The 230,604-nt window shown below is 42.0% G+C and overlaps 3 protein-coding genes across 6 annotated transcripts; all 3 read left to right on the forward strand.

Moving 5' to 3' along the window:
• Positions 1-7,788: 7,788 nt before the first annotated feature.
• On the forward strand, positions 7,789-173,044 carry LOC110001945 (tetratricopeptide repeat protein 28). 3 transcript variants are annotated; one of them, XM_065964689.1, is made up of 25 exons: positions 7,789-8,030; positions 11,489-11,788; positions 103,681-103,828; positions 108,166-108,438; positions 109,842-109,972; positions 133,397-133,904; positions 143,597-144,393; positions 144,545-145,089; positions 146,326-146,849; positions 153,575-153,684; positions 156,535-156,664; positions 156,754-156,972; positions 158,510-158,672; positions 162,993-163,133; positions 166,017-166,161; positions 166,309-166,488; positions 166,568-167,106; positions 167,644-167,891; positions 167,995-168,119; positions 168,210-168,441; positions 168,657-168,733; positions 169,419-169,442; positions 170,234-170,363; positions 170,501-170,608; positions 170,703-173,044. In XM_065964689.1, exons 1-25 carry the CDS (start codon positions 8,001-8,003, stop codon positions 172,313-172,315), a joined length of 7,440 nt encoding a protein of 2,479 aa, XP_065820761.1. In that variant the 5' UTR covers positions 7,789-8,000; the 3' UTR covers positions 172,316-173,044. The 3 variants fall into 3 exon arrangements, with proteins under 3 accessions (XP_065820761.1, XP_065820764.1, XP_020513186.2); XM_065964692.1 differs by lacking the exon at positions 169,419-169,442; XM_020657530.3 differs by lacking the exons at positions 7,789-8,030; positions 11,489-11,788 and adding an exon at positions 57,768-58,595.
• A 482-nt stretch (positions 173,045-173,526) lies between these two features.
• Positions 173,527-188,494, forward strand: LOC110002108 (phosphatidylinositol transfer protein beta isoform). 2 transcript variants are annotated; one of them, XM_065964701.1, is made up of 12 exons: positions 173,527-173,627; positions 175,713-175,743; positions 177,008-177,153; positions 177,412-177,503; positions 177,699-177,706; positions 177,851-177,925; positions 178,017-178,100; positions 179,936-180,013; positions 182,534-182,644; positions 182,953-183,075; positions 183,476-183,551; positions 185,815-188,494. In XM_065964701.1, the coding sequence occupies exons 1-11, from the start codon at positions 173,608-173,610 to the stop codon at positions 183,521-183,523; spliced, it is 816 nt and encodes a 271-aa protein (XP_065820773.1). In that variant the 5' UTR covers positions 173,527-173,607; the 3' UTR covers positions 183,524-183,551; positions 185,815-188,494. The 2 variants fall into 2 exon arrangements, with proteins under 2 accessions (XP_065820773.1, XP_065820779.1); XM_065964707.1 differs by lacking the exon at positions 183,476-183,551.
• Positions 188,495-192,903: 4,409 nt separating this feature from the next.
• On the forward strand, positions 192,904-210,447 carry mn1b (meningioma 1b). The gene is made up of 3 exons (XM_020657560.3): positions 192,904-193,763; positions 193,879-197,489; positions 208,987-210,447. Exons 2-3 carry the CDS (start codon positions 193,946-193,948, stop codon positions 209,259-209,261), a joined length of 3,819 nt encoding a protein of 1,272 aa, XP_020513216.2. The 5' UTR covers positions 192,904-193,763; positions 193,879-193,945; the 3' UTR covers positions 209,262-210,447.
• The last annotated feature ends 20,157 nt before the right edge of the window (positions 210,448-230,604 follow it).

Here is a 230,604-nt window from a genome sequence, read left to right on the forward strand (position 1 = left end):
TTGAAATTAAAACTGAATTTCACTTTGTGCTGTCTTAATAGAGATATTATATTTTGATTTATAGTAAAAAAAATAATAATTCAAACGTGTAAACACGTGTTTAAAACCCATCCTACATTACACAATTTTGCCCTTCTGAGTGACCCCTCATGACTCATTCGTTCCCCTCTAAAGGAGTGGCACGGCCCGCAGACATTACCAAAAGAGTTGCTACTATTTTAGCAGCCCCACTTCCAAAAGCGGGTCCGCGCGCTGCCTCCGTGAGGAAGGCTCAAACCTGATAAATCCGGCTGTCGGATCCTGTCAAGATACAAGACTTAAATATGTTGTTCCTTCGTCTGTAAATGTAACGTTGATATATATTTTCAAAACGGGCCACCAAAAAGATAAAATCCATCGGAGTAGGCCTTCATTGTAAGCACGCGACTTTAACAAGTAGTTTTCTTGTATTTTCTTCTTCCCAGGATTTATTACCTTACAGTCTATGTTTATTACACATTTTTCCAACCACACTACATTATTTTGACACGTATTAGCCAATATTTACAGTCTATTAGCAGATATTTAACAGAATATAACACTCACACAAAAATCACATTATTAATTCTCATACGGCAACTTTATGCAGATTGAATTTCGCTAAAAAGTATTTAGAAATTGCCCCTGTAGGTACAACATTGGAATTATTCAGTCCTGAACAAGTATCAGCAATATTCTTGCTGAGTAGCCTACTCCACTAAATGTAGGTCAGTCTGTCTTGTCAGGTTGCTTATTATGTCATGTGAGGAAAACAAACAAATAATAATAATTGTAATAATAACTTTATTTATATAGCACCTTTTAAAAACACAGGTTTACAAAGTGGTTTGACAAACAGCAAGAACAAGAACAAAGCAAGTTAAACCAAACACAGAGGAACATTAACAACAGTAAGAATATAATGCAAAATACTAAAAATAATTAAATACAATTCAACAGAAAAGAACCCAAAGTGCACGATACCCAACAGACATATATAACCCGACCATCACAAGAACCATTATAAGAACCCAGGCAACACAAGAACCCAACAACAAGAGCTGAGACCAAGAGGACCAAAGATTTAAAAATATGTAAGAAACTAAAAGAGCTGAAAAAAATAAATAAAAAGATAACAGCAATAAGAATGTAAGAGCAGTAAAAGAAGTAGAAACAAGTGGTTAAAGGGTCAAAAAACCCAAAACTATAATATTAATAAAAAGAAAAAGTAAGTAAGATAAGAAATTACCAAGTTAAAACACAAGGAGATTAAGATATGAGCATAAATACGAGATAAGAGCATAAATAAAAGGACAGTAAGAAGTAAAAGAAGATAAGAACAGTAAAACCAGTAAGAAAAGACAATAAGAAGACGACATCACATAAAAGCAAGTCTGTAAAAGTATGTTTTAAGAAGGGATTTAAAAGAATTGAGGGAATCTGCAAGTCTTATTTCCTCAGGGTGGTCATTCCAAAGTCGAGGGGCCCTGACGGAAAAGGCCCGGTCACCTTTAGTTTTAAGTCTCGACTTTGGAACGACCAGGAGGCCCCCACCTGAGGATCTAAGACTGCGGGCTGGCTCATATGGTGTCAGTAGCTCTGTTATATAACTTGGAGCCAGCCCCGTCCGTGCTTTAAAAGTAATGAGTAAAATCCTAAAATCGATCCTAAAACGTACAGGAAGCCAGTGTAAAGAAGCTAAAATTGGAGTGATGTGACGTCGTCTGTTACAACCAGTAAGAAGCCTAGCTGCTGCATTTTGGACTAGCTGGAGGCGAGACAGTGACTTATTTGTGATTCCGGAAAAGAGGGAGTTACAGTAGTCAAGTCAGGAGAAAATGAGGCCGTGGATGATCTTTTCAAGGTGTGGTTGGGTTAGTATTGTTTTAATTTTGGAGATGGTGCGTAGATGGAAGAAGCTTGATCGGACAACTGTTTTGATATGGGACTCAAAGGTGAGATTGCAATCAAATGTTATTCCTAGATTTCTGGCGGTGGGTTGGACATTGGTGAATAAGGGACCAAGGCTGCTTTTTGAGATGAGTGGAGTTTGGCAGGTTGAATACTATGATTTCAGATTTAGAATTGTTCAGTTGGAGAAAGTTTTGTGCCATCCAGCAGTTGATATCGTTTAGGCAGTTTCTGACAGCAGCTAGGCTCCAAGCGTCATCAGGTCTCAAAGGAAGGTATATCTGTGTGTCGTCTGCGTAGCAGTGAAAGGAGACATTGTGGCGTTCAATTATTTGGCCAAGAGGCAGCATATAAATGGAGAATAAAATGGGAGCTAAAACTGAACCTTGCGGTACACCACAGGTAATGTTAGAGGTAGAGGAGGAGTAGTTACCGATGGTGACCGCGAAGGTTCTTTCTTAAAGATAAGAGTAAAACCAGCTAAGTGCAGTATCCTTTAAACCAACCCATTTTCTGAGACGATCAATTAAAATTGTGTGATCAACAGTATCAAAACCTGCGCTAAGATCTAAAAGAATTAAAAGAATTAAAATTCTTAATAGGAAACATTGATTTAAAGCACACCAATAACGTGTCTTGTAAAACATACCCAACCGGATTTACCTAAAATTGATCAAACAAGTTGAAAAAATTTGAGTTTAATAGAAAGATATGTGCAGTACCTATAGATAAACTGAAAACAAAGAATGGAACCAATATGGGGAGTCTAGTAAATAACAATAGACCTACATTATATTTCAGCTGGCATTAGTTTGTCACATCCTTAAGTTTTTACAGTTTTAGCACCCCAAAACAAACTTTACAGCAGACAAGTAAATGTACACATATTTATAATGAAGCATGGGCTTGAATTTCATCCCTGTTTAGGTATAGATTGTCATGCCACATTTATTCCACTAATGTTTGGATTTGTTGTTTTAACCCAAAAGCCAATTCTTTTTATTAGAATAGGTGACTCCAAATAGCAAACGCTCCTGACGTTGCTGTTCTCTTAAAATTATTCATACTGTCATCAAAAATGACAGCCAATTATCTGATCAGAAATACATGCTATAGGCCTAACTAAAGTTTAGCTTCTCAAGTTACTTTAGTGTCTCCTTTCATGAACTGTTTGCTGTCAGGGCAAAATTGCGCTCTGTTAAGGACTCTAACGCCACCTGCTGGTGAAGAGCTGCACTTACAATAATTTTTCTGCTCTCCTAGAGAATGCAAATGCAATAGTTACATTTAAAATGCTAGAATGGGCAGAGCAGAGGTTTCCCTGTATGAGTTTATTTTTTTGTAGGTAATTGAAAAACTGTTATTGATTTTTTTTTGTAAAAAGGTAGGCTAGCAAAAAAATAAATATATTCTGATAATTAGTGATTGGACTCGGTCTCTTGCTAAATAAACAGGATATTTGCACATTATTTTACAAGCGATATATCTATAATTTTCTAAAAACATGTTCTTTACAGAAAAGGTTTTGGGTTTGTAGTGGTCTTGATTTAATATATAAAAAAGTTGTTTGTTCAAGTATTTGTCTGGATACATAGGCTATTTAAGAAAGTTTCGTAAGGGAACACTAAAGATGTGCACAAAGTATCATTTAAACAATTGCATTAGGAGGACTGATTGCTGTTCTTTGTTCTGCAGGGTTTCATTTAATAATGCTTTTGTGTTCTCTGAAGCACAAAGCAGGAGGACCTTCATCAGAGGGACCCTCAGTGGCTGAAGTCATTTTCGACTTTATATAATCATACATTTTCATTGGCGCAGGTAACATATACCCAGCACGTAAGGACCATGGCGGCAGTCTCCTAGGGAAAACATGAAAAGTTTGGACTCTCCTTGTATTGTTGGGTGCTGAGATCTATTTGATCCAAAAGGTTCCATTTCTAGTTTTGCAGGTGAGACTCACATTGTCAGATGAGAATATTTGAGATATTTAGGGCCCGAGCACCGACCGTGGAAGGAGTAACTGAAGGAATAATTATTTTCCCTCGCCACAATGAATCGCTTATTAAGGGGCTTTAAGTGCACGAAAACTCACCAAACTTCACCGAAAATTCAGCTTCACGTGAAATTTACATATGAAAGTAGTTCGGTGCCATAGCTTGGTGGATGGACGGCGCTGATTGGCTCCACAGCGCCCCCCAAAGGTCACTCATGGTACTGCTGTATTTCGTACAACCTACATGAACTAAAATTGGTGAGCCATATGAAGCTCAATGAGACGAGAAAAAAATTACAATATGAACATACTCTTAAATGTACAGGAAGTGCGCTAGGTACAGTCAAAGTCCAATTTTTCAGATTTCACAGCATCCCTATTTGAATGCACTTGTCCGAGGGTGTTCATCTGATAAATTCAAGTTTCAAATTAAAGTAGACAAGTTCAAGATTCAAATTTGTGTGAACCACTAGGTTTCACCATAGGATGTGGCTGTGGCGGGCTCTCAAAGTTTGATGAAGTTTTTGGCATGCCGCCAACAAAATAAATTGTTATAACTTTGACATGCAGTCTTCTATTATCACCAAATTTGTCATGCAAGATAAGAGGACCGCCCTGAAGACATCAACGGTTGATTATTTTTTTGGGAAAATATATGTTTAGTGACTGAGATTTACAGATACATACAGTAATATGATGTACTGTATATGCACAGAGAGAGAAAGTCACTACTTCTGAATTAGCACTAGCCATTCCAACACGGTTACTCATATCTCCCTGAATATTCGTGTGGACCATCCTAAGACCATGGACATACTACGTTTCCAATCTCAAAGGCCTGTGTCAAATGCTGTTACCATCATACGTGTCGCTCACCATCAAACAAGAAGTAGTTATTTGAGGGGCTTAACAGAGTCGTATACACACAAAACTTCATACAAATCATCCCAGTGGAAAAGTAAAACTTTTCATGTGGGTATAAGCGTGGTTAAATTGCTCAGTGGCGCCCCCTTGACATTTTCAAAAAGACCTCCCCAAAGATGTTTTTTACATCTACATGCATGATAATTTTTATCCACATTTACCATGTCAAAACCTACATAAAATCCTCTGGCACCCATATTCAAAACCCAACAGGAAGTCCGCCATAATTTATTTAATGTAAGATAAATAGCTAAATTTCGCGATTCACAGACTACTTATGTGAACAAACTTGCCAGAGGCTCTCTTTATCCGATAATTACCAACTCATTGTCAGTGTGTTCTAGACATGTTGACGATCTCCCGTTGTGTTCCGCACGATTCTACGTAAAAGGATGTGGCCACGGTGTGCCCCGGTGAGCTTTTCCAAAAGGCCTACCCATAGATTATTTTTCACCTACATGCATGACACATTTTCTGTATATTAACAATGTCAGGACCTACATAAAATCCTCTTGAACCCATTGTCAGCACATGAGTGGACCAGACCGGCATATGGCATGTGCCACTCATGTGCCGCGGCATGTGCTGGCCTGACAGCAAATTAATGGACCAGAATGGCATATGCCACTCATATGATGCGGCACATGCCACTCATATGCGGCATATGTTGAGTGTTCATGCGGAACATGAGTGGACCAGACTGGCACAAAATAGGAGTAACAGTAAAACAGGAGTGAATACTAACAGAAGAACATTGCAAGGGATTTTGGCACATTGATTTGGGCACTACCCACACATTTAGCTGTGTTGCTCATTCCACGAATGCATGATCCTTACAAGTTATACCTCGTTATTAAGGTGACTAATCAGGCTTTCCAATGATATATAATACAACACCAATTAGTATTTTTAAAGGGGCAAAATAATTGACTGAAATAACTTTTTTCAATAATAATAACTTTTCTTGAGGAGTTTACTTAGTAACCATTAGGTGACCACTAAGTAACCACTCGTAAACACTAAGTAACTACTAGGTAACCACTAAGTAACTACTAGGTAACCACTAAGTAACCACTCGGTAAACACTAAGTAACAATTAGGTAACTACTAGGTAACCACTCGGTAAACACTAAGTAACAACTAGGTAACCGCTAAGTAACAACTAGGTAAACACTAAGTAACTACTAGGTAACAACTAAGTAACCACTCGGTAAACATTACGTAACTACTAGGTAACCACTATGTAACCACTCGGTAAACACTAAGTAACTACTAGGTAACAACTAAGTAACCACAAGGTAAACACTAAGTAAACACTAAGTAACTACTTGTCATGATTTGGCTTTTTCTAGTTTTTGTTTTTCAGTGTTTAGTGTTTCTTTATGTTCTAGTGTGTTTTCATCAGTCTTGAGTTCTGTGTGTCCTCAGTGTTTCTTGTATTCCTGCCTCTGTGTGTTTCCCTGTGTGATTGCCCTGATTGTCCTCACCTGTGTCTTGTTAGTCTCACCTGTGTCTGATTCCCCTGTGTATTTAGTCTCTGTGTTTCTTCCCTTTTGAGTCAGTTCATTGTTATATGTAGTCTGGATGTTGTTCGTTGGTATGTCAGTTTTTTGCTCGTGCTCCTCTGTGGCTCCCTGGTTTTGATCCCTGTGTTTTTTGTTGAACTTTTGTAAGTAAGTTTTTGTTGCCTTTGGCCTTTTTGTTTAATTAAATATTTTTGGTTTTCCTGCACTTGGGTCCACCCTTCCTTGTTTTACACACTGTACCGTAACACTACTAGGTAACCACTAAGTAACCACTCGGTAAACACTAAGGAACTACTAGGTAACAACTAAGTAACCACTAAGTTACCACTAAGTAACCACTCGGTAAACACTAAGTAACCACTAAGTTACCACTAAGTAACTACTAGGTAACCAAGTTGGAATATTGAAAAGGTTATTTTAAGATAAAACACATTGTACAATTTTTAAATAAAAGCTTTCAAATATACAATAGTTCATTTTCTTTTCTACAGGAATTGTACAAGCACTTTAAATTAAGTCTTTATATGAGTATATGTAATACCAATACAATGCATGTCCATGCATTATTACTACATGGTAACTTACTGCCACTACCTCATTTGCAGCTAGCCTACAATTTTTTGTTGGCCTGTTTTGGGGATTTTTTTAGTTTTATATATTTAAATAGAATAATTGGTAAACCAGAAAAAAAAATCTAACTGTTATGATAAACCAAGCCACACATTAAGGTATACACTGCATTATCCTCTCTTTTTTTTCTAGCCTACTTTAAATTGGACCATTAAACTTAACTTAGATAATAAAATTAATTTAAACGTGGGTAATTTTCTATTGTATTGCCCACCCCCCACTGGCCATAAGAAAGAATGCAGGTTTCAGACACTTCACATCCCCTTCTTGTGAACAATAAAATGTGTTACACATCTGAAGTGTATGTGCTATGTGAATACAACAGACATTGTATAAGGGCTTTGGATCCACGTTTCCCACAATTTGTACTTTTATTTTTTTTACATTTTTTAGTCGCTGTCAGAAATCCCTGATGGCTCAACTGGAAATAACAGCTCACAAAGCCTATTTGAAAGGCCCTACACTTTGTTGCTCGTTACAACTTAACAATGTGACCTTAACGCAACATCTCCCAAACCCTTTGCACGCGGAGGTCATATCTCTTATCTCTTTTGTTAATATCGTTTTACGCAAACGGCATGAAAATGTAATTCCACTTTTTAGCGTGTTTTAAACTCACCAAATTACCATAATAGGTAACCGGTATTAACGTCGATAAATTGGAGTCTTATTTTCCCAACTCAGGCTCCCACAGACCTTCATGTCCCTCTGCACAGCGCTCAGAAATCCGCTATGGCAACAGGAGGAAAAAAGACAAGGAAAAAAAGGAAAAGATTTGACAACATGGCGCACTTTCCTTGAGAAAAGTTTCCCCAGAACGCCAAACAGTGAAGTATTTGTGGCTTTTCCTCGCAGTTTCTCGTCACTCGCTCAACAACGTGGACTTTTGGCTCACTTTGAAACACCTCTTGGAGAATAAACAATCGATACAAAGCGGGGAATACGTGTGATGGGATGAGAGCGATAATCGGTCGCATTAACCAAAGCAGTGAGACAGGATGGAGAAGCAAACGACTCTGAAAGAAAAGGTAAATGGATTAATAACAACTACGTTATAGCTGTCACGTGAGCGACTATTGTTTTTGAAGTTTTTGGCATTTTACTGCCGCCCCGAATACTACTTTTTTTACTTTGTTGGCAGGAAATGCCAAGTGACCATTCCTGAGAAAACCTCGTAAAAGTCCTCTATCGATTTTCCAGTCTTGCACACTGTACTGTACTGCACAGTAGATATGTGGGTTCTCTTAAAGCCGACAATAGTCTACATAAATATGACTTCAATGTCAACTAAAGAGTGTACAGATAATAAAAAGGCTGAAAACCACACATATTTTCTTCGTGCATGAACAGAAGCTTGCACAGTGGTAGTAAATTCATGTGGTAGGCTTCATCCACAAAACCAATTACACTCAAAAATATGTGCATCCCTGGCTATATTCCCCTTTTGAGTTCATCTCTGTCTGTTTGTCTAATGATTTAGCTGGTGGGTGTCCTCAGTAGCATATTGGTGTTGTCTTTTATTATCTCTCTCTCCACCCTTCCTGCCCTGATACAGTTGTCAGCCCCCTGTTTGTTGTGGCAGATGAGACAGCAGCGCTCACAGTGGACCATCCCCTCCTCTGGTCCTGTTAATCAGCTGACTTATAGAGGCTGTCTTAGAAAATATCATGCACATTATTCTTGGCCTCTGGAATCACTAATCAATCACGAATGCTAAGCTTTGATTTGTTTTGGAGCCAGCCTTTTAATGTTAGCACGAGTGAACATTGCAGTCCGTCGTCCCTTTAGTCAGTTTGCGTATTTGAGAGGTGAGTTTCCTCTCCATGGGACACATGCTCAAATCTCAGCTTGTTTTAAATCTCCCGAGCACTCTCCCCCACTGGTTTACCTTGTAAATTCTGCAGCATAAGTGATCTACAGGTGTTAAATAGGCTATTAGAGGTAGAAATAAAACACTAAACCCTTTAAAATCCAGCCAACGTGAAGCAGGTTATAATTTTCCCCATGCTTTTATATTACTTCAAACTTAAAACAATTTAATAGTTGAAAAGAAAAACATAAAATGTCGAGAAAAGATGAAGGTCTGAAGGTGCAAAAATGAAACTGATTGCTGCTACAGTGTAACTTGAAGTTGAATACTGGATAGCCTACAAAAGCTCTCATGTCTGCTGCTTCTACTCCCCAGGCTTCTGGAAGTAATTACCCAGCCTGCCCTATCCCAGAATTCAGTCTGAGGAGGTGTGGTGAGAAAGAGGTAGCATATAATGCAAGCCGGCCCTAAAAACATGCAACTCGAGTGGATTTCATGATTCAGTAACACTCAGCAAACCGTTCCTGCTAAATAGAAACAGCCCTCATCTTCTACCTAATCAGACCGCGTCGGTGGGATGCAGATACAGCAAGACTTGGATCCTGATAATTAACCTCACAGTCAAAAGGTTTGCTGGTTTGTTGGTTCAGAAGTTCAACAAGCTGAAAATGAATGTGAACTAATAGAAACAAATCCTACATTCATGCCCCTCGCTCTTTAATTCAGGTTTAATTTTGTGGATGATGATCATTCAGTGAAATTTAGATGTCTTCTGTTGAATTCAATTTTTTTTTAATTAAATTAAAATTTGACATACTTTCTAATCCCCCCAGGGAAATTCTTGTTTAACACTCTGTTATTGAGAGACATGCTTCACATACACATAGGCTCGAATTACACACATGCACAAACAGGACCTATAGACATGGATTAATTGAGATCTGGTGAGGGTTCGATGCCTTGCTCAAGGGCACCTCTGCAGGACTCTGGAAGTGACCTGGCACCTCTCCAGCAAACAGACCAACTTACATACTTAAATACTCCGCACCAGGACTTGAACCAGCGACCCTCTGGTTTCCAGCTCATGTCCCGACAGACTAAGCTGCTGTACAAGATTAACAGGCGGAACATCCAAATACATATGACCTTTAGTTTTTAACTTCTAGGCTGAGATGTAATAACACCATGATCTGGCTCAATATAAGATTGAGCTTTATTTTATGTAAGATACAGCTTTATTTAGAAAATGTAGCGCACTGCCTTGACAGACAGATATTCTAAAGTGGAAGAAATTCATGTACGTTTGTTTTATTGAAAGAAGACGATTGATTTTCTGTCTAAAAGAGTTCTGTAGTAAATTATATCCAAGTTGCCTTTTGTTAGTTCATGTAAATGTAATATTTTGGCATGTGATATTGTGTCATTATCAATCGCAGGACTATAACATTATCTAAATTGTGTTATGGCAGATACACTTTATATTATTGTCCAGCAAACAGATGTATCAGATTGTGATGAGAACTGTGATCTACCCCACTACTAGCGGGATAGAAAGGATAAACTTTGTGTGCTTAAGACCTCTCCTAGTTTTAACCCTTAAAGTTTCATAGACATACAGGTGAGGGAAAAAGGTAATTTATTATGTCTAACTTTATGGATCTTTCATTAAGTCCATAACGTTAGCTGTGCTCCACTGTCAAGCCCATTCATTGTCTAGGCCTATGTGTTGCTCCATGCAAGAGCGCATCTGCATGCCGCCGAGCTGAGCGCAGCACAGGGTCACGTTAAAACATTTTTTTAAGGGTCTTTCAGATAGGGATAGAAAAGAAGTAGCTAGTTCCCCGACTATTGTTCCAGTCATCTACCCCCGTTGCTTTTTTGTCGTGTTTACGCTCCCCTTCTGCTCTGCGCCCCGCTCCGTGGCGAGCGCAGCGGGTCCTTTCTGAAAGGCCCTTTAAACTGTAAGTTTATAATTTCTCAGAATTGGATTTGAAGTAGTCTTTGATTTTTTAAGATTTAAACTTAATCAAATTCATTCATATGAGGAAATTGTTGTTAGCCTATATGTAATACAACATATAACACTAACAGTTCATTTAAGAACTTCTGTGTCTCAGAAAGCCACTTTACTGAGGCAGTATGGAAATTAGTGAAAGTGTCTCAGAGCTGGTCTATCTTACATTTTTTAGATGTCTTCAATATTAGTGGGCACAGAACATGAAATAGAGGTGCTGTGAAAAAGGAACCAACAGCTTAGTTATTAAATAAAGCTACAGTATTTGTTTCATTTGCTTGTGCATGAGAAGATGAGTCGGTTGGAGATACACTCACATTTATTCGGCCTTAACATTTTAGCTGCATGTGTTTTTTTTTAGAGGTTTCTTTTTGGGCTTTTTATACCTCTATTCAGAGACAGGGAAGTGGATATATTCAAAAATCGGGCAGAGAGAGTGGGGTTTGACTTGAGGGAAAAGAGTTTGATTCAAAATCCGGGCCGCCCGCCTGGAGGACAACAGTCTCCACACATGAGGCGGGAGCACCATCCACTAGGTCACAGACGCCCCTTTAGCTGTATGTTTAATCTACAGTAGGACATTCCAGTTGATATGGTCTTATCATATTTTGTAATTAGACTGATATTAGCTCTGCCCCTCCCTCTCTTTTTCCTTTCTCCAGTTTTCAGTCTTTGGCTCTCGGACAGCGGGAAGACCTTTCCGGTGTGTTTCTGGAGATGGAGGGGCCAGGTTTGGTCTCAGCAAAGCCGAGTTCATGGAGAAGGTGCAGCAGAGCAACGAGGCGTGTCAGCGTGGGGACTTTCAGACGGCCGTCCATTTGTACACTAACGCCCTGCAAGCCGACCCACAGAACTGCATCCTGTACAGTAATCGCTCAGCAGCACTTCTCAAACTGGGACAGCACCTGGCGGCGCTGGATGATGCTGAAAAAGCTTGTGAGCTCAACCCCAAGTGGCCCAAGGTAATTCTGACTTAAAAGCTGAGAACTATTGCGAGTCCTGCCTTTTCCCCTCTGTAAAACAGCAATTATTTCACCAAAAGTTCACCAATAGAGTGCCGTTCTATAAGTTGTAAATCAATTCAAAAGAAAACACACTGTTCAGTAGGTGCAAAACACAATTATAAAATTTAAGTAAAAGTGTCTTAAAAGGGAGATTTGGTCAATACTGCAGGTCATAATGGCAAAGAAGGTAAAAAGGTACTACCTTTTTTTCTGCATTGTAAGGGGGAAGCACTTGTAAGTTGTGGGAAAGTGAAATATATGCTTTTTAGATAAAGGTCAATTTTATTTCATTGTTTAAAAACAATTATTTTTGTACTATAGGTTAAAAGAGTTTTACAAATTATTTTACTCTTTCTTTTCTCGAAAAAAAACCGAATAACTTATCTCAAAGTCATTGTTTCAGATTCCACTCACACTGTCCTTTCTCAGTTGCATTCCTCCTGATCAATACAAACTTTTTCTGGGGTCTTGTCTTTGATCTTGTCCAGGCCATGCGGACTAACCTGTGATAGATTTCACATTACTCAGCCGCTGAGATCACTGGGCGACCAATTCCTCTCAGTGATAGAAATGCATTGATTTCATGATTTAGCATGGAGAGATACTTTTGTCTTTCCAGAGAGAGATTGATGATAATGCGGTGAAGTGCTATTGATGATAACTTGTCGCTGTCGATGATGCATCAGCGGCCACCTCTTCTTTGATCTCAGGTCGTGTGTCTTTGGATGCTCAGGTAGGTTTCCTCCTCGGTAAAATGTGTCATTCTTCTGAGGATTGTCACTTTTAATCCCTGAGATAATACAGTGTTCTTTAACGGCCCAATACTTTGTCAGCCTTCTAACAAACAAATTGGAGAGCTCTCATTAATAAATGTCAGTTCCATATTTGTACCTTTATAGCACACATTGTTTGCAATAATTCCTCATATTTCAGTACAGTGCTTTGTCTTCATCATTTCATAACCCTCTAAAGCCACTGAGCCCAAACTATAACTGAAAATCACTGCCAAAATCATTCTCCTTTCTTCACTTTATATGCTTTCCAGCTACAATGAGCTCTCTGTGGTCTGACTGGGGGGATGGTTGGTTTAATCTCTGCATTGTAGCTCTGCTTCTTCGTGGATTTACAGCCTGACAGGGTTGATTCTTATACTGTTAGCAGACTCTGTGCGTATGTATAGCCTGACCTGTGTGTTTTACCTTGTAACAGGAGACTCCAGGATTAGTATGTCTGTGGCATTGACAGCTAAACAGAGGGCTGCATACGTTTTAGATTAAGTATCTTGAAGCACCACTAGGGGTCAGTCTTGTCAAACAGGAAGGCTGTTTAAACTGTTCAAAACGTTTTGTCTGTGCAGGATAAAAACTCATTTCAAGCTATTCAGTATATGAGATTTTTTTTAACATCATCAAGTAAAGCTGAATGCTCATCATGACTGGCTTTCATTTAAAAGAAAACATGTATCAACATATGCGTCACAGAGAATTCTATGGCCGGGGTTTTTTCTACTATGAATGAACAGGTGGAGGCCAATGTCACGATAAATCCATAACCAGTTTTTCTTTCTGAGTTGTCTGAAGAAATTCACATTTAGTTCAAACTAAACTCTAATCTATCCATCAGTTTCATCACTTGTATCACTGTGCTGTAATGGATATGAATGAACAGTGATTTGTAGTACAGCTGCTGTATTACGTGAGTCCTGCCTCTAAGAATTGATTAGTAATGGTGGTCTTGACACTTAAGGTGTCGGCCTCAGGGAGAGGGGGTTTGGCGTCATACATGCCATCTTCTAGACCCGGATGTGGGATGAAGGAACAGGGATTAAACCACGAGAGTGTGCTGGCATTCAGATCCTGTGTAAGTACATAATATCATCAATCATACCGCTCTATGACTGCACTCCTGGATTGGCTCGTCAAACACTGACAGGTGTGGTTTATTCTGCCCCAAGCACCAGCGAGCAGCCCACCCTCCTGAAGCCCACAGGCAGCCTGTGAACGCAGCCCCCTGTCTAATCTGTCAGCTTTCTCTGCTGTAAGTGCCAGAAAACACATTCTGAAAGACGAAAGAAAATGTGTGGTTTAATGACCCCAGACAGCTTTAGGCCCTTTGTACCTCACCCTCTTACTGAATATAAAAAGCTTAAATGAGAACAAAATAGGGTGTCATTTCATAGAGAAGGGGTGCACCATGGTGTGTGTGTGTGTGTGTGTGTGTGTGTGTGTGTGTGTGTGTGTGTTCACATTTTGTCTCTTTGAGCTGGACTGGGAGCCAAAAAAAAACGAGTGGTGTTTACTCCGGCTTCTTTTCTGGGCATGATTAATAATTTTTTAGGACAAAAAGATTCCTTAAAGTTAAGCTTACACTTAGTCTGTTTAAAATCCTTGATGATGCATATTTAGATACCTAGATCAAAGAACGAGCTAATACACCTCTCCAAACCAGTGCAACTGAAAAATATTAATGCTAATGTGTTGCTAACTTTAACTGACATTGCACTGTGTGCTAGCACAACTGTTATTTTGTCATTGTCAAAAGATCATTGACCTGAAACCAGTATATTTTTAAGGAGCTAATATGTCGATCAGAGGCCGATAACACTATTGTAGCCACATCAACCTCGACAAATACTGATATATGAAAATGCATGTTAAATGCAAGTAATTTTAGCTTGTTTTGTAGGAGTATTTTTGCATTCTGCAATGCACCTCATGTGCAATTTAGTCTAGCAGAGACTGAGGGGACTATACCCTCTGTAGATGGATTCCCTGCCTCCTCCATTTCTCCATCTGGTCCCACACTCTCACCACGGCTGCTCCAGTGACATGTTAAACAAACAGCCCTCTCTGCCATCACTCCCATTCTCCTGCGTGAGCGCTGACGGGAGAGCTCCCTGGGAAGCAAACGACAACTGGCACTTCAGCATCAGGGGAAACATCTCTGTCATTTGCATATCTTCTGATTATAGGTTATGATTGTGCCTATCAAGAGTATTCTGTCTCCTCAAGTGTTTATGCCAAAGTTCCAGTGACACCCTCATAATGACGGTTAAAACCCATCAAGCCTTCATTCCCAGAAGAAGCTGTAACACATTTTATTTTTCAAGTGCATGCCAGTACTTGCATAATTTTTGTCTTTTACCAACATAAAAATGTCCCTTAACAACCTGAGAGAGGGGCCCTGGGTTTAACTGAGACAATGAGTGTTTGCATTTGGAAAGGTCATGGTGTGTGTAGTGCAGGAAGAGGACTTTAATTACAGCAGCAGCATATCCAGTGATTGTGCGAGGAGTGGATGCTGACACCTCGGTGAGGCATAAGGCTTCTTTTTCCTGCGGTACTGAATGGGCGGTGACACTGCCTGTGGCTGTGACTGTACACGGAAAAGGAAGAAAAGAATTGTGTGTGATTTGCAGGACTCGTCCCTTACCCCCCCTCAGCAGTGCTCTGCTTTTCATGGATAAAAACCATTGGGGTGTAATGCTCCCCTTGGTGTGACAGTCCGTTAAACCAGCTCTCATCTGATCTCACTGGGTGTAGAGAATAAAGAACCTGGCTTTTGATCTCATGTGGAGAGTGCTTATTGCTCGTGTACCTGTCTTCTGGCTATCATTTTCAACATCTGAAATATTTATCTCTTAAGATCTTGGTGACTTCTCCTATTAGTTTGATACATGCTAAATACTTTACTGAGAACATCACAGGGAAACTACAGTAAGAAGATAAAAGATGTGTATTCATATGTTTGCAGAGAAAAGAACATTAATGAGGTGGCCAGTTATTGTTAAATTCACTGTGATATTGCCTAGTTACATTCAAACATACTGCCATTGACCATCCTTCTGAGCAGCGTATTTGCTGGGCCAGCAGATTAACTCTGCTATGTACTCTACAAAACATATCAGTTTAAATATATCTTAGCCGGTTTTTAAATTGCCACACATTTTTGAGATTTGTTGTCTTCAGAAAATATATCCACCACTTTTGGGACTTTTCACCACTTTTTTTCTTGTGTCAATATCAAGACCACACTTTTACCCCAATTTTGTAGACCTGCAAAATTCCAATTAGGGGTCATAGGTCAATTAGGTCTATTAGGTCTTCGCAAAACCTTAACTCTCATCAGCCTTGGTGCTCCTTTCTTTATTATGAACATGATTTATATTGTAACTGCTTTAGATCACCATGCAAGGGTCATCATTTAGAGCTACTGTAGGAATAAGTCTGCCACTCCTATATTCTTAAGTACAATCACTTGCTAGCCCAGAATGATGGTTGCTTGGGTTTTTTGAGCAAAACATTTAAAATACCAAATGATCGTTTACTTCCTGTCTTCCTTCTTTAGTCCTGTGCAGTTTTAGATTAGATTTAACCCTGCTGACGGTTTAGAGCCCATATATATACACAAGTTTAAATTGATTAAGAAAACATAAATCAGACCCCTGAAGAATTCTTAATTCTATACTTATATTTAGGCCTTGCTTTGATGCAATGAATATTTATAATATCACTTGATGCATATTTATGATTATGATGATTTGGTTTGATTTGAAAGAACTGAATTCAGCTGACAACAACCTGCATACCTGCCTGTAGATATGAATACATAGTTATAAAATATGAATGCCTCTTGGTAGTCATGAGAATACTGATAGACAGCAGAGCCTCATTATTGCAGATTAAGTTGCTTTCCACATTGTTATATGTGTTGCTTCTGGCCTTTGCTTTCTTATTGGGTTGTATTGGAAATTAGAGTGCAGGAACACATCTACAACTGCAGGTCTTCACAAGATCCTGTTTAAGAGATAAGGCATATTCATGGTTGTAATTTTCAGTCTCTGAAGTTTTCAGAAAAGCTCAAACTATTTAGAATTGAATGACGAGGCTGACAGAGAAATGTAACGAATTCCCTGTTAGAGAACAGAAAACTGTGAAAATGATCCCTCAGAAAAAGTTTTTGTTTTTTTCAAACACCTTCATTATTTTGTTATCTGTACTCTCTATATTTGTTGATCATGGGTTTGTTGACCTTGTGAACAACACAGCAGTGTCTTTTTGTAAGAGGTTTTACAGATAGCCTTGTTTTGACAGTATACATTCCCTGCTGTCTCTCTTCATGAAGACGTGTGCTTTGGGTTAAAACAAGGTCTCCCCGCCAGTTTCCCCTCTCCCTCATCTCTGTTGCTGTTTTCCATGGAGAGAGTAGAGTCATGAACCACTAATGAGAGGGTTCCGTTTTGCTTCTACCCAGCCGAGGCTCGAACTAATGAACAAATCAAATGAGTGGCATGTAATTATAGGCCAGAGGGAGTGGGACGGACAGAGGGCTGGCGCTATAGCGGGCACAAACCTGAAATTATTTGTCTGGAAAATCTGTGAAATAAGCGGGAGCAGTTAAATTCTGTCCTTTTTCCTTTAGAAGACCATTGTGGCTTTGCAGTGCTGCACAAATGCACGGGCCACGATGGAGGGAAAGTGACCACACGCACATACAAGTCTGCTGTTTGGATTTCAGCAGCACTTACTTGGCAGCTTTGTCTTTCTTTGCGCAGATGAGATGAAACTAATCCAGTGCTACAGTTGCCTATTTTTGATAGCAGTGCTGCTCTCACACACATGCTATCCAATACACAAATTGCCTTGATTTTGGACAAGAGAGTTTCATGTTTTTATTATTTGATAGCTTTCATAATATTTAACATATATATCTGAGCTACTGCATTTTTATTAACCTAATTGATGTGGTTTAAATCCAAATTGAATAAAAAAAACTCACTTTAAATTAACTTCATCAATCTTCTTTATCTGACTCATCCTCTTTAGACTCAGCTTCTTTGCTAACAGTGTAGCTTCTGTGTGTTGATCTGCCAGTGAGTAATACAGCTCAGGCACAACACGTAAATTATGCCAGTAATATGGCTGATGGAATTTATATTCAGAATTGCACTGCTATTTTCAGTCGCCTAACTCAATATGCTGTTGATGTTTCAGTGCTGTTTCCTTTTTTTTTCTTTCAATTTGGAATGGCTGATCTCAAATCCTGCTTACCCCGGTCGCTGTGACGGTGGCCAAGTGGTTTTCCTCTCTGCCACCCAGGCGCCCCACCAAATTGTAGTGTTTAGTAAAATTTAATCTGCTTTCAAGAAACACCAGGCTTGCACACATAGAAAAAAAAAACTGGTCTATCTTAACATTTTTTACTGTAACCTTAAGCTCTGTACAGTATATATCATTAGTGCTTTGCTTGATCCCACACAAAAAAGGGTTTTCAGGGTCAGATGATGTAATGTGGTTTGATGTGTGTGTGATGACCTCCTTCTCACCTCACCGATGTCTGACTCCAGACTGTCCTGAGGGCATGGATGAGTCAGAGCTGTGAGCTGATGTCACCCTGATTATACATGTTCTGGCCTATCAACACCATTACAACCTGTTATACATGATTTATGACCATCTTTTCCCTAATTTGTGTGTGTGTGTGTGTGTGTGTGTGTGTGTGTGTGTGTGTGTGTGTGTGTGTGTGTGTGTGTGTGTGTGTGTGTGTGCGCGCGTGCGTGCGATTATTTAAACTAATTGGGTCCTTTTTGGTCCTTTAGTGTGTTCCAGTTTTGCACAAATCTGTCTTTTTTTTCCTGTTTTGCAATTTTGCAGATAAGCTGTTCTGTAAATTAAATGCAGCAGCTGCTTTGTCCCAAAAGAAATAAAGTGTGTCAAAGCCAAGGTAAGCACCACAAACAAGAAACTTTCAATCATTTTAGTGAATGTCTGCACCTTCAGAATGCTTTCTCCCTCCGGATACGCCAATTGATTACTGGCTTAATAGCTTTTTGCTTGCTATTACAAGGCAAGAAATGTCAAAAGGCCCAGAGAAAGCAAGCTCATTGCCATGCTTGTGGCATAAAGCTGTGTTGCTGATGGTGGATCAGCTTTACAAGCCTGAGGAAATGAGGAAAACAATAGCACCCTGCTCCTAGAAAGTAACCCCTTTGGATTATACAGATATTCTTCTTGCAGGGGTTCATCTTGTTGTCAGCCTCGTATTGTTCTGGCCCCTCCCACCAGGGGAACTTTGCAATGCTCGGGACCAGAGACTCAGATGTCTCCAGAATTAGCACAACCTGGCTTTGCTGCAGGGAGGAAGTGCTCCCATTGGGGAAAAAAAGGGGAGAGCAGAGAGCAACCTGCAAGAAGCCCATTAGTATACACTGCATAAGCATGGCAAGATGAAGGCAGAGCTGAGAGGTTTTTCCACCCGCTCTGATCTGCTTCCTGATCCCGCTGTCTTCACCTCTGAACTTTTGGTGACTAGAACATTCTGATTTCTCTCTTATGTCAGTGCCAGTAGCTGTGTCATTTGCATACTAATATAACAACAGTGGCTTAGACTAAAGAAAGTTCACTTCGCTGATGCATAAACATCACACATGTATTTTTATATCTTTCACCTCTTTAAGAAGGTGCAAGGTTTGGTCTGTGCTCGTGCCTGTTGGGAAAGTGTTCCTCTCTTAGCTTGTGGTCTGTTTCATACAGCACCTTTTCATGATGTAACCCCTTTCCCAGAATGAGTCATATGCCCTGGTTCCTCCCAGAGAAATAAATTGGTGGGGATAAAGGTGCCTCTAATTTTGTTTCCAGGTGGCTGACTGCCATTTTTGGAAAGAAGCTTTGCAGTAGTCTGAGAAAATCAGTATCAAATCACTTTTTACTTTAAATGAGTGAAAAAACTAGGTCTAGACCTGAATTTGGATGCATGACAATCCTTTTTCTGAGTTGTTTCACTGCTCTACTTCCTGTTTAAGTTTTTAATTTCAGTTTTTTTTCATCCAGCAAGCTTTGTGTTTCTCACTGAATATTGCTAAAACAGAAGATATCTTGAAGTTATTGTTATTTACCTGTAGTCACATTGCAGTACTAGATAATTACAGTTTAATTGGGCTGATTGAAATATGGCTGTAAGAAGTTTATATTTTTCTTATAATACATTTTGTTGGTTAGTGTGAAATCTAATGGTGAGAAGAGGTGTCAAACTTCTTAAACCAAACCAAACCAAACTGTCATACTTACATACCTAATTATAGATAAATATACTATTTTTATATTGTTTGACTTTGGTTGTTGTTAATCTCTTTTTAGGCACAGGACTCTATTCTGGGTTTATTTGGAGCATATTTGTCCCCTAGTGTTTCAGCACCTTCAGAGCCAAATACTCCACATCACAAGTAATATGAAAGAAATTAGGACTTCTTCCCGATTATTGCAAATAGAAACAGGCCACATTACTTTGCAAATCACTGTATTCACCAGTGTATAATGTCAGTGAACATTAATAAAACACATTTGCTTAATAATATATCACTTAAAATCTGTCACTGTTTCATTCGGAAGTAATCAATTGATTCATTCGCAAAAAAAAGACAAAGTGCTATTTGTCAACGTCGCTCATGTGGAACCAGAACAAGGAACTTAATCAGGCTGTTGTTTAAGTCTGACCTAATTTTGTCCATTTAGTGCGTGCTGCATGGCCACAATTTCTCTGTAATTACTGATTTAACTGGCATGTCGTATATGATTAATGAGAGATGATTTTTTAATAAATAATGGATGCTTGGAAGGCAGTCTGGAACAAAGAATGCAATATGCACAACATTATGTTAACACGCTTCTGTGATAATCTCAGATATTTTCCTAATATGGTAAGCCGGAGCATTATATATACAAGTCCAGCCCAAAGAAAGATGGATCTCCTTTTTCTGTCTAAATGTCTTGGTGTGTAATGGCCTCCAGCCTAATCCATTCTTCTAAAGTGCTCCTACTGGATCTCGGGGCTCGTTTTTAGGCAGCTAAATTACTCACTTGTGTCAGGTTATTACAATTAGCTGTTTGAGTGCATGCGTTGTTGTCTCTTACCTTGATACTTTCCTCTAATTCTTTCTCTCTTTAATGGGTTTTTACAGAGAAATGCACTAGCGACAACAACAACAGCAGCGAAATGGAAATGCCTGGGGAGATGTATTAGCTAAATAAAACATGGAATGCAGGTGGGGTATTCATGTGTGCAAGCTGACAAATGACTTCCTTGGTTATGGATATAATCTCAGTATTTGACCAGAGGCTGAGCCGTTTCAGTCAGGCATTAACTATCACACACATGTTCTGAAACAGAGCTCGAGTGTGTTGCAATTTGAATGGGGTTGACAATTGAATAGATGCACAGTGACCAGAAAAACAACAACATCATTCTGTGTTCATTTGTAGACGGAGCCATCTTCAGACTGCGGTGTTAGTTAGTACCGATTCTTACTGTGCAGGCATCAGTGCACTGATCTCCATATGGCACATACTTCTTCAGAGTTTATCTCAAAGTGTTAAATGTGTTCAATCTCAGGGGACTGTGTAGTTAAGACCATTGACATCATTTCATCTGACTGTTCCTCAAACAATTTCTTTGTGATTCCTGCACCTCGACAAAGACACTATCTTGCTAAAAATGTAATCTTCTTGGGAACATGATGGTCATGGATGGATACATTTGATAAAAATACAATAAGACAGGTTGCTCTGACACTTGCTATTATGAAAGCAGTGTAGGACACTTTTGATGCCCTGGACCGTCAAACTTTTTGCACTGACTTAAAGAGTTCTAAAGAGATGCATTAAAACCCAATCAATACATCACTTGGCCAATGTTATTAGCTGGGTCTATCAAACATGTATTTGGGTAACTTAGAATCCTTTGCTTTGATGTTATGATGAGAAAACCTTTATTTTTTATTTTTAACATATATTGTCAAAAAAATACATGCTTTTGGTGGTTTAGAAGGAAGGCCACTACGGTGTTTGTCCAACAGCACCTACATCCAGACAATTTTTCATATTCAGATATGTAGCCAAAAGTATTTCTTTAGGAATTCAAACTCCTGAGTACCTTTGCATATTCACATTAGTGCAAAACTGGGACATAAGCCACAATGAAAAGCTCTATTTCCATTCCAACCCAAAAAAATCAAAACAGCAGCTGCCATAGTAGAAACCAGTGATTTCTTTTCATCATAAATCTGTATCTGTATTTTTGGTCTCACAAACTCCATATTATTTGGGTTGTTATATGATTTAATCTCATTAAACCAAATAGGTTACACCCTGAATATACTATGAGGAGCATCAACTATGAGACCAGTCAACTGTCCTGATATTGATAGCAATAAATGCTTCATCTTACCATGAGCAAGTGCCTGTCCAATGTATTGAGTGATAAGAATTGTCAATGTATTTACTATCTATTTCTTTAAGCTTCAACCATCTGACTCTCCCACAGTAGTCTACCTTGGGGACACCTTGTATTATGCTCCTTTAAGTCTTATAGATTGCTGCCTTTGAGGAGTGTGTAAAGCTCACTCACTCAGCACTCTGAACTCATACTGTAGAACTCCCAATCATTTGGGACTTTTCAAGTCTATTAAAGCATGATTTAAGCCCATATTTGTAAACACATTAACAAGCTAAGTAAGGAATGGGAGTTGTTGGCGTTGTATTTATGTAGCAATACAAATGTAAATTGGACGTACCACTGTACTGTAGGGGAAGGGTGTTATTCTATTTACAGTAGTTTTCATCATGATAAAGCCAGTCTAAAGAGGAAAGTAAAAATGAATTTGCAGTGTGTGCATATAATTGTCGATGAAGCCAAAAGTGAATCAAAATATATTGGTTCACTAGCTTTTTTAATAATCCATAAACCATTTAGACAATTTTGAGTGAAAAGTTGTCTTGTTCCAGATTCTCAATGTAAGTTTTTTTAAGTCTTATTTGGATGGAAACTAATCTTTTTCTGTTACAGGTAAAAACCAATATGCTTAACTAATTAGTTAACTATTTCACAATGTAGTTTATCACCTGTTTTGCTTCTTTTGGTTTATTTTTGGTTCTGTAACCTTCAAATAATATCTAGACCTTTCTCTAACCATAACACCAAGGCTCAATTGGTCAAGTCCACTCAATAAAAACATAACTATTTTTGTCACCCGACTTTGCTGTATAACAAAGCAAATCTAGAAAATCCATATGCTAAGCTGACAGGGTGTTAGCACAAATGATGCAAATAAGCTCACTTTAGACATTAGAATGGTTAGTAAGACTAACCACTGGATAACAGCAGCTTTTTTAACATATAGCTATCCGATCTCATCACTAACGATTGTCCAGTTGCCCTGGGGAACCTCATTTGGACTGCCGTTTACATTTTGGTTCGGTTGCCCCAAATGGTAAATCCTTTTTTTTGTTTCCTTCTTTTCTTTAATTTCAGACCGAACCATCTCTATTGAAGGTAATTATTAGAAACGATTATTAATAACACATAATAATTAACTTTCAAGGATTCATTAGGACACTGACTCACTTTTCTTAAAAGCGAAATAGATTCGACATGCTCCTGTGATACGAAGCCAGACTTAAAAACCAAAGAACAAAGTCAAAGATGGGACCAAGAGATACAAAAAGAGGTGTCTTCCTGTACCAAGTTTTGAATGTTTCTCAAACTGTTGAGTTGACAGTCAATATTGCATTGACAATCAGCTAATTCAACAGATCATATTTTACTTCAATAACATGTGAGTACATATAATAATGAAACTATTATCCAGAGGAGGGATTGAAGGCTGACTATACTCATTTTAAAACCTGGATGGCATGCTGCAGGTGTAGGAAGCCTTCAAGAGTCTTGTTCAACTGAAACAAGCATGAGCAACTGCACTCACCTTAATTTCTAAAATATTTTATATTAATCAAATCACTTTTTTATTTCTAACAATCATCAGATCAAACACATATAGATTGTTGAAAGATTGATTTTGGCCAGTTAAACCTTGTTTCTTTCTGTTTGAAAGACTGCAGGAATAATTGTGTTAAATGCAGTCAAAGAGTTGTTGAATCCGTAATTGGGGCATGGTATGCTCGCCTGTTCCTGTTTATTATTGATTAATGCAACCTAATTAGAACTTGGCACCTAACTAGGTTGGTTAAATGATGTAACATTGTGAAAGACAATCTTAAAGCTGTTAAAAGAATATAATTAAAGAAACACAATTTGCTTGTTCAACACTTTTAGCTTTACAAGACCTCCACAAAGATGTAATTGGAGTAATACCCTCCCGCCAAAAGCTGTATTTAAATGGTAGGATCAGTCACATGCTCTGGCAAATTCCCCATATTCAGATGATGTAACTCAGGGTGGGAAGCTCAAGTGCTGTAATGCTGTTGTACTATTGTTCAGATTTGCAATTCAGGGATACTACAATTAGCTATGATTTCATTACTACTACTGCTGCATCTGCAACTAAATAAATAATGACAAGGAAAATCTGCGGCACTTCAAGGACAAAATAACACACTACTTAGAAACAAATATGTTCATTTTGGACATTAATGTCGTCATGATTAATGCTGACAGCCCTACTTGAAATATGAGCACTTGTCCCTCCATATGTTTCGCATATTGTTAGTCCCTGTGAAATTACACTGACTTATCAGATTTCTTGTGTTTTATATACCGTACGATATTATAACAAGAGTTCCCACCTTGTCCATGATGTCAGACAAAAATGGCTGCTGTGTAAATATTTGGAATTGTGATAATTTTGGACCATATATTCCAGGTCAAGCAAATGACAAGCATTTCATGCCACATCTCACTGTGTCCCTTCCTGCTGCATCACCTTGCAGTGATACTCCTGCTACCTGCTACCTCTATTTCCCCCTCATGTTTACAAAGAAAAACAAAAAATGAATGCAAAAATGTATTAATTGATGAAGTTAATATGTAAAACCATTACAATCTTTGTCTAGTCAATCAACCAACCTTCTATCGTTAATAAACCCACATATCGGGTTATTGTGCGGAAAGAAGTTCAGCAGTCTTTTTACCTCTGCGAGTTTAGAGTTGGGCCGTCTAATCAATAACTGTGACTGTGCAGTACTGTGGATTTAATCCACTGCCCTTTTTATCAAATGTTTCCAGAAAACCATGTCCTGTAACGTTGTTCTCCCTTTGTCGTTTAGAACATTTACCTCAGGTGAAGGAAAAACAAGGAACAAGCACACACCTGCAATTAGTTTCACAAGTTTTTTTTTCTTTTAATGCCAGCATTAACATCCTCCTTTTTGCATTGCACTTCATTCTTCTGTCTCATTTGCTATTTTCATCTCATTCAGCAGCAGTTTTGTCCAAAGCACTGTACATCAGATATTGAGTACAACACAAGAAAGGATCTAGACAGGAAGAAACAATGTCTTAAGTTGCGTTGTAAAATGATTTATAGGACCAAGAGGTTGGAGCCCTCATAGTGCAAACAGTCCTTGGGAAATCCATGTCTAACAATGAGCTGCAGACAGGATACTGTTTAGGAAGTTTTTCCACAAAGCTCGGAAATGACCCCCTTCGTTTCTAAGGTCACAGTTTCAGCTGCAAAATCAAAACACTGCGACTTTTTTTCCCCTTGTAAAACTCAGAATGATGTAAATACAAAACAAAATCAATTAAGTTTGAGCATCTAACAAGAAAATTCTTATTTTCAAGATTCAGTTATTAGTTGTGTCGGTTAAAGCACGATTATTTCCTGAACACACACTGTACTTGTGTCCTTATTTGACATAAAGAACATATGTGTACTATGAAAACTGTTCTTGCTGTTAAACTTTGTACACTGATCCAGTTGAAGGGCTGACATGATTTAATTGCCAAGTTGATATTCAGTAAGCGTACTGGAATGTTAAACTGTTTATCTGATATTATCATAGTTTATGTTCCAGTCTTTGCAAACTTTGTTTACAGATACACATGCAGCGAGTATCATTATGAAATATTGATGCATCAAAGATCAGAATGTTTCTAATTACTTCCACAGTTTTCATTGACTCATAAATAGAATAAATTACACATTTACCCTAAGCATTGGCATGTTTATTTATGATGCAGTCTCCTTTCAATTTTATCTATGTACTTCATGTAATTGCATATTTGCATCTGCAGTACCACCACATCTCTCGTTTCCCCGAGCAACACTTATGGCACAACATATTTATTCAGGCCACGTGGGATTTTACCGTTGCAAAGTCTCTGGTTGAGCACTGACAAATTATTGGGTCTGATTGTGGAAACGTTCAGTTGTCATTCAGATGGCAACTAATGTCAGTTATATTTAGTATATCATGCTTCATAATGTGATATATCATGCCCTGCATTAGCACATGTTAAAAATTCTGCTTAAATGATTGTGTGTTAAGTGATTTTAATTTCCCTTCATTCATGTGTGAATGTGTCTTTATGCACACCCAACTGTCAGCCTCCTGGCTTCTGAAAAAAAGGAGACATTTTAATTCCTCTGTTAGTCCTTGGAACAGTTATTATACACAAACATAATCAAATAAGATGCTTATGTGGTCGTGCAGAGCCCTCAGGGGAAATAAAACCTCTTTTGTCTGCCACCTCTGATGAATAAATAGGCACATTTGGTCAGTTAGGGTAAGAGGGAGGATGGGCTGATGGTCTGCAGAGGTCAACACATCCTCACCGCTGGTCTGTACAGGCAATAAGGAGATACACTATGATTCTGCATGTCCTTTATACACTGGTGCTTCGTTGGTTTTTTTCTGTTTTTTGGCATTTTGGGAAAGCTCTGATGTATGTGTCACAATGATGTAAGCCATATTGATTTAATATTCCAGCATCCTTGGTGAATTCTCAAGGGTTTTCAGCTGTGTGGCCTTAATCCTGCAGGCATAATTCAGTGTTCACACATTCCTTTTTCATTTGACAGCCATTCACTCCATACAGCACTGATGCTGGCAGAACGTGTTAATACTGTGTGAAAAAGCCTTCACTTTTCCATTAGACAGTAATGAACCTGCCTCCTTCACAAATTACTGACACCTTATATACATGAGTATGCTCTGAGTTTATTTTGTGTTCAGTGTCAAAGGACGCACACTCTTTTTGGCACATGTATCAGAAAATAACTTTTTTGAACCTGTTATTGTGACAGTCTCTGTGATATTCTGATAACAAGCTGATGTGGACATAATTGAATTAGCTGCTTTTCTGCAGCTTAAGACGGCTAGTGTTTTGCCAATACTGACAATAACAGGGATGAAGGCTCTGGCTGCATAGCTCACATACTGATCACTGTTGATCTCATCCCTTGATGAATCGTAACTCATTGTTTGATTGCTCTGCTGTTTCTCATCTTTATCTCCGCTGCTCTTTTATGGTCGATACCCTGGACCATTCGGTGCCATTTCACAGAGATGGTTCCATTATGACGAGTGGAATGTAATCCGTGTGTGTGTGCGTGCGTGTGTGTGTGTGTGTGCGTGCGTGCGTGCGTGCGTGCACACGCGTGCGTGTGTGGGGGGGATGCTTGGGAGTCTTGCACAAACCCACACAGACATTAAACAAACAGACTGAGCTTCAAATGGAGCACAATAAATGCACTTGTTTTTTATTAGTAGAAACACCCTCGACTCAATATTTGTGGGTTTAGTAGGAGTGTCTTTACATCTATTGAATGGACGGTTTAAACAGTTAATGCCCCCCGAATTGAAATATACTATACATGGTTGTGATCCTTAAGTCAACCACTACTTTTGATGTAAGACTAAATACTTCAAAAACTAATAACATTCCCATCAGCCCCAGCTGTGAGCTAAATATCAAATATTAGCAAGCTAGCATACACTAATATAGTGTGTGAAGTAAGCATTATGCATGCTACAGTTAACAACAGCATGTTAGCATTGTCACTTTGATTTTCATGCTTACATTAGCATTTAGCCACACAGAGCTCTTATCTGTAGACTCTTAGTGCAATTACATCATATCTTTTAGAGTCTTTGGAGCATTTTTTTGATCTGATAGTAATCATTGGAGAGTAAAATTATTTATCTGCTGGTAACTTTTTAATATGTATGACACCACCTTTTTTTCTGATCTTGATCAAATATATGTACAGAATTCTAAATCATATGTATTTTGTGCTTTTTTCTTGTGTTGCATGTTAATTGCAGTATCGGGACTACTCGCATCTGGCTGAGAAGGTAAAGCCCTAATCGGCAGTAATATTGGTTGTGCACAAAAAGATTATGAGATATTTCCCATGTTTGAAAATGTACCACACCTTGGGTAATTGGAGTATCTATGGTTACTGGCTGGTTGATTGGCTGCACCCTTTCAGTACATCTTGATTGGCTAAAATGTGGCCAAGGAATGTCTGATACCGCTGTCTTAACCTTTGCTCTGATCCTTCAACAGCAGGATGGGAGGCTGAGTTTCATTCTCTCATATAAAGGAGGTTTTATTGGATGTGGCAGACTAATAAAGAGCCACGCTTTGGAGTTAAGGTGAGGGGTCAAAGCTGGTGATAACGGTACAGATGGGGAGGGATGGGATTTTTTGCGTGACTGTGTGTATGTTTGAGTGTGGAGTGTGTGTCTTTTGGGCCATGGCTCATATTCCACAAATCCCCCGGGGACCGAGGGGAAAACTGGACCGGGATTACAGCGTCTCATCGTTGTTTTCCTGTCACTCACAGAGACACACTTCCTGTGCTGAAAGAGTGTAAGAAGGAAGTGAGACATATCTAGGCTGACCAGGGGTAATCATGAAAGATATACCACACTGTTGGAAAATGTCATGTCTCAGAGGACACATTATCAGAAAGCTTGATGTAACCATTGCATTTTATAGCGAGACATCACTCTTCCATGCCACCAACAAAAAAAACATGCTCTTTTGTTTAATGGAGATATTGTGCTGTATTCACCTCTGACTGACTGATTCAGAGAACTGTAGTCGACACTCTTTCTTTTCTCTCAAATTGAAGGTTGATATCTTATCAGGTGGTAAACAAACCTGTGTATGAGCCAACCACTGATTTACTTCTGTCTAAATGTTTCTTTAGATTTGCTGAAGAGAAATCAAGTTGTCATATTACTTTTAGTCTTGTTGCATACGGAAATATTATTCTGGGTAAACAGCTGGAGATGACCACAAGGGTCATGTTCCCTCTAATGAAACAGTAAATTAATCTTGGTGTAGCTGTTATGTACAGTACGCCACATTATTTAATGTTTTTTATGAGCCTTGTGTGCCTGTATACAAATCTAGATGCAACATACTCTATACATTTTAGTATTTGGTGTGGCTGGGGCACATGGGGCTTATTAGCTTCATGGCTATGTGACTGACATTTTCTATGTCATAGACTGTGCTCCTTAGTCCTAATGGAGGTGGTGATACATGTTCCATATCTGTGTCCTGTGGCGTGAATGCTGCTGATGTTGTTGTGGGGGCTACATGCATATGGGGGGTTGCACTAATTAGGACCTCTCTGCAGCTTTTGTGGCATTTTCATTCCAGCAGATCCCTTGGCAGCATTTTTTATTAAAGGGGAAAAAAAATCCTTACACAATCATGCATTATTCAACGACACAGGTGTCGATCTGACCCCTGTGACATCAGCCCCAAGATGGCAAGTTCCGCCCTCTCACGGCAGTGAAAAGGCACGGAGGTAGCTGTGTAAACAGATGCCTGAGGATTATTAGCTTTTCATGATTTTGCTGTATTATTGATGTAATTTCTGTCCTGTCCTAATTTAAATTATTCTCTGTTTACCAAAGTGATAGTATATCCTGCTGGACGCTGAACAATACCTGTCTGTTAATCAGCAGATCTGGAAGTAGACGCAAGATAGAGAGGTGGCCGTAGTTTTCCTTTTTTAGAGAAAGTCCCACTGAGAGCTGTGGTCATCACTGTGACAGCTGGCCCCACCTTACCTTTCATTTTCTCTATAATTGCTTTTTGTAATGGAGTGAAAATTGGAGAATAAACGTTAGAAACAACATAATTTGGGTAATTTCTTCATGCCTTTTATATGTTTTGTCCCATACACAATTATCTCCATCTCTAACTGATTAATCAGACTGTCCCTGTCATATCATTCATCTAGTGAGGTCTCAGAGGGCATGTTATCCATGAATACACAGTTGTCAGTGTGTTTTTCTAATTTCTTCTTATTAATGTGGTCATGTCTGGTGCTGAACTGGGCCCTAATTTGCCTTTCAGAAACTTTGCTGCATGCGAATTGGGCTTCATCATTAATGTTTCATAATTTAATCATGCTTCCTGCTCTAGTTTCTCATCAGGGATTATCAGATGTGCGAGTGTTCTTGTTTACATGTGTGTAGCTCCTCTCATGGGGAGCTGACAAAGTCATTGAGCACTACAGTTACATCAAATATTTGTCAAACTTGAGATAGAATATCAGAATTTTCGGAGGGTGAAGGTCACCTTTCTTTGACCTGAGTGACACTGCATCAGAACTGGTGCACTATCAATCACCTGGCTGTGGCGTCCTGGTCAATGAGGGTCACTTTCAAGCAGTTACCTGTTAACACAGCTAATGGAGGTTCATATTTGCATAAGCCTGAGTAAAGAGGGGACTGGAGCTGTGTTCCAGACAAGTTGGGCGGGGCTTTTCTCATTGCACAAATGAGACCATTCATCACAGCTTTGTTTGCCTGTATGCACCATCTCATGAACAATTAATGTGCTGCAGACATTATAGTGCTTCTCTGCTCCTTCTTTATCTTACCTTCCCTCTCTTTGTCTCACTTTTGGGAGCTGTCACCACAGCACTCACCCCTCCTGTTGATAGTATAACTTTAAGTCCATTTATTAATTTAGTCTTTTCAGGCTGGAGGCTGGTTTTTCTTTTTCCTCGACAGCTAAGGGGCCTCAGCACATGAAGCCTTTTGATTTTCCCTCTGTGGCTTACTGGTTTTAATGTTAACTGGCTTCTGCATCTTGCCAGTGATGCGCTCCAGGCACTTTCTGATACCTCAGACAACATAGCAAGCTGTGTGCAATGCTGCAAAGATTCAAGAACAGGATTAGGTTCTGCACTCTGCTGAGCCTTATTCATTAAAGAGATAATATACACGACAGACATCAGCAAGGTTTTGATGCTTCATGTGTTTTAAGGTTTTCTTAATAGACACTGAAAATTGTCTTCGCCCTTCGTGGTATCTAGTGTTACTTAATTGGCCCACATTTTTTATGTGTGATCAATATATATTGTTGGCTATTTACTTAAGCAATTTGGTTTGAGTGCTTGGTTTCCTGAGAGGTTATAAAGACCGAGGCCCACCTGGGAATAGATGCCAATATACCCCTGACAAGAGTTGTCAGCATAAATCAGGCACTACTTACCAGTAACAAAACACATCCATTAGAACATTTCAGGTTTTTTTTGGTATAGCAGACTACTTAATGTTGTTTATTGGCTTTACCAGTGGGGAACGATTTGTCTCAGCTTCTTCTTCAAATATTAAAGCGCAGACATGAGTTATTTCAGTGCTCATGCCGGACATGTTTTGTTCACAGCCTTGGCAAACGGCATATTAAAAAGAAAAGTATGAATAATAAATGATAACAGCGATAGTCAATGATTTTGGTTTGTACTCTTCATCTCTCACTGCTTCCATTTCAGCGCATGGTGTTGCTCGACGATTAGTCATATTTCAATAAAAGTGGTAATCAGGTTGAGTTGTTTGGCGACAACAGGCTTTTGATATCTGTCATTCAGAGTCCTATTACACTGAGTAAACCAATGAGTAGGATATTAAGCTTCATCACACATGCTGTACTAAGCTCTCCAATTTATAATCAGCTGTGAATATTGACATTTCTTTACATATCTGTTCTTCATCACAAATATATCCTGAACATGTTTCCTAATCCTTATAGTAAGGTATTTAAAAATATGAAGAATATGAAGTATAGTATATTACCAATACTGCATAACACCAGTGCTGAAAAATCACAAAGACATTCTTTCCTTTTATTAGATATGAAAATGTATGCTGCGGTAGATAATGGGTGTTTTAACACTGAAGGTAAGTAGGACTAAAAGCTCTCAAACAGTCTTTACTTGACGTAGTTAAACAGTTTATTACATCATTGACATTTACAGCACATCCATTCATCAGAAAGTAGGTTACTACAACTAGTTATTATTGTTCTTTTTGCATGTAGACAGTCATTTCTCATGTCACACTGCTCTGTGTGAATCTTTCGAAATACGATCAGACTGGAATATGTTATTTGATCTGGTGGGATTAGTGTATGTGTCAGTAATCCATGGTGAAACTACTGAAGTCAAATACAGGCATTAAACTCCAATTCAATCAGGAGAGAGTTCAGTATTTTCACTACAGATATTTGATTGACAAGTGCATAATTAAGTTGAAAAATGTGAAGTCTTTGGTGATTAGACCCAGACATCATTATACATTTTTAAGAGGGAAGTAAGGGGCGGAGAGTTTCCTAAGATATTCACAGTAGGATTCTAGACACTTGGTGGTGAATGTAGGATGCAGGATGCAAAGCGTAAAAAAACACAGTTAAAATGTACTGCAGGTGAGTGGGGTGGTAGAGGGTTGCAATGTTTCCATATTGAAATGGCCAGGATCGTATCAGGATAAAGGTATGATGCAAGGTGACGTCTCACAGAGGTTGTAGTAAAATCAGGTTGGACAAGTGAAAGAGTAAACAACTATGATGAGCTGATTACAGCAACAGAAAGGCAGAAGGGAGAAATAGGATTAAGTAATACTCAATATCAGTCTTCCGCATGAATTTACACTTTCAGTAGTTTTCAAACTGTCCATATTCACATGGAGGCCATTTTGCATCTAAATTACACACAAGGCTTGAAGCTGTTATAGTGTTCATTGCTGTAATAGCCGTTATAATAATCATTACACTGCCTCCTGATTGAGCAGCAACTGAAGAGACAATAAATGTTGAAAGTCTTGGGGAATATTGGGTCGTATTTCAACTTAAAAACACATACTCAATTTGAAAAGTCCTTAGCTATCATCGGAAAACGGCTAACATGGATTTTCAATCATTTTGGCCAACATTACTGATTTTTTAGTGTTTAATACTGCATTAGGAAATGCCTAAATTTCTAGTTAATGTATATTAAACAACCAATTTACCCATTCCATATCATCTAGCTTTAATGCTAGCTAAATGTAGGCATAGCTTAGCTAGATAGCAAACTTACAGGCAATCCCTGCACTAGCTTTAAGGTGATATTAGCTTTGAGTTTGCACCCTAAACTATATCAGGTACAGTAACACCATCAAACAGTTATGTTAGGAAAACAGTGGCTGTATGAATATGTTGAACAGGGACTTCTTCACATGGGGGATGTCACCCTGTATGAATCTAATGCATTTGTAGCAGCATCACTTGTTAATTTGCTGTTAATTATATATGACATAAATCATATGCATGCTATGTTTCTAATGTACATTTTTTCTCCACTGCATGAAACAGCAGCAGTTTCAGTTTTCTACTCAGGGTGGCAGGACCCCCTCCACAACCTCTCTGATGCAGAGTGATAAAACATGCATTCAGAGACCTTGGGAATTCATTCACATCTGTGTCTTTTCTTTTGCACACACTGTTAAACACACTGTTTGCTGATAGAGATCTTGGTGTGATACATTAACAAACAACTCAGCCAAATGTCCCTGTTTGAATTTAAACACAAGCAGCATTCGCAGCATTGAGTTATATTGATATTGAGTCACCATTTTTGCCATCTGGGCTAAAATACCAGAACAGATATCAAAATATTCATTTATATGTTGCAGTTTTGTGAGAAACCTATCCGTAGCTTGATGTTTTGCAGTGAAGATGGAAATAAAGAGATTAAAAATCGTAGAGTTGTTGTTAGAAAGCAATTGATTTAAATGTCAGGATGCATTTCCCCCCTCCCCCTTGCTGTGCTTTATTGGAAATTGTCACTGGGATTGTGTACAGCCTGTTCTTAGGAGACTCAGTCAAGCTTGGAGATCCTTGCAGAGGGCTGGTGTGTAAGGGACTGTGGGAGGAAGGGAGAGAGGATGGAAGGGAGGGAGGGAGACATGGTAGTAACATCAATAATTCACAACAGTATTGCTAGGGAAACAGGATGTGAAGGTATAGGGGACTCAGCCCAATACGAATAACACATCTCTCCAAGCACCGTGCAAATGAACTAAACCCGAGGTCCGCCATATATTTTCATAGCATTTCACAGCCTTATGAGTGTATTGAGCCCATAAAAATGCTTAATGATTTCATTGATTTCAAAGAAGCTGTTTTTTTATGTGTCCCACAAGCAGGGAGTTTAATTTACTGGTGTGTTGAGGCTTCTGGTTTTATAAACCCCCTTGTTGAGGGGAAGAGAAAGGTACTGGGAACCCCAATAGAGCACAGGGCTATTTCCCAGCCCTGCTTATTAAATATCCAATCATAGCCTGTGGTGCAATGGCATTACCGCCATAAAACACCTCTTGGCTATGTAGCTGTCGCTGCAGATATTGCTTTTGCTTGGTGCAAACTTGAGTCTTCCCCTAACATTGATTTCTGTTGAGATGGGAAGGAGCGAAATAGAGTTTAGGGCGTCATTAAAACTGAAACACAGAGGAATTCCTACGACCAGCGCACATTAGCTGCAGTTTTAGTGACTTCTACCACAGGTGCTGATTGGCCCCTCTTGCATTTTTGTCTGCTCATTTTCGCTGCAAGGAGCTGCTCCCTGTTATGGATAAAGGCTTAATCCATTATTGCACTGATTGCCAGTGTGATTCCTGTCACACCCCTTTCCCCAGGCCTGGGTCAATTACAAAGCAGGCAGTAAATGCATCAGTTATTCATGGGGAGATCATGATCAGTTGAAGAGTAATACGTATGATGATTACCTTTTTGATAAGCAGTAAAATCCGATTATGATTTTGATCTACATTATGATGAAAGTGAGATTTTGTTCTTTTTCCGTAGTCTAACATTACCTTTATCAAACAGCTCGCTGTACAAGCTACTTTTTTGTCTTATCCCCTATCCCTTGTTACTCCCTCCTTCCTTCTTGCCCCTCCACAATTTTCTCATTAGTGATTAGAGCAGAGTTTCCATTTCCAGGCTATTGACTGTGCTGTTGGAAGCGGAGAGCCCATTACATACATTGCTCCTACTAATTGTTTCCAGTCATAATGAAGTTCCTCACAGTGGAGGAGTGGTAGTTTAGGCACATTAGGTCATAGGCACGTACATTCTATCAATGTGAACACAACCTGCATGGTGTTTCTTTACTCATTCAATTCATGTTTGTTTATTTATACAGCTATGTTAAGTGATTTTAGTAGGCATTAGTTCGTACAATCATTGAGCATTCCTCCTCTAAAGCAATTTGTGATCTGTGTTTATTTTTTTTGTATTTTATTTTGAGGGCAGGCAGAAGTATTTCTGCAGCCAACTGTTATGTGTATGTATTTGTGCAGGTTGTTTGTGGATAGGATGCCATGGGAGTCAAGAATTAGATTAGAGTTCTGCTGCGTAACAGAAGTCCAATTCAATGCCTTTTCTATCAAAGGGAGTTGAAGTATTACCAGTCAGTCCTGACTGTTTCTCGCTTTGAATGGCTCTTCTGGATGGTTCTGCACTAACATTTCATTAATGGCCAAACAATCTGTCCAACAATTTTCAGATCACTTGTCATGGATTTGTTCATTGTGGCTAAAGGGCAACAGCATTTTCTGCCATCTTCCTCCAGCTCCTCCAGGCAAAACCTCAGTGAGTCTGCTAAAGGGTCTCGTCCTGGTTAGCCGTGTCTGGTACACCTCCAAAGTGAGGGAGCCAAAAGGCGGTCTTGCTTGGTGCTCAAATCACCTCTGCTGACCTCTCTAAGTGGCAGCAGCCACTTTAATGGTCCTCCAAAATCTTTGTTTCTCTTCTGAATATTTAGTGAAGCTACACTGAACCCTTTCAGTCACTTCCTAATGCTTGTGACATTAGCAAGGTTTGTAACAATCATTGACTGATTTAGTAAGAGCTGCACCACCACTGGCTGTATTTATGCCTCAAACGAAAGAGAAAAAAAAAGTACACTTAAGGGCGACTGTGGCTCAGTTGGTAGAGTTGTCTCCTCTCAACCGGAAGGTCAAAGGTTCGATCCCCAGCTGAGCAACATGTCCGATGTGTCCTTGGGCACCGCATTGCTCCTGCTGCTTTGGTGGCGGTGTATGAATGGATTAGTGTTGTACTTACTCTCTGATGTTCGTCGCTTTGGATAAAAGCGTCTGCTAAGTGAATTGTAGGATTGTACTTGAGGACCTATGCTGGTATTAAACATGCATAAACTGATGGTGAGATCATTTCACAGATGTTTCTGATTGTGAGGCATCAAAGGGCCATTTTCACTTCGTTTAGCACACCATTGTCATATTTTCCTCTAAATAGCCATAAAGCGATCCACATGAATACTGAAGTCTTTGCAGCCGACTTTGATAAACAAAAACTCAGAAGCAATAAATGAGCCATTATGCTAGTTGTCCATTGTAAATGATATCACTATGGCAGATAAAATACCTGTTCCTTTGTACCTTAGAGTTTTGTTAGATGTTATCTGTGTTTTTTACTTAATTCTAACCCAGAACTACAATTTGCCAAATGCACTTTGTAAATGGATCCTAAGCTGTCACTTCACCTTAAGGTGAAGGCCAATAATCCTTGTCTCCAAAAACTGGTGGAATTTATCCTTCCTTATGCCAGCCATGGAAATGCAGCTCACTGACTCCATAATAAGGTTCTGTTTTTAAAATGTGCAACCATTACAAGATGCTTGAGTATTTACTTACTAGATCATCTCCTGCATGCACATTAAATATAAATAAATGCAGTTTCATGTTCATATTTCTCAGACATTTGGCTCTCTGACTGTGTGTTTTCGGTCAGGCATGAGAACATCATGTTCACCCAGTCGGATCACAAGTCTCCATGTTGTTCAAACACTGAGTCACAGGGTGCAAGAGTGACAGGCAGTGTGAAATGGAGAGTGATGACACCAGTACAAAGAAAAGGTCTGGTTGAAATGACCCTTAAACATGGCACATCACACTCGGCTCCAGTCAAGTGTTTAAAAAAGCTTTTCCTACTCCATCTCAGCCTGCTGGGGGATGAATAACCCCCACGCTGCTTTGCACACTCCCCTACCTGCCTTTTCAATATACTGTCGAGGCTTCAGTCCTTGTCACATCTCTCTTCTGCCTCTACGCTTCATTGTGGAAAAAGAGTACATAATATGTCATCTGTGAAGTAGTATCTTGCTTTTTATTATGACATTTGGACCTCATGAATTGTAGCATATCATTACAAAAAGTGCAGCTTGGCCCCAGGCGAGCAGCTTCTGCCTGCTTAGAAGTATCTTCAGTGATCCTTCAGCTTGATTAAAAATAGTGTTTTGTAAATGGTCACTGTCTTAATCTTATTCAGCTCTCACTGCACCTAGTTTTCCCTGCTTTCCTCTCTTGTTTTTTTTTTTTTTTTCCTCTCAGCCTTTGACATTTCTGTATGATGAAGAGGTGTAAGAACACCAGCAAAAAGTAAATAAGCAAGCCTATGAATTATAGATGGAGTGCATGACCTCTTTGCAGAAAAGCCATCTTGATTCCCTAACTTAAAGCCCTCAGCTGCAGGACTGCTCCTTCACTGTGTATTTGTGTGTGTTGGTGTTTGATCTTGGACCTCACCTGCAGTATATACCTGGGTTTTGCTTTTTGGAATGAGGCAGAAATAAAGTCCCTGTGTTTGGATTGCTTCTCAGTTTAATATACTCTTGAATCCACTGCACCCAGGCTGGTAGTTCACACACACAGGCACACAAATACCAACACCAAACTATAACTGAAATGTAACCTGGTCAGATAAGGAGTAAAAGTGACTCTTTATTTCATGTATGGGTTAGAGTTATGATGAATGAGCACAAGGGTGATGCACAGTATCCCACTGATCTACAGGTGCTGCTTACACAAAAAGAAAAACAAGTTTCCACTTTGCTAATGACAGATGTTTAACTGTAGGAGGAAGGCAGTGTATAAAAACATTTGATAGACATTTGAAAACCTACAACAAATTTGCAAGTTACTCAGAATGAAAACAGAAACCTTTGTTTATTTACAAGTGGGGACATCAGACCTAGTTATTTACAGGATTGTGTTTCCCAACTTTAGAATTTTTAAAAATGTCTCAAAATATAGTGAGGAGGCCTTTGCCTTAGCTACACCAAAGAAAAAATAGAAACATATATGGATTGCTGCTGGTTAAAAGCTGATGAAATCAACCGGCTTGACTTGATTGGAGCTGAATTTCAGCACCAGGAGTGCTGATTCTTATAAACTGAGCTTTTGTAATCCACCAAAACATCAGTTGCAACCACTTACAAGATGCCTAAGTATTTAAACAGTTTCACTAGATGTACTGGGGTTAAAGCATCTTGATATGTTTTCAAAGCTTCTGCCCTTCTACGCTGGGAGCAGAATTATGCAGGAGATGGCAACATGCTGAAAAGGAGGATCAAAAAGCTGATGCAAACATTGAGTGTAATTCTGAGTCACTGAAAGAAATGTACAGTAAGAGAAGAATTCTCTGCGGCTGATATCACCACGGACAGTTTTTCTCTCTTGATGATGCAACATTAGAATTGTTTCGGCAATGAGTTTACACTCACCAGCATGTGCAGAGAGAAGATGATGTGGACATTTCTTCTCAGCGTTGAGATGAATGCATTGGAGTTATACAGAACCCGGTCCACCCCTTTTATATGACTCTATCTGTCATTTCCTCCGTAATTTAACATTATAGTATACATACAAATACTGTTTCTACTGTAGCATAATCAACATTCATTATTAATACATTTGAAGTATCAGTGTCTTTGCCTTTTCTAACACTTGTTACAGTATGATAGGTATGGGGTTCATTAGGCCTTGTTCACAGGTACATTGATATCTTACTACATGATACTCCATTGTTAAAAAAGCTTCCCAGGTAGTGAGGTTATATGAAGGTAAAGTTATCCACTGAATTTTCCCAAGCTTGGTAATGTTGTTGTACACTGAGGCCAGTTTTTTGGTTCTTAATTAAATTGCATTTTCCAGCTCTCTATTTATGCCATTCATATTCTTAAATGAATTTCATTTCTCTGCCAATAACGCAATGTGACTTCACCTGGAAATTCATTATCTGTGGTGTGGCGTAAACTTATTTTTTTTGCATACATATTAAACTCTTTTGCACTAAAGAGGGTGCTGCCTACCTCAGGCCCTTTCAGCGTCTCGCTTCATTTGCATGTGTGCTTGCATTTCTTGGAGCTCGAGAGACTGTCAATGTGAAGAAATGCAATGCAATGAGACAGACACTCTCACACGCCGCCCAGTCGCCACATCCACCCGTCTGTCATGTTAATGGCTTTAAATGTGGCCGCTTTGCATGTCTTTCATGGCGCCCAAAGGGTCATGTGCTGCTGCCCCGTTGTGCTGCCACCCTGAAGCGATGTAGCACCAGCAAGTCTGCTTAATTATTAAAAATATCAATGAATTAAATAGTAACTGCGCTTTGGATTTTTTTATTATCCAGCTTGTGCTTTTTATTGGTCAGTGATGTAATGTATTGGCCCCTTAGCCTCACAGTCTGGTTATTACTACAGCATTTGGATTAGACACATAACTCTGTATTACAACAATAAATTATTCAAACTTCTTGTCTACACACTTTCAGAATATTGTTCTTCACATTTCTTTCATTTCCTCCCTTAGCACAAACTTGCCCTTTGTTTTTGACTTCCTGTAAGTGAATGGAAGGATCTCAGTATGTTTGCTACCTGCTCCACACTCAGCCTTTTTCTCCCTCTTTCACCCGTTTCACACCAATTCTCACCTTCCTGCCCTTTTCCACTCATTGTTCAGCTCTTGAATTACTTGGCTACCTTCTCCAGCCTCCTGTTCCTTTACTAGCTGGTTGTTGAAATAAACAGGGCCTTGCTTTCTGTGTTGGCAGTGCTACTCTGATCTGTTGGGTTGTAGGCGGTGTAGCACTGCCGGCTGCTCCAGATGCTCAAAATGACGGCGTCCACGCTGCAGGCCCCCCCCCCCTTACGGCCCCCCAGACTGCTCGCAGCTGCCACTGAAAGGCTGGGATTTCATAGACGCTCAGTCTGCGTTTCTACACAGGCAGTGTGCACAAAATTAATCGACATTACTGCAGTTTCAGCACACCAGAATCCTGCTCAGCGCTCTCTTTTAAAGACTATTCTCAACACATTTGAATAAGATAATGAACGGAGCAAATGTTGGAGCACAGATGGGGGTTTTAATGTTTCAGTGGCTCATGAACACGGCCCAATTACTTAAACACAGATAAGATGTAAAGGTACCGTCACTTTCCTGTCTTACTTGGACATTTTCCTGCACATAAAGTCATAGCTTTTTGGTCCAGTGAGAGCTCCACTGAGGGGGTCATCCGAGCTTAACATGCCAATTAATCCTGCCACTCATCTGGAGCCTGCTTTAGAATGGCATTGGTTTATAGTAGAATTATGCTATGCACTAATTAGTGGTTAGCATTGACAGTGTCAAGGAGAAACAGTGAACTGGAGTGTTATCATGTGACAGCGTGGACAGAGGAGACTGGCTGTTCTTTCTACCGTTTTTCACTATTACCACCATCCCCCCATGGACTTCCTCTTGTTTCTTCATTCATTCATATTTATTTAGAAACCTCCTGTTTCTGATTCTCCTTCCTCCATACTTTTCTACTCCACCCTCTCTTTTCTTGTTACCCAGCCAGCCCTCTGGCTGTGCGCCTCTACAGTTGCCATGGTAATGATATAGTTTCTCATCTCTGTAATGTGATGTCTTATTAGGTTTCATTGGGGCGTGTGTCACTATTTTATTTCACGCACCATTTGGTGAGCTTCGGTCTCCTGTTTAAAAAATCTTGCGCCTGAGAGGTGAGCAGCGAGTACACCGACGGCGAAGTGTAAAAGCTCCAGTGTAGGTGTGCGAGGGTCCTGATGGAGAGGCGGGGTGGGGGTGGGGGGGGAGACAAGATTGAGTGAGACAGAGCGAAAGATATGTGGACCACTGCCTGCTGTAGCTCCATTAGATATTTCTTTATGGTTTGAGGTTTTTAACTTGCACAACCGACACATACATGTTAATGTGAATGGTATCTCTGTGCTTCTCTGTGTTCTGTGAGGCTGCCACACCAGGGAGGGGTTTCAGCTGCTACCCAGCAGGAGGCACTGTGTGTGTGCTTTCAAGCATCCACTGAGAAAGCACTTTTATTTGCAGTACAGTGCCTACTGTATCTCCATCTGTCTTTAGAGGATTTTGTAGCTGATGTGGTGATGATGGTGATTTAGTGCGAGAGCACAGCTACTGCTGCAAACTTCCATTCCCTCTTTATACGTACACTCCTATGGATATGCTCATCACAATCAATTCTTGTATTGTAAGTGGAGGACCTTGTCTAGAAGCAGTCCTTTGTAGTTCTCTGCATGCCTTGTATTGTTCTCCTGTGTGTGTGTGTGTGTGTGTGTGTGTGTGTGTGTGTGTTTGCAATTATAACCACTGCTTTGAATGGCTGTGAATATAACGGTGGGAAAAGGGGCTGCAGTCAATAACTGATCAATATAAGCCCAGATGCCACTGTCAAACACATCAATAGATTTTCTCCAACAGTGGTTCTTATCGCCCTCTGTGTATTAACTGTCTCATGTCAGCCTGCAGGGCTTTTAAAAAAATTAACCGCCTTGCTGTATCTGTCCTTTCTTTGCCGATGTAGTTTTCATGCGTCCGTTGTGCAGTGACAGTGCGGGCGGTGTGATTGTGGCTGTTGAGCTGACTACTGGGGTGGTAATTGCACACCACCACTTCTTTTAATATGCACAGGATTGCTGCTGCTGAACAAATTTGTTCTGTTTTACTATTTCCAATTTGAAAGTACTTCACATTTCAGTTGGGGGGTGGGGGGGTTAAAATGATTTTCTGTAGCCAGGATGACAATGTGTGTTTTTTACATTGGAAAACTGCTTATTTTCTGGTGGAGGTGCTGAGGCTGGCAGCCCATTATGCTTTTTTTTGTTGCAAGCCAGACATTTTTAAAAAGGAAGAGTATTCTGACCTCTGAGTGGATTTGTTTGGAATCTGAAACACAATATTTGATTTTCTTCATTCTAAATTCAGTTAGTAATAAATTAGACTTAACATGTAAATGATGTATGACCGCAAGTACAGTATGTTTTTACACTTAGAGCTTTTTCATCGCTCTATCAACAACATAAGGTAGAATCTACACAATCTCCACCCAGCAAACTGTGCTGAAATACAGCTTTGATGTACCCTTGTAGTCCCTCTTAATAATGCTCTCAGAAACCTTTTTTTGGCTCAGTGGGTGAGGAGGCAGGTGACAGAAAATATCAGATTTTATCTTCTTGTGTATGTTTGTGTTAAGACTGAAGAACTGGAATTCCTTGTGTACAGAAAGCATTTGGGACTGTGTATGTAGAGCTTTGTTTGAACCGTGGCTAACTAGGTAAAGAACTGTTAGTTTTTATTTTTCTTTGGGTGCACTTTCCTTTCTATGTAACAAAGCCGGCCCCGAATAGGAGGGATGTGTGCTCCGGATGGCATCTGTTGTCTTTCCCTCTCTGCTGGGCTCCTTGCCAGGCATGTGTTTGTCTGATGGCAGCTCTGGTAAGATGGAGGCTTCTAATAGAACTTGACACATTCACTCTGCATTCTCCTTGACTGGGTCATTTGTAGTATTTTGAGTCCTTGGTGCATTGCAATTTGTATCTCCATTCATCACCACTCAAATTAAGATACTGCCCTCTGTGAACACATTTATACAGATGTCACAGCTGGAGCCAAGTCTGTGTGATGAATGATGATGATGTTGGAAAACAAACTTTTTAGCTTGCTTTGGTCATTGCGTTGTCCTTGACACAACAGTTTTTTTTTGTCACTTTTAAAAAGCAAGCTAACAACTTAGTTTCCCCTGACAAAGTCGATGTTAGTCCAATAATATTTAGTATGATCTATTTGGGAACATGTTATTGCATTCACTCAGTTAGAAATGAGAAGAACAAAATGTGTTCTAAAACCCTGAAGATAGGGCTTTTTGACGCGACCAGTCTCATATTCTGACATGGGTCATTTCATATCCAGATAAAGATCCATCCCACAATAGCGATTTATGTTACCACAAGAAAGAACTGTTTTGTATAAGAAGCAAACATGGAAATGCCTCTCTGGGGTTCAGGGATAGATTAGTTGTCCACTTACTCGTTCTTTCAATTTGCTTCTCCGAGTTTTAATGGACAAGATACTGAACTGAAAAAACTTCTCCATAAGCTGTGAATTAGGTCAATGACATTTAATTCAAAGTGCTTTGAGTGGTTGGGAGACTAGAAGGGTGCTATATCAGTGCAGTCCTTTCACTTGGACTTATATACACACCAATAAATGGTGTCTACTCATATTTGACTTGTTTGTGCAAATTTTCCATGAAGCACATTGCAAAATCTAAATGCCTACTCTTTTTGTACTGTTTGACATGAGTTGGTACTTAAAGTGTCTTGGCCTCTTGCGGTGACCGATCCATATTTGCAAATGAATCTTCTGTGTTCACAATCCTCTATGATTGTTTGTGTTGCCTTTATAAACTGCCTGTAGTGTTCGTGCAATGTGGTAGACAACGACAAATTGACTAAAGGGCATAACTTAATAGAATATAGGTTTTTCTTTGGTCACAAGTTACATTTCTTTAATCATACAGTTCTACCTGCAGCTAAACATGTATCTAAAAAAATCTAGGGTACATCTAGTACAGGAGGCTGTCCCCAGTTTGCAGTATTAGAATCAATTCTGATTGTTTGATTCAGTTTTTTATTCTTGCTCGGTCAGAAAGAGAACTGATTGTTAAATGTGAAGGTGCCCAGTCTTCCGCTCTCTTCTCTCTGGCTGAGAGAAGCAGATTTAGGTCATGCAGATTTGGGGGTGGTAGAGCAGCTGGAGAGCTTGTTCTGGACTGTCATGGCTGCCCTGTATACCATCTGGAAGGGCTGATAGTGCTGCATAGCATGTTATCCTCTTTGGAGAAATGTATGGATCTGCATAGCAAGGAGCCTTACCCTTTGTGTGTAACCAAACTTTACGTGAATCACTTCTATTCTTCTATATGCTGCCGTTACTCATGGCCATTTAGCTGTATGCAGTATGCACACTACAGCCAAGGTTATTTTGGATATTATCTCAATCAATCATTTGTTAAGCTCCTAACAATATTTTCTCCATTTAATGGCTTTGAATGGTCTCACAGATTTCTTCCTCATACTCAGCCCTCTGTGTCAACATGCCTCTTCAAGCTCTGGATGTCCTACCTTTGCCCAAAGACTCGCACAAGCAGTCCTAACATTCATGCTCAGAAGCAGTCCTTCATGCATCAGTAATAATCTGTGCGGACTGATGAAGAACTGAAAACCTCACGCTGAAAGCTTTAACAGGCAGTTTTGACTTGTCAGATTTGGGGAGTGCAATGTGAGTTTGCGTTCTCAGATATCAGCGTGTGACAGACAGTTTGAGTGTTGGTGTGTTAGGATCAGTTTGCTCTCCTGTGCTCTTCTTTGCAGTTAAACATTCCTCTCTGGTTCAGAGGGTTTGAATAAAGCACACAAACAGCAACGCCTGAATAGTGAATTCAGATGATGAGAAAATCCACTTTTTATCCCTAAATCCACTTCGTGTTGAGATGCCATTTACTGTAGTAATCTCTCCTCGAGCACCACTTCTGCTCAGCCTGTTGTGGAGCTCTCCTGCGAAGTGGAAAGTGAATATGAACATTGCACCTCTCAAATGAGGCTGTGATGCTTGTTATCATACCTTTGATATCATACCCAAGTGTTAATACAATTTGTGTCAATACTAATGAGCACATAATCCGCTCTTGATGCAGTCTCCTTACATGTGTTATTTTTTTGTTGGTGTGAGTTTTAAAGCCGTTATATAGTGGGTTGTTTTAGCTAGGCCGTTTAATTGATCAAAGGTGCTCAAATCCTGTCGCTATATGGCTTCCCGTGCAATTTCATATCTAGGTGAGTACCTAGAGAGGTATTTTTTGTGATCTTCTGGTCTTTTTTTCTGCTTTGTTCATTATTTATGTACACGCACACACAGGAAACATTCACAGATGGTCCTATGAGAACATTCTTTATGATTTTGTATGTGTTTTGTGACTGTTCTCTAGCTATATATATCTCACAAAGTATGCGTTTATTGTTGTTTGCTCATGTGCATTACATCATTTTTGCTTATCTCCACACGGACCACACACTGTGTTTAACGAGTGTGATGAGAGAAAACAAATGATTGATGCTCCAAAAGCATCTACACATCTGTTGTGCTCCTCAGGGGGACTTTTTGAGGGATGCCCAGCCCCTCTGAGCGGTGCTGGGGTGTGGGAAGCTTCACTTTGGACGCAACGTGGAATCTCCACAGCTCTCATACTCAGTTTACACAAGAATTACATCATCACTTGGCCTTTTTCTCAATCCACATCAAACAGACCTAAGGCGAGGCCTGTTTACAGCGAAGGGGAGTAGATGGGCTCCGCTGAGCTTTTCGGTTTCCCTGAGCATGGTCTCCTTTAAGTCATGTTCTCTGACACCTGTGCACTCAAAATCTGGCCCAAGATAAAGCTGATGATTCCAGTTTAAAGATGTTCAGCTGTTTCAATGCAAGATATTTAAAGTCAGCAGCCTGTTTGTCAAGAACTATGGATTAGCATTTTAGGTAATTCTCAAATTCATACTTGCATGTTGTGCTCACATAAAGGAGATGTTGTTTTGTCAACCCCAAATCTCAGCAAATCTCTAGTCAAAATGTTTGTGTTTAACTTTCTTCTGCTCTCTGATCAGGTGACATCACAATGCCACATGCGAATAACTCTGCCAGAAAATGAAATGATGAGAGATTGTCTAACATCTTTCATCCTCTGCTTTCTTCTTGTGCGCATCAAACTATATTTTTTCTAAATTTAAGTTTCACACACTCATTCCCAACTTAACTCTTTTGCCTCCTGGTTGCTATTCTACCACTTACATTTAAAGGAAAATTGTGTGACTTTTTGATCCAGTAGATGTCGCCCTTAAGTACTAGCATAAAATCAAAACAAACTGCGGTTTGGCGACACCTCCGCTAATCTGAAGCCTCCGCTCTCCTCCAGCAGCACGACTCCAACCTCTCTCAACTCGCATTCGCACAAAGGAATTATGAATTAGTACGCACTATAATAACGCACCACTATAAGTGCAGGCGGCAAACAAAATTCTCCTTTCCTCGATTTTCCATTGCCTGTGGCCTGCATTGTTTTGTTAGCTGGATAATGATACTTTGGTGAACTTGCGCATGAATTGACACAGAATGACAGTGATCTAATGAGACATCCATATAAGCAGTGGGTAGGCTATGTTACTCTTCTTCTCTCTAGTCCTGAACATGATGTAAACATGGCTCCGACAACAGTACAGCTGGCGGGACTCACGCGTCTCACTCACTGTACACATTCATGACTCAGAGAGACACACAGGATATACTTGATTTCTGCTCATCTTGGCTTTTTAGATTTGTTCACTACATCCATTCAAAGAAGTCAAATCAGGAAGTTTGGTCCAAAAATATAAACTTGTAGAACAGGGTCCCTCCATGTTGATAGAGTAAACAGGATTATTCTATGCAGACCTCAACGCTGTGATTTAATCAACTTCTTGTTCACTGAGTTTTATGGATTCTCCTGAACCTGTTCCAATAGGCCCTCACTAAAAGCGTAAGTAGCATCAAATAAACCGTTTGGTTAACTGCCCGATTAGTCCTGGAGCAGTGTGAGTCCAGGCCAGCAGGGAATGGGGAGGGGTTGGTTAATCTTGCTTAAACACGGTTACGGGACAACTTTGCCTAGTGTGAGTGCGCCCTAAGAAGTAAAAGTATAAAGGACAATAAATAAATTCAGACTGCAGAGGAAGAAATGCTGCCCTTAAGCATGTCCATTTTGATGAAGAAGAAACATTTTCTCTAAATGTGACTGGCAACAGGTCTTATTGTTTATTTCAAGCTTAAGGATGTTTTCTTCACACTGCTTCTTGTGCTGTTTTAAAGCAGTGCTGTTTTCATTCTCAACACCTGCTTTGTTTGTTATCACTGTCTCTCACTTGATCATTCAAGTGATTCAGTTGAGCTAATAACAAATGCAGCAGATAAGCCAGTGTCACATTAAGTACCACTGCATGCATCTTAATAACGCACAGCCTTTATTATTGAGTAGTAAATTTGTATTAACTGCTCGGACAAAAGGGCATGACACAGTTATGAAATAAAATATGGTTGATTGAGGTTGCTGTTTGTGTGATGTGTTGCAGACGGGTGGTGAGATGAGATGTTGCGATGTGATGAATGACAAACAGAATCAGATGAAGTGATGAGTCACAGAGGAGTGTGTCAGCAAGGAGGCCCACTGAAGGCCGGATCTGGCCAGGCTGGATTCTGGAGGGGCGGCAGAGGAGGGGGGGAGATACAGCGCAGTGTGCGGGTGGTGATGGATGAGGAGGGAGCGAGAGAAGGACGAGGCATGAAATAGAATGAGGATGAAGGACAGAGAAGTCCTGGCTAGTGAGGGAGGGGGAAGGAGACTGTGAGACAGAGATGGAGAGACTGAGAGTGGAGAAAGAATGAGGGTCAGAGAGAGAGACTAACCTACTCTGAAAACTGCTGATGTTTGCTTCCCTCAGCCGCACTGTGGCTTCACGCTTAAATTTGCATTTAGTCAGACAATATCAGGTCAGTGTATCAGGTGAGTATTCCTCCTCAGCTGTGAAACCTGTGAAGGTCAACATTACAATGAAGAAGGGTAAAAACCTCTGCTAACACTATTTATATAACTCTAAACATAATGTCCAGGGATATAGAAGCAAGTATCTATCGAATTACTTAAACCAGAATCATTTTAGTATATTTGTCCTTCCTGATAAGGTTTGAAATGCATGATTTTGTATATTCACATGCACTCACAAAAGTCGATTACATTTCTTAATGTCAGACGAACACACCTGGATAGTGCGGTTGGGATCCAATCTGGACTAGGCGTTTTGCACATGCTCCACAGTTCCCATTCTGGGCTTTGACACAGAAGTCGAACAGCATACATTTTTTAGCATAGCAGAAGTTGCGTTGATGTCGGCCTTCGGATATCACCATAAGCTAGAGAGACAAGGTGCATCCAAAAGTAATGTGTGGAGTATGTACGAAATGTACAGTAGGTGAATTAATATAAAAACGTTCTCAAACTTTACAATTAAGATTATTTTTAATCATCAAACTAAATGCAGTAATCCAAAACAACAGGAAGTGCTATTTTAAGTGCAGTACTTCACACATTAAGTTACCATGTGTTACCAAATGAGTCTTTTCCTGCGTGCTCTATAGACTCCCTTGTTGCTCAAATGGACAAAAGAACTGAGATTGAATATGAGAGGAATGATATCATGCTGTGATGGAAAAATTCGGCAGCTTGTGTGATTGCCCATTTTTTTTCTCCACCCTATTCCGAGCATGATCCAAGATTAAGCACATTCATAATCTCTACAGTGTCATACTAATTTGCATGTAATGTCTTCGCTGTTCACTCTGTAGCCTGAAGAATAAATCTCTGCTGTGTGCTTTTTAAACAGCATTTCTAATGACCTTCCAAATGGTCATCTACAGTGGAAGCCCTGCTGTGGATCTGTGCATTACTGCTGAATTGTGGGTAAATGAAGCTTTCGTTCCGGCTGTGAGCTGTCACGATGTGTTTGAGAAAAGCGGGATTGTAGTCATGCGTGCACACATGCTCACATACAGCACACTGTCTCTCACACACACACACACACACTTGTGCACACACACATACATGGACGGTGGAGGGACTCATCAGTCATTGCGTCTCGCTGAGGGTGGCAGCTTAAAGGAAACAGTGTCCTCTCTGTATCTTACTTTCTTTCTCATCCATTAGTTTATCTGTCACTCCTCTGCTCTTCTCCTCCACTCTCTCTCTCTCTGCTTCTCTTTTCCTGGCCATCGTAGTGTAGCCTGACCTTCCTTTGGTCATCTTCCTGTCTTCAGCCGGCCAGCAGGGGAGAGGGCCCGGCTGTTTCCAGACCAGCCAGATGGCGAGGTCTAGTCTGGGACTGGAGACTCGAACTGGGGCAAACCCACTGGCCAAACTGGTGGCTGTGGCAGCAGACAGGGGCTCTGTGGGAAGCAGTTTCAACCCCCCTTCTGGTCAGAAATGCTAATTAGCTGTCTTCAGTGTTCAGACAGGTGAGGAGACAGTCCTGATTTTTAGTTACAGCTGTAGTGAGCATTTTCCATCAGTTTGTCGCAGGTGAAGGTTTGTCGCAGTTTGATTCATCGCAGACTCTCGACTGACAGGAGGCAGAGCTGTAGTGGGATGAAGATGATTGGAGTAGAAAAGTCAAGTTGATGACAAGCAGGTTTGACAGCAGGGGAGGAAGCTGGTTGGGGAGAGAGGCAGAATGTGTTGAAGAGTATGATACGAGAGGACTGGTGTGTTCCTGTCCTTGGAATAGAGTCAAAACCCCCTACGAGTTCCTTCTTCTGCTACATCAGCTCCTTAGCCTCTACCTAAGCATCAACAGCACAGGCCTGTTTTATTTTCGGACGAGTATCAGCTGCACCTTGCCCGAGGATATTTGTAAGCCTACCATTAGTATTGCGACGCTACATAACCCTTGTTTCAAAGAATGTTGAGAGCACAGCTGTTTGACTCAGCCACTCTCAAAACACTGCCAGCATGCAAATGAAGCCATGTTGCTGATACATTAGAGCCGCGCCTGTTATCAGAGCGGTCAGGCCGAGGAAGGACAACTAATTCTGGTGGGTTAACAACAGCTCTACTTCCCTGTAACTGAGCTCTCTGTGTTCAGACCCCATAATTCAGGTGTTGAGATGAAAGAGAGGCCTGCCTGTGCTACATGGCTAATTTAAGGGATTAACACCTGTTCTACCGAGGCAGATTAATCCTAATCCTCCTTTAACCCCTTTGATCTAAAGTCAGACTGATTTAGGGAGTGTACTGATGCCCTAATCCCTTCACAACACTGACCGAAACTCCGGGTTGGCAATTAAGAAGCTGGCTAAATGCTACTGTACATGTACTGTACTCTTAACTTTGTTCTCATTTACTTTTCCTTTCTCACTCTGCAGAGGGAGTCATTACTGAATCCTTTTGTGCATCCCCTCTCTACTCTTTCGAAGGGTTAATTCACATTTGATGTGCTTTCACAGGGTTAGATTAGTGAGGGCAGGCAGAGCTGTCATTGGCATAATAAGCCTTGAATATTAAGGTATTATAGCCTGGACACTTGGAGATAAAAAAATGTTTTGTTGAAGCAAAAGCCACAATATCTAGTCTGGCTTTGCTTCAGTTGTACTATTTAAATCCACACTTAAACATCCACATTAACCAAACGGGAAGCTACAGAGGATCTAAGGCAAAGTTAAATATTTGCAGCGTTATTTGCTATTAATTGTAGTCTGTTCAAGAGCTCATCAGTCATAAATCATAGCTTTAATGTGCCTATTATGATTACCAGATTTTGTATGACTGTGTGTGTGTGTTGGGGGGGTAGTATTTGTGTGTTTGTGATGGTAACTCATGGATACGTTTGATATGATAGAGAGAGGGGAAAAAAAGAAAGACTGTGGGGGAGTTTAGATAGATCTGGTGCGGTGACGATGGTGGGAAGAAAGGTAATTGAAAAAGAGAGGCAGGAGTTTGGTTTTGGGGGTTTTCTAAATGAGGGAGTGGAAATGGGCGGGTCTGACCGCAGCACGGTTTTGTGTGTATTGTTGTGTGTGTGTGTGTGTGTGTGTGTGTGTGTGTGTGTGTGTGTGTGTGTGTGTGTGTGTGTGTGTGTGTGTGTGTGTGTGTGTGTGTGTGTTTGTATTCATGGAAGCAGATACACAAATTTAAATTCATTGTCCTGCTCCATGTCTGTGTTTAGTATGTATACGTAGATGGAGGAGGACCACACAGGATCTCTGTCTCCTCCATTGGAGTTTGTGGCAACGCTGTTATTATCGATTCTACCACAAACGTCAAACCCCAGCGTCTATTTAACTGTCGGCCTGATTTAAACAATATGCTGCAGCCTGTTTCATCCATGTCCAAAACCACTGAATTATTAAACACGTCTCCAAAGCAAAGGTCCTTCTCTTTGCATATTGTCTTCCCACAAATCCATTTCAGATCCTCTCCAGGGGATAAACACGCCTTTCTTCATTAGTGAAATTGGGAGAAGAAAAGAGAGAAGAAAAAATTAGGGGATGGGATTTAAAGAGAATAAAAAGATTATAATCACATCTCTTTATCACGCTGTGTGAAGAATCCTTGATTAAACAGTACAATGAGTGAGAAGAGAGAGAGCTTTCAATTGTGTTTTTATTATCAAACACTTCACAGAATAAAGATAAGGGTGTTTGTGTTTTTTTCAGAGGGGCTAAAGAAGAGCTTTTGGGTGCATTACTACTTAAACAATGGAAACATGTATACTCCAAGAGCCTCACTAGTACTGCATGTGAACAGTATGCATCTTTTTTTTGCTGTGGAAATGCAATCCACAATTAATGCACAAATTCTGAAACTCCAACTACACAATACCTGCCAAATTCTGTCTTCCACATAGCACTCAGTAATCATCGCAGCAGCCAACATCCATAGAATTTTTTTTTCTGCCTTTCCATCAATTCATTAGCTTTACAGGTGCTCATTCATTAGAGGCCCTCAGATGGCATTAGGTGGGAGGTGGGTTAAACCAATCACAGGTCTGACACATAGATAAACAATCACCTCGGACGGCAGGATATAGTCTGTAATCCACCTGTTGGTGGACTGACAACACAGGCACAAAGAGCATCCAGACACGGAGACCCCAGCAGGCCAGTGGGGGTGAACACTTTACTTTCCTGCTTGTCAATATGCCCCTTAAATAAACACTTCTTCAGGCACCACTACACCACTGGCAATGCCGATTATAATGGGTAACTGAAAAATGTGCTAACTAATGCAGTGTTACTAGTGTAAACAAAAAAACATGGTATGAGGTGATATTTAAGTGAGAAACTAACACATTTGGGTTTTAGCATTTAAGATTTATGCTTTGTTTTTGCCTCAGATTTACCATCATGTTTGTGCATTGAATGTTTACATCTGTGTTCTGATGTTACAGTTTTGTTGTTATCAGCAGGATTGAACCCAGGTCTGTGCCGCCTGCTGCATCCTGACTTCATGTGAAGTCTCTGCTCTTCTAGATAATCTTTCTGTTGTTCAGACTGTCATTAAAATGAAATGCTCTACCAGCAGCACATACCACTCAGTTTGCAATAAATCTGGGGCAAAACATTGATATGACAATATATCGTTATTCTCATTCGTGTGATTAAATCGCAAGAGCCCAACATCGATAATGACATTTTCTTTTTTAAATTGGTGCTCTGACCAGTTTTCCCTGGCAACTACTTCGTCCTGGCAACATCCTCAATGTTGCGCTTATGACATGAATGAGGGTAACGTGAATGGAAGTTAACTGGCCAAGTAAGAGGTTGACAGCAGTACAAAGAAGTTAAAGGATGAAGCATTATAAGAGATGAAACTGACGACAAATTGCAGAAAGTGAATATATTAATCCTGCACTTTACCTTTTCTGGGGCATTTTATATTCTTCAGGTAATCAGATATCGAGATGTATCGTTACATGATTGTCTTACAGACTTGCTGCATCTTGGTATCATCATATCCAATCATATCATATCTTATTGTATTGTATCTAATGGCATGGTATTGCATTGTATATCTTTAACACTCTTTTGTAATTTATTCACTTATCTTTTGTCATTCAAGACCAAATCATCACAGTATTTGAACCAATCATTTAGCTCTAACTTAAACTACTGACTATTGAGTAATATAGCCTCCAGCTGAACACTGACCTGACTGATTCACCTCTTCACTTGCTTTTGAGTCCACTCTCAAAATGATCCATTCTGCGTCCCTGTGGACAGGACCCGGCAAACAAATCAGATCTGGGATGGTTTTCAGGGCCCTGACATCAGCCTTTGCTTGGGGCACATTGGGTGGTCAGTGCATGTGACCTTCTCATAGCGGGGCATCCTCACCCCCATCCATCCCTATTAAAGGACACTTATCAGGGACAGCAGCCAGAGTGACACCGTCCCAGCTGGACTTCCCTGGAGAAAAAGCTGTGCAGTGCGGGGAACGATTCCCATGGTGCACTGAGGTGTGTGCGCGTGTGTTAGTAAGTGTGTGTGTGTGTGTGTGTGGAGTTGTTCTCTGCAGATAGGACCCTGTGACTCTGAGATATGCACAGGCTCATTAATTACAGGCTCTCATTATCCCCCCTCAGGCTCCAGACACTTAATCAACACCAAGCTCCAAGTAAGACACCCGCATGGATGTAGAGACACACACTCGTGCACTCACACAGTTCAGTGCGGGCTAAATTCTGACACAACATCATCTAAGAAAAGAGCACTTTAAAAAAGGTGAATGAATGAATGCTGATGAGGGTTATTTGTTTGCATTGATGTACGGCACAACAGAGGGGGCGGGTGTCATCGCTGTTAAACACTTTTATTATTATAATGTGGTTAAGCATTTCAGAACACATTCATCCTTCTGACATGTCTAACTGGGTTAGTAATCTGTCAAACACTGGAAATTGTATTATTATTTATATGCTAGAAATATAATAAAGCAGTTTTTCGGGCCCTTGCCTTTATGAATCTTTTATTTCGGTCATGGCTTTTGTAATATCGTTTCTTCACTATTGCATGGGTGCTTGAATATGTTTGTGTATTGTATTGTAACAATAGCGTACACATCTCTGCGCTCTTGCTGTGGTATTTATTGTCCTGAAACTCCAGCCATGGTAATTAAAAGGCCGCTGTTTATTTAGACAAGAGACAGATAGCACACAGCGACAGAGACTCAAGCGTGAGAATAAATTACCCTCAGACATTCAGGGGAGCTTTTTGGAGTGCTACTCCTCTTTGGGGCTGTTAAAACATCTCTGTCAGTTCTTGTTTTGTTTCTCCAAACACCCTCTCAACCATCATGTGGGTGATGCAGTTTTTACATCATGTGGACTCAGTAAACAGGCAGGCCGACAGAAACATGCAGGAAAACATTCACCAAACTATTTTAGCCAACAACAACAACAAAAAAACATTTAACGCTAACAGCTTTCACTTTGACTTTAAAGTTTTTCAACAAAGCTGTCTGATTTTTGACTAGTGGAACTGATTTGCCATGTAGACAAATGGTGACTCTTTCAAATTATAATATAAAGCTTACTGAGCTGAAACTATAAGATCCTAACTAGTGTTCGTTCCTGCATAAAAAGTGCTCTTTGTGGGAAAATGTTACAGCTACAAGACATTTTAAAGGGAGAAATTACGATTAATTTAATCAGTGGCGGTAGCAATTCTAATGGTTACTATTTCCATTCACAATGCTGAGGCCACCCTGTTGTTAGAAAACCTTAAAATAAACCATGTTTTCACCTTCTTTGTCAGTTGTTCGTAAAAAGCAGCGACACTGACTGTGACACTGAAAACACAGGTTTTGGTTCAAAGATAGCCTTGCGGTACAACGAAGAACATTCTACATTTAACATAAGTCAGTTGTTATTTTTGTGGAACATTTGTTTAAGAAAAATTCCATACAACAGTATAAATAACAGTCATGAAACCAGCCAAGATCAGAAAAACCCAGCAGAGACATTTTTGAGGGCATGATTGGCAAGAACAAGAAAAGGAAGCACACAATTTTTTAAACGACTCCAAGTTGTGGAAAAAAAAAAAAGAAAGTGAGGGGGGTTTTTGTTTCCCTCAGAGGGCTGGAGTCTGATTTCCTGTGCGGCTCTGATTGGGAAACCAGAGGCATGCACGGGGAGCCTGCTTCTGTATGGAGATGCCAGATGACAGGCTTCACTACCAACAGACTGTTGCTGAACAGCTCGCTGAAGTGGCCTCTTATTGATCTTCAAACGTGACTTTTATGAAACAATCTCTTGTGTAAACCTGCTTTAGATGGTGGGACTTCAGTGTGTGAGTGTTTGTGGTTTAAAGGGAACATAAAAGCAAAAAAAGTATCCTGGTGTTATGTTTCTAACACAAACCCAACAGGACTCAGACACTCGCTGGGCATAAGAGAAGTAAGCCATATCAAAAGAATGGAAATTTAAAATTACAACACATGAGGATGCCCAAACCACCACCTCCTGATTTAAACTGTTGTTTTGAACACAGTGCTTGACCACACACTGTCATAATGCTCGTGTGTTCCTGTTACGGGCTGATCTCAGAAGGCGGATCAAAAAACTCTAAGAATCATCTTTTATTAACTTAAAAAAAATCACAGACTTTAGCACAAGGTTTTCGGGGAATTTAGATTTCCTTTTCCATGTTTGATCCATACATATGGTGTGTTAAAATGTATACACATGTGAAGGTATATTGTTAAAGTCTAACGAAGTAACTCTCTTTGAACATTCAGTCCAAATTTAGTGATATTATGATATATTCTTCCAGAGATAACTTTTTCCCTTAAGGAAATGTTCCATCTTTTCGGTTTTAAGATATAAAAAGCAGCCAAATGTAAAAGAAATTGCAGTAAAATATTTTTCCTAAACAATCCATTTAATAAACCATACTGTACTTATATAAATTAAAATGATTAAAAAGACAATTCTGCTTTGTTTAGATAGGGGTATCTCCAAATTGAAGCCTTTTTTGGGGTGTTTGTTCCTCTCCTGTTGGGTGCCAGCTGTGGCTGTGGAGGAAGAGTCCAGCATTTTGTTCATGTTCATCCATGTGGATTACTCTGTGTCTCCTGGTCTCTCTGTGCACAGCAGGAGTTTGTCCATGTGGCCATATGTCACCTTACCCCCCCTCCTCCCTCTGATCTTTTGTTATCTGAGTGGCCTTTAGGTGCACCTTGCACCCCACTGACCCTGAATAGACACCAGTTTATTGACCAGCTCACAGCTCCATAGAATCCATTACCGAAACCAATTTAAATCACAGTCTTATAGTTTAAACTGATTTCACCTCACTTCAGTATCGACCCATTGCTTTGATTCGCCTTGCTTTAACTTTAAGATGACTCAATAAACAGTAATGTAGTTACTGTAATAATGCTGTCACATATCTCAATGATGAATGTGCTGGTTTTATGTTGCTTTAAAACTGTTTTCATTTTGCGACTGGGGCTCTGATTGTGGTCAGAGGTTTCTTGCCAGAATAACCATGTCCGCTGCTTTTAGTTTTATTCAGCCAAGTTCCAAAATTAACGATAAAAAGTGCATTTTTCAAGCCGCAGATATTTTCTCTTTGGCCATTGATGCCACACAAATATTTCTGGCGGCGTTCTGCATCTGATGGCTGTGTGTAGTAAAATATTACACACTACACTCTATGTGACAGCTGCTCTCAGAGGAAGGAAGCAGGGAAAGTGTGCATGAACAGGGCTTAAGTTGTCTCCAGCACCCAAGGCTCTCCATCCTTTGTGAATCATCTCTTTTATGCAAGTTCACACCAAAATAACCATAATAATAGTTACTTCTTTTAATCAGTGCTGCAAGTATGCCAGCAGTAGAAATGGAAGATATACTGATCTCTTTTGGTCATTATCATTACAGTTTAAATAAAATGAACTTGAGTGGCATTGTTGGGTTTTCATTGACCAGGTGAGCTGATAGATATTGTCACCCTTTTTAATGTGTAAGACAAGATTGCAACTTAATGGAATTCTGTAATCTTTACTTTTTTTATTTTAGACACATAGGCCCATATTATGAAAAATATTGTAAAAATCTTTAGTGACCCCATAATAGATTTAAAGGTGGAAATATGCAGTCATTTTAATTGTTGAAATGCAACAGTGTGACGAAGGAGAACCTAAAGCAAGTACACAGGCTGTTAGGATTTCTTACAGCCACTTGATTATAAATAAACAGTACATATATTTAAAATAAGGTAAGATTAGATAGAACTGTGTGAATCCTTAGGGAAAATTCTAGTGCCAGGTTGCCTCCAACATTACAGATGACTATTGTCCCCAAGGGTCGACTCGTCTCTCACGGCAACATACAGTTTGGACAACAATCAACTCACAGCAACAACACAGATAAAAAAAAGAAAAACAACAGTTTACATTACTTGTAGCACACAAGAACACAAAGCCAATTCAACCAGGACTGCTATTACTGGAAGTTATGGCTGCATGAAAACAAAGATTCAGTGTAAGAAAACGGAGGCTAAAAATAGAAGTACAATAAACAAAGTAACAAAGGAAGCTTAGTACAACGGTAATTATAGTGACAGTATTGGCAGTGATACTTAGAGGTAGTATTTGAGACAGAACCAGACCCAGGTCCCCAATGGCCCCCACAACTAATCTGTGTAGGCAGTGAGATCAGGACATCACCTGTGTAAGAGTATTATATCAAACGTCATTGCACATGATTAGGAATAATATTGATTGCACGTTTTAGGTCCTGCTTTGTGTTGAGCTACATGTCATATATCAACAATACTGTTATAGTTAGACAAATTTCCTTTTTTTTTAAACCAAACAGGGGTTGTTACTTCACCCATTACTTCACCAAGGCCGGGTATTAAATAATGGATAGACCACTGCATGTTGGACTGACTGACAAACGTTATTGTTGAACGGAGCTAGACAGAGTCCTATCTGAGGTTAAATACCCTCTGTAGAAAAAGTGTCCTTGAGCACCTCACCAAAAACACAGCCTGCTTCCTGTCTGGACAGCAGCGACGCTTTGGTGCGTACATGTAAAGCGCACTTTTTTTTTTTTTCTTTTTTTTGTTAGACCGGCGGCGCTATGACCCTGCAGCCTCCTCCTGCTCAGCTCCTCCGCTCCAAGTCAGCTAACTGCAAAGCTGGAGGAGCGCAGGGAGGGAAGTCATCTGAAAAGCTAGAGTCCAGTTTGTTGCTGTTGTAGGAATAAGGATTTCCTCCCAGCTCCTCACAGAAATTCCAGGAATTTTTTTTCGGGGAGGTTGTATCCCCTCCTCCCCCCTGAAAGTAATCCCTCTGCTTGTCGCGCTGTCTCCGCCGGGTTCTGTTTGACTCTTTCTCCAAGAAAACTAAAAGTGTGTTCCTGTCGAAGGAAAACGGGATTTGACCACTGTGATGATTAGGACGGCATTTTGGCACAGACCTGGCCTTCCTGTCCCCCCCACCTCTGGTTCGAAGAGCACAGGACATACGTTGTAGACTTTCTACTTCATTTGGAAAAGTTTAAGAATTAATTTTCCTTCATACACAGCCCGGATTGGTCCTGGAGGCGCCGACCGTGCGTGCCGAGTGAGGAGGGAGTGGGTTGATAACGGACTCGTTCTTTGGATTTACGCACTGGAACCTTTCCTCCAAACACTGTCAGTCGACACCATGTGTCTCTGATTTATTCTCCGACCTCATCTGTGGATTTAACCGCTGTCTGATTTGTGTGGACTGCGCTGTCTCTTGCCTAAAATTGCCGCAAAGCTGAGACTCGCACATCACCATGCATCGCTTCTTGGAGAAAATCTGCTGCAAAATTGTGGGAAGTCGCGAGGCAGCATGACTTGCGCCCTGGATTTCTTTGACTCTACATTCCTATCTCATATAATATCTTAATGCTGTTCAATTTAGGTTTACAAATATGATGAAATGGCAGCCCCGGAAGAAGGTGAGTCTGACAGTAATGTTTTTTTTTTTTTTCTATTATGGCTTTAAATAACGTTTGTGTGGTTGATCACAAGTTGGAGAAAAGGTGCTCGCTCACAGGCTGATGCTCTCCCTTTGCGTTGAGGCTACTAATGGTAGATCGTTTAGATAGTAGTGACAAGAACGGCTGTGTACTGCACTGAACTGTAGCCAGAGAAGAGGTTATAGTAATAAACTAGTTTGTATTCCCTTTGAACTATATATCTCTCACTATTTATAGCCTTTCTGCTCCAGTCTGTTTGACTCTGAGAAGCAAAGCAATCAGCTGTTGTGCACTGCACTGTATAAGATCTGTAATCTACCTAAATATTAATAGAGCTTACCAATGACTATAAAATGTGTTAATTGTGTAATCTTTTATACTAAAACTACTATTAGTATGATCTTCACCTATACTAACAACATCAGGCAGACAGACATTCTTTATCTGGACTGATAAAGACAGTGATTCACCCTTAAGAATATCTGGAGTTGTGTACAGAAACTGTTGAATACTGAGTCCATATCTAAATAGAAAATAACTTTTTGAGATTGATAAATATAGATCAAAACATTGCCCCCCAGTAAGATATAGCCTACTTAAAAGTTTAGATTGAACTGGTACCCCTCCTTTAAAACATCCTTCAGATGATTCTTTAAAAGGTCTAAAATGTGTCTTGTTTTCTTTCAGGATTACGCACTTCTTGCTTAGGCTGACTTGCATTCCTCATGCTTTCTCTTAATGCTCCATTTTTTGTAGCCTTGGAATATTACAACATGGAAAATGTCTGAAAATCATCTGGGGTCTATAAAAAAAAATGGTAGCACTGACATGCCTATGGTTAGGAGTTGTACCAGCAGGGGGCGCTTGTCTGATGAGAAGCAGCTTTCCTTTGTAGAAGTGAGCTCTGTACTGGTCTAGAATCCAAGAGAAAAAAAAGGAAAGAAAAGGATGAGCAACTTTTCTTCTTCTGCTGGGCTGTTTCGCATCATTCTGAACTTTATTTCACCCAAAACACTTGTTTCAACTTTTTTTTGACCAAATATTTCTGCCTTCTCAGCTGAGAAATGACAACCATATTTCTTTATAACCACCCAGGTTTGGATTTGACTTACAGGAATAGTTTAACCCCTGCTGCTGGCAGTCATAAAAGCACACTTACATTTGGATTATCACAGTGACATGGCTAATCTTTGTCTAAATGACTATCTTTGATTTTTTTCTAGAAAGGTGTCATTTAAGTGTCAGTCATGTAGATAAGCTCATCCTGTAAATTGGAACAAAAGGAAATTATTATTACCAAGCTCTTTAATCCTGAATTATCAACATAGAATATAAAAGCTGTGAGAATGCCCTGATGATTTCCACAGCTGCGCAGTGTATCTGCCAAAAACCATCCACGAGACCCCCCTTTGAGGATTAAAAGCCTTTCCTCACTGCAGGAATCAATTCAAAGCCACACTGAAGTCATATGTGCGCAACTTGAACAAATCATGACAGTAACTCTCATTCAGATGTAAATATTTTTTTCATCTCAGATTTTATAGAGGTGAGCAGGTGGGCGATCTCTTTTTGGTGGCTCACATCAAGGAGGAAAATAGTTTCTTGTGTTTTGTTTGATGTTGATTAATCAACCTTTATGCGATGTTGGATTCTCTGGATGCATAATTATGAACACAAACACTGAGAGCAGAAATCGTTGTTCCTTCACCCTGAACTCTGCTTCATTGATGGGACTCTGCTGTGTTTAGGTATTGAACGTAGCGGTTAGAATAGAAACTGTAATTATGCTTCACATCGTCAAGAAAATGATTTCTTCACAATGCAAACTACTCTTTAGAAAGTCCACACACAGTAATGTCACAAAGGATTCCTTGAATGTTCCCATTCTAGCTTCTTGTTTATCAGCTCAGTCTTTCTCTCTGCTCCACTTGTAGTGATGGTAGGATCAATAGAAAGTGTAGGAGAAGCAAATTGATTTGAGCCGAGTGTCCTGTCCACCTCTTCATAATGGATTACACTAATGACGCAAAATTCCACATCTGTGATGTTGCAGTGAAAAGAAAGTACTTCCCTTAATGTTGCTGGCACAAAGCTTATCTGTACGGGAAGGAGAAAGAGTGAAAAAATATCCCAAAGGATTTGTGTGATTAACTTTCTTTTCCATGCTGTTTGGTGCAGTTGCTCTGAGTGTGTGTTACACAATGTTAAATGCTGAAGGGGAAATGAGAGTAAAAGCTGCCACAGACATGAGTTTCTGATAATGGTTTGATTAGGTGTGCCCATTGATTATCAGGGTTTTCTGAAGAGATTTGTCTTGTTGATTGACCTTAAAAGCTAAGTGAAACAATGTACTCGTAGCTGTTTCCTTTTAAAGAAGAGAGACGCCTTTGTGTTGTGTTTGTGACGGTTATGAATACTTACAAGTTTCTTGCTGTACCTAAACTAAACATGAGGTAGGACTAGGTGCAGCAGTGGCTAAGGCAGTCCACTGTGGTCATGCTGTATTTGAAGAAAATATGGACAGTAACTAGCCTGAGGCAAAGCCTTTAAGTTGTATTCAAAGCTAAGAACCTGTGAGATTGTTGGGTTTCAAGACAAGGTACCAGAAATCACAGTTTCTTTGTTTGTGTATGTGTGTGCAGAAGTCCATAGTGATTTGGACATGAATTATGGATGCTACTGGGGTTTGGCATTTGTCTGTGTTATTTAAACGGGTCTGTATCAGACGCTAAGCTTAACTCTGGTTTTTACTTTTCCATAAAATTATGTTTGCTAAATTTAAAACACATTCAATACTTCTTTTCTTCTTTTCTGCCAGATGTTTTTTTTTATGTCATCATCACCTTGTTCAGTTTTGAGCAGAATTTCTCACAACCTGATAATGTATTGGATAGGTTCATGTTACAAAGCCAGGCTCTGAATTTAGAGTTCACATTATGCCTTGAGGCAGTGTGACCAAGTCAGGAGGAAGTGATTGTTTGTTTTTGTGGTTTTGCCAGATGTTTCTGTGGGTTGACATGAGGCCTTCTCACCTGAGAGCGACAGGATGGCCTGCTCAGTTTTCAGCGGCCTGACTCATTGGAGCCCGGACCTTCACCAACAGCAAGCACACGCTTGCATCTTTAACCAGGTTCATTGGCTTTTCACCTTGGGGAGCTACTCGTGTGGCTTCTCCTCTTTGATTCGGTATTATTTATGAGCTCTCCTATGGGGACAAAAGGAGCTATCTCTCCCCCCAGAGCTCCCACAGTCCATGTGACGTCTCCTGGCTGGTGGTGGCATAGCAGTTTTGGAATACATTTACAGCAAGGGAAAATCTGTCAAAAAGTGAGAAGTGCTGGAAGGCACGCGTCTGAAGAGAGAAGGTTACCAGCATGGCTGTCAGTGGGGGGAAAGAATCACTAGGGAGAAGCTGAGAGTGCTGGACAAAGATTGAGCTACATCAGCCAACAAATGAATCGAGGGTAGATTGTAGGATGGTTGGGAATAAGGATGGGTGGACATTGAGTAGATGAAATGGAATTGCTGTAGACATGGTTGGAATTTGAGGAAGTGAGAGAGAATGGGAAAGACTAGAGAATAAGATGGTGCATTAGATAGAGATTTGGAGTTTAGGAGTGAGAGGCCCTAGAGTGATGCAGCAGGGATAATTAATGATAGGGAGTGATAGCACCTGCTGTTCCTGATGCTGCGTAGTATTTATGGCTCAGCATGCCGAGTGGAACGGGATGTGGTTGCATGGCCAGCCCCCTGGTCCATCCTCCTGGGATGGGAAAAGATAGTGGATGGGGGCGGGGGGATTGAGTCAGGTAAGGGGGGGGGGTGTTGCATGAGGGAACAGCGACTCAGCAATACAGCTGAAATTTATGTCCTGCACTCGCTCTGTTAATCCCAGTCCACTGCCTCCCATTGGGAGAGCCGGACAGAGATGGAGGATGGAGAGAAGAACCTCCTGGAACGCAAGGCCTTCCCTTGCTCTTATTGTGACGCAGTGGTCTGCAGTATGCACAGGCTGCAGGCATATGGCCCAGTAAAGCACTCTTGGGAATCCACTGTCAAAATACAACAGGAGAAACAATAGGGACAAAAGTGACTGGGCCAACCTGCTCTCATTAATCCTCATTCCTGGGACCTGTGCACACCACTGTGTGTAAGGAGATGGATTTTTGGATAGCAAGTGGTAAATGCAAAGATTGATTTATGTGTACAACAGTCCATTTGTAATATTTTCCTCCAAGCCTCAGAGCACTCATTTCAGATTTGCTACAGCTTTCCTTTACCCCCCAGTGCTTCTGTTTGAGCAAATGGAGCTCTGTTTGAGTTTATTGAGGTCATTGTTCCAGGGGTGTGGTCAGCAGGGCTCAGTAGGTGCCTGACTCTGGGTGCCCCCATGGGGAATAAAGTGGACCTGACTTGATGGACCACATCAATAGGAACACATTTCCTTGTTCTATGAGCTGGAACAGTCCTCTGAAACTTAAGCTCTATTCTTTTCATTCTTTTCATCGCTTAAGCTTTTGAATTATGTACTAAGGCGCCCGTGCACTGAAGGAGGCCAGTGTTTCAGACTTAAGCTGGCTAAAATATGTTTTGAATAAGGGCTGTCAAAGGCACCAGCGACACATCCATTCAGCATATGGCCTGAAAAACATGCATAGTTGTCTCTGTTTCACAACATTTTATCAGAGCACAGCTGCCAAAACCGCAGTCCCAACATTCCTTTATAACTCCATGCTGGACCAGTTCCAGTGGGTTGAGTATAGTATCAGCTCAGTCTTCAGACCCTGCAGCTGTCTCCGTCCATGCAGTGCTGTTTGTTGTGACAGACATTGGCTGCTAGTGTGTTCTAAAGAGGGCCTGCTATCCAGTCTGGATGGAGACGTGTAAAGAGCAACACTAATACCCCCTGCCTCTTGCTGACGCCCCTAAATCCTACTAATTCCATCTCTTCTTTTGTCAGAGATGGGATTCATAAGCCGGTCTTTGAAGGCTCAATTTTCCAGGAGTGTGTCCATGGCTTAGCTATAGCCTACATGTAGCCTGGTCCAGACACATCCCATTCCCCGGGTTGACGCCCTGGTCTGGCAAACGAGTGGTCAGTGTCTAGTCCTTGAGTGGATTATTGATGATTATTGACCATGAAAAAACAGAGTCAATTAACCCCTGAATCTTCATAACTCCTGCCCACTTGGATAAATGGTACAAAGTCCAAGAGGGAGGAAAACCGGATTAGTCTGAGCCCTTCTCTCCCTTTCAGTCTTAAGGAGAAGGTGCTGTGTGTGTTTTTGCAGTCAAACAGCGTAACAGACACACACAAACGGCTTCAGCAGAGTGCTTCTTCAGGGGTCACAGGCACAACCAAGTCCAAAACAGATTGTTTCAGTTCCCCTCACCGTCACTGTGGATTGTCTGGCCCTCCCCCTTTTTTGCTTTTCTTGCCATGCTGAATGGGGCAAGGGTAACTAAGAAAGGTTTTTACTGCCGGCTGTAAAATCTTGCAGGAAGGAAAGAGGAATGGTGCCGAGCCATTTCTGTCTCTCAGGGCTCGGTTTAGCTGATGTTCTTTCTTGTGAGTTTGGATTTATTTATATGAGGCTCATAGTGGGATACTTATATCAGGCATATGTTTATAGTTGCTGAGATATGTGGGTAGAAGCTCTTCCATGCACACTGTGAGCTTGTCTCCTAAGGGAGATTTATGATTCTAGCACCCTTAACAAGGCAGACAGACAGGTGGTGACTGACAGGCACGCTGAGGTAGATTCAGTAATGAGGACTACAGAACAATCCTTGGTGGTACACCCTATCCTCCCCACACTATATTAAATGACCCCATGCCTCATAGATTTTTATTTTTTAGTATGGGTGGGTGCTGTTGCAGTCTAATTGAGCAATACCTATGTACAACACACTGATGTCTTTTGTCTCCTCCCCCCTCATTGTCACTCCTTTCTTATTCCTCTGTTTCCAACCTGAAAAAGTTGTTCGTTACCCTCCCAGCTCTCGTAAATTTGATTTCCATTTACTTTTACTGTGTAAAAAATACAAAACGTGAAAGATCGTTTTGTGTGGCCATTGATGTTTTTGTAAACATTAAATTGTCCATTTAAATGCAATTTTCTGCATTTTTCTTGAAGTCTCTTGGAAAATTGTTGTCTTGACAGATGAGCGATATCCTCGTGTCAGATAGGATATGATTTATGGAACCTCTGCAATATCATCATCCATCAGCGATGCTTAAACACTGTACCTTTTCCTTCAGTCTGATATCCCTTCCTCCAGTCCTCTCTCTTGATCTATTTTCCTGCGACTGGGGTCAGAGGCCACATTAGAGCGCAGATTGTTCAGCAGTCTGTCGAGTGCTCCAGTTACCACTGTGAAATTTTAAGCATCAGCGCCTTCTTAACTGTTTAAATATACCATCCTAGGCTGAACACTGCTTCAGGGGCCCACCAGACACAATGTCTATGGTGTGACGTTACATTATTTTAAGTAATGGCTGCCTTTATAGCCATGTAAAATGTGTTTGCCTCCTTTGCCACCTGTCTGGGTGTTCTGCAGGATGAAATCATGCTGAACTGAACATGTTAAATGCTATGAATGCTACTCTGTCTTCTGCAATAAAAACTGGTAAATGCACTCGTTCCAGCTGCTTCAATGAGGACTGGAAAAAAGAAACATAATCACTCATTGGAACAAAACATCATAACTTGGCACACAACAGTTGGTGTAACGCTTCAGGTGTGAAATTACCCTCCCAATTTACATTTGGGATTATGTGTGAGCCCCTTTCTCTTTCTCTTCGAATGAATAATGTGTTTTTAGTTGTGAAGGCTGCAGTTGCTGTTATTGTATTTGCCAGGCAAAATGCTGCAATAGTAGGCTATCTTTGACAGAATAGTACAGTGCAGCTGCCCTATTAGGTGTAGATGAAGCTCAGGTAGCGTTCAGGTGCTGAGATGCTGACTCAGACTGCTGAGCCTTGTGTTATAATGAACAGATGTATTATACCGGTACTTTACAGACACTGAATGCTTCTCGTTTGTTGCTGCAGGGCATTGCACAGTTTTACAACTGTGCCCGGGGGACATTATAAAACGAAGATACTGGCTGGCATTCGGACATGTGAAACTATCCGTGCCTGAGTCTTGTCAGTGAACACGCCTGCGTGTGTCCATCATGGTCTGACCGGCAGCAGAAGCAAACAGGCTGAACTGTCCTTCTTCAGCAGGTCTCTGCAAGGCCGAGCTTGCACATGAACTTGTTACCTGGGATCATTAGATTTTATTTTCCTCAAGACAAATAAGATGTTGTATTATTAATATTGTTGCGGTGCACACAAGCTCAACTGCTATCCTTTAGACCATTATGAATTCATATTAGAGCCTTAAATGCTATTTAGTTATTTTGAGCCAAACTGTTGACATTTAGCAACAGATCTTTTCCCCTCAGCTTTCTATCACTCTGTCCCCTCATTCCTCAGTCTCTGCATCGAGCTGCTGTTCACAGCTAACAGTGCGGGGCCTCAGGCAGAGCAGGTGCAGGCTGCTGTGATGGTGGCTCTTCTGACGCACACACACACACACACATGCATGGGTACACTCGAGGGAGATGGGTTGGCTGCGGTTGTTTGCTGGAGAGGAAGAATAGCTTTATGCTGCTTGTATTTTGCCGTTTAAGTAGAGAGAGAGCAGGTGTTTGGAAATTAAAGCAGTCCTGCATGTGCCAGTGTGGCTGGATCCCAAAGGACCCACTTTGATTTGGTGAAATTCTGTTTGCTGCAAATGTGTTGACAATGCCTGGTCTTTTTCTGCCAGTTGGTGTTTTCAAGTGTTTTCATGTGTTAAGATTCTAATTAAATAAGCGGGTTTGTCGATGGTGCTATGATTCTACATTTGATAAAAGGGGCACGGTTTGGCAAGAATGATTAAAAAAGTATTTTATTTAGGACTTTGTTAATACATGAGGACTGATAGTTACTTTCTGAGGAGTAGAATTTTGGGTGTCTTGTTGTTGAAGTTACAGCGAGGGGAAACAGTTTGACATGTAATCTCTTGCTCTTCATGTTTCAGAAATGTCTGCCCCTTTTTTTTGCTGTGCTTTCGTCTGGAAAATACAAAACCTGGCTTGACATTTGAAACGGATTTCTAATCAAAGTGAGAGACAAATATAATGGCTGCGTGATTGAGCTGTCAGTCTGATGACTGTCGGCGAGACAGTTTTGATAAAATACTTTGAAAATCTTTATTTACTCCACAGGAGAAATAATTAGGAACTGGTGAAAATGTTGAACAAAAGCAAATTGCAGAGCAATGCGCCATGTTAAGGGTGGAGCTTTTCCTCATCCCATGCTAAATGTGACACGTGTTTTTTTTTTGTAAACGCAGATTGTCAGTCTTTAGAGCACCATGTTGCAAACAAACAGATGGAGTGGCAGGTTGACAGATAATGGAGATGCGAATGTGGCTAGCGACACTCCTTCAGAGACACCTCTTTGACTGTTATCACAGCCACTTGTCCCCATTCCCATAAAGAGACCCTCATTTAATTCCCCGTCACAGTTTCCGCCATGACGGAAACTCTCGCCCGGGCACAGGAAACTGCTCATCTCAGGAAATGTAGATGAAACAACACAATACAGAAAGATGTTTTTCAACCTCCATCCACCGCTCATTCTGTCACTTCAGTTTCTTTCTCTCATTGCTTTGCAGCGCCTTGCAGCTATTGATGCAAGGGGCTTAGTTGTCTCAATCAGAGTGCATCTTTAAGTGCTTTCCTGTTTGGGAAATTAGCGTCAAATGATCTTGTTTGAGTGCCCGTCTCTTCTTGGCTGGTATGATGGTGAGTCCCAGGAGGTTTGTGTGAGGATTCAGCTTGGAGGTTGTTGAAAGAAGGGGGACTCATGAAACCTGATTAGAATTTGGTTTGAGTTAATTAAGATTTTTGTTTCTCATTCTGTCTGTCTATTTGTAATCTAATTACAGATGCTGGTTTCCAGTTCCGATCAAATGAAAATGTAACTTGTCCCTGGAGGAAGGGAGTGTGTAGTGTGTGTGTGTGTGTGTGTGTGTGTGTGCGTGTGTGTGGTGGGGTGGGGTGGGGGGGGGGGAAGAAATGAAACCCCTCCCAGCAGCCCACCCATCTCCTCAACCTTCTGGTCTCATCCTCTCAAAGCTGTTTTGACGAGTTAACAGATGTGATGTAAGGGCATTCAGAAAGCCATGTCTCTGCCATTCTTTAGCACTTCCCTGAAACTGCCACCAAGTCTGTCTGAGGCGCTGAAGGTGTTTCAACGTGTAATGAATTTAGACTCAAAATTCATTCAAAATGCAGAAAACTATGACCTGGTTTCTACAAGTGTCTTCAGACAGCTAACACCTCCTCCATGTGTTACACTGCAGTCTGTAAGTAACACTTGGGACCAGTTTAACAGTAATTGCATCATTTTTTTTTTTGTATGAAACATTGTATGAATAGTTATGTAAGCAGGCTACCCTTGAAATGGTGGGCTATAGAATGTCTCAGCTGCAGTGTGGACCCCAGTCATAATTATGAACAGATGGCGGAGGACCTCTCATGTTCATTTTTTGTGTCGCCCTTTCCAGCGCCTTTGTTCTGCCTACTTCTTCCAACTTCTTTCTATCTCTCAAACTTCTCTGAGGAAAGTAACTTCTTCATGCTGACATCCTCTTTTGTTTCTGCTTGTTGAATATCTGAGCAGCTCTTGTCATGCTAGCTGATTGCGAAGATCAAGAGACGCTCTTGAGCAGCAGTCTCTTTGTATAAGACAAGTTAAAGGCCAAAAAATGCAATTCAAGCACTTCTGTCTTTCCTCAGAGATGACACTCATATTAATGCAAACGTCTTGCTTTCCTCTCTTACATCTTTTCCTCCCTTTTTTTTGTCTCTGTCTGAATTCAAACTGCCTCATCTCTCCCCATCTTCCTCTGCATATCATATATACTCCATCTTTATGTCGGTGTCTCTGAGGAAGAAACAGCCTTTAGCTGTAAATTGGCCCATTTCTCACATTTCATTTTCCAAAGTTGAGGCAGGTAGAGATGAGTGGGGGGGAGAACCTGCAAGCCCAGCACATTGGAAGCAAGTGAATTCATTAGCGTCCCTGGATCTTTGAAACAAGAGAATGTGAGTTTTTCTCAAAACAGCCAGAAATTGAGCCCTCTTGTATTGTATTTCACTGTAAGTCTTAATCAGCGTATGTGCACAAGAACCTGGTCATGAAAAGAAACAGAAGCAGGTAGTGCAGTCAACACTGAACATTTTTGCAGCTCACCAGGCACACTGAGCTTCTAAGTGAAGAAAAAAATATCAGGACATTTCCATTATTCTGTGGATGTGTAAATCCATAAAAGCATAAAATTAGATATCTGTGGAGCATAAAATTAATTCTGAGACCTCCACAAAAGGTCAAAGGATATTCTCAAACTAAACCCACGATTAGCTTCTTGTATGACATACAATGTTAATGCTCCGTAAGAAGTTAGCCAGTGTGGAATTGGTATGTCCAGTCACAATTTAATCCGGCTTTGAAGTCTTTTGTGACCCACTAAGGATTGCAGATGAATTTCACATATTGTTCTGAGGCATATACATGACATTTCAGACTGAAATTTTACTGTGTGGGAGTCTGTTCGTGCTTGCTGCCCCAGTTTCTCCAGCCACCCCCTTCTGTGGTCAGAGATTAGGGGAAGGGGAGTGAAGCAACCAATTAAAGTTATATCTTTGTCCTGCCGTAGACTCCCCAATGTCTGCAGCCCTCTTCGCAGTCGAAAAGAGCATCCTCTTCTCTCCAGCAGCCCAATTTGTCAAGATCGCTCATTCAGATTGGTGTCATTTTGAGTGGGGCTGGTGTCTGCCTTTGGAGAGGAATGATTACTGCAAAGAAGACAGATGAAAAGGCGAAATGCAGATGATCCCTAATCTCTTTTTGAGGAGTCGCACCTCCTCTTGCTTTTCTTCACCTCTTTATCTCATGATCCCATTTTCTTTTTCGTTCAAGGTCTTCCCGCTGTCCCGTTGACCTCCCATTTTTTTCTCCTTGATTTCCCCCCCCCCCCCCCCCTCCATCTTTTTTTCTACTCTTCATTATTTCCTCTCTGTCTGATTTGGATTTCCCAATGTACCATCCTCCAGTTCATCGCCCATTTCTCAATGTCCTCTCTGCAACAGACTCCTTCTTAATGTGTAGACGACACAGCAACGACCCCATGTAAATATGTAGGCTAATCTTGGCTTTCATTAGTTTGTGTACATGAATATTGCATGACTGGTTCTCCTGTGCTGGCTCAGATTAGCTCTCTGTCTTTTCCCTTGGCTAATTGAAAACCATTATAAGTGACTGCAGTCAAGAGTCAGGCTCCAGATATCTCCTTTTTTTCTCAGGCTGCTCCGATCTCACCCCCCTTCCCTCCGTACCCTTCAGTCAAACCCAAAGCCCCCTTTTCAAATGGACACCAATCAAAGGGCTCTTCTGGGAGAGGCAGAGCAGAGTGTTGGGAAATGAGGTTAAGTGTGCAGACTGACCGACCTTCAATATTGCAACGCCTTCCATATCAGAACCTGACAGCCCGTGAGAGTGTGGAAAGAGAGGGATTGGTGGAACGAGTTGTAATTGGACGTGGATACCAGAGAGCAGATGAAGCATTCAGAGCTCTGACCTGTCTATATCCAGTTCATAAAGGGTTTGAAATCACTTATTCACCTTTTGACTGCAACCAAACAACCAAACAACATACATTCACAATGCATATTCTTTATCCATAATTCATTTTTGGTGCTTGAAACCTACAAGACAGACGGAACATTTTGAAAAAATTGTCAGGGCGGAGCTAATCAATTTCTGCTCCTTTTTTTCCCTGCTTGTTGAATTCTTCAGAAGAGTGTCTGTGGGGTGCTATTTTAAACAGGCCTCTCTTCCCTCTCTATCTGATCTTGTGTTGTTACTTGGGGATATGGGGGGTTGAGCAGAGTGTGTCAAGACTCTTTGGAAATAAGGTCCTCCATGTTGCCCCTAGACATGTTCTCCTTGTCGAGCAGCTAATTTTATGCAACCCTCATCATGCCTTTGGAAGGAAGAAGAGACAGAGAGATACTATCTTCAGGACTGTGCCGAAATAAGAGAGGAAATTGAGTGGAAACTCTCGCTATGAATAAAAGCAAGGGTATATCACCATGGGAGCATGTTTTTCCTGCCTCCTTCCTCTATCCCCATTTACTACTTTTTCCAAAAGAGACCATCCTACTGTTGTCTGTTTGCCTCTGTTTTAATTTTTATGTGCTGGGAGGTTGGGAAATGTGAGCTCGAGTATGTAAGAGGTTTTTACATTAGCTGAGACGAATACATATAGAAAAAAATATATGTGAGTGTGTTTCTTCTAAAGCATGTTTGGAATGCCAATACCCGCGGTGTTTACTCAAAACGCAAGACCCCCACTACAATTTTGTGATTTTCCACACCATCATTTCTCTGTCTAATATTTGTGCTTCTTTGCACTTTCTTGCACCTGTGCAGGTTTGTTTAAAGGGTAACACAATTCTATTTTTGCCTTGACCTTGACAATGTTCTGCTGTCACTTTTGCATGTACAAGCTACAGTGTTTTTCAAGCTGAATACTCAAGCATTTTCCTTCCTGCAGGAAGAAAAAGTCAGTCCCTTATTCCTTCTCTCTGCCCAATTTCACTCTTTATTCCTCTCCATTCCCACCACATGACTGCAATGCTGCCTTCAGGAATGGAAATGAGATGCTTGGTGGCACTGTGTCAAAGAGCAGCAGCTTGAACATTAGCCCAAATGGTCCAGCAAATGTTTGCAGATTTTTTTTTATTCAAATTAGCCGAGAATATTGGCTTGGGTGCCAAGGGTGCAGGGAGAGCTCTGCAGTGGACACCTGCTCTATTAACCTCACATGATGTGTTCATGTTTGGGTGTGATTGCATGAATTATCTCAAGTACAAGGCAGAATTTACTGTGGGTGTTATTTGTGTTTGCCTCAGTGTGGCCCAGGAGAGCTTGAAAATAGAGAACAGAAAGTTAGATTTAGTCGCCTTTAGCATCCTATTAGTTTTTATCTGGGCTATGTCTGCTTTTTGTTTGTTTTCCCCAAAGCAAGGTTTCCACTTTTAGTCTTACATTTAGTCAAACAATGAAAGTAAACCTGAGCAGAGGGAAGAGAGATCCTGCTGAACATCAGATGGCATTATTTATGGTGTGTGTGGCTGTCAATGGTGTTTGACTTATTGCAGGGTCACAGGATGTGGGTGGATTTAGATGCTACTTTATCACTCTTACCTCGCCATTCTTAATCAAGTCACGTCCCAGCCTGTCACTGTGCTGGGTCACCTCCAGTATCTGGATCTGTATCTCTGTTTGTTTCTGTATGTATAGTATATACTGTATACTAACTCCACTGATACTATTGACTTGGACCACACACACCATTTTCCTCCAGACATCGGCTGGATCATGTTGACCCTCAACAAAACTCTGTTTTTTTTTTGTTTTGTTTTTTTTCAAAATTAGGGGCAGAGTGTATTTGGTAAGTTCCTGACATAGATTTATTGCAGAAGAAATTTCTAACCACAGCCTTTTATTTTACTGTCCATTTAATTGTTCATTGCACTTTTATTGTATTTTTTGACCATGATTAATACTTAAAAAAAAGTCTAAATAAATATGATACATGCATTCATTGCAAGATTGACCTACATTACCCATGATGCAACTCAACCCAGTTCATCAAACCTGCGAGCCTACAGCGGATATGGTTCTCTCCACACTACCATTTAATTTTCATTTTCAAACCTGTAGTCCTCAGCTCTAACTTAACTTGAGGCATTACATCAAATGTTTCTCAGCTCCCTCAGTACTGCCCAAAACCTGTAAACAGACTTTGATGTGTTAAATCTGTCAAGGCCCCTTTAACGGTCAAGGACTTGCTTTTTGTGGTGTGATGTGTCACTTAGTTTAACATAACAGTACCATAAAAAACTCCCTTTGTGTGGGTTGTGATTTCATATCTTTACAGTATCCAGCACATAGCCCTCAGTCCTCCCTCTTTGTCCTTGTGTGCGCTAACAGCGGTTGCCCTGTCTTGCTTTTAACCTTAGTCTTAAGCCATGACTGATGGGATTCGCAAGCCTCCTCCTTGCCTCACCTCTCACAGATGATAAATGTTTGTAGCAAAGTTTACCTTGCCAGTTTGTGTGTGTGTGTTTCTTTTTTTTTGGTATGCCAGTGTGTAGGTGAATCAGATCCTTGACTTTGACCTATTCTCGGCCTGAGGGTTGTGTTCGGTATTGCTTGATGTGGCGTTAGTTTAATTTAACTAGAAAGAGGACAAGTGTCTGTAGCTCTCCATCGCATGTGTCTCTTGACGAGGTCTAGATATCATGTCAGCTGGGCGTTAAATGTTTAATGACAGTGGATGTAGTAGATTGCCTTCTACTTGTCCTGATTAAATATTTAGGGGTGTGTGAATGGTGCATTTGACATTGCTAGGTGCTGAGGGACCCTGTTCCCTGTGTGAAGTGTGGGAACATAACTGACTGCCAGCTGTCTATTTGGTTCTGACTAGGATGCAACTGGGACCTCGGCTGTGTAAAACTGGTGGCTGACACAGAATGGGAGGTGAGAGGGGAGGTTATATTTAGCCATGTCCTTCATAACACTGCTTCCTCTCTGTACAGCACTGCCCCTGCCTCTGTGTGAGGCTTTGTCCTACTGAATATCGGCAAGACTAGGTGAGGATTTAACCTGGAAACTTGGGTTGGCATGCAGACCTGATTTTAGATTTCTGCAGGCAACTGAGCCGAGCATTTTATTACATTAACTTGATGTAGACTTCAAATGCTGCCAATTTAAGAACACAGTGACATGGAGTTTACATTAACTAGAAAGCCATGTTTCCAACTACAGTAAAAGATCTCAGAAGGAAAGAGATTAAAGTTATTTCTGCTTCCATCTGGAAAACCAGTTAAGCACAAGTTCAAAGACAAGCTTGGAATAAATATCTTAAAATCAAAGAGCAACTTGCACAAGAAAGGCATGATCCATTTACCTGACATCGTTGTCCATGCTCACAGCTGTAAAGACTGGTAAAGCAGGAGTATACAACAACAGCTTGGTTTTAATAAACGAACATAGAATTTGTCAGTTCAGTTTTCAGTTTTTTGGATTCTTCTTGAGATCAAGAGCTTTCATTTCATCTGTTGAGATGACAGTCATGTTGCACTAATTGGATTTCTAGTATTGGAACGAAACATCAAATAGCATCCACAGTACATAGGCTCACTTAGTTTAAAGGAAAATGGTAGAGCAATCTTTTAATTATGAAGAAATAAATCATTTCAAGGGAGCGATGATAGAAATCTTTTAAATTAATCACAGTAGCCAGTGCAAAGAAATGGAGATCTGCTCAGAAAAATAGTTTGGTGTTAAAATTGTAATCCGTACACCATGGTATTCCCTTATGGTTCCTTAGAAAATGTGCTTCCATAGACACTTCGACGCCACTGTGTCTGAAAAGACGGACAGATGATTTTCTGTGCTTTAAGCATGCTCCTGATCTTCAGGGGCCTCTCAAGTTGCCAGATCTGCTTACCATATCCTCCTCCCGTGGAAGAAGTAAGATGTGTTAGGATGTCAAGCATAGTTTGACATGGGACCCCTGGGATCGACTCAGGAGACACCTGGTTGCAGCACAGACCTCTTTACAGTTCTGGCTCACACTGGCTGCATTGTTCTGAAAAAGAAGATCACAATGGAGACACAGACACAGGGACGTGAACACCCTAATGCTTTCCCTGCACATATACAGGTTCACGTGCATATGGCAGAGACAATCGAGTGGTGTGTCGATAAAAAAAGTCTGCAACAGTGGAGATAAAGAGAAGGGAGGCAAACTTGGTCCAGCTGGGGAGAATTGCATCAGAGGAAGACAAACGTTAACATAAAGCATGTCTGACTTAGCCTGTCTGCCTGGCTGGCCTGTTGGACGACCCACAAAGGGACACTGGGAATTGATCAGAGGGGAAGAAGACCTCCACAGGAACTGCCTAGAGGCAGGAGAAACCTTCTGCTCCAGTCAAATACACTTCTGAAGAGACAAATGTTCAAAGGATGAAAGTAAACGCCATTGATGTGATCACTGCCTGAGCTCAGTATGCCACAACTTGTACGAAGATGCTTAGATCACAGTTTGGCATTCGCTCTTAAAGTCTTGTCTTCTGTGGTGTTTGGCTGGCTGATGTATAGTATTTGCAGGCCACACCTTAAATAACAGCTTCAGATAGCTGCAGTACATAAAGCAGTTAAAACAGTTAAACCAGCCAAACTCTGCGACAATCATAGAGCAGATGTGGCTCTAATGTTTTTTTCATAAGGGAGCTTTAGAACTCTGTTAGAGCTAAACTAATGATTACAAGTGAGACATGTTGTGGTCCCACACAAAATAAAGAAATTTCATGACTGTCTGCACCCACTGTCTATTCCTTACTATATTCTTTGTGGTTGGACTAAAATGCTATTTTCATGGTGCGGTTCTGTGTTTGCACTGGTATCTGTTTGTTTGTTTTACCATTCTTGTCAGGAATGTTGTTGGGTCTCTGCTTCTCATTAGCTGAACTACGTCAGGAGAATCTGACCCATAATTTAAGGAGGAGCAGGAGGGGGGGGGGGGGAAATATGTTGCCTACTGTAATCCTGTCGTGCATGTTAGACATAACATTGCCCTGCATCACAGTTCACTTGTGCTTTTGTGATCCTGAGGCTATGGCTGAAGTCAGCACAACACTACTGAATGGCAGAGGCAGATTTTCTGAAGAGCTGCTTGTTTGTATGCTAGTGTGTCCACATAACTGATTGCTTTACACATAGGGTGATACTAATCTTTTGATATCTCTAATTTAAACTCTGATAAACCACTTAGTTGGCTTAATTTTTTCATGGTCACTACTAAAATGTCCTCTCTGGCCAAACACAAAGCCCTCCAGGCAAACAAGCTTGTGGTGCCAGTGTTAAGGGAACCTTGCTGGGTGGATAAAGGCAGGATAAGTGGTTCAGGTTTGAAAGGGGCCCTATAGGCCCTGTTATGGCTGGATGGTTTAGCCGTAATCCGATTGAGCACGCCTGGGAGACCTGATGGAGGGGGCATCAGGTCTTTGTGGCCAGACAACAGAACACACCTGCCACTCCATTTTTCTCAATGTTCTAGCTGATTACTGACAGTAATTAAAAAAAATCCTAATTATATCTAATTCTCTATCAAGAAAGATTTGTAGAAATACAGATTATTAGCTCCTTTTATTTGGCTCATTTAGCCACTTACCTCTCTTGGGATCTGTAAGTTCCTTATGAGCTCTGCCAGCTCGATGTCTCAAGCAGCTCACCTTTCGCCTTAACACCTGCAAGCGTTTAAAACAGGTTGGCCTGTTGGTCAGTGGTACTGTGTGATGTGCAAGACTAACATCGGTGGCTCCTTTTGAAGAGGGATCATGAATATTCAGCTGCTACAACCCGTGTTAGGACAGATGACTAGAGGAAAGTATTCAGAGCAGCATGTCATTGGGGTCGCTGAAGTTTAACCAATCAAAGCTGCAGAAAACATGAGCAGGATTCCCAAATGCAGAGCGGATGGGAAAGACTTCCTCAGAGTTAAAGCAAGAAGGCAGCGAATGGAAAACATGAGTGGCAGAAGCAATCCTCTAAAGCAATCTATAGCACCCATCCAACCTTGAAGGAGCTTACAATGGCCCGAGCCGTTTCCTCGGCATTAGCAGTCTTGTGTGGGATGCTGTATAATCTACCTGCCAGATTAAGATGACATGGTCATTGTCTAGAAGAGAGAATTGAATTATGGTGTGTGAAGGGGGTTTAAATGAGATTATAGGGAAAGAACTCATCCAGCATGCGTGAGATGTGCAAAGTCAGACACACACCAACTACACCCCCCCCCCTCGCTTGTGCGCACACACTCACACGCTCACACTTGTGCTCATGTGTAAGCTATTTTGCATACACTTAAGCAACAACACAAGACCATTTGAACACTTACACATGCAAATGCACGTGTGCACAAAAACGCTTGGCCTATATTTGTAGTCCACACTATTCTGAGACTCATTCCCTCCTGTTTTGCTGCTTCTCTATAAGCATGGATGATTATTTTCCACCTTTTTTTTTCTGGTGACATTGCATTCTCTGTGTTTTCGCTCACTAATGTGTTTGCTCTTTGGCTTGCCAGGTTTTCCCTAACACAAGCATTTGGGTTAATCCTAGGGAAGTGTGCGATTAGGTTAACAACACTGCTGCACATTAAATACATGTATCTGCTCTCTTTAAGCACAGCTAATCTCCTAGCATCCCACACTGTGAAGTTACCATGATCCTCTCTCTCCATTTTTACACTTGAACTCTATCTCTATGTTTTTCTCCTGGCTTCATTTGCACATTCACCTGGAAGTGCACTAGAAGCTGTGTCTGGTAGAGGATATGTATAGGTTTGGTGCATGCTGTGTGTGCATGTGTGTGTGTGTGTGTGTGTGTGTGTGTGTGTGTACATGGTCTGTCAGCTCTTTGATGCAGTTTAATTCTGGTCGATGTTGTTATCTCAGAGGATGTTGCTGTGTGTGCTTCCACCCTGCAGGGAATATGTTTAGAGATTCTGCAACAGCATCTTACCATTTATTTTATCAGCACTGATCATCGGTTGATAGAATGCACAAAGGCTTCATAACATGAGTGATGCTATCAATTAATCACATTTACTGTATTGTGCTCCGTCAGATAGAAAGTGATCTCATCCCTCAGAACTTTGTTTATGCCGCACAGACGTGAATGCATGTTTCTCTCTGTCTGTGCATCAATGGAGGGTGAATGGATTAGAATTAGCAGATGGGATGTATGTGCATTAGCCACCAGGGTGCTAACACAGACGGAGTCAATCTGGTGTGGAAGGCTGAGACCAGGTTGTGGCTCACTGGGGTAGAGCCAGGCCAGGACACCCTGTCTAGGACTCTGCAGCAGCAGGGGGGCCTGGGGGGAGCCACTGTCCAGTCTGTCCATTTGTGTGTTGAATGCTAGGGCGGTCCGTTAAATATGTGGGTTGAAGGGAAACGTTGATGCAGGTAGCTTTGGTTGTAATAAGATATAAAGAGGATGCGAAAGCTGGACAGTGTGGTTAGGTAAAAAAAAGGGAATAAAACAGGAAGATAAAAGGAGAGGTTAAAAGTTCAGGATTGTTTCACAGTGCAAGGAGGGAGGGCATGTGAGGGGAGCTCACAAACCCCACAACAAAAATCCTTAAACAGTTTTAGAGTCAATTAGCTTTCTTCAAGTTATATTCACAGCTTTTTCATTTCCCTTTGTTCTCTGTTCTCTTGCCTGGTTATCGCAGTCCCAAGCTCTCTGCAGGGTGCTGGCTGCAGTGTTTTGCTAGACGAGGCTTGTGTTTGTGTCACCCAACCGTCACATTCCCTGCAGAAATGGACAAAACTTTTTTTTCTTCCTCTCTGTTTTTCTTTCAGATATCTTTTTTTTTCTCTCTGGATCTTTCTTTTACAAAAATACATAGTGAGTTTTCAAGGAAACAATACACATGGAGCCAAAAGTTTTTTTTCCCTCCATTGTAGTTTTCTGTTTTCTGCCAAAACTCTTTTCTTATTCTTTATATCCAATTCTCTGATCCATATTTCTGCTGAAGGCATCTGTGTATGCCGGCTCTAAAGCCTGCCCTTTAGAATAGAACAGGTTCTGTTATTGTTGTCTAAATGCTAGCAAATGAGTCTTGGATAGGTCAGGCAAGCCAGACGCGTGTGATTATTGCTCATCGGGAACCAGACGAATCAATGTGATCTAGCGTTCCTTGTAGGAAACGGCAAATAGGCGGCTTGAGTGTGCCGCCAAGCTCGTGCTATCAGCAGCCTCAAGACACTGCAGTGTGAAAATAAGTGGTCTATCATTTAAGTCCTTTTTTTTAGGAGCAGCTCTAGTGTTAAGAGTAAGGACTTGGCTGGAAACCGCCCCAGAGTACTCTGCAGTGAGAGACACAAAGATACTGACAGATACTTAGTGTTGTTTTAGAAGCAGTTTACAAGCATGGCAGTTGTGGAACAAAAGGAAAGATGAAGGCTTCTGGTCCTCAGAGTTTTTAAGCTTTAGCGCAGGCTTCTATTTTAGGAGGAATGATTCTTTGAGAGTGCAAGAAACAGCCTTTTTTTATTGCACCCATTACATGTCATCACTCCAAACTAATCATGTCCTGGAAATTGAGCCTGAGGAGGACTGCTGAGCTTGGATTTTACTCTGCTCTCCTCCCCCCTCCCCCCTTTTCCTCCTCTCTTTCCCTTCATTTCTCCCCCCTTCTTTCTCCCACGCTCACATCGTTTTACCTCTTTATCTCAGTCCAATCTCTAATCCCCCTTCCCCTTTCCATATCTTTTCCTTCTTTTATTACTTTCCTTCTCTCACTTTTCACTCCTCCTGCCCCCCCCCCCCCCCCCCACACACACACACACACACACCCCCACACTCTCTTTCAGACATTTTACTGTTAACTACTGAGCCAAGGAAAAAGTGCCCATCTCCTCTAAACTGGATTGTTTGCTCTCAGACAAAGAAGTGGATTTTCAATTAAACTGGCTGTCATTAGAAAGATGGCGACACTCTGCCGCTCCAGGACGGTCTGACTTCACACATGCTTTGATGATGGCTCATTTTCCTCAACACTGTTCCCCTTTTTTCTCCCTGATCCTGTCTGAGACACTCAAGCTCCAAGTTGACGTCTCTACATCTCAAATGCAGACTTCTTGTAACAGAGCTTCTGCAGACACGCTTACAAATCACAGCCTCCACAATCACAGGGTGGAGGTCTGCTATGTGCTAACATGCTGACTGAACCAGAGACCCTCAGTCTGGTAATTGCATTGGCTTAATAGTATTAAGAATGCTATCTCCACATGACAGGTGGTCACGAGATGCGGCGTGATAAATCGCTGCATAAATTACCCAGAGTGACGGAATTGCACTTTTTACCCTGAAAGAGGAAGTACAGACGTTCGAAGGGGGAGCGGTGATAAGCAACTGGATGGGATATGTGATGTGAAGCTCGAGGAGGGGACTTAACCATGACACAAGGGGAGTGGGGGCTTTGAATGGTTGAATCCTGAATGCTCTGTGGGCACTTGTTATCTTTCAATACAAAAACACAAATAATTCAGGTCTTGGTGAATGAGATTGAAGAGCAGGAACACAGGGGGGCTTGGGACAGACAGATACAGATTACATGCATTGTCTATCCTCCAGGGTAAGAAGAACACTTTTTTTCTATAAAAAGGTGTTTTCATACATATTTGATCCTCTCCTGGCTGTGATTACTACTCACCTCATTGTCAATCTCCATTTCTCACCACTTCCAGTCTGCCCTCCTGTGTGTGTGTGTGTGTGTGTGTGTGTGTGTGTGTGTGTGTGTGTGTGTGTGTGTGTGTGTGTGTGTGTGTGTGTGTGTGTGTGTGTGTGTGTGTGTGTAGATATAGACACACTGCTGGGAGAAAAAAAGGGGAGGGGGGGAGTTCTATTAGATTTGGCAGAGGCAGCACAATTTGTTTGACATGTTGAGGGAGAAGATTAGAGAGGGGGAAACACAAAATGTATTCAGTATTACACTCTCATCTCACAGCTGTAGCAATTGATTTTGTTTAAAGTACACATCGGAGCGCCTGGACTGCCGATAGCTGAGAGGGAGGTGTGGTGAACTGCCATTATCAGGCCAAAGACTCCAAATCACACGTGTAAAAATTCAGAATGTAAAGAGGATAAACAGCCATAATCTGTTTCCGCGGACGGAAGCGTGTCTAAAGTCATTTGTGGGGTGAAGCCGCTGTGTATGAGTTTCTGCACCGCTCTGGCTCATTGTCCTTTACTACATTGCCTGGCCTAAGCCTGCCCTCTGGGTCAGATTACTCACAAAATGCCTCATAGCCTTCCCAGGATTCCCCTAGTCTAAGCTTATCATTCGTGCACACATTCAGCAACTCCACTGGAAAGCGAGGTTCACTGTCTCAGTGCAAGTCCATTATGCCCGCCAGTTGACCAAACACTGAATATAATGCACAACAAAACAGAGAGAAAATGAGTTCATCAGCAGTGACTATATGTGCCCCGGCTAAAATTCCTCCATTGCAGTAAAGATGCAACTGCAGCTGATTTAAGGCATCCCATATCAAACTGATTCAGACATTTCTACAATCCACTGCTAAATAAAACCATACATGTTAACATCTCAACTCCTTGACTATTGAGGAAGGTGAACTTATAATGAAAGCACCAATCAATGTCAGCCGGTTAATGCCTTCTATAATAAACGCTTTCTTAATGGTAAGTCAAGAACACGCTTAGTCTCATATGAAATGATTAGTGACGCATGGCTGTGTAAGGAGAGGGAACATCAATCAAGCCTGAAAGAAAGGATGGCTAATGACACATGTGTCTGAGAGGGAGGCCCGAGGGGGCGGTGGATTCTGCCGTGGTAGCTGCCTTTCACACTCAGCAATGTATTTTTGTTCTCTTTGTGTCTCTTCTTATCTGAACTTGTAATTATTAGTTGCCTGCGCAAACTTTTTTTTTTTTTGGAAAAGTCAACTCTCCTTTGTTCCTTTAAAAATTAATTAATAAAAGATTTATTTTGAAGTTCAGGAAAACCTTTGGACATGGGTGCATGTAAGATGAGCATCTAACAGAATCCCCATGGTTCTGGGATATCACAGCTACAATAAGGCAAACGTGTGTTTCAGTCATTCCTGTAGAGGTTTTTTTTTTTTACAAGTTCCCACTTCTCCATGTGTGGATCTTTTCTGACGTCAGTATGTGGCGAGCCTTGAACCATGCAGCCCCTCGTATCACGTGAGCGTAGGAACTCATCTCAAACTCTCTCTTTGATCAGTGTGGAAAACTCAAAGCAGCTCCCGTCATAGCATGCAGTGTGGGGGAACACTTTCACACAGTATTTACCTTGATGAGGAATTGAGGCTGACTAAGTGGGGGAGTGTGACCCTCCTGGGGTTGAGAACAAAGTGCTTGTGTTAGTAAACAGACGCATAAATTGCATTCTTCTAAGTGAACTCTGAGCGTGGGTGTATAATTTGAGCATCCCTCAAGTTTTCCAAAGCGTTGGTTAAACATTCCGGAAATACCATCCAAGCTGCTTCCTGCTCCTCCTCCTCTTGAGGTCTGGTGGTGTTTGTAGGATTTCCCTTATGGAGGGATCAGCCGGGCACTTTGACTCTGTCAGTCTGCTCGCACTTCTACTCTGGTCTTATATGTAGCTGTCACTCAGTCTTTACTATCTTTACAGGAGGGAGCAGTGAAGTGCACATTTGTGATGTTTTATTGTCATTTAAAAGAAATGGCAGTTTGAAATCAGTTTGGACTTGGTAGAAAATCTCATCAGGGCCCAAAGCGATGTTTTCCTAATGCCTTTTTTTTTTTTTTTTTTTTTTGCAACAAATTGTCCAAATCCCAAAGAATCTTGATTGACTGTTCTAAATGACAAATATAAGCAGCACATCATCACATTTAAGAAGCTGGGGACTGATGAATCTTGTTGTTGTTGCAGCTCGAAAATATTTTTTTCAACCAAGAATATTAGAAAAGGAGCATACAATACGGTCAGGACTTTCCGATTGGATTATAACTGTAATTTGTGTCTGGGTTTATGATATAGAAAATCAGGTAATTGACTAACGACCCATTGCCAAGTGTCCTCAAGCTACATGTCACACTTTATATAACTTAGTAGAAATCACAGCGTAGTACACCCTAATGCAAACTTAATTATGCCCCATGTCTCCTCTGAGCCCCCAGCTTAACCTCATCTTAGATGGCCATGAACCATAACTGATAGAATCATAGCAGTCCCTGTGTGGATGTGTTACCAGCACATTATCAGATGTAGTAAATCAGTTTATGGATTAATCAAATTTTGGCCCCACATCTTTAAATAGCAGTCTCTCCTCCCTCTTTCTCTCCTGCTGTGGAAACAGCTGAGTGCTCTGCCCATTTCCAGAGCGTTCAGGTGTGGCTCCACCTCCGCACTCCGTTAATAAGAACATAATGGCTCCATATCTGCTTCTAGGCCAAATGAATTGAATCAGTTCCACTGTGTGATTAAGATTGTAGAGCTGGTGGCCTGGTTGTCCTGTGCAAGCCTGCGCTGGTGTTCCAGTTTAGGTTAAGCCGCCCAAGTTCAGGGGAGTTCAGGGGGAGAGGTCTTGGCCCAGCCTCACTGGATGCCTGAAGCACCTGCCTACGCTGAAACACACATGATCAAAGCAGCTCCACGGGAGAGCTGACTGCTGCAGGGCTAGCAGAGTTTGAAGGGAAACACTTCTGCTGCGGTCTTTTTTAATACAGAAAGTTTCTTTGAAGCATGACACTGCCATTCAGCGAGGTAATTACACCCATATTGTCTTATAAGGGAATTTGTAATAGGAAACATAAATCTTTCACATGGGCTGTATGTATTTTCCACATAAATAGAAGTCAGAGCTAGTTTTTCTTCAGTATGAAAGCACTTATCACCTCTCATCTCTTTGTGTTTTAATGATTAAGCATATATACATGTGAAGAACAAAGGAGGCACACAAAGCAATAGCACACAACCAGCCATCTAATTAAGTATTTCTGTAGCCACCAGCCATAGATAATGAAGGAAGCAGGGGTTGCTGGGAATTGGTTTGACAGTCTTTTCTCTGCATTTCTCCCCCCCCCGCAGCACTGTCCTCTTGGTCCTCTGTAAATACCATTGAGATAAATTAGCGTCACTGATAAAAACAGGCCCGCTGCACAAAAGACGCCATAAGTGACGGTAATTGTCTTTCTCAGATTACATTTCTAACCTTTGTACCTCATTCCCTCCTCCTCTTAGACAGCCTCACTTCTCTGAGTCACGGCGGCATTGAGCTGACAGGTTGTGTTATTCAGATGCTCCGTTACTTTGTTGAACTTTGAGCCACTTTCTCTCCAATTTCTCTTAACTGCTTGTCATACACTCCAGTGCCGCTGATGGAAAGAGTCGTCATTCGCTGTCAGAGCGGCCCTGCCCGGTGGACAAAATGTGACACGCACCTTTTGGAAGCTCCTTTTTGAATCGCAGACATCTCAGTTCACTTTTAGCACTTTTCCTCATCAAATCCTGCCCTTTTACACCCCATAGACAGCTTTGAACACTTACATTTAGGTTGTTTTGGGGATTTGGTTAGTTTGCATTCCCTTGTTTATGTCTTTTGGTCGTAGTTTTTTTATACAAACAACCGGATTCTACCACACAAACGCATGGTGGTTTGTTCTTAACCGGCATCATTTCATATAATAATGCATCTTCAGCATGTGCAATAAGCTATGTGAATGACTGGTTTTTTTTTAGGGACTACAAAGCTGTAGAAATGCTCCAAAAGACAAAGTAAAGTGATGGATACAATAAGGCGGAGAGATGTAGGGTTGGGAAAAAAGATAAAGCAAGTGTGAGGGAGGGAGGGACTGAGCGAGAGGAGAGAGCGAGAGATGAATAACAGTTTGACAGGTGGAATGAAAAAGCCGCAGAGGGTGTTTGGAGCAGTGTGGTAGGAGTGTGTGCGGCGTGGTGTGGCGTAGCACAGCGTCTGGGTCATACATCACACTAATACAGCAGGAGGACATAGCCTAGCACAGCGCTATGCAGAGCAGGAGGAGAGTAATGTGCTGCGTTTGCACCCGCTCCATCTGATTGAAACACACAGCACAGAGGCTACATTTACTCACCCCCCACATGCACACTTTATAAATCTACTCTTGGCCTGTATATTCTCCCAGATAATCCCTGAAAACAGAAACACAAAACAGACACGCAGGTTCTCCATCATGGTGGGAGGACGGTCTACCACATTGGTGTGTCAGCTACCTACATGTTGCTGTGCGGAGCTGCTTTGCCAGGGCTAGAAACATTCAAAAACACTGACATGGTGGGTGATTTTCAAAAAGGTGCAATTAAAAAGGCATTAGTACACCATTAAGAAAAGATTTAGCTCGCTAAAAGACATTGATCAAGATTGTTTATTAATTTATAAAGAGATAAAACTGGGTATAATTAACAACACATAATAGACATAATACCTCTTCTATTGTTTTCATATAACATGACAGGCTAGATTAGCATATATTAAAACCCCTTTTTGGCTTTATTATTTCCTATGAGGTCCCAACACATCAGTACAAGGAACCCTAAAAATATGGGTGGAGTCCTTAAACTGCGGAATCTGGAAAAAAAAGTCATTATTATAGATGACTTTGGTATAAATGTTTCAGCTCTCTCAATGTATGAAACAATCTAACTTCCATTTAACTAGGCCTGACTCTGTGCTCCTCTGTCTGCCTGCCTTTGATCATTGAAGCAAGATTCAAAGCAATTCTGATGAGAGCGCAGGGCCTCTTCTCATACCACTGACATTTACATTATCCAGCCTGTGCCTTCTTCAGCCCTGATAATTAGCTCCATCACTGCAGGGCTGCACAAAGAGGAAGAGGATATCTATTCTGAAAAAATGCTATAAGAGCTACGTGCTACTCAGGTGGCCTGTTGCACAAACTCCTGAGTTTGGTGGATGAAGGTTGATTTGTCAATCCCACTTAATGACACGCAGGTGACTGAAAACAGTGATGTGGTATTTATGCAACAAGTATGACATCGCTACCGCTGTCTGTGTGGAGTACCTAATCGGCCAAGGGTTCAGGTCTTAGAGCCAGCCACCTACTTACCCCGTCATTAGCATGGATAACGGCTCTGCTTTGCATTCACACCTCTCACCTCCTTCAGGGGGCCTTAAGTGTTAGGTGAGCTGTGTGTGTGGACCCTTAGCTGTTGTGGCACTCTGACTTCAGGAGGTGATTAATTAAGGTTGCGGGCGAGTGAGATGATAACACCTACAAAAACCGCACACGGAGGTGATGATGAGGAGCGTTTAGATACCCCCTCTCCAGCCCGCTGTGCTCTCTCACCCTCCTGGCCATGGAGCTGATTGAATAGAGTTGTCACAAACGGCAACCTCGTCCTCAGATGTGGGTGGGCTTCTGGGGACCTCAAGGTCTGCCTTGGAAAGAGAATTGGATTCTCAGCACTAATAAGGATCTGTCCACCAGGGAGTTAAAAATGGATGGAGGTTGTCTTTGAAAGCTGTGCCTGTAGTGTTTCAAGGGGTTTGGGGTTGAACGGTTGAAGTATAGAGGTGGATCCCACTGCTGACGAGGATGCTATTTTCATTATTGTCCTGTGCGTGTCTTGGGCCGTGTTCATTAGAGTTCAAGGGTTGGTGTGCACCAACTTTCAGAAAGGGTTGGTATAGGGGTTTCAAGGGGTATGAGAGGGCCCCTCAGGCGGTGAACTGGTCCTTTGGAGCGATGTGGTATTTGACAGGGCAGCTGTAATTGCTCCTCAGAGACCGAGAAGAGTCAGCATCTTCAAAAAGAGCATTTCTGAAAGGGATTCACTCCCCATAGGAAAGAAGTGCTGCATGGGGGAGGGAGATCCAGAGAGAGAGAGCGTGGCAGGAAAAGACATTTATTCATTTTGTGTTAATAACTTTCATATTTGTGGAGAAATACCTCAGATGTCTCCTTTTGGTCCTCTGGGGTATTGAAATCTCTCGCCCCTCCACTGCCACGTCCTTTTCCTCTCTGCAATCTGTTTTCTTCTCACAAATTTATTTTCTTTTCATTTATGTCAATGGTTGTGTATTGAAAAACATGAGAGAGGGAGGCCAAGGCTCGGTGTCCCTCAGGGCCTGCATCGAGGCTCTTCTTTTGCGGCATAATGTTCAAAGGCTCCTGCAGTTTCAGCCTAGCTAAAGCCAAGCGTTTAGGGTGATTCTCAGTAATGGCCGTGTCCTTTGCTGTGCTGGGTCATGGGGGAGGCGTGGGTCATGGGCATGAGGGGTTTTGGATGGTGCTGTTTGAGGCTAACTAGCTGGTAATAGCCCTGTTCACGTCTGCTGCTAGGAGATAGTAGGCGTTGTTGTGTGGCACTTTGGCTTAGCGTGTCTGTGTGAGGTCTGTCTGGGAGCTGTGATAGATATCCCTCTGAAATTGACCATGGTGTCAGAAAGCACTCACTTCTGTTTGTCTGGATTCAGTGAGTGTTGGTTTATTGCTGAAGGCCAGACACAGCTGCAAAAATGGTTTGGCAGGATCTGCTCTCGTATCTGTATGTGTGTGTGTGTTTGACAGGTCAGACAGGTCACTGCTGGAGTGATGGGTGTGTTTTTGATGCATGACCTAACTTCCTCCCTGGTTCACCTGCCGCCTCTCTCCTCCATCTTTTACTTTGGTTCTGTTACCAAACATGATGTATTGCCCTCTACCCTGACAGAGGAAATATGATGATTTCATCGTATCAGTCAGTAATTAGTCCTCTGCCTCCGACCTGTGTAATGCAGATATAGTTGCATTAATAAGAGCAGACCTTCATGGCTGACTGCTCACAGAAAAGAAACCTTTCCATAAACAATAGCTGAAGTCCCCTTGGGTGGGACCTGGTTGTTGACCCATGACGAACTCCTGACCAGAGCTGCCATGTCGGCCTGACGGGATGCAGTGACACTCTGGATTGTGTGACAGACGGACAGCGAAAGCGGGAGACAGACTGGCAGTTTGACCCAGACTCTGGAATACAAATAGGGGGCTATACAGAGATTATACTGCCTGCTTCAAAATAGTCTGGGCCCTTTACCGTGCAAGTCACCCCCCTACTATAGAGCAGCCTGGTCAAAGAGATAGGTGCTTTCTTTCTTTTCAAGTTTCAAATGTAGTTTAACTGGAACCAATTTGTTGTCCCAAGCAAATAATTTCCTTTCTTTTTCACAGTTTTTGAGGCTCTTCTTTTTGCAGGGCTCAAACAGAGTTTGGTGGTGAAAGATATACTGTTGGCCCTAATCTTATCCTCTCTTTTGTATGCATGCAGTCCTAAACTGGCTGCCTCTTAACTACCTTTGCCCCTTATCTCTTAATCCTCTCCCTCCCTGTCTCTCTCTCTCTTTTTCTTCAGCTCTCCCTCATCTCCAACGCTGCCACATTGAAATGGTTAAATGGAAATTATTCAGAAATGGAAAGAAACGAAAAAAGTCCAGGGTTCACTGGTTCTTTGTCAAACCATATCTGTGCAAGTCGGAGAAGGTACAGAAGCAACTGGGCCACATGTTTCTTCTTGTTATTTAGGCCATGTAAGAACTGCATTTCTTTTCTTGCAATGGAGTGTTTAATGATTGTGCTACTTTCTTTCTTTTGAACAATAATGGACCATGCCCTGACTTTATAAACTGTATTCCTTATTTCATTTTACTTAAAACCTCATTTTGACTCTGGGACCTTTGGGGAATGTATTTTCCCCTTGAAACCATCTATTAAAGGTTAGAGATCATCACACTACTCAGCGGGACCAGATTCCAGAAATCCATTAATCACCAGGGGAGGATCAAAAGGCCTCGGGGCTACATGACATTTTATCATAAGCTGCCTTTACAGTTTACTTCAGCTTCACTGTTGGGTCCTTTAAGTGCTTTTGAAAGTCTGTTTAAGTTTCTTGGTTAGTTTATTTCAGTTGTATTCACTCAAAGTTATAACCCCTTTGTTTTCATGTCAAGTACAGACATACTTCAGTTCTTCACAAGACAAAATGATACACTTCAGTATAGCATGTTTTGAAACATTTGGATGGATAATGGATTCATTATTTAGTTGCTTGCAAATATGTTTTGGCTGGGCATTAATTTTGTTGTTTTTAAACCCCTGAATATTTGTCGGTAGGAGTGTCGATAAGCACATAAAAATAGCACTTTATCAACTTGTTTACAAAATGGCAATATATGCAAATATGTTGAAATTTTAACACTGCTTTGATGGTAGCCGACTTATTATATCGCCTCATTTTTGCAAGTTCTTTGTAACATAGTGAACTTTTATAGTGAGTGAATGACATGGTTAAGAGAGGGACTTTAAAAGTTATTTGGCTTTGGGTATAGTTGTATAGTGCATTTTGTGAATTGTAATTATGTTTGGGACAACATTGACTCCCCTCTATAACTATTCAAACCTAATGTAAATGGATAGGAGATATTCTTGTGTATTTGCTTCACATATTCTCAGTGGTACAGGGCATTAAAATGTCATTCTGAAAATCTTCCTCTCCTGCTCCATGTTGTCCCTGTTCAATCACAGGTAGCTGTGCAGCATGGGACTTTTTCTGTAAGCCTGGTGTCACTCTCCCAGAGCCGCAAGATGGCAAAGAGAGGAGGGGGATTTGTCTTCTTTTCCCCTTCACTTATCTCTTTTGTTTGTCCTGGTTTCCATAGATGAGCAGCAGCCCTCCATTTTCTTCTCAAGCGAAACTAAGTGCTGCCTCTACTCTCGACCTGCCAGCTCCAAATTGGCAGCCTGACCTTCTTTTTCTTCCTCGGGGCGTCTGCACAAAGCCATACCTCTACCAAGGGGAAGAAATGCAATTAAGAGGTGACATAAACACTGAGCACCCGTTGTAGCTGTGCCCAGGAAGGAGGGGGGGGGGCAGCTGCCATAGTGACACACGCATACATAGACACTGGTCTATTAATTGGACTTCTTTTTACGCATCGCAGAGTGACACTGAGGTGAACAGAACAGATGGAGAACAGTGGATGTGACTGAATGAGCCTTGACAGGATAGTGGTGTCAAACTTTGACCTGGCTGGTGTATTCATTAAATGTGACTGCTCTCTGACCTTGTGTTTTGATTCTTGTAGGTAATTATCCACTAATGTTTCTGCACTCATGACAAAGAGACTATGCAAAGTAGGAATGCTAATTCTAAGTTATGTGCTACATAATTGATTTGATAACCCACTGAAATCGTTCAAGCTGCAAAATAATTTGTCCTTAAAGGTATCATTGTTTGATGCAGCTTGTAGACGCCACATTCAAACTGGGCCCCTCCTCCTGGGCTCATCGACCCCAGAAGCGCACACTTACTGCAAGCTACAGCTTGTTAGCACAAGCTAACCATCCAGTAGGTGTTTGACACCTGTCTGTCCAACAGAAAGCGGACCAACTTTGCGTTCTGTGGGTAAAAGCCAACACAAGGTTTCCCCTCGTTTTTTGAATCCTCGCTTTGATTACATTTTCTCTTTTTTGCCGTCCATGTCCGTCATATTTGCCATTTTGAATTGCATTCAATCACTCAGTTGTATCCACTCCGAGACTCACCTGCATGTTGTCATTCGCTGGGAGAAACACACCAGCTCTTCGCCCAGAAACGTCCCGTGTCAACAAAAACAAAGCAGAACGTCAAAATACTTTGCAGACACAGTCACCACCACGCATCTACGGAGACCCATTAGTGATGATTGAGCGGAATTACTTTTGTATAAGTCCATATTTTATTTTAGAACAAAAGCTACTGACTATCTCATATATAAGCATTGTAAAATATGTGGACATATTTTGAAAAAGGCGAATATTTACGAAACAGTTTTAAAGATAAAACACATGACACAAAACTATAAGGCTTTAGTTGTTCACTCATATAAGTTGATAGTAAAGAAACAAGTAATAGATGAGTAATAAGTCTAAAAATATTGGCTGCCCTCATCTCCCGGGGAAAGATATAATGTCACTCTAATTGAGCTTCAGAATTTGAGAATATCTGAAAATAATATGTTAATTATTCTCCATAAAAAACACAATACCCTTTATTGTAACGTGACATGAGAATACCTCACAGCTTTAATTTCCAGTAGAGGAAGCCCATTAAAACAGGCACTGAGGGAGAGTGCTGTTTAATTGCCAGCTAAGGTGTGTGACATTTGAAGCAGCATATCGAATGTGGCCCCGAGTCCAGAAGGTGTGTGTGAGGAAGTGAGTAATTGCTCAGGTCTCTCAAGGCAACAGGTCTAATAAGACGAGTCACACGTTGGAAAAAGGGGAGGTAACATATCGGACACATGCACCGGCCACACACAAACATTAAAATGCATCCGTACACGCTGCATAGATACATTTGATGTCACGGTTTGTTTGTTTCTGTCTGCTTTTTGTGTCTTTGTGTCTGATGGAGAGGATTTCAGTGATGTGTAGCGATAATAGGGTACATTTATTTTTTCATTTCCTTTTTTGGTGGGTTTGAACCTTTTAATAAGCCATGATGAGATTTTTGAATTTGAACCTTCATTTACCTGTGCTAACCAGCAGTAAGCATGACACCAAAATTATTAGTATTTTTTCTGTATTACTTCCGGTTAAACAACATATCAAACATATCAACATATCTTTTGACATCTTCAGAGAGTGATCAGGAGTGATTTATCTGCTTAGCTAGCTAGATAAACAGCCTGCCGCTCCACCATGTCTGTGCTTACCATGTTTGTACAGTAGATGAGTGGCTCCCTGTCCCTCCCCTCAGGGTTGTTTAGCTTTCAGACCCCTGACAGAGGAAGGGGGAACTCCCTCGAGGGAACATGAAGCACTACAGGTTGAATGAAAATTCTCTGTGAACACTCCAAAGCTCTCTTCATCTCCACGGCTTGGAGGGGGGAGTATGGAGTAAAAGCAGAGAGCAGAAAAATGTTTAAAAAACTGGATACTTAATCCAGCAGCACAGTAAAAGCATAGCAGAATGCAGATTTTCTTCTTTCTTTTTTTTTTACCCAAGAGAGAAAACACTTAAAAAGGGGCCCAACATGATAGACCGGCATAATGAGCCATCACTGGCTGATATTAGGAAAGTTTATTCATGGAGTAGGACTTGAAGATGGCTCAATACAGGATGTTAACTTAATGTCACAACATGATAAATGATGCAGGGAGGACTGCACGAAGAAAATATGTTGTATCACATTTCCAGCACAACTAGCAGCAACATATTTTACAGTAGAGAGAAAATGACAAATTTGAAACTTGTGTTCGGACATATAAAGACTAATATGGAACAATTACAAACTGCAGGTAAACACAGAATGAAACCAAACCAACGCCATTCTGTGGGATGCTCTGCTCATCTGTTCTAATAACATCAGTAAGCATGATATAATATGCTTCAATATCTGTATTGGAGTTAAGTAATAGAACATCACTCATACACACAGCCCTCTAATGGTAAGTTATGAGAGTGAGTCTTCCATAAATGGTCCAGAGGGGGTGTGTGTGTGTGTGTGTGTAAGTTATCGCAGGGTCTGAAACGGGGGCTCACAGCTCAGTAAATGATGGCACTAGGGTTTGCTACATCGACTGGGGCCATCACTCCCTGAGTTGCCTGATAGGTAATTCATACACCTTTGCCATATAGAGGGGGTCGGCACCTTTTCACCATTTATCACGCACTTCTCCTGTAAACCATCCAACCGGGCTGGTTTTTACTCAAGCAAACTGTCTGGAGGAGTTCATTGTGGGAAGACACAAAGCCATCTGTATTTAGCTTAAGCTGGAGAATCAGTCCTCTTATTAACCAAACTGTGTCCTCCAGGTATAGCTGTGATTGTAAAACGGCAGGTCCCGGACAATGTGCTAATTTGAATGTGCTGGTTTTTGCTGATGTTCATTTGCAAAGTGGTGTTGCGGACCTGCACCTTGCTCGGGGTAATCATTAGCACAAGAGGGGAGTTTAGTATTCTGCTCAGCTGAGGCTCTGACACAGAGGCGTCCCTGGCTTCTGTTTCTATTAGTGTCCCGGCCTGCGGCTGCACAGCACACACTTCAATGAGTGGTTTCTCAACGCACAGCCACTTCTCTGCTGCAGCTGCTGCCCTTCTAACTCTCTAGCTTAAGGATAGGAATATGACACCAGAGAGCACCCATAGTATTCTCATGCCCTGCCTCTGTCTTTTCTTCTCTACCACACTCGCGATTTCACATCCAATTTTCCCATAGCCCAGTGACGCCCATTCCCCCAGCTACTGCCTGATCACTGGACTCCCCAGTGTGTGAGGTTTGTGTGTGTGTGTGTGTGTGTGTGTGTGTGTGTGTGTGTGTGTGTGAGTTTGTGTCCTCTTATTGATCATGGGTGAGTCTCTGGGGCTCCTGCTGCTGTTATCACTGCAGTGTGGAGGGCAGGGGAGGAGGGACTGTGGTTTCACAGAAGTCTGAGCTTCTGGGCAGTGTGTTTGTGTATCTGTGTGTGATCTAATGGAATATAGAGTATTCACAACATGTTTTCACTGTGAGCTCTTTTTGTAGCCTTTATATCTAAAACAAGCAGAACAACTTACACAATTACACTAACCGTAATTGTGGTCTATTTGTTCTGACAGCTAGATAACTGTCCAGCAGGAGAAAGGTAACGAGAAAATATAGGAGGTGTTAGCAGGGAGATTACACTTGATCTGTTGAATCACTATGATCACAACTGAGTACGGTCTGTCACATGACACGGATGTTTTGATCTCATTTTAAGGAGCTATGAGTTACCTGTGTAAGAAGATGTAACTCCTTTATTTCACTCAGAGCAAAGTGAAAGAATAAGGATTCCGTCCTTCCCATTACCTCATTTATCCACAGTTCCCCTTTACTGTAGCCCCCTGCTCAGTGGGTGTGGATAGGACTCTTATGATGGATTGCACTGCTGCTCCTCTTGAGTGCATGCATGTGAATAAATGGGTGTAGTGTGCACATGTTCCTCCCTTTTTCCCTCTTTCCCTTATCAGCTTGTATTTGTTCCCTGTTTTCCAGAGTTATCCTTGCCACCTTGCTCCATCCATTTCCAATTCAGCTCTGATGAATATGTGGGCAGAAATATATCATGTGACATTCTTATGTACTTATATTCATAGACTCAGCAGAAATGTGGAACACTCAAAGCCCATTCCTCCATGGCCACCGTGATTAATTACTTTTAACAAAGCAAACAAGGTCCTGCTTGTCCGGATCAATCTTTTCTGCGTCTTGGTGCGAGGGGCTGTCCCCAGTAATTGCCAAACTCCATGTAGTATGAAATGAGGACCACTTTCACCTTTCCCTGGTCCTAAGCTAGCCATAGCCTCAATTTTCTACGCTTGTGCCCCTGCTCTGCTGGCTCCCATGGCTCCAACGTCCTCTTCCATTTTCATTGTACTGCAGCCCCTTTCCTCAGGAGCTGTATCACTTTTGAGTACAGCTGTGAGATGGGAAGTCATGTCTTGTCATTTTAACTCCATCGATTTAAGGGTTTTAGTGGCTGCCATATGCTCAAAGCATGAACAGCATATAAAAAAAATCAAACATCATGCCTCTTACCGTTCATGCATACTAATAGGAATCGCTCTGCCAGGCTGATCAAACACCATTAATCTATTTGTAGTATATATTTGTGTCTAAATGAGAAAATTAATATATTCCGCTACGACAGCCAGCTGGGTGCAGTGAGTCCCATTGATTGTTGGCACCAACAGTTTGACTCATAGCTCTGAGCAAGTGGTTTTATTTGGCTTGCAGTGGTTGTGTGTATGTTTAGATGAGAGTGCGTGTGTCTCTGTGTGTGTGTGTGTGTGTGTGTGTGTGTGTGTGTGTGTGTTTTCTGGCGGTGGATCTCTTTTATGTGAAGATCAGTTGCCAGAGGAGTTTCAATTAACATATTTACTTTTTTTTTCTGAATGCATAAAGTGTCCACAGGTGGTAAGCCTGTTCACTTCCTCGTTTTCCTGGACAGGTTATCTAGTCTCGCAGTGTGCACAGAGACAGATATCAAAGCCAGAGAAGTACTGCTAACGTGATTAGCAGGCGGACACAATTAATGATGCATGGTGATGGCCAAAGAACGCAGAGGGAACTTGCTGTTTAATGAGCTTACACAGACTGTGCAGATGTGTTACAGGACCACTCTGTGTTATTAGAGGCAGACACCTCCTCTCAGTAGAACTCTGCCAATTAGCCCTCTTATGGGAGTTGACTGTCAGGATTTCAGTCAAAGAAAGTGAGTACTTGTTGCTTAAATGTAGCATTAGCCGCATTGTGCTTGTTAAAATTTGCAGCACATGCATTTTTATTCCTCTGTGGAGGTGACATTTTCCATGAAATGGTTCTACTGTTCAGCTCAACTACATCTGGGATTGAGCGATAATTCTCAAAAGGACAGCAGGCCTGAAATTGACTCTCCTCATTAATAATGAAAAATCCACACTGGTTCAACCATAATCTTACTTTTTTCAGCTTCTAATATTTTCCCTGGCCCTGCACTGTGCTGGAGCATGTCATATATATGATAAGTAGAGGAGCCTGTCAGCACGGGACTCATCACACACTTAAATTGGTGCAGCATGGACTTCATATTGCAGTGTGGCCGAGAGGGAATTAGCGAGTCTATATATAAAACCCTGCCGCATATGTTGTGAATTAAAGTGCATTTATCTGGTAATCGCTGGGGAGATGGCTGCGTGCACCAGCATGGCAAAATCCAGTATACTGATGCTGCTGCGCTGGGAGATGGGAAGGAGAAACAGGTCACACACAATAAAGAGCTCTGATAGCTGGATGGCAGGGGACAAACACAGAAATAACAAGAGGCGTCACTGAGTAAAGATGTTGGATACCATTTTTTCTTTCCTATACTGTCTCTGACAACGAGACTTAGGTATCAAACAAAACTTGGCACACTAGATATATACAGTGACATTCATATTTACATATTGTGGATGGAAAAACACTCAATGCTGTCCTTTTACTCTGTGTTACCACTGCACTTTAAAAAATTACCTGAAAAAAGTGGAATCTTCTGAAGAGCTGATGAATTGTGGTATTCCATCAGTGGATTGGCAGGAGTACTAACCGTTTGCCAAGATCAGATTTTTGGTGATATGAATGGCCAATACGGATGCTTGTATTGTATTGGAATGACTTCATGGGCTACCATTGTTTTTTGTCTCTCTCTTGTGCACTCTCTCTCTCTCTCTCTCTCCCTCTCTCTCACCTTCTTCAGTATTTCAACTTCCTCCTTGTTTCAAGGGTAAGTCTAACCCTTTGGGCTAAATCACCATTGTCTCTCCATGCCCTGCCCTCTTCTTTCTCCAGCCTCTTAGCGTCTTATCTGTGATTCAGCTTGCCTTTACTCAATCATGTATGACTCCTTACTGGCAGAATCAAAAGCAGTGGGTCTCATGCCATGCTTTTCATTAGAGCCATCCATAAAGGCTGACTGTGAGTCTTTTGAAGTGTTGCAGGACAGCTCTGGAGAAGCCATGCTGTCAGGCAGCTCAACTCCTGTTTGATGAAGCAACTTCCCACTAAGGCCAGAGCAACCTAATGAACCCAACACAAGTGCCGACACTGACAAGGAGCTTTTTCCCACTGTGTGACAGTGTCAGGGAGGTAATGACTTGTTGGACTTTGTGTCTCTTTGGGATCTTCAAACTCAGCAGGCAATCATAACCAAATCCACAAAAACACCCCAGGGTGAGAGAAGCTTCTTCTACTGTTCTACGATTTTTGCACTGTGTACTTCATTAGTTAAGATAGGCAGCTTTCCATATTTGAAGCTTAGAGAGTCCTGTTTGTTGTTGCAAGAGGGTCAGCTGGACACTACGTCCCATCCTAATAGCTGCTCGAGATGCCTGCTTTCCCATGTTGTGAACATGTGTCTCTCAGCCAGTGTTTACCAAGAGGAGAGTGTTTTTCAGCCATGCTTGAGTTCACTGTCAAAGGCAATTACGTAAATACAAATGAAGATGGAGGATGTGGAGCCCGGGGCCAGCATAGTACAGCACCAGGGCCAAGTATCCTCTTCTGTCGGCACTGTGGGGCTAAACACATCAGGGACACATATGGTCAGAGCTGTTTATACAATTGGAATTGGCTTTGCATAATCATCCTAGAAATTGTGTTACAAAAAGTCAGTGTTACTTCCATTGTTAGCTTGTTGTTGCAATCTGAATAAGATAGCTGCTTTAATGAGAAAGAAGTTCAAAACTGAATATAAACTTAGATTGCAAAAGACACACCAGAGATATCAGCTGCTTGCTCAATAACCCTTTTGGGTGACAAAAATACACTCTGTTAAGAATAAGCCTTGTAGGTATTTTGTATTATAGCCTTAAATGGCCACCTCTAGTCTAGTCCGGATGGAAAGCCCTTCTGTGGCCTAGCGTTTGCTCTCTTTTTCAGGTTCACCATCTGGCCTTGATTGATTAAAGCTCCTTTAAGTAATTAATGCCTACTTTAATTGAGAGTCAGCCCCTGTGGCTATAGGGTTCGTGCGCAATGCTCAACCAGAGTCGAGCCAAGGATCTACTCGAGTGGGGCACGGAAATCTGTTTAGCACCCTGACCCTCTCAGCCTCACATCTCAAGACTCTTAAGATGCTAATAAGAATGCAAGTATGCTAGCTGCATCAATGTGACAAATCAGGCTATAAATCATACAGGGAAATGTGTGACATGGTTTTTTTTATCATAGGAATTAATGTGCTTGGAATATGCCATTTTATCTGCTGGATTATCACTTTCTAATGGGCTGTTTCCTTTGTGAAAACCATCAGTTGTGGTGTACATGTAGATAGTGGAAAGAAAATTGAATTCCCTTTGCCAAACAGTGTATTATGACAGCATGTCATTGCATGACCCCACAGCTTGCTACTATTTTGCTGTTTCGTCTGTTTGTGATAAACGAGCAATATCAGTTTTCTCTTTTATCTATTCTGTTTTGCTTTGACTGTCAAAAAGGATGTGCACCACATGACACCTCCCACATCTCAAGCCCTGACCTTCTTTATTGAAGCTTCTCTTTGACTCCTGGTAATTGTTTTTAGAAAAATCTAAACCAACCCCCTACCTGATAATGTGAATCAGTGAATACAGGGACTCACACATTGATTCCACATACCTGACTATGACCTTTTCCAATCTGAAGTCCTGCGCTGGCTGCCAGTTTGATGTGAGCCGGCTAATCGATTCCTCGCAGCCATGAGAGAGTACTACAATGCCTCTCACAATGAAGCATCTACAAGGCAACCTGGTTTACTGGGGTCTTACTGTTGCCACTCACTGAATAATGAAACATTTACCCTTTAATTGCCGGCTCCACAAAGAATGATCAGTTTAATTTGCTCTCATTAAAGCCATCTCATCTAATGGGCTAATTAAGGATGGAACAGCAATCACTAGAGTCTACATCGCCCTAAGGGAGGAATACATCAATGCATCATAAATATTTTACTTCATCTACCTACATACAGATTGTAAGGGGCCTCAATTTTACTTGCATAAGTGCTTAATGTGCACCTTTTATGTACCTTATTTTGTTAACATAAAATCACTGTTGACTCCCCCATTGTTCTATAAAGGCCTGCCAAGTCAGCATAAATCAACCCTTTTCATTGATTGGTTGGATTATTGTAGAAATCTTTCAGTCAATGTGAAGAAAAATTAGTCTGTCAGTGTTTTTTCTCACTGACACAACAAATACACAGGAAGAAACACACTGTTGATCGATTTAGGTCAGGGGTGCTTGCTGGTGTAGGGTTTGGGCTTATTAGATTTGGGAGACCGTAATAGACAGATGGCTGTGTAATGATTCTATCCCAATGATCTCCGGGCCAAAGGTTCATGTTTTGCCCGAGGCTACGGGTGTAGGCCCCAGACTCCGCCTTGGAAAGGACTTCAGACCTTTTCTGTCTTGGGGGTTACAGATCAGTACCCACAAGGAGATGCTCGAAGATGAGTTAAAATTCCCAGACTTTGCTTCAGGAATGGATTTAATTAAATACATACTTTATTGTGCTATGCTATGGCTTCACATTGAAGGGCAGAAGGCCCAAAGCAACAATCATACCTTTTATATAAACTGTACTCTGAGCTAATTTGTCAAGGCTGACAGTTATCCCTGGATATTAAATGAAGCAGTTGACATTTTGTGTACCCTGCGAATCGACTCTCACATTCAATGTGTAGTGGTAGAGATTTTCAATATAGTGTCTAAAACTGTGGTCGACACCTGACATTTCTAGGTCACATTGGAAACTAGGCAACGACACCTATTAGCCAAGAAACAGGGCAAAGTAAGGCAGAAATCCCTTTCTTCCTGTCCTACCATTAGTGTTAATCAGATCCCAGCTTTCTGGCCTTTGTGGGAAGCTGATTTCGAGTAAAACATGTTTGTTGAGGACAGATGGGAGGTTTTCTTGAGGATTTATTGATGTATTTTTCTCCAGTTTGTATTTGTGTGTGTGTGTGTGCATTGTATTTGTAGCCTGCTGTCCCTATTTGATGGTCTGATTTGGGTTCTATTATGTCGCCAGCAGGAGCTCTGTTCATAGTCGCAGCATTGGCACCAGCCGCCCTGTGGGTGTTCACAGAAACCATCTGCAGCAGGGGTCTCCTAAACACACCACAGCGGTGAAGGGTGTGGCACGGTCTTAACGGAGCTTACACGGCTTTTATTGATTTTCACATTTAAGAGGATCTCTATTATTGCTGATCGCCGATCAGTGCACAGCAAGCCTTACAAGACCCCGGGCTGCTGGAGCTCAGCTGGAGCAGCAACACAGTGAATGCATTGTGGGTGAGGAGTTATGTTGTTTGTTTAGAGAGACATCATGTAAGGTGTTAGAACCCTGAACGGGTGGCAGAAAACAGCTTCAGCTGTCTGTATATTATCTTACTATTTAGGTGATTTCCAGATGATGTACCCTGGATAGAAAGCCGTTCACAGATTACCCCGTCAATTTGATTTCTTTAAAATCACAAAAAAATGACAAGTTCAGGTTAGGGGTAAAGAGTTGAAGCACAATATAGAGTACGCCTTTTAGTCAGACAGGAAATGACAAAGAGCTCTTCACTTACTTTAAGTCCTTACATACAGCAGTTTTGGTAGCGGCCAAGCAGTTCAAATTATAACGCTATAGACACTCCTGTTGCAACAATTCTGGACCCTATATTGGAGGTTATTGTTTTTATGTGGCGTTGAAGTAAGGTGACATTAGAAAAGTATGATGTACAGGAAAGTTACACACAAAAGTGACATAATTTACACATGTACAGAAAGCCTTACTTGTAACAAAGTTAACAAATCAATGATCTTTTCTGAAAGCTTATCAAGTTTTTTTAGATTTACCTTAACATAACCTTCATAGGCTGTTTCACGATGTTAAACATAGGTTTGGGATTTTTTAAAATCAAAAGTCATACAATCTTTGTCTGCAAGCCTTTTTTTTTTATGAAAATGCAACTTGATACATTGTATTATTGCTTATTTAATTGCCTTCATTTTTCTGAAGTCTAAGCAGACTTTGCATTTTTGGTATAGCTAACTTGAAGGCAGAGCTCTGCATGTGCCAAATAAAGGCCAGAGTGGACCCTCAGTGGTCGTATTCAGAAGCCTTGGATCACAGACCAAGCTGCAGCCTTTGACAAAATTGGGAATGAAAATGTGTCTGAAATGAATCACACTGTAAAAATATTGTTGAACCTTTTGAACAATATGTTCATTATATGTTTCAGTATTCCTTTGTACATTCACTTGTATCATGGAGGATCCTGAGTGATACATATATTTACCTTGCAAATTGTCGAACCATTCTTAATTGTTTCTATCAATTTGTATAATGAGATACAGATATATTTCCAAGAATTCTTCTTTTAAGCCTGTTAGGCCCAGACCCTAAGCAAGGATATAGAAGTGCAAACACAGACATGCTCCCAGGGGCCAACGACACCCCTGAGGTTACATCGTACTGAAGAGGAGCCCAAGACAGGGGCAAGGATGAAGTGGGGTGGGGGGGGCTTTAATCTGCTAATATAAAAAGAGCCTTTAACAGCTGCTCTTGTGCCAAACTCCCAATTCTTAATCTTGTCAACTTTCAGTTCAGCTGCTCTGACTGTGAGCCTTATTGTGAATAACAAAGAAACAACACAGACAACTGTCCATGTTTCATTGTAAGTGTCTTGTTAGAGAAGAAAGAGCATATGTGACTGTGCTGTGCATTAGCTTGTTGCTTGTGTGTATGTGTGCGGTTCCCCACAGTGTGAGACACTATGCACCAGAGTGAGCAACTTTTTTTTGCATCATTTCCCTCTTCCGCCTAAGCATAAAAACATGAATATTTAAAACTACATCAAACAAGCATTCATGAAATATTAAAAAGTTGAGAAACAAGAAAAGCTTTTATCCTCTCTCTTATTCATGTGTTTTCCAGCCTCTCTCTTTCATTCCCTCTCTTTTTTTTCTTCCCCCCCCCCCTCCCCCACACACACACACACACGTTAACACACACATGCAATGCCACACATGCGCACCAATACTGTAAGAATTTACCCACAGGTAAGAACGACAAAGCCTCCCGCTCCATCCACTCTTCTGTGGTATCAGCACATTGCTGCATTAAAGAAAGCAGGCAGAGATACAGGAAAATTCAATAATTTACCTCCGGATTGAATTTCAGGCAAAACACATTTAGTAGTCTTGGACGGTGGATGTCATGTTGTACAAGATACCTAACGGATGTGTCACTATTTTAGGCGGGCCTGTACTCTGTAGGAACTCTGCCTTTGGAGGAGTCCCACTCAAATATGCATCCTGTTTATTGAGATGATTTTGGCTGAAAGATTAAGCACCCACTTAATCTTTCATGCAGTCATTCTTCTGTGTATGTAATGCTGTCTGTTGAGATGGCAAAGTTAATCTGTGAAGCCCTCTCTTTTCCTCCTGTAATACTCCCTGTTACTCCCCCCCTCCTCTGTCTCTTTCCTTCTTTCTGTTAGGGTAAGAGCTAGAGGCTGTGCTAATCACTGTAGCAGCAGCTCTAAGCAGATGCTGCTGTGTTTTTAGAAAAGATCCTGTTAAGTGTGAATTAAAAAAAATGATGTGTAGGGGTAAATCCTGCTCTCCCCTTTACCATAATGACTCATAGTAACAACGTAATCAACCAGTTGGTGTTATTTCTACTGCCTTGTCTTCTTCTCTAATATTTGGGGGCACACGTTCTAGTTTTCAGCTACTTTCTGTCCTATTAATTCAAGTGGGCTTTCTTTTTGTAAGGAGCTGCACTGGCTGAATTGACTTGTTGGATTATGAAAAGGCTGAGGTTGTATCACGTGAGTCTGTCTTTGTGCAGCTACACGATGTGTTTTGAAGGAAGCAGGAGATTAATGTAAGAAAAAAGATTCCTATAGAGCTGTACGGCTCATTGATTCTGTCATTTTTGCCGTGCCTCTTTCGTTTATGCATTTATTCTCCTGCTTGTGTTTGCAATATTTTAATACACCCTCCGCTCAGTCTATTCCTCAATGTAGGACAGTATAGTGGAAATAAAAGGATTAAAGGAGATGGCAATTTTTTGTGAAGGGAGCCTTATTTTATCAATCTTCGCCCTCGTCCTCTTTCCCTCGGTCGCCTCGGTCAGGGTCCGCCGCTTAAAAAAAAATGAAAGAAAGATCCCTTGGTGAGCACTCATATTGCAGGCTAAATCTAATCAAAGGGAGAAGTGCTTTTAAATGTCTTTTGTTCCCCCGGGCGAGACGTTTTTGGGCCTCTCCACTCTCGCCGAACGTCCTGCCCAAACTCCACCGCCACAAGATGCAATTAATATTGAGCGGATACCCTGGCCTGCTCTCCCCTCATATAATAACAGTGTTAGAACAAAGGTTAATGCTTTGAATCTAATCTCTTTCCTCGTCATTTTCAATGGAGTTGTGATGCAAGCAAAGGGAGGCTGTGATGTGAAGGGGGGGGGGGGGGGGGCAGCAGGTCTGCGTAGAGATTTGTAGTCAGTGAGGGGCTCGGACGAAGGCAAAATTAATTACTGGTCTCTATAAATTCGATGTCATGTCTCATTTTCCCTAATCCTCCCCGCCTTTTTCACTTCCTCTTGGTGCTAACAGAGAAGCTTGGGAAGACTAATGAAAAGGCCACTTGGATGCTAATAGCAAATTAGCCCTCGTGTCACATTTGGAAGCTGTGAGTGAAGTGACTGCCTGCTCAGTGAAGAGGTGGACTGCTGCTGCCCCTCACAAACAAACACATAAAGAACACCAAAGAAGGAAATGTGTTTGTGCAGTTCCGTTGTTGCCTCACATAATGTGTGTCCCTCATGCTTCGCTGCTGTAATTGTGCGATTGTCTGACTGTTTGGATGGTGAATAATGAGCTGGATTTACTTCAGTCTCTTTTTTTCGGCTGTTTTTGGTCTGGACCAGTCATGTTTAACAACTCCCTAGGATTATTGTCTGATAAGTCACAAACATATTGAGTCACAAAGTTGCTTGGATAAAACATGCCTTTTCTTTGGTGAGTCCAAACAGACATGCTGCAGAGGAAAAAGAAAACATATTGATGGGGCTTTGGATCCCAGAGTCAGCGTCTGTTTTAGTTTTCAATCTGAAGAATGTTCCAAAATATTTTAGTCTCTTGCAGAAAGAAACAGTATGTCAGCAGCATGCAGTTTACGTCTCTGAGGAACAATGCGACTTGGATGACAAATGCGGTTAATTTTTGTCTGCTTGAAGAGCCAGTCACGTATCCAAAACACAACACAACTACACATCTGATGTACAAAATATGGCAAAAACAGACTGCGGCCAGTTGTGTTATTGTTTTATGACTGCGCTCTGACAAAGGGAATGCACAATCTGAAGTATTTATGGGTTGTTTTTTTTCATTCAGCTACAGACTGACTTGAGTAAGTAGCTCTCTCACTGTCTCTCTCCCATTCTCCCTTGTCTTTCTTCTTGCTTATTTTCCATCACAGCCAAAAAGAAATCCCAGCACTTGACTTGGGTGTTGCTCACTCACATTGCAAACGGAAGAGAAAAAATCTATCGAGTAGAAAAACAATAGTTGCTCCTGAGAAGGCAGCCAGCCAGCCAAAGTGTAACGTGCGTTTATGTAAAACTTATAATCCAATTAACAAGTACAAAAAACCTGTGATCACTCTATTATGGGAATACAATGGAGAGAGGTGCCATGTTCAGGAAACTGCTCATGTGGAAAAAAGGCAAATGGCGTGAAATGAGTGTGTCTGCTAAAGTGTTTGTACATTATAAAGCCCCATGCTGTGGCACTCCAGCGTTGATGACTCCGTTTTTTTAACCTCTGTCCTCTGCAGGCATACTTCCGACAGGGTGTTGCCCTTCAGTACCTTGGTCGCCATGCCGACGCACTGGCCGCCTTTGCCTCCGGGCTGGCCCAAGACCCCAAGAGCCTGCAGCTACTGGTGGGCATGGTAGAAGCCGCCATGAAGTCACCATTACGAGGTAAGAAATTGTGCCCAATCGGGTCAAATGTATGTATTGATATTTTTTTTTTCATGTGTCTGCGTCTAAATCTTTTCATTTCTGTCCCTCAACTGCCTGCATGCCTGTCGCTAAGATAATCCCCACACTCTGTCACTCAGTTAGCATGTTCAGGTGACTTTACCTGTCAGATTTTTAACCGTACAGCAGGCAGGCCATCTCTCTATCTTTCTGTCTGTCTGTCTTTGTGACTGACTGATGGTGTCAAGAACTTACCTCTGGACCTTGAGCCCTGACGTCTGCAGCTTTAGCACATCTTATTGTTAGCCGGCCTGATCTCACACACTGATAGCCTGTTATCTTAATGAGCATCCAACACTAATGCCATTGTTTGCGACTGCCCCTGTGTAAGCCTTTATTCCAAAGCTGAGTGGATTTATAAGTAGTGCATTCAAGCCAAGATTGTTACTAAAATGTGTTCTGGCCTGTTTTGCATTATAATCGCTTGTGTCGGCCAACTGCAGTGACCTGATTGCCCATGAGTAATCAGTGTGAGCCGGCCTAATGAGCCTCAAAACAAACCTGGCAGCAGTTTTACTTCACATGACCACTGCAGAGGATTTAATATTCTTCAGATCTGGATGGCAGTGACCTGCCAACACGGACTTAGTCATTCTGCAGTGTTGCTTTGTCATCATCTCTTTCAAAAAGGAGCTAAAACCTGAGCCTGTGAAAAAAAATGTGGCCTTGTTTTATAATCCAAAATTCACTGAACTGTACAATGAGATCAGCAGCTCTAAGGGGCTTTGTTCCGTGAGGAGTCAGTCTTTCTTTGATTGAATACAGCGGAATATTTGTGTGCAAATGCAGAATGAGAAAAAAAATCAAGAGACCAAAGAATAGGGAGCCCATCTGAGCAAAATTTAGTTTATAAGCCTGTCGCTGGAGCAAAAACTAAGAGGTTTTGGGTGCGAGCCCAGGCGTGAGCATGCTGGACCAGACTGGTTCCTCTCGGTAGGGAAGAACCAACAGTTAGCCCAAGCCATTTAATCCCTTAATTGTTTACCTTATTTCCCACAGTGCCAGGCAACCAGTGAGGAACCTAATCCGAGGTGTGTTGAGGAGAGGTAGCTAGGTCAAAGGATTAGGGGCAATGATCCTCTCAGAGGGGCTGCTGGCACAGGGGGACCATAATCAATGTTACGCCGGCAAACAGGGAGGATAATCAGTGTTACTCAGCCTAAGTCCTCTGATAAGAGAAAGGTAGGCAAGTGTTTTTTTTCCTTCAAGAAGGAAACGCTTTGCCGTTCAGACGTGTTTATCTACCTGATAGTGCTCTCATCCCGGGATTCAGCTTGTTGATTATCTTACCTGCCAAATTAATTTCAGTACAGCAACACTTAATGTTTAAGAACATCACAGAGAGCCACAGATATCCCTCTCAAAACACCATAAACCTATAGTATACATGAAGTCATTGTACTCCACCTGTTTGTTTTGTAACAACATTGTAATTAGCCTAAAATATATAATCCTGATGGAATTACTCTGAAATCTCTTATAGCTGTTCCGTAAACACTACATTATTCCCGACTGATGCCAAGAAACAGCTAGCTGTATCTATCTGTGATTGCCTTTTCATTTATCTGAGTCATTTATCTTACCACCGACATCCCGACACACTCTGATGTTTACAGTCCTCCCAAAGCACCTTTATGATTTTGTTTTGCCCCAGAGCAAAGAAATCCATCTCATCGCATTCATACCAAAATAAGCAAATACATAAATTACAACAGAGGAAGACGAATGATGAGCCTTAGAGAACAATATCAAGGCAAACATCTTGCAGGATCCTTTGTGTTGTGAATTCATCAAAGCTTGCTCTGCTTCTGCTGTTAATTTAATATTATATGCAATACTCTAGTTCTTAGCCTGTCATTTTACAATGCAACACTCTCTCTCTCTCTGACACGAACTCCCACTCCTCCTTTCACAGATCAAGGTTTTTTCTCATTATACCAGAGTCAAGCAGCTGTTCTGCTCTCAAGTGACTCGTACAGTATTTCCCACAACAAAAAGAATCTCACACAAGCAGAAACGTGTGCAATCTTACCTCCCTCTTCTCACTGTATCTGCCTCTCTCTGTTTGCCACTTCTGATAATCACTGCATCAGCACCTCCTCCAAATAATGATTGTCCATCTGTGGCATTGGACAAGCTGTGGGAAATCAGTCTTTCACAGCTTTATCTCTGTTTTAGTATGTATGTAATAGCACGGTTACGTTCTTCCTATTCATCCTGCTCCAGTTCTGCCTCTCATTCCTCTGATTTGGTCCAGAGAGAGTGCAAAGGGTCCATTAGCCGTTAATTATTGGATTGTTTCCCACATATTCTTACTCATAAGGGGCTTTTTCACTTTAAGATCCGTCCAAATGAAGCATGAAGGAGATGGATTCACAGTGTGGCAGTTATTGACCCAGGCTGGATCATTTGCCATTAAAAAGCTTGTCCTTTAACTGGAGGATTTGGAGCCTTGTTCATCATCATCTGCCATGCTGAGGAGCCTTTGAGCACAGCTCTTTTGATTCTGTAACACAATAAGCACCAGAGCGACAGCTTAGCAAGGAGAGGACGAGTGAGGAGAGAATTATTCTGACAGAAATCAATAAGGTATCACATTACTTGTAAAAGAAGACTACAGATTATTGTTTCTCTGTTGTTCAACAAGTTCAATGAAAAAAAAAACATGCTTGTTGAAGAAGTTTAGAATGAAAGGCTATATTCATACTCAGAATCAATGTCTTCAATTGTTTAGTTTAAGTTTAACATAAAACACAACTGGACGTGGTCAAAGTACTTAATCTTCAAAACTGACCATGAAAAATAACTAAACTTATAGAATTTTTTTCTTTTCATAGGATTTATCATTAAATACATTTAAAGTAGTAGTGTCCCTGTGTTCTGCCAAATTTCTATTTTATGTTATTGAACTTGCGTGCGTGTAAAACAATCCCCCCTGATGTTGTCACAACTCCCTGTTTATGAATGCCGAAGCCATGACACCTTATTTAAAAAAGGATTCTTTCTCTGTTTGATTTATGACTCGGCTCTTGGTGTCACTCTGAAGGCAATTACAAGCTATGAATGGATATTATATGCACGCAGCGTCTCTGTGAGCACGACATTCTGCCAAGTACTGGAACAGAAGCTATGCTCTTGAAAGAGCATCATCAGTTATGCTTTTGAGTGCCTGTATGGGGAAGCATCTCATATTGTGTGTGTGAGGGTTCTTGTGTGTCTAAGTGAATTAGCATCTGTGTGTGTTTCCAAGAACTATTGAATTTATTCAGATTTTGTGTACTTGCTGTGCCTAAGTGTTTGTCTAAACAAATGAAAGAAGCATTTTATGAAAGCTTGTGTTTTTTTTGTGTGAAAATTCTGACTACACTTGCACCACACATAGCACAGTAACACCATGCTGTTATCTGTAAAGCGCTTTGACCTAATTAGTAGCATCTCTGTTCAAAATATTTGCAGATATTGGGCCCTAAGAGTATAGAATTCCCCAGATACACTCAGATGTGTACATGCATGCAAATAGACGCCAACACACACATATACATCAGTACACACAGACACACGTACACATTCTTGGGCGTGCCTCCTTTGCCCCCCTTCCTGTTGTTCGATGTTGGTGTCTGCCAGAGGGCTTTGTAATCTGGAGGGGCTGTGGATCCCGAATCCCACGCGGCCCAACATTGATTTATGTCATTGTGTGCGTTTTCAGCCTCTTCAAAGGTCACCTTGTGTGTCTCCTTTGCTCTGCATTCATCTGCTGCTGATACCGTGTGCATAAGCTGCAATAGTTTCCTCTGATCATTTCAAAACCAGTGCACCCATCTATATTCACGTAAACAGGCATACAGGCTGACATGAAGAGAGGGCAGGAACATCAGTTATCTTTGTGGCTTGTAAAGACAGTTGTCCGCAGTGGTCTGAACTTGTTTTATTTGTGTGCAGGCCTTCTTGAAATGACCTGAGAACACCCCAGTCAGAGAAGAGGGAGCAGGAAATGGTTCACACTTAGAATTTTTTGTCAAGCAGTCAGTGATCGCCGTCACTCAGCCAAGAAAAAAGAGATGCTTACCTAAGCAGACAAAACAAAACTATTGCTGGAGGAAAGCAGAATCTGAATTTAGACAGCAGTCACGCTTGTCAGGGCTGGTAAATATGTAACGCACTTACTGCTATCAAAGTCAGATAATGCTGTCCATCATCATGTCAGCACAAGGTTCTGTTTCAGCACATTGTAAAGTCTGTTTCTAATCTCTTTTCTTACTCGTGTCCTTCCTGCACAGAGTCTCTGGAGCCCACCTATCAGCAGCTGCAAAAGATGAAACTGGACAAAAGTCCCTTTGTGGTGGTGTCTGTGATTGGCCAGGAGTTGCTGACAGCGAGCCACCACACAGCCTCTGTTGTGGTGCTCGAAGCCGCTTTGAAGATCGGCACGTGCAGCCTCAAGCTACGCGGCTCCGTCTTCTCGGCCCTCAGCAGCGCCCACTGGTCCCTGGGCAACACCGAGAAGAGCACCGGGTACATGCAGCAGGACCTGGAGGTGGCCAAGACCTTAGGTAAGGAACTGGACAAGAAGAAGAATAAACACAATAATAAAAAACAATTATCTTGTTTATTTTTAAGGACATCCAAACAAGGTGTTGTCCAGCCTTGTGGAAAATATTTTTTGGTCTGATATCTTCTTATCTCAGAACAGCTGCTTTCTTTTCGGTGTATTCATGTATTTACCAACAGTTGCTGGTGCCCTCTTCAAACATTATATCCATATTACTAACTGTGCTGCCCCACTGTAACTTTAGTTAGTGTACAACAAACAGCGGGACTTAACATCAGGATATATAAAAGAAAACATTTCAAGAAGTCCCTGATGCTTAGTCCCAGGCTGAGGTAAATGTAGGTCTGGGAGCCCACCAGGCTTGCAAAACATTTGTCAAAACCCTGACCAACCAGCAATCCAAATATAGTTATTTGACTTAATAATGATGTAACACCAGAAAAGCAGCCAATGTTTTGAAAATGCTGTCTTACAAATTACAGAAAGACTTGGAACGTTTCAAATTATTGGCAATCAATTGAATCCAGTCCCATATATTGCTGGCCCTTGTAATTGTAATGTCTTTCTGTCAATGTCTGGATGATGAAAACCAGTGGAGTGATTTTCAATAAATGTTCATACATTTATTCACATTTTCTATCAGATTAATTTGAATGTCTGTGGTGTAACCATGCAACATACAGTACATATGAACATCAGCATGATACCATTGTCAATGTGAGCATGTAAGTGTTCTTTTGTTTCTGTGCCGTATAAAGCCTTTTCCTCATTCTGCCATCCGTAAAAAAAAAAAAAATGAATAGACTGACCCATTTCTCTGCTCAAAAATAGATATTACTTGCAACGAGTATGGATACGCTGCCTGCGTGGGTGTTAATATAGGAGGAAGACGGATAATTTGAGAGAAAGACAGTTAGGGAAGGAAAAACCTTAAGATGATAGAAAAAGGGGTGGAAAAAATGAAAACATAGAGTCGCACAGACTGGCTCCAGTCTTCTCGCCCCCACACAGTTTGACACATGACTGGGCAGAGCAGCTGGAGATAAGGAGCTGTGGTTCTCAGGTGCAGTACACAGAATCATGCTTTCCTTTGGCCCTGTCTGTGGGGCCTCTCTGTCAGGCAGAAATAATAAGGCTTTCCCCTCTCACCCTCTGCAGCACCGAGATCAACAGAACCAGCTGTCAGGGAAGCCGCTCTACTGTGGAGAACTTATACGGCCACTTTCCCTTTTAAGGCTGTGGCGGGATGTCAGCAGCATAGATGTGGTTCATCACATAGCTGTTCAACAGTGGCCGTGGAATGATGTGAAAAAAAACACCAGTTGCTTTGTAATCAAGTAGGCTGTACCGTAAATATGCTTTGTTGGCTTCTCTTCTCACCGCTTTTGTTTTTTCCCTCTTCAGGTGACCAAACAGGGGAATGCCGTGCTCATGGGAATCTGGGCTCGGCATTCTTCTCCAAGGGAAACTACCGCGAGGCACTGACCAATCATCGCAACCAGCTGGTTCTGGCCATGAAACTAAAGGACAGAGAGGTAAGAGGCACACACTGAGACATTGATTTAACAGGATTACTATAAGCACAGAGGAGAATAAATTGAGGGTAAAAAGTGTTTTTTTTCCTTGAGTCTTTATCATGTTGTAGGAGTGGGGTTTTGCTGTGCCCAGCATTTCTCTAGTCTGGCTGTTAAGAGTGTATCTGAAGGACAAGTCTGAAGGACAAGTCTGAAGGACAAGTCTGAAGGATGCAGAGATGCTGCTGCTCTTTGTCTATTCAGAAACATGAATGACAAGTTGGTGTGGAAAACAGCAGTTGAAGGCGATGGGGGAGGAGACAGAGTGAGGCAGATAAAGAAAAGGCCACTAGGATTGCCTTAGCACCTGGTTTACCTTATTATTAATGCAAAACATTTAAATGCAGATATTATGCAGATGTGTGGGTGTGTTTGTGTGTAATGTGTGGTTATCCTTGTCACAATGAGTCTGGAGTTCACATACACCTGTTTTGGAAAATGATTTACACAGATTAGTTTGTTTGAATATGTGGCCGAGAGAGTAAAGACGAGTGGGAGGGACAGCAGATCATAAAGAAGAGGGAGGGGAAATTAAAAAGACTAATGCACTTTTCATGGCTGTTTGGTGCCCCCTTTGTCACCTCACTCTGTCCCTTATGTCTGTGTCTCTTATGTCTGTCTCTGCCTCTGCCCGGACCCTCAGTGGTCATTGTTGGGAGGTGACAGGTGCTTGTTTCAACACAATCCCTGTCACACCAGGAGAAGAATGGCCTCCGTTTCCCCTTCATTCCTTATCCTCCCCACCAGGCCGGCAGCCCGGCTTGTTTGTGTTCCCTGATATCAGGACACTTTTAAGTCCAGTCAAACACAGCACAATGCACCAGGATGAAACTAATTAGTGACAAATGAGGTCAAGGATCCCTCTGACATGTCCCACTCCTCACAGTTTTTGAATGTGTGTTAAGTAGAAGTATGATTATGAGCCGACAGACACCAATGCCAAAAACCTCTGTCATGTAATGAGGTTAGAGAGAGATATGAACAAGAGACATAGAGTGTACATGCTCGTGCACTTTGTGTCAGCTCTGAGGGTTTGGTTGCTCTGCATACTGTCAGATGAAGCAGTAATTGACTGGCCTGATTAAATGTGTTAACTTGTTAGTGCAGACATATGCATTTTGATGCCTACTACTTCTTTCAGAGCGAAGACTTGTTTGAGTCATTGTATTATTTAAAAACCCTAAAAGTACACTACAAATGCAGACATCAAATTATAGGGCACCATACATTACTGTACAAGTATATCATACATTATAGTGAAAGTATATCATACAAGTATATAATGTATAACAGTCAGTGGTGATTCAAAAAATGGCAAAAAAAAAATGTATTGGGGACCCCTCAAACCAGCGTTCATTATTATTTTTCACTCCCATACAGATAATTCCTCTTCATTTGCCTTCGGAAATTCATTGACAAACTTTGGTTTTCATAGCAGTAGTGCATGGGACAACTAGCAGGAAATAGAGAGTAAGTGTTATCAGATAGATGAAGGTAAAGATGTAAGTAAATCTTGCAGGATGGTATAGTATACTTCATTAGGACATAAGTATATGATTCATTAGTGTATCAGTACTTAATGCGGTTGCTGAGCGAGGTTAGTGTACTGCAGTTCATCAAAACATATGCACACAGAAAATAACAAACTGTATAAAAACAAAAACGACTACAGGCACAGGCAACAATAGAAATGGTGAAAGAGAACAGCTTTTGTTAGTGTTTTTGTCTGTTTGCTTGTGTTTTCTTAAGTTTGAGCTCTCAGGGCCACCATGACATCACTATGAAACTGCTGTAATCCACAGTGACCCACATATTCAGGCACTGACTAGTGAAAAGTGCTATGCTGCTCACGTGTTGCTTCTTAAAAGGAAAGTTCCTCAAGCTTCACCCCATGCTTGCACACAAACAGGCCCGTCTTGAGGTGGAGGTCATTGAACACCACCAACAGTTGCATCACACAGTATGCAAAAAGAACCGATTGGCCGTGGATGGCCCTCCTTACTGCCCCCCCTCCTTCTCCCCTCTTGTTCCTCTGAAGGCCCCCTAATCAGAGTCATATGTGTGTCACACCACCTGGTCTCCCTCAGAACACACTGGGGCCTGGTGGATCGCTCATTAAGGCCGGTCTGTTGTTTTTGTTCCTGATGTGGACGTTTTATCTGGCCTTTCTGAAGCTGAGGTCACTTCCTAGAGGCCGGGGACAGGATGTTGTTTCGGACTGGATTTCCAGTGTACAGTCTAGTGTGGAAAAAAGAGAGACTTGAATATGTGGCATCGTTTCCAGCTCTTCAGTGATAAAGGAATATGAGCCATATGTGGATTTAAACAGCTTTAATTAGAGTATATTGCAGTTACTGAGAATTTCCTGGAGAATTTAATAAAAACATATACAGTTAGATGTTTGATGTGATAAAAGGACCTGGAGGACCATGTGGCTTTGATAGGACGTGGGATGTGGTTTTTTGATTCTGTTTAGCGTCAGGTTTTGATCGTATGAAAATAAAAAGCTCAAAGATTGCAACATATTTAAATGAACTGTGTGTGTGTGTGTGTGTGTGTGTGTGTGTGTGTGTGTGTGTGTGTGTGTGTGTGTGTGTGTGTGTGTGTGTGTGTGTGTGTGTGTGTGTGTGTGTGTGTGTGTGTGTGTGTGTGTGTGTGTGTGTGTGTGTGTGTGTGTGTGTGTGTGTGTGTGTGTGTTATGACTCTTTTTTCCTACTTGAGAAAAGATTTTGCACATCAAATGAATTGCAGGCATCTGGGTATGGATGGAGGTCAGAATAAAGGTCAACTTAATGATCATGAACCTAGAACAGACAAACCTCCTCATCCTAACTGGACTGGAGAAACTTTGTTTTTTCCTCAGCACACAGGCTTAAGTGATGAACTCTAACATGTGTAACATAAACTGCCTGACCTTTTGGCATGTTTACAACTTATCTGGTCCCTGATTGAAAGCTTGCTTGTCCTGCAAGCAGTGGTACCAGGAAATTGTGATAAGGTAAGCTTTGGATGAGCAGGATTGTTTATAGCAGGTGCAAAAGATTTTTGACAAAACAAACAACCAAAAATAATATTACCACAGAAAAACAAGAGTCAATTCAAATTTAAATAAATGCAAGTTACTAAACAAGCGATGAAAGCACTACTGCCTGTACATTACTATTAAACAAATCAAATTGGCACATAAACTAGACAACCGCATTACAAACAATCACAATAAAAATCATATTGACTCCAAAAAGCATCTGTGGATTAACAAAATGATTCAGCTGTAAGCAAAAAAATACTGCAGCACTGCCAGAGTTACATACATTATGGTCAAGCAAATTTATTTCATTTTATGAAAATAGCAATTCACAACTCTTGCTCGCTAGCAGGTACTTGCAAGCTGTAGCTCATGTCAACTGGAGGTAGAACGACCATGAAAGAAGTATCTTACATTCTGCTATTAATGCTAACTTAAATTATCAATGCAGCTCGTTCAGACAATCCCCCTCCTATTGGCCCTCCTCAACGTCCTTATCATCGTCCATGTTTTTCATCACAGTGTCTCCACTATGTGAGAGTTCTGTTTGCTTGAATGAGCAGTCAGTGATTGTCATCAGGAACACCACTTCTTCTCCCTTTTTTCTTTACAAACAAAGGTAATGCTGTTCACAATCAGCTGATCAGGTAAAACCAAATAGATTTGACACTTCTAGTCACTCATAGGCTAGAAACCGTTCATTGAATGTATGTTTGTCTCCTCTCACATATTCAATTACATTCAGTTTAATTGCAAGTCTATGAACCCTCCTGTCATATTACACACCTACAGTAGCAGCCTCATCACTTGTGTCACTTAAAAATCATTTTGTAATTCATAAATACGATTATATTTATCTTTTTAAATAAAAGCCATGTTGATACTTCCATGATACCTGATGCCATTAATATTATTGGACAGTACATCATTGAAACATGAAAAATACAATTTGTCACTTGTGGAATTAACTTCAAATGTCTTCAAGGAATTATCCCCTAATCCCCTAAAGTGGCTTTTTGGTATGCATTTTGTTTCACTAGGAAACTTTTTCCTTATGTTAATGTTTACCTATACTGGTACTGATACCATCAATAGTACTAAGTAGTTATGTGATCTGAAGCTCTGGTTTACCATAAGACTTCAGATACTAGTCTACAATGGGGAGAACAGGGCCCCTGTGTGATGAAAGAGCAAAGAGAGACAGAAAACAGAGATCCAGATGGGTGTTCTCCATAAATCCAGAGGCTGTACAGTACCTGGGTCCTGTTAGGATCCATGCATGGGACCTCTTTTCATCTTCTCATAACCAGGGGACAACAATCTCTTGTGGTACTGTTTGGCACAATGCAGCACAAAAAGCAATTCCAGCTTTGGCCACATGCTTGTATAGCTTACCAGCAGACTCTGTGACACCAATAAATCATCCTTAGTCTGACCACTACACTCCTCTGTAAAGGAGAAGACCAGGGAGAAAAAAGAAAGAAAATAAAACAGAATAGAAGGCAGAGCTGGAGGAAGGCTCAAAGAGTGAGTGCTCTGTCATCCGCGACTGGGACTGGGAGCTGCGATCCAAACCAATGAGGTCATAGGCTAGTGTGAAGTTAGTGTTTTTCTTTAGCTTGCTGCCTTTTGGAAATATCCTAAGCAGATTTTCAGCTGTCACATATATATACTGCAGATAGAACATAAACATCGTCTTTCGTAACTTTAGCTGTGTGTGTCATTTCCAACTTTTATTCTTGTCCTAGTTTCCACACCTGGCGATATCTTAGGCCTGCCAGTAACCATCTCTAACAAAGGCCTTCTCTGTCATTGAGAAACAAAGCTGTTCAACATGGTCTTTTCTCTTCAAACTCCTTTTACCATCCCCTCTGTTTGTCTGTGACGTATTCGTCTTAAATAGTAGGTTTAACTAGAGGGAGGTAACCCCTAATTTGGGGTGTGAGTATCTGGGAGAAACTCAGGCGGCCTGGCAGCGTTGTACTCTGTAATTATGTCTTGTGTAATGTTGAAAAGAGTCTACGCTGCGTACTCCCCTGACCCAAAGTTGAAATTGAAGCCGAGATCAGGGAAAAGTAAGAGAGATACAAACATGTTTTTTTATTGGATCCACAGTTCTTCTCTCTCTTACTGCCATTCTCTTTCTTCAACTTGCTTTGTTTATCTGCTCTCTCTTTCCCTCTCGCTCCATCTGCCAAAGAGGAATTTTTGCCCCCTGCTCTAAAAGTTGTTCAGAATGTTTCATCATGGGTGTTTGTCTTGCTCCTATAGTTTTGGGCTGTATGGATATTTCTGGACCAGAGCGGGTGTAATGAGGCCGAGGGCTGAGAGATGAACCTCCAGATGAAGGGTGAGGAAGAGGGCTAAGTGTGGGTGTTCTTCTTGTCAGGGTCAGGGTTTGTCAGCACTCCAGCAGAGGAGGGGATCATTAGGGAGTCATTAGGGTATAGACGTGTGCCTCCGCCACCTTTCTTGGGGCCTGTGCTAATAGAGGATGGCAGGGGGTGGATTTGGCACCCCTGTCTCTTCCTTTTAGCTTCTACAGCTTTTCTGATTAAGACGACGGATTTGGGGATGATTAGATGGGCTAATTTAGCTGAAAAGCTGGGTGGGTGCAGGCGTAGGTGTCCGACTAAATAAAAGACAACAGCTCTCTTTCTCTCTGTGCACACCTCACAGGACAGGGTAGTCTTTGAGTGCACTCAGCTGGTGATATTACCTTTACAATAAAACCACTATGAGCAGTGCTAGCACGTACAGTACCTGCTTCCTCACCTCCTGTTGTTGCTGGACGGAGGCACAGGACATAGTGCTGCAGCTCTAACAGCACGTCTAACCCGCTGTGCCTTAATGACACACAGGCTCTCCTCGGCCCAGTGGTTCAGAACTGCTCTACAGCCGCTCACTTAGCCATGAATCATGAGAGATGGACGGCAGCCTTTAGCCAATGGGCCATGACCAGAACTGAGAAAGAAGGATTTGTGTGTGCCTGCATTAGTGTGTGTTTTAACGGGAGCACACATCTGTGTTCTCATATTCTAATGTCATGTGAATGTGTCGTGTCCTGTTAATGTGTGTGTTTGTCTTGGACCTTTTCAGTGTGAAATATTAGAAGACATTTTTCTTAAAAAATTAGGATCTGTGTGAAACATTTGATGGTTTTCCACATGAAAGCTTTCTTTGAAGTGCCCTTGAGATTTATTGCTCTTGATTTGATTGCACACAAACAGATAAGTGTGTGTGTGTGTGTGTGTGTGTGTGTGTGTGTGTGTGTGTGTGTGTGTGTGTGTGTGTGTGTGTGTGTGTGTGTGTGTGTGTGTGTGTGTGTGTGTGTGTGTGTGTGTGTGTGTGTGTGTGTGCGCGTGTGTATGAGTGAGATAAGAAGCCCATGAATGTGTGACTGACGCCTGTGGCTGGATTTGTGCTTGTACAGGTTGCAGTGTCATGGTGTATTCACTGACCTACCATGCCCTGCAACATGCTGCTCACCCAGAACAAGCCGCTTTGTAGGTTCATAAACATGTAGATTCTGTGTATGCACATGTATGCAAACGTGTGTGTGTGTGTGTGTGTGTGTGTGTGTGAGCATGAGCATGCACTGTGCATTTGGTGCATTGGGGGTCACGCAGCTTTGTGTCCCCCCCCAGTGGAGCATTTGGAAGGCTGTCAGAGAGATGAATGACTGCCGTTATATCGACCACTGCTCTCTGCCTCTCTTCTGCCTCCGCCCGCTCTTTCTCCTCAGCAGCACATGCTCCATTTCTCCTTTCCTCTGCCCTTTCATATCACCTCCACTTCCTTTTTTTTTTTTTTTACTATTCTTTCTACTCACCTCTTCCACACTCCTCTGCTAATTTTTCTCTCTTCTAGACCTGTTTTGTCTTATCTTTTTTCAATTTTACAAAATCCCAGACTGTGTTCCCATGTTACGCCAGAGAGTGGCCTTTAGAAAGAGCAGACGCATTCCTCTGTTGGAGGATTTTTTCCCTATCAGGGGTTGGATTTTTAAATTGGCTGCACAACGCTGAATGCTGTACAGACTCCTGATTAAAGCATCAATACTAGTGCATCACAATAGCCTTCTGCTGATGCTACTCTAACAGGATCTTCATCTCAACACTGCAGGGTGTTGTGGAGATTGAAGAGCTCACAGTTGGGAACTTGGAGTAATTTGTCTTAAATATTACACCTTGTCTATCTTTCACTCTCTTGCTGCTCCAATCAAGGGCGATACAGAGGGACATATTAGATCTCAAATAAACAGTGACATGGTCTCAGGGGACTCCTTCACTCTCTGACACGCTGCCGTGGTGCACTTTATGATTATAGATGAAAACCAGCAGACACAAAGATAGTGCTCATCAGAGGGAGGAGGGAATCCAACAGTCTCCTTTGGGGTTCCCACAGCACTGAGGACACTGAGTAGTAGTACGCAATAGAGATTTTAATCATTAAGAAAATCTAACGTCCGATCATTAATCTCGGCGGAGGGGTTTGATGTCACACAGCGAGAGGGATGAAGACCGAATGTGCCAACTCATCTTCCCTAGATAATGGCTGACGATAAGGGATGGGTCCCGATTAAAGGCGTCAGCCAGCGGAATTTTAGTTCGCACGGCTTTGATTGAAATGAATTGCATGTCGGTGTAGCCATCTGAGACACTCCCACCTCCATATCTTCCCTCTTCTCTGAGCGGTCCCATTATAGTTCTCACTTTCTGGAGAGCCTGCAAGTGGCCCAAAGAGACTGGCTAATGTGTTGGCTTTCAACCTGCGTGATTAATTCATTATCTGATCTCATCAGACTAATCCTTATTACAGAGTTGGTGAGTCCTTTCTTGTAAATTTGGATTCATGCCATCAGGGAAATCTAGGTTTTCTTTAATGGTGACCAAAAATGTATCAGAGTCCAGACTCGGGGCAGACCTCCCGGGCTAAGCCTAGCTCTCCATCCTCTCTCCCCTCCGGTCTCAGTTCAGCTCGGCCTTCATCTAGGCTGGCCAGAGAACCATTTAAAGCTCTGGAACTGCATCCCTTTCTCCGGCCCGATCGATAGTAGAGCTGTCAGCAAGACGAATGGAGGCTTTAGGAAGTCCATTTTAATGAAGGAGAAGAAGCGAGGGAAAGAGAGGTAGCTGGGAAAAGGCGCAGGGAGGGTAAAAGATAGAGGGAGAGTAACTGAAGGTAGTTATGAAGGGAAGGGAGGAAAAGGAAAGAGGGGCAGAGAAAGAATGTGTGTATGTGTTTATTGAACGAGTGTGTAGAATCATGTGTGTACTGTCTCCAGTGACAGGGGTTGGGGAGGGCTGGACGGGGTTGATTTAGCTACAGTAAGACCTATTTCTAGCTCAGCAGTGTGAAATGGCTCCTTAGCTACAGTAACTTGTAAAGCACAGCCCAACACAGAAACCTACATTAGTGGACAGAGGGGATTTCATCTGGCCTGCACACCAACACCACATCAAGTCCTCTGGCTCATGAATCATGTCAGCAGCTCTGTGGTAAAAAGATATTGTTGTGACAAGGGGGAGCTACAAATCCAAGGCTACTCCCTCCACAGCTGCCCTCAACCAACACACTGGCCCGCATCAAAAGATTGGTGTACGTTTGCATTGAAAGATGCCTTCTTGAGCCGACATTTGAGTTGGGATTTTTGTTGGTGTTGTAGTTGGTTTGTTTTAGAGTCTCTTTAATAGGCATTCTGAGCTGATAGCATTTGCCTCATGTCAATATGTAGAAAAGGCTGCATGCTAATTGGTGATTAGGAGGTAAGGTCAGGGGTTAGAAACTGCCAGTGATGAAGACCAACAATCTCCTCTGGGCTGTGGCCCAACTGGACCCAATTTATCACTCATTGGAGCAATTACTGGCCCTGATTAGTCAATGTGACTGTGGAAAACGATTTCTGCATAATAGTCAAAACACCAACTCAAGTCAACAGCAGTCTAAACATTGAGAGTGTTTTGGTGCTGGGTTAGGACATTTAAAGTCAATATTGGAGTTTATTTACATAATCATGGAGTACTTGTATACTTGTCAAAGAGGGCGCTGGTTTACAGACACCTTTTTATTCACAGAATCGACATAAAAATGTAGACACCAACAGCACGTGCTAACAATGCTAGCAAATTAGATGGTGAGTTATATCCTGTTACCTGTTTGTTCTTCTTCTCCTCATGCTTAATAAATTAATAAACATCAACCTAGTTTAAAGGATTCATCTCACAGTTTACACAGCAATATGATTTAGGTTACTTTGTTTTTACACTAAACATCACCTCCAGATATGTAACATTTTGATAGATAGCTCAGTCAGTTTACATATAGCCTACCTATACAAAATGTTTATTTTTTTAAAGATAACTTAATGTCAAGTACTCTATGCTATGATCAAATACTAGCATTTAAAACCAGCACTTGCAGATAAATAGACATTGTTTCAGAAAGCTTAAATAACACAAGATGCTCCAAACGTGGCCAACTTTTACTAGCTTTTTCCTGATTCCATAATACTTTCTGTCCTTCTGTTTTAAGAAGTAAAGCAATGTGGCATTTTGGGACCAGGGCTACTGGTGATAGTATCAGCCTTCTCTATGTCTTAGAGAAATCTATGTGTTCTATTGATGATAATAAGCAATACATGATCAAATCATTGCATAGGTGTAACATTCCTACGATTATTTTTCAAATGGATGTGCAATTGATTAACTTGTACCCTAATTTCTGTTACCATGACGTATACTTACATGAATTAAAAAATGAAAGTTTCCACTGCAAGTCGGTTAACATGGCGCAGTATGTTTTGGTCTTCCTCACTTTTCTCTTGTCCCTGAAACAGGATGTGTTGTAATGAAATGACCTTCCTCCATCTGGGCTTTCTCATCCTCAGATCTTTAAAGATTGAAGTCAAAGATAGAAACCAGTTAAGTCCTCAACACTCGTTCGTCTGTAGAATAAAGATGAGCTTGTCCTCAGAGTTAAGGTGAAATTCAGATGGTGTGGTGCAGTTTCCAACCGCTCCATGTTTGGGGGGAATGGTTTCTGTATTTCGCTGCAGAGAAGGGTCTCACAGGGAGAGAGAGGTCAGCGCAGCTACAGGCGTTTGATGTTCGCATTATATATAGCAGCAGCACACTCTGGGATGTAGGAGACAGCATTTTTGCACAGTGAGGAAATGGTCTTCTGCAAGACTCTCTGACATCACGCCAAAGCCGGGGATTATAGCTCCTCATTTTGGCTGCACTCGAGCCTCCTAACAACTCTTATACACTGAGACTTACTCTCTTTCTCTTTCTCAATCTGTCTTCGCCACTCTCATCTCCAGCTTTTGTCCCGAGTTACAGCAGTGTCAGCATTCTTGTCCCTGTGGCGCTGTATCCAGACCTTCCCCTCTCACTGTTGGACAGCAGCCCTGTGTCTGTCTGTACGAGGAGGTGGAATGTGTCTTTGTGGAAAGCGCTCAGTGAAAAGCAATAAAATGGAGAGAAAATACGAGGCCCCAAGTGAGTGAAATGAAAGTACTCCATCTTAGAGGGGACAGAGGCCTACGGGTTCTGCTTATACTTGACCTTGCAGCTCACACAGTATGGTCTCTAAATAACAGTCCAGACAGGCCTGAGCTGGCTACACATCAACCTAAAAGAAAGCTCTTGAAAGTGCTGTCTTAAATTGAGAAAGGGACCAAGTGGAATCAAGGTTGTAAAATATTCAGCAGACGGCCCAGAGGTGTGGACGGCTCTTTTACTTTATTGTAGCAGAACTCAATTTTGAGACGCAAGTAGCTAATTCTGGTGCTGTCAGCTCGTTTAATTACAGCCGTTGGCAAGGTGTGGCTATCAAGCTGGACTGTTCCTGTACTCTTGTGGCACCACACTTGAACACACAAATATACGAAATACTTTGATAAGATTAATGATGTTTAATGACTAATGCTGAGGAGAAAGGGTTCGGTATGAAACTCTTTGTAAATGACTGAATTTATTATGTATTTAGCCAACTCAAAGTCATGTTTTCTTTCTTGTGACCTGATATTTGACAATTAATGTTTGGTTTGTATCTTTAATACAAGCAGCTCTGTTTCACACTGTGTTTTGTTCAAATGTATTCAATTCTTGCATCTCTTTCAGGCATTTGTTACTCTTTTTCCAAATTGTTGTTTCATGACATTTTAAATAACAACTTATAAACCACACAGGAATCATTGATCACACACACACACACACACACACACACACACACACACACACACACACACACACACACAAACATGCACAACCATATCATCACCATCAAAACCATCGTCAAATAAAGGTTCCTCTTTATCACCCAGGACACAGTAGCACATAGAAGAATATGTCTTGAATGTGTAAATGTTACTTTCACCTGTCAAGGATATGAGTGCATGAGGTAAAAAAAAAAAAAGAGAAATATCTGAAGAATGATGCAGTGAAGATGATAACACATTTTGGAACGAGGAATATTATCTCAATAAAGATGCTTTTTTCCCCCCCATGAACAACATGGAGTGGAGTTTTAAATGCCGTTATTCTCCGTCTCAGGGTTCGTAAAACCCAAACAACCATAACAAATCTTTTTCAAGTTTAGTAGAAATGATGACCTTCACAGCAGAAGTGTTTCTGAGAGTCATAATGTCCCTGCAAACTGGCCATTATTTGTTTTTAAAGTGTTTGATATCAGATTTGTGTTTCTACAAACTGCACACAGCTGCTTATGTGGATTACGTTTTGTCATGGTGCTGATGAATTAAGTGTTTGCTGTTTGTGTGTGTTGGTGTGTTTAATGAGTCGGGCATCTGTGAATATGTGCATGGACACGTTTTTGACTTCATCGCCATTCAGAGAGGCTTAGCGTGATTAGAGCGTTGTGATCCTCTGAAGAGTTAATGATGAGAGAAGCAGTAGCTCCACAGAGGCCAATCACACACCATCCTCTGACAGCATGTGGGGGCTTATCTTTCTCTATGTATTGTGTGTGTGTCTGTCCATGTGTGTGTGTGCGGCTGTGTGCTAACATATGATGGGATTTTTTGATATCCTTCCTCACATGATAGTGTTTGTTATCATATATCCTGAACACCATTAGAATATGCATGATTCCTTCGTCTGGATGTTTGACATTTGGGGTTTTTATGGACGTACAAAGCAGAATTCCTAATAACATTGCTTCATTATGCTAGTGAGAGACAAAGATCCAGCAGAGGAGGGGCTCTCTGTACCTCAGGGTCTAGTTCAGGGCTATGTTACACACTGCAGAAGGCCGAAGCCTGTTTCCCCCTCCCCAAACTCCAGGGGACTGACTGACAGGTTTAATGACACAGCCGGGGTTACGGCATGTCTCCGACTCATTTTCGAATGTGATTGAAGTTCGCAGTGGGTAGCTTTTCATCAGTGTTGAGCAGACAAAAGGGACCTTTTCCGTGTTGTCTTTGTACGTGTGTGCAGTTTGTGTTTGCTCATGTGCGCCTGCAGTTCTAAAGGGATGCACAAGAGAAAAAAAAAAGCCTTTATGGTTATTATCCGGGCTGTGCTGGAATCTCACGTTCCTGGAGATGATGAGTTTTGTATGAGCTTGTCTCTGGTGTGTACTACACTTGTTTATTGCATGGCATGTATACACAATGATGTGCTTGAGGAGGCTGAAAAAAAAAATAAAGTTTGGGTCAGTGTGTCTTTCAACCAAGATGCCTTTGCTTAGTACACAAATTTACAAACAGCCTAAATAGACAGAATTCAAAAAGAACATTGTCAGAGCCTGATAGAACAAAAAGTGACGCAGGACAAGTGAGATAAAGAGTCTGGTGTAAATATAATAGTAAGTGTTTAAGCTTTAGGGAAGACATAATGTTATAGACTGTAATTTACCGCACATCATTTTCTGTTTGTTTAAATTCCATTTCCTTTCATAGCCCCAAAATGCAAATTAAAACAAAACTTAACAGCCATTATTAAGAATGTTAAACAGCAGACTCGATGTTTGATTAACAAAAGGGACATGTGTATTAATATTTTCTAGTTTGACCCTTGTCCCATCAGTTAACATTTAAGAGGAGGAGGTTATGCCCTATCCTGCAACCAGCCAGGGAAGATTCAAATACTACACATTTGGGAAGCTGTCATATCATCCATCTTTTTAAAGAGTCCGTTCTGCTTACTGATAGTTTATAGTGTTAACTAGTATTGCTTTCACAAATATACTTCTCTGATTCTGTCTTTTATGAACAGCTCTTACTTTGTTTTCTGGGATTTACAATCAATCAAAGTTTCAGACCATCTTTCAGTGGGATATTCTCAATCTAGTCCCCCCGTAGTCTCCTACTGTACATGGCAGTGTGTCTATTGACTGGACTGCTCTGTAGACTCTTGCTCTGCTCTGCTTACAGTCCACCTCAGTTTAGGCTTGAGCCACTCACTGCTGCAGATGTGGGATGAGTCATGTAATAGTTGTTGATGTTGGCTCAGCTGTATTTCAAGCCCCCTCCTCCTTCTCACCCTTCTTTTCTCATTTCCGCCCCCTTTTCCTTGCTCCTTTTTTCTTCTGCTCCTCTAAACCGGCCCGCCTGCCTTTGTTAAGCACCAGTTAGGCATATGTTATGGCTACGGAGTCTGCATCCTGTCACTAAATGGCAGCGCAAAAGTGGCCTGTGATTGCTCCATCACTCCAGTGTGAAGAGGCCAATCTAACGCAGACAGAAATCCACTTTGTTTGAAGCCACGGTGCTGTTTTTCCCATCTTTCCCGCTCTTGACTGGGAGAAGTAGATTTCGATTGGTGCTAGTGTGTCTGCTTTGAGTCAGCTGACACTGTTTCGGCTCTTGCTCGGCATACAAAGTCATCCCCCCCCCCACACCCTAACACACACACACCTTCAGCACCTTCTTTTAGCTACATACTTGTCTTCAGTAGGGATTTCAGCAGAGCCAAATATTTCCTTCTACGCTGGCAAATCCCCCTTCTTACATTGCGTGACCTGAACACAAGAGGCATTCCAGAAAAATCAGGCCTTCAAATTCCAATACAGTCTCTGCAGAGTGTTTAGTAAACATATTCCTCTCTCTGTGCTCTCTACCTCTTTCTAGCTTTTTACTCCTTATTCCCGGAAAAGCCCGTTTCCCCTCATGTATTTTTATCCGTCAGAATGTGTTGCTGTATTTTATCAGAAGGATTTTGTTACAATAGCAGAGATACAGGGCAGGTCGTAGTATCAGTGAACGTGCACCTAAACTATCTCCGTGGAGATGCCAACTTAATTTGTGGCTGAAGGGCTGTAACAAAAGCCAATCACCCGTCCACTGTAGCTTTTATTCAGCCAGAGGTGAGAGATACAATCAGGGCCACTACTAGCAACTATTTACCCTCCCTGTCAATCAGAGTCCTGTGGCGTGTGCTCACAGCTGGAGGCAACGCTGGCAGGTGGCCCATAATATCCTGAAAAACAAGCCTTAAAAGCAACCATTATTTCCTGATCGTCGCTTCCTGTCTCATCCCCAACAAACCCCACGCTACCAACTTAGCTCGCCCTTCATCCCTCATCCACCATCATCCTTATCTCTCTGTCTGACTGGTTCTCAATGGTCCAATATATCCTGCAATATTTCCTGTGCTATCCTGGGAAATATCGGACTTAAGGAAAATAATTAGAAAATAATTTTTTTTATCCTTCTTCCTTTACACACGCACACATTTGAAATGTGTCCCCCCCCCCCAGCCCCCAGGAGGCAGACATGTCTTGCATGGGACATGGAAAGGAATGTTCCTGGGATTTGGTTTCCATCATGCTGCACTAAGGGAGCTTACCATCCTCATGCTCTTAAATCTCTGTTACGCTGGGAGGTGGTGTGCACTGCACACACATGTGGTTCTGAGCATGTGTGTGCATGTGTTCAAACGTGCATAATGTGTTTATGGATGTAATAATACAGCCCAGTAGTGAGATCCTCTTTTCAGTCTTTATCAGTCGGACCAGTTCTGTCCGCCTGGGGCTAAAGCAAAGCACCCAGTGGTGCTGAAAGCATGGGGTTAGTCTGGTGCAGCCTGGTGGTGCTACAGTCAGCGGAGTGGTGAGGAGTGGAGGTGCTTTGGAGGGACAGGCCATCTTTTGATGCCACCAAGAGCTGGTCCTGATGCTGTGTTCTGCAGGCTGCCCAGAACAGTAGCCAGCCTCACCAGGATTGTAATTACATTTGGGGAATAAAAGCACAGAGGGAGGACGAGATTTAAATGGTTTGTGTGCTGGCTGGAAGTAGAACGAGGTTCTTTGGCTCTCTCACTGTTACATCATTGCAGATTTATTCACCCAGCAGAATCAGAGCGTGTTGACAAGAACCTTAAGGCATGATTGAGCTCAAAATTGAATTTACAGGTTAGAAACAGGGGCCTTTTTTGATCATGTTTTTATAATTAGTATTGATATTTATCAATTTTACAGAACAGACAAAGAAAACATTGAGCTGTACTTGGTGTTGTAAAAAAAATCATTGTTGTACTTTGACCAGGACATATTTAAATACCTTTGTTGTTCAACACAGGTTTTAAGGATTTTTTCTCACCTTTAAGCTGACAGCAAAACACCTAATTTGAAAATGTCTTGTGAAAAGACTAGTCAAGAGTTGCCCATAGACACCTGCAGCTAGGTTTCTGTTTCTATTAGAGCAGAAGTCTTTAGTTTATAATGTTTAAATGCTGCTGACCTGATACTGATGGCAGAGATTGTAATAGATGAAAATGAATCAGACAATAACGTTTTTGCTCATACACTATGAGAAATAAGGATGATGGTGGAGTATGACACAGCATATACTTCAGGTAATATTGTTCTTCTGAGAATGTGCTGTGCCAGTAGGTCTGCACAGTTAAGACTTTCTTGATATTGAAAGAAAGGAATGAGTAGGGGAGAAGTCTTTGTTACATCCAGTAGACTAGTTAACTAAACCAGTTCTTTTCCTTTTACAAATAGAACATTGATATACTTTAGATCCAAATTAATCTTTTTAAACTCATCTTAACATATCTATGGGAGAAAAATACTACAAAACGTATTAGTTGAAAGCAGCCATGTATTTCACTGAACTCTGATTAGGTCCAAACCTGTTAGTTATAAGTGGTATTCTGTGTCAGATGGATTAGAGAGAGGGACAAAAGCTGCGTCTCCCTCTTCAAAGAGGACGGTGAAGTGCTGAGACTCTGGACATTAGGTTGTCACTCTTCATTTCTGTCATTGTGTCAGGCTGCTCCAGGCAACAGCTCCGGTCAGCTCATATTGATCCAGGTCCTCAGACCTTAACCCCTCCTCTCCTCTCCTCTCCTCTCCTCTCCTCTCCTCTCCTCTCCTCTTCTCTCCTCTCCTTTCCTCTCCTCTCCTCTCCTCTCCTCTCCTCTCCCCTCCTCTGCTACCAGGCAAATTGATTTTTTGTGTTCCACTGAAAAGATTGGACTCCGTAGTTTTACATGTCAGGCCTCATTTGTCCAGCTGTGTGGGTTGACAGGGACAGCCCCTCCCATCTCTGGGCCTCCAAAACACCCTTGAATAACCCTGCGTCCTTGGATTGACTGGCCGGCTTCCTGCTGAATGCTGTCATATGCACGGTTGAGCGCTGGAAGCTTTGCTATATTTGGCACTGTGTCCTTAGACCCAGCAGGGGACCATAACAACGGCAAATTAGCTTATAATGGATAGACATTGAATTATCAGAAGTTGAATCCTTTCAAATTAAACTAAAAAGGGTCTTATTTGTTTGTCCCACCTACAAAATCTATTTTTTTTCCGTGGCTAAAGAGATTTCAGCTGCCAACAGGTTGCATGATTTTCAGTAAATTCATTTCTAACCCCATTCAGAAGTGTCACTTTAACCGCTCCTAACCTGAATTAGTGTTTAAAGAAGGAGTTATCCATCCTTTGCAACATTATGCATCTCTCTCTACTTTGTCCTCAGCTTGAGGCCTTACAAAGTGGCAAACCTTGATGTTTACCTCCTGGAATGACTTTCAAACACCACTGTGATTTCCCCTTCTGTCACCGCAAGGTCTCTCAAGAATTGATTCCCCGCACCAGCAGGCATCACACAGCTATGCCCGTGGAGATTTGACTTTAGCACAGAAATAAACAGCAGCCCCTTGCAGCCCTTCAAGGCTTTGCTCTGATTTGGAGTACATTAAGATTCATTCACAGTGCCCCCGCTTCCCTTGGCGTGCCACCACTTCTATTTCCTCTCAACCAGACTTTATGTTCTTGTGTTTATATCATATGGCAGGAGGGTTGTTTTTTCATTTGAACAATGCTGACATCCTGTCACAGGGGACAAGAGCAGGGGACCGAGGCGGGGGCTGGAAAGGTGGAGCCAAATCCAACCTCATTTATTTCCTCACTTAGCATTTGGTCATTTCTCCAACCCTTGTTTTGTCTAGCGAATTTTCACACAGAGCTGATACCACTTGAAAGGAACAGTCAAATTTCAGGAGGAATTTCCAGTAACACCAGTGGAGACTGTCAGTTCAATTTCATTCTCTGCTTCTTGTGTTTCTTCCTCTCGGCTGCCTGTTTGCTACCAAGTTGCACAATAGTGCCTCAAATAAACACCCATACACATCCTAAAGCAAGGATGCCCAAGTGAAAATGCAAAAATACATGCAGATGCAAAAATGTGGCCACACACACACACCCTCTCAGAAACCACACAGCTCTGGGATAGATTCCATATTTCTGTGTCCCTGTGTAAGGATGTGTGAGTTGATGTGTGCTGGGTCTCTGGAGTAACCACAAATGATCCACCATTTGCCCGAAACCACAGCACAGACACACAAAAAAATACATTTTCATTAGCATTGCCTCCAGTACAGCTCGTGTGCTCTGTGTCTTTAGATGCCTTCCTGTAAAGCTGCACGGCTCTTACTGTGTCTGTGTGCTCGTTTCTGACCGAATGTGTGGATCTGTGTGTGTGCCTGTTTGAGCAGCAGACTGTCTCACAGACTGTATAGTCGCTGTCACGAGTGCCCTTACCCACAGTTTGACCTTTAGTGACAATCAATCCTTTGTGAATGCGTCCTGTGGAGGCTAAAGGAATTATCAAGCTACAGGCCCTCTGGCGTCATTTATCTACATGCTGGAGGTCACTTGGGTCACAGAAAACAAGTCGCTCCTCTAGTATCTCACCACTGTTAATAGATCGCATTAGCTCTGATGATTGATTAGAGAATCTGGTTAACAGCAGGGCAACTTATGATATCTGTGTTTGTTTTCTACTGGAACAAACTAAACTGTCTTTTTCTCCAAAACATTTTGAGGATGCTGCCAGTTTTGCATTGATTTGGGTTCGTGAAAAAAATAGATTTCTGAGTATCATGTATATCCTTTCAGAGGTTGGAAAAGCAAAGAGAAAGGGGCTATAATTTTGTTCCAAAGTCAAATTCAAGTTGACCTGTTCCAGGCTTCACAGCAACATTGGCCTGAACTCAGTCCCTCTATGTATATATGTGTATGCGTCCATGTATGCTGTGATTTTGTGTGCGAAAAAGAGCAATCAGGCACAGCTGTACCTGCCCTCGCTTGGCAGAGCAATGCATTTGTCTGCTTAGAAAAGCAGAAGGTTTTGATATGGCAGAGAGGCAGTCATTTGGCTGATCTAATGGAGGCTCCCATAGGATCCATATCTGTGTGCAAACACCGAGCCGGTGAAGAGAGTGCAGTATACACCCATAAAACCGGCTGAATATTTAATCATTCCCCACCCAGCCCCCAGCCTCTACACTGACATCAGCAGCATGCCTCCTCCATCATACTCCCCTTTCTCTCTCTCATTTACACATATGCACATACATGTTTTTTTTCCCGCACATGCTCACACTGAAAATAACATCCGCCCCTAGGATGTATATTTCCTGCTTCTTTGAGAGCCTCTCTACCTTGTCTCTGAAGTTCAGATGTTTCCTTTTTTGTCAAAATGCGTCCCTGCAGGTGAATTCAGATCTTAAGACAAACTCACCTAGGGGATGTCTCCAGTATTCTCTTCTCTCATCCTTCAAACACAATCTTTCCAGTACCCTTTTATCTCCCCCCCACCCCCCCCACCCCCACCCCGAACACCCCGCTCCCTCCAGTGAGCGGTCTGTTTCCTGCCAGCCCGCTTCTGTTGCTGCCTGAGCCCAGCTCGTTAAAGGAAACACTGGAGCATGGTTCTCCTCACCTTCCCTCTGCACTGCCTTTTAATTAGACAGCTGTTTGTGTGTGTGCGTGTGAGAGTGCATGTGTGTGTGCAGTGGATTAAATTGATGATGTATGTGTGTTTGCTGTGTTCGTATGGAGGGCTGGAGTGTTTTCCGTCACGAGTCATCTTTTTGAAGTGATTGGTATCACAGCAGCTTGTTTGTTTCTCTGATGTTCAACCCCGACATTTAATAGCAGTGTGCACTCATACATACTCCATGCAGCTTTTGGACACACAGACCATTTCCTTTGATCATTTTTGCTCAAATGAAGCTATTTTTTTTTTAGTTGTAAAGCTGCAATTAATAAATGAGCTAACATGTCAAGTGTTTGATAAGATGTTTTAGTCAGTTATCAGGCAAAACATTTGTCTTGCTCTACCTTCTTAGAATGACGATTTCCTCAATTTAATTGTCTATCGTTTCGACTATTTTTGTTGTTGTTGACAGATGTTCAGAAAAAAGAGGTTTGAAGATATCCCCTTGGCTTTCAATTTAGTTTTTTCACTATGTCCTTACAATTATTCTGGATTATTATTATATGATAGGCCTAAGTCATTTTATTTTGTTTGTTGTGCTTTTAAATCTTTTGTTTATTGTTTGGCCACATTCAAGTTGATGAATTTCAAAACTCCAACTTTATCATGAATCTTCAATACCTTCTTTTTGATAATGGTAATAAAGTAATTCTACCGGAATGTAACATCAATTATTTATTATAGGCTATGTCTACATTCCTTCAACCAATCCCTTCCAGACTAAGAGCTCAACATGTGGATCGGTACAATGAAAGGCTGGGTTGTTCCCGCCTCAGTGGTAATGAAATCAAACCTGTTTTCCAGAGTGACTCCTCTCCTCTCCAGTATAATTACATTAATGGCACTTTACTGAAGTAGTGGCTGCCCTCCTCTGCTGCAGGACATGCCTTTTGGACAGAGGGCAAACTGTGAGCTCTTTAACACCTTACACCTCCTAAAGGCTGCCTCCCTCTCTCCCATGCTCATATTTCCTCCTTATCTTTAATTCTATTACTTGAAGATCAGAAACAAACAAACTTTAGGTTCTCTGGAAATATTTCAACTCATTTCCCCTCTGACCATCACAGATTTTGTTTTCATACTTTTATTGCAATATAAATGGGATCTTGCTATTATTAGATGCTACCAAGATGACGCTTGTGAACGGCTTTTCTGGTAGAATTACACAATAAAGATTGAGCTTAAATAAAATAAAATCTAGCAAATAAGTGTTTTCACAAAATAACTGGTAAGGGTCTTATTATAAAAGTTATCTGAAGAGCAGCAGAGGCTTGTTTGTACACTTTGCCATGATTTTTTTTTGTCCCTTTCTTTCCACTCAGAAGCAGATTCCGTCCCAGTGTTTATGAGCGTAGCACTGTTAGTCTTTTCTACGCAGACTGTAGGCCGTAATCCAACCATCCACATCACCATGACAACTAGGCTTGTCCCATAAGCCTTGCCAGTCTGTGATGATAGCCTTGGTTGTTTTGAGGAATATCAGAGCTCGTGGGTCCAAAGTGAAATATGTTTTTTTGATTTTCAAAGGCATCTTCACACAGCTGCAGGGAATGACATAACCACAGAGCTCCACACAACAGAGCAGTGGTTGGCAGGACTCTGAGAAATAAAACTCACCAGGGGCTCACAGTCACAGATCTTGCTCTGCTGCGTGACATAAGGGGCTAATTATGCTAAGCACAATACATTACCTCTAGCATGTTCTATGAAAGCAGCCATTTCTCGAATGTGCTGCAGAATATAAACATACTTAGCAGAGGAGGCTGACAGAGGAGAATCAGCAAGGAATCTTAAACCAGTGTCCTTGTCGGAGGAAAGGGATGGAATAATGTTATTGGAGCTGAGCATTTCTGATTAACATGTCATCACTGCCCTCCCCGCCACCTCCCCTCTCCTTCTCTTGCTCTCTCACAGGCAGAACTAGTTTACCTTTCATTAGGAGACCCTCGGTGCAAAATGTGTTTGCTGATAAGAGCCAGCAGTTTATCAACAGTTTATAAAGCACGGCGTAAGGATTAATCAAATCAGCACACATCCTGAGAAGGGCTGGACTCTGTAAACACAATCAGATCTGACTCTGCTGACGAATTGAGAGGACTGTGGGAGAGCAAAAGAGAGCAAGAACAGGGGAGTAGGAAAGATAAGTGCTGAAAAGAAATGGAATCAAATTAGAATGAAGTCGGCAGAAATTATAAATTTTGGGCAATTATTTCTCTCCCAGAAGGAATGTTACTCTGCGATACCAGAGGGGAGTGGAAATGAGCAGCGGTGGGAGAGGTCTGCAGTCAGAAATGAGGGAGATATGGTGCCAGTGTCTGTCCCTGAGCCAAACACAGTGTCTCCTCTGTGCCTGGCAAGGCTGGCTCCTCATTATCAGCCCATCTTGGCTCCCATCTGACGAGAAAATGCAGCGTTGCAGTCTCACTTTAGAGGGACACTGATCACAAGAGCAACTCATCTCAACTGGAGAAAGATTGCTCTCCTCTTTCACACTTTCTCTCTCCCTGCGTCTCCCACTGCAAAAGCTCGGAGGCAGACAGAGATGAGGAATCCTGTCTGTTTTTTTTTTTTTTTTTTTTTTTTTTTGGCTCTGAAAAGTGGAAGTTTGAGTCAGAGAGATGGAGCGAAGCTTCAAAAGGCACATGTAATTGAGCAGCCCTAGATAGGCTATCTGGGAACATGAAACAGCAACAGTTGTGACGGAGGGTAATTGCCTCCCCGGGCCTGTATAATGCCTTGTCGAGTCTTTAAACTTGAGCAAACTGCTGGAAGTCCTTATGTCAGCAGGTAATTGGTTCCAGGCATCAGCAGTGATTTGAAATAAAGGAGGAGAGGTAGGTGGGGTGTTTGTGTGTGTTTAGAAAAAAAGAAAGTATGAAAGATTCACAGCAACGTTACTTTATGAGCGTCTTCAGGAGGGTTCTGTTGTATTGATTTTTTCCTCAACAATGTGTTTCTGCTGTTCATTTATTCAGAGGGCTCAATATTTTTATGATGTGGAGCTGAAGCAAAGCGAATCTCTTCTGCTCAATGTGGGCGCATATCTTCAAATTACATCTTTGAGTATTGGTTAGGTAAAATGGATCATTTTAGATTGAAGAAGGTAGAGTATATGCCTTCTCTAAAGCCCAATACAAGTATCAGTTGCAACTTTGGTAACTGACGCTATGTAAACTGCAGTCCAGCCCACAAGATGACCCAGGTCAGGATGGTCAGTGCTATGCCTTCCGAGTCAGGTTGTCAGTCCTCCCTCCTGGACCGCATCCAACCCACTTCCTGGCTGGAGGTTGCAGAGTGGGACTTCAAGAAGGAGATGCTGTACTAGCCGGCCCTGCATGATTAATTGAACATCTGTTCGCACAAAAACAGCTGACCCCAATTCTCCGCTGTTTACCCTCTGTATAAACAGCTAATAAGCCTGCAGTGAATGTGTCACACACGAGGTCAAGACGGCACCTTCTATCTTCCTGCTAAACCTCTTTGTACAGTTGAAGGAGGTGTCCAGTGTAGTTTTGTTTTCACAGGTGGACAGGGCTTGAGAAAATGGAAGATAGATTGGATGAGGTAGTATTGTAGAGTATTGTTCTCTCTGCTTTTAGCTGGAGAGGTCTTGTCAGCAGTCAGTCAGTCAGTCAGTCAGCCAGTTTACCCCCCACAGCTCTGGTGTGAAGCTAAATTCTCTCTCCTCTGCCTCCTGATTAGCCGTCTCTTTGTTCTGTTGGTGGTAGCACGCCATGACGCGTGATTGCAGCGGGCAAACTGAGGGCTTTAAAACAAGCCTGCTGCTGTGCTGATCTGCATTGCACTTTACCCCCCTCATCACTTAGCAAGGATGAAATCAAATCAGGTTTTGTTTGTTGTTTGGTCTTTGAGCAGTAAGCCCCCTAAGAGATTTGGGAAATGGATTTTGTTTCCCATTTGAAGTACAGTCATTCTGGCTGAAGGGACATGTAAGTGTGAATGGGAAATATTAACTACAAAGACAACAAAATGACTCACTGTTGATGGAATGCGGCTTTAATTATAAGGTTATTTTCTCCATTTGCCTATAGTTAAATACCTTATTTTTTTATTTACCTCCTGTCTGTCTTTGTCTCTCCCTCTGTAGGCTGCTTCAATGGCGCTGAGCAGCTTGGGCCATGTATACACAGCCATAGGGGACTATCCAAACGCCCTAGCCAGCCACAAGCAGTGTGTCCTGCTGGCCAAGCAGTCCAAGGATCAGCTGTCAGAGGCTCGGGAGCTTGGAAACATGGGGGCCGTCTACATCGCTATGGGAGACTTTGAAAATGCTGTCCAATGCCACGAGCAGCACCTGGGCATCGCCAAGGCCCTGGAAAATAAACGAGAGGAAGCTCGGGCCTACAGTAATCTAGGCAGCGCCTACCACTACCACCGTAACTTTGACAAGGCCATGTCCTACCACACACACGTTCTGGAGCTCGCTCAGGAGCTGGAGGAAAAGTCCATCGAGATGAGAGCATACGCAGGACTGGGTCACGCTGCACGCTGCATGCAGGACTTGGAGAGGGCCAAACAGTACCATGAACAGCAGCTGTCTATAGCTGAGGGTTTGAAGGACAGAGCTGCAGAGGGGAGGGCCTCTTCCAATCTGGGTATGTATGCAGACTACTAACTGCACTATAATGACTGCTAAAGATCTTATACCATGAATGCCAAACACTTGCCATATGTTTATTGCAGATCATTTGCTTTCGCAGTACCATTTCAACAGAGAGTAGATTGAATACGAATTGGGTTTAATGCAATGATGAAACACATAAAAGGAATTTGACTTGATATGTTGGTGCAAGAGCATTGAACACATGAACAAGTAGAATAAAGAAATAAAGGCTAATAAACAGCAGTACATGACACAATCATGTCACAATCCTTATCTGAATACTGATTAAATAATATGCTATCAACTCAAAGTCTATACATTTAGAAACCCTCATCATATGTTTTATACACCTTGGGGTAAAAGAAAGACAATAGTATTGTTGAATTACAATAAGATTTGTTTTATTGACATTACTGAAAACCTATTTAATTGTCATCCTTTATTATGACAGAATGAAGAGAGAGAGAAGGGAAACCATTTTTAACTTGTGTATCATGCTGCATTGCCTTGGGGCTGTAAACATGTAGGCCATCAGTGCTTTGTTTTCATACTTTCTTTTTGACAAAACTGGATACATTCAGTTGTATATATGTCATGTCTAAGCAGCATGAAGTCAGTAGTTTCTTTGTTGTTTTAAAACTGAGATTTTAGGCACTACTACTCTCAGTAACCTGGCTCTGTGTCTCCGCATGCACACAGGTAGAAGTGTGTTAGAGGCTGTGTACCTAGACTCACAAGGAGGGGCTGGTACACAACAGGGAGTAAGGGTGCCTATGACAACTAAATTTAGATGTACCTGTCTACCTTGGAACCATGAACGTGCAAAACAGACTGTGGAGTTGTGACTTTAGTGTCATAGTTTGAAGCATATCGCTCCTGACCAAGAAAATGTGTAATTAATTTGAAGTAGGAGGGCATTGCAAGTACTCTGCATGTTGTTTTAGTTTCCAGTTAATGGAATTTAGAAAGTCTGGTTTGGGAAATACATCCATACAGTTTTTCCGACATCAATGTATCAGCATAATACTTTATGTAATAGTCTGTCGCTAGTAATTACGCCCAGGCACTAAACAATTACTGATTGTTTAGTCAACATTAGAGTTTATAAAGGTTTTTTTTAGCTGTACTTGATCTATCATAAAATGGGGCTGGCACAGAGGATTAGCAAATTGTTAACTTTTTAGACAATATGCACTTTAATACCTGTGTTTTCCAGTTTTTCAATTAGCTTTTGGCAAGATACTTACCCACCAAATGTATCCTGAAGGCATAGCATGCTGCATAAAACTGTGTGTGTGTGTGCGTGTGTGTGTGTGTGTGTGCGTGTGCGTGTGTAAATGGCTTAGATTAGAACCCGATGGAGTTTAACACTTTGCACGACAGCTACCTGCATCAGCCCAATACATTTACAAGTCCAGCTGCGGTCGATGCCAAGAGTAAATCGATGTCCAACCGCATTATCTAGGTGTGTTACTCTAACTTCAAGAAATTTGACTAAGTAAGATTTCACGTTTCCTAACGTGTTCACATGCATTTTAAAAGCCAGATTTAGTTAGTCTAAAACAATACATGGACTTTTTTTTTTACATACTGACTGTATGAATGTGTGTGTATGATTGGATGAATCTGACAATCTGCTCTGTTAAGTTCTTTGTGTGGTTGGAAGGTTCTATAAGTGCAGTCAGACTCAGAAATCAGAAAGAGGTTTATTGCCAAGTACATTTACAAATACAAGGAATTAGACTTGGTGTTTTGGGTGCAAAAACAATCAACATAGAGGTAGAAGAAAAAGGTAAAGGGCTATAAAAACATCAGTAGTCCCTTTGTCAGAGAGCTTAAATAGAATTAGATAAAGTCCATTTAACATGGAGGATGAGAAAATAATGAAAAGTGTCATGTCTGCCCTTTTATTAGCGATAAAGTATTAGAGCTTCCATTTCCTGCTAGTGCTTTTAATGCTGCTGGCTACATTCCTGTATTTGTGTTAATGTAAATGAGCTGTTTACTTGTAGTTTAATGATATTTATGTATATTAAGACCAAAGTGTTTTTATTACTTTTATACAAAGGCCAGCAGTACATTAATGCATCATCACTGGTTTTGGAAAAATAGTTTTGAGGTACAGTATTTAGATATTACATTATGGTCTACAGTTAATAGTGCCCAATAGATTTTAGAAACATAAGGAGTGCAGTGTGTCTGCATGGGAGCCAGGGAAGAAGATGATGCATGTTAGAGCCAGCAGTTTGTGAGTTATAGTGACTCATTGCCAACATATAGAGCCAAAGTCAGGGTAAAAAAAATAAAATAACCCAGTGTTTGATTTTTCAATGGAAATCTTCATATTTATCTGCTATGCTCTCACCTTCACACTTACTTTGACTTAATTACTCCTTGAAATGAAAAATGGTATTTAGATAAATAAAAATGAGATTGAATGGGGGAAATTGAATTTATGATCTGGATACTTTGATTGAAACCTACACACTAAATATTGCCCCTTTTTATAATGCAATATTTTACAGCCAGCATCCTGCTAAAATGAAATTATTACAGTAGCTCAATAACCTTGCAGACTCTTCTAATATAGTAATGAAAGGAACCTTGGGGATAAGGAGCTGCCTTTGGATATGCATTACCCCATGAGATGCATGTAAGGCCTTTTCTCCTGCATTTAACTGAGCAATTATCAGCTACACTGGCTGACTTATGATAGCCATGAAGAAAGTAGTAAACCTGTCTTTAATGGACAACTAAGAGGCATAATAGGTCCTCCTTGATGATTTATTATTTAACCTAATGTGTAAAAGTGTGAAAGTAGAGAGCCGGGTTAATCATCCAAACATAAATTGAAGTCGTCCTTTGACCGGCCTAATGGTCGCACATCGTGGAAAGCTCTCAGCACCAACACATACCTGATTCTAAAAGAGAGCTGGTGACTGCTCGTCATAAATTAGAGGGTTTAGTGAGAACATTTTATGATCTTACAGCACATGAGAGCTTTATCACAAGTGGGAACTACATGTCAGGCAGCAAATGTGTTCCTATCTGTAGTTTGATTGCGGATTTGATGGCATGTATTTATTATTAGTTGCAACATTAAAGACGTGCAGCAGAAGCTTATTCAGTGGGGGAGCCTGTTGCTCCATTGAGACAAGATAGACAAGCTGGAGCATCATGTGGATTCTGAACCCCCTGACATCCAGTAAAAACTTCCTGTCCATCTCAGTGCTGCCTTATCTTTTGGAACTCTCCTCTTTTCTTTTAGTTTTTGATGCCTTCCTCTCTCACACTCTATTCGTCTCTCCCTTCACCCCTACTGATTGTAATCTGCAGCTGTCAAGCTCCCAGTAATTGAAACTGACTTGATGAATCGCTTAATTACCTTTAATAGCTGATTCAAGAGGAGCTGAATAATGAAGATAACAGAGGATGAAGTGGAGGTTGTGGAGCATCAGTCTGTAATTGCCCTATTGTTGTTGTTGTTGTTGTTGTTTTTGTTTTGAGCAGTGGGGTGTCCGTTGTTATTCTGTCATCAACGCCCAAAAACCTGCTTAGCAGAAGAAGATAATGTGGGCTAAAACTAACAGGATGTTGTTTGCGACTTCAAATAATGCTGCTGCACAAAGAGGGGAAGGATGATGGAGGGAAGATTAATGAGCAGGGTTAAAAGGAAAAAAAACACTGCGAGAGATGGGAAGGAGAAGCGGCAGAAACAGGAAAGAAGAAACTTTTATTATGCCCTCTCAGCTTGTCGTTAATGGTGCGTGCAGTGTGGGTGGAGCAGCAGCTGACATTGCTCTGAGGTACTGTTGTATCGAGATGGCCATGCTTTAATATCTAACCACGATGCCCAGCGGTACAAGCAGCCCTGGCTCAGCACACTCTGACCTATAAAGGATATGAAAATGTTGCATTCCAGCCCCATTTATTATTCATTAATTGGCTAACTTACCCCCTAGTCAGCAATATTTAATATCTGAGAGAGGGCTAAAGTGGTGGGTTCTTATGTAGTTCACATTTCTGGTATTCATGAAACAGAATCTAAATTGTATTATTTCCCTTTGCATTCCACTTCAAAGAGACTTTGAATGAGTTTGTTCCGTAAGCCTGCTTGTTGTGCTCAACCCACACCTCCTCCTATGACCATATGTCCCAAAGAAGTCACATGAACTGTCGCCTCCATCAGTAAGAAGGTGCCGGAGGTAACAGATCTAATTAAGCATTTTTTCCCCTTCTTTTTTATCCAGCATCCCTGGGGAATCATTTCTGCTGATGCTTACAAAAAAACAAAGCAACAGAAAGAGCATAACAACAGGAAGAAGAGTTCACAGGACTACACAGATCCAAACAATTCTCTCCCTGATGCTCAGTATTTAGATCTCACCAGTTTCATTGAAAGAAAGAGAGCAGAAGTTCTGTATTAAATTAGTTTCAGACCTTTTATGCTAAACTCATTTCACACTTGCAGCTTTTTTCCGTTTAGGGGTCATGTGGGGACGAGACCTGGAATTTACATTCCAGAAAATCAGTCGTGGAAATCTGCTTTGACCAGACATCTGATTACCAGGTTTTGTAACATGTCTGACTGAAACATTGTCACACATGATTTATATTTCCAAAAGGTCTTGTGGGCTCACAGGTTGTGATGAAATAAAAGAACACTGACCGGGAGATTGTGAACTCTAATGTATCTAATCTTGACAGGAATGACGTCACAATTCTCTTTTAAATAAATGTCATGTAAACAGGCTGCATCATAATATAATTAGAAAATTAGATAGACACCCTTAATAATGACATGGCTTCAACACAGCAGCTATATCTTTATTACCTTTATTATAACAACAACAATGTACAAATGCACATAAATCCCATACCTTTTTCTTAACTGATTTCAGATTGCCCTCAGCAGAAACAAACAGGGAGCAGACTCCCCTGGGGCCCTGAGGCACAGAGATTAGTCTGTTTTCTACATAATCCTCTGGAAACAAAAGTGATTGTAAATATATTAATAGTCTGACCAGGAAAGGAGCAGGAGAGCACAGCATTTACAGAGGAATTTAGCCAGCCTAATGGCCCAGACAGGATGAATATAAGCTCGCTGTTTGGAGGAAGACAGGGAAGCAGCCTAAAGATACACATAAAAAGAGAATTCTTCTGAGATTGGTGACATCTTAAACTCGCCATTAATGAACAGGTAAATACAAGAGGCAAGATGGGAGTGGGATTTTTAGGATGCCAGTCTTATGTTACTCTGCATGAGAGGACTTTGCTATCTTGCCCCCAATGTCTGTTTGTTAGAAAAGCAGCAGACGCTCCCTGCCTCCCCCTGCATGGCCCCCTTCAATCTCCTCTGCCAGAAACTGGACTGAGGCCCTGTAAAGCACACTTTCCTCCCCGTCTCTGTGCTTACACTAACATTTAGTTCATTTAATGCAGTTATTATTCTACTCACCGTGGAGCTATTAAATGAAACAAAAGAGCTGTATCATTGTTTTGCGTTGAGCAATGGTGGCCTTTTTTTCACTAACTTCAGCATGAAATGTGATCTGTTCCCAAACAGTGAGGTAATTGTGCAGTGCAAAAAAAAAATAAGGCTGAACGTTGTTAGTGAAAGTGGTAGGTGGAATCAAATGTCATGCTCCTAGACAGTGCAGCGACAGTTGTTTTGATGAGCTACAAAAAGCATTAACAACTAGTACTGTGCTCTTCTTGTATGTTTCTGTATGTAGACCACCCATCCATTTATCCATGGCTTGTCCTTTTTTATCTTCCCCCTTCCTGTCTCTCTGTCAGTCAGACTGTAGAGGATGTCTGTGTCTGCATGGGAGGATTTGCTACCTTAAGCCCAGCTCCACCCCTTCCCCTCCTCCTGCAGACCCCAGTACTATCCAGCGCCTGCCTCGGCTCACTACTTCCCCCAACAGATCGTAACATACACTTTTGTATCACTTACAACTCACACTGCTCAGTTAAGACACTTTGCATAACATAATGGAGTCTTTCAACCTCCATTCACCCTTTTTTAGAGAAATGATTACACTAGATTTTCCTGTAAAGTAATCCTTCTTAATATGATAGATTCAGCCATGTATCAACTTTTGAGTCTATATATACTTGCTATGAACCTTTTTAATCTAGCAACTCTCTTTGGCTGGGCTTTTCGGTGACCATACTAGTGGAGAGCAATTTGTTTTTCTTTGGATCTCATTTTCCAATTACAGATTTTAGAATTTGTGGGAGGAAGATTTGATTCACTGTTTAAAGAATTCTTAAAAAAGGCAAAGAAACCTGTGAATCAACTCAGAATAAGTCTTGTGAAAAGGGTTCTACCTTTACCTTTTAGTGTGTCTTTTTATTGATTATTTGAACGTACACTTTATAACACTGTATGGTGATATGGCCCAGGCTTTTTGGCGCAAATTGGTACTGAGACACATTTTATTCCCTTTGTAATAATCCGTACTCATTTCAAAGCAAAATTTGGGGCCTGGAGCTTTTTAAAATACTTTAATAGTTTCAAGATTATCTTCAAAGTGTAAAACAAATACAGACGTACTGAACTATATATACAAGCTCTGGTGGGATGGAATATTTTTCAATTCTGCCAAATTCATTGGAATTTCCTTCAGAGACTGACTTTCTTGTTTGGTATTTCACACATGCCAATCTACCCCAGCTGAGGTCTGAATGGGCATCAACATTTTCACAAACACCACAAATTTAGCGTCTTGTCAGAGGTTTTACGTCTCAAACATGACATTTTAATTATAAAGTTGACCTCATATTAAAAATAAAATGGGGAACACACCCAAGTCTTTATTTTGAGCTCAGACTGGTCATCTCTGTGCTATTCCTAGTTTCCCCCAGCAGCATTGTTGGTAAAAATCCTCTTAGCTGAGTGAAGGCAGCAACGCTCAGGACCTCCATGGCTCCTGGACGAATGATACAGTGATTTACTCTGAACACAACACTATCCTTCAAAGTCATCACTGCAGCATATCCCTCTTTGTAGAGCCAGCTGTGTAATGAAAAGTGACAACACATTGCCATGCTTTTAATGTATTTAGTTATGGGGGGATGGAGGGGGCTCTGGATGGATAGGGCCTTGTATAAATATATTCGAATGATGTGATGTGTGCTGTATTTGGTTTTTTTCACAGTCTCTATCTTAAACTGCGAAGTAAAAAGGAAGAATATTATTCAATGTGTTACAGTCAAGTTAGTATGCACAATATTCTTCAATTGCTGTCACAAAAACTGATCCTTTTTGGGGATCATTTTGTTTTGGTTGACATGCCACAGTGACCACTCTAGCTAGACCTTTCTACTTAATCCACATTTTTTGGGCTCCGTCAGTATTTTCCAGCATGTTTGGTATGGTTTTATTTACTATCATTCTGGACAAAATTCCCAGAGGTTTCCATAATCCTCTTACCATATGGAGGGGTGGAGAAATATTTTCTTGCCTTAAGTGTGGCTCCAGGCATAGCCCGAGGCTTATGACAAATTTTGGCTTCATCTTTCAAGCCCAACCTCAAACCTTGCCATTGAACACCATCCTCTATCCCGGCTGCCTCTTTTAGTCCTCCGACCATTTCCAAGACCCCAGATCCATTTTTAGCCTGCAGCATGGAACATGTTTGCTGGTAATACATCAGTAGGCATTATATCCTCGGCAAGATCAGCCTCCATTGGGAAAAACATAACCTTGGGAGTGACTTTGTGGCGAGGGCTGTCATAGCTCTTCAAAGTTGCCTGCCATGAATCTTAACATGCTTCCACTCTTAAGAGAGACTACCAGGAAAGTCAAACCTGATGGGCTTGCCCAAGGTATAGGAAATAACTGTTCCAGTGGAAACTTAAATCTAAAATGTTCCTAGCTTTATATATTTGTTTTGGCTCAAGGGAAATGTGTATTTGTACTGTACATGGTCTGAGGTACCACAAAGATTTCATTCATTATGAAAGTATACATTGTAAAGCTGTGTCTTTTTCATTCTGGATTATTTCTGTGTTATCAGGCAGCGTTGCTTCTCTCCATTCTACTCCATGACACGTATAGCTTACCAGCTCTTCAGGGCAGTGACCCGATGATTGCAAGGTCAGCACAGGTTGTATTGCTTTGACCTGAGAACATGAGCAAGCAAACAAACAACAAACAAGCTCTGATTCGTCAGGAGGTACCAGCTGCATGGCGCATCATGGTTTGAATTAAGCAGGCAGGGGATCTTTGATGATGAAAAATCCAATCCGTCTGCACACAGAGATGTTTTTTTCTGTGTGCAATTTTCTGACACTTAGTTCAGGAAGGTTTGTGTCTAACTTATCTCACTTTAACTTGATTCATTGTGATATATTGACATTGCAGACATCACATTAATCAATTAATTTATTCTAAGGCCACCAACCTACAAAAGTATGTCAGGACTGTATGTGTGTATAAATGAATATGGATACCTGACAATCTAATATACAATCCAGTGGCTCCTACTGTAAAGGTGCCAAAGCTTTTTTTTCCATTCTCATTGGCCTAATGTGCTGCTTTTTAATTGGGCCAAAACCCGAATGCTTATTCACATCAATCACACAACCTCTGCAGTCATTTGAGCCGCCTGTTTAGCTTCACTCCCACTGTTTTTGTAGCCTGCGTTCAGGCCCATAATGTGGCAGGTTTCGGATGAAATAAATGGGAAAACACACATGGCGGTAACTAATCCCGGCGGCACCATCACATACTCACCACAAGCCACGGAGCCCCTCTCACTCCCTGGTTCCCTCCCACTCTGGCTCCAGAGCCGTTTCCCTCAAGGATGTCCGATCCCAGTCCGCATCTCCCTCCGTCCTAGCAACATATTAGTCTCCATGCTGATGCAGCAAAGCAAGGGTGGCTTGGCTGTATGGTGAACGGAGGATGGAGTTATTTGCCTTGCAGCTAGTTTCTCTGTCTCCATCCGCCAGCCTGCAGCCATCCTGTCTTCCCTCCAAGTGAGCTTTAATATTATCAGTGCAATTATTATCCTTGAAGGCTGGGTGACAATGCAAAAAAGAAAGGGCTGAGATTAGTAGTAAGTCTCAGAGGAGGAGAGATACGGTGGATACGCTGTGATGTCTCTTTACTCTCAGCTGTGTATTTGTCAGTGTGTATGTTTGGATGTATGTTTGTTTGTGTTTGTGCCAGATGGCTGCCTGGCTGTGGGGTAAAGCTATTATTTTTCACAGGATGGTATTTTATCAGAGATAATACGCTCAATGCACTGGGTTGTCCATTATTTATTGTTTTTCTGCACTTATCTCATTTTTCTTAAGTTGTTTGCTGAGCTTTCCATCAGCTCTTCAAACTCTCCCCCCACACATTTTTCTTGTCCTCTCATAACCTGTCGGAAAGGGTTGATTTTGGTGAAATCCCTCCAAGACAGGATCATCAAAGACAAGTTAGACAATCAAAAGATTCTATTTTGGTGTTATAATAACTGTGTTTGATTGCACAACAGTTTAATGACCATGAGTCTTTGGGAGAGTGCTGTGTAAGCAGAGAGCAGATGGCTCAGAGAGCATATTTTAACAACCAAATGACTTGTTTTGTACATGAAGTGCTGACAAGGCACTTTGAATTTACAGTGTTACAATCTTGCCCTTAATGGGTCTTTAACTTCATCCTTTTATCTCCTTTCTCTGCAGGCATCATCCACCAAATGAAGGGGGACTATGAGACTGCACTGAAACTCCACAAAACACACCTGGCCATCGCTCAGGAGCTGAATGACTATGCTGCTCAGGGCCGGGCGTACGGTAACATGGGTAATGCCTATAATGCCCTGGGAGCCTTCGACCAGGCTGTACGCTACCACCGCCAGGAGCTGCAGATATCCATGGAGGTAAACGATCGCGCTTCACAGGCCTCCACTCATGGAAACCTGGCTGTGGCTTACCAAGCTCTAGGAGCCCATGACCGTGCTCTGCAACACTACCAGAACCACCTCAACATTGCTCGTGAGCTCAGAGACGTCCAGAGCGAGGCCCGGGCTTTGGGCAATCTTGGCAACTTTCACTGCTCTAGAGGAGAGTTTCCTCAGGCGGTGCCATACTATGAGCAGTACCTTCGCCTGTCCCCTGACCTCCAGGACATGGAAAGTGAAGGGAAAGTTTGTCACAATCTTGGTTATGCCCACTACTGTCTGGGCAACTACCAAGATGCTGTTAAATACTATGAACAGGACTTAGCTCTGGCCAAGGACCTTCATGACAAACTGAGCCAGGCTAAGGCTTACTGTAACCTGGGTTTGGCATTCAAGGCCCTGGGAGACTTCACTAAGGCAGAGGAGTGTCAGAAATATCTGCTGTCACTGGCCCAGTCCCTGAACAATGCACAGGCCCGCTTCAGAGCTCTGGGAAACCTCGGGGACATTTTTGTCTGTAAAAAAGATGTGACTGGAGCCATTCAGTTTTACGAGCAGCAGCTGGCCTTAGCTCACCAGGTATGGCCACACATAATGAATGTAGTATCTCATATACTTATACAGTTCATCATGTAAATAGGATATGTCATATGTCATGTTGAAAATGTCATTTTGATATCATTCATTCACGCCTCCATTGCTATATTTATGGCATTCTGCCTTATTTCAGGTTAAAGAGCGGAGGATGGAGGCCTGCGCCTATGCTGCCCTGGGGGCCACCTACAGACTGGTGCAGAAATATGACAAAGCTCTGGGCTACCACACCCAGGAGCTGGAGGTTTATCAAGAGCTGGGTGACGTGCCGGGAGAGTGTAAAGCCCACGGTCACCTGGCAGCAGTCTACATGGCCCTGGGGAAGTACGCCATGGCCTTCAAAAGCTACGAAGAACAGCTGGAGCTCGGTCGAAGGCTGAAGGATCCTGTGGTGGAGGCTCAGGTTTACGGAAATATGGGCATCACTAAAATGAATGTAGGCGTGATGGAGGAAGCTATCGGCTACCTAGAGCAACAGCTGGCCACTTTACAGCAGCTGAGCGGCAATGAGGCACTAATGGACAGGGGCAGGGCCTATGGGAACCTGGGAGACTGCTATGAGGCTCTGGGAGACTTTGAGGAGGCCATCAAGTACTATGACCAGTATCTATCAGTGGCCCAGAGCCTTAACCGCATGCAGGACCAGGAGAAGGCCTACAGAGGCTTAGGCAATGGACACAGGTAAGTCTGCTTTGAGTGAGAGGCAACATGCTTCAAATTTGCCATTTCAAATTGCGAGAAAAATCCTTTTCAGTCTTAGCAAAACACAAAGGTATCATTTCCCTCAGCAGTTGCAGATAATTGTATTGGCAGGGTTTTACAAATAATCACAGTAATCCCGCTTTGCATATTATTTTTCTCTCTGCGCTCACTATCAAGGACCACCGTAGTTTAGAGACACCTTGCTGTTGAGCAATCTTGGATATGAGCCTGGTGCCCGCTGTCTCAGCAGCAGCCTAGTGGCCCTGTCCTTATCTTTATGCAAAGAGGATTTGGCAGGCAGACGTCTGAAACTGAGGGAAGAGCAGTTATTTCGAGGCAACCTCTTACATCCTGTGCCTCCTTCCTTTCCATTTCTACCTATGCCACAAAGAGCTGATAGCATCCTAGGAGACTACACTGCAAAATAAAACACGAAAGGCTTGCTGGAATCCTCATTTCAGAGATGATTTTATTCTCATTGTGTATCATCAGCATGGCACCACAGTAATCACACACAGCAGTATTAGCCATGCATGAGTTCAGAGGGGAATAAAAGACATCAGACACAAACCCTTCTCGTCTTCTAACAGCTCTTAGTCAAGCACATACATTATCACACAGAGCATTAATTAGGCCGGGGGCCTTTATTCTTATAATGCTCCATTTGAAACGGCATCCAGCAATTGTGTGAAGTGTCTGAGAATGTGAATAAAGTCTGTTTGATGACTTTGAAGGAGAATTAAATGTTGAAATGGGATGAATGCCATTCTGTCAACACAAACAGCTGAGGGGAGAGGGAAGTGGGGGATCTTTTGACAGGTGACCCATCTGGCATTAAAAGATGGTAAACAGTGTTACCCTTCAAGCACAGCCAACATTTTAGATTTCATATCAGCTCTGACCTTTTTTTCAAACAAGCCTTTAATGCAGTTTAGTCTCTATCCTTTCCTGCATTACATTTGAATCAAAACCAATTTATCTGCTGCTTTGAAAACAAAACTGTTCATGAAATTTTCATTCCTTGTTAGGTATAATAGTGTTCTGTTAAAACAGAATAGAAAGGTTTCAGACTGCATGAATCAATAATACATTTTCTCTGATGTGCGATAACATTACTGACAGATTTGTTCAACCTTGTTTTTTGTTCATCTTACATATCACATTTCTAATCTGCTTCACCCTGATGCTCATTGGTGTTCTGTCTCTCCTTTGCAGGGCCATGGGAAACCTGCAGCAGTCGCTAGTGTGTTTTGAGAAGCGGTTAGTGGTGGCTCATGAGCTCGGGGAGTGCGGAGGCAAGGCTCAGGCCTACGGGGAACTGGGTGCACTGCACAGCCAGCTGGGAAATTATGAGCAGGCTATTTCCTGTCTGGAGCGTCAGCTTGGGATTGCACGTGACACCCAAGACAGACTGCTGGAGGGTGATGCCAGCTGTGGTTTGGGCGTCGTATATCAATCAATGGGAGAGTACGAGACAGCCCTGCGATGCCACCAAAGTGACCTGGAGATTGCAGAGGAAACAGGAAGCCCCGCACGGCAGGCCCGCGCCTACGGTAACCTGGGCCTTACCTACGAGTCTCTAGGAAACTACGAGCGGGCAGTGGTGTTCCAGGAACAGCATCTAAGTGTGGCAGCTCAAACTAACGACTTGGCTGCCAAAACTCTGGCCTATAGCAGCTTGGGGAGAACACACCACGCACTGCAAAACTACTCACAGGCTGTCATGTACCTGCAGGAAGGTGAGTGAGTCAGGGGGAACAGCAGAGAGGATTGTCTTTGTTGTCTGAGCTGATAGGCTTAGAGTTTGTGAATTCATGAATATGAAATTCAGAGCCTATTTGCTGCTAAGCCATTGCCATTTTTATTAGGCTGTGTGCATGTGTGGGTGCAAGTGTATATGTGTATATGTGTATTGGGTTTTTTTGTGCTTATTTGTTATAAGTGCACAGGGGGATTTTGTGTGCGTATTATTCGCCTGTGTCGGCTTCTGTGCTGTAAAGGTATACTAGCATTCCTGTGTGTATGTCTGTGCAAACCTATCAGGATGCACGCCAAGGCTCTTTCCCTGTTTACTGCTCGCTCTTCTTCACACCTCTATATCTACTTTCCTCAGAGGGTTCTTTGCAGCGAGCTGCCAAAGGATCTTTTCACACTCTGGCTGACACACTCCTGCCTCTCATGCTTCATTGTCCCCTGCAGATTATGGTGAAATAAAAACCTGCAGCTTTGCCCCTCAGAAATTCATTATGTCAGTGACAGTGCAGGGAGGGTTTGTCACCGAGGAAGTGATAAGTGGAAGCATCCATAGATGTGAGCTTAATGTTCACACCATCAGCCTCGCCCATTGACAGACCTCTTGCTCAGAAACACCCACTGTGTTACTCATTTGAATCCAAGAAAATTGCAGTTCATGTAAGAGAACAGATGTATATTTCACCCTGCAGGCAGTGAATGCAGGAGAACAGGAATAAATCTCCTCTATCTCTCCTCCGTCCACTATGCTAGAGTTAGCCGGGCCTGCAGTGACCCAAACACCCTCTGCTGGCCTGCTTATTGAGGTTTAATGGAAACAAAGGCGACAGGCCATTCTGTCTCCACCCTGTCCTCCTGTTGTCCCCTGTACTGTCCTTGTATTGTTCCTGGGTCTGGCTGTGCAAAAAAAAAAGTCCCTTCACTATCCTTGACAGCCAATTATTTCTGGCCAACCTACCCAGACTGAAAAGTGTGTGTGTGTGTGTGTGTGTGTGTGTGTGTGTGTGTGTGTGTGTGTGTGTGTGTGTGTGTGTGTGTGTGTGTGTGTGTGTGTGTGTGTGTGTGTGTGGGGGGGGGGGGGGGGGGGTTCTCAAGTTTTTCAATTTTTTTTCTGTTCTCTCACTTTTATTTTTTTTATTCTGTAAGCTGCAATGTTTGTGTTTTTGTTTTTGTTGTGTTCGACAAAAAGGATTAATTGGAAGGAGGGATAGTGAGGCGGTTCCAAACTGGTGCAGACACTGTTGACAACATGTGACCCCCAAATCAGTGTGTAGTAATAAGTGTGTGCATGTGTTTGTATGAAAGTCTGATGGTTAGTCTGTGTTGCACAGTAACAAAGAATAACAACGCTACAGTGAAGTGCACATGAAGATACCAATTAACTGCCAATAGGCAGACATCATTTCTGTCACTTCTAGTGTTCACATCAGTCCCCAAGTTATAGTCCAGTAGTTTAATGTTGAAGGATGTCGCACACTGCAGTCTCAATCTTTCACAAAAAAAGGCTTTTCACACCGAGCTTCTCTTTTCAATGGCAGCTAATGGAGTTACTTCAAGTTCTTCACGCTTCATTTATGAAACAGCAACTAATGGAATAACAATTTTAAACAAATTTAAGGGAGGTTTTGGAATAAATGCTAAACATACTGAGCAAAAACAAATAACAGATTATAGAAAACAAAGCCCAAACAGAATATGCAGTTTATAGTCTATATCCTTGGATTTAGTGCGTGGCACGGGCCACCTATTTCTGTCCGAACCAGACCCATGTCCAACACCGTTATTGTAAACATGAGCACTAAATTAGTGTTATGTGTCATGACTTTCACAGTCATTGAAAATGACTGTGAAAGTCATCGGGTTTTTTGTAATTAGTTTAAAGAGACAAACATTAATCAATAAGTGATCAGTTGTACCTTACACACACAGTCAGTTTAACTATCAGATTTAGCCATGTGTTGCATTACGTAGATAAACAAACAGCAGCACTGAGCAGGAAGTAGCATTGCAATACAAAAAAAGTAAGTCCATTATATTTATGTATTTTCAAACTTTGTCCGTCAAAATGACTGGAGACCAGACCATACTAAGAATTAAGCTAAATTCATTGTTGACTGCCCATGTGACCTATAACCAATGATCTAAAGTAAGTAATGACAGGAGCCCATAAAGTTGAAAGCCAATGTATGAAGTTTTGCTGTTTTCCTTTTTATCAAGTAACCTCTCTTATCACTGGTGAAGAGTGGGGGGTAATGATTTAAGTCAGGATAATGCTATTATATTCCTCAGTAAAAGAATATATAAAAATAAACTTTTATTTTTCTCCTAACTCCCTCTGGAATTATACCTATCACATAATACAATGGATCCAGCTGTAAATTGACACTCAGAGTGGTTTGAAATTGCTAGAATCCCCTTCCAGCATGATTTAAGTTTTGGGCAATCCCAAAAGATGTGTGAGAGGTCTCCAATCTGTTTACAGTACCTCCAACATACCTTTGTTTTACCTGTGTCACTTTTTGATACACTGTGAAGGGTTATACGCGTCTATTTTTTATTTCAAGTTAAGTTCTTTTCACCTAGGACTATAAGTTGTTTTATATTCTCTTCCACACACTTCTTCCCATGTCTTATCCTCAATTATAACATTCATCTCTAGTTCTCACCTCTTAATTAATTCAAGAGTTTCCCTGATAAATGTACTATTAAATTTGAAACTATATTTTGGCATTCTTTTTTTTTTTTACTAATTTCTTATTTAAAAAAATCTTCTAGAGAGGTGGGTGGTTGCTTCAAGCTGTTCCATTCTTTATGTGACATAACATTTTTCCTCTCTTGCAAATATATTTAAACATCTAACAGTAAAACACATTTATCTTGTAATTGCTTAAATTATTTTTAAAGTTACTCCACGCAAACATGCTAACACATTCTTATCTGAAGTTCTCTCCATTTCTTTTGCTCTAAGTTTGGTAGCATCTCAAGAGGTACTTGTGGGAATGCATGTTTCTCCAGTCCAAGCCAATTTGTTCCTTATCTTGTAATAACAATTCAACCATTCCATAAAGTTGTGCTGCCCAGGTGAAGTTAAGGAAGACCTCCTTGTTTAGATAGATAGAGAGATAGATAGATACTTAGTGCAGAGTCTGATCTTATTTGATCAATTAATCTACTCAACTTTGCCTTGTACAACTGTGAGGTGTCTTGGGTGATCAGGTTGCCTAAGTATGTGAATCATTGTGTTGATCAATTAAAATAACATTATTTGTTTAACTTAGATGGCAACATGCCTATTAGAACAATGTCCTTTGATTTAGCTTAGTTAATGATATAACCTACTTGGCTCTTATCATCAAGGCCTTTGATTTGGCTTCTTTAATCATGTAGCCTTTCCAAATCATTGAAACATTTACAAATAAATGTCATCTGCGTACAGGAACATCTGATCTTCCAAGTAGTTTGGGATGTTGCCTTTTCATTTCTGCTAACATTTCTGTACTTATTGGAAATAATAATGGAGAAAGGGGGTACCCTTGTCTGATTCCTCTTTTCAAACTTAAATTCCCTGATGTGTGCCCATTTACACATAATCTTAAAAGGGTCCAGAGTACAGCATTTGAATCCAACTAATGAAATCCCATCTTTTAAAGTATATGTTCCAAATATAGCTAATCCACTCAATCAAATACTTTCTCAGCATCTAAGATGAGAAGCATTGAAGATTGATTATTTCGTCTTGCTGCAGAAATGATATTTAGGCTTCTTCTAGTGTTATTTATTCTCTGTCGCCTGTGAATAAACCCAGTTTGGTCTAGTTGAACTCTTTGCTGATGCAGCTCTAGATTATTTGAGCCATTATTGTACTATTGTGAAATTTCACAATAGAAATTAACCTTATTGATTATATGAGGCACAATTCAGTGGATATTTCATTTTTTGGGGAATTTAAGAAATGATTGCTTCCAGCCATGTTTTTGAAGGAACGTTCTCATTAGAAACATAATTATGTTCTCTTTGAAGGGGTGTGACCTCTTTGAAATATTTAAACAATTCCCCTGGATACCCTTCCATCCCTGGCAATTTATTGTTTGTTAAATACTTTATGACTTCTCCATTTTCCTCTTTTGTGATTGGGTCTCTCATTGTTTTTGACTCATAAATTGCTGTATAATTGTGTCAGAAACCTTGTAATTTAAATAACTTTTCATGATGTGTATCTTATGGTTAAAATGTCTGGACTCATCATCATAATTTTGACTTGATATACTTTTATATGATTCTCTTAAAGCTCAAAACAGGCAAAATCTTACTCCTCAACATGTATTCAAGTGATTAACATCTGGAAAGCAAGGAAATGAATGGCTTTCAATGATCTCATTTATAATTAATCAAGCTTTCACAAATCAAATATTGAGTTCTCAATGATATAACACTGTCTTGGATCTTGTGTGCATAATTGTAGAAGAGTTTTTTGTAGGATACATTTGGTGTCTGTGTCACAATCCCTTTAATCCTTCGTTTTCTTTCCGACTTGAGGGGTGGCAAATATTTTCTTTACACTGCACAAGTTGATTTGGGTGTTGTTAACACCATTGTAGAGGAAAAGGAGACACAACAGGTAGAGATAGTATCATGAAAATGTCTCAGATACACTGCCTGTTTGTGACACATTTCTTTTCTTTGTGGTCATGATCAAAGGGTACTGAGTTGTCATGTGTCAGGAGTGCATACATTCTGGGGTATTTTGTCTGCAGGACAACACAACTTGCGGCTCTACAAAGCATGAGATTTTATGCCTTTTTTTTCCCAATGCATGTGTATTTGATGTCTGCACGTAAAGCTTGTGTCTGAAGCCAGAGGTGCACGGGCTCTAGAGGCTGCAGAGACTCTTTCACCCAGCTGTCAAGCAGCCTTTAAAGTGTTCTCTAGTTGCTCTTCGGGGTGCAGCCAGCCACGGCCACATCCTCATGTCATGCCGCTTCTACGTGACTGTGCCTGCGGGGCACACCAAAGGCACGCATGGTGACAGTGACAGACACAGAATGATTCAGAGCACGAGAACAGAGGGAATGAGAGAGTGAGGGAGGAGAGGAGGGATGGAGAGAAAGAAAGAGAATGGCAGGCAAGCGGTGGGGAAAGACAGAAATCAGCATGCGTCATAATTCACATGTATTATTTCACTGTCAACTGGAGAGTAAAGAAAACATAGAGTTGGTTGACATTCAGGCTTGATCATAAAGAACTATCACAGAGCAGCTCAGAGAAAGAAAGAAAGGTTTGTGTGCATGCGTGTGCGTCTATGCGTGTGTTTGTGTGTGTGTGTGTAGATGAAAGGCTCAGAACTAGAGTTGAGATGAGTGAGGGGTGAGGCTGTCAGAGAATGAAAGGATAATTTAGATCTGTTTCCTCTCTCTTGCTCCAGCGCCTAATGAGCCCTAAGCAGTGCCGAGTCCCCTGCAAGCGCTGCCACCACAGTCAAGATGAAACAGGTAGAGGGAGAGCAGAGGGGGGCAGAGACACCGGCACAGAGATGAGAAAATGAATACTAGAAGGCAGAGAGGAGCTCAGCTGATGCACGGGAGGGAGAGGGCAGGCAGGCAGAGGGAGGGTGTATGGAAAGATAAGGCGAGAGGGGAGACTGTTGTGGGCTTCAAAGGCAGCCGGCTAGCGTGGCCGTGGAGGAGCCATGAAGTCTAAGGCTGCGTGGTGTGCTGGGTCTTGGGGAAAAAGGCTGCGTTTTTTCGGGTCAAGCGCTCTGTTCTTGGCTTATCTGGTCCAGCCACAGACTGTTTTTCAGGAATGCTGAGAAAAGCAGACTCAAATGAGGGCAGCTTGACCCATTTTTTTCCCAAAACATTTTTGAGACCCCTTTGTCACAGGAGCAATTGGAGAGAAGAGAGAAAAATATGCAGCCTGTAAATGTGCAAAAGCCTATTGCAAACTGCACACTGTTTGCTATGCATTTAGCACCTTGTGGGTTATATATGGCCTGGCAGCTGCCTTTTTTTCCATCATTGTCCTCCGTGGAGTGGCATTTTCATCTCAGTAATTGGGCAGAACCAAGTACTCTGCAAGGCAGACTGAGGACACATGCAAAGTTGTGACATACGCCGCGCTGCTTGAGGGATTGAAAGTGAAAAACAAACTGCGTGCTCCCCAGGTTATCTGACACATGCACACTGAACATAAACACCTAGATACACACACGCAAATGTGTACAAGCACATTCCAACTTCCCCTAGCTTCCAAAACAACTGTAGAAGTCTCTCAAACAAAAATAACAACTTTGCTCCTCTGTGAGTTTGCAAATATTTGTAGTCGTCTTCATGATATCGCGTGGGTTCTTTTATGCAAGCATCAGGCGTGTGTTTGTGTTTGCTCAGCCGCTCGATCCTGAGCATTGATTACTATGCAGTCCGATTAGTGTTCTAACAGCTTCTCTCTATGGCAGAATGCATGTGTACTTGTGTGTGTGTGTGTGTGTGTGTGTGTGTGTGTTTATTTCAGTCCAAGTTGGAGCACAATCTTACAACTGAGGCCAAATATCCAAACCTGCTCGCAGTCAGAACATCAGAACCACGCTATGCTTACATCTGTTACTCTGAAAGATACCTAAGAGTCTGCCTGCTCTGAATAATTTTTACTCTCTCTCTCTTCCTCTTCCTCTACTCTCTCACTCTCATCTGCTCCTGTTTCCTCCCTCCTCTGACAGGCCTAAGGCTTGCTGAGCAGCTGGCTCGGCGTGAGGACGAGGCGAAGATCCGCCATCGTCTGGGGCTCTCGTTGTGGGCCAGTGGGAATCTGGAGGAGGCCCAACATCAGGTAAAGTTTTTTTCTGTTCCTTCCTCATCCTGCCTCGACTCACCTTGACTCAATTCTCCGCTTCCCCTCCCCTCTTCTCTCCTCTCTCCTTTCTGCTTCTCTCTTCCATCTGGACTTACGTGTAGTTAAAACTGACCTCTAATAAGCACACATCTGTTGGCTGGCAAAAATTACAAATTGGGGGGTGGGAGGGTTGGATGTCCGAAGATATGAAGTGTGAAATATACATTTTCAGCTATGCTCTTATGGGGAAAGACAGAGACCTGGGGAGAAGAAACAAAAGGAGGAATAAAATAGAGGTGGATTTAGAGCTCTACATGCTCTGGAGTCTGCTGGGTTGGTAAATTCTGTCATCTCTGGAGACAGGCGACAGATGACTGAAGATTTTTTTCTATCTGCATGGTCTCCGGAGTCCAAAGCCTCTGCATCACACACATAGTCCGTCCTCTTCAGCCCACTGCCCACCTGGCAAGCATGGAATATCCCCTTAACGTCTCTCTTTACAGTCTGTCCACACACCACAGCTCAAGATTTTTCGTAGCTTATGAATCCACATACAAATCTGCCAGCAGCAGTGGCTGTCACGTGTGTCTGTAGGGATGTTATTCTGCTGCTTTCATTTTTTAAATCTAGTCCAAAATACATTTCTGGTGTGATAGACGCACACCACAAACATCTATGTGACCCAGATAGCTTTGTTTTTCTGTCCTGCATTGTACTTTTTCTGAAAAGTAAACTTGTCTGTTTGCAATTATTTGTAACAAGAGTTTGGAGAAGAAAGACCAGGCCAAGGTGATGACTAGACCAGAGGCTCATGAGTCATCTTGAGGAATTTGTGTTCAATTAAAGAAAAATATTATTCTAACAAGCGCATGCAACATATTTTCCACCGTGTGTTTGCTTTCTAGTTTTACACTCAAATGTAAGACCGTAGTTGTGCCTATTATTTGTGACTTCCTTACAGAAATCCAATGCCTTCCCACATCCACCACAGAAATGTTGAGAATTTTAACCCCTATGTCTGCTTGTAGGCCTCAGGGTGAATTGGTGGTTGGAAAGGACACTTTAATGTCCTCAGAGTGTAGATAAAATGGTTATTCATGAGCTGGCCTGTTGCTACGGATGACCTTGGGAAATACTCTGACCCACTTCAAACCTCATTTATTTAAAGGTTTAAATTGGAATTCATAAAGCCATCATAGGTATGGGCTTAGAGTACTTGACCTTGTCTGCTTAATTTTCTTCATATTTAAACCTGGTTGTAGTTTAAAACCTCAGCTTCAATCTTTGTGTTTACGGTGACACACAGATTGACTTGTCCTGACAAACTCACATTCATATTTGATAAGAACATAAATCAATAAATTCATGTTTACTTAAATACAACAGTTCTATTATGCATTAACCTTTTCCTAACTCTGATACCATTTGAGTTCCCTAGAGAGGTTATTTTTCAAAAATCATTAGAGGTGCATGTGTATCAAGCTTTGGTCACGTTTGCGCTACAGCATGACATTGACATTCAGTTAACATGTCAGATAAAAGCCATGTTAGTGTCAGCGGCGCTAAAAACATGAGAGTGCTATCTGAATGCATAGCAGCGGAAGAATGGAGCAGATTTCCCGACAGCCAAGCAAGTCACTGCAGACGCAGCACAATCGAGATTGTTCCCCCTTTCATCTGTGCCAGGAGGGGTCAGGCCGGAGGAAAGACGCTGTGAGAAATTAGTTTCACTCTTAAAGGGTATGTCTGCAAGCTTAACAGATTAAACTAGCGCTGCAGCAATCCGCCCAAGGTCCTATCAGCAAAATCAACGAGACCAGCAGCTCCGTCGACTAGCACCACTGCAGCAGAGCTCCCAGATTCTCTGCTGATCTCTAGACTCCCCCTTCACTCCCGTTGACACACTTTTGCTGCATGACCTTGGGATATGCCAGACAAGCTACAGAGTATGCATATATGTATGCTCACCAGCAACGTACATGCTGTTCTCTCTCTCTCTTTCTTCCTGTTTTTAAAACCACAATGCTGATACAATCCATTTCACCCGCACCAACAACCTTTCTCCACTGCAGCTCTTTGTCTTCCTTTGAGCTTTGGTTAAATGGTGTGAGCAGAGTGCTTCACCCTCTCTGCTGGCCCCAGACTCCTAGAGAGTGGCTCTATAGCAGTCCCAGTCACCCTACAGGGCTGCCATAGGTGCAGAAATAGGAAATCAATAAAGGCTCCCATGAATCAGCACTCCTGGCTTGCTCTGCTTGGCCGGTGCAACACCGCCTGCTGCCCCACCTCTCCATTGTCCCTCTCCCTCCCTCAATCCAATGTCTGGCGCTGAATAGAAAGGTCCAATAACACAGAGAGGCTTATTGAGTTCACGGAGCATTTATTTCCATGGCTGCTGTCTGGAAGTTGATGCTCAGGTAATGGTTTAGTTTTGTCATTGCCCTTTCAAGTGTTGAGGCAAATAAGAGCTGAAGAGAGGTTTACTTTTTGGTTGGTGATTCATCGAGCTACATTACAGTTCGTTTCTTAGCTGGGATAGATGCTGAATTGGAAAACAGCAGATTTTGGATGACGGTTGAGGTGGGATGCTACCACCTAGTGGTCACAGGAATTCTCCCTCATCAAAAGTCTAATCATACACGCTTTGTGATATTCGATTTGATGGACATTTCATTCGCTCTTTCCAGACTATAAAAGCCTTTAAAAGACAGTGATACTTAATGTATTGAAATGATTAAGACATCCCTTGACCCATACTAATACGATACGATACACTTCATAATCAGAATCTAAGTGTGATGTTCTAGTTTTACTTTAAATTCCTTATTTTTTTGTTTTTTTCCTCAGCTCTACCGAGCATCTGCACTGTTTGAGACCATCCGCCATGAAGCCCAGCACAGCACAGACTACAAACTCTCTCTGTTTGACCTGCAAACCTCCTGCTACCAGGCACTCCAAAGGGTTCTTGTAAGCCTAGGTATGCACATCCACACTTTTCAATTCCTTTGTATTTCATGTTGTTTTAGCCTTCACTTTTTAATGGATATCCACCTCTGATCCCCACAGGCCACCATGATGAGGCTCTGGCTGTGGCAGAGCGCGGTCGCACACGAGCCTTTGCTGACCTGTTGGTGGAGCGGCAGACTGGCCAGCAGGACTCAGACCCCTACACCCCAGTCACAGTGGAGCACATCCTGGACACAGTCAACAGCCAGAGGGCCTTGGTGCTGTATTTCTCCATGGCTGCTGGTTACTTGTACAGCTGGCTACTGGCTCCAGGAGCAGGTAACTGTCTGTGCTTCGTCTACTGCTCAGGTTGTAAACTTTTTAAATCCAACACTAAATTTTTATTTTTTTTATTTTTTTTTTTACCTCAAACTTGTAACAAAGCTTCTTTCCTATACAATGTTTAAAGTGTGGACAATTACAAAGGTCAAAGAACATATGAATATGAACAAACCAGTTGCTGTTAATCAAAGCAGATAAAAGGTCTAAAAGCTGAACTTTGATCTTACCTGTGGGGTAAGAAGTCCAGCTGTAACACCAAGCGACATTGCCACCTGCCACTCTGTTGTAAGGATTTGCCCCCTGCTTTGCCTGTTACCCAAGAAGGTGTCGGCCAGTGGACCAGGCTAATTGAAAGTAACACGGCCAAACAACGCCGGCAACATCTCTGCACATGCCAAGAGGAAACACTTAGCCTTTTGCACAAAGTCAGAACATAATTTTTCATCCTGTCTCCTGTTTTTTGTTACTTTTGTGCTTTTCTTTTAGTATGGTGTTGCTGTGCTTTCCCCCCCCCCCCTCAGACAGAGGGATTAAGATGCAGCTTGTTTTCTGACTCGTGAAATTCCAGTTTCACAAAGAGAATAGGCAAAGCCGCGGGTGAATTACAGTGCATCGCATACAACTCCTGCGTCGGCAGTACTTTTAGTGCTCCTGTGGCTCTCCTCTGCTCTCCGCTTTAGAGAGGAAATGAAAGCCATGACCCATGTTCTATACCACTAAAAGGCTGAACATTTGATCAAACCCAGCTCCCTGGCAACCGTATGAACTTGACCCCCCTCAGCAATCGTCATACGGAGGGGAGGAACACTACAGGGACCAGTGGAGATCTTCAAAGCACTGAATTTTGCCCCAGGCTAAGAGGGAGCCACTTGCTCACTAATCGGCTGTCTGTCACTTCCTGGCATTGCCTGGCATCCAGCTGGCACACAAACATGGCCTGCTCTAAACAGTCTGCCATGTAAAAAGGCCTGCTAAGGTCTGAATTACCTCAGTTGTGTAAATTCTGGGTGTTTATAGGCATGAATGTGCAGTGACACACATACTGTATATGTGTGTGAGTGCACGCACATACTGTTTATGTGTGTCAGGTTTATATACACACCTCAATCACATAAAATATCCATCAAAGATAGATTTAATATAAACATACATGCAAGCCCCTCCATTTACACAGCTGACACATGCACAAACTCACACACACATATACATCCTGTACTCCATCTCCCAGAGTACTCTTCCCCACACCCCCTCTGATGTTCCTGCTCAAAACTCAGCTGAGCTCTCATGTCGGGCAGCAGATGGCACAGGCGGCCTTCTCTTATCTTTTATTGAACATTATTTGTTTTATTCATTTTGTTTCACAGATGCACTACTGCACGTGGCCTCACTCAGCTTTCAATTCAAGCGATCCAACATTCCATCCTGTTGTCAGCGTGCAATAAAAATGTTTTCGATGAAAAGGCGAGGAAAATAGTTCCTTTGTCATTAACCTCAAAACAGTCACTCATGTGTGCCTCTGCTCCCTTCTCTGCAGGCATCCTGAAGTTTCATGAGGTGTACCTTGGCGAGGGCGTATCAGAGGGAGGGTCAGAGTTCCAGGAGGGAGGTGTCGGCAGTGGTGTGGTCAGCGGGTCCTCGTTGGAGCAGCACATAGCCAGTGCCCGGGAGGCTCTGGGTGTAGAGTCTTATTACAGCAGGTGAGATGTTTGCAGCTCTCATAATGAAATGGGAAATATTTGCTCAGTTTGTTAGCTCATTAAATATGTACTTGAAGAAATAGGTATAATGTTCACACAAGCTAGTTGATGGTATATAGATATGTTTTTTTTTTTATAACTTTGTTGTGACTGAGGATGTATGGATGCAGTTTTTCTGGTCTAATGAACATGACTCTTAAATAAATTACTGTTCACATACACATACACATAATACACATAAACCTTTACTTACATAGGTAGTAAAGTAGTATCCAACCTGTTCCATTTTTCTTGAGAAGTGACAATTTATTTCTATAAGCAGACAAAGAAGAAATGATCCGCAGAAGCCTTATCGACAGAAAAAGCAAAGCCTGTACAAACACACTCTTCAATTAACATGTGATCTTTGAGAAGCCCTTGTTAACTTTTCATCAATAGGAGGCTTTAAAAAAACATGAGATATTACCAAAAATGTTTCCCAACGCATTAAAGAAGTTAGCATTTAAAGCAGAGCTTGACATTTCCATCTCAGAAGGTAGCTGAGTTTGTTTTATCATTCAGAGAGTGTGTCTGTGTGTGTAGAATAGTGTTAGTCTGCCCCATTGAACCCTATGATGACAGGCCTCCTCTACCTTCCTAAAGTACTCTACTCTCTCCCCAGTGGGAATAAATGAGACAGAATAATGGCTCTTTGTTGAGCTAGATTGTTGAACTCATCTAACAAACACAGAACCTGACAGGGGAAGGAAGAGAGAAAGGTGTTTCTGAGAGTATAAGGAACAATGGGCAGAGAATTAAGATGCAAGGGTAAAACCTGAGTCGAAGCAGAAGCTTGTGGTTCAAGACCAAACAGACAACAGGGAGTGTATCCAGAGGGCGATGTATTGAAACCAAAATCTTCCATTGACATCCACGGGTCTACACAATGTTTGATGTTAGCTCCTGTCTCTAGTTGGTGTTTGATCCATAGTGCCCAGCTTGTCCACCCAGTGCCATCCTCCACCACCCCAGCAGTCTGGGCCTCCTGCCCCATTACCAGCTCATTTGCTACTCCAATGGGAAGCAGCACACACGACACTGCGCCTGGATGGGCACAATATGGCACCACTTACCAGCCCATTCATTCTCCAGAGTGGAAAGAAAGAGAGGCAGCGGTCTGAAATGAGTAGAGAGAGAAAATAAATGGGATGGGGAAGAATGGGGAGGGCATATTTATTTGAAAGAAATGAGAAAGCAGCATTTGTGACTGTAGAGATACCGTATATGTAATAACTTTTTTCATATTTTCTTTAAGTCATCGTTTCAACCTTTATTTTAATTTGCATCCAAGATGCCTTCAGTCACCATGTCTTTCAGTATGGACACCACAGGAGATAGAATCTCAATTTTCCATATTCACACTGTAGCCATCTTCCTCCAACAACATGCACGGAGTGGGAAACTGAAAATGCTGCCTTGCTGTGTTCTAGGTTCTAAGTCCTATAAATGTAAGATATATGCGAAACCATTATCATTATCACTTCTACACTGATCCTATCTTTAAAGACAAAGAACTGTTCAAACAGGAGGGGTAGCAGGTCATATTTCAAGTTGAAAAAACATTTTTGATAACCAATTAGTTACAGGTAAACACCAGCTCGTAAAAGAATTGGGAGCGTGCCTATGTAAGATTTCTTTACAAAATTAGGTCCTATGTTCCCACATTACCTTTTTCATAAATTTGTATCAGATTTTATCCCCCTTTCTCCCAATTTGGTAGCCAATAACACCCAAACGCCCATCTCTTTGTTTATTGCAAACATTTAATGTAAGTGCACATTGTCCTTTTAAATATTTTTTTTATTTTGACAGCCTTTACAGGTGTACATCATCCAATAAATTAATTTGGTAGTAATTCATACATCCATTTCATTGTCATAATAACAATGCAAATAAAAAAATAAAAAAGAAGAGGATGACAACACAAACCTGCAAACCTGGAGTTTTCACAATTGCTAATTGAGAGCTGAGTAAACAAAATGTCTCTCAACGCAGCTGGAGCTACCAGGTGCCTCTCAATTTTAATCCATGGTTCCTTTCCATAAAAATCTTGTGATGATGCTGTGTACTTTATCCCAATACTTTGATGAAGGTGCTAGGGGTAACATGTAACTACAGAAATTTAACCTAGGAAGTACATTCAGAAGAGATTATGCCTGAGAGAAAAATTGGAAAGTTATGCCATCTCTCCATATCACTTTTAAGCATGTTCTGAGTGCTGGAATAATTCTTATAAACAGTTTTTTTAAGGCACGGAAATATGTTTATTCCTAAGTATTTAAACTGAGAGACCACTGGTATATTGAAATGTGCACATTTGTCTCTACTAGTTTGATTTATAGGTAGAAGTGCAGACTTGGTCCAGTTTATTTTAAAACTAGAGACAAAACTATACTGTTCGAAGATACTAAGTGTATGTGGAAGTGAATTCTTTATATCAGGGAAAAATAAGAGGTTGTCATCAGCAAAGAGTGATATATGATGCTTGGTAGATTTAAGTATTATTGGTGTGATGTTTTGTGATATCCTAATAGACTGTGCCAGTGGCTCAAGTGCCTTTGACTTTTTAAACGTTTTATAAAGTTTGACAGGCAATGAAACTAATAGAACACAATATATCTTTTTTTAATACGTTTTATTTGATAGTTTTGAAGAAAAATAACAAACTGTCAGAATGAGCGTAGATCTACATATAAGTGCATCATCTATACAGGCATGGATAAATATTTCTGTTAGCTCATTCTACAACAGAAGAGAAGAGTGAGCAAAAAAGAAGGAAAAAAATAAAAATAAAAGAATAAAATAGAAAAAAGAGCAAAAGAACAACAGAGCATATTAACTTATCAAAAAGAATAAATAAAAAATGAAAAAACAAAACAATAAAAAAAGTGGGCCTTGGTTTGTTCTACTCTAATAGAATTTAAGCTATATTTTTGTTTATGTGTTCTTCACCATCTGCTTGTGGCTTAAGTTCAATGCTCAAGTATACGCAAAACTTCGCTCTTTGTTGATCTTCGTTTCGCCCCTATATTAAATCTGTGTCTGTTAACATCTTCCATCGTGACTCAAAGACGTCACCTATATTCCTTATCCTATGTGTAATTCTCTCCATGTTATTAACGTCCTTAATTGTTTCTTTCCATTTAATTATTTGTGGTGGGGTTGGTTTAAGCCAGTTTTTAGTTATCTGTTTGATCGCCGTTATTCTTAAAATTCTATAGAGCGATTTATCTGAGTTAAGGGACAGAGCATGGGGGGGAGCTCCCAAAAGTAGATCTTGTGGACCGAGGAGAATAAAAATCTTGTTTATTTCCTCTTTCACTGAGGACCAGTATTGTTCTAAAACTGGGCATGAGTAGAATATGTGAGAACACAATATATCTGATAACCCTTTTATCTAACATAAGATAAAAGATAATCTTAGCGTTCAACCACTTCCTTGCTAACATTATCATTAGTGAATTACAACTTTTCTATTAAAGATAAAAACACAATTAAAAAAAGTGATGTTAGCATTCAGCCACTTCCTAGCTAATGTTAGCTTGATTGTGGCTGTATACTTGTCAAATATGTTGTTTAAACTTGACAAATGACCAGTTTGTCCCATGAATTTCTACTGTACATGGTCTGTTCAGTGGCTTTCATTTAGGAAAAGGTGATTGGTCTAATTCTGCTTCTATAAAATTAACAAAATAAAGATAAACATTAAAAACGGAAGTTAAGCTGCCCAACGTTAGTGTGAGGTCAGAGGAAAACGGCAGCAATGTCAACATAGTGAATGGAGGCAAGGCTTTAAAATAAAAGGTGGTGGTGTTGGTGGTGGGAGCACAAGATAATGAGAGAACCCATGGTGCTAGTTCACACACAGATATTGTTAGAGAAAAAAGCTGACATAAGAGTTACATGATATGGGTGCATAAGAGGAGAGATCTAGGCATGAGGAAGAAATGGGGGGGAGTGGTGGCAAGTTAGAGATTGTGGGGTTGGGGGTGGGTGACTCCCAACTGACTGGATCAGCATCAGCAGCATTATAATGAAAGGATTTAACTCTGCTTATCATCACGGTGTTGGACCAAGCCTGGGAAATTAGGCCAAGTGTGTGTGGGGGTTGGAACTGTGAGTATTTTTTAAGACAGATCAGGAGTGTGTGTAGTTGATTAATCCACTGAGAAACAATGTAAGTCTGTATATTGTCTTTCTTTGCTGAAGTGCCTTTTTCTTGCCAAAATCTCAGCAGGCTGTTCATGTCTCTCACTCCATCTCTCTCATTCTCTTTTCCAGAGGATGTTCAAGCAGCGAGACAGAGAGTGAGGCGGGAGATTTGTTGGACCAACAATTTGAGGAGCTCAACAACAAGCTTAACTCAGTCACTGATCCAACAGGCTTCCTGCGAATGGTGTCCAGAAACAACCTGTTCAACAGGTACAAGATTTTGCCAAATCACCCTGGCATTCCTGCACTCAGCCCTTCATCCAAAAGCTCTACTTAAACCTACTTCCCCCCCCCCAAAAAAAACAGAAAGATTAAAAATATCTGCTTGGGTAAGGAGATTCAGGGCTATTGTGGCTCATGTGTGAAAGGAGTCTTTTCTATTGTTTAGCCAGCGCAGAGGCAGCATGTGAATCCTTCTTATTAAATAGACTGAGTAGAGCCAAGCTGCTAAAGCCCTTATCGCTGCCTGCTCTGATGGAGCCTTGTGTGTGTGTGTGCGCGTGTGTGTTCCAAACACAGACGTCGATGTGGTTTTAAGATGTTTGCCCTGTTTGTGTTTGCAGATTGTAGATTTATGGCTGTGTATTTTTTAAGTGAGTCTGCCAGTGGCTCCTTCAGAGTATTATTGAAAACCACTACCCACAGTATTCATTTACATTGAGCTGATTTGTAATGTACACCAATAGAATGTGTGCATGTGTGTGCATATGTGTGTGTCTGGGTCATATTTCCCTGTCCTCGTCCACAGTTGAGCTGGTCTTTGATGAGAGGGTAATTCCAGCTTTAATTGAGTCTCGGTGCTCATTAAGCTCTTTTAATGGGCTGCCGGTAATAATCCGCTCATTCTTTTGGGCCTTAAAAAACTCTAAATTATAAAGCTCTTCGTGCTTTGGAGCCTATCGTCTATCACAATGCTGAAGCAAGAGAAAATGAAGACGACCTCTTTGTCACTTCTATTCATACATCTTGGGGGTTGATATCAGATAATGTTATATACGTACTTTTAAAAACATTAATAATTAAGCTATTAGTAGTATGAAGACTTCAGTATTTTCACAATTTCTCCTAATTAAGAGAAATTAGAAAATTCAGTAGGCTCTAATTAAATGACATTTAATCCAAATAGCTGCATGTTAAGTATGAAATAGATGTGCTTCTGGATGTGATGTCTTCATTTGGTATTATAATCGATTGCCCTATTTTAACACAGAGATCTAATCTTCACCAGGGAGCTCAGAAGGATTACTATGGGAAGGTGATAATGAACAACTCCTCGTGTCTAATCCCCTCTGTGTGTAATTGAAAACGTTTTTATGCACATTGATAGCATAATGAGATAACTATGAAGTTGTCAGTGAAAAAAGACAGGAAAGACACGCGTGTGAGGAAAAATACTTTCATCATAAAACTGGAAAATAGGTTCAAGTCATGGCTAAAATGAGGCCACTTTAAAATGTATCATAAAGGCTAACAGGTATCTTTTGCACGCTTAAAAATGTGTCTCTCCACTGCAGCCTGGACTTGTCAGCCCCTGAATCCAATCTTCACCTTCAGCCTCACTGCTTTCATTCTTTTCTTTTCACTGTTTCCCTCTGCACTTGACACTCACCTTCTCTTGGCTGATCCTTTGCCCACTCTCTCATTCTTTCTGTCAGCCTAACAAACGATTGTTTGCTTTCCCATGGAGGCTCATGCCAAGGCCTGGGAGAGAGACAGAGTGTTGGGAGTCTGGAGGGAAGCCAGTGGCCGGGGGCTACCAGAAGGGCAGGATAGATGTCTGTTGGCTGCTGCCCGGGAGAAACTCTGGCTGCTGGAACAGACGGAGAGTAGTGACAAGTGTGGCTATAAAACTCAGGCCTGTGCGCCTACAGCACCGGAGGCTTATAAGCCCACGGCTACTATTAGCACAGTTCTCAGTATGTTATGTGTCTCTGTCTGTGCAGGGAGGTGTCACTCCTGTCACACAGGAGACGTGCCCCGAAAACACATGGCCGCTGCCTTCTTTCTGTTTGCTTCAGATATATATCATAGGAAATAAAATGAACAATCTCCACACATGGAAACACATTTTTATTACACCTGGAATATGTGCCTGTAAAAATGGGACGATAACTCCTTTGCTGCTGGTGCCAATTAGATCACTTCCAACACATGTTCCTGTAAAGCTCTAGACTACCACAATGCATTACTGCCATCTAGTGGAGCTTTACATGTTGGCAATGTTCTTAGTGTCATTATTATACTCGTGCTTTCAATGAAGGATTACAGCACATCACAATGGAGATTCAGTTTGTCCTGCTTTTATCTGCCTCTTACTCAGTGTGACTTGGATCTGACAGTGAGGATATAAAAGAGAGATGAGGCCTCTGTGATGGAGTGTTGGATCAGTCTCTTTTGTCACTACTTTGTGCTGCTACTACACAAACTCACAGAAACAACAGTGGCTGAGTATGTATCTTTATAGAGCCATATCTGATGCAACATTATGCAGCAAGTTAGACATGGTGCTTGCAGCCACATTCTGCAGCACATCTGGAAAGCTCATTAACTGCAGCAGGATGAGTTGATTTTAAAGGGTAGTTGGATTCAAGAGTTCCCTTTTAGTTTCTCATTTGGTTTCCAGATGTAATAGTCATAGCCCAGCTTACTTTCTTTTTAATTGTAAATTTAATCAGCATTAGCAGTTGTTTTATTTTCAAACTTTCTTTGGACATTAGAGTACAAAAAACAGCTATGGTTATGTTATTTATGTTAATCTTAATGTACACCAGCTAAGTACAGTGGTATCAGATAAGACCTGATATTTATATTGAAATGTATGGGGACTTGAGCTTAGCCTTTTTATTTTGATATCTGATAATCAAGAAGAAGGAAGATCCTTTGAAACTATAAGAGAAAAAAAGACCTGTGATATGCAGTAGTATAAACTGTATACTGTTTATATACTGTATATATACATATAACTGTATATATATACAGTTTATGGTTAATTGTACATGATGTGACAAACTATTAAATGCTACCAGGGGTCTGCAACATGAACATATCATTGACAAAATTAAAACAGAATTATTGTTTTTTGTGTTTGTGCAGGAGTTGCCAGAGTATGACCAGCCTGTTCAGTAACACCATGTCACCTGCCAAAGATGGAAACTCTTCCCTGCCTCGTCGCTCCAGCAACCTCGGAAAGCCTCCACTGCGGGCACTTTATGATTTGCTAATCGCACCTATGGAAGGGGTGAGAGTTGCCTGTATGACTCACTGGCTGCCTGTTGATGCAGTCGGGTGGTAGAGAGAAGGGAGACAAATAAGAGATAAAGGGGCACAGATTGAATGTTATTTAGTATTTGTTTTATTTTTTCATACTAATCCTGTGGTCTGACAGGGCTTGATGCACTCCAGCGGGCCTGTTGGCAGACACAGACAGCTGGTGATGGTGCTGGAGGGAGAACTGTATCTCATCCCCTTCGCCCTGCTGAAAGGAAGCTCTTCAAATGAATACCTGTATGAGCGCTTCAGCCTCATCGCTGTTCCCTCCATTCATGGCCTTGGATCCAATTCAAAGGTTGAGCTTAACATATTACTTGACTGTAGTCCTTAAGTTGTATAGACCTATGATGTAACCTTTGTTGTCATGCTCTCAGGCTCACTCCCGGCGCCCTGGACCAGCTCCCTGCGGTGGTGTCTCAATGGCAGCTGTGGTTGGGAACCCTCGACTACCCTCACCTGTGATGGACCGCTGGCTGTGGGGACCCATGCCCTCTGCAGAGGAGGAGGCCCTCATGGTTGCTGAGCTGCTGGGTTGCCAGCCACTTGCAGGCTCTGCTGCCACTAAGGAAAGAGTGATGAGTGCCCTCACACAGGCTGAGTGTGCCCACTTTGCCACACACATTTCCTGGAAGTTGGCAGCACTGGTGCTTACCCCAAACCCTGAGAGCGTACCTGGTGGTGCTAGTGCCAATGTTGGAACAGTGGGAAGAGGTGCAGGGGGGAGGAGAGGCAGCAGTGGTCGGGGTAGGAAGGGCTCCATTGGAAGTGGTTACACCATCCCAGAGTCTCTCCACATGCAGGATGACAGCAGTGATGTGGAGAGCATCTGTGACAGTCCGCCCCTCCAGGAGTTTCTCCTGACAGCAGCCGACATTCTGGACCTGAGGTTACCTGTCAAACTGGTAGTGCTGGGGTAGGTCGAATTGTTAAAATGAACCCAATAAAATAATGTCTGTGCAGGTTCTCAGTCATCCAGGTCATCTGTACATTTGAAATTACCACTAAAATAATATTTAAAACATGCCTAATATTTGATTTAATCAAGTTCTAAGGTATTAATCAGTTTGTTCTTAGGTCAAAAACAAGGATAAAGTTAGTCATTGTTTAGTCATGGATTAAGGATGATTCAAGGATATTGAAGTTATCCAGTACAGTACTAGAAACAAATAGCTTTGTAATTAATAAGACAATGACATGGTACTTTTTTGAGCTGAAAAAATGAGAGAAATCTGAATTTCTCCAGATTAAAGTGGTAAAGAAAATTACAAATATATGAAATACGCTTGACTATTCTCTGATTTTATAAAGTCAGAAATGTTAAAGAAAGAAAAATTGGATAGAAAGAAAAACATAGATTATTTTAAAAAGTCCATATCTTTTTCTTAAACAGCTTTAAGCTTTAATACTTTGTATATCATGGCAATTGATGTCTGTGTCATTGTGGCTTCAGGTCGTATCAGGAGTCCAGCAGCAAAGTGACAGCAGATGGTGTTGTTGGATTGACCCGGGCCTTCCTGGCTGCTGGGGCTCAGTGTGCTCTCGTGTCCTTGTGGCCTGTACCTGTCGCAGCCTCCAAAGTTTTTGTCCATGCCTTCTACACTGCCCTGCTTAATGGAACCAAGGCGAGTGCAGCTCTGGCAGATGCTATGAAGACTGTGCAGAGCAGCAAGCAGTACTCACACCCCTCCAACTGGGCAGGTTAGAGATGTCATTAACTAATGTCTTAATTCTACAATCCCATTTTTTTTTTAAAAGTTGACAATGAAATTGACCTCTTCTTATTGCTTAATTGTCTGTCTAGGATACATGCTGATTGGCAATGATGTCAAACTTAATAGCCCCTCATCCCTCATTGGCCAAGCCTTGGCAGAGATTCTGCAGTATCCAGAACGAGCACGTGATGCTCTGAGAGTTTTACTCCACCTGGTGAGACATGGAGTAAAAACACAAGTAACCACTCAGCTTAAGGAATGTCACAAAGAAAGCCTTAGAAATAACCAACTCTGGTCCTTGCAGGTGGAGAAGTCTCTTCAGAGGATACAGAATGGCCAGCGTAACTCCATGTATACATCCCAGCAGAGTGTGGAGAATAAGGTGGGGGGCGTCCCTGGCTGGCAGGCCCTGCTGACAGCTGTGGGCTTCCGTCTCGACTCCGCAGGCCCTGGTATCCCTGCTGCTGTCTTCTTTCCCGTTGCTGATCCGGGAGACAGGCTCCAGCAGTGCAGCACCACTTTACAGTCATTACTGGGTATGCATCTAAAAGAAACTTCACATCATTGTTTAATAAGACTGAGAACCTCTCCTGTGTTGTACTGATAAGTGATAATGTATTTTGTGCTAAATATTTTAAGATTGTTTTCAAAAAAGGCCATCTTGGTCCTTTTATTTCTCACTGTATATGATGTCATAAAAACGTGCCTGATGTATGAATGCTGAAGAACTTTCTTTCATCCCATCCCTCAGGTCTACCGCCGCCCGCTCTTCAGGCTTTGTGCAAACTCATCACTGCTTCAGAGGCAGGAGAGCAGCTCATCAACAGGGTAGGCAGCTGCAGCTTGGAACAAATGATTCTGGATTTTTTAAATCTAATGCACCACAAAACAAATTGGTCTATGGCTCAACTGACAAATACAGTTGCTTGTATTTAGTGTTAAGAACTACTTAGCGATTCCTTTTTTTGTAATTAGTATCATGAGGTTTCTGCGAGAAGAGAATATGAGGGATATGGTATGACATAACTTAGTTACGCCAAGAGTAGATACACGCTAACTCACCGGCAGCTCAAGAACTGGAGTAATCTGCATAAAATCAGTACAGCTAAGCTAGAACTAGCAGTTTCATTTCAAGTGCAAAGTCTTAACTACAATCTGAGGCCTGTTCTTTTGCACCCAAGCTCGTGACACCCGAGAATTAATCTTACACTGCAGTGTTTACGTGTGACATGTGAATATCACATGCTTACAGTGAAAGAAAAACTATCCACTTAGCTGGTGATTAGCAGTTGGTGACACCTCTTACTGTGATTTATGGCCTCAGGGCACGCAACCTGAAACGTGCTCAGTGTAACCTATGTATGCTTATTGCACAAAACGTTTTACTGTGCTAGATACTTGTGTTAGTCTTTGCTGTTATCCTTCTTGTTGACCTGAGCCCTTTGTGAATGGCCTATGTGCATGCTATTAAAGCCTATTTTCTCTCCCCTTCCCTTTAACGTGCCATCTGAAGGCTGTAAAAAATATGGTGGCAATGGTGAGTGTGCCTTCACTTACCTGCACTCCTTCCCACTAATCCAATCTCTGCTTTCTGTCCTGATTAACTTTCCAAAGCATTGATAGAATATAAATCACTTTTGTTGTTTATTTTCTGTGTTGAGCACCTTCATTCGTTACATTTAGCCAAACTGTAGTAAACACTGTCTTGCTCTGTTTTTTCCACTGCTCCTTCCTGCGTGCAGGTCTTAAGGTTTTCGAGTATTTAAGGATTTACATCAGGGTTCATTATAGGTCAAACAATGTTTCTGTGTGGTAGAAGGGATAAAGCTATGATGTAAAAGCAAGCCTCTTGTTATCCTGGAGAGCTGAGTGAGGAGAAGAGAAATGTTTACACGTTGTGCAAAGTTACATGAGGTTGACAAAGGTGTCTCTGTTCCAAGCCCAGTAATCCCGACAAAACAGGCGTGTCTGCTCTCAGCAGGGCAGTGTAAAGCCCAACAAAGCTCCAACCCTTTCTCTGCTTCATCCTGGGATATGTTCTGACTAAAACATGTTATGAAACAGCTTTACAGCCTACTTCAGAAAGTCTTTGTACAGATTTTGTTGTCATAATATCTGAAAACTTAAGAACCTGAAAAGGAAGTATTAATTTAAACTACACTATTTAGAGGATTTAATTTCCTGATAGAATAGGAATTTTTTGATCTTCCGTATACATTTTAACCATGAATCACATCTCCAGTAAATTCACCTGTTTATTTCATTTATGTAGTCCTTTTTAATCATCATCTCTTTTCCATTTTACATCCTCCCCCTTTTCTTTTGCAGCTCCACCAGGTGCTTGTCCAACTGCAAACGGGAGAGAAAGAACAGGATTTCTCCCTCCTGCCCATTCAGGTGTCCATAAGTGTGCAGCTATGGCGACTGCCAGGGTGCCATGAGTTTCTAGCTGCCCTTGGTGAGTCAAATGTTACCTAAGAAAACGTCCCCTTCCAACTTCCCACCCGTCATGCTTCCATGGATCTCTGTGGACTTACAGACACATTCTCTAATGTTGAAGTTTAAACTATTGTCTTAATGTGTTTTTATGTGCAGGATTTGACTTATGTGAAGTTGGCCAAGAAGAAGTGGCGCTGAAGACAGGCAAACTAGCCAACCGCCGCACCTTGCACTTTGCTCTCCAGGCTCTGCTGGCGCTGTTTGGTTAATATATTTATTTGTTCTTGTTTCTTGTTTAATTTCTGTTGTTTTAAATCTCAATTTTTTTGCTAACTTTACTCTTTTTCTCATTCTTCAGACTCCACAGAGCTGCCCAAGCGTCTGAGTCTAGACAGCTCATCTTCTCTCGAGTCTCTAGCTTCAGCTCAGTCTGTGTCCAACCCTCTGCCTATGGGATACTCAAGCCTTCCCTTCTCTCCTCCTTGCCTGGACAGTCAGGCATCAGATGCCATCTCTGTGTACAGCCTGAGCTCTGTAGCCTCCTCCATGAGCTTTGCTTCCAAGTCGGAGTGTGATTTCCTTGGGCATCGGCAGCGCGGCGGGGCCACAGCACATTACTCCATCCACAAACACTCTCATGTCCCCCGTAGTCGCTCCTCTCCCCATGGGGCAGCTGCTGCGGTGGCAGGAGCTCGAGGGGAAGAGGAGGAGTATGAGGGCTTTTCTATAATCAGCAGCGAGCCTCTTGGAAGTCACTGTGACTCTCTGCCTCTGCCACCAGGCCACAGCCAGCGCCACCACCGCGGAGGGAGGGGGATTGTTGGGGGTTCCGGCACAGGAGCAGGGAGAGGCTACTCTGTATCAGTTTCGTCAAGGGGCAGCGTCAGCACCCCCACATCCCCTGTCAAAACCAGCCTGGTACCCAGCTCAAACTCACCATTCCAGAAGGTGGGTAAGGTGAGCAGCTCAGATACAGGTGAATCCGACCAGTCCAGTACCGAGACGGACAGTACTGTCAAGTCTCAGGAAGAAAAAACTGTCCCTCTGGACCCTCAGGAGCTTGCGCAGAAGATTTTGGAAGAGACTCAGAGCCATCTACGAGCTGTGGGGAGTCTTCAGCGAGCCGGGGCAGAAGGTGGAACAGTGGGAGGAACCCCAGCTCGGAGCAGCGCCTTCCGCTCTTCTGAAACCAGCGCGTTTAGCCGTCCTAACAGCAGTGCTAGTGGTCGAGCTCAGTCCTCCCCAAGACCCAAACCCCCCTCTCGTTCCTCTTCACTGCAGAAGATAAGCTCTGGCTACAACAGCCCTGCAGTCTCTGAGTCTTCTCAAAGAGATGGTAGCCATCCTTCACCCACCCTGGACAGTCATGCACAGTTCAAATTAAAATACCCGAGCTCCCCATACAGCGGCCACATCTCTCGCTCTCCGAGCAACGTGTCTCCCAGTTCTGGTCACCAGTCTCCAGCTGGTAGTGCCCCTTCCCCTGCTCTGTCTTACTCCTCTACGGGCTCAGCCTGCTCTACATCTGCTGATGCCCCAGACCTGGACCGGCTGAGAAGAGGGGTTATTGATGAAAAAGTCCAAGCTATACACAATCTGAAGACCTTTTGGGCAAACGCTACGGCCCAGCAACAGCAACATCTAGGTCCTGTCAAAGCCGTCCACAGCGCTTCTGGACCCCTTTCTTCTGCCAGCAGGGATGTACTGAGCCTTCTAAACCTCTCCCCACGCCATTTCTCCCATAATGACACCCAAGACAGCCTGGAGCTGCGGGAGCTGGGGCTGCATTCACTAGACAGGAGCAGCAAGAACTCTTCAAATGGACACCACTGCTCCAACCCCAGAAAAGTTGCCCCATCACCTACTATTTCCACAAGCAGCAGCCCTGGTGCTCGCTCTATCCGACTACCTGCCGGCAATGGATACAAGTTCCTGTCACCTGGAAGATTTTTCCCTTCCTCTAAATGCTGAGACATTAAAAAAGGTCCCTTACTTTAATCCATTTTTTGCTATCCTGTTTGCTGGAGGAGTAGGGCACTGTTTAAGCTTGACTGACAACAAGAAGGATTTGATTGGTCATTGACTGTGATCCTGGAGAGGTACATGAATGCTTTAGAGAGGGTCATGTCTTTGTGCCCATAACACTGTAAATGGCAATGAGAAATACTCAACGACCTGATACTGTGTTTGTGTGTAACTGTGTGTCAGGTAGATGTAAATGCCATTTGGTATTTTCCCTCCAAATCTGTGCTGTTTGTATGGGCCAAGATGCAACAGCTCTGACTGATTTCCTCCATTCTGTTTTTTGTTTTGTTTTTAAATTTAATGGTTATTGTTATTATTGTTTGTTATTGTTATTAATATTATAATAATTATTATGTTTTGTAAATTAATTCCAGTGTTTCACAATCAGTATTACGCAATTTTATATTATTAAAAAGTGAACAAACCTGTACCATGTAAAGATGGATAGAGTGGTAAAAAAGATTTAATATTTTTTATCGAAATCAAATGGGCATTTTGCCTGATTTCTTTGTGAATTGAGTGTCTGCTCTGAAGCATGGATTCTCTTGCTATTCAATGTTAAGTACCATGTATGACTTTTTAGCCCATGATTTTTTGAGATTAAACATAAAATTCTCATGACAACCATCTGTCATTTATCAGTAAACTGTTTCAATAAAAAACAAACATGTTTGATTTCTTGTATTCCTAAATTTCATAAGAATAAAGAATAGTAAAATCAGATTTTAATAGATGGATTGGTAGGCTATACACACTATTCATGCCATACTACAGTATACTAACTACATGCACCCAATAGCAGACAACAGGTGTAAGGACACGTCATTGTTGGACTATGAAAATAAAACTGCAGACCAGGCAGCAGATAGTTAAACTTTCACTTAATCTTTAAAATGTTTTCCGACGAATTATGTTTATTTGTTCATACAGTAGCTCAATAGCTGGTGTGGTTTTATCCATAGACTGTAAATATTACTATTATTAGGTTTTATTTAATATAATTATTAGGTTTTATTTTAATATTATTATATTTTATCAGACCTGGTGAAGGGAGGCGGGTTAAAGCTACCAGGAGGTGAATTCATTGGTTAATTCTTAGTAGTAGATCCGTCAGCGTCTACTTTAGCCAATCATCGTTTAGAGGGGGCGGGGCCACGTGTCGTTCCCTGCAGCTCATGACGTCATATCAATCAGCGGTCGCTGGGCAGTAGCAGCATTATCGTCTGGAGCGGGCGACGATGGTCCTCATCAAGGAGTAGTAAGTGTCATGATTCTCTCTGGACTGCTCGGTGTTTTTAAATAAGAAATTAAACTATCTTTACGCAGATTAAGAAATAAACTGAGGCGGGAGAGGTTTTTGGTTGTTTTAGTGCTAGTGGAAACTTTTAATGTGTGTGTGTGTGAGACGCACGAGGGGTAGGGTGGGATTGCTGTGGCCTACCGGCTTTGACAGAAACACTGAACAGTGTGTGTGTGTGACAGCTGCTCTTATTATACACTGTCTCATACAAATACACACTCCGTATCTTACCTCTGAACAGTTCAGTCTGTTGGTGTTTTGTGCCTCGACATAAGCTTTTAAATGATAAGTGTTTTAGCCTGCGAGCTTTTAGGCTGAACAACTTTCACCAAGTTGAAACAGGAGTCAGCGAGCTCAACAATGCTAATGCTAGCTAACTTCACGGTATGACCGCCGTAGTGTAATCTTTGCAACATTGACACAATCAATCGCAACAGCGCATGCCAATCGATTGATGATAAGAGGCTGATGATTAGTTTACGTACTTTACTGCTCTCTGTAGTGAAAGATAACGACACGACTAGCTTGCTAGCAGTATCACTGTTTATGTTACTCTTGTGTTAGCTAGCTTTCAGCAGACTCAGTCTTGATGCTGGATTTGAAAGACCTCTGTCAGGTTATAGTTCTCTCAAGTCACTGACGTAAACTCGTCACTATCTCACAATGCGAGTTCATGTCAGCCCCACAGACCGCCTTGTAAAAAAAAACAAAACTTGTGTCAAATCTTTGCCTGACAGATCAGACAATGAGAGGATGCTGGATGATCATCAGTGTTTCACGGTCTGTCAAATAACTCATCTGAAGCTTCAAGCTAACGCCTTCAGCACAGGGACGTGACACTAATTGGATTAAAATGTGTATAACAACATGAATTTCATAGCTTAGGTAATACAGGCTTTAACGTGAGAATGAAAAGAAAACACTCCTCAGTAAGCTGACCAGCAAAGGCTCAACACATATCTCATCCAGGTTTAATGTTTGGAAAATCAGTACTATTGAGATCATCACACATGTGCCCAGTGGTTTGTTAACGCCCTGGAAGAGCCAGGATGTCCCTGTTATTTGAATACATTTAAAGGGGATGTTGACATCAAGTTAAATTCAGTCTAGTGTTACTCGAGGGCAAGATTATTATTCTCTGTCAAAGTTTGCACTGTTGGTCATTCACATCAGCGGAGCACACTTGCAGAAAGGTTTTATCAGAGAAGAGGATTATTTTGAAAATCTTAAGAAAACAGTTAGTTTTTCAGATTTGAATACAGCTCTGCTTTGATGCATTAAGAGAACTTCCTGCTTTCTGCTCACTTTTTTCCTCTTTTACTGTTGTGTGGTTAGTCGTCACTGCCTGAGGCCTCTTGTTCATCAGGGTAAATGATGCAAGTGCTTTGGGTAGAGCATGCCACTCCCTGAGGTCTGTTGAGACATGAAGAAAGAAGTTGTAGGATAAACAAAGTAATCCTATGAAATAAATACTCAGATTCATTTATATTTTTTTCATGGTTTATATTGCTGTCACCGGTCTTGTTTTTGGGGGGGGGGGGTTTTCTCAGCAAATCATGTAAGTGTTCTTAATGTCTGGACAGTATCTCAATCCCAGCTTTACTTGCTATTATTCCACTTTGGTGAATCATGGGTTCCTCTCATCTTGCTGAAGAAAGCTGTGTCAAATTAGGCAGTAATAGTCTTTTTTTGTACCTTTTATTTAAAACTAAGAAGGTCTCTGTGAATTGTCAGTTATTTTCAAAGCCACAGTTAAGCTTGTTATGAAACCAAACTACTTCAGAAGTGGTTTAGTTTTGCTTCATAAAATATGGAGATTTGATTATTTATTGTTTTAGATTTAAAAAAAAAAAGATCTATTCCCTTTCTGCCAGTGTCTAAACAAAGTGAATAGAATTGAAACTTATTTTCGATGCCTTCCTTGAGTTAAAAATGTTATTTTGTTGTTTTTTATTTTACTCAAGCTTGTTGTTTACCAGAGTGGTTGGAGTACTTCAGTAAAGGTTTTGTGTGTATGTAACCAAACTTCTCTTTCTTTTGCAGCCGTGTGGTTTTACCCTGTAGCGTTGAGGAGGTGAGTTATCCATCTTTGGTGCTCCATTTTTATACTGACAAAATAAGAAATGCAGTAAAGTTCTGTAGTTGACAGAGTTCTCAACCCTGAGACAGTAAAGCGTCTGCATTTTGGCTCACTTTATTTACAGTGCTGATGTGCTTGTTGGATTGCAATTCTATTCAACACTTTCTTAGGCAATAGATGTATGTTTGTTCACCAGAGTGATTTGATCTAAAAGACTCGACACAGCTCGAGATTCATCGCTACGTTATAGGACCCACGAGACTGGATAGCAGTATCGATCAGCTCAAATGTTATTGATTATTGTGTTTTGAAACATGCAGAACCAGATCATTAATGGAACCTGGTTTGTTTCCCCATCCCTATTACAGCACTGACAGACATTTTACGAATGCACACAATCGTTTTTTTCTGTTTGACTTGCATGCAGGAGAACCTTAATCCCTTATTTGGGCTTTACAGAGCAGTGGCTTGTGGTCAACAAAGGTTTCTGTAATGCACCTTTTCCTAAAAAATGATTCAACAATTACAATTACCTTATCATTGTGTTTGGCTTCTAGTTGAAAGTTAAGACGACCATAAACACATCCTTTGTTATTCTTGTGAATGTTTTACAGAAGCAAGATTAGTTGTTTGTGTATAAAAGGCTTATGTCATCAATCCAGGACTCACCGTGGGGCCTTATAAGGGAATACAAATCTCTCTGCAATTATTGGAGCATTTTAAAGCTCATTCCTAAAAATGTCAAAATAAGCATTCTCTTTAGGAGAAGTACTGTGGAAGCTGAAATATTTTGCAAACATCTAACCCTTTGTTACTGTCTCATGTTGAAATATAATGACATGAGACATGAGAGAATTTGGCCTGTAGACTAACAGTCTGAATATCAAATAGACCGTCCAGTAAGCTTCTCATTGTGCTGTAATTTGCAAAGACAGCAGCATGATTGAAAGAAGACCCTTGTTCCCACACTCCAGCCTGCACAGGATTATTTAAATGAGTTATACTGTCGTTTTCTCTGCAGATTTTTCAAAGTCTGTTGGAGTGACACCAAAAAAATAGTTAAATTTGACAGTGGTTTCCAGCCTGCTTGAGGTCCAAAATATAATACTTTTTTTTACAAGCGTACCAGGACTTCAAACCACACACTATTTTATTCCTGTTTCAGTTAATAAAACAAACTCAGTAAAAAGTTTGTCCAGCGTTTTGAAATGTGAAACGTTTTGATAAGTGATTGTCTGTTGTGTTATTTATGTTCCAGTATCAAGTGGGACAGTTGTTCTCAGTGGCTGAAGCCAGTAAAAATGAGACTGGTGGTGGGGAGGGCATCCAGGTACTCAGGAACGAGCCCTACGAAAAAGATGGCGAGAAAGGACAATATACACACAAAATCTACCACCTTAATAGGTATGTGCCCTTTTGTACATCATTTGATTTCATAATTACCGAATTTCCCCCTGGGATTAATGAAGTTATTAATGATCCTGAATTGTTTATTCACAGTGTAGTAGCATCATTTTGCCACACAGTGGCAGCATTGTCCTGTCTGTGTTATGAAGTGTTCCTACAGTTTTCACCTTCATATGCTTTTCTGTAGAACCTCTGATAACTGAGACAATATGTCTTCCTTCTCCCTTTCTCCCACCCTGTCTTCCCACCGTACAGTAAAGTCCCATCTTTTGTCAAGATGTTAGCCCCTGAAGGCTCCCTGGTATTCCATGAAAAAGCCTGGAATGCTTACCCCTACTGCAGAACCAGTGAGTCCCCCTCCCCATATCACTTTACCTTTGCTTTACCCTGACACCCTTTGTCTTCTCCTTTGTTAAATACTTTTGTGTGACTTGCAAATGGTCATTTATTTTCTTTCAGTTTGAATTTATAGTGTTACTTATATGTACCAGTTTATGTAATGGTGTTTTCCTCCATTCTCCCCATGCCTATCTTTGACCCAGTTGTGGAAGTAAGTTACCTTTTAATGGCTTCTAATATTTCTTACATTATCAGCATATTGTTCTTACCCAGTTTAAGTTGTTTGGGTAAACTCCATTGACTTTCTATACATCCACTTCTTTTTCATCCATTCTGATCCTTCTTGTTTTTCTAGAATGAGTTTATGAAAGACAATTTCTTTATCAAGATCGAGACCTGGCACAAACCAGACCTCGGAACTCAAGAAAATGTGAGTACCTATTTTTCTTTTTACGCAACACTCAGTTAAACTGCTACATTTGAGTTTCTATGCTGCTACTATTCTGTTTTGTTTTGTTTAGGTTCACAAACTAGACAGTTCTACGTGGCAAAATGTAGCTGTTGTGCCCATCGACATTGCAGACAGAATGCAAGTGCCCAATGCTGTAAGTAGAAACTCTAGTGGCACATTTCCAGTGAAAGATACTGACACAGTGTAGCGCCTTCATGTGGTCAAGCCTGATAATAACTGAGCAGTCTGCCTGATCGGATCTGCTGTAAACAGGGAATGTTTACATTTATTATTGATGCACTTTTGATGAAACTCAGTCACTCTTTTCTATTTACATTGAAGCATATTATTAAAATAAGTTCATCACACATTCTCATATCCGACAGTTACTCCATCCAGTCACCAATCTGTACAAAACATTTAAAACTAAAGAGATTTTAAACTTAATAATTTGATTTTAACATACTGCACATGTTCCAGTAGGAGAAGCTTTAATCTGTTTAAAAGATAAAATATTATATAAAAGCCCTTATTGAGATTGTTGATGAAGTGACTGATAGATTGACTTATTATTACAGCCATACAAACGTATTCATGCATATTTCAATCAGAATCCAGATGGACGGATTTGTTAAATTTAGACATGGAAAGGCGTAACCACTCTTCGGTAGCAGAAAGGTTCAAATGTCTTTATTAAATGTACATAAGGTAGAACATGATCAAGAAAATCTGTATCTGTGATGCAATTTAATCATTTCTTTGTGTTTTGAATACATGTGAATGATTTAACATTTCTAATTTCTCAACTTGAAGTCTTTGAGTTTAAAAAGTAAACACACACTCTGAGCATCCTAAGATTACTTAAATCATACTTCAAAATATAAATAAGAGTTTTTAATGATCCAGTTTGAATCTCTGAAATAGTTTTTGAAGATGTTACACATTATTGCTGTTATTTAACATCGCATTGCCTCATTTCACTCTGGCTCTGTGTGTACACACGTGTTTGTGTGTGTGTGTGTGTGGAGATATGGCTAAGAAGCGTTGGTTGGTGTGTGTGTGTGTGTATGTGTGTGTGTACATGTTTGTTTGCGTTGGGTGGTTAACGAGGCGGAGGTGTTTGCCTTGCTGGAGGAGTGTGTTGTGTCTAAGGACCCTATCAGCCCTCAGCCTCGGGCATGGCTGCAGGGCCTGGGGCGTACCTCCAGCACAGATGAGTTTGTTAGTGTAATTAAGGCTCACAGTGCTTCATATGCCGGAACTAGACAAACACACAGACACACTCGCACTCTTGCACACACTCTTTTACTTGAAGAGTTGGTCTCTTTCGTCCACCACTGCATATCGATTCATGGACCTCATTAGTGCAGTGTATTGTTATGGTGACCAAGCTCTCAGCATTAAAACAGTTGAATTATACTGTTTTTGTAGACGTTTCTGTCTCTTTCCACACGTTAGGCACCCTCCTGTTGGCTGATAGCCCTGAAAAGTAGCTCTTTTGCTGCAGGCATATCATGATTTATTTAAAATTGCTGGGCCCTTGAGCTGTTGGTAATTTGAAAGCCATTTCATTTATTTGTATTACTATTTCTCATGCTTGCTTTATGAAGGCAGTTTTGTAATGTTTGTCATGTGCTTCTGTGTTTGGCATATGCGCTCAGTATTGCACAGTATTGCTCAGTGTTTTTCTATATGTTATTACTATTGGATCAAGATCTTTTGCGCAACAGGGAACATGTGGTTACTTCACTGAGCTGTGTTTTTCCGGTTAAGTTAAGATTGTTGTTGTGTTTCTTTCAGTGACTGCAGATTTTTTAAACTGTTTTATCAAATTAAAGTTACACCTTATTGTTGCTTGATTCATGGTGTAGTCATATTTCTGTATACAAATTTAAATTGATAACAGATGACCTCAGCTTGTTGAACAGTTTGTCTCAGCTGAGTATAATGTGTGTGTTGTTTTGATCATATCATTTCTTCTCATTGTAGGACTACAAGCCAGATGAAGACCCTGCCAAGTTCAAGTCGGTGAAGACCGGCAGGGGACCCCTCGGGCCCACCTGGAAGGTAGGACTCTAATAAACAGTTGATGTTATGTATTACAATAACATACTACTACAATTCATGTCACAGCGGGCTTGTCAAAGATATAACCCATGGACTATTTGAAGGGGGTTTACACCCTGGTCATTGTAGTTCACACAAGACTTGGGTACACAGCTGTAGTTTCACATATTCTACTGCTATGACTGCAGAAGAGCCTGGATTATACGTTACATAAAAATACAAGGCCCTAAATAAAGTATAGTTAGTCGTTATAAAACATAAAGAATATGGACACTGTAAAGAAGCTACAGACCTCCACGACTGGGACAGAAGACACTATGCATACAACAGTTGTTGGAAAAACTCGACAGCAAACAGAAAGCCACTGTAGAAACCAAAAGAAATGATGCATCAGACAGTATGTGGGAGACTCTTGGATGTAAATGGTGAATTAAAACTCAGTGGTCTTAGACCAAGAATTGAACATTTAGTGTGTCTGGGGGCACCAGCTTCATGCTGTGAAGAGACTCCTCTGCAGCACGTCTAGATAAGAACAGGGCAGAGTCAATGTAGCAAAGAAGGGGAAATCCTTGTAGAAAACCTGCTGCAGTTTGCAAAACATCTGCTACTTGGGAGAGTCTTTATTTTCCAACAAAACCACGACCCCCCCAAGAATGAAGCCAAAGCTACTCGGGAAATAAACACATTGATACACATGTCCTGGAGTTAGACCTCAATCCAATCAAGGAAGTGTGTCTGGACTAGAACAATGAATTTCACTTTTAGTCCCTCGAAACCTGACATGTGTTGTGTGAACAGAAGAATGGAGAGACATTTCCGTCTCCAGATGTGCAGATACAGATCAGATAGAGTCCTAGTTACATAGCCCCAGGCCTGTAGATCTTAAACAAGTGTAAGTTGACATTTTTATGCTATACCTAATTGAGATCGATAAGTAGACATTTTCACACAATCATTCAGTATTAACTCCAGCGCACCATCTTGTAATACTCAGAGAAAGCCTGTATAGGAGAGCATAATGCTGGGAGAGACTGCAGGTTGATGAAGACTAATCACCTCTTTCTCAGCTCTAATTGGATGTGATTGAAATTTCTAGTCACCGGGTCAGATAAAGGTTCTAATTTATAAAGATGATGGAATTTTTTTAATTTGGCAAGAAGCACTAATGTCTAAAGACTGATAACATTTTGATTAAAAGGAATATGTCAATAAGACTAAACTCATCCACATAGATAAACTTTGGTAGGAGTTCTGTTGCGTTCCCCTGTAAACCTCGCTGTACCCCACAGCCTTACAAACAGGTCCTGTGCTCTGTGTCAGATCATTGAGGATTTTTATTCTGCAGTGGAGCCCTCAAAGTTCACCATGGGAAATGTTCCTCTGCTTCAAGGATTCTCACAGAACAAAGGCAGCAAAACAGCTTTAAAAAGTCTGAATAAAGAAGCACAACTTTCTATTTTGTGTTTTTAATTAGATCACTTTCCCGTCCGCTGTGGACACGGAAAAAGACTGTTTTTGAAAAGGTGAAAAAAGAAAAGAAGTTACGTGACAACAGAGGCACAATTTCTGCCAGCTTCTCAGAGCAATAAAACTCTTGTCTATCTCTGCATGCACACATGCTTGCATATCGGTACCCTTTGTATTTCTGAAAACTTCTGCTCCTTTGAGTGGGGCACAGAGAGGGAGAGAAGAAATGTCACCGTAAGTGTTTTGATGTAGAATCCGTTTCATGTGAAGTTCTCCTTTAGCGATGACAACTTTTCTAAACCCACTGCAAATTTAGAAATGTTTCTCATTTCCCCTCTCTCGCTCTCTTCCGTGATCGTGGCATCAAACGGCAGTGGGATGAGGGTGATTGAGGCGGGTCTGTGGCATTTTCTCGTGGAATGCCGAGCCAGAATGAAGTGATTAATTAAACAGGTGTTCTCAGAGGGTGTGTGTGTGTGTGTGTGTGTGTGTGTGTGTGTGTGTGTGTGTGTGTGTGTTCTGGGGGCGAGCAGGTCCTTGGTGTTAATAATGTAACCAGCTTTGCACCGCAACGCCCTTATCGCTTCACTAGCACCGTTTTATCTGCCTTCCTTGGCCACAAAGGCATGTCTGTCGGGAACGGTGTCGCTGTCAGGGCGGAGGCAGAGAAATGGTTCCTTCATCTGGAGTTTATCCACTTTGCTCTGCCCCAACCCCCCTCCGCCTTTTCTTCTCTTCTTCACAGGGAGGCAAAGTGCAAGCAGCGGATGGATTTAGAAAGTGTGTTGTAGATTAGGGCACTTTTATCTGTGCAAAGCACATCTTCATTTTGATAATTATTTCAGCAAGCTCCCATACCCAAAGCATTATGTATTAATGATTTTCATCTTTGAATGCAGCCAAGATTAGTCTAAAATAATATTCTCTCCGCCTTCTGCTGTTTTTACGATTATTCTCTCAAAGTTTCTCTCAAGTTCTTTTCTTCTGACACTCTGCATAAAAAAGTGATGTGTTCTAAGTCTTGTCATTCTTTTGCTTTTCCTCTTCTGACAGAAAGAGCTGGTTAGTAAGACTGACTGCCCGAGGATGTGCGCTTACAAACTGGTCACAGTTAAGTTCAAGTGGTGGGGCCTGCAGACCAAAGTGGAGAACTTCATCCACGAAGTAAGAGGGGCGTGCTGACACAGTTCAGCTTCACACAGTCACAATGTACACTCACAAGCTAGATTCACATTCTGTACAACTGTGAAGAAACATTTCTATACCTCTCTGTTGTTTTTGACATATATAATGGTAATATGTCATGGTATTGTTTTTTTGTAAACAAAACCAGTTATTGATATTTTCAGGGGAAGACTTTGTTTGTGTACATATTGTGATTAAAACATCTTTTAAAATGACCCTTAAATATTACAACGTTGATTTTGACCATGTCGTTCAGCGCTAACTAACACTCCCGTTGTCTCCCTCAGCAAGAGAAAAGGATCTTCAATAACTTCCACCGTCAGCTCTTCTGCTGGATTGATAAGTGGGTGGAGCTGAGCATGGATGATATCCGGCGGATGGAGGCAGAGACACAGAAGGAGTTGGACGAGGTGAGTTCATCATTTTGAAAAAAAAACAAAAAAACTAAACACTCATTGGTCTGCTGTGTCAAACATCTGGGGTAAACATTCACTGCTCTTGGTTCCTCCAACTTTTCTTCTTCTTTCAGCCCATTTCATTTGGCTTTTTTTTTTTTTCTTTTTCATTTTAATTTTCTAGCATGGATATTGATTTCGGCCATTGTCCCTGCTTTATTTGCCATTGATTTATTGACTATTGAAATATCATTGTTTTGTATTTGCCTGTTTCGTACTGCCAATCACAAAAATCAATATTGCCTTGTAGATTAACTGTAATAGATCATTTTCAATCTGATCCAATCAGAATTTTGTCAACATTTTTCATGATTACCAATCTTCTGTGATTTGCTGTATTTTCATTCTTGTCTAGATGCGTAAGAAGGGCTCTGTGCGAGGTACAAAGGCTGCAGACCAGTAGCCAGGGCCAGCTGTAGGTCTGTCGCTGTGTAAGTTCTCACTGGTAGAGGGGCCAGACTTTCAGATGCTTTCTCTGCTCCCTCTGCTTTTCTCTGTTTTTCTGCACGCCTGTATGCTGCTATCACTTTGTACTCTGTGGTGTCAGTGGAGGACTCTTAGTCCCCTATGTCTGAATTGTGCATGTGTGTGTTCATGCATCACATGTAAGGCCATAGCTCACTCTGAATTAGTAAATCAATAATGCCAGATTTCAGAGAAATATGACATACATTATAGGTTGTTGTGTCTTTTTGCTGACCCAGTGAAAATCTCCTAAATGTTTTACACCAGGACATGTTGAATATGTGTACACACTTTAGTATGCTAGTGTTGTCATCTGGATGTATCCAAGACATCTGGGCAAACTTAACTCAGAATCTCTTGTTATTTTTTAAAGAGGTGGCCGAAGTTTAAAAACATAAACAGAAGTTCTGTTCCCGCAGTCTGTACCTGCTGTCCAGATCCTTTCCTCCGAGGAACACAGAGCAGAGAACAAAAACAGTCCTTTTCCTCTTAAATCACAGGCTTTAATTTCTGTGAATCATATTCTCTGTTAATTCTTACCACTGGTTGGCTCTTGGAACCACTTGAAATATCAGTCTGGGAGCATTTGGCCGTACAAGGAGAAAAAGGGAGGACTCTGTGCTGGACTGGCCATAGCAGAACAGGCTCAAACATTCTTGGCTTACAACCAAAATACAGCATTTTCTTCTTAGCCCTCCCCTCTCTGATCTCGCCCAATTCAGCATGTGTTTCCCATTTTCCTTTGGAGTAAGTAAATATGCGGGTGCCATCAAAGAGGGCTGTGGTGAGGAGGCCGATGATGCCTGAACCTATGGACCAGAGGGTGCGCAAGGTCACAGTTTGACTGCACGGTACGACAGTGTGACCATGGCCAAAGCATACATACAGACACTGCCATTTAGGTTTCCATTAGACAGTGCTGGAAGAACTGTTGAACTTTTTTTGCACTTTTTTTGTATTTACTGGTTGGGTGTTGTTGGTGAGGAAAGGGGAGTTGGAGAGAGGGACAGGGCAAGAATGAAGGTGGATGTGTGTGTGTGGGGTGTGGGGTGTGGGGTGGGGTGGGGGGGGGCCTCAAGATGGCTCCTTTTTACCTCATTAACATACAAATGGAATTCTGCAGTTGAGAAGAAGTCGGTGCTGTGATTGAGAAAACAGGGAGGGAAGGATGGGGAAAAAGGATGGAGAAGAAGTGGGAGGGCGACTCCTCGTGCCATTTCATCAGATCTGTCTATTCCTCTGTTTAGAGCCACTGTTGGTTTGAACTGTTCCATTAAGGTGATTCGGCTATCAGATTCTAACACTAATTGACTTTCCAAAGCCATCAGCCTCAGGGTTGGAGAATTTGAAAGTGATGCTTTTATCTACCTAGAAGACAAACAAGGGGTTTGATAAGGACTGGTTGAGCAGATTTTTAAGGAATTATTGAATATTTAATAGTAGAAATCATACACCACAAAAAAAGAGATGGTTTCACTGAGGGCGCGTTCACACTGGCATTCTGTACCGTGCCGTACTCAAGCATGATTGCCCCCCCCGCTGCCCCATTCCCCCCAGCTGGGGTCACACTGCATCAGGACTAACCATGCCTAAGCACGATTACCTCTTGTCCATAACGTCATAATACAGCACGTGCATGCTTTATGTTATTATGAAATATGCTCAGTTGACAAACAGACGGACTCGAGGAAAAAAAAAGGGATGTGCAGTCGAGTCTGCGTCTGCACATCAGATAACACAGAGAGCATGACAGCTACTTTACAGTCTTTGCGGATTATTTTAATCAGATACAGCCATAAATATATTAAAAAATAAGAGACGCGTGGCAGAGTCTGCGGCCGCACATCGGAGAACAACACAAAGAACATGACAGCTACTTTGTGGCTTATATTAAGTCATTTTAGTCAGATACAGACATGAAACTCCGGATTTCTCCATAATGAAAGCTGTCAATGTTGTGTACCCGCATGCTTGTGCTCGTGCATGAAGTGTACCATGCTGAAGCACACCACTCCGAAGTGTGCCAGAGCCAAGGAAGTGTACCGTGCCTGAGTACGGCACGGAGCGGTCACACTGGTCAAACGAACTGGACTTTAAGGTTGAAGCGTGCTTGGGCACGGTACAGATTGCCAGTGTGGTCGCGCCCTGAGTTCCACTAAACCTGCTCTCACCTGTTTACGCTACATATACTGTATTTAAAGTGTTGTGTATTTTCTTGTTTCCCCACAGCTTCGCAAAAAGGGTGAAATACGAGGAACCAGCGCTGCAGAAGATTGAAACGGCAGATTTTAAACATCCACGATGCCTGAAGCAGTGGAGACTGCTAACAGGGTTCTTTTGGTGCCACTTTTACTTTTCCCTGAACTGATTCAGGCTGTGGAGGAGGGGGGGGGTGCTCAGCTACCTACAATCAATAGAGCAGATCCCTGACTTCAACCCAATCATAGACATTCTATACACTGATGAATTGATTTCTAGAAACCAACACGATCCTAGCTGATAAGACTCTGGTTAATTTTGATCTCCTGGGCAGAGGTAGGCCAACTACAAGCCCCGGCCTTCAAGAGATATGAAGAGGAGCTTCTCACAAACAGAGATTTATTTTCTTACAAAAGCAAATTCATCGGCTTGATTCCACTGTGGCAGATGTTGGACCAAATATTTCCCCTTTTTATTGTTTCGATTTTCCTTTTTTGTTCATGTTCTCTCCAAAACATTCCTCCGCAGATGATGCCCTGTCTGACCTCTCTTTGTCTCCGTCTTGGTTTTAACTGTATACACACAGTGGCTCAGTGGTTTGCATTCCCCAGGATGAGTCTGTCTGTTTGTCATACTCGTGTTCCTTCCTGCCACAGCCTCCATTAAGAGATTACTAACACCCAAGGCGCCTTGGCCTATTGTAACCCTCCCCCCATCACCCAATCTCACTCAAAGCGCTGCATCTTATTAACACTGACAATCATGCCCGTACAGGTATTCATTCTCACACCGTTTTTATAGAAACCAACACACACACGCACATGTGCCACATTTCCATCACGCACATGAAGATAAACATGTGAATTCACCCTCACATGCACACTCTCACAGGTGTGGATGCCTTTGCCGTGACTGATGCCTTGAAAGCTCAAGCTGGGCAGATCCATGCAAGCTCGCTCTGCTAAAGATGGTTACTTTGGAAGTGTTTACAGCCCCCCTCCTCCCCACCACCACGCTCTCAGACACTCCCTATTCTGGAGACACTCGCACAGGAAACATGCAACACAACATTCACCTCCCAAACAGCTGTCCCCAGAGCAAAAACTGCACTGAAAAACAGCCACAGATGGTGCTACACCCCTCCAGCCTCTGTCACAAGCCAAACTGCAGCATGCCTCCACCTCACCCTGCCCACCCCAGAGGCCCGGCTCGCTCATCTAGGTCTCTTAGGTTTACGCTCCTTTCTGGGTGTGTTTACAGATTCCCCACAGCCTTACCAGAGCCCGGTCAACACCAGTACCGCACACTGCTTGCCAGAATCTTCAACTTTTGTACCTGTTGGACCTATTAGCCCTACTGTACCTCTGCTGCCAGCTGTTGCTCTAGCTACCTCCCTTATTTCTGACTTGCAATTTTTCCTGACACCTTAAGGTTAGCTCTCGCTATTAGCTGCTACTTGTTGGGAGTGAATCATGGCAGACAAAGCTTTATGAGCAAATGGTTTGTGAGGACTTCTACGTCCTTCGTTCGTCTTCTTGTTTTGTGATTATGTGTCACAGCGCCTGAGGAAGTGCAATTCCTTCAGTAAGTTGAGCAGCCTGTTGTTACCGCACATTTTTACATCTTTTCCTCACATCCACAGTTTGAGGAATACGCCATATTAATGACATTTTAATCCCAATAGTGCACTTCTTCCCCTTATCCTACAGCATCATGCCTTCAGTATTGATTATCACAAGTGTTGCATACATTTTTAGTACAGGTTGTTTCCCCATTACATCCTCCTGTGGGTTTTTTGTAGGGGTATTTGTGTCCCATCAATGTCTTAAATTGTTCAACAGGAATCCAGGGTTTGTTTTTAAGAGGTCTACTTTCTATACTTTTTCTTGCGAGACAAACGTGTAATAAAATCCTCTAGGTTCAACAATTTCAATGTTTTTGTATTCTCTAAACTGTATGAGGAAATGTGACCACTTCCTCGTGAATGGTTATTGGCTTGTCCAAAGAGTGTGAATGGATATCTGGTGTGTTTACATAAAGTCAGCAGTCGTAGGCTGCAAGTATAGGAAAGTTTAAGAGTTATTGTTTGAAGAAACATTTTTAATAACAACACAATCATCTCAGGTGACCAGAATGACACGAGGATATTTTTGATATTGTTACTCAGTTGCCTCAAACTATTCACTTTCTTTCACTGTGCCATATGCTTTGTGGTGTAATGTAGTATTACAGTGTCTATATGATGGGAAGTGGTTTTAATTTGCCCTGTTCTTCTATATCACAGTATGAGACAGCCAGTTTGACTTTGTATCTACTCTGGGACTGTATGCATATGTCTCAAAGAGCGTAAAGTGTGAAACAATTGGTCTTCAGTGTAATCAATGTGGGCAAGTCTATCTTAATGATCCCCGCTATCTGCCAAATAGAGCACCGAGCATCTAGAGAGAACGGGCTAAATCAATGGGTTGCCATCTACCAAGGCAGTGATATATTCACAATGCTACTGTACAGTCTAATCCTAATTTATGAAATCTATAACTGCTTCATTCCTGATCTATTTGTTTTTAAATGTTTCTGATCAGCTTTGAAATTCAGGGGACACGGTAGTGAATGTATGATACTTGTGCCTTTTCTCTGTGTAGACTTTTTTTGTGCCATTAAGTCTACATATTGTACCTAAATATCAAATAAATGTTGTCCAGAAAATATATATTAGATTCGGTTTTCTGATTTTTGGAAAGGTTTGTTAGATTGTTTCTTATAGAGCGGGCTGTTATTTAATCATTTTAGTTCCAACAGGCTGAATATTAACATTTCCATTTTATCAATCCACAAGGCCAAATTCATTTCTTCACTCTATTCCGGCCAATAGCTACACACTTAGGCCAGGACGACAAAAAAAAAAAGTTTCTGCAAGTTAAGGCTTCATCCATGGGCAGCCACTGGTTTGCTCAGGAGTCATATGCTGATATTCTAATTAGATCTATTGGTTTCAAATGTCTCCCTGATGACCAGCTGATGGCACTAGGAAGCAAATATATGTGAATACTACCAGTCTTTATAATAAGCCTTTACAGTAACCATTACAATAATATGCATTTTGTTCGACAATGTTACTCAAGCTTGATCAGCTTAGACAAGGGCTGAGGCTTGACTGGACATTTAAGCTCTTTACTGTAAAAGCACATCAGATAAGATTCCCCCCCACCCCCCTTCAGAAAAGTGAATCATGACTCCAGCACAGACTACACTTTCAGTGACCTGCAGGTCAAAAGAGTCACACAATAACAGCGGAATCAGTGCTAAAGAGCAGGAAGAGCTGCCAGTCTGCTGCCTGAGATATCCGCCGTTTTATTGTTTGTGTAGGAATGGTCACATGTGCCTGCTGCAAGGAAACCAGTCATATCTGCCCCAGAACAAGCAAATAATGCTGTTTCTAAAAGCGGAGATGGGCAGGCTCGCCCACACACCTCCTGTTTAGTGGCAGCTCGCAGTCGTCTACAGTAGGCATGTATCCATCCGTCCATGTGTCTCCCTCCCTGAGAAGATGAAGGGACGTGTCATGAGTGAGCCCCTGTCATTTAAATAGATGAGGCAACAGATGAAGAGGAGAAATGAATCTCAAAGGGAGGCTTAAGACGTGACACAGCAGGACATCCAGGCATGTTGCCGAAGAATGACTCGATACTGAGGGCTGAAAAACACTTACCGAGATTGCCAGAAGACTAGCTCATTGCTTCAGTATATCCACGTAGAAGAAACAGTTTTCTTAGATGTGTCAAAATGAAGTGTGGCTATAGGTCTCCGTCATCTACAAGAAAGTGTTTACCTCTGTTGCTGCATTTCCTGCCACAATAATACACACAGGGGTGAGATCTTTTTTAGGAGGAAGAGGCGCTGTGTACATTTAGCTTGTTTTAGTGCCATGTTTGTGTACAGTATGTGGCCGTCCCCTGGGGCCAGATGTGTCCAGGAGCAGCAGTTTTTCTGAGAGAGGAAAATTATTTTTGGCGTACAGGGGATGGCAGTGATGTCACAAGTGCTTCCTCATCCTCCAGGCTTGGGTCAAAGTTAGCCGCAGAGATTCTCCTGAGTTTTCCTGTTGTTCTGAGAGAGGTGGAAGAGGTGTGGAGCCAATCGGGTGGGGGTGGGGGGGGGCTCTCTGTCACATCCCCTCCTCCTAATACAATGGTGCTTCTCTGGATGACAGATGCTGCTTAACCCAGGCTGACCCAGGGAGCTGTGATGGCTCGGCTGAGTGACAGGCCCATAGAGGACGCACACAGGCTCCGCTCCACAACGCCTCAACAGCACAGGACGCTGTCCCCTCAACAAGGGAAGGAACTGTCTCTTTGGGCAGCCCCCCCATGTAATATATGTCTCTGTGAGAAAAAGCTTAACACTATGAATTAAGACTGTAGGAGGGCACCCTCTTCTGCTATCTTGTCCAATTGAGTAAAATATTGAGACAAATTGAGTGCTAAATCACTGCAGAGAAGAGTGGTATTGTGACAGTGCTGGAGAGCCTGTAGACTGTCCATTGTCATGGAGTCGCCTCAGCAGCAGCTCAGAGCTGCATTTATCATCACTGGGGACTCAGGGGGAGAGAGACCATGCCATCGGTTTGTCATACTTAACTTGTCTGTCTCCACTTGAGAGGACTGTAGACAGAGCCAGCAGGAGCTGGATCACAGGGGAATTACCATTTCAGTCAGATAGAACAATATCTTGATTTTTTTTTAAATCTTTTTCTGCTTTAGAGATTCAGACCACTTGTTTCTTGGGATACATGATATTTTTATGAAACAATATCCCTTTATTTTTAAACAGATGAACACACACCCTACTTTTCATAAAGATAAAACAGCTTTAAATGTGTTTGTCTGGTTAAAGCTCTAATTATGCTGCATCCAGCTGACTCGAAAATATGAAGGCACTCATCGTGCAAGGTGTCGACTGAGAAAATTGTGTTTTTTTTATAGCAACACACCCCACAAGCACAGCATCCTTCAGAACATCTCAACAGCTCAACATGCTCTCCCCTCTTCTCCAGGAGACAGGCACTCCACACTATGCCTGCTTCAAAACGCCGCCACCGCCGAGCCCTGTCTCCTCGCTCTGAGGCTGCTGTCCTCTCCTCTCTTGAAATGATTGCACATCCACAAACCCAAAATTCTAAATATACACACACGCCTTCCCAAAACCTCTCAGTGCCTTGTCCTGACCTGTCTCCAGCCCTGTCATACAGCCTGCTCCTCCAGCGGCAGGGCTCAGTGGTAAATTAATTTCTCTATTATCAATTATTTGTCATGATTATATATCATGAATTAAAACATATTTCATATTTTTTTGTCATTGATCGTTATTCAAAATTAAATAACTAAAACAGAATTTTAAATTATATCCACAACCCAGACATATATTTTTCATATCATGTAAAACAGATTCCAGCATGAAAATGTGACATTACCTACGGCTCACTCTGACGCCAGCCGCTAGGTGGCACTGTGTCTGTTTGGTAAAAGTCCTTTTGGTTCCCCCTTTTACAGCTACACAGAGCTGCCTGACACCAAATTCTCTTCATGTCTACTGTCCACAACGGTGGAAAAGCACAATATCTTGTCCTTTTACCACAGAAAATACCTAAAGTGGTCAATAGAAATAGGCTACCTTTTGTTCGATGCTCCTTTTTGTTTTACTTTAATACAAACAATCACAGAGTTCCCTTCATCTGTATGGGCAGGCAGACATCCCGGGTTTTAGTGTAAGATTCATTTAATATATCGATTATACATCTATATTTTTACGAAGAGGTTTTGTTGCACACAGATAAGAATATGAAATTTTATCCTGAAAAGAAGAACAACATCCAAGGTGCCCGAAAACTTCACAGCAGGGCGGATAAATCCATCCAAACACACACACGTGTGAATAACAGAAATCGTTATGACTCATTTCGGTTTACGTAACAGAAAATAAAACAGTGTTGTGCAAAAACGAGACATAAAATGAACATGAATAAATATAAAAGGGGTTACTTTATTTTTGTATTTAAGTTTTTGCACCTATCAAAATGACACATTACACATACGTATGAAGCCATATGGGTTTTCTTATATTGGTCATGTTCTGAAAATGTTCTGATTTACAGACTATTATACTAAGAGAAAGTTATTGAATATCGGAGCTGAAGCCCAATATCATCCACATGATTTAGTTCAGACTGTCTGTTAAGGAGGATTTTTTTTTTCTCCCATTGGGACACAGATTCACACTCAGAACTCATGATTGGTCCCAAGTGTGTGAGTGACTCACTCTAGGATATTAGCTAATTTCAAACTTTATTGCAGTATCATTATCAATCCATATATTTAAAACAAATGGATTTGACAGCACCTGCTGTGAAATACTTTAGTAAGGCCAATTTGGAATCCTAGTTAAAGTGTATTTATGATATGGTTCGACCAGGAATTTTGATTTAAACTAAGACTTTTCATTTCCAGTAGCCTGCCTGTGTGAACAAGTCGTCTAGTTGTTTAACTGCAGCATTGCAGCTGATGTAATTTACCGTTTTATAAAAATAAAAAAAAAACATGCAGGCTACTAATCGTGACGATAAAGGTTCACACACAGTGCTGGTCGCTGCATGGATCAATGGATGCAGGAGCTTAAAAAAGGTTTGTTCAAAGAAAAGTCTAAAGTAAAATACAAAAGGGCATTATGTGGACTTTTACTTCATGCACTGTTTTCCAGTCGAGGTCGAGGATTAGAAAATGGCAAAAATGTAGACTAGCTACAACTTCGGTTTAGGGAGAGAAAAAACAATCCTTAGGAAATTAATTATATTGTTTGCGATACTGTGTTCAGTTCAAATCAGATTGTAGCTTTAAATGGGACAACACACGCCAGATGTTTAGGTCAGAACATTACAATTTAAGTGGAAGCAATTCCTAAAGATTTGATTTACACACACATCTTTACAATAAGCCTACCATTGACTCAGTAGACCACCTTAAAAGCATTTGTCCCGCCCCCGAAGCTTTCTCTGGCCCCTCTGATTGGCTGAGACCTCCTGCATGGAAGCGGCTGTAGAAATGCAAAACTTGTTGCTGGTTCTTGTGGACGCGTTGATCTCACACAGCGCCGAGCGGCAGAGCAGAGTGTGAGTGTATCTGTGAATCGCTCCCCAGTGCGCTCAGACCACAGCAGACACGACTCGGTAAACGGAGGGACGAATAAGTTAGGAGCGCAACGCATTTGAAGGACATAAAGCAAGGCGCCTCTCTGCAAGGCGCATGACCGGCAGCGGGTGGAGGATGCTGTCAAGCCGCTCTGTGGTGGTTGAGTGCGGGTAGTGCACACGCCGCGCTGCTCCCGGTTCGGGTCGCGCAAACGGACGCTCCGGTTCTCCGGTGCCTGGGTTGGAGACCCGTGTGTGGACTTCGTAATCACACTGGACTTTTGCCTTTATGCCTGTGCAGCAGTGATCGTGATTTTGAAGACATTTATTTAAAGAGGGATTTTTCACAGAGGAAATTTAAACCATACGGCTCCACTTGGACTTTTTATTGTTTCCAGTATGGGACCTGACGCCAAAAGTCGCTCTGGGACATTTGACATTGGACTGGAATCATGAATTAGAAGAGTGAAATGGTCCAATTCCCTGTTTGACTGCTCCAGGTCTTTTGGGTTTTTCTTTTAGTTTGCAAGTGAGGTATTTTATTCACAAGTTACGCTTGGATAAACGCGCACAGACAAACTTTAAAATATGATAGGTCACTTGAGCAGAGTTTTTTTTTTTTATCTGTTTGGTAAATAATAGACAAAAAGAAGATCAATTAAAGTGCACGCGTTAAAGGCAGGAGCAGGAACGCAGTTGCGTGCGTAATTGGACACGGTTGTGTCCCCTCTTCTCTTTGCGTCCTTGGATAATTTGAAAAACAAAAAACAGTTTATTCACAACAATGAGAAGTGATTTGGTGAGTTTTAACATTTTAATTAGTAGATTAAACAGTTTAATCAGTTGTGTGTCATAAATGTTTGATTAGTTTTTTTTTGTATATCTTTTTTTCCACTTTTTGCTTTTGCGGACAGACGGAAAACAGACAGTGTGTCGATGTCTGGCAAACTGGCCGTCATGTGGGATTGATTGCATGGGAGTATGTTTGGGCTGGAGCAGTTTGGTTCTCAGATTAATAGCAGAAACCCTGGCCAGTCAGAGAGAAACATAAACCAACCGAGACTGAACATGGGCTCTCATTATAAAAGCCCGGGTTTTCACGCTGGAGGCCCACCGGGAGCAGTGGAGCCCGGTATGGGCCCTCTGAGCGAGCCGCAAATGCTCGGGCTTAACATGAACATGAACGGAGAGCAGTACGGGGGCTTTCATCCGCGGGGCCACTCGGACATGCATGCAGGCGGCGGACTTCAGCAGCAGCAGCAAGGACCCATGCATGGATTTTTCAACAACCAGCAACCTCATCAAGGGCATCCTCACAGCCATCAACCTCATCCCCACCAACCTCACCCTCATTTCAGTGGGAATTTTGGAGGCCCAGAGCCTGGCTCATCATGCCTGCATGGTGGCAGGCTAATGGGCTACAACAACAATGGCATGGGACCACAGCAGGGCTTTGGAGAAGGATTTGATCCTCTCGCTGAGGGGCAGGCAGGGGACGGCTTCCCCCAGCAGCAGCAGCAGCAGCAGCAGCAGCAGCAGCAGCGGCCTGGTAACATGCCTGACTTTCAACATCATGGGCCTCCCAGTGGCAGCCATGCTGTCCCTGCCCCCTGTCTACCCCTGGACCAGTCACCTAATAGAGCGGCATCCTTCCATGGGCTCCCTTCTTCCTCATCCTCATCCTCTGAGTCTCACAGCCTGGAGCCTCGGCGGATGCCCAACCAGGGAGCTGTAGAGGGATTAGAGTATAACTTCCCAAGTGAGCCTCCATCTGGACATTTTGATGTCCATGTATTTTCCCCATCAGAATCAGAATCTCAGTTACCCCATTTTGGGCCAGGGAGGCCAGTTCCTGGTGGGAATTTTCCAGGGAACAGTGGCATGCCACGGACACCAGGTATGCAGGGCATCTCAAAGGGACACCAGCCGCCGCCACCACAACCCCAGCAGCCTCAGCATGGTGTGTTTTTTGAGCGTTTTGGAAACGGCCGGAAGGTGCCCGTGGGAATGGAGCCGGGGGTCAGTGCGAGACATCCTCTCATGCAACAGCAACAACAGGCTGGCTTGATAGCCAGACAGAACTCATGTCCCCCTGGCCACCCCAGACCCCCTCAGGCAGAGCCCGGCTCTACTAACCCTAACATTCTGGACGGAGGGGTCATGATGCCTGGCCAACACAACCAGTTTGAATATCCCATTCACAGACTGGAAAATAGGGGGCTGCACCCCTATGGGGACCCCATGTTTAATATGCAACAGCCAGCTCCTCCTCCCTCCCAGCAGCCCCCAAACCAGAGGCTGCAACACTTTGACTCTCCTTATATGAACATGGCCAAAAGGCCTAGATTTGACTTTCCAAATGCACATGGCAGTGAAGGCTGGTGTGGTGGAATGGATAACCACCTCTCTCCTTCTGCCTACCCTGGCCTGCCAGGAGAGTTCACCCCTCCTGTGAGTGAAGGTTTCCCACCAGGTCCCCTGCAGCATCCAGGGCCAGAGCAGCAGTCTCTACAGCAGCGTCAGAATGCAGCCATGATGATCAAACAGATGGCCTCTCGAAACCAGCAGCAGAGAATGAGGCAGCCCAGCCTGCAGCAGCTGGGTCACCACGGTGATGTTCCTCCTGGCCCAATGGCTCACGGAGGCCCAGTAGGGAACATGCCTCAGCCTAACTTTGACAGGGAGAGTGGAGGCAGGATGCCCAACATTGATGGACAAAATCCTCATGTAACTCAGGAGACTTCCTGGTTCCAAGGGTCCCACCCAGCAGGAGAGATGATGTCAAGGCGTATGGGTGGAGCGGGAAATGAATCAGGGCCTCATGACATGGGGATGCAGCAGAATGGGGCTGGGATGATGTTTCGGCCAGGCATGGGCATGCAGGAGCCCATGAGAATACCAGGAGATGGCCATGTTCCGGCTCTCCATTCCCCGGGCATGCACTCACAATTCAGCACCAACATGGGCAACCTCTCGCAGATGCAGAGTCCCGGAGCAGGAACAGGGCACCCCAATGCACCAGCGGAAAGGCGGCCAGCTGATTTCCCTGCACCGCCGATGGGGGCACAACCAACGTTTCCCTATGGAGGGGGTAACCGTCAAGGGCCGCCCCACAGTGGCCCCCAGGGGGTGAGCACCTCACCAGGGACATATCCTCCTCAGTCTGAGTTCCCCTCAGGCCAGCGGTCATCTGTTAGTAAGTTAGGAGCTCTGTCCCTGGGGAACTTTAACAAAACCAGCTCTAAAGACAGTGTGTTTGGTCAGAGCTGCCTGGCGGCCCTTTCCACAGCCTGCCAGAACATGATAGCCAGCCTAGGGGCCCCCAATCTTAACGTAACATTCAACAAGAAGAACCAAAATGAGGGCAAGCGAAAACTGAGTCAGACGGAGCAGGACATTAATAGCAGCACATCTAATGGCACTGGCAGTGCTGGTCCTGAATATTTTCAGAGCAGCACTTCCCAGAACAGCCAGATGCCTGGCACCGGGAATAGCAACTCTAAGCCTGCAAGTCAAAGCCAGACGGTGCAGGGGGAAGCCAGTGCCCTCTCCCCAACTTTCAACATGGACGCTACCCCGTGCAGTGAGGGGAAGGCAACAACAGGGAGTGGGAGAGGGAGAGGGAGGAGAAAAAGAGACAGTGGACATGTGAGCCCTGGAATTTTTTTTTCCTCTGACAATGTTAACCCTGTTGTAAGTCCAGGCCAGCAGACCCCCTCGGCTGGCGTTGGGGAGAGGGGTGGGGGCACGCCCCATGAGAAACACCTCCAATCGCCATCTTGGGGAAAAGGAGGTGACCTAATGTTGGGGGACCAGGCTGATCTGATGTCATCTTTAGACAGTGGCATTCAAAGTGTTGCCAAGTCTGACAGCAGCTCACCTCGAGTGGACTTTCCTGACGATGTCAGCACCCACTACGGCAACGAGGACGAGGTATCCTCCAGCTCAGACGCGGGAGGGGCCTCTGCAACAAAGCCTAACCGCAGCCCTATGATCACCGGCTCACCCAAAATACAGAGGGGTGATCATGGCTTGATAAATGGACAGAAGCCCCTTGGCATGGGCATCAACAATCATACTACCTCGACACCAGACAGCTATGGACTAAATGCTGGTGGGGGCACAGGGGCCAATGGTGTCAGCCACCCAGGCACTCCTGGGGTGGAGCAGGTACGCACCCCATCCAGCACCTCTGGCCAGGATGAAATCCATCCTCTGGAGATTCTGCAGGCCCAGATCCAGCTCCAGCGGCAGCAGTTCAGTATCTCTGAGGACCAGCCCCTGGCCATGAAGAATGGCAAGAAGAATGGCGACTGTCCATCGCAGAATGGAGACAATGAGCTGGCAGGCTGCAGCCCGGATGCTGGTAAGGGCTCAATGGGCACCATTGACCTTGACACCCTCATGGCAGAGCAGCACGCCACCTGGTACGTGCCCAGTGACAAGGCCATGATGGACGGGTCAGAGGATGACAAGGCCATGGGACCATGGGAAAAAAATAAGAGCCAAAACAACAGTAAAGAAGGTAAATAAAAACTGCTTCATATATTTGGCTAATCTTTACCTCTTTTTCTTCTTTTTTATTTTCACTTTGTGGTCATTCACACATGCAGCACAGACTATATTAACAAATCTATTTTTCTCACAACATTTGTTTCCTTATAACATATATTTTTCACGTATTCTAAAAATAATAATCAAGTGTATCAATTAAATAACAAGTAAAGCTGCTCTGTGAACGCTGATGGTAGATAGCTCATATTGTGCGGTCAGAAAGCAGCTGTCTCTGTTTAACGTCTGTCTTTGTATTTTAAAAGTTATGCCTATAGGAAAATTTTACATATAATGATGGAAGCATCAAAAAAACATCGATTTATGCAGTAATATTCTCGTTAAATTGGTCCGTGAAGAAGATATAAAAAAATGGTTATCAGAATGGCCACTTTAAGTGCCATCTGACTGAACAAAGTAATCCTTGTATTTTTTTGCATTGTTTTTTTCGAAGATTCCTTATTGTTAAAGCCCTTCAAAAGAGCAGCTCAAGAAAAGTAAACATTTCCTGTGGTTCTTTATCTCGGTTTTCAGGGTGAACAACTACATTGAGAAGATTAATAGCTTTTTGAGGATATGCATTCGCGCAGCGGGGTTTCCCTCGCCTTGTTACGTGTTTGTTTTTGTTATTATCAGGGGATAATACAGAGCTGCTCAATGTAGATTGATTTTAGATTGGCAGGACAGGATTTCAAAGTTTACATATCATGCTGAAGTGAATAGATACGTTTTTTATTTGATTTTTTTTGTGTGGAAAATACTTACATTTGATTTTTTTCAAGCACTTTTTAGAAATAAGTTAAAATGTAGGCTAGGTGTTTATATTCTTAACCGACTATCTGTTATTTACAAATATTTCTTCGACATAATAATAACTACTATCTACCTTAATCGGAGTAAAATATCTTTGTAGATTCGACTTTTTTCACTACAGAAAGTTTATGATAGCTAATGTAAAATCTACAGCCCTAAACCAACAGAAGAAATATTTCTAGTAGACGGAGATTTCATGATAAGCACTTGATGGTTACTTGTTCAATATATTTAATGTAGCATAATTGTTTTTATGGTGATATGGAAGTGCAGAGGAATAGTTTAACTTGTACGTTGCTGTGTGGTTTCATCTTTTCACCTCCCTAATTATTATTATTATTATTATTATTAATAATAATCATTTTTAATAATAACAATTGTTATTATTGATTATTATTGATGATAATAATAATAATAAATTAAATTAATTATTGTATTATTTTAAATAGTGATCTGTTAATATTAGTTTGTGTGCATTAATATTAAATAAAGCAAATGGTAGGCAAAAATATTAATTATTATTGCAGAATAAGGAAAGTTGTAGTGGCAATTAAAATGTGTAAGTTTTCATGGAGGCTTTTTGTTCATATAGTTAATTATTTTAAACGGTTTTTTTTTTCTTGTCAGTTTGTGTTTTTACGTGTGTGATTTCCAAACCGTAGACGGTGGTGCTTAACGTTGCTGCTTGAATAATGTAAAAAAACCTCTTCCCTCGGTCGATGTGAATTAATGGATATATAATAACGTTAGGATTCATGTATGTGTGGATAGCGCTCAGCGCGTCTCGAGCGCCTCTTTGTTCTGATCGGTGCGGGTGCAGAGAGGGGCGGGCGCGCGCACGGAGTCTGGGGTCCAGGCGTTTTGTTTATGTGAAGCTGTGCACAGGGAGGTGGGAAAACTAAGGCCGTTACTCCGAAAGAGCTGTGGAACTCACCATTTCGACTAATGTTGGCAAAACGAAAATTTGGATAATAAAAACAACAAACAGCCTAATAAACTATTTCATATTTATTTTTTAGCCAGAATGACCAAAAGTCATACATTTCAGCTTTGTTTTTCTGTTATCTTCAATACACCACTGATCGTCTCAGCTAAGACGACAATTGATCCTCATGCTAAACACAAGAGGCACATGTCTAGTTATTTAATTGAAAACAATTTGGTTAAAAAAAACAACAAAAAAACAAGCAAAGAAAAAGCACAAGATAGTAGGAAAAAGGCCAAATGATGCCAGAGCGTGATAAGTAACATCATCATTTTTGATATTGATTAATGAGTTTTATCCTGAGTCAGAAACCCAAAACTGATAAGCATACGCTCATTCTGTTGCTATGATCATTTAATTACTCTGAGACTGATAGCACATTAGAAATTGACAAAAAAAAGGTAGCTATTTAAAAGCAGAATAGTCTAATTTCTTCTCTTTCATCTTGTCTCCTTGTATCTCCTCTCCTCCACTCCTTTCCTCCTTTCCTCCTCTCGTCTCCTCTCGTCTCCTCTCGTCTCTCAGTCCTCCCTGCATGGACATGAGGCATGCAGCTCGGGAGCGATCGATAGCTAGTTAGCACAAATCACGGCTCCTGACAGTTTCTCATTTGAGTGCCTCAGACAGCAGAGATGAAAAAAAGGGTGGAGGTGTATTTGGGAGGGGAGGGGGATTTTGTGATTGAATCTGATGCTTAGGCTACACAGAAGGGAGCAAAATAACATAATAATTTAAGATAAGTCATAGCCCACAGTGCACTTCCATAAGAGCCAACATCCCACAGGCTTTTCACGCTGCAAAAAAATATCCACCCGGACCAGTAAGTGGAGTTCTCAGTCCTGTGAACAGAATCCTGCCTTTGCGGAGATAATGTCACTGACACTAATGTGAAATAAATCAGGCTAATTCATTAGTCCATTAGCATTAACTAGATGTTACTCGGAAATATTGCAAAAGATCATAATTTTCATTAGGGTGAAATTATTTATGTAGTTCCAGTGACAGTGGAATATATTTTTTTATACGTCTATTAAGTTATAATAACATTCTAATTATAATTACAAGATTATGTAAGATATCTTTTCTTGTGGAGATACTCTAAATGGTTCTATACGCCTTTTCCTAATGTGGTGGATACAATGTATTTGTATTTTTTAAACTTCCAAAAATGACCTGTGTGCTCACAATGACATTTTTTAATATGCCTTATTGTGCTCTCTCAAACGTGTTGTAGAATTATGCAGATTCATTTCTACCTTAACTTATTTCCTTCTTTCCCAGTGGTGTTTGGTTCAGTCAGGTTTATACGTTTAATTGTGAACAGTCTTAAAAAACATTAACACAGAGACACATATTCCGATTTATAATACAAAGGAAATGCACTTAAATATTTTTTAATACTTACAAGCCGAGGTGATAATTTAGTTTAAAGGGGTTAAACTTCGACCAGAGTTTGGTTAAATATGGAATTGCCTGCTGAGAGTTTAGATTTCGTAGTAAGACCTGATACAAGGTCTGTATTTGTTGATTTAAGGTCTTAGTGTTTTCGCTCTTTTGCATGGGAAGTGAACTGTAACGTCTTGAGAACTGAATTCGATGTAGTGTGTTCTTTTGGTTTGCCTCAGAATGCAGTGACATTTAAAGAGCTGGGGGTCTTGGGTCAGTTTGGTCACATGAGGTGAATTTTTCACTCTATAGGTGCCTATTGTACAGTAATTTAGAACTTCAGAGGGAGCCCAGATCATTTTGTTGCTACTTGTGTTTGTGTTAATGCTCTATGTGCAAAAGAGAATACACGAGCCACCAGTTTGCTATCATTCAAAGACGACACAGCATAAATGTTACATTGTTTGTTACCTAAAAGTTGCTATGCGCTGAACGTATGAGGATCAAGTTAAACTGTGCTTAAAGCTGATGCCAGTTCACCCAGTGCACCCCATCTCCCCCCTCTCTGTGGCCCCTGTCAGCCTGTTTAAAGTGACACATGCTGCAGTAATGGCTCCCTTTGGACCCCATGTTTGGCCTCCTCTGTGACAGCATGTAGCTCAAGTTTTTTCACTGTAGCCCGGTTTTACCTGCCGCTGTAAGCTCAGACTCTACTGTGCAGCACCGTGTCGTCTCTTCCCACTAAATATGGACTTGAGGTGCACACTAGTAACTGTCCTTGTGTGGTGTCAGTTAATATTATTTCCTCTTTTCAGAGAAATAGTTACACTCTTCCTCTTCCCTTCTCTTCAGTATATCTGCCAGAAGCTGACCGTTCGTTTGGAACCTCGTGCAAAGTCTTGATAACAGGCCACCATCAGGCGTAGGAAGTGATTCAGTTATTTTTATTTCTACTTTTTGCCACATGCACTTGTTTTTTTTTTTATCAGCACAGTTAAAACACTTCACAGTTGACCCTGTGGAATAGTTTCACTCCTCAGTCTCAGTAATCAGCCCATAAACAGCTCTAATAATGATCAAATCTCCCTCGCTCTGACTTTGACAGGTTTGGGGGGAAAAAAGGGAACTTGCATCTTATTACACCAACTAGAAAGCACTTAAATCTGCAGAAGGAGCTGTATTGATATTCCACTATGGAGCACACGTTCCTGTGAGACTACATGCCTTTGACATTTTAGCGTGACAACAAGCTCACAAATCACACCAGTAATTTCTATTTCTAAAAAAAGACAAAAGTGATTGGCACGTGCTTGAATGTGGAAAAAACAGCTCGGGGCAGTGTGTGTTCTTTACCTGTCATTACAAGGTGTTTCATATTGACGTTTTCAACAACATAAATCCAACCAGCCTGCTACACACTCCTGTACTACAGTAATGATAATAATCATGATAATCATAGCAATTAGCCTTTGTAATATTGTTTCCAAAGGTGGCAATTCCTCCTCAGGCGACTCCTGTTAGTTCACTTGGTTATTGACAGGTTCATCAGGGTTTCGAAAAACAGCCAGTTTAAGTTTGTAGTGCTGATTTATGCAACAAAAATACACAATTTTACCAACAGATCCTATCTTCAAAAACATTTCCTCCTGAATAATATGTGGATGAAGAAAGTATTGCATATCTTTATGTTTTTGTTTTTCTGTGACGCAAGAGTCTGATGAAGGGCAGGTTTTGTAGACACTGCAACTTGATAGTTTGGATTTGTCAGCTGCAGACACAAAGTTTGATTTATTTCGACTCAGTGTCAGACTCAAAGCTTCACCCCCCCCCCAATCCCAGGTGTCTTGCTTGATGAAAACGCTCACTTAATTCTAATATGCTGAAAATATTTAAGAGCATTTACTTGACATGTAAATAGCGCAGGGCTAAAAAACACCCATCGTGCATTTTAAGTGCCTGGTCTATAAGATGCCTGGTAGTGTGTTTGTTTACATGCTACGTGCTTGTGCGTGCTTGTGCGTGTGTGTGTGCTCCCTGGTCCTTTGCACGACATTGAGCTCTAGTGACAGTTAAAGGAAGCCTGTTAAAGAAGTGTGTTTGTGACTGCATGATGAAGAGAGAAAAAAGATTAACAAACGGTGTCAGTCCTTTTTATTTATTTATTTTTTGCTTTGCTGGATTTTCAACTCTTCAAAAATAGCAGTTCATCCGGTGTTTTGTTTTCCCTGGGGAAGGATGTTAGAGTAAAATAAAACTTGCCTCAGCATGTGGTAAATGTTCTCCATGGATGCAGCGGGGAATGGAAGGCTGAGTTTATCTGGGAGATGCACAGAATGAGGAGTCTCAAAGCTTCGATCGTGGATGTATGTGACGTGCCTCCAAATGTCCACTGTCTTGTTAAATGTCTGCACGAACAAGAAAAAAAAAGGAATGGTTTGGTATGGACGGTCTCCTGAGTTCGTATAATACCTGCCGTACATGTACAGCATTTACAGGGTGTGCATGTGTGTGCTCGTGTCAGTGAGTGTGTTCACAGGTTTCTCAGAGGTGTAGATGTTGTCACGCTGCCAGCAGCGGTTATGTTATTAGACACACAGGTAGTCGTCAGGCGCCTTTAATTTGTATTGAGGAATTGACAAATGAGTTATGACACTGGAGCAGTTTCTCCTGGGAGACAGAAGTAGAGAGTGATGGAGTGAACGAGCAAGTCAGAGAGATAGTGAGGAGTGTGGGGTTCTTTTTTTCAGAGCGCTTGTAGTTTCTCTGGTGAGGCGAGGGGATGGGTAATAGTTTCCATTTGCATTTGGGAAATAAAAATAATTCAATTCCACTTGAAACCTTTTTTTCATCAGTTACATGCTCCTTGTCTATTGTACCTTATTCACATCATTTATCTATTGCATCTATTTCTTAAAAAAAAAAAATACCCCCCACTAAAAAAATGGAATTAGTTAATACAAAACTACAAAACAGCAAGAGCCAAATAACAATAAAACAAAGAATGCATTTGATTATACAGATAAAATAATCTGTTTACACAATTACATTTTTTTTCCTGGAACAGAATTCACAATAACCTCTACTATAGTTATTTTCATAGACGAGGCCTCTCTCCTTCAGGCGCCTTGGAACTGAAAATTTGCCACAGTTTTAAATGCATGTCTGACCTTTTCTTTTAAAGGTAAAAAAAACAAAAACAAAGTGTGCCTCACCGTGCTGAAACAAAATAGAGACAGCGAAGTAGATCAATATGTCACCGACTTAGATGACATGTTGGACAGGTCCTGGACATGGTTGTGAGTTATGAAGGAGTCACTAAATCACTTCCCATGTTCTGATTTGTGTCTGGTTTCCTAAGCACTTCTCGTGGCCAAAGGGGGAGGTGTGTGTGTGTGTGTGTGTGTGTGTGTGTGTGTGTGTGTGTGTGTGTGTGTGTGTGTGTGTGTGTGTGTGTGTGTGTGTGTGTGTGTGTGTGTGTGTGTGTGTGTGTGTGTGTGTGTGTGTGTGTGTGTGTGTGTGTGTGTGTGTGTGTGTGTGTGTGTGTGTGTGTGTGTGTGTGTGTGTGTGTGTGTGTGTGTGTGTGTGTGTGTGTGTGTGTGTGTGTGATGAGTTGGAGGGGAAGGGAATGGGTGTGTTGCTGCTGGAGAGAAGGTAACGAATGCTGGGGGCAATGCCTGCCCGGGCAAGTTTTTTCTTTCTTTTTTCCTTTATGTTGCAGGCCAGAGAACAGAGAGGAAATTCAAACCAAAATAACCTCTGTGCCCTTGCCTGAGAAATGTGCCCTCCTCCCCTCCACCCTTCCACCCTGCTCCCTCCAGATATCCTCCCTACTCTGAGGGAAAGGTCACACCGCGACAGTTCGGTGGAGTTGAGGGTGCCTTGGTTGCCGAGAGCGTCACTTGCCCTGGACGCCTACCCACCTTAGGGGGAGAGGGTACCTGTGACAATCTCTCTTTTATATTGTTTCGACTTTTCATTTATAAATGCACTTGAGTGATTTTATTTCGTTTTCTTTGTGTCCTAAACAAACTGCATGTCCTCTCATTTCTGAGAGTAATGATGCAATTTATGGAAAACTTTGTTACATTTAAGCCCCAAAAAAAATGTTGGGCTCTTTAACCCTTACGTTTAACGTCAGATATTTTTCTCGCACTCAAAAAAAAAAAAAAAAAAAAAGGCTCTCCCTCCCCGGATTTTGACGGCTGTTTTGTGCTGACAAAGACAGAAGCCCTCACACCAGGCCGTGGTGCTAGTTGTTATGCTAAAGGAATCTGACCTGATGTCACACACTGTCATAGGAGCGCAGGCCTTTGGGTGTTTTTGTCAGCGAGCGGAGCCTTCTGATAGGGCTGGTTTGTGTTCAGAGAGGAGGGGGTCGCGCCCTCGGGGGCACGAGGTCAAAGGTGAAGTGTCGTCATGGAACTATAGAGCTCGGGATAGAAAGGGCAGAGGCCTGCCGCATGGGATTGTGGGGCCTGGGAAATCAATGTGACGGCTCTGAGGAAACTTGCACCAAATAGGAGCTTTGTAGATATAAACCGTCTCATGCTCTTTTTATTTGATTGTCTACCAAAAAGTACATATAGTTCAGCTTATTTTCTACTTTACTAACATACAAATATATATATATATATATATGTATGTGCAGACCTCAAATGTTTCTCCCCTCATTTTTTACCTTAGTGTTGCTTTTTGAGCTAATTGATAAAATAATTGCACATCTGCACACTTACTTTTTAACTGCAAGATAGTATAGTCCCAAAGCAGCCATTGTTTACCTCTGTGCATTGCTGTGTGTGTGTGTGTGAGTGTGTGTGAGTGTGTGTGTGTGTGTGTGTGGTTTGACATGTAAACCTGTGTCAGGCCGTCAGCTCACAGACACATTGGTGTCATCCAGACAAGCAGAGCTGTGCGTTGTGCTCCAAGCCTTCATCGCATTCAGGCTCCACTCATCTCTGTAAATCGTCTCTGGCTGTGTGTGCGTGTGTGTGCGTGTGTGTGTTTGTGTGTGTTTGTGTGTGCGTGCGTGTGTGTGTTTGTGTGTGCGTGTGTGTGTGCGTGCGTGTGTGTGTGTGTGTCTCCAAAAACCCTGCTGCTATGTGTGCGTCTTCTGTGTTCTGTGTGTGACGTGTGTGTGTGCGTCTTCTGTGTTCTGTGTTCTGTGTGTGTGTGTGTGTGTGTGTGTGTGTGTGTGTGTCTCCAAAAACCCTGCTGCTACGTGTGCGTCTTCTGTGTTCTGTGTGTGTGTGTGTGTGTGTGTGTGTGTGTGTGTGTGTGTGTGTGTGTGTGTGTGTGTGTGTGTGTGTGTGTGTGTGTGTGTCAGCATCATCACCAGGCACTAAATAACAAAGTACAGCACTTGGGGCGAGAGATATAGCGATATAAGAGCATCACATTAGATTCAGTATTTACTGAACACATCACTGTGGTAATCTGTTCTGGCTGTAATGTGGTTAAGGATATTTAGGTGTGTTTGTGGCTCGGCGCAGCTGCTCGTGCTGTTACTGTTCCCTTTTTTTATTAGGTATTTTTCCCCTTGCTTGCTGATGCTAAGCACTTGTTTCCCCTCAGATGAATAGGCTATTATTGAGATATTACCGTGGATATGAATTCTGCATTAGTCAATGAACAGCCATAACAAGATAGATCGTATTATATACACATGTGAAAAGATTTCCCTGCTTGTTAAATGTCATGGTGATTTTGGATTTAGACTTGTGTGATGTAGAATTTCACACCGCCGTTTCCACTCTTGAGCGAATTCCCCGCCATGGATAATGGTTACAGTTTAAGGCCAGTGTCTTGATTTTTCCATAAAAAAACACATCCCTTCAATCCTCTTTGGCTTCCCTGTAATACTGGGTGATATTTTAATCCTGTGGTGGTCAAGTGTTTGGCTTATTTTAGAAGTCATGGATTTTTTGCATATACTGCTAAGAGAAAAGTGTATTAAAACAAATGGCATCAGCCAATTCATTATTTTTCATGCATGTCATTAATTAGTCTAAGGTGTAAGGTGTAAATACAAATTCTTTTTTTTAAATAGAAAATCATACACATGCTGAACATCAAAAATGTGTACTAAAAAGACAATTTATAATTTATATAATTAATATATAAATTTTGCATATCTTGTTATTCAGTGTGTTTTTTACTCCTGTCCTCATATTGAAGCTAACTGATGTGTCTAGCAGAGATTGTGTGTGACTGTTTTGGCATGAAAGTCCATGTGTGTGTGTTAGTGTGTGTGTGTGTGTGTGTGTGCATGTGGAGCTGCAGCAGCTGAGGGCTGGTGTGTGTACGGCAGCGGCGGCATTGGTTGGGTTGTTGTGTGTTTGTGGCCGTGCGCGTTGTCAGTTCTCTGTGTGTCAGCAGTGAGCCAGGGGAACGCTTGGCTGCCTATTCAGGCCGGTGCGGACCCTGCTGTGCCCAGCTAGCATGAGCTGCTGGCGGGTGCTGGAGGGCACACAGCTCTCCAAAGAGGGAGTCTGAGTGGGTGTAGGGGCGACGTGGGGTGGAGAAAAGGGTTTGGGATGGTGGGGGTGATACTGGCAGGGGGTGGGGGATCTGCCATGCTGAGGTGTATGACTGGACCCTCTGGCAAATGTTAGATCTTGTCACTGCCGCCACCAACACTGCTCTAAATCCTCATTTCTCCCTCCCACCCCCCACTTTCTCAGCCCCCACTCACACCATGTCTGCAGTCCTTTAGAGGGAGATGGAGAAAGAGAAAGAGAGAGAGAGAGAGAGAGATTTACAGAGGCCAGCAGTCAGAGACACCAAACAGGGAACAACGGGAGGCTTGGCTGCCTGACCTTTTACCAAATCCCCCACTTTTCCATTCCAGTGGTCGCAGCCCAGACAGGCTGGGGGGCAAGCCTGCTTCACTGCCTGCATGTCTGCCTCTCTTGGTTGTCCTAGCTGCCCCCTCTGGTCTGGATCAGCCTGGGCTGGCGTCCCTGGATGTGTTTTGTTGACACTTTGTCACTGCTGCCTCAGGCTTTCAGAAAGCAAAGACGAAGGAATGAAAACAAGTGAAAAAATGTTCAAGTAGCATAAAAATATGAGCTTAAAAGGTGAAAACAGGGCTGTGGATATATGGTTTCTCTTTACTCTCAGGTGAGCAGCACATTGACTGCAGTGTTGTGATCTGCAGCCTCTGTGCCGTCGACTGTGTCGCCTATCACAGCCTCTTCCTCGTTTGACACATGTAACTCAGCTTGTCAGAGCTGTTTCCTACCTGTCTCTACACTCAGGCTCCTAGATGTGCCTGCACCTTAAAGCTCTGTGTGTGTCTTTGTGAAGCACACTGATGTGTTCACCATCCATACTGAGCAAGGCAGTGCTGTGTCTTAGTGAGGTAAGGAGATGGGAGAATAATAAGCCTGATTTTACAGAGGGCTCCATAAACTTTCTCCGTGCTTTAGGCTTCCTTGAAGGCAAAACCCAAAACTAACGGTGCAATACTGTCATAACACACAGCCCCACTGTACACTCTTTCCCAGTACCAGTGTCTCTCCCTACCTCTCTCTATTTTGTGCCTTTATTTGAACGTTTCTTTATTCCTTCCCCCTTCTCCCTCAATATGCTGCAGTCTCTATCCCAGAAGATGTGACGCTGTGCTTTTAAGTCAGGTTTAGCCAAGCACCTCTTGTACTCATCAGTCTTCCCCTAAATGAATATTTTTCGTTACATGGCACACAGTGATTTGTCTCCATACATGAAGCATGCATCTCAGCTGTCAGCAGATTTTTTTATTTGACTTGTAATCAACCTGTGTATTGATTTTCAGTAAAATAGGTGCAACCAGTTAATACGAGGCACCACACCTTGGTGACACAGGGTCGATACTGTGGCATGGTCATTATACCAGTAAATTGGGTCAAGCAGGGTTAAAGGCCAGCATTCTCTGTGCCCTTTGACCCTCTGACCGGCGGGGGGGGGGTCACCCAGGGGCGCTTCAGATTTGCACGCCTGGCTGGGAGAAAGCGTTTGTATGTGTGTGTTTTCACGTGTGTGTTGTATATCAGGCATGAAGAGGAGGAGTGTGAGCAGAGGAAGCTTTGCTCACAGCCTCTTTTTTCAGGTCGCGTTGATGAAGAGGTGGAATAGTGTTGAATTAATTTCACAGTGCAGATTTAGAGTGGGATGTGTAAATGACACTGGTTTAATTAAAAGTGTGTATTTTAAAATGCTTCATCTGCATCAGACAATGCCAATCGCTTGAAGTTGTTTTTCCATCTTTTCTTAATTATTAATCTTTTCCTCTCTGTGTTCTTGTCTGCAGAGTCCGAGCTGACCCAGAGTAAGACTGGAGCCGGGGCCCCAGGAGCTGGAGGAGGAGGAGGAGGAGGAGGAGGAGGAGGAGGAGGAGGAGGAGGAGGAGGAGGAGGAGGAGGAGGAGGCGGGAGCAGCGGAGGGAACCACCTGCAGTGCCTGTCCGTCCACTGCACAGACGAGCTGGGGGACAGTAAGGGTCGAGGGGGGCCCGTCTCATCCTGGCGTTCGCTCCACTCTGATATCTCCAATCGGTTCGGGACATTCGTGGCCGCACTGACTTGAACAAAGCAGGAAGAAGAAAACGGGATTACTTATAAGACTTCATAAGCTTCAGAGACAACTTAAAGATGATATGAATGATGAGGAGGAAATGGTGTCGCTAGCAGCTCGTGTCTGCTCAGAGACAGAAAGACATTTACGCTCATAAATGCAAACACACTCACTCTCACACACACATTCACACATGCTAATACCATGTCTTTTCTGAAACATGCATTCACTCTCTCTGTCTTTCTCTCTCTCTCTCTCTCACACACACACACACACACAAACTCACACACTCACACACACATACACTGCTGGACTTTGCAGCGCGGGCTTCTCTCTACAATGCCCACATCTGGAAAACCTCAATTCAATACTTTGTTTTCTTTTATTTTCTTTGTTGAAGATAAATAAAGAAATGTCAAAGGAGGAGATAGAACAAATAGAAGTGGAAGAAGGGATATTCGGTTATTAGTGGCTCTGATTGTATACCAGTGTTGAGAACAAGATCTCATGACTTTCAATTCGTTGATGGCCTCATTAACTATTATGGATCCAATGTGTTCATCCAGAAGGAGAGATTTCTTCACTCCTATTAGTAAATATTGCAGACTGTTTAATACAAACACACCAAGAAGCAAAACCAGAGAAAGAAAGGGTGAATACGCATGAATGTAACTCAACAGTTTTTTATGAACACCTCATTCTCAAGCAAAATGAAACCTCAATTGTTCTTAATCATTTACAATTTGTTGCAATTCTTCAATCTTTATAATGCTGAGAACAACTTCCCCTCATTGTTTTTATTTTTATTCTCTTCTACTTACCTCTGCTATCAACCATATGAGCTCAACCACTTCTATACAATTCAGCCAATGGGAACTGAATAAATGGAGGTTGAGGGATTGTTTAATAAGGGAATTGAAAAAAAGACTATTGGTATTGCACATGTATAATAAGAGAAAATTTGCTGTGTGTTAGGCAATCTTGTAATCTTTAAATAAAGCTTCTGTTGAATTTGAATTTCTGAAACAATAGATGGAGGACTGTGACGGCATTTTATGAACTGATATTTGTTTTCTTTTTTTGGTTTTCTTTTTTTTAATAATATGTAAAGTGCAGTCGTCTGTTTTCCTGCATATTGTATATATCTGTATATGTTTTATTGAGTAACTAAATAACAATAAATATGACGTTAAAGGTGGTAATTTGTGTTTCCTGTGGCTTTTGCTTTTGATAGTTTATTATCAGTCAATGCAAAAAAAAAACAGATCATTGAATAGACTTTTTAGTCTACTACTAAGGGAGTATTGTAGTGAAGAGTGTGGGTATTCTGAGCTTCATCGTTGAATTACATACAGTGCACAGGGTGTACTAACAGTGACAGATATGACAGGGGAGTTGGGGGCTGAAGCACAATACCTGACAAGCATGCAGGAGCCGGCAAAACATTAAAGACGCAAGATCAGGAATACTAGTGAACTTGGTTTACTGCTGGATTAAGAAACCAACAGGATTAATTTCATGTGCACCTGCACACAGCCTGTTCTGCATTTTCTCCATAAATGTGATTTATTTTGCATCTCAGAAATCAGCAATGACCAATAGAAATGTTTTATTGTCAGAGTTATAATTTCTATATCACTACAAATGCAAAAATGTTAAATGAAACAAAAATCTTTCAATCTTTATCGCTTCTCTTATTTTTCTGTTTCCACATAATTTCTGTTGTTTTGGGCCACTCTACACCCTGCCCCCTTCTCTCTGCAGCCCAAGACACACACACCTACACACACACACCCACACACCCCTCCCCTCCTCCAACTCCCCCAGCCCTCTTTGGCTCACCTGCTCTTTATTGGCCATCTGCATGGATGCTTAATGCTAATCAATAACTCCCCTGTGTGCCAGCTCTGAGGTGGAGACGTCAATGCTACCTAACAGGGCTAGTGATCAACCCGCATCACTGCCGTCTAGGATACACACACATACTCACACGCAAACACACACACACAGAAACTGGAGCTCCCTGCAGGACCCTGTCTGTGTTATTCAGGTGTGTTTGTGCTTGCTGCTGTACCCGCCGCCTGCTGTGTTGGATTGCAGAGCCTGTTGTGAGTGTGATGCGTGCAGAGCTGCAGCGTTAGCAAACAGCAGAGACTGGTTATGTGAGAGGCTGTCATGTCACCTGGGAGGGCCTGTTTAGGGAGGAGAGAGAGGGGGAAAGAAAGTGGGAGACGACTGGGGAATAAATGCTGATTACACTGCTCACTTTGAAATTGGAGCTGGAGATTCTCTGTTAGGTTTAGTCAGAAGCAGACAAATGTTGTGTGAATACTTACGGCATTTTATGCTTTTGTGTGCACAAGATTCAACGTGTTCTCTTGATATTGTAAGACACTTAGATTCAGCAAACATGGAAGGCACTTGGTCATAATTATATGAAGTAATTAGACCTTTCAATTCCTTATTGTTCACAAAGGACACATTGTACAAAGCAACAACAAGTTCATAAGTGTGGATGACACTGCTGTGATGGTATTTGGTAACATGACAGACGTGACAGACTAGCATTTTAAGGAGTAACATTTTAAGGTGTGTCACCAATGTCTGATATGGATCAAAAGGGGTCAAGTGCTTCTCAATTGAAGTCGAAACTTAAAGAGGAGATGTATGCTTTATTTTCACATGGTTTTAAATTTCTTTAAAGAGTCACCACATTCTGTGTGTGCCTGAACTCTCCTAGTGACACACCACCTGCCAGTCTGGTTTGGCTGATGTGTTTCATAGCAGGCCGAGGACTTGTGTTCACAGGTTTCTTAACGGCACTGACAGTTGCTGCATAATCAAAACTTAAGTACTGGGCTTGGTAGTTCACAAAGGTTAATTCAGTCTAAAAATGATCCAGATTTGGAAATCCACTTTTTTTTTGCCTGCCACGTTCAGGTAATCCAGCTCACTTTCATTTTTCTAAGAATGATAAACCTTATCCAGTCACAGGACGTAGCTCTACATACTTTGTCCACAGGGTGCGCCAACAATCACACACACTGACATTTCCTTAATGCTGCTTAAAAAAAAAAAGGAATGTTGGATATTAACAGCTATTTGTTTTAGTATTTCATGTGGAAATGATGCTTTATGTCGAATAACTGCTTATCAGCATAGAAAATCTAAAACGTTGACTGAGCAGGGCTCACACCTGAGTTTGTTTACCTGAGTTTTTTTCTCCCCCATGTCTGAGTTTTTTTCTTTACACTTACTTATATGGGAGCTGTAGCACACGGGTTATTGTTGCATACTTTATTGCAGCTGGTGCAACCGGCTGTTACTTTATGAGTTAACTGTCTGCTTTCAGCATTTGCATTATGTTTAGCAAATAAATGTTTTCTGGTTGCAAAGCATTCCCTTTTCCTTTGGTTTTATTTTTTACAACTTCATCAGCGACCAGTCGACATCGACTATTAACACATGACTGTTGACTTGAAAATCGAAAATCTTGCAACCCCTAATCCAGACCAATTTCATAACCTTTTTTTTCCTTTTGGAAACCTGTTAGCAATATTTTAATACAATCTGAAAGCTGTTATCCATTTAGCTGACTTTTGAACATTGTGCAAAAGGCGACTAAGTTCATTTTTAACTGCAGTCTTAATAAAATGCTGCTGGATGAGTTGACTTGTGAGAAACAAAGATTTAAGTGAAAAGTCAGAGCAAACCCCTGTTTTTTCCTGAACATGCCTGATGCCCAGCCACAGCCGTGTGGGACCTAGCGACAAAGAGGTCTTGGGATATTGGCTCGGTCAAGATGTATGGCGCTGGACCTTCTCCTTCAATAGGCTCCTCTGCGTGGCGGCCATATTGGGGGGGAGAGCACTGTGTGGTCGCCTGAGAACTTATGTGTTTCCCAGCCAACGCGCATCTAAAGAATAACAATTTCACTAGCCATGAAGACCATCCATGGAGCCGAGGGGGCCGTGTCCAGAAAGCTCGGCCAAACGCGTTCCTCTCATGCAGCTTTCTATGTACTCCTATAAATACATCTCCTATTTGTATAGAGGCGATATGCATCTTTGGGAAAATACCACAATGTTGACATAAGAGCACCCTCTACACCCCCTCCTTCTTTACTGCCCCCTCCCCACCTCTCTCTCTCCAAACTCTTTCTCCCCCTTGCTGAACCTTTCACTGCCTGAGCAAGAGAAAGAGAAAGAGAGAGAGAGTGAGGAGAAGGAAAGAGGAATGAAGGGAGACTGGGAGTAAAAGAAGTGTCTCTTAGAGGCCTCCACGGTCTTTAAGCCACTATGGTATCCACCAGAGCCCTCACATACACTCGGCCTCTAAAGAGCTTTTGTCCTGTAAAGAGGGGGTTTGGCTAAATTGGGGGTGCTTGTGGATTGGCGGGTGGGATTGGGCTTGGTGTAGTATATTTGGCTCCCACGTCTCCATCACTAGAATGGCAAACTATTTTTTTTAAAGCTAGGGAATTGAGGGGTGGGGTATGAAGGGGCAAAAGGGGGCTCTGTTTTTTATAGGGGGTTTGGAAATCTTCCAAACAGTGCCTTTTTGCTTTCAAAGAAGGCTCCACTTGTGTAAATGTGCTCTTTGTCCCTTGGCCTATTGTTTGACTAGCATTGTGGACTTTTTGTGGGAAGCTCACGGGGGCCTTGGGGGCCTAGGAGGCCAAAGAGGGTCCAAGGGGGACTCTGGCTGACTTGGACCCAGGATGATATGGCCGTGAAGGTAAAATGAAGATGTGTTTATACATGCATGCAAATATAAACATGTATCTACACTTCCACTTCCAAAACACTTCAAACATACGAACACAGAATATGAATTTAAAGTATTTCTATTGCCTGCAACATGTAAAAGTTCAGATCGTTGGTCCAAAGTTTGTGAAGTAAATGTAAATGAGACCCAACAGAACTGCTGTCTTTCAGACAACTCTCCCATTGTCATCCCCTCTCTGCTGATAGAAACAATATGAAAACAGTCTGCTTCACTCCCCCTATAAAGGGATTTCTTCATAGAGCTGAGAGTCCCTCGCTGCAGCCAATTCATGACTTCCATCTGTCCTCGCTCTCAAAAGATGCCGGCAGGTGGAAGAGAAGCACAAACCATTTGAATTGGGGGTCCTTTTCTTATTCTGCTTTTACAGAGTCCATGGGTCAGTCTGGTTAAATGTTTACCCATGCAGTAAAATTATTAAGTGAAAGTATATTAAAACACTGACTGTGGAGAAAGAAATGTAACTACATAAGGTGCAGCACAGAGGGAAACTTTGCCTTTATAGATCCCTAATGAGGACACTTTTGCAATCTTCCTGCATCACACGGGATGCGTTTTAACAGTGTGGTTGTAAGGATACAATAATAATGCAACAGGTGCATGTGGTTTCACAGACCAGAAGCAGCCTTAAATTCAAATCCAATGAGGATAATCCAGTGAGGATAAAGTAAGGCTTGGTAAATCGCTCCCTACCATGTAAGGACAGGCTTCCTCTCTTCTGGTACTCTGCCTTCTTTGTTTTTCTTCTACAAATCCCTGTCAACCACAACATTCCCATCACTTCCCACAGTTGGTTCAATCCTCAAGTCCCTCCAGAGCTCTCCTCTACTGTCATCTGTAGATATCCTGTGACCTCTCTTCCCCCCCCCTCCCCCCCCCCCCTCCCTCAGAGCAACACTCAGGCTTTATACAGGAAGGTGATTGAGCATGGCACCCTGCTCCAGCCCTGTCCTGCTTTGTCTGGGGACGTGTGCCTGTGTCAGGAACCACAATTAGTGGGGCGCGTCCCCTACCATTAATCACAGAACAGTCCTGGATCTCAGTGCGGGGCTGAGTAACCTACAGCCGCACTCTCTGACAGTTTACTCAGCTTCAGTTTCAGCATGTTGGTGGACATGGAAAATTCAAAACAACCATATGAAATGCTGCATGTTGTGTTTTTGTCTTTCATACAATCATTACCGCTTAGTTTATGTCACATTTATATACAGATTATTTTACCCAGATGTTCTTTTTTTCACTGAACATGAAAAACACAAGTACTTTTCCATTTAAATCTATTTACTAATCAACTTTCCAGGTGTTCTTTATCCCTATATTTGGTACCTTTATAACTCAAACTGATTACATTCTGCTTCTTAAAAACCTCCCTCGAAAGTAGATATAGGATCCTGAAACAATACAACGTCATCATCAATAATTCTTTATGGTGTAAAGTTAACCATGCAGGTTAACCATATAGACAATGCTTTACAGTATGAAAACAAAACATGCATCTTAAAGAATAAACCCAGGTAGAGGGCATATATGAGCCTGACCTTCTGAGAGAGAAACACATTTTCAGATCTCTCTTCACTCAGTGTATTAAGATCGATACTGTGGCAGGATGTTAAATATTTGTCATCAGACGATCACACATTGATGAAATAAATCAATAGATGGTAGGGAGTTAGATGATGCTCTTGCTTACCTAGCTCCTAAGGGATGGGGAGGGAAAGATGGTGAGAGAAGGAGATGTGTCTCTCTCTCTCAAGGGCTGAGATTTTTCTCTTGGGGGTAATAATCTGTTTTTTTGTTGTTGTCTTTTTAGATGGGGGACTATGAGGGAAAGGATAAAAGTAAGTTGGGGTTTGGGGGTCTGTATGAAGAGATCCCCTTGTGAAAATGCAAGGAATGGCTGTTTAATTAAACTTTATACTTTTCTGTGTGTTTGCCCACCATTCCTTTTTTGCCCATAACACCCATAACACTCAGAAAAGTAAACCTATATGCCCAAGAACAGACTCACTATATTGCTGTATCACACACAAGAAACACACACTACTCTGTATTCCCTCCTTTATTTCACTGTCTTTATTTAACGCATAATGAATTTTGTGCCCGGTCTCTTTCGATCTCTCAGTGTCTCTCTCTTTCTCTGTTCCCCTTGCTTTATAAAAACAGAGGAATGAGAAGCAGCCAGATGGTAGCTCAGGCCTAATATAAAATCAATACGCTCCCTCTAAGAGAAGTGAAGGGGGGGGGGGGGGGGGGGGGGGGGGGTGAAGAAGAAAAAGAGTTGGTAAAAAAAAACACAACACTGAAACACCACAAATGCCAAAAGAGTTCTTTCGTCTCTCTTTTTTCTCCCCCTCTCTATTTTTCTGATCTATTATTTTTCTCTCTTGCTCTGTCCGACTCAAATATGTGCTCTGACACAAACACACACACATACACACGCTGCCTCAACTATGATTTTGAGTGGATCTGGACCTCCAAACGTCTCCACCTAATGCACCTTTAAGGATGTCAAAAGGAGCTGCTTGTGTGTGTGTATGTGTGTGTGTGTGTGTGTGTGTGTGTGTGTGTGTGTTTCTGTGTCACTGCAAGCACAAAAGAATGTCAGGACATCTCATTGGGCCTAAAATTGACAGAGAGAGGAGGAGGACATGGTGGAGATAGCCTTTGAAGAGGGCCATTGAGAAGTCATTAGGGTAATGATAATTGGCGCGGTGAATAAGCAAAGGGAGAAAAGGGGGAGGAGCGTATGTGCATGTGTGTGTATGCAGGGGGGGTTAACAGATGCAAAGAGGTGATATGTTACAAGTTAATTTGATTGACAGCCACATGTTGGTTGGTGATACGCGTAAACGAAGGTGCATTAGTGATGCTTTAAATAATTTAAAGAATACTCACTTGTTTTATGTCTAAGTGAGAAAAATAGAGCCTTTCTGTGATGGAAAGAGAAGAAGAGACAGATTGTGTGTGTGTGTGTGTGTCTGTGTGTGTGTGTGTGTGTGTGTGTGTGTGTGTGTGTTGTGTGTTAGCAGCTCCACTGTGTGTGTGAGGAGCAGTAAAGCCTGTCCCCTGGTGACTGGGCCTGCTTGCTGGGTGACAGATAGCCCAGGGAGAGAGGGGACACCAGGCTGTTTAGCTGATAATTAAAGGGGTTTTATCTTAATTTGAGCTGTTACTCTCTATCCTCTGCTGTGATTTATGAGTTGCTGGCCCAGCCCTGCTCCCCTGCTCTGCCCCTTAGCATTGGGAACAAGACAAAGGAACCTCCTCCCTCTGTACACACATAGGACACACACTCACTGAGAGATGGAAGAAGTAGTGAGATCCCCTGCTCAGGTTAAAGCACTGAGACCATGTTCCAAAATACTGTGGCCCAAGTGAAAATATACTTCAGGAAAGTATTTAATATGAAAAATATTGTGCTACGTTTGTAAACGATAAGAGTAGAGTGGATTATGTCAGAGGCAGCTACCAAATTATGCTGATTCAAGCAATGAGGATGCTAAATGCTAACATGTTGGAGGACATTGTGATGCACATGGAGGATGATGGGGACGACGAGGTCGGTTAAGAAGAGGAATGTTGTAATGAGGGCCATTGAAAATGTAAGTAAGCTACTGCTTACTGTGGCTTACTTGAGGCTAAGGTTAGCTACAGGAGGCCGCTGCTTGCTAGCAAGAGTTGTTTATTACTTTGCTCATAGAAATACTTCTTTAAAGTGGATCTGCTTCACTTTAAAGTGTTGTACTCTAGCTGTGCTACTGTCTTCTGCTGTCAGCTTAAGTATATTCTGTGAATCCACAGATGCTTTTTGTGGGGACTTGTGTGTGTTTTTTTGTTGTTGTGGCTGTTTAGTATTTATGTGCTATTGCTTTGTACAATAATGTAGGCTTTGTTATTAGTCGTGCCCATGCTGTACATTTTGTTAAGTGGATTGTAATTATATACACGTGATACTCTAATCTCGTTTTCTAGAGTTATATAGTTTTATTTTTGTTTGTTTTGTGAAAAAAAAAAATAAGCACCTCATAAACACATCAGCTCCCTTTAAAGCAGTTCTCTGGTGCTCCTGTTGCTCTGTATCTGAAAGGACTGCACAAAATGATCTCTTCTATTGGGTTAATCTTCTGATAATTTACATTGTCTTTGTTTGGCCTCTGAAAATGCTCATAATTCAGTAGTTTCTGTCACAGTTATCCAGATCCAACGTGTGATTTTGATTCATGATTTATCCAAACATTAGTGAAAACGTTAAATCATTTAGGATGAAGTAAACATTTTTAAAAGAAAAATAGCAAATAATCATATCTGAGATGCTTGAAGCATTTACTTTTTAGATTTAGATTATTATCTTCCATTAAGAAAATCATAACTATCAGACTGCCTGTCAATCGATAGTTAGCCAATATAGATGAACTCTTTCAAGGGGTCCTGTAGCTATTATTGTGTAGGTTTCTTTTGAAACATAAGAAACATCATATTTAATAAAGACCCTAAGATTGATTATACTGCCCAGTTTTTTTTACCTCTGAATTAGCATGTTAAAAACAGCTTGGATTAAAATCTAGTAAAGAAACTTTGTGCTGTCCTTAAGTAATTGAGCTTGGTTACATTACATCACTGCCCGAGTGCCCGTACATTAAGTGAACGATGTCACCATGTAAACTCAGAATCTGTGACGGACAAACTGCTAATTATACAAAGCCCAAGGAATATACTGTATTTGCCCATTAGTCCTCAAAGGGGTACAAAGGCACAAAGCGCACAATATCAGCACATTGGCTGATTGATATCTGCCTGCAGTGGTGCAGCAGCCCTCATTTATGGCCTTTATTCTCTGCAGCCCAGCTTTGGTAGTAATGAATCATATGAGAAAAGGAGCTGAAGCTTTAACCTCTCACCGGCTGGCCCAGGAGAGACACATACAGAGCGGAGCAGGATTGGGTTCCTGTGAGGTGGAGTGACCGCAGGCAAGAGTTAACTCGATCTTCAGCTGGGTGGGGTCCGGGTGAAGAGGAGGCAGAGCGGAGGAGTAGGGGGGTAGTACAGGCAAACAATGCGAGTCACTGTTCTCAACCTATCACCCCTCAGGGTCAGAGAGGAGAAGACATGCTAGTGCAACCTCATCTCTTCCAGTCACCTCTCACATAAAGGCCGGGGATTTCTCCAGCGCCCGGCTCGGATGTTGTTTTTACCCAGATCGTGGGCAGGTCTTTTGGCTAGGCTTGTTTGAGGCTGCATGTTTATAATCCCACAGGTATTTGGCTGGAGGGAGGGACCTTCACACCTCCGTCAAAATGGTGGAGGACAAGAAGAGTGTTGGCATTGTTGTGGGTGTGTGACAAGACGTCACTCTCTCAGTCTTTCCAGTTGAGTTGCGATTGTAAACCTTTCCTGTTTTTCTACATTCAGAAGATATTTTTGCAAATCAACACCCCCACAGTCTTTCTAGGACTTCACCTCATGACTGTGATGTCATTAAATGTGTCAAAACAACTTTTAAAGACATTTCACACAAGTTTAACATAGAGTTGTATGTTGAAGTCACACTATCCGTACACAAAAGGCAAGAAACAAAAGAAGCCCACTTTATTCAGAGGACATGTATGGACATGTGTATGAGACTCCGTGATGGGATCTTCAATAGGTTAGGTGTTCACTGCTGGAAGTTCTCCCATTGACCCCTGACCCTTGTGAGTCAGAAACTTGTTTTTGTTTCCAAAAAGATCCCTCCTCCTTTGCTCTTATCTCTCGCATGGTGGGGGGAGGGAGGGCTGCAGGGGAAGTAGTGGTTTCAGCCAGGGGGCATGGAGTCTTCTCAGGGCATGAAACCTCATCTGCCCCCTCCTCCTCTATCCATCCAGGCTCTTAACTTTCACCCCTGACCCTGTCACACCCTCCTCTGGGCTCCAGCAACAACAAAAGGAGGAGATTAGGGAAATCGACAGGGCTAGAGGGGATTACTGTAGGCCTTTTCATCTCAGTCTGTACGCACAGTTGACACAGTCTGTTAGCAGTACTTCAACTTAATCTGAGTGCAGTTTACTTTTTAGTTTGTGTACTTATGTTATCCAGGGTATGTACATTGGCTTAACTGTAGCAAAAGCCACAGAAATAACAGAAGCCATCAGTTTCATGTGCTTGTGACTTGCATTAGAAGACCCAGAAAACCCCATGCAGCACACATGTGATTGAATAGTTTAAATGAAGGAAATGTTGATGTATGTATTTGCTAATGTCTGTCAACATCAGAGGCTGTTTTTTGGTGAGCGGTGTGTTGTATCAGACACATTTAACCCAGAGAGGAAGTGGAAAGCCCAAATGAAAAGTTTGTGGATTTAGTGAGGGTCATTGTGCAACACCAAAAAGTGTGCAACTTTATAGCCATGCTGATTTTGATGATGCTGGTTTTGCTAGTGCTGCAGTGACACATGGGTGGTTAAAGTTTGTCTTTCTGGACACTTATTAGAAAAAAGTTGCAGGATAATTGAAAGGAAAGTAACTTTATTCCAAGATACATACATGTTTTTCCTTCCTGTTATGAGTATCTTATTTGTTTACACCTGTGTCTTCTATTAATAGCTTAGCCCTTCTTGGACCTTTATCTTCTTCTAAGCCTTTTTATTTCCTTTTCCGCTTTTGGCCCGGTGTAACACCCTAGATCTGCCCTGGATCTTAGAGTCTGGCAGCAAGTCAAAACTATGTGCCGGACCCTCTAGGAGCACGTCTGCTAACCGTTAAGCCGTTTAGCTCCTAATACCAACAACAAACAGTGTTTCTGTGCTGTCTCGGGTATGCAGCACAGTGAGCTGCCTGTGAGAGAGGTCAGACAACTCTATAATCGGACTCTACCCATCTGCCCTCTGCTCTCCCACACTGAGCAGCAGGTTGGGCTCCTCGGCGGGGGACTAAGTGGGACATGGGGACACAGATGCCCATTTGACACCGCACCATTCATGGAGCTTAAGCCCCAGCATTGCCACCCAATGATCTCCCAATGAGCAAATCATTTAATGATGTGGTGTGTGTGCATTTTGCTCCTGTGTGTGTTTGCGTTCTATGTCTGCAGCACTTGCGAGTGGGAGTGAATGTGTGGATGTGTGAGTGTCGGTGTTATAAGCATGCATAATTGTGTGTGGAGAGGTGTGTGTATGCCTGTATATTTATGAAGTGCTAGTTCAGACATTTAATTTGCCACAGCCTAGTGAGTGTGCAGAGAGGCGTCTCAGTAGATGTGTGCTGTCACCACCCTCTCCGCCCTCCTCTGCCTCCCAGCATTGCTTCTCCCACCCTCAATCTCTGCACTCTTCTTCTTCCCCCCCTCAGCCCTGCTCCCCCACTCCCCTGTTCCTGCACCCCATGCTGGGGCTAATTTTAGAGCTTCTTCCCTGGATCCCAGCATCCAGCATCCAGCTGGAGGTGTCTCTCCACCCCTGCCGAACTAAGGAGCATCTTTTGTGGATGTGCTCCACTGAGCGCTCCAACGCTCCTCCGAGGCATGTAAAAGTTCTGCTCGAGGGGAGGGAAGGTGGAGCAATGGGGAAGGTGGGGTGGTCTAGGCAGGTTAGTTGAGAGCTCTGTGCTCTTTAACAAAGCTAAGATGCCATGGAAACAGCAATCTACCTTTCTGATGGGTGACTTTGTCATGCTTTTCCTATTGTTTTCTGTGTTATTCCCCTCTCCACTGTTCACCTTATTCTCTGGAAGAGTGCTGTTCTCGACTAAGGAGTGTAAGCTTGCAGGTGATTGGCTGAGCCAATTCCCTGGAGGTCCATTAGTGGTAAGAAAGTACACCAAATAGTGTGGTGAACACAGTCAGAGGCAGCTTTCTGTCAGGAGAAATAGAAATTGGGCACAGACAGCTGCACAGGCACCCACACATTTACACTCATACATGGGTGTATGCATTAAATGTGTCTTAACTGGGATAGTTTTACTGGGTAGGGTGCTGTGATGTCACTACCCACTATGTCTGTCAGTCTGGAGAATGATTAATGTGGGAAAAAGGAGCTCTGTGACTTGTCTGCTACTTACATTATTGCATGTTTTTAAACCATTAACTCTAAATTAATGTAATATACTTTAAAAATAAAGTCCCTAATAACTTAAAGGACTGAAGAAAAGATGAGCCTCTGCACTCGATGACAGTTCCTATGAGAAGCTTGTGCTGACTCTCTAGGTGCGTGGCGTTGAAGACGAGATTACATGATGGAGAAGTACGTTTACTTTACAAACTTTTGTCAGATGGAAAAAAAGTGATTTTAATGTTAAAACAAATGGACATGATTTCCATTGGATCTCAGCAAACAGACAACAGATAATCTAGGACTATACCCCTCAAAATGGTCGAATTGAGTTTCCTTTGTACCATCGCTGTTATATTGTATCTAAAACTGAAATTGAATTTGAAAGTGCTTCCCCAGCAGACAACAATGATCTTAGTGACCGCTGTGCTGCCCATAAAAAGCAGCAGCAGAAAGTTACAAAACAAACTGGGCAATGTCTCACTTTGTCGTCTGTCCGCATGGATTTGCTTTCTTGTTGTTGTTTTTGTCCTATCTTGTGGGCCAAATCCTTACATGTAGGCATTCATTCAACTGCTCTAACAAGCCTACTGGGGCATGAGCTGAGCTATCTGTGGGACATGAATCGGACCTGGCCAAGGGCACAAATCACAAAGTGAGAAGAAGAGAGACCCTGACAGCAGAGGGCTGCAGCTCAGCCTACTCCCTCCTCCCCTTTTATTCCTTGGTAGATTTTCTGCTTTTCCTGCTCTCTGTGCTGCTGTTTTGAGCTCCGCTGGCTTGTTAAAATTAATCTCCATGCACGACGAGGGAAGAGGACAGTTGTTTCTCTTTGCCGGGACCGCTCTGAGCTGTCTTTGGATGTGATTGGTCGGCCTCTGTGTATGTGTGTGTGTGTGTGTGTGTATGTAGTTTTTGGACGAAGCAGGGATGTGATTCATCATGTGGTGGTCAGGCGGACTCAACAGGCATAACCACAGCCAGCCACACCAGGCCATCTGAGACCAATGCAGCGCTGAGGCATGGCTGCTCTCTGCACACGGCATCACACTGAGCACCCTGGGGAGGCAGCAGAAGGTGGCGTGTGAAACACACACCAGAGAAAGACTGCAGGGAGCATGAGCTCACATATGTGTGTGTTAATGTGTGTGTGAGTTTTTTTTTGTGAATGTGTGTGATTTTCACATACATGCATTCTAGTGGAAATCAGCCGTTATGGGAGGATAAAACAGAATTATGAGGATGTTGTCATGCCTGTTTTTGTGTCTTTCTTTCCATGGTTGGCCTGTGGAGAAAGTTTCCAGCCGTGGCCTCAGGTTCTTGACAGAGGGTTGGTGGAGTTGAGGATGGTGGTGGGGAGTTTTGTATTTCCATCATCTTCTTCTTCCCCTCCATTGCTCCATCCCTCTTTTCCTCTATATCTCTGTTTCTCCCTATGGAATGAGCTGAAGGACATGTCACCACAACAGGGCGCTGGATGAGACAAGCCCACATCTCTCCCCCCCCCTCCCTCCCCTCTCTCCTCCGCCTCCCAACTTCTCCTTCCACACACTTCTGTCTTTTTTCCTTTTTTTCTAAACTGTCCCCACAAACACAAACACATAAACAAACTCAATTAGCTAATGACACTGGCCTGGCCATTGGGTGGTCCTAATTAACGTTTACTGGCTGCCTGATGTCAGCTCTCAGGCAGTGATTAATAACTAGCCCCCTACCAGTACACACACACACACACACACACACACACACACACACACACACACACACCAGAATAAAACACACACGCACACACACACACATGCACAACACATAGGCAGTGCACACAGAGGTTAGAGGTGCTGCTTTCTTCTTCACATTACGATATTATCATGCAACTCTTTAAGGCTCTGACGACTCAACATGTGTCAGTTGGCCGCAAACCAACCCTGTTTTTTTCTTCTCTTTGAATAGTAGACCCGCACTACTGAGAGCTAGAGGCTGTAATATGATCATTAAATCCTCCATGCTGTAAAACAGATTAGAGCCTGAGGGGAGTACACTGGAGTAGTAAGAGGCTCAGTCCAAACATAGCGGACCCTGCAGATGATGTGTGTGAACAGGCCCTGTGGACCTCTCTGCAGGAAAAGGCTGCTGTTTAGCTTGCAAAGGGTTAACATCTGCCGGGCTCTCAGACTCCCTGCGTGTGACGCACTGTCTCGATGAGGGAAAGTCCAACAGGAAAGGCAATCTAAAAAAGGGTCCCTGTGCAGTGAGGGCCCAAGGTACGTTTTCTTTGGCCCTCTCCTTGCATTTTTTGCTCTTGCTTTTCCAATTTGCTTAACTGCAGTTCAATGGTTTTCAGATTTGCTGATTACTGCAGTGTTCCTCTCTTAATTCCGGTGGTGGAAGCTTTGTCTTTTATTGCCATTATGGGGCTCATTCAGGTTTTTTTTTCTAATCTACATTTTTGGCACAAGTCCCACTCGCCTGCCCCCCAGCCTCACTCACCCTCTTTCACCCTTGTGTCCTTGTTGCCCGTAAGTTCACCCTTCTGCTGGTTTCACAATCCCTCTAAGCTGTTTAAAGATTTCTGGTGATAAAATGGAGTCACACCTGACCCAAAGGCTCCATGTTGTTTGTGCCTGTGTGTTTTTGTGTGTTTGTGTGTTAATGTGAATGCGGTTAGTTAGGAGGGTGGACACAGCAGTGACAGGGCTTCATATGTTAATATGCTGCACATGTGGCTCTGGCATAGCAGGGCCGTGGTGGTCAGAATTACCCCCTACCCATTTCCAACCCCATCCCATTCATCCCTTCTGAATGTGGCTCTACATTCACGCTGCTTTCACAGAGGACAGAGGGAGGGAGGAGGCAGGAGGGTGGGAGGAGAAGGAGGAGGAGGAGTAGGGACGGTGTTCTCAGAGGGAGAGAGGTGCTTTCTCTTCTCCCTGGCTCAGAGAGAAGGAAAAACAATTGGTGTGCAAATGGATGCCTCACCCCTATTCCTGGATGACCCGCTCCTCCCACCTTTCCTCCCTCCTTCCATCCTCTCCCTTCATCCCAACTTTTTGCGGTCTCAGGATGTTTAGAAAGAAGAGCACAGTGAAGAAGAGGACTATTGGCTGAGCATCTGTGTAAAATCTGAATAAATAAGAGCGGAGGGTGTATCTTGTGGGTGTGTGTTTGTACTGTTTGTGTTTTTTTTATGTGTTTTGCTTGTGTGTGCGTGTGTGTGTGCTAGCTAGCTTGTCAAAGGAGAAAGGCCCCCAGTGTCCTCTGTAATTTTCATAGGTCAGTACTGACAATGGCCACTTTGATAGAGAAGCTGTGGAGATGTAAATCAGCCAATGGAGGGAGACAAAACAACTGTCCTCCCACTCCCCCCCCACCCCACATACCCAATACCCCAAAAAAAGAAGGGGAATTTGGATTTAAAAGACTGAGTGAGGGAGAAGAAAGAAAGAGCAAGAAAGACATCCCCTCTGCCTCTATGCTGACGATACTCTCCTTTTCAGATCCTCAGTGATGGTGGAAAAAAGCGAAGAAGTTGGGGGTAGCAGCAAGGTTGGGTTGTTAAATGTCCTATTTTAGTCTGTCCTTCTCATTCCTGGGAAAGTTTGGAGCATCTTCTCTATTGCCTGGCACCTTGGAGTGGGTCGCTGGGAAGCATGACAATAGCATTGAGGTTGGTGGGTCGCTGGAGCACGGTCCTGCTCAGCTCCAGACGTGGACACGCTCCAGGCCTCCCCTAATCCCATCACTGCAGCAGCCCTGGGGCTGAAAAGACCCTCTGGAGAGGGCGGGAAAGCCTCCAGCAGCAGTCACATTAAGAATAACCCTTGGTAGGGTATGTAAATAAGCCTATATGAAAACTAATAAAAGAAAAGATTAGTTGTGTATGTGAGAGAGACAGAGTGGTCAGACACTTTGAACATATTGCCTCTAAGTAGTAGTGGGAACAAGACAAAGTTGTGAACAAACTTATTGAGACAAATTAGAGATGATACAAACGTGCTTACATCTTGATAAGCACAGATTAAAGTCATAAAGATGCCTTAAATAATGGATGTTTGCCTGTGTGCCCTGCAGGCTCTGGGAGCAAGGAATCCGCCCAATTTCCGCACTAGGATGACAAATTGCTTATACACGTATGACACTCTTGTTCAGGACATGATTGAGCTTGAGGGAGGCCCAGCAACAGTAATGAGTAGTAGGTTAGCAGGGCATGCTTACGTTATGTCTTCATTCCACAAAAGTTACACACACAGTAAGAGTGTGAAGACTTGCAAACCTGCCCTCCTTTAATGGTCGTAGTCATCGAGTATAGTATGTGTGGAGGGTTCTTTTTTTTTCAGCTGTGGGGCTATGGAGAAGCCTCAGAGTGTGAATGAGCAGTGAGGCGGTCAGTTGGAGAGACAGTGGTCAGAGATAAGCAGATGAAAGCCCCGGGGATGGCTGGTGGGAGAGAGATTGATCCATCAAACAGGCTACAGACAGCCTGTGTGACATTTGATGCCAAATGTATGAAAACAGTGCACTGATGGTTAAAGAGGCAAAGAGTGAAAAGCAACACTGAAAATAAATCTTCTGAGTCCCTTAGAGAACAGTTGATTTTCTTTTTCCAGTTTACGTTTTATCCTTCAAGAAAGACACCATTTCCCTTTTCATTTACAATGAAGTGCCATCATGTAATCTGACCCCCACTTTTCCACTATAGGAAAAATATCTCAAGATTATTGAGTTAACGTTTTGTTGATCAAACAATTTTTTCTTAAACTTCATTAAAGGTTTTAAGAAAGAAGCTGCTGTCTCGGTACTCCCATCTTTGTATTTTGGTGAGTTTTATGGATTTGACCTGTGTTGAATATTTGTTTTAGGACTCTGGGGAACATGAAAGCCACTCAAATCCCAAGTTAAAATTGAAAAACTCCCACCTGGATTTGCAGTAATCACACCTGGCAGCAGTGATATATTACTAGTCGGTATTAGTAGAGATAAAGATGTAAGTCATTTCTCTTTTTCTGTGTCTGTATTTGTTTTTTTTTGCTTGTCTGTTTATTGTTTGCACGCAGGGATACAGTCTGAAAGCCACCAGTGGAAATTGCTATTAGATAATGAACTCAGTTCACCTCTGGTAGGTGCCAAACAGCCTGAGGCTTCCCAGAAGTCAAGTAACAACAACTCCTGGGTTGACAGTGCAACTGACAATAAGAACAGGCCATTTAAAAAGGACAACATGCTTGTTAAAATGTACGTTGTGATTGTGCAGAGTGATGAATCAGTCATGGAAGTTTGCTTTAAAGGCTACAAATCAGAAAAAGGGATATAATTTACCACTGTTGATTTTATCTGTCTGAGCAAAAACTTTATGAGCTGCGATAAAATGTTGATTTCAGCCATTGGGAAAAATGAGTGACCGTTTTGGTTGTTTAATGGCCACCATGTTCACTCTATGGGACCCTGTGAAAGAGCTCGTAGTCACTCGCTCCTGGCTTGTGTCTGCTGAGCATCAGTGCAGTTTTACTGCATGATGTGAGCCCGGCAACAGGGAGCAGTGTGAGAGAGTTTGCTCGGAGCTCCTGTGCTGTGGGAGCGACACATCAAGACACAGAGAGTGCTCTGTTCCACATATGTGAAGAAAAGGAGCAGGAAAACGATGGCACTGAGGAGTCATGAAAAAGTGTCTTTGTGTCAGAGGGTTGAAAAACAGCCCATTTAGAGTGGTCTGCCTATTAGCTGAACAAAGACAAGGGTCTGTCTCTGAAATCTGCTGCAAAGACTATTTAGTGTGTGTATACTGTATCAAGGGACAGCAAACAGGATCTTCTTTTTGCGCCCTGGCCCTGGCCGTCCCCCATCTTCTTAGAAAGGACTCATCCTTTCTATGCATTCCTCCTCTGGGTCCAGGATCCTCTCTGGCCCCCTTTCTCTCTTTCCATTCATCTTCTCATCTAAGCCCCTCTAAAAAACACCAGCTTTCCTTCAGCAAAAACTGCAGGATCGTCGTGTGTGTGTATGTTGCAAAAACAGCAAGCCAAATCCCGCTAACCTAAATGTACTGTGTGATCTCTGCTGTCTGACTAAACTCTTATGACAGGGCCAGTGGTTCTTGTGTCCCCTACTGACCTCTTCTCTTCATTTTGCTCTTTATCTCTCTCTTCCTCTCACTTCCATCCAACTTAAAGTCACTTTACCATCTCTTAAGATTCCTCTCTCTCCTCACTTCAGCGTATAGCCACATATGACACTGCTTTGTCATTTTTCTGACACGGAGATGTTGGCCTCTAGTCAACATGATCATGTGGGACACAGCTGTGGCTCTGTGCCTGCTTGTTCACCACAGGGCAGTCGGGTTGTGTCGCAAGTTGTTTATTTGCGTCTACGTGTGAAGCAAAGCAACGTAACTATTCCATCGGGCATGATAGTTATTTTTTAGGCATGTTGGGTGTGTCAAAACTCGTCAAGTCACTCGCTCTTGTACAAAAGGTGTAAAAATTAATCACTCTCAGTTGTCAGATTATCATACGGTCCTACATTAAAACAGGGCAGTAATTTACATACAGCAAGAAGCGCAAGGTCTGTTTTGCTAATTTATAAGTCATCAACCAGTCAGGCTGGTGACTCTGGCTCTTCCAGTATTGTAGGGAAATGTGAGCTCACCTGTCCTGCTCCTCATAACTCCTCTGAGACATAACACCTGTAAAGCTGGCAGAATCTGTTGTGTAAAGTACTATGTTGCTTGATATAATCTCACTGTTAATACCAAATGACTCCTGGCATCTGTGTATTTCAGCCAGAGTTGTACCTTTGGGTGTATGGTAAGCAGCAGCAAACAAAACAAGTTTCGAATAAATTACAGAAAGGTTTGTGTATATCATAAATACATATATTTTCAATAATCTGTCTGTAGGTGTTAATACGTTATATTTACATTTTACTGAGGAGTGTACTAATTAAGATAAGCTTCAACTAAATTTTTACACTTTAGACTTCTAGGTGGGATTGATCTTCAATGGAAGTTTTGGCAAGAAAGTATATACTTCCCCAAATATCGCCCTTCTTGATAAATTTGCATTAAATGCAGTATATTTCCAACTCCTCTGCAGCCTTCTCAAAACAAAGAAGTAGGAGGAATGCTTAATAGAAGACAGAAAAAGGAAAACACATGCAGCACATTTTGTCCTGACCAGCTGACAATCACTGAGGCACCAATATCAGACTAACCCGTAGGTGCACTTTATGTTCTTACTATAACACCCTACAGTGAGCCTGCAGGCAGGACATAATCATCATTTGTTAGTGAATAGCAAAGAGCATCAATAACTTTGACTATTATTGACACCTGTCTGAAGTTCTTTTTAACACTTTCTCAGCTTTGACAATTTTACAGGATTTTTTAGTGAGTGCCCCCCGACCGCCCCTCCCCCCCCGCTCCCCCTCCCCCCGCCTCTCTCCCTCTCTTCACACCAAAATACTTGCCTGAAGACCGTGTTATGGAAAGGTTGTGTTATGCTCAGCGGTAGCTCTAAACCGTACAGTACAATGTTCATCTCTTCACAGTCTAAATTTAAATCCTTGGCAAGCGTTTTGGAGGAGGAGGAACCGGGTAGCACTGAGCTGTTTGGCACAGACTCCATCTGCTTGAATGTGTGTAGGACAGTATGGATCAGTCCAAGGAATGTTGTACCAATGCCATGATCGTCTTCTCGGGGCTTAGGTCTAGACTTGGTATCCTTACAGAATAGAAGCACATACAGTATATCTGCTTTAAGAGACATCCTTGGAGTGAAAAGTGTGGATAGAAAAGAACACAATGAAAAACCAGTTTAGCAAAAAAGTAAAATACAGAATAGTTAGCCAAAAATGTAGCAAGAGGAGGAGGAGTTTTCCCTTAAGAACGGGAGGCGGAAATGCATTGCTAAGCTTCCCGCTTTATAGCCGACTGTCAGAAGAAGTCACAATCCATATATCCTAACCCCAGTTCCTTTCCCTCTCATTCACCACACTTTTCCCCCGTCTTCTGTCTGAATCTATCCTTCCTGAACCCCTGCTGTTTGAGGACACAGATGAGAACAATGGGAAAAAGAAGCAAGAAGAACTTTGAGTATAGGGATAAGTGAAGGTGAGAGTGAGGGTTTCCTTCTACAGTGATTGTATAGAAACATGATGTGTGCTTATGCAGTTTGTACTTTGCAGAGCTGCCCTTTATGCTCATAGATTTTCAGATGATGTTGAAAGGAATCAATGGGACACAGCCAGTACGAGGAATGCAAGTCCATCGGAGGAAAGCTGCAGTTAGATAGTATTGGGAAATAGATTTTCCTCTGTCTGCCCCCCCTCGTCTCCACCACCACAAGCTTTCTCTTCAATACTCACTGCATTTACTTCACAGTCAACGGAGAGGGAAGGAGACTTTGCAGAGTAAATGTGTGTCTTTGCCTGTGTGTGTGTGTGTGTGTGTGTGTGTGTGTGTGTGTGTGTGTGTGTGTGTGTGTGTGTGTGTGTGTGAGAGAGAGAGAGAGAGAGAGAGAGAGAGAGAGAGAGAGAGAGAGAGGGACAGTAGACGGGTT

Source organism: Labrus bergylta, chromosome 2 (genome assembly GCF_963930695.1).
Source record: "Labrus bergylta chromosome 2, fLabBer1.1, whole genome shotgun sequence".
Classification (NCBI taxonomy): Eukaryota; Metazoa; Chordata; class Actinopteri; order Labriformes; family Labridae; genus Labrus; species Labrus bergylta.

Bases quoted from the DNA above. Each gene is read 5' to 3' on its own strand.
- LOC110001945 (XM_065964689.1), top strand. From the start codon at position 8,001: ATGGAGAAGCAAACGACTCTGAAAGAAAAG. The intron at 166,162-166,308 runs GTGAGAGTTGCC...GTGGTCTGACAG, and splicing joins TAATCGCACCTATGGAAGGG to GGCTTGATGCACTCCAGCGG. The intron at 170,609-170,702 runs GTTAATATATTT...CTCATTCTTCAG, and splicing joins GGCTCTGCTGGCGCTGTTTG to ACTCCACAGAGCTGCCCAAG.
- mn1b (XM_020657560.3), top strand. From the start codon at position 193,946: ATGTTTGGGCTGGAGCAGTTTGGTTCTCAGATTAATAGCAGAAACCCT. The intron at 197,490-208,986 runs GTAAATAAAAAC...TCTTGTCTGCAG, and splicing joins CCAAAACAACAGTAAAGAAG to AGTCCGAGCTGACCCAGAGT.
- LOC110002108 (XM_065964701.1), top strand. From the start codon at position 173,608: ATGGTCCTCATCAAGGAGTA. The intron at 180,014-182,533 runs GTAGGACTCTAA...CTCTTCTGACAG, and splicing joins CCCTCGGGCCCACCTGGAAG to AAAGAGCTGGTTAGTAAGAC. The intron at 183,076-183,475 runs GTGAGTTCATCA...ATTCTTGTCTAG, and splicing joins CACAGAAGGAGTTGGACGAG to ATGCGTAAGAAGGGCTCTGT.